This window comes from Chiloscyllium punctatum, chromosome 11, assembly GCF_047496795.1.
Source record: "Chiloscyllium punctatum isolate Juve2018m chromosome 11, sChiPun1.3, whole genome shotgun sequence".
NCBI lineage: Eukaryota > Metazoa > Chordata > Chondrichthyes > Orectolobiformes > Hemiscylliidae > Chiloscyllium > Chiloscyllium punctatum.
In genome coordinates this window covers 51,090,040-51,378,397 of record NC_092749.1, presented here as the reverse complement: position 1 = coordinate 51,378,397, position 288,358 = coordinate 51,090,040, and the positions used below count along the sequence as shown (strand labels likewise).

General features: G+C 40.7%; 1 protein-coding gene across 1 annotated transcript; it reads left to right on the top strand.

Moving 5' to 3' along the window:
* The first annotated feature begins 54,752 nt into the window (after positions 1–54,752).
* LOC140482975 (potassium channel subfamily K member 2-like) lies at positions 54,753–246,717 on the top strand. Its single transcript, XM_072580782.1, has 8 exons — positions 54,753–54,866; positions 55,655–55,965; positions 178,622–178,739; positions 180,813–180,973; positions 196,271–196,408; positions 217,508–217,694; positions 226,248–226,390; positions 237,969–246,717. Coding segments are annotated over exons 1-8 (1,374 nt in total). The 5' UTR covers positions 54,753–54,865; the 3' UTR covers positions 238,284–246,717.
* Positions 246,718–288,358: the final 41,641 nt, after the last annotated feature.

The following is a 288,358-nucleotide window of genomic DNA, read 5'->3' as shown; positions in this document are numbered from 1 at the left end:
GTATCTTGTACAGTTACAAAGAGAAAGTGAGCACTGCAGATGCTGGAGATCAGAGTTGAAAAGTATGGTGCTAGAAAAGCACGACACGTCAGGCAGCATCTGAGGAGCAGGACAGTCAACATTTTGGGCATAAGCCCAACATTCCTGATTAAGGGCTTATGTCCGAAATTTCAACTTCCCTACTCCTCAGATTCTGCCTGTTCTGTAGTGCTTTTCCACTCTTTGACCCTTGTACAGTTATAGGAAGACTTCCATATTGTTATATTCCAATCCTCATGAAATAAGAGCTAACAATCCATTAATCATCCTGATTATCTGCTGTGTGTTAGCTTTTGTACTTTGTGCACAAAGTACCCCCTAGGTTCCTTTGTGTTGCAGTTTTCTGCACTTTCTCTCCACTTAAATCATATTTTGTTCTTTTGTTCTCCCTTCCAAAATGGACAACTTCACATTTTCCAGCATTATACTCCATTTACCAATTTTTTTGCCCATTTATTTAACCTATCAACATCTCTCTATAAACTTAAAAATCACACAACACCAGGTTATAGTCCAACAAGTTTATTTGGAAGCACTAGCTTTCGGAGTGCTGCTCCTTCATCAGGTGGTTGTGGAGCATAAGATTGTAAGACACAGAATTTATAGCAAAGGCTTACAGTGTGATGTAACTGAAATTATACTTTGTAAAAGACCTGGATTGTTTGTTTTGACTCTCATCTTTTAGAATGACCATGTTGGTTTCAGTTCTTTCATATGTAAATTGCAAAACATTTTTTTAAAGTTACATTCTCAAGTGAACTTTCACAATAGGTGCCATATCAGCTCAGATAATGCATTGAAGGTGTGAGGTGCCCGCTGCCCCAATGTTCAGACTGATTCTGTTTCTAAAAAAGGGATTTACAGAATCTTTCATGGACTCATGAAGTTTTTGAGCAAAATAAAATGTAATTCTGCAAGTACAAATTCACCTCACAAACTTATATGTGTGTAAGTGCACGTGTGTGTGTGTGTGTGTGTGTGTGTGGTGGGGGTGGTGGGGGGAGTTAAAAGTGTCTGTGAGACACTCTCTCTCAGACACTCTCTCACAGGCACTCATACCCCCCTCCTCACACACACACACACCCATATGCACACACACCCACACACACATATAACATGGTGTTGTATGATTTTTAACTTTGTACCAGAACCTCCAAATCATCTCTTTTTATAAGCTGTCTGTATCCCTCTCACAACCTGTCTTTCCACTATTTTTGTGTCATCTGTAAATTTGGCTACAATACCTTAACCTCTTTCTTCCAAGTCATGAATATATATTGTAAACATTTGCAGATGCAGGACTGATCCCTGTGGAATCCCATTGATCATGGGTGACCAACTGCATTTGAACTCCTCATTCCACTTGCTGTTTCCTGCCCATGAGCCAATTATCTTTCCTTAAGTAAAACCACTCACAGTACTTCAGATGGGATCTCACCAGCACATTATGCAATCGCAGTAAGACTTCTCTACTCTTATAATATAACTGCCTTGAAATAAGAGACAACATTCATTTCCTTCTTGGTTACTAGCTGTACCTGTGTGTTGGCTTTCGGTGTTTCATAAACAAGTAACCTCCAGGTCCTTTTGTGTGGCATCTTTCAGCAGTTTTACTCCATTTAAATAATATTCTACTTCTCCTATTCTCCATTCCTTAAACACACAGATAAACAGGTAGGGCTTGCCATCATGCAATTTAAAGAGATTAGCATCAACATGCAAGTTACTGGATTAGTGGTGCTGGAAGAGCACAGCAGTTCAGGCAGCATCCAATGAGCAGCGAAATCAACGCTTCGGGCAAAAGCCCTTCATCAGGAATAAAGGCAGTGAGCCTGAAGCATGGAAAGATAAGCTAGAGGAGGGTGGGGGTGGGGCGAGAGTAGCATAGAGTACAATGGGTGAGTGGGGGAGGAGATGAAGGTGACAGGTCAAGGAGGAGAGGGTGGAGTGGATAGGTGGAAAAGAAGATAGGCAGGTCGGACAAGTCAAGGAGACAGTAACTGAGCTGCAAGTTTGAAACTAGGATGAGGTGGGGGAAGGGGAAATGAGGAAGCTGTTGAAGTCCACATTGATGCCCTGGGGTTGAAGTGTTCCGAGGCGGAAGATGAGGCGTTCTTCCTCCAGGCGTCGGGTGGTGAGGGAGCGGCGGTGAAGGAGGCCCAGGACCTCCATGTCCTCGGCAGAGTGGGAGGGGGAGTTGAAATGTTGGGCCACGGGGCGGTTTGGTTGATTGGTGCGGGTGTCTCGGAGATGTTCCCTAAAGCGCTCTGCTAGGACAAACAGGACAAACAGTAACCAGCAGAGTTCGGACCCAAACAGGACAAACAGTACAGACTACAGATTCAAAAACACCAGCAACAGTTCTCCTTCAAGATCCTCCGCTCCACGCTTGCAGCAATGCGCTGTCACCTAACCTCTCTCCAGTCATCCCTGCCTCAGCTGAGGGCCACACTCTCTCAGAATTGCAAAGGACCCACTCTGTACTACATCCTCAGGAGAATTCATACTCTCAACAAACAGTATTTCAATTCCATCTCAAACATCAAAAACTGTAAGTACAACAAACTTTTATCCACCCACCTCCATAACCAGCGCTCCTCAAACATTCCAGAAGATTCCCCTGGCCTCGGAAACGCCATTAGCCATGCGGCTGACGCAGCTTCCACCCCCACGCTGAGTGATGATGTCACTTCCGCCCACATCATGGCCACTCCCACAGCCACTTCCGGCCCTCACATCATCGTTGATGCCACATGCTCAGTGACCTCCACCACCCCTACTGCCATGATCACCACCACTTCCACTCCCACCAGTGCCACTCACCTGCATTCTGCTGACACAGCCCCCACAGACCCCCCTGTCACTATACCCACACCCCAGAACCCCGAGGGCAACATTACCCCAGCTCATGCCTCCACCCCCATTCCCCCCACCATCACACCCACTCCAGGTACTGGCTCCGACCCCACTCCCAGCTCCACACCCGCACCAGATCCCAGCTCCCGGCCCTGCCGAGTTTTCACCATCCCTCCAGACCTCCCACTCACTGAGGACGAACGATCAGTCCTCAGCAAAGGACTCACCTTCATCCCCCTCCGTCCACGCATCAATGAATTTAATACACGACGTGACATCGAACAATTCTTCCGTCGCCTCCGCCTCCGAGCTTACTTTCATAATCAGGACTCCTGCCCACCTTCCGAGGACCCCTTCGCCCACCTCCAACACACTGCATCCACCTGGACACCCCGCGCTGGCCTATTACCTGCCCTCGACCTCTTCATTTCCAACTGCCGCCGGGACATTAACCGCCTCAACCTGTCGTCCCCCCTCCCCCACTCCAACCTCTCACCCTCACAACGCACAGCCCTCCAATCCCTCTGCTCCAATCCCAACCTCACCATCAAGCCAGCGGATAAAGGGGGCGCAGTGGTAGTCTGGCGCACTGACCTCTACACCGCTGAAGCCAAACGCCAACTCGAGGACACCTCTTCCTACTGCTCCCTCGAACATGACCCCACCCCCATCACCAAACCATCATCTCCCAGACCATACAGAACCTCATCACCTCAGGAGATCTCCCACCCACAGCTTCCAACCTCATAGTCCGGGAACCCCGCACTGCCCGGTTCTACCTCCTTCCCAAGATCCACAAGCCTGACCACCCTGGCCGACCCATTGTCTCAGCATGCTCCTGCCCCACTGAACTCATCTCTACCTACCTTGACACTGTCCTATCCCCCCTAGTCCAGGAACTCCCCACATACGTTCGAGACACCACCCACGCCCTCCACCTCCTCCAAGACTTCCGTTTCCCTGGCCCCCAACGCCTTATCTTCACCATGGATATTCAATCCCTCTACACCTCCATTCGCCATGACCAGGGCCTCCAAGCCCTCCGTTTTTTCCTCTCCAGACGTCCCCAACAGTACCCTTCCACTGACACTCTCATTCGTTTGGCCGAACTGGTCCTCACCCTTAACAATTTCTCCTTTGAATCCTCCCACTTCCTCCAGACCAAAGGTGTAGCCATGGGCACACGTATGGGCCCCAGCTATGCCTGTCTCTTTGTTGGCTATGTAGAACAGTTGATCTTCCGTAATTACACCGGCACCACTCCCCACCTCTTCCTCCGCTACATTGATGACTGCATTGGCGCCACCTCGTGCTCCCGTGAGGAGGTTGAGCAATTCATCAACTTCACCAACACATTCCACCCTGACCTTAAATTTACCTGGACTATCTCTGACACCTCGCTCCCCTTCCTGGGCCTCTCCATCTCCATTAGTGACGACCGACTTGACACTGACATTTTTTACAAACCCACTGACTCCCATAGCTACCTGGATTACACCTCTTCCCACCCTATCTCTTGCAAAAATGCCATCCCGTATTCCCAATTTCTCCGTCTCCGCCGTATCTGCTCCCAGGAGGACAAGTTCCACCATAGGACACACCAGATGGCCTCCTTCTTTAGAGACCGCAATTTCCCTTCCCACGTGGTTAAAGATGCCCTCCAACGCATCTCGTCCACATCCTGCACCTCCGCCCTCAGACCCCACCCCTCCAACCGTAACAAGGACAGAACGCCCCTGGTGCTCACCTTCCACCCTACAAACCTTCGCATCAACCAAATCATCCGCCGACATTTCCGCCACCTCCAAAAAGACCCCACCACCAGGGATATATTTCCCTCCCCATCCCTTTCCGCCTTCCGCAAAGACCGTTCCCTCCGTGACTACCTGGTCAGGTCCACACCCCCCTACAACCCACCCTCCCATTCTGGCACTTTCCCCTGCCACCGCAGGAACTGTAAAACCTGTGCCCACACCTCCTCCCTCACCTCTATCCAAGGCCCTAAAGGAGCCTTCCACATCCATCAAAGTTTCACCTGCACATCCACCAATATCATTTATTGTATCTGTTGCTCCCGATGTGGTCTCCTCTACATTGGGGAGACTGGGCGCCTCCTAGCAGAGCGCTTTAGGGAACATCTCCGAGACACCCGCACCAATCAACCAAACCGCCCCGTGGCCCAACATTTCAACTCCCCCTCCCACTCTGCCGAGGACATAGAGGTCCTGGGCCTCCTTCACCGCCACTCCCTCACCACCCGACGCCTGGAGGAAGAACGCCTCATCTTCCGCCTCGGAACACTTCAACCCCAGGGCATCAATGTGGACTTCAACAGCTTCCTCATTTCCCCTTCCCCCACCTCATCCTAGTTTCAAACTTGCAGCTCAGTTACTGTCTCCTTGACTTGTCCGACCTGCCTATCTTCTTTTCCACCTATTCACTCCACCCTCTCCTCCTTGACCTGTCACCTTCATCTCCTCCCCCACTCACCCATTGTACTCTGTGCTACTCTCTCCCCACCCCCACCCTCCTATAGCTTATCTTTCCATGCTTCAGGCTCACTGCCTTTATTCCTGATGAAGGGCTTTTGCCCGAAACGTTGATTTCGCTGCTCATTGGATGCTGCCTGAACTGCTGTGCTCTTCCAGCACCACTAATCCAGTATTTGATTTTCAGCATCTGCAGTCATTGTTTTTACCTTTTCAACATGCAAGTTGGTTACTGATTTCTAGCTCTGTCTGAACCATTGAAGTACTCAGTTCTTTAGAGAGTTGATTACAGTAGTTGAACATGGAGAAGGTATTGATTTTGACTTCGAGGGCTCTACATACACCACTTGCTACCAGTCATGGATGCCATTATAATAGTCCCCTTTGAACTACAGCATGGTATGAAGGGGAATTGGTGCAGAAGTAGCAAAGACAACAAGCTGATGTTGGAAGGAGGAGGATGAAGAAGACAAACATCTCACAAGAGGCATAACTGACCTAGTCTTTGGGACCACTTTTGGCCCAGGACCATCTGCAATGTACAAAGAAGGTGCTCATTGAATTTTCTCACCTTAGTGAATGTGAACCATCAGTCATGATGTATCGGTTTGTGCCAATAAACTGAGTTCCAATATCTTTCAACCATAGTCAACATGGCTTTATTCAAAGAGGTCATGTCTCAAAAATTTGATTGTTTTTTTCAGAATTAGGAATTAGATTTTATGTCACGTATTCAAGTGTACGAATACAGGAGTACAGTGAAAAGTGTATAGGGTCACCATTCTAGGCACCATCTTAGGATACAAAATACAAAACCAAAATAAAACAAGAGAAGAAATAATAGAAACACAGCCAATAGAAAGAGGAAAATATTCAGATCTTAAAGTGTTTATCCAAAAGAAAAGGAAAATGTCCTGATTTTAATTGGGGAAGTGACAATTCTAAATGATGAAGGTAGGCCAGTGGATGTTGTCTACATGGACTTTACTAAAGCATTTGACAAAGTCCCTCATAATGGGCCGGTCCAGAAGATTAATTCTGGACCAGCCCAGGGATCCATGGTGAGATGGCGAGTTGGATACAAAATTGGCTTGGTCATAGAAAGCAGAGTGTGGAGGGGTCTTTTTCCAACTGAAAGTCTGTGATCAGTTGTATTTCACAAGGATCAGTGCTGGGACCACTGTTGTTTGGAATACATATAAATGATTTGGATGAAAATGTCAGAGGTCTGATTAGTATCTTGGCAAATGACACAAAAATTGGTGGAGGGAGGAAGATTATCAAAGGATACATCAGGATGCTGATCAGTTGGAAAGTTGTACAGAAAAATAACAGATTGAGGTTAATCTGGACAAGTGCGAGATGATGCATTTTGAGAGGTCAAATGCAAGAGGAAACTATGCATTAAATGGCAAGACTCTTAAGAGCATTGATGCATTGAAAAATCTCGAGGGACAAGTTCATAGCTTCCTGAAAGTGACAGTACAAGTGGATAAGGTGGTAAAGAAGGTGGATGGTATGCTTGCCTTCATCAGTCGGGACATTGAGAATAAAAGCTACAAGTCATGGTACAGCTGTATATGACTTTAGTGAGGTCACATTTGGAGTATTGTGTGCAGTTCTGGTTGCCACTCTACAGGAAGAATGTGGACGCTTTGGAGAGGGTACTGAAAAGCTTTACCAGGATGCTGCCTGGATTGGAGTGTATTATCTATTAGGAGAGGTTGGAAGAACTTGGATTATTTTTGCTAGAGCATTGGAGGCTGAGGAGTGACCTGATAGTACATCAAATTATAAGAGGTGTGGAACAGACCTTTCAGCCTACCACAATATCATTCTAACCTAATCCCAACTGGCTGCACATAGTCCTTACCTGTTCATGCATCAAAATGTTTCTTAAAAGTTGCTATTGTATCTGCTTCTGCCATCTCCCCTGGTAGCACATTCTAAGCACCTACCACCCACTGTGTAAATCAGATAGGATGGATGGTCGGAGTCTTTTCTCCCAGGGTGGAAATGTCAAATACGAGAAGACATACATTTGAGGTGAGAGAGGGAAAGTTTAAAGGAAGTGTGTGTGGCACGTTTTTTACACAGAGGGTGGTAGGTGCTTGGAATGTGCTACCAAGGTAGATGGTAGAAGCAGATACAATAGCAACTTTTAAGAAGCATTTCGATGCATGAACAGGCAAGGACCATGTTCAGCCAGTTGGGATTGGTTCAGAATGACATTATGGTAGGCTGAAAGGCCTGTTCCATACAAAATTTGAATAATGATTTTGGTTAGTTTATGTATTGTCTGCTTCACATGAGCCTTTGCTTGTCCTGCAGTTGCTTGCCAGTGCTATTCCAATGGCTGCAGTGTTGTTGGTTTAAAACTGCTGACATTCATATCATATCGTGTTATTGAATCCTTATCATGTAAAAGCAGGTCATTCAGCCCATCAAGTCCACACTGCCCCTCCGAAGAGCCTCCCACCTAGACCTAACCTCTCCCTGTAACCCTGCATGGCTAATTCACCGAGCCTGCACAACTTTGGACTATGGGAGAAAACTGGAACACTTGGAGAAAACCGATGCAAACATGGGGAGAATGTGCAAACTCCACACAGACAATCATTCAAGTCCAGAACTGAGCTCAGGTCCCCAGTGCTGTGAGGCCAGCTGTGCTAACCACTGAGTCACCATGCCAACTTTCAGTGCAGATGACTTTGGAGGATAACATTGAACAGCTATGGGCCTTCAGTGCATGGTTTTGGACTGCACCATCTTGACTGACCAGGCAACAGCCAAGTCAGTGGTGGAATGGCAGTGGTTAGAGCTCAATTGCTGTCATCCAGATATAGGCCAGCAGGTTTGTTCTCCATAGAGCCACTCTGCTAACCTCTTAAGCCAGCTCACTCATGCCTGGTAATGTTTCATGTGCTGATTACGTTTCTGTGTTGCCCCTAAAGTTTGTGCTGTACCAGAATCTGAGCTGTGAGTGTGAGATTAAGTGATAGTGCTCATCATCAGTCTGTTCTTCCTCTGATGCCATTGCCTAACGATATTGGGTATCTGAAAGAAGACAAATGAAGAGATAAAGGGTGAGGTAAGTGAACTGGAGAAATGCCAGAGTTTTCTGGCTACACCAGAACAGATTGAAGGATGTGAGGAAGTGGATTGGACATGTTCCTATCACATCCACAATAGACTCAGCCCCTGTGCTGGTCACCTTCACTGTGATGGCTGAGGAAATGATTGTCAGCCACATCTCCTCAATGAGAGCTCAGATGTGTATGTCTGCCCCTTGCTTGGTCCCTGCTAGATAGCTGATGCCGCCTCCAATAATTGGCAAAGTTGTCTTGTAAGAGGAAATGATGTGAGTCAGTTGTTATATAAGGTACTGGTTCTGAAAACATTAGCACTGGAGACTGCTTTAAACTCTAGCCAATCTGATGATGTCATATAGTCTTAAATGGGAAAAATATTTAATCATTTCAAAGAGATTGTACTGTATCCACAAGTGTCCCAAGAGACTTTGCAACACAATCTAACATACTAATGCAACCCGTACTTAATTAGATTAGATTCCCTACAGTGTGGAAACAGGCTCTTCAGCTCAACCAGTCCACACCGACCCTCTGAAGAGTAACCCACCCACACCCATTTCCCCTCTAACTAATTCTCCTAACACTGTGGGCAATTTAGTATGACCAATTCACCTGACCTGAAAATCTTTGGACCGTGGGAGGAAACCGGGGCACCTGGAGGAAACCCACGCAGACACGGGGAGAATGTGCAAACTCCTCACAGACAGTCGCTCAAGGCTGGAATCGAACCTGGGACCCTGGTGCTGTGAGGCAGCAGTGTTAACCACTGAGTCACTGTGCCGCCATTACTGTCATGCATCTTGTCTTAGACAAATGCCTCTTCTTGTTAAGATCACTTAGTGGTTTTCCTCCACCACTATAAACCAAATAAGCTATTTGACATAGTCAAGAAAACAGAATGGTAACAATAAACTAGCCCAATAACAAGCTGGTAGTGGTTGGCATCACTACACTCACAACATTGTAATAACGGTGTGGATTCGTAATCAATTTAGAGAATTTCAGTGCATTCAGGTAAATTTCCATTGACAGCTTAAATGACTTTAGGAACAACTCATATACATACAACAATCAAAGAGCCTGCAGACAAACTAATGGAAAGGCCAACATGGGAGAAACAGCACTCAATGATAAAGTTTTTTCCTGTAGATCTGATTAGGGCAGGCTGGCAAGAACAGGAGCACTTGCAGAAGCAAATATGGGCTAGAAGTTAGTTATGCCTGACCATTACAGATTCCATTGGGATGCAAGGATTTGCAGGAGCAGTGCCAATTAAAGGTTTAGCCAGGAAGCAAAAGGATGCTGGAGTACCCTGAATGAATTTTAAAAATTCTGTTGAACAAGAAGAAGAGTAGAAATTAATGGTATAGTTTGGACTGGGAAGAATGGCAGTTAAAAGCATTGCCTTTATAGTGAGCTGACAGTACAAGGTCAGTCCTAATGAAGGGCTTTTGCCCGAAACATCGATTTTCCTGCTCCTCGGATGCCGCCTGACCGGCTGTGCTTTTCCAGCGCCATTCTAATCTAGATTCTGATTTCCAGCATCTGCAGTCCTCACTTTTGCCTAGTACAAGATATGGCTACAGTAAGGAAGGGATATTGAACTTATTTAAACAGAAGTTGCGGCACTGGTAACATTGCAAAGCCATAATTAGGGTAACAAAGGGACAATTTAAAAGTCTAAACAGATGGAATCAAACAACAAGATACTAAGTTGATTAGTGAGGTTGTGATAAGAGCGGAAGATCTATAATTTAAAACAGGGTTCAGGCGACAAGGATTTATGAAGGCTGCAAGCTCAAGGCTTTATTTGGGGAAGTTGTGGAAAAGGACAGCTGTTGTTTATTAGGCAGGAATGTGGAAAATCATTCATTTTACCCACAACATGAAATGAGACCATCAATTTGCTCATAGAGGATTGCAAATGCTCACAGTGAGCAATACAATGACATGACATTGCAAGTTAATAGTCTAAAAGCATTAAAGACAAGGAAAATTTTAAAAATTACATTGAAAAAGTAAGAATATACTTGGGAAGGTTAATAGCAGTATTGAGATATTGCAAAATTAAAATGCTCTGAAGCAAGAAGAATAAATAATCAAAGTAAAATGAAATGACAAGAGAAAATAATACTGCCTGGTTGATTTAATTTCAGAGATAGACCAAATAGAAAGCAAGATTGGAGATCTTGGAGAAACCAGTTCTTACAATACACAACTATTGCCAAACTAGATATCATAGATTCATAGAGTCATACAGCATGGAAACAGGCCCTTCAGCTCAACTTTCTATGCATTTGCTTTCTTAAACTAAGTTAGTCTGATTTGCCTGTGTTTGGCCCATATCCCTTTAAACCTATCATATTCAGGTACCTGTCCAAATGTCTTTTAAATTTTGGAACTGTACCCACCCCTACCACTTCCTCTGCCAGCTCATTCCATATACACACCATCCTCTGGGTGAAAAAGTTGACCCTCAGGTCCCTTTACACCTTTCTCCTCTCACTTTAAACCAATGTTCTCTAGCTTTGGACTCCCCTATTCTGGGGAAAAAACCATGCCTATTTACATTAACTACGCCCCTCATGATTTTATAAACCTCTTTAAGGTCAACCCTCAGTTTCGCATGCTGTGGGAAAAATGTCTTGACCAATTCAGCCTCTCCTTATAAGTCAAACCTTCAAGTCCCACATTCTTGTAAATCATTTATGTACCCTTTCTAGTTTAATAACATCATTTCTATAGCAGGATTACCACACTTGCACCCAGTACTCCAAATGTAGCCTTAGCAATGCCTTGTACAGCTGTCTCATGACATCCCAACTGTTATACTCAATGCTCTGACTAATGAAGGCAAGCTGCCAAATGCCTTTTCACCACCCTGTCTACCTGGGACGCCAGTTTGCAGGAACTATGTACTTGCATCCCTAGGACTCACTGTTTGCCAACACTCTCCAGGGCCCTAGCGGTAATTGTATAAGTTTGGCCCTGATTTGTCTTACCAAAATGCAACACCTCCCATTTATCTACCTTAAACTCCATCTGTCATTCCTTGGCCCAAGGCACAGTTGGTCAAGGTTCCATTGTATTCTGAGGTAACCTTCTTTCCTGCTGACTATACCACCAATTTTACTTTAATTTGAAAACTTACTGAGCATGCTTCCTGTAATCTCATCCAAATCACTTACGTAAATGACAACAAAAATTGATCCAACACCAATCCTTGTGGCATACTGCTGGTCACAGTCTCCAGTCTGAACAACAACCTTGTACCATCACCCTCTGTCTCCTACTAGCAAACCAATTTTGTATCCAATTGGTTAGCTGTCCTTTGATTCCTTGCGATCTAACCTTACTCACTAGTTCTACCATGCGGAACCTTGTCGAAAGCTTTGCTAAAGTCCATGTAGACAACATCGTCTGCTCTGCCTTCATGTAACTTCTTTCTCACCTTTACAAAAACTCAATCTAGTTTGTGAGACACGATTTCTCACACAAAAAGCCCTGCTGATTATCCCTAATCATTGCCTTTCCAAATGCATGTAGATACTATCCCCTCCAAAAATTTTCCTACCATTGATTTCAGGCTCACCAGTCTGTAGTTTCCTGGCTTTTACTTGCAGCCTTTCTTAAATAATGGCACAACCCTAGCCACCCTCCAGTCTTCCAGCTGTTGATGATGCAAATGTTTCTGCTATGGACCATACTACTTCTTCCCTAGCTTCCCTCAATGTCCTGGGATATGCTCAATCAAGTCCCAGGAATATATCTACCTTTATGCATTTTGAGACCTCCAGCACCTTCTCTTCTGTAATCTAGACTGCATTCAAGATATCACTATTTATCTCCCTGAGTTCCTTAGCTTCCATGTCTTTTGCTATGGTAAATACTGATACAAAATATTCATTTAGGATCTCACTCATTTTCTGTAGCTCCACCCATAGACAGCTTTGTTGATCTTTGAGGGGCCTTACACTATCCTTAGTTGTTCTTTTGCCCTTAAAATACTTGTAGAATCTCTTTGAATTGTCCAACCAAAGCTATCTCATGTCCCCTTTTTGCCCTCCTGATTTCCCTCTTAAGTGTTCTCCTACATTTCCTATATTCCTCAAGGGATTCACTTGAATCCATCAGTCTCTTTCTTGACATATGTCTCCTTCTTTTCCTGACCAGGGCCTCAATACCTCTAGTCATCTAGTGTCCCCTACTCCTGCCAACATTTCCCTTCACACAAACAGGAACATCTGGCCCTGAACTATGAAATCACAAGCTAAACAAATGAATACACTATAGGAGGAATGAATCAGGGGATAGCAGGAAATTATGTCAGTAAAAAATTGCTACAACTTTTTAAAATATCAACCAGGAAGTGGGCACATACTGTTTAGACAATTTGAGATTGATCATGTGCGGTCCACACACTGGCAAACCGTTTTTTTAGTTCGGGATGCCTCTGATCCTGCATAGAGGGTAGAGAAGAGTTAACCAGAAGTGAGTCTTAGTGATTAGGTGTACAAGAAGGGAAACCAAAGACATTAGGAAAACTTAAGTCGAGGGAAGAGAACAAAAGAGTTGTATCCAGGCAATCAGTGTTGTGAGCAGGTGAGGAGCTGTCCCAAATTGGATTGATTGAAAAGCATTGATTTTATTGAGTATCATCACTTCTTTTGTACTTGTTTTGATAAACTAAATAAATTCTGTGAATTTTGTGAAAGCAATGTGCCTTGTACTTATTCAGGACTGCTAAACTTCTGGATTGGATTTCTCAACTCAATCTATAACGGAAATTGCCTTAAGTCTTACAACAAAAGTTAAAGTGAACCCCACTTTAGTGAATCTGCAGGTTTAACAGTAAGTAAGATACAGTGGGAATGAAGATGTTCAATCTGATCTACAATATTGAATAAAAGATTTTTATATTGAACATGGACGTTTCAACAGATTGAGGACAAAGACTTGTTTACACACCTTGAAGATGGGCTGCATCTGACTCCATGGAACTTCAACATTCAGATGATGCAAGCAATACCAATTGATCCAATACGTGGTTCAGAAGACCATGACATATAGGAGCATGAATGGGCAATTTAGCCCATTGAACCTGCGCCACCATTCAATAAGATAACGGCTGATCTTATAATCTTGAATTCCACTTTCCCACCTTATCCCTCAAACGCTTGAAATCTTTACCAGTGAACAATCTGTCTATCCCAACTTTGAATATGCATAACAACACAGCCTATTCAAAAACAGAACTTCCTGGAAAAGCTCGGCAGGTCTGGCAGCATCTGTGCAGAGAAATCAGAGTTAATGTTTTGCATCCGGTGACCCTTCCTCAGAACCCAGCAGTAACTTAGCCTGTTCAGTCCTCTGCAGTAAAGAATTTCACTAAGTCACTATCCTCTGACAGAAGAGGTTTTTCCTCAATTCTATCTTAAATGGGGGACCCTCACTCTAAGATTATACCCTCTAGTTCTAGACAGGTTTTGACTGAACTTGTGAAGTCAGAGACTTGGGGGGGAGGAAGTGGCAGTGGTAAATGTATTCATATAAATGAATATATAAACATTAACATTGTGAATAAAGTTTGGGCACAGTGAGACATTGCAAATATGAAAATTAAGAGTAAGAGAATAATTTGGATGTGAACATAAGAGATATGGTTTGCAAATTTGTAGATGACAGCAAAATTGGAGATGGGGTGAACAACGAACAAGGTTACCTCAGAGTACAACGGGACTTTGATGAGATAGGCCAATGGACTGGGAGTGGCAGATGGACTTTAATCTAGATAAATGTGAGGTGCTACATTTTGGTAGGGCAAATCAGGGAAGGACGCATACACTTAATGGTAAAGTTCTGGGGAGTGTTGCGAAGCAAAGGGAACTTGGAGTGCAGATTCATAGTTCCTTGAAAGTGGAGTTGCAGGTAGATAGGGCAGTGAAGAAGGTGTTTAATATGCTTGCCTTTATTGGTCAGTGCATTGAGTTTAGGAGTAGGGAGGTCATATTACAGCTGTACAGGAGATTGGTTAGGCTACTTTTGGAATACTGTGTTCAGTTCTGGTCTCCCTGCTATAGGAAGGGTGTTGTTAAACTTGAAAGGGTTCAGAAAAGATTTGCAAAGATGTTGCCGGGTTGGAGGGTTTGAGCTATTGGCTGAAAAGGCTGGAGCTATTTTCTCAGGAGCATTGGAGGCTGAAGTGTGACCTTATAGAAGTTTGTAAAATCAAGAGAGGCATGGATAGGGTAAATAGTCAAGGTCTTTTCCCCAGGGTATGGGAGTCCAAACCTAAAGGGCATAAGTTTAAGGTTGGAGGAGAAGGATTTAAAAGGGACCTAAGGGGCAAAATTTTCTTGCAGAGGGTGGTGCGTGTATGGAATGAACTACCGGGTGGAGGCTGGTATAATTAAAATATTTAAGAGGCATCTGGATGGCTATATGAATAGAAGGGTTTAGAGGGATATGGGCCAAATGTTTGCAAATAGAACTAGAATAATTTAGGATATCTGATCGATATGGACGGGTTGGACCGAAGGGTTTGTTTCCATGTTGTACATCTCTATGACTCAATGACTCTATGATCATGGCTGATCTGATTGTTCCACATGCTCACCTCCCCTCTATTACCTTTCACCTCTTTGCTTAATCAAAAATCTATTAACCTCTCCTTAAAAGTATTCAAAGATTCTATTACTCTTTCCTTTCGAGGAAGAGAGTTCCAAAGGCTTATAAGTCTCTGAGAAAAGAAATCTCCTAATCACTGCCATAAATGGACATTCCTCAATAGAAATCAGTGACTCCTATTTCTAGTTTCTCCCACAAAAGAAAGCATCATTGTTACATCCACACTGTCAACACACTTCAAGTTTTTACATGTTTAAAAAGAAAACAAAAACAGAAAAGAACTATGATAAATGGAAACAAAAAGAAAAAAAGCTTTAAAAAAGTTTAAGAAATTTTAAAAATGTCTCCTGCCGTATAGATATAAGTATTGGCTTATTGATAATAATCTTGCTGCTGAGTAAGAAGATTATGCTTTTGAGCCCAATTATAGAGGATTAAGCTTATAATCTGAGGTGATATTTCAGTCAAGCAGAAGGCAAGTGCTGCAGTTCTGTACTTCAGTTTTTCATTTGAGGTACAGAACCATGGCCCCTTCCACCCAAAGTGAAAAAGGCAGTGGCTCAGAGGACGTGCAATCCCAAGCCCTACACTAACGCTTTGAAAATTCTGTGTTTGAAATTCATCATAGCTGATGACGTAATTAGAATTCAATCAATAAATCTGGAATTAAAAGCTTATCTAACAGTGACCATTGTTGGTTGCAGTAAAACTCTTTCTGATTCCTGAGTATTCATAAAGAAAGAATATCTGTCAACCTTACATTGTCTGGCCTAAATTTGACTCCCTACCTACAGCAATATAGTTGACTCTTCAATGCCGGATAGACAACCTGGCATCAACCAAGCCACAGGAAATGACAATGGGCCAAACAGCCTTGTTGACCCAACAAGTCATCTGTATCAACATCTAGGGGCTTGTGTCAAATTGGCAGAGCTGTTCCGAAGTGTAGTCAAGCAATAGCCCAGCATTACCATTTTCTCTGAATCATACCTTATAAATAATGTCACATTAGTATCATTATCATTACTTGGTATGTTCTTTCCAATGGACAGGACATAAACATCAGAGGTGGCAGCACAGTAATATGGAGTATACTAGGATCACCTCTGGATCCTGCAGCACATAGTTAGAGAACCATCAAAAACCATCACTTGACCTTGTCCTCAATAATTTACCTGCCCATAGCAGTATTGGTGAGAGTGACCGCTACACAGTCCTGTGGAAATAAAGTCTGACTTTTACATTGAGGATATTCTTTGTCTTGTTGTGTGACACCAGCATTGCGCTGAATGGAATAGGTTTCAAACAGATCTAGCAACTCAGGTTTGGCCATCCAGGAGGTGTTTTGGCCATCAGCAGCAGAATAAATTCACTCACAATCTGAAACATCAGAACTTAGCACATCCCTTGATTATTCCTTCATCGACAAGCCAGGGGATCAATCACAGTTCAACAAGGAATGCAAAAGCATATCAGGTGCAGCACCATGTATACCTAAAAATGAGGTGCTCCCCCTGGTGGAGCTACAGCGGACGATTAGCATACTAAACAGAGTAAGTAGCAAGTGGTATACAGAGTTAAGTGATATCACAACCAACAGATCAGATTGAAGTTGTGCATCCCTGCCACATTTCGTTGTGAATGTTGGTGGACAATTAAACAGCTTACTGAAGGAGGATGCTCCACAAATGTCTGACTTTCAAAAACAGAGGTTCCCAACGCACCAACACAAAAGACAATGCTGAAGAACTTGCAAACATTTTCAAATAAAAGTGCTGTAAATGCAATCCATCTTGGATTCCTCCTGAGGTCCTCAGTATCACAGATGTCAACTTACAGATAGCTCCTTCACTCTATGTGACATAAAGAAATAGAGTCATAGAGTCATAGAGATGTACAGCATGGAAACAGACCTTTCAGTCCAACCCATCCATGCTGATCAGATATCCCAACCAAATCTAGTCCCACCTGCAAACATACAGCCCATATCCGTCCAAAGCCTGCTCATATACCCATCCAAATGCCTTTTAAATGTTGCAATTGTACCAGCCTCCACCACTTCCTCTGGCAGCTCATTCCATACACGTACCACCCTCTATATGAAAAGGTTACCCCTAGATCTCGTTTATATCTTTCCCCTCTCACCCTAAATCCTAAACCCTCTAGTTCTGGACTCCCCCACCCCAGGGAAAAGACTTTGTTAATTTATCCTATCCATGGCCCTCATAATTTTGCAAACGTTTATAATGTCACCCCTATTTTGACATACAAAGTGAATGGTCAAAGTTCTAGTAAGTTGAATATGCTGTGGAAAACTCCAGAACTGTCGATTATTTAAAGGCACTGGATACTGCAAAGACTATGGCCCCTGACAACATTCCAACAATATATCTGAAACCTTGTGCTCCAGAGTTAGCTTCACCTTGTTTCAGTGTAATTATAACTCAATGTGGAAACAATGAACAATGTGGAAAATTGCCCAAATAGTAGGACAAATTTTACCTTGCCATGTACTACCATATCAGTCTACTCTCAATCATCAACATAGTGTTGAATGATATCATCAGCAGTGCTGCCAAGCAACATTTTGTCAACAGTTACCTGCTCACTAACACTCAGATTAGGCCCCACTAGGCCTATTTTGACATACAAAGGATAAGTGAATGGTCAAAGTTCTGATAAGTTGAATATACTGTGGAAAACCCCAGAATTATTGAACAGAAGCTGGAATAACCTCACCACATGCATACTATGCTGCATGCCCAATAGATCAACCTTTGGTAGAAACTTGTCAGCTGGGTGAGGGTGGGAGGTCTCTTGCTCAAAGGCCTCAGCAGAAGACTGGACACAGCAGAGGGGCTGTTCACGAGAAAACGCCCAGCTTCTCTTGTTTTTATACATCTGCTCCTTCCATCACCATCTCCATAGTCACAAAAACAGAAATTTGAACCCCATTGTGGGGGAGGCTTATGTCCTTGGAGTTGCAATTCCAAACAAAAGCCCACAATGGCCCTGTCAATGCCTAATTGGCATTAGATTTGTCTGGCCTTGTACTAAAGCGTTGCTGTGGATGTCTTGATGATGAGACATTCACTACCTCAATCAAGTTCAGCCTTAGTGTTTACAAGTTTCACGCCGTTCAAAATTCTTCTGAATTTCTATTCTCAATACCAAACAAATTTCACACATCTCAACATTATAGTCTCACCTGTTATCTTGTTGCCTGACTTATACTGCTTATATACCTTTGTAACATCTTTGGGTGGATATTCCCCACAGGCACAGGACTCCACTAATAGGCTGAAATAGGTGGCAGACGCCTGCGCTGTTGGGGCAAGAGTCACTCTCCTCTGATTATCTCAAGGTGGTCAAATAGTGACTAGAAGGCAGGCTTAACGTTTAACTCAAGGAAGTAGAATGTTTTGTAAAGCTGTCAATAGATAGCCCAGTACATGGTAGAATGAGAAGGTTGCTTTTCTGGGTAAGAGAGTGAGGGTGTATCAAAACGCCACTAAAACCACGCAGGATGTAACTCCAACCCTGTCTGGAGCATTGCTGCATGATCTGTCAATGGGAGGCAGCCACCCAGCAACAATTTGGTTCCCTGATGATGCCAATGATCTGAAGGCTGACTGGAAAATTCCAGGCTGCCTTTACTAGTTTCAATTGTCCAGTTTACAAGAAGATGAATGTTTTGAATGAGTATTCTTTGTTACAAGCTATGATTATTTCATGCTTAATGCTCTGGCAAAGATATAATTCTGTTAAGTGTTCTTTTAATGCTTCTCTGTAATATTTGCTGATCCTTTAAAATTCTAATTTCCATCCATTCTGATTCAATTTCTTGATTTTCTGAGTCAACATCCTTTCTTAGCACTGTCCTTCTGACATCCTTCACTATCAGGGCTATTTCCTTCCTGTTTAATTCTGCCTGTCTTTCTAAAATGCTGTGTAGCCTGCAATTTTACAACTATGGTCACCTCGTAATGATTTCCTGTAATGGTGATTATTTTTATATCATTTAGGTTATGTACTTCATCTATCTTCATACATATACTTCACACATTCAGGTTTAGTTGCATTTTTAGTTGCCTTTAGTTGCATTTTTACCATTTACTTTTTCAAAAACCTTATTCATTGATGTATTACATGTGTTATTAAATTCTCCATTTATTTTCTGTCCCACTCTGCTCATCTTTATCAAAATCACCTGCACTGCAATATTACCTTGATTTTAGTCTTTGAGTTTCTAAGTCTCCCTTTATCTGACCTCTTTCCCTCACAACATTTAGTTTAAAACTCTATCCCCAGATCTAGATTAACAATTTGCCAGAATACTGGTTTTGATATGGTATATGACTGTATTTCAATGGAACATCTCCCACTTGCTTCCCCTGTACTAGTGCCAAGGTCCCATGAATTGACACCCTTCCATTAAGCCATATGGTTAACTGTTTAATTTGGGTTATCCTATGCCAATAGGTGCCTTGCTCAGGTAAACATCCAGTCAAGTCCTTGTCCTTTCAGTCCAAATAACCCCACATAGGGGAATGAAAGTGAACATGCCAAGTTAATGGATGTGTCAGCGTCTCTTCAAATAAATATCCTTGAAGACTGGTATGAGAGCTTGGGCAATGAGAGGCACTAGATAGGCTTTGCATAATGAATGTTTGAAGATTCCGCCCATTGATATTGTAATTTCCCCTTGTGTAACCTTTGCCATATCTCTCTATGCACTGTGTGTTATTCATTTATTGGACTTCTTGCCATTACAGGTAGCAGTCTGTATCTTCTTTCAGCGATTGTGACCCTGACCCCACCACCACCTTACCCACTGAAGGAAACTGCCACTGCTTCTGTTAATTTTTCTAGTTCTCAGAATTTATAATATAAAAACCATTTTAGACTCAAAATACTATAATTTCATTGAGTATGTTTCTTTCAGCTGTCCTTGTGGCTGGAAGATTAATACATTGTTATGTAGCAATGTAACTGTGCATGCACCACCCCACATCTTATTTTGTTTAAAATGAAAAATATTGCCTCTCTGTTAATATAACTGTTCTAAACATTAACTACTTTTTAAGGTAAGGAAAATTAACAAGAGAACTTTTAAAATAAACTGAACACCCTAAGATGATTTTACATCTTGAATTCTCTCTTGAGAATATTTTACATGTATCTCTCAGGCGGAAGGATGTTCTGCTTTAAGTTGTAGATTTAGCACTCATCACTTCCAAATCTGAGATGAAGGCTGCCCAGATGATATTGTACATGCCGTTTCTGGGTTATAGGAGTCATAATTTTAATGTTGTGTCACTTGACAATGATGTTGTTGACATTGCACTGCTTGTTAGGGATTCAGTTGACGCTTGTCTTACTGGGAAGTGATATTTCTGAAGTTGTTGATAATCTTCTCCAGTTCAAGTAGAGGTTGAATATAGATTCTGTTCCTCCTCATTTGCTTCCTATTGTGGTGTATGATTTATGATCTTAAAGTCTCAGCTTCACCAGCAACTTTCTCTAAGTTACAGGTTTTCATGATTAGATCCTGTATAGTACAAATTGTCTTTTCAACAAATCAAGTATTTATCTGGCATGCTTATTGAACTATTGACCTCCTTACATTTGTGCATAGTTGAGCTGTTATCTTACTTCCTCTCGGTTACTTGAAGGGAGTATCAGTAGTATGATGAAAATAAATATGTTAATTATGATTATATAAATGATGTTATCAGGCATTATCTTACATCCTCAGCATTTCTGGGATTTTATTTGGGTCTTCTGTGAAGACAAAATTAAAGCAGTTATTTAACAGCCCTGTTATCTCCTTGTTCTCATAGAGTCATACAGCATGGAAACAGACTCTTTGGTTCATCCAGTGCATGCTGATCATGCTCCTAAATTAAACTAGTCTCACCTGTCTGTCCCTCTAAACCTTTCCTATTCATGAACTTATCCAAATGTCTTTTAAATGTTCTATCTGTATCTACAGCCACCACTTTCTCTGGATGTTGATTCCACCTGTGAACCACTCTCTGTCTAAAAAAGTTGCCCCTCATGTCCTTTTTAAATCTTTCTCCTCTGACCTTAAAAATATGACTCTTAGCTTTCAATTCCCCAAACCTAAGGAAAAGACCCTTGACATTCACCTTATCTATGCCCCTTATAATTTTATAAACTTCAATAAGTTCTTTGCTCCAATGAAAAACAAGCCAGCCTTTCCAGCCTATTTTAAGTCTCAAACTCTCCATTCCCAGTATATCTTTTCTAAACCCTCTCCTATCTAGTAATGATTTGGAGAAGCTGGCTTGGACTGGGGTGGACAAGTTAAAAATTACAGAAACCAGGTTATAGTCCAACAGATTTATTTGGATGCACTGGTTTTCAGAGTGCCGCTCCTTCATCAGGTGGTTAAAGGAGTGGCACTCCGAAAGCTAATGCTTCCAAATACACGTGTTGGACTATAACCTGGTTTGTGTGATTTTTAACTCTCCCTAGTAATATCCTTCCTTTGGAGGGGCAACCAGAACTGCACACAGTATTCCAGAAAAGGCCTCATTACAATTCTATATAACCTCAAAAAGATGTCCCAACTCTTACACTCAAAGGTCTGAGTAATGAAGGCAAGAGTTCTAAACACTTTCTTAACTACCTTGGCTATCTTTTCCATAATCAATTCTCCCACTTCAGCTTTCAAGGGACCTATATTTCTCTTCACTAATCTTTCCTTATTTTACATATTTACAGAAGCTCTTATAGTCCACTTTATGTTCCTTGCAGGTTCTACTCTACCTATTATTCCCTCTTAATCAGATTCCAGGTCTTTCTTTTTCTGAATTCTACACTGATCCCACTCATCAAGGTTTCCAGTGTTTTCTAGCAACTTTATAAGACTCCTCTTTGACTATAATAGTATACTCGATTTTTTTCCATTAACTATGGCTAGGTCACTTTTTCTGTTGTACTTCTGCATCAGGAAAGAATGAATAGCTATTTGAATGTATAAACTAACTCCTTAAATGGTAGCCATTGTCCATCTACCTTCATGCCTTTTAATGACTTATACAGTCTATTGTAGCCAGTTCATGCCTCAGGTTGTTATAGTTTCATTTGATTAGATTAAAGATACTGATATTGATTGGACCACTTCATTTTTCATCCAAATGAAAAGTTTTGTCATGTTGTGGTCATTCTTCCCTAAAGAATCTTGCAGGACAAAATTGTTAACTAACCCCTTCTCACTGAACAGTACCAAATCAAGGAAAGCCTATTCATCAATTTCCTCAATATGCTGGTCAAAAAAATCCATCTTGTACATTCTCCTTTCACTATGTTATTGTATGTGTGGGTTGCCCTACTTAAATGTGGAATAACGTCACCCCTAATCACCATAGGACTCTCATTACATACATTTCTAATTTTGTGTTAATTGCCACCACTGTTTACAGGCCTACAGCCAATACCTACTAATATTTTCCACCCCTTGTTGCTTCTTAGCTCCACATATTCTCAATTTTAGTATGGATTTTATGAGCCAGTACCTTTCCACACTATTGCACTGATTTCATCCTTTAATAACAATGTTACCTCATTGCTCTTTCCTTTTTGCTTCTCATTCCTAAATATTGAATACCCTTGGCTATTCAGTTGCCTGGTCATCTAGGCAGCCATGTTCTTCTTAATCACAATCATATTGTACCCATTTACAGTGTTTGCATTGTTAATTCATCCATCTTATTGCAAATGCTCCAAACATTCAGATACAGTACATTTAGATTTGTCCTTCTAACATTTTTGTATATTTTCTTTGTACTATGCCCCTAGTTATTACTGGTCCTTGTTTCCTGTGCTTTCCACTTTTGGTTTTTACTTTTTTATCTTTCATTTATAATTTTGTTTCTCTTTCTTGTAGCTCACCTGGTCCCATCTGCTCACCGTTCTAGTTCAAACTCGTGAATGGCCCTATCAATTGTAGTAACTCGGAGATACTGAGGACTGCAGATGCTGGAGAAGTCAGAGTCGATAAAGTGTGGTACTGGAGAAAGCAAAGCAGGTCAAGTAGCATCTGAGGAGCAAGATAGTTGACAATTCGGGCTTAAACTTTCTATCAGTTGCAATCCTGTTGGGATGCAACCCAACTAGCCTTACAGGTTTCATCTTTTCCAGAATTGTCCAAGACTGGAGTGTTGCTGAACAAAGAGTATAGGTTCATAGCTCCTTGAAAGTGGAGTCACAGGTAGATAGGATAGTGAAGAAGGCGTTTGGTATGCTTTCCTTTATTGGTCAGAGTATTGTGTACAGGAGTTGGGAGGTCATGTTGTGGCTGTACAGGACATTGGTCAGGCCACTGTTAGAATATTGCGTGCAATTCTGGTCTCCTTCCTATAGGAAAGATGTGAAACTTGAAAGAGTCCAGAAAAGATTTACAAGGATGTTGCCAGGGTTGGAGGATTTGAGCTACAGGGAGAGGCTGAACAGGCTGGGGCTGTTTTTGCTGCAGCATCAGAGGCTGAGGGGTGATCTTATAGAGGTTTACAAAATTATGAGGGGCATGGATAGGATAAATAGACAAAGTCTTTTCCCTGGAGTCAGGGAGTCCAGGGAAATTTGAACAATGTTTCGATTAACACTTGATAGCATACGAGGCTACAGACCGAGTGCTGGAAAATGGGAGTAAGGAAGATGGTGTTTGATGATTGCTGTGGACACAATGGACTAAAGTGCCTCTTTCATACTGTTTCTCTCCTTGGCTCTATGACTATGATGATTTGAAATTGGCTAGATATGTGTGCTTAATCTTTCAAAGATTTTATCTGGGTTTCTGCTGTTATCTTAACTCAGTTCCCAGTTATTAAGCCAATTTAACTGTCTAAATGGAATAGAACTGACACACTCCTCTTTACTAGTACCTTTTAGAATGCTGCTAATTATCAGTCTACACTTCCTACATGCCTCTATGACATAATCACCCATCCCATTCATAATGGACAGGAATTGTGTGTTTATTGCTATTCATCTCTTCAGCAATAATTCAGGAGATTTTTCACTATAATTCAGCATTAAGTTAATTTGAAATGCTTGGTTTTCTGCTTATAGACAGCTACTGCCACCATACTATGTCTTGTGGTTCCCAGAATTCAAAATAAACAGACGTTAAATGTAAGTAAAATGATAATTTCAATGAATATATTTCTTGCAACATTCTGTGTAGCTGGTAGATTAATAGGTTGACATATTGTTACTAGGCACTAACTCCAGAGCAACAGTAAATGTGATATCCTGAGACACTTATTAACATAACAATTAATTCCTAGCTCTTTGTCTCTTCAGATACCACACTGTAGGACGGTGACCATGAATACTTGGCATGATTATGTTTGGTAAGGTACTGTTGTGGTTTCTATTGCATTCTGCAATATGGTTTCCATATTCCTGATGTTACTGTCTGCCCTCAGGAATTTTAGAAAGATTTACATGTTGATGTTTGGTTATGAATATATCCTCCATAAACAGCAAGTCTTGGAGTCAGACATGAACCTGAGCTTCCAGTTCAGAGACATGGTCACTATCCATCAGCAGAACAACAATATGGCAGTTACCTTTCATCTTTTTGATGCTCTGAATGTGAGCCCGCACCAGAATATCCAGTGGTGTTAAATGCATCAGGGCCACTGTTACTAGTTCAAACACAATCTGCATGGCTAATAAAAAGTTACTCGGAAGAAATGTCAATAGCTTAGCAATAGGATCACATTAGTGAGCAGTGTTCATGCTCAGCTTCTGATCCATCAATGGGAGAAACTTTTGAGCTTCATTTACTTATTAGCATAATTTATGTTGACTACTGCTGTCCGAGGAAATGAAACTTCACAGTACATTAAAGGGTATTTTTGAGGGGGCAACATTTCCTGAGATTGTATGATAAAGTTGTAGTAAGTTATGTTCGATTCAAATAAATATAAATAATTGATAGTAAGTCTAGTTACAAATCAGTCCTTGGAGAATATATAAAGGGCATTGTGTATGTGAAGCCCCATGAAAGAATTTAGAATTTAACAAGAGTGAGTGATGAAATAAGAAACTAAATTACGTATTTGGAACTGGTGTTAACTTTAACAAATGGAAAAAGGAGAGTAAGAAATTAAATGTAGTAGGTGGACTAAGGATTTATGGGGTAGTATGGTGGCACAGTGGTTAGCACTGCTGTCTCACACCACCAGAGATCTGGATTCAATTCCAGCTTTGAGCAACCGCGTGGAGTTTGCATGTTCTCCCCATATTGGCGTGAGTTTCCTTTGGGTTCTGTAGCTTTCTCCCACAGCCCAAAGGTGTGCAGGTTAGGTGGATTGACAATACTAAATTGCCTGTCGTGTCCAGGCTAGAAATGGTAAATGCAGGGTTATGGGGGTGGAAGGTTGGTGCAGATAGGCCTAATGCCCTCTATCTGTACATTGTGATTCTATGAATAAGGGTACATTAGAACTTGAGTGGACACTTGCCATTACCTTTTCCTGAGCAATTCGCTTCATTGCTTTCTGAAAAGAAAACAAACAATAACATGCACCAATACTTCTGAAGATTTGGTCAGGAAAAAACCCAACATAATGAACCTTTACAGAACATTTCAGATTCTTTGAACTGCTCTTGAGGTGACAGGATATTATTGTGAAAATGATAGGAACAAAATGATCATCAGAAAGGATTAACATAGTCAAGAATGTGTACAGTAGAAATGTATCTCATTGTCACTCAAATAATTTATGCTTTAATGAAAGATGCACAATAAAAAAAATTGATGTTGTATATTTTTTAATATTTGCATCATCCAACCCAAATTAGTACAGTGAACCTATAGTTCTCCTATTTGACTGATCTTACCAAAAAAATCAATTTGCAAGGATCCTTGCAGAATGTACCAACATATATTGGGAGGTATATATCTCTTCTGGATTATTATTATCATGCAAAAGCATTATAGGGCTGTTTTGGAGCTCAGTAAGTAAAGATAAAAGGGTAAAGTCATGATAGTCTTACCAGACCTTAGGGTACGATTATGATTAGAGAGAGACCACTGGTGGTGGTTTATCCTGGGAGGACACCACGCCACAGCTGAAGGGATTTGTTGAGAAGGAGAATACTTCATGGTAGTCTCAGCCTGTGCAGGAATTAAATCCATACTATTAACATCACACTACATCAGAAACCAGCCATCTGGCCAATTAATGCTAATTCCACTGTATGCTCAAGTTAAGAATAATAAATACACTATATGGATGTAGGTTTGCTTGCTCAGCTAGAAGGTTCGTTTTCATGCAAACCTACATCCAGAACCTCAACCTGAGCTACAAATCTTCTCAAAACTGACTAAATACACTATGGCTTAGCATTTACAATATTCAACAAACGCTGCTAATGAATCTTGCGGTAGAATTAAAATAAAATACTCATGACTCAATCGGTAACTGAAATACCAAAGCTGATTGTCAGCAGGAGTACTGAAACCTCACTAAGGCCACACACAAGGAATTAGGACCCACATTTCCTAGAATCATCACAAAAGTTAAAGATTTTAGGAAAGTACACAGAGTTCCCTAATTTAAAAGTTGCTTTAAAACCGAGATTGATAGAAAGCATGGACTAGGCTTCTGTACTTAACAAGAACTATTAGTTCTGAGGAAAGATAACTCGATCTGAAACATTAACTTTGATTTCTCTCCACAGATGCTGCCAGACCTACTGAGCTTTTCCAGGAATTTCTATTTTTGTCCAAGAGTTGCTAGTTATAGTTATCTACATGGGTCCCAGCATTGCTTGTGTCTTTGCAGGGTTTTTGGGGAACATTCTTGTTCCAGTTCCACTCGGGAGGGCACGAGGTACCCCCCTACAACTCTTTCCCTGATATATTGATGATGACTTCAGCACTGCTTCTGGAGCTAGAAACATGAATCAGTTTTTTTTTGATTGCCATCTTTCATTCACTTTCACCTGGTCCATTTCTGACTTTTCCTTTTTCTTCCTTCACTTCTCTATTTAATTTCTGAGGATAAACTGTCCACCAATATCCATGACAAGCCCACTATTTTCCACAGTTATCTGGGCTGTACCTCCTCACTCCCTGTTTCATACAAGGATTCCATTCCATACAGCCAGTTTCTCTGTCTCTGTTACACATTTTGATGATGCCATGTTCCATTGGGCAGCTTTTAACATGACCATCTTTCTCCTCCAATGAGGAGTGCCCCATTTTAATAGATAAGGTCTTCATCTGTGCCTGACCCAGCTCCCACACTTCTGCTCGTGTCCTTTCCTCTCTTTTTCAGTATAGCTATACGTTTCCCCTTGTCATTACTTTCCAAACACTAGTCTCTCCATGTAAAGGATCATCCTCTGTCCTTTCTGTGACCCCCAGAAAGATGCCACCACCAAACATATCTTCTGTCTCCTCCATTGGAAGGACTATTCCCTCCATGATACTCTGGCCCCACTACAATGTGAACCAACTGCAATGATGGCATTTGTATCCATGTCATCAGAGCCCGGGCATCTGGATTACTAGTTCAGTCACATTTCCATGAGATATCACCTTCTCTTTATCCATCCAGCTTGTTACATCCTCAAAGGTTTTTGACCAATTTTTAACTTCCCTTTCATAAACTATGTTGACTCTTTTGGATTGTATTATGATTTTATAAATGTCTTGCTATAATTTCTTAATTATGGATTCTAGCATTTTCTTCATGATTAAGTTAAGACCATCTGGCCTGTCACTTTCATTCTATACTCTTTTCTCTTCCATTTCTTGAACAGTGACGGTACATTTAAGGCTTTCCAGTCTACTAGGACCCTTCCAGAATCTAGAAAATGTTGGAGGATTACAATCAATGTATCCAGTATCTCTGCAGCCAGTTCTTTTAAGTCTCTAGGATGCAGGCAGTCAAACCTGGACAACTTGTCAGCCTTTAGTCATTGGTGTAACAAGTCTTCTCTATTGATAGTGAATAAGTTCCTCTCTCACTTCTGCTTCTTTATTTCTATTATTCATGGAATGTTTTATTCAATCTTCTCCTTTGAAGACATGAAGTGTTGCACCACAATGGTAGTGTCCCTTTCTTTGGACCAGCAGGTATGGTTTTGAGTCCCCTATCATGACTTATTGACCATGGATAGTGCATTCATGATCTGGTCAAACAGATTGTTGTTAGTCTGTAAATCCTTCCAATTCACTGAATAGCAAGTGATAAGAATAGAAGAATTTCCTGGTTAGCTGTTTTGCAGAAGCAATGACAAGCCACTGTTGGACTATATACATAAACAGTACCCAATCCAATGACAGTCTATGGTCCAACCTATGGTAGACGAGGATGAAAGAAAAGGCAGGCACAGAAAGATTGTGAAAACAGATTTAGCATACTTGTTCAAAATTATTGTCAATTCATTGTTTTCCATTCTTAATTTTACCACCACCTTCTCAAGAGCAATTAAGGATAGGCAATCAATGCTGGCACAGCCAACGATGCCCACATCCCATGAGTGAATTTAAAAAAGGCTTATTTTCATATATTTCGAGAAGCGTTTACTGCCTAATTGATATTTCTTATTAATTTACGCTTATATTCTAATTTCTGCTTTTATTACATCATATTTATTCACCTGTTACTGGTTTCTAAAAAGATTTCCAAAAATTCCGGCCTATTACTATTGTGTCCAGTGTTGAATGCCTTTTCTTTCAATTTGATATCATCCACAATTTCCTTAGTTTGCCGCAGATATTGCATCCTTCTCATGGAGTCTTTCTTTTGCTGTGGAGCCATTGTTGATGAAGCCTTCCTTTGAGATGGAGCTTGACTGAACTGGATTTGTCTTGCTTTTTTTGAACAGATTATACAAGACAATTTTTCAGTTTGTCAGGTAAATGCCAGTATTGTTGCTGTATTGAAGTGGCTTACTTGGCTTGTTCTGAAGAAAAGCCTATTATTGAACACCAAATCTTTGCTGTAACCCGTGTACTCAATTATTTCTTGATATCACCTGGAATTAATTGAATTGACTGAAAACTGGCATCTGTGATGCTGATGTCTGCAGAAGGAGATACAGCTTTTACTTACAAGACAGTTTGTACAAATCTGAAAGCAGGGTGATTTTAAATTTGCTTCACATCTGCAGCCCAAGATCTAACTGATTCCCATTTCATTTCAGCTATACTGTAAGGGCTGGTGGTTGTTACGTCGTCAAAATTGCTTTGAGCGAGGCAAAATATTTAACTATTCAATTAGATTTGGAAAGGCATCTAAGCTGCAATAAACAATAAGGCAGTGCAAAGTTATTGAAGACTATTTCACCAATTAAGCTTTCCATTTCACATTCCCCATCCAAATTCCATACGTAGGCTTTTTTGTTATCTTCAGCATACAGTACTCTCAATATCTTAAACTGGTTTTCATATCTACGCAAAAGTGCACAGTAGATATGACGTATAGTTAACTATCTACCCAATTAATTGGTGTATTTGTCCACATGACTTTCCATTTTTATGCAACAAAAACAGAAATTGCCAGTGAACTCAGCAGCATTTGTGGGGAGAAAGGAGAGACTCTCCATCATAATTTTTGCATTTTTATGCAACTTACAAATACCATATTGCAGTGGTCAGTGCCAGTTTCAACTTGTCAATGACGGTTAGGTATGGCTGTAACAAATGGCAGACATTAACCACATCAGTCAGTCTTTGCATATACTGGATGGAAATTGCTGAGTACAGAACTAACTACTGTGTAGAGTGATGTGAATGTACATTTAAAATTCACTTTGGTCTGCTTTAATATTGAATTGAAATTTCCTACGGTCTTCAGTCAAGGAAGACAATTTATGGGTTGTTTTTATAAATTTTTGGAAATGCTACTGAAAGCATAAGAATGTTTAGCAACAATTTAAAAAAACAAATATCAAAATAGCACTTTTAACCTTGTAAATCAATGTGAGGTGCTTCCTAGAAGGATTGTCAAACAAAGTTTAATTGAACCATAAAAAGAGACATTACAGAAGATAATCAAAAGATTGGAAGGGGTAGGTTTAAAGGAAAATCATGAAGAAGGAAAGAGAAGAGTAGCTTTGACAGCTAAAAACTTGGCCATTAATTGTCAAATGAATAAAACTGAGAATATTTTAAACTCCAAAATTGGAGGAGCCTAGAGATCTTGGAGAAATATAGGACTGGAGAAATTTACAAAGTTGGGAGAAGTTCAGATCAAGCTAAGAGTCCTGACAATACCATGACCATGACCTCTTATCCTAGTCTGGGGCTTCCAATGGTCTCTTTGACAGGCAAATGGATTTGATATTTAAATCAGTGTTCGGAACCCAATGCTTGCAAAGACTCAGGGCCAACTCCAGCCCAGGACTATATATTTATCACTTGGGTGATGCAATTTTTAAATTTAAATGTCTCAGTTGAACAAGAAGAAAGCCAACAACCCCATTAGTGGTATCTAGCACAATCAGGCAGTAGGAGCTACCTGCAGAGTTCAAGGGGCAAATGCAAATACAGACTTGAGGGGCTTTGTGCATAACATTGGAATTTCAATAACTGTGACCTCACCAGCCTGTACAAAGTATACTTAAAGTTATGGCTTTATGTATGTAGAAGTGTGTGTCAGTTATTTTTAAAAATGCTTTTGCGAAATTATGCCTGCTGTTTTGTACTAATTTAAACTGGTATTGAAGGAATGAATGCTTCCCTTGTGTGTTATGGCTTTTAGCATTAACAGATTGCTGGTGAAGTATTAAGAATATTGATTCTTTTAATTCGCTTCCCTGTGAGACTAAATGCCAAAGACAACATTATTACTTCATTGCACTACCAAATAAATAAGATTTGAGCGTGAAAAAGGAAAACCTGAAAACCAAAAAGTATCTTTGAAAAAATCTGAAAAAAGAACCCTCAAAGAAAAGAAATATTGTGCTCTGGTGTGAATGATAAAAATGCAAATTGACAAAAGGTTCTTAGCTTAGCTTGGTTACTATTAAGAGATTACAGAACATAGAACATTACAGCACAGTACAGGCCCTTTGGCCCTTGATGTTGCACCGGCCTGTGAAACCAATCTGAAGCCCATCTAACTGACACTATTCCATTCTCATCCATATGTTTATCCAAGAACCATTTCAATGCCTTTAAAGTTGGCAAGTTTACTACTGTTGCAGGCAGGGTGTTCCACACCCTTACTACTCTCTGAGTTTAAAAAAAAAGTCTGACATCTGTCCTATATCTATCACCCCTCAATTTAAAGCTATGTCCCCTTGTGCTAGCCATCACCATCCTACCTAACCCTCTGATTATCTTATATGTTTCAATTAAGTGACCTCTCAACCTTCTTCTATCTAATGAAAACAGCCTCAAGTCCCTCAGCCTTTCCTCACAAGACCTTCCCTCCATATCAGGCAACATCATGGTAAATGTCCTCTGCACCCTTTCCGTTGCTTCCACATCCTTCCTATAATGCAGTGACCAGAACTGTACACAATACCCTAAGTGCAGCCACACCAGCGTTTTGTACAGCTGCAACATGACCACATGGCTCCGAAACTCAATCCCTCTAACAATAAAAGCATATGACTTCTTAACAACCCTATCAATCTGGGTAGCAACCTTCAGGGATCTATGTACATGGACACCGAGAACTCTCTACATTAGCCCAGTACTCCATATTCCTGTTACTCCTTCCAAAGTGAATCATCTCACACATTTCAGTATTAGACTCCATTTTCCACCTCTCAGCCCACCTCTGCAGCTTATCTATGTCCCTCTGTAACCTGCAACATCCTTCGGCACCATCCACAACTCTACTGACCTTAGTGTCATCCGCAAATTTACTAACCCATCCTTCTATGCCCTCATCCAGATAATTTATATAAATGACAAACAGCAGTGGCTCCAAAATAGATCACTTGTAAGTGAACTCCAGGATGAACATTTCCCACCAACCACCATCCTCTGTCTTCATTCAGCTAGTTAATTTCTGATCCAGACCACTAAATCACTCTCAATCCCATGCCTCTGTATTTTCTGCAATAGCCTGCAGTGAGGGATCTTATCAAATGCTTTACTGAAAACCATATACACCGCATCAACTGCTGTACACTCATCCACCTGGTTGGTCACCTTTTCCAAGAACAAAATAAGATTTGTGAGATATAACTTACCCTTCTCAAAACTGTGTTGACTATCCCTAATCAACTTATTTCTTTCCAGATGATTACAAAGCCTATTTCTTATAACCTTTTCCAACACTCTACTCGCAATCAAAGTAACACTTACTGGTCTATAATTTCGAGAGTTGTCTCTACTTTCCTTCTTGAACAAGGGGATAACATTTGTTATCCTCAAGTATTCTGGTAGTATTCCTGTCGACAATGACAGCATGAAGATCCAAGCCAAATGTTCTGCAATTTCCTCCCTAGCTTCCCAGAGAATCCCAGGATTAATCCCATCTGGCCCAGGGGACTTATCTATTTTCACACTTCCCAGAATTGCTAACTCATCCTCCTTGGAACCTCAATCCTGTCCAGCCTAACAGCCTGTAAATCAGCATTCTCCTTGGCAACATTGTCATTTTCCAATGTGAATACTGATGAAAAATGTTCATTAACCACCTATCCTATCTCCTTGGATTCCATGCACAACTTTCCACTACTTTCCTTGATTAGTCCTAATCTTACTCTCGTCATTCTTTTATTTCTGACATACCTATAGAAAGCCCTAGGGTTTTCTTTGATCCTGCCTGGCAAAGGCTTCTCATGTACTCTCCTGGCTCTTCTTAGCTCTCTCTTTAGGTCCTTCCTGCCTAACTTGTAACTCTGTAAGATTGTAATGGATGGCTTTGAGGTATGTAGGGAAGAGGTGTTGGAAATTCTGGAAAGGGTGAAAATAGATAAGTCCCCTGGACCTGATGGCATTTATCCTAGGATTCTCTGGGAAGCAAGGGAGGAGATTGCAGAGCCATTGGCCTTGATTTTTATGTCCTCGTTGTCTACAGGAATAGTGCCAGAAGACTGGAGGCTAGCAAATGTGGTTCCCTTGTTCAAAAAGGGGGGTAGGGATAACCCTAGTAACGATAGGCTGATGAGTCTCACTTCTGTTGTGGGCAAAGTCTTAGAGAGAATTGTTAGGGATAGGATTTATGAACATCTGGATAGGAATAATGTGATCAAGGATAGTCAGCATGGTTTTGTGAAGGGCAGGTTGTGCCTCACAAACCTTATTGAATTCTTTGAGAAGGTGACTAAGGAGGTGGACGAGGGGAAAGCGGTAGATGTGGTGTATATGGATTTTAGTAAGGCGTTTGATAAGGTTCCCCGTGGTAGGCTACTGCAAAAAATACGGAGGTATGGCATTGAGGGTGAGTTGTAGGTTTGGATTGGGAATTGGCTGGCTGGAAGAAGACAGAGGGTAGTAGTTGATGGTAAAGGTTCATCTTGGAGTGCCGTTACTAGCAGTGTTCCGCAAGGATCTGTTTTGGGACCATTGCTGTTTGTCATTTTTATAAATGACCTGGAGGAAGGGTTAGAAGGTTGGGTGAGCAAGTTTGCGGATGATACAAAAGTCGGAGGAGTTGTTGACAGTGAGGAAGGATGTGTCAGGTTATAGCAGGATATAGAAAAGCTGCAGAGCTGGGCAGAAAGGTGGCAAATGGAGTTCAATGTAGCTAAGTGTGAGGTGATTCACTTTGGTAAGAGTAACAAAATGATGGGATACTGGGCTAATGGTCGGATACTTGGTAGTGTGGATGAGCAGAGGGATCTTGGTGTCCATGTACACAGATCTTTGAAAGTTGCCACCCAGGTAAATAGTGCGGTGAAGAAGGCATATGGCGTACTGGCTTTTATTGGTAGAGGAATTGAGTTCCGGAGTCCTGAGGTCATGTTGCAGTTGTATAAGACTCTGGTGCAGCTGCATCTGGAGTATTGTGTGCAGTTTTGGTCGCCATACTACAGGAAGGATGTGGAGGCATTGGAACGGGTGCAGAGGAGGTTTACCAGGATGTTGCCTGGTATGGTAGGAAGATCGTATGAGGAAAGGCTGAGGCACTTGGGGTTGTTTTCATTGGAGAAAAGAAGGTTTGGGGTGACTTTATAGAGGTGTACAAGATGATTAGGGGTTTAGATAGGGTTGACCGTGAGAACCTTTTTCCATGTATGGAGTCAGCTATTACGAGGGGACATAGCTTTAAGTTAAGGGGTGGTAGGTACAGGACAGATATTAGAGGTAGGTTCTTTACTCAGCGAGTCGTGAGTTCATGGAATGCCCTGCTAGTAGCAGTGGTGGACTCTCCCTCTTTATGGGCATTGAAGCGGGCATTGGATAGGCATATGGAGGATAGTGGGCTAGTGTAGGTTAGGTGGGCTTGGATCGGCGCAACATCGAGGGCCAAAGGGCCTGTACTGCACTGTATTCTTCTATGTTCTATGTTCTATGTTCATCCTAACTGAGCCTTCAAGTCTCTTCTTTACATAAGCCTTCCTAGAACATAGAACATAGAACATTACAGCGCAGTACAGCCCCTTCGGCCCTTGATGTTACGCTGACCTGTCAAACCAATCTGAAGCCCATCTAACCTACACTATTCCATTCTCATCCATATGCCTGTCTAATGGCCATTTAAATGTTCTTAAGGTTGGCAAGTCTACAACTGTTGCAGGCAGTGCATTCCATGCCCCTGCTACTCTGAATAAAGAAACTACTTCTGGCAGCTATACCATACCTGTCACCCCTCAAGTTAAAGCTATGTCCCCTCATGCTAGCCATCATCCATCTGAGGAAAAGGGCTCCCACTGTCTTCCCAATCTAGCCCTCTGATTTTCTTATATGTCTCAATTAATCACCTCTCAACCTTCTTCTCTCTAACAAAAACAGCCTCAAGTCCCTCAGTCTTTGCTTGTAAGGCATTTCCTCCATACCAGGCAACATCCTAGTAAATCTCCTCTGAACCCTTTCCAAAGCTTCAACATCCTTCCTATAATGCGGTGACCAGAACTGTACACAATACTTCAAGTGGGCTGCACCAGAATTTTGTAAAGTTGCAGCATGACCTCATGATTCCGAGACTCAATCCCTCTGCCAATAAAAGCTAACACACCGTAAGCCTTCTTAACAACCCTATCAACTTGAGTGGCAACTTTCAAGGATCTATGTACATGGATACCACGATCTCTCTGCTCATCTACACTACCAAGAATCTTACCATTTGCCCAGTACTCTTTATTCCTGTTACTCTTTCCAAAGTGAATCACTCATGCTTTTCCACATTAAACTCCATTTGCCACCTCTCAGCCCCAGCTCTGCAGCTTATCGATGTCTGTCTGTAACCTACAACATCCTTCATCACTGTTCACAACTCCACTGACATTAGTGTCATCCGCAAATTTACTAAACCATCTTTCTATGCCCTCATCCAGGTGATAGAGTCATAGAGTCATAGAGATGTACAGCATGGAAACAGACCCTTCGGTCTAACCTGTCCATGCCGACCAGATATCCCAACCCAATCTAGTCCCACCTGTCAGCACTCAGCCCATATCCTTCCAAACCCTTCCTATTCATATACCCAACCAAATGCCTTTTAAATGTTGCAATTGTACCAGCCTCCACCACTTTCCCTGGCAGCTTATCCAAACGTGTACCACCCTCTGCATGAAAAAGTTGCTCCTTAGATCTCTTTTATATCATTCCCCTCACCCTAAATCAATGCCCTTTTGTTCTGGACTCCCCCACACCAGGGAAAAGACTTTGCGTATTTATCCTATCCATGCCCCTCATAATTTTGTAAACTTCTGTAAGGTCACCCCTCAGCCTCCAAAGCTCCAGGGAAAACAGCCCCAGGCTGTTCAGCCTCTCCCAATAGCTCAAATTCTCCAACTCTGGCATTATGCTTGTAAATCATTTCTGTGCCCTTTCAAGTTTCATAACATCTTTCCGATAGGAAGGAGACCAGAATTGCATGCAATATGCCAACAGTGGTCTAACCAATGTCCTGTACAGCTGCAACATGACCTCCCAACTCCTGTACTCAATACTCTTACCGATAAAGGAAAGCATACTAACTACCTTCTTCACTATCCTGTCTACCTATGATTCCACTTTCAAAGAGCTATGAACCTACACTCCAAGGTCTCTTTGTTCAGCAACACTCCCCAGGACCTTACCATTAAGTGTATAAGTCCTGCTTATATTTGCTTTCCCAAAATACAGCATTTATCTGAATTAAACTCCATCTGCCACTTCTCAGCTCATTGGCCCATCTGTTTAAGATCCTGTTGTAATCTGAGGTAACCTTCTTAGCTGTCCACTACACCTCCAATTTTGGTGTCATCTGCAAACTTACTAACTATACCTCTTATGCTCACATCCAAATCATTTATGTAAATGACAAAAAGTAGTGGACCCAACATCGATCCTTGTGGCACTCCACTGGTCACAGGCCTCCAGTCTGAAAACAACTCTCCACCACCACCCTCTGTCTTCTACCTTTGAGCTAGTTCTAAAGCAGATGGACCCAAAACAGATCCTTGCAATACACCACTACCTTCTTCTTCCTTTTGATAAGGGATAACAGGCCCAAACTAAACAGAAAATTCCAAATGCGTTCTGACCAAAGCCTTATAAACCTCCTCAGTACATCACTGTTCTTGTCATCTAGCCTTCTCAAAATTAATGCTAACATTGCATTTGCCTCCCAACTCCCAACTGTACCTGTAGATTAATTTTAACAGAATCCTGAACTATGACTTCCAAATTCCCTTGTGCTTCAGGTTTCCAAAGCCTTTCCCCATTTAAAAAATAGTATACCCTTCCATTCTAGGTGAAAGTGAGGACTGCAGATGTTGAAGATTAGAGTCAAAAGTGTGGTGCTGGGAAAGCAGAGCAGGGCAGGCAGCATCCAAGAACATTTCGAACAAAAGCCCTTCATCAGGAATCCCCTCCATTCTGCCTACCAAGTGCATAACCTCACACTTTCCCACATTTTATTCCATCTGCCATTTCTTTGCCCAGTCTCCTAACCTATCCTAGTCCTTCTGCAACCTTCCTGTGTCTTCATCACTACATGTCCCTCCATCCATCTGTGTGGTATCTGCAAACTTAGCAACCATGCCCTCAGTCCAGGTCGTTAACGTATAAAATGAATAGTTATGGTTCCAACACTGACCCTGTGGAACTCCACTAGTCACCAGCTGCAATCCTGAAAAAGATCCCTTTATTCCCACTCTCTGCCCTCTGCCATTCAGCCAATCCTGTATCCATATCAGTACCTTTTCCCTAACACCATGTGCTCTGATCTTATGTAGCAGCCTCCTGTGTTGAAACTTGTCAAAGACCTTCTGGAAATCCAAATAGAGCACGTCCACTGGTTGTCCCTTGTTCAACTTTCTCATTACCTCCTCAAAGAATTCTAACAGATTTGTCAGGCTTGACCTTCCCTTGACAAAGCTGCACGATTTAACCCTACTTTATCATACACTTCCAAGTACCCTGCAATCACACCCTTAATAATGGTCTCTAAAATCTTAACAACGACTGAGGTCAGACTAAATGGCAGAGAGCTTATCAGTTGCAAATTTTGATAAATCCATTCGTTCTATAATTTTACTGCTCCTCGGATGCTGCCTGAACTGCTTTGCTCTTCCAGCACCACTAATCCAGAATCTGGTTTCCAGCATCTGCAGTCATTGTTTTTATTTAGTTTATCACCAAAAGCACGTGTGGTCTTTAGCTGGAACATTGGTGGTTCAAAGCTTTTGGAAATACAAAATCATGTGATCAGCTTTCATTACTTACATGTGTCCAGCGAACTTGTCCATTTTTAAAAGGAACCAGAATGCGGAAATGTTAAAGAGAAAACTATTTTATTTGGGTTTCTTTTAACGCCCTCTGACCATGACAACATGATAGTGGAAGGAATAGAAGAACATGATAATGGCAAATGATTCAGTGGAGCATTAACACCAGAATGGAGCTGTTGGGCTGAATAGTCTGATTCTGTGGTACTAGCACTTTGCAATTGCAACTGCAACCTGAATAGTAGACTTTCATAATGCATCAGATTTATGACTCAGACTGTATGGACAATAATTACACTGACCACTAGCATTTGAGCCTGTGCCCTGCAGCAATGAGCTGCAAGCAGTGGCCAACACTTTCACTGATTCTCTTGATACTGGTTCTGGAAATGATAGTCTGTTCTATTGCCTGCACAAAAGGAAACTTGGGATATGGTGACAATATCTCTTGAAACAACAAGAGAATGGCTGCTAGACGCTAGTTCCTTTGGGACACCTACTTCTTATAATTAAAATTGACTCAAGCTTCTAAGTCTCTCGTGTAACCATCATAGCTGAATCTTTTCCCACTCAGGGAGCTGCTCATATAATTACAGGGCTTGGCAAATCCGAAAGTAAGTTTGCAAAAAGACAGCCAAATTTAAATTCAGAGTCAGGCTATTTTGAAGATAAGTTGGAAAGTTTTTCACATAAATAGTGTTGAAGCATGGAGTTCACTCTTACAGAAAGCACTAATGCTCAGTTGGTAGTTTTAAGTATGAAGTTGATAGATGTTCTGTTAACCAAGAATATTAAGGATTATGCAACCCAAGTCTATCAATGAGGTTAGGATACAAGTCAGTACATTTTCATTGAATGACAGAAAATGTTTGAGGGCTAAATTACCAACCAAAGTTGCTATAGATTTGCATTAAAATAAAACTACAATTTTGTACAGTTAAATGGATTTAGGCACATGACAAAATATTTTGAAAGTTGTGAAATTTTAGTGTTTTTAAGATGACAAATTATTTTTAATATGCACTTAGGAACTTAGTATTTATTTCTCATGGGATTGATAAATTAGAATTAAGGTTTTGAAAGTATGAAAGATTTACTAAAATTCCATCAAAACTGTGTTAAAGGCTATTTGCAAAGTCTACTCCCTATAATGAAATACAACAATACAAAACTCATTGAACCTTGATTGCACACAAGATGAAAAAATCCAAATCCATTAGCAATCCATCATGTGTGTATTGCAAAGGAGAAACCTACATTGAGTCCTGTGCAGAACTAATTCATCCAAAATTTTGTAAGGCTATTTCTGAGAGAAATAGATATTGTTGCTGGATCATGAATAGCTGGAAGATGGTAGACCAACAGATAGAGGTGCATCATGTTGTTGAAAAAAAATTACCTCTATAATAGTGACAACTAACATGAATCATAGACCCAGAGAATGGCTACAATGCAAAGAAAGGCTATTCAGACCATCAAGCCTGTACTGACTCTCTGCATGAGCAACCCAATAACCCCAATTATTTTCCCTTTCCTTAAAGCCTTGTAAACCTTTTCTTGGTGGTAGTGGAGTGGGAGGAGCAACAGCGAGAACTAGAGGCCTGATGGGAAGGTAAATTTAAAATATTTAAAAGCTTAACTCGTGTATCAGCGGAGCACAAATTGAGCAGAAGCGGACACGGGTCTGCTGGATAAGTGATGCATTATATTTGGGTGGTTGCTTTACCCGAGACACTACTTGGATAGTGTATCCCACCCGTCCTCCTCCTTTAATAAAAAAAAAGTTCTGTGCACTGGATTGGTAAGGTGATTAGTTTATTTTTTTTAGTTTCTCAGTAGTCTAATTTTTTTTTTAGAACAGTGGGAATGGACGTTGAATGTTCCTCTTTATGGATTGTGGGAGGTAAGGGTCACCATGAGTGTCCCTGCTGACTGGATCTGCAGGAAGTGCACCCAACTCCAGTTCTTCAAAAACTGTGTTAGAGAATGGGAGCTGGAGCTGGATGAACTTCGGGTCAGTTGGGTGGCAGAATGGTTATTGAGAGGAGTTATAGGGAGGTACTCACTCCTCAGGTAAAAGAAAAAGATAGATGAGTTACAGTTAGGGTATGGAAATGGAACCTGCAGGCAGTGCAGGGATCCTCTGTGGTCATTCCCTCAACAACAAGTATTATGTTTTGGATATTGTTGGGGTAAGCCATGGGGTATAGGTCTCTAGCAAAGAGTTTGTCCCTGCTGCTCGAAAGGGAAGGGGGAAGAGGAACAGAGCATTAGTCACTGGGGACTCCATAGTTAGAAGGACAGAAAGGAGGTTCTGTGGGAACAAGAGAGACTCGCCATTTGTGTGTTGTCTTCCAGGTGCCAGTGTTCATGGTATCTCTGATTGTGTTTTCAGGATCCTTGAGGGGGAGGGGGGAGCCGTAAGTCATGTCCACATAGGCACCAATGACATAGGTAGGATGAGAGATGGGGATTTAAGGCAGAAATTCAGGGAGCTAGGGTGGAAGCTTAGAGCTAGAACAAACTGGTTTGTTGACCGTGCTACATGCTAGCAAGGTGAGAAATAGGGAGAGAGAGGAGTTGAACACGTTGCTACAGGGCTATTGCAGGAGGGAGGGTTTTGGATTCCTGGATAATTGGGCTCTATCTGTGGTAGGTGAGACCTCCATAAACAGAATGGTCAACACCTGAACCAAAGGGGTACCAATATTGTGGCGGGGGGGATATTTGCTAATGCTTTTCGGGAGGGTATAAACTCATTCAGTAGGGGGATGGGAACCTTAATTGTAGTTCAATTATACAGGAGGCTGAGAGTAGTGAGGTCAGAAATAAAGTTTCAAGGCTGCAAGAAGGCACTGGAAAGTAAGAATTTGGTTTGAAGTATGTCTACTTTAGCGCTAGGAGCATCCAGAATAAGGTGGGTGAACTTGCAGCGTGGGTTGGTACCTGGGATTTCGATGTTCTGGTCTTTTCAGAGACATGGATAGACCAGGGACAGGAATGGTTAAGGTTCCGGAATTTAGATGTTTTAGTAAGTTTGGAGTCAATGCTAAAAGAGGGGTGGTGTAGCATTGTTAGTCCACAACAGTATTACGTTGCAGAAAGGATGTTTGAGAACTTATCTACTGAGGTAGTATGGGCTGAGATTAGAAACAGGAGAGGAGAGGTTACCCTGTTGGGAGTTTTCTGCAGACCTCTGAATATTCCAAAGATGTAGCGATCAGGAGAGCAAAGATGGTCCTCGAAAGGAGTGAGAGTGACAGGGTAGTTGTTATGGGGTCTTTAACTTTCCAAATGTTGACTGGGAATACTATAGTTCAATACATTAGATGGGTCAGTTTTTGTCCAGTGCATGCATGAGTGTTTTCTCACACAGTATGTAGACAGGCCAACAAGGGCCGAGGCCACATTACATTTGGCACTGGGTAATGGACCCAGCCAGGTGTTAGATTTGGAGGTAGGTGAGCTCTTTTGTGATAGCGACCACAATTCGGTTATGTTTGCTTTAGTGATGGAAAGGGATAGGTATATACTGCAGGACAAGAGATATAGCTGGGGTAAAGGCAATTACAATGCGATTAGGCAAGATCTAGGATGCATAGGATGGGAAAGAAAACTGCAGGGGATTGGCACAATTGAAATGTGGAGCTTATCCAAGGAACACCTACTGTGTGTCCTTGATAAGTATGTATCAGTCAGGCAGGGAGGAAGTTGTCGAGCGAGGAAGCCATGGTTTACTGAAGAAGTTGAATCTCTTGTCAAGAGGAAGAAGAAGGTTTGTGTTAGGATGAGATGCGGTGGCTCATTTCAGATGCTTGAGAGTTACAAGTTAGCCAGGAAAAACCTAAAGAGAGAGATAAGAAGAGCCAGGAGGGGACATGAGAAGTCATTGACGGATAGGATCAAGGAAAATCATAAAAGAATGACTAGAGTAAGATTAGGGCCGATCAAGGAGAGTAGTGGAAAGTTGTGTGTGGAGTCAGAGGAGATAGGAGAGGCGCTAAATGAATATTTTTTGTTCGTATCCACACTAGAAAAAGACAAAGTGGTTGAGGTGAATGCTGAAGTACAGGCTACTAGACTAGATAGGATTGAGGTTCAGAAGGAGGAGGTATCTGTAATTCTGGAAAGTGTAAAAATAGATAAGTTCCCTGGGCTGGATGGGATTTATCCTGGGATTCTCTGGGAAGCCAGGGAGAAGATTGCCAGGTTTTTGACTTTGATCTTATGTCGTCATTGGCGACAGGAATAGTGCCAGAAGGCTGGAGGATAGCAAATGCTGTTCCCTTGTTTAAGAAGGACAGTAGAGATAACCTTGGCAATTATAAACCAGTGAGCCTTACTTCAGTTGTGGGTAAAGCTTTGGAAAGGGTTATAAGCAATAGGATTTATAATCATCTAGAGAGGAATAAGTTGATTAGGGATGGTCAAAACGGATTTGTGAAGTGTAGGTCGTGCCTCACAAAGCTTATTGAGTTCTTTGAGAAGGTGACCAAACAGGTGGATGAGGGTAAAGTAGTTGATGTGGTGTATATGGATTTCAGTAAGGCTTTTGATATGTTTCCCACGGTAGGCTATTGCACAAAATACAGATGCATGGGATTAAAGGTAATTTAGCGGTTTGGATCAGAAATTGGCTAGCTGAAAGAAGACAGAGAGTGATGGTTGATTAGAACTGTTCATCCTAGAGTTCAGTTACTAGTGGTGTACCACAAGGATATGTTTTGGGGCCACTACTGTTTGTCATTTATATAAATGAACTGGATGAGGGCATAGAAGGACGGGTTAGTAAATTTGCGGATGACACTAAGGCCAGTTGAGTTGTGGATAGTGCAGTAGGATGTTGTAGGTTACAGAGGGACATAGATAAGCTGCAGAGCTGGGCTGAGAGGTGTCAAATGGAGTTTAATGCAGAAAAGTGTGAGGTAATTCATTTTGGAAGGAGTAACAGGAATAAAGAGTATTGGGCGAATGGTAAGATTCCTGATAGTGTAGATGAGCAGAGAGGTCTCAATGTCTATGTTCGTAGATCCTTGAAAGTTGCCACCCAGGTTGATAGGATTGTTAAGAAGGCATACGGTGTGTTAGTTTTTATTAGTAGAGGGATTGAGTTTCGGAATCATGAGGGCATGCTGCAGCTATATAAAACCCTGGTGCGGCCACACTTAGAGTATTGCGTACAGTTCTGGTCACTGCATTATAGGAAGGATGTGGAAGCTTTAAAAAGTGTTCAGAGGATATTTACTAGGATGTTGCCTGGTTTGGAGGGAATGTCATACAGGGAACAACTGAGGGACTAGAGGCTGTTTTCATTAGAGAGAAGAAGGTTTGAGAGGTGACTTAATTGAGACATATAAGATAATCAGAGGGTTAGATAGGTTGGACAGTGAGAACCTTTTTCCTTGGATGGTGATGGCTAGCATGAGGGGATGTAGCTTTAAATTGAGGGATGATAGATATAAGACAGATGTCAGAGATAGTTTCTTTACTCAGAGAGTAGCGGGGACATGGAACACACTGTCTGCAACTGTGGTAGACTCGCCAACTTTAAGAGCATTTAAATTGTCATTGGATAGACATATGGACAAGATTTGAATAGTGTAGGCTAGATGGGCTTCAGACTGATTTCACAGGGCGGCTCAAGATTGAAGGCCAAAGGGTCTGTACTCCGCTGCAATGTTCTATGTTCTATGTCCTAATTGTCTACTGAAAGCCAGAATTAAATTTGCATACACTGCATTCTTGAGTCATACTTGCCAGACCCTAACCACGTGCAGCTTAAAAAAAGATTCTTCCTCTTGCCTTTATTTCTTAGGTTTTTCAGCTTAAATTAATGCCCATTGGTTCTTGACCTGCCTGTCAATGAAGACAGCTTCTCTCTATCAATGTTTAACTTGCACACTTCTGTCAAATGTACTGTCCTATAAGCAGAATGAACCGGCTTTCCCAAACACTCTAGTCACTGAATTCACCTGATAACTTTGTTTCTGCACTCTATGCCTCTATTTACAAAGCACAAATTTTTCATACTTTATTAAACACTTTCTCAGCCTGGAGTGCAACGTTCAATGATTTGTGTGTCCTTCCTTCCCACCCACCATATCTCTTTCTCTGCTCCTCAACCCCTCTTAGAATTGTAGATATTTTTAATCTACTTCTTCAGATATGTCAGCAATCTCTGGTACATTATTTAAGCATTTACTCCAGTTCACATGATTTGCCTGTAGCAAATCTTCATTGATTTTCTTGGGGATAGGTACAGACGCATATTTGATTTAGAATGGGGAATAACATATGCAGAAAAAGTTTTCATACACTGTGCTGAATCTTAAATTTTTTTGATGTCGTGGAGCTGGTGTTGGACTGGGGTGGACAAAGTTAAAAATCACACAGGACCAGGTTATAGTCCAACAGGTTTATTTGGAAGTACTAGCTTTTGGAATGCTGCTTCTTTATCAGGTAGTGCTCCGAAAGCTAGAACTTCCAAATAAACCTGTTGAACTATAACCTGGTGTCGTGGGATTCTTAACCTAACTTTGCTTGGTTAAGTCCAAGTGTTGTTATGTTTTTTGGAGGGATTTTCACTGTGAGGTCGAAAGAGATTTCTCTCTGTGTTTTTCCAAAAGAGCTGCATAAATTACCTACCTCGATAACATTTCTCATGTCTGATTCTGCTCGCAGGCTCCTAAGCGCCTGAACAACTTGCTAATCATTGGATATCTGCCAAAAACTCTGTATCCCTAACGTCTACACCATCTTTTAAAGGTTGCAGTGAACCAAAACATGCACTAGCAATTCAAAGCTGCCCTGCTCATCGATGGACAGAAATTGAACATGGCAGAGAGGGGAAAAATGGCACCATTATTTTCCGACTGAACCTGGAGTTCTTATAGAATGGGGTTGGGCAAAAGGAAGGAGTCTTCTTTCAGGAGGACTGCCAGAGGAGGCTACACTGCCAACTTAATCTGAGGTCACCCCCGGGTCAGTACTGTCTCCATGGTGTAGAAAGGCAGTGTCAAAGGAAGGTCAGTGATCTTCTCAGATGTCCTCCCCACACCCTTTTAATATATCGCCAGCTTTCTATCAACTTCACCAGCATTTACATCCAAGCCTCCCACTTTCATCTTATTTAATTTTTCCCTTTCCGTCAGGACAAGAAAACAATCCACATTACAGGACAGAGTCAGCCCATAAAGATGGGGGATACTCAACGTTCAGTTCCACAACCCCAACGGATAGAGAATCGTTGCCCTCGCAGGAGAAGATTGGACTGTTCCTCTGGTGGTGCCAAGTCATCCATATTCCACCAACCGAGTAAACACCACTATTTCACAACAACTCCCATAAACCCTGCTGTCAGTCTCATTCATTACACATCACTTCTTCCCACTGGCCGCTACACCGATTCTCTTGGGTCTTGCAGGTGTCACTGGTCTCTTCATAAACTCTGCAGAGAAACACTTGGCATCCCAAGAAGCCACCTCAGGACCTCTGAAGACAAAAGTAGTGAAGCCTCAGATGAACCTCTAGTGAAATGTTAGACTTCCAGAATGTGGGGCAAAGAGTTGCAGGTAGACAGGATAGTGAAAAAGGTGTTTGGTATGCTTTCCTTTATTGGACAGAGCATTCAGTACAAGAGTTGGGAGGTCATATTTTGGCTGTAGAGAACATTGGTTTCAGCCACTGTTGGAATATTGTGTGCAATTCTGGTCTCCCTCCTATTGGAAGGATGTTGTGAAAATTGAAAGGGTTCAGAAAAGACTCACAAGGATTTTGCCAGGTTTGAAAGATTTGAGCTACAGGGAGAGGCTGAATGGGCTGGGGCTGTTTTCCCTGGCACATCAGAGACTGAGGGGTGACTTTATAGAGGTTTATAATATCATCAGGGGCATGGATAGGGTAAATTGACAAGGTCTTTTCCATGGAGTGGGAGAGGCCAGAACTAGAGGGCATATGATTAGGGTGAGAGAGGCAAGATAAGAAAGGGACCAAAGTGGCAACTTTTTCACACAGAGGGTGGTGCATGTATGGAATGAGCTGCCAGAGTAAGTGGTGGAGGCTAGTACAATTACAACATTTAAAAGGCATCTGGATGGGTGTATGAATAGGAAGGGTTTGGAAAGATATGGGCCAGGTGCTGGCAGGTGGGACTAGATTAGGTTAGGATATCTGGTTGGGTTGGACCAAAGGTCTGTTTCCATGCTGTACATCTCTATGACTCTTTGACTAAGATAATGCGCACTTTAATGCGACAGTTCCACAACTAGTCGTGGAACAAACAACCCAGGCACCAGCACTTGAAGGGCTGCCGGAGATGAGGAGAGAGCCTCCTAGTGTCGATAGTCAGGTACTTCATCCACCTGCACATGGAGGGACAGCTGTGACTGACTGGTATTTGAGAGGCAAAGGCCCCTGTTGCCCAAAAGCTACAGTATGCATTGACTCACACAACCGTCTGCTGTCTCCTTAGACAGGATGGGAGCTGCCCTCGAGAGCCAGGTCCAACTCCCTCAAAGGCTGCTGGAGAGCTGCACACAACTGCGTTCCGTCATCTCAAACATGGGCCTCTGGGCCAAAGGAATGGTGACAGGGTAATGGGAACAGGTGCCCCACCCTCACAAAAAGACAGGATGGTGCCAGGAGTCACCCAACTGCAGGAGGAACCACACCCAGCCCCCACAGAACTGTCATTTCAGCGCACGTCAGAAATGGCTAGCTCCTCTACCTCCATCCTGCCTGATCTCCTCCAATCCTTGGAAGTCCACACTGATTGAGGATCAACTTGCCTCTGGCAAGAAGACCTCCCAGACACAAGCATCCCCAGTTCACTTGATGCAAACTGTAGGGCCAATAAGCTCCTCTACCAAGCTGTGGTAATTATGAGGTAATTGGAAGGAGAGCAGGAAGATTTAATGAGGATATTTAAGTGGCACATGTGACAATGGCTTGTAGTTGATCCTGAGCTTTTGTACAAATGTATATGCTTTACCCACACACCCAGTATTTTGTCTCTTTGTATAGGGCCAAATGACATTGTGAGAATTTCCAGTCACAGACAAGATTCCATGGATAGAGTGTTTTGTTGACTGCTTAACAAGTTCATGCAAGATGATCTATATAAAATCATGGCATTGGGTCATGCAAAAATCTTTGTCCCTTCTTATGCAAAATGTATATTGTTTCAAGGTCTCTGTGCCCCAAAATCAAGCTGTCAACAAAATGCTTGGCAGTTTTTGTGGTTTGGGGGAGGTATGCAAAGCACGAGGGGACAATGTATGAAGGTGGACAGGGAATGAAAGCCCTGCAACAATATCTTGTATGGTACATGGGTGTGTGAGCAATACTCCTGTCCTTTTCCCAACCAACCCCTGGAATAGAACGTGAACATGCTTCATGTGATGACTCACTGTTCCCCACCTCACGATGCCAGGGTGTTCCGGAGAGCAGGTGAGCAGCCCTAAGGTATAGCTTGGTCCAATGTGTAAGCTGGGTGTTGTCTATGTGAGTAAAGTGTTTCTGCTGTAACCTTTCAATTTAGCCTATGCACTCTGCAATGCAAGTGGGTACTTCCAGCGCTCACTGAAGTGTATTGGAGAGGAACCATGATGGCTATGAGGAGTTGGCTGATGCCAGATGTCATTGTCCGTGGGTGAGGCCTCAGTGCAGCTGGTGTCCATGGATCATACTCTGAAATGCACTATGGTCGTACCCAAATGCAGATCATTCAGGGAATGTGGCGAGCTGAATTTGTTGGGATCCCACTCATGTTTCCATGTCTGGTTTTATCAACATTGAGCTTGTATATTGTGTTTGGTATGATCAAAAGTTGAATATCAACAAGTTGAATTGGGGTAGCAATAAAACACTTAGCAATTGAACTGGCAAATTATTGCTGCCTAGCGACTAACTTACACACATTACTTACAAAAAGTATTAAAGATGGCATGAGTTGCTCCTAACATCAAGAGTTACCTGATTCTGCCATACTCCCCGCCACAGCCATCTTGCTCAGACCCTATGACATTCTGCCCAAAGTATGTTATGTCGAACATGGTTACAAATCAGTTATAAAACTTTTAGGCAAACAAATCTCAGAGGATGATTAAGGCGCCTTTAAATATTCTCCAAGAATGAATAGATAAATCTGAATAATATCCTGAAGATGAATATTGGAGAAACAACTGAAGATTGCAGAAGATCAATATTTATTCACAGAGGAGAGATTTTAGTAATCTATTGGATTATCAAGACCAATTCCATAAATTGGGCACATTCTTACTCACAAAGAGATGCAAAAAGATGGCTATTTTTAGGATTCTAAGGAGGCAGGTAATATATATTATAGCAAGCTATTATTTTGTCCACCCCATTAGAATTAGAAAAACAACTTGTGCTTGAAAGGAAGTATATTAAAAATTAACTTGTGAAAACACTACGTTAGTGGGAGACTCGAATATCTGTTAATAACGTTCACTAGGAAGACAATGGACGTCAATAATATTGATGCACTGAAGTGCAAATTAAACATTCTCCTTCTGGAATGTACTATTTTGGAAAACATCACATGAAACACAATCTAAGGCTGAGTGGAGCATGTTTGGCAATTGAATATGATTTTGAGCCTATTGTTTCCAAAACTTTCTAACATTAGCAGGTTTTCCTTACCTAGTGCGTTCTGTTGGGCAAAAAGGGTCTCACCCAATAACTGGAGAATAGGCAGGGAACCATTATCAACTCCAAGGTGGAGACACCTTCAGGTAATTAAGAGGTCAGTTAGACCTTTCCCTCAGTTGGAGTATTAGGTGGTGAAAGTTCTGCCTTTAAGAATGACTAATCAGTAACTTCTTTTTGTCACCAGCATCTGGGGGAACAATGGCAGCTGACAGCAATGTTCCCATTGGAAGTGGGAGTGGAGCTGGCGAGGTGAGGACCCAGATGCAGAGAAATTAGTGGCCTCTGTGTGATTCGGGAGCACTGGCAATGAGGTTAAAAGGAGTAGTGAGAGAGGAGAGGTCCCAGAATCAGATAGGCAGGCGATGGGCCTGTTTGGGACTCGGGAGCAGTGAGGAGGTAACCAGGGGAGTTAATGAGGTTAATTCATTTGATGTGGTCTACATGGAATTTAGAAAGGCTTTGGATAAGGTCAGTCATAGTTGACTGGTCAAGTAAGTAAGAGCCCATAAGAGCAAGGGCAAAGTGGAAAATTGGATCCAATTTGGCTTTGAGCAGGAAGCAGAGCGTGATGTTAGAGAATGTTTTTGTTTCCAGTGGGGTTCCACAGGAAAAGGTGCTGAGCCTAAGCTGTTTGTGGTGTACATTAATGATTTGAACTTCAACTGCAATGGTGTGATCACTGAAGGTAGCAGAGCAGGTAAATAAGGCAATTGGAAGTTGTATGGAATATTATTTTTTTGAGGCATAGAATACAGGAGTAGGGAGGTCGCATTGGAATTGTATAAATGCTAGTTAGGCCACAACTGAGTATGAGGAAGATGCGATTGCACAAGAGGGTGCAGAGGTGGTTTACCAGGATGTTGCTGGGGGAAGGACAATTAGTAGAGGGGAGAATGACCAGGGGCCATAGATTTAAGGTGAGAGTATGGTGCTGGAAAAGCATAGCAGGTCAGGCAGCATCCGAGGAACAGGAAAATCAACATTTTGGTCATCAGCCCTTCATCAGGAATGAGGCTTGTGCACGGGGGTGGGGGGGGGGAGCTGAGAGACAAATCGAAGGGGATGGAGCTGGGGGGAAGGTAACTGGGAATGCAATAGGTAGATGAAGGTGGGAGAGAAGGTGATAAGTTGGAGGGGAGGATGGAACGGATTCTCTTGCTCTTTGGATGCTGCCTGACCTGCTGTGCTTTCCAGCACAAAACTATCGACTCTGATCTCCAGCATCTGCAGTCCTCACTTTTGCCATAGATTTAAGGTAAGTGGTAAAACGCTAAAAGGGGAATTGAGAAGTTTCTTTTGTACTCAAAAAAACGTTTGGAATCTTGACTTCACTGCCAGATTGGGTGGTTGATTCAGAAAGTTTTAACATTTAAGCAGAATTTAGCTGATCATTTGCATTGCTTAGCTTTCACAGTTATGGACAAAGAGCTGGAAAATTGAATTATTGCAATTAGATTTTGGTTGACATATGTGGGTTGATTGGCTTCCTTCTGTGCTGTCGGAGGCAAAGGCACACCATCCTTTCCCAATGTGCCCTTCAATCAGACACAATGTGCCAGAAAGTTGCTGGCTAAACCCTTCACAGAATGATGAATGTCATAAGCCTATTTAACATTCTGTGGCCAGTTGCCTGGAATTCTGAGTGAGCCCCTCTGTCCTCCAGCTTAATCAAGGGAAGTTTTGCCATTGCTATACGATCGCTGCGTGACATTTCCTGCAAATGATTGGGCCCAGATGACAATGATAGGTGCAGAGATGGACAGTATTGAATCTTGCCTAACATCTAAGATTGTTGTGGAATAATTAATTCTCATAGATTGCCACGATTAGAGAGCAACCATATTTAGAGATCAGTATTATATAAGGCAAACTACATAGACCTTGGTATTTTTGTGATCAGCTATTGCTATGTAGTTTCCTGTTAGCCTTCCCCAGGACCTTGCCATCTCCAGCTTCTTGACTGTCTTTTTGCTTATTTCCCACAGATCTTCTTTATCTAGAAAATATAATAACTTTTTTTAAATGAAAAAATTATCTTTCCTGTGCCTACTCAGATGATCTAATGCCAAAAATGAAACAGTATTTCTCACAAATGCAACTTTTTCGGCTCTCATGTAAGGGGTAATTGATGAAAAATCACATCTAGTTTTAACACAGGGGAAATTAATGTAATTGTTTTTTGCTGTTGGAAAGCCTGAAGAAAACTTCTGAACTTTCATTTTCTAAATTATCAGAATGAAATTGATGACTCAGATTCATATGGCACCTCATTGCCCTGTGAATGTTCTCTTTGTTTAGAAGCGAATGCAGAAGATTTCCGTACTTGAATCATTGCTGCTTCATTGTAGTATAAAATGAGGCAATTGTAAAACTTCTGGTATTCTTCAAAAGATTAAATTAAAATTTGTTTGAATGCATTGGACAAGGTGTCCGAGAAAGAAATTTAAGTGACATGATATTAAACGAAATGTAACAAAACAGAAGAAATGTTGTGCATGAAATATAGTGCATTAAATGACTTGGTTTTGGAATTCCGCACATAGTTTTACCTGGCGGTTTGTTGGTACAATTTTAGATTCATGGAAAATGTAAGGAAGAATATAAAAGATATAAACAAGCTATTTGAGTGGAAATTAGGTAGCAACAGCAGTTCAGCATGAAGATCTGTATTACAGAATGTAGAATTGATACACCTTAAATGATAAGATTATTGTTGAGTAGAAAAATGGCATCAGCCAGGAAGGTACATAAATGTCTGTAAAAGGCAAACATATTTTGAGCTTCATAGAGGGAAAATTGAATGTAAAAACAAGAAATGGTATGTGTACAAAGCTTCCTTTGGTAGGATAAAACTTGAGTAATGCTGAAAAATTACCACATTTTGTCAAAGTGTTTTATCTTGCAATCATCAGGACAGTTCACAAGAATATCAATGTAATGGGGAAGTAACATTTTACGGTATGGGAGTGCTGTCGGAAGGACAGTGCTGATTAATTGGCAAGTGGACTCTAATTTGTAGAAGCTTTATCTTGGAGAATGCAACGCTAGAAAACTGGTAACCAACCAGTTGCATTTTCAATACTTAAATTGTTCAACATTAGATATTATTTGACGATTGCGCAGCATTTGCTAAATAATCCTGGAAATATAAAGAGATAGATTGACAAACAATTTAGGATTGCTCATCAGGCTATCAGTGTGGCACACTTGTTCTTTCCAAGATAGAGATGCCAGCAAGGTAGGCAGGTAACAGGCTCCTGGGACCATCCACTCCAGACTGGACACTTCCTTCCTTCTTTCTTTACCATCTTTATCTTTGTTCTTTTCTTTCTTCTTCATATTCTTCCTGTTGGAGGCAGCAGAGAAGGTGACATTGTGGAGGAGGGCAGTTGGAACAGGACTCTTGGTAAGGCTGCAGCCTGGCCTGCCAGTGTAACCATTGATTCCTTGTTGTGGTAGGCCCAAAGCAGGGACTCCAGGCATTGGCAAGGCAGTGGCTGAAGTGGCAGTGGTTTGGTAGACCTGGAGCAGGGACACCAGGCATTGTTGTGGCAATGGGCCTGGAGCGGTGACTCCTGGTTATCAGTGAGGCAGTGGCACCAGCACAGCAGGGAACTCCTGCTTGTGGGTGCAGCATGGAACTTGGCATTAGCAAGGTGGGCCCACCAATCAAGAGATGGCACATGAAGAGCGGTGACTTCAACTTTGGTGGGTCTGGTGCAGATGGAGGAGAAGTGACAGTGCAGATGTCATTGATCAGCCTGCTCTGGCGGAGTGAAGATGGACTCTCTTTCAGCTATATCTTTTATTCATAAACTATTCAAAATGGCACTAGATTGTGGTGATAGTTGAAGCTTTTCACTGTACTTTAGTTAGTTGTTCATAATAGAGTACCAGTGACAACAAAACATAATTTGTTCATGTACTTACTGAAGCTACAAATATGATTTCAATGTCTTGAACTTTGCAGACAAAACATTTGCACACACTGTTCCTCTTTCAAATCAACAAAGTAGTTGACAATCTGTCTTTGGTTACTTTCTAGGGAAGTGCCTTGGCCAACTTGGGACAACCTTTGTTTTAAAACTTAAACAAAGCATGGTAGTTAATTGTCAGTTATCATGTAACTGGTGCACTCTCCAGGGGAACATCTTTGGCAATCAGATTCCCTTCCAAACACTCTGCCCTCATTTTGTATAAATGCACTTTTCTCTTTACACATTTATATTTTTGCAAATTGTCTTGATTAGTGCAAGATGAAATAGTTCAACAAAATTGATTTTTTTAGCAATACATGTGAAATTTGGATTTGCATATTTATATAACTTACTACTGAAGATAGTTGGAGTATTTTATGCCCTCCTGGAGATTCCAATACGGAAAGAAAGTGCAACTCATTGTGTAGGTGTAATAAAGCTAATTATAGCAATGCAGAAATGCTCAAATAATCAAAAATTGTTCACTAACAGCCTCACAGCACCAGGGTCTCAGTTTCGATTCCAGCTTGGACAACTGTCTGTGGAGTTTGCACATTCTCCCTGTGTCTGCGTGCGTCTCCTCTGGGTGCTCCGGTTTCCTCCCACGGTCCAAAGATGTGCAGGTCAGGTGAATTGGCCATGCTAAATTGTCTATAGTGTTAGGTGCATTAGTCTGAGGAAAATGGGTCTGGGTGGGTTACCCTTCGGAGGGTTGGTATGGACTTGTTGGGCAGAAGGGTCTGTTTCCACACTGTAGGGAATGTAATGTAATCTAATCTAATCTAACGATGAAAGATAAAAGAATAATCAATTGGAGGTTTACAAGGCTCTGAAAAGTTTTGCAAGTTAATATTGAAAAAAATTGTACTGATTGATAAATTAGCAACAGTCTCAAGTTATAAGAAGTTATAAGAAGTTATAAAGGCATAAGTTAGAAACCTTTGGGACTTATTACACTTTTTATGATTCTGAGACAGGCTAATATTAATATTGAACAGAATTGATCACAAATTGATAAACTTATAAGTAATCAAAAAATAACCAACTAGATAATCTTCATGAGATCCACCACTACATTTCTTAAACAGCTTTGTTTGAGAAGCAATTAGGTTGTTATTAACTTCATCAGACAACAAATATTACAATTAACTTTTATCCTCTAAGTATGTGTTTTTCATTGATAGCAAGTTCACTGTAAAGTTGCCAGCAATTTGAAAATGCTCCATGATACTTTCTCTGAAAATCGTTCTTCTAACCCAGCTATTTGCAAACCTCTGGAGACTTGCTTCAAACAATTACTATGACAAACGTTTTTTTAAAAAAACTCTATTGAAATGTAAATAACACAATTTAAAAAGTTATGAGTGTAGATGTTTATTTTTCTTTATTTTCTGTTTATGAACCACCAAAGCTTTTGATTGCTTTTGACCCTGATACTTTCCTTATTTGCATGCAATTGGTCCTAATTGAGCAGAAAAGTGACCACCCTGTGAACATAAAATCCAGATGTAGCTTCTGCACATGTACAGTAGTGAGACACGAGGCTCTAAAAATAGAAGCATGTGTTTCAGAAATGGATTTCTTGTGAAACTGTCAATTAGATGGTTTGCTTGAATTCTTATTTAACTCTTTCTCATGTTAATTTGGAATCTGCTGTTGATCATGTTTGTACTTAACGTCACATATTTAGGATAAGAGTTTATCTGTACTGTCACTATATTTGGAGACGTCCCCAATTAACATTCATTAATTTATGGCCAGTTGCATTCTACACAGATGCACAATGAGACCTCAGACACAAAAACGGATAACTGATAAATGCATTACAATACAACATGTTAGCAGATGTGTTATAAAATATAAACATGAATTAGCCTGTTAAAATAATAACAACTGTTGTTTTTACTGTACGTTTACATAATACTAATCACATTTACTGCTTGTCAGTGTGCCTAATTGTTTTCTTCCTGTATATTTCCCGTTCCGATTACAATCAGCATTGCATAATTTACTTTTGGAATAAACGCGCTGTGGGAAGCAGAGGCGGTCCTCTGGATATGGGAGAATGATTTTAATGGTTGTGGATCCTTTAAATGAAGCGAGGTGTGAGTGTGTATGTGAGTCTTACAGAGAGAGAGAGCCCCATGCGTTTGGATTAGGATGAACACGTATGAGCCATGTGGCAGCAACATCCACTCCTAACTGCCCGATTCTCCCATTGAAAATGAACAAAAAGGATTGCTGATCTCAGAAAATAGGCTGAATTGTTCGTACAAGAAGTAAGTACCAACCGCCTCCGTGGAAATCACTTCAATTTGTTAAATGCATTTGAAAAGCGTTTGTTGCTATTGTCATTCTGAAATTAATGCTGAGTAAGGTTTTATAAAGATGCATATATTATGAGGCTATACTTAGGTCGGTTTAGAACATATTACCTAGATGTGAAATACATCTTCATATTATGGCTTTGTTCATAGTCCATAGAGTGGTCTATAAACGTTCGTGATCTTGTAAATGTGACAGGTTCGGAGAATATGCTCTTAGTATAATTTATTCAGAATTCCTAATAAGATGCACATTTTCATCAGTCCCTTATAGTATGTACAGCATCCTGCATGTTGCTAACTGTATGATTAACAATGTAGTGAGCGCAATGAAACACGATTTATTTTCAAACATTTTAATTGAAATACATCCTTTTTACTATAGGTCAGGAACTTGAAAACTCCTGGGTGGAATCTATAATATGAATTGCAAAAAAAAAGCTTTTTATTAAAAAAAGAGAACCTTCCTTAAACAATTGTTGAGACAAAGTGAATCGATGCTGATAATCTATGACTCCATTCATGTAACCCACAGTCCTGATCTGTTCAATACGTTGAGTTGATATACGTGCACTGTCAAATAGGAATTGAAATGTTTGTCCTTTATCATATTGTGAATATTTTGTACGTACATGAAACTCATAATGTAAGTTGGCTTTATTGCCCAGAAGGTTGTAAATCACTAAATGTTGCTGTCAGTGAAAATAATCCATGTATTTCTTTATGTGTCTGTTTTTACCCAGTGGCAGCTCCTGACCTATTAGACCCCAAAACAGCAACTCAGAATGCCAAACCACGGCTGTCCTTTTCTGCAAAACCGACGGTTTTAACTCCAGGAGACGACAGCGACCTGAACCCAACTGTTATGAAATGGAAGACCGCCTCGGCTAATTTTCTGGTGGTGGTGCTTTATTTGATTATCGGCGCCACTGTATTTCAAGCGCTTGAACAGCCTGCGGAAAGCTCTCAGAAAACCGCAATCACCATCCAGAAACTGGAGTTTCTGGAAAAGCACATGTGTGTCAATTCCTTGGAACTGGAACTATTGATCCAGGTAAAATAAAAAGGAGGCGCTTTGCCAGTTAGTAACACACTGACTATGAATTAATGATTTGTGACAGTCTCTGCAGTTTGACCCTGTACGTAAACGAGCTGTGCAGCAAGTGGTACAATAATAACTGAACAACTGAGTTCTTAAATATTGGCATAAACTTTATATTCCATCGTTTCTTAGGGCACACTTTGTTTAATACCATTATAACAACAACTTGCCTTTAATGCCGTAAAATTTTCCTAATAATTCACTGGACTGATGTTAAACAAAATATGATCCGAAGCCACGCAGGGTGATATGAGCACAGGTGCTTTGGTCCCAGTAATGGGTTTTAAGGAGCATCTTAAAAGATAAGGGGTGAGGTGATGAGATGATGAGGAATAGCAAGATAATGGGACAGAGAGGTGTAAGGATTAAGTTCCATGAACTTAGGGTGCAGGGAGTGAAAGGTGTAGTTGTCTTTGGCATGGCAGTTAAAATCAGAGATGCACATGAGGCCAGAATTAGAGGAATAGAGAGATTTTGGAGCTAGGGTGGTAGTGCATGAAGCAATTATATGGGAGAGGCGAAGACAGTGCAGAGATGTGAAAGTATGGATGAGATTTTTAAAATTTGAGGAATCATTGAAGCAGTAGCTCAGCGGTTGATTTGTGTAAGGAATATGAATTCAGATCCAGGCAACAGAATTGTTCAAGTTGATGGAGCGTGAAGACAGAAGTCAGACAAGAAGCACATTGGAATGGTCAACTTTCAAAATAACAGGTATCAATTAAACTTTTTAGCAGCATATCAGCTGATGCAGCTGTGGAGACAGATCTTGTTACATTGAAGGAAAGCAGGCAGTTGTGATTTAGTGTCTATAGGATCTATATGAAGCTCAACTCAGGGACGAATAGGTTGTGAATGGTCAAGTTCAGCCTCCAGTTTTGACCAGCGAGTAGGACAGAAGTGATACTAGGGAGGAAAGTTTATGATGAAGTCCAAACATTTCTGTGAAATGCTCTGATACCAGGAAAGTTTGGTAAATTGTGACAATATGAAAACATTTATGCCTCTCAGATTGCAAGCTGAATTGAAACTGTTATGCCATAATTACTGCAAAGTATGTAAGAACTACAAGCAAGAGGGACTAATTCAACCCCTCAAATCACTGTATTATTCAATACGATCGTGGCTAATCTCATCTTGGCTAAAACTCGACTTTTCTTCTTGCTCTCCATACCCCTCCAACCCATTACAAATGAAAATTATTTGTCTCAAGTTTATTCAATTTCTTGGCATCCACCTCACTCTGGGGTAATGAATACCCCAGATTCATGACCCTTTGAGAGAAAGAATTCCTCCTCATCTCTGCTACTCCCTATCCTGAAACTATGACCTCTCATTCTAGATTACCCCACATGAAGAAACATCTGTCTATATCTAGTTTGTCAACACCCTTTAGCATCTAATATACCGCAATTAAATCTCTTCTCATTCTTCTAAACTGCTCAATCTTTCTTCATTAAACAAACCCCTGATCTCTGGAGTTGATCTAGTGAACCTCCTCTGAACTGCTTTCAATGCAACCTTATCCCTCCTCAAGTAGGGAGATCAAAACTACGCAATAGTCCAGATAGTTTTGTAATGAAAGTAAAGGCATAGTGTAACTCTGTGTTAGACCATAAACCAACTTCAGAGAGAAGTGCTGTGACACCCTGCTTCTCCAGCATTCTTACATTGCTTGGGTTTAACACTGCGATACTATATAACTTCAAAGCAAGTTAACTTTACAAAAAGCATTTAGATGATCCTATTGATTTCCAGGGTACTTTTTAATTATGCCGGGAGTTATGTAAATTGTATCGATGTCTCAGTTTTTCTAGCGCCTAATTAAAAAAATGAACACCTAAGCGTCCTGACAGGCACTGTATACACACTCATTATCAGCCAAACTTTACTGTCTATCATATTGGGTTGGGGTTGGGTTGATTCAAAGCTGAAAATGTGTTGCTGGAAAAGCGCAGCAGGTCAGGCAGCATCCAAGGAGCAGGAGAATCGACGTTTTGGAAATGAGCCCTTCTTCAGGAATGGCTCCTTGGATGCTGCCTGACCTGCTGCGCTTTTCCAGCAACACATTTTCAGCTCTGATCTCCATCATCTGCAGTCCTCAATTTCTCCTGGGTTGATTCAAAGGCAAGAAAGGCATGAAACAGAACTGTTTAAACTGATGAATGAAGCATTGAGTGAAGGTCTACACTAATTGCAGAACATGTTCTGATATTTGTCAGTCCCAATAGTAGATTCGCCATAGTTAAAAATCATACAATGAAACACGACAATAGTCTAACAGGTCTATTTGGAAGTACAAGCTTTTGGAGCACTGCTCCTTCGTCAGGTAGCTCCGAAAGCTAGTGCTTCCAAATAAACCTGTTGGACTATAACCTGATGTGGTGTGATTTTTAACTTTGTCCACCCCAGTGCAACACCGGCACCTCCACATATAGATTTGTCATGTAATAAACTTGATCAACGACACTAAATGTCTAGGTGGATCATTTGAAGACCTATTTTACTAGTTAGTTGCTGTACAGAAATTCAGGAACTTCCTCTTTCCCTAATTCTGGACTTGCATCATTCTTTTGCTTTTCTATTAAACCCACTTGCTTTTCCATTACATCTGATATCTTGCAAGGGCCTATCTTCTCCCCCCTTCATTTTTACCATCAATGGAGTGTTCCTAAATGAAGTAATCTATAAGCACAAAGCCTAGTTCTTTGTATACACTGTTGATATCAGCTGTATTTCATGATTTACTTTCTTAACTCTTCCTTGCCTTCTATTTGCATGCTTCTTGCCTGATATTTAGTATTAGTTAAGCAGAGGTCTTTTCAATTAAATCCTGGGAGACGTACAGCCATTGCATTTAAACCACAGCTCAGATTTCATTGTCTAGCTAACAACTCCATCCCTTTCCCTGGCCATCATTTGAAGCTAATTTACCTCCTCTGTTTTGGAAGACTGTTTAGAAATACACCACTAAGTGTACGTTTAATCCCTTCTGCCAAAGTTCATTACTGCACACTTTTCTGTATGAAGTTTCATTTGCCTCTTATTCAACTATTTTGCCAGCCTATCCAAGTTGTCTTGTACTTTATATTATCCTCTATGCATACTACCCCTCCAAGTCTGGTATTATTGGCAAACTTTGAAATTTCACTCTGCATTCCAAATTTCCACATCATTTATATGTAACAAGAAAGGTAGTGATCTTAGCACTGATCCTTGAAGAATATCACTTCTTCTATCTGTTAATCTGTCAAATAACTATTTACCAATTTCCTTTTATCCTGACAGTAAACTAACCCTCAAAGTGCGTAAATATCAATTTTTTAAGCAGCTTTTAATGTTTCACTTTGTCAAAGGTTTCTTAAAACCATGTTGTTAACATACACCATGCTCCATTCACCAAGGTTCTCTGCTACTTCATCAAAAAGTAATTTGTTTAGTCAACCACATCTGTCTTTTCAAATCCTTGCAGGCTATTCTTCATTGCTCAAACACCTCCAAGCAATTATTGATTTTTATTCCTGATTATTGTTTCTAAAAGCTTCCCCATTGTTGACAACTCATCCGGATGATAGGACTATCCTTAGATTATTTCTTAAATAAGGATATTATATTTTCAACTCTCCAATTCTTAGACACCTTTCCCTTTTCTCGATTATTGTATTATAACAACCCTGTAGCTAGCTCTATCCTATCTTCTTTCAACACCTAGGTTGTAAACCATCAGGGCCATTTACTTACCTCAAATATTGCCTCCCTATTCAGTATCGCATTCTTCTTAACTTTCACCGAATCCATTATTTTTACTATTTCTGCTTTGACTGCTATTTTGGCAGACTCCTCTTCTCAGCAAACACTAACTGAAAGTACTCATTGTGTATTCAAACCTTGTATTGTTCATCTAAGCATATGGCATTTCCTGGTCTGTAAAAGGAGCCACTTTAGCTCTTAGTAACTCTTACAGTTTACATACCTACAGAAGGTTTTTGTATTCCATTTTGTGTTGACCATCAATTAATACACAAATTCTCTTCTTTCTAGACTTATGTTTCTTTTCACCTCCCCTCTGAACCTGCTGTATTAGATTAAATTCTAATAATTGAAAAAAAAACCTGATATGCATAATCTACCCTTGTTTTCCACTTCATAGTAATCTCTATCTCCCACATAGAGTCACAGTATCACACAGCACGGAAACAGACGCTTGAATCCAATCAGTCCATAATCCCAAACAAGGTGAGTCCCACCTGCCTGTGCTTGGCCCATGCCCCTCCAAACATTTCTTATTCATGTGCTGAACCAAATGTCTTCTAAATGTTGTAACTATAACTGCATTCGCCACATCCTTTTAAAGTTCATTCCCCACTCAAACCATTGTCTGTGGAAAAAAATTGCCTCTCATTTCTTTCTTCAATCTTTCTCCTCTCACCTTAAAGATATGCCCATTACTATTGAAATTCCTCACTGTAGGGAAAAGACACCTACCATTCACCTTATCTATACCTCTCACAACTTTATAAACTTTCATAAGGTCACCCCTCAAACTCCTATGTGCCAGTGAAAAAGTCCCACCTATCTAATGCCTCCTTATCAAGGAATCCTGATTTTGGTTCATCCTTGTTGGAATGTCTGCAGCCTGTAACTGAAATTCTCTTAGTCAAAGGCCAACCATTGTTCCAGTCCTTCTTGCAAGTCTTTAATTTCATTTTATCCTGACTAAATCCCTTCTCAATGCATTGAAAGTAGCTCCTTGCAGTTTGCATTGAGAACATCGAACATTAGCCGCAGCACAGGCCCTTCAACTCTCGATGTTGCACTGACCTTTGAAACCAATCTGAAGCCCATCTAATCTACGCTATTCCATTTTTACCATATGTCTATCCAATGACCATTTAAATGCACTTAAACCCGGTGAGTCTACTGCAGTTGCAGGCAGTCCATTCCACACCCCTACTATTCTCTGAGTAAAGAAACTACCTCTGACATCTCTCCTATATCTATCACCCCTCAATTTAAAGCTATGTCACCTCGTGCTAGCCATTACCATCACTGTCCACCCTATCTACCCTCTGATTATCTTATATGTCTCCATCAAGTCACCTCTCAACCTTCTTCTCTCTAATGAAAACAGCCTTAGGTCCATCAGTCTTTCCTCGTAAGACCTTCCCTCCATTCCAGGTAATGTCCTAGTTAATCTCCTCTGAATCTTTTCCAACACTTCCACATCCTTCCTTTAATACAGTGACCAGAACTGTACACAATACTCCAAAGGTGGCTGCACCAGAGTTTTGACAGCTGACCTCGTGGCTCTGAAACTCAATTCCTCTATTAATAAAAGCTAACACACCTTATGCCTTCTTAACAACTCTATCAACATGAGTGGCAACTTTTAGGGATCTCTGTACATGGACACCGAGATCTCTCTGTTCATCTACCCTACCAAGATTCTTATTATTAGCCCAGTACTCTCTTTTCCTGTTGCTCCTTCCAAAGTGAATCACCTCACACTTTTCCGCATTAAATTCCATTTGCCACCTCTCAGCCCACCTCTGCAGCTTATCTATGCCCCTCTGCAACCTATGACATCCTTCAGCGCTATCCACAACTCCACCGACCTTAGTATCATTTGCAAATTTACTAACCCATCCTTCTAAGCCCTCGTCTAGGTCATTTATAAAAATGACAAACAGCATTGGTGCCAAAACCGATCCTTGTGGTACCCCACTAGTAACTAAACTCCAGGATGAATATTTCCCATCAACCACCACCCTCTGTCTCCTTTCAGCTAGCCAATTTCTGATCCAAACCACTAAATCACCCTCAACCCCATGCCTCCATATTTTGTGCAATAGCCTACCGTGGGGAAACTTATCAATTGCCTTACTGAAATCCATCTACACCACATCAACTGCTTTACTTCCATTGACTTATCTAGTCACCTTCTTGAAGACCTCAATAAGGTTTGTGAGGCCCGAGCTACCCTTCAAAAATCCGTGTTGACTATCCCTAATCAACTTATTCCCTTCTAGATTATTATAAATCTTATCTCTTATAAACTTTTCCAACACTTTACCCACAACCAAAGTAAGGCTCACTGGTCTATAATTACTAGGATTGTCCCTACTCCCCTTCTTGAACAGGGGAACAACATTTGCAGTCTCCTGGCACTATTCCAGTCGCCAATGATGACATAAAGATCAAAGCCAAAGGCACTGCTATCTCCTCTCTGGCTTCCCAGAGAAGCTTATGATAAATTCCATCCAGCCCAGGGGACTTATCTATGTTCACACTTTCCAGAATTGCTAACGCCTCATTCTTGTGAACCTCAATCCCATCTATTCTAGGAGGCTGTATCTCAGTATTCTCCTCATCAACATTGTCTTCTTAAGTGTGAATACTGACGAAAAGTATTCGTTTAGTGCTTCCCCAGCTCCTCTGACTCCACGCAAAATTTCACATTACTTTCCTTGTTTGGCCCTAATCTTACTCTAGTCATTCTTTTATTCCTGATATACTTATAAAAAGCCTTAGGGTTGTCCTTAATCCTATCCGCCAATGTCTTCTTATGTCTCCTCCTGGCTCTTCTTAGCTCTCTTTTTAGGTCTTTCCTGGCTAACTTGTAACTCTCAAGAGCCCTGACTGAGCCTTTATGTCTCATCCTAACATAAGCCTAATTCTTCCTCTTGACAAGAGATTCAACTTCTTTTGTAAACCACGGCTCCCTTGCTCGACAACTTCCACCCTGCCTAACAGGTACATACTTATCAAGGACATACTGTAGCTGTTCCTTGAATAAGTTCCACATTTCAATTGTGCCCATCCCCTGCAGTTTCCTTCTCCATCCTATGCATCTTAAATCTTGCCTTATCGCATCATAATTGCCTTTCCCCCAGTTATAACTTTTGCCCTGTGGTATATACCTATCCCTTTCCATCGCTAAAGTAAACATTACCGAATTGTGGTCACTATCACCAAAGTGCTCACCTACCTCCAAATTTAACACCTAGTTGGGTTCATTAACCAGTACCAAATCCAGTGTGGCCTCATCCCTTGTTGGCCCGTGAACGTACTGTGTCAAGAAACCCTCCTGCACACGTTGGACAATAAATGACCCATCCAAAGTACTAGAATTATAGTATTCCCAGTCAATATTTGGAACATTAAAGACCCCATAACAACTCTTGCTCCTATCGAGAATCATCTTTGCTATCCTTTCCTTTGCACCTCTGGAACTATTCGCTGGTCTATAGAAACCCCCAACAAGGTGACCTCCTTTCTTGTTTCTCACCTCAGCCCATACCACCTCAGTAGATGAGTTCTCAAACATCCTTTCTGCCACTGTAATTCACTCCTTGATTAACAGTGCTACACCTCCCCCTCTTTTACCATCTTCTCTGTTCTGACTGAGACATGTAAATACCGGCACCTGCAACAACCATTCCTGTCCCTGCTCTATTAATGTCTCTGAAATGGCCACAACATCGAAATTCCAGGTACCAACCCATGCTGCAAGTTCACCCACCATATTCTAGATCCTGCTGGCGTTGAAGTAGACACATGTCAAACCAACTTCTTGCTTGCCGGCCCTCCCTTGCAACCTTGAAACCTTATTTCTGACCTCACTACTCTCAACCTCCTTTCTACAGAAACTACAATTTGGGTTCCCATCCCCATGCTGAGTTAGTTTAAACCCTCCCGAAGAGCATTAGCAAATTCAACTCCCCCCCCCCCCCCCCCGACAGGATATTGGTACCCCTCTGGTTCAGGATTAGGCCATCCTATCTGTTGAGGTCCCACCTACCCCGGAAAGAGCTTCAATTATCCAGGAATCCAAAACCCTCCCTCTTGCACCATCCCTGTAGCCATGTGTTCAACTCCTCTCTCTCCCTAATCCTCACCTCACTAGCATGTGGCACGGGCAAGAAACCAGAGAAAACAATTCTGTTTGTTCTAGTTCTAAGCTTCCACCCTAGCTCCCTGAAGTTCTGCCTTATACTCCCCATGTCACTTCCTATCTACGTCGTTGGTGCCTATGTGGACCGTGACTTGAGGCTGCTCCCCCACCCCCTCAAGGATCCTGAAAACACAATCAGAAACATGAAGAACCTTGGCACCTGGGAGGCAACACACCAACCATGATTCTCTCTCATTCCCACAGAACCTCCTGTCTGTCCCCCTAACTATGGAGTTCCCAATGACCAACGCTCTGCTCCTCTTCCCTCTTCCCTTCTGAGCAACAGGGACTGAATCTGTGCCAGAGATCTATATCCCATGGCTTACCCCTGGTAAGTAACCACAACCCCCAACAATATCCAAAACAGTGTTGTTGTTGAGGGAACAGCCACAGGAGATCCCTGAACTGCTTGCAGGTTCCCTTTCCATCCCCTGACAGTAACCCTTCCACCTTCTTCTTGTACCTGGGGTGTGACTGCCTTCCTGTAAATGCTCTCAGTAACCCCCTCCATCTCCCAAATGATCCGAAGTTTATCCAGCTGTAGCTCCAGTCCCCAAACCTGGTTTTTGAGGAGCTGGAGTTGGGTGCACTTCCTTAGATTCAGTCAGCAGGGACACTTGTGGTGACCCTTACCTCCCACATTCTGCAGGAGGAACATTCAACTGCCCTTACCTCCATTCTCAATATTCTAAAATCCCAACGAGACCACTGAAAACTAAAAAAAAATAAAAACTAGTCACCTTACCTATCTGGCACACAGAACCTTTTCTTTTGGTTAGAGGATGTGTGGGAGACACTACCTGAGTAGTGTTTCGGGTAAAGCAACCACCCAAATATATTACTTCACTTACCCACGACTCCACTGCTAAACATACCATATAGTCTGATTGCTATGCTCATCAAAATATTTTCCCACAAACACACAGTGCATCATTCCACCCTATTTCCCAATATCAGATCCAACAATATCTTCTTTCTAGTTGGACTGGGAATACACTAATGAGAAAGTTCTCCTGAACAGCATTCAGAAATCCCTCCTCTTAACCCTCCTATATTGACCTATATTGATTCTCAATTCAGCTTTGCCTTGATTTTAAAATTCTTATCCTTGTTTTCAAATCCCTTCACAGCCTTGTCTCATTCTTCTCTGTAACCTATTTCAGTTCTGCAGCCCTTTGACATCCTTACACTCCTCCAACTATAGCCTGTCCTGTATCTCCAATTTCATCTACCCTACAACTGGGGCCTGCACCTTCAACTATTTGGTCCCTAAGTATCTCCACTTCTCCCTTTCCCTGTTTAAGTAACCTCTTATAATTTCCTTTATTGTCACACTTCCCAATGTCTCCTTATGGTGCTCTGAGTAAAATTTTGTTTGTTAGTACCCATTTGGACATTTTACAATGTTTAGGATGGTGTTTAAATGCAAATTATTGTTTGTGGCATGTCATTTGAGATTGCTGACTGGACCCGTTTTCTGACTGCGAAATTGACAGCTCAGAATGAAAGTTTACTGGTGATGTACTGTTTTTGGTTGCTTTCACAGCCAGCTGTACTGCAGCAATGCATTTGGTTGCGGTAGATTTGCTTTTGAGTGAAAGCAGCAAAGAAACCAGGGAAAATAGGTAAGAGGAAGATACTGTGCAAGAACCATCTGCAGGTTAAATCTTCAGGGGAGCAACATTTCAGGTGCCTTCACCACAAAGATGCTGTTACTGATCAATGTGACTTGCTGTGGCCCCAGGCCATAGTCATTATTGTCTATGGCTGTCAAACTCTCCATGACTGTCACACTTATACGCAGGCTGCTTACATACTGCCACAGGTGACATCACTGACAGTCCTCAGTTTGTTGTTCACTGTTGTGGGTGATAGATGATATGGTGGCATCATGACTGATTATCTTATTTGGGCAGAATGCATGAAAAGGAAAATGAATGAAAACAAGGTCTTATATACCTGGCAGGTTTCCTGGAGATCCAACGTATGGCCATGTGCTTTATCATCATCAACCTCCCTCCTTTGTTCAGAGAAAGGAATCCGACTCCCTCAATGTTCAGCTTGTCTGCGCCTGGTCTCCTGATGGCAGTTGTGATTAAGTTATTTGTCAGCAGTCCTCAGTTCTATCTTTGCTTTAAGCAGCATGGGAGGACAGAGGCTGGTTTCTGCAAAACAAGGCTCATCTCCTTCAGCCATGCTTCATGACTGAAGTCTGGCTCAAATACTGTCACTAAAACTACAGACTATTGTATGCTCAAGCCATGCTTCTGCTGCCTGGATTGTTCTGCTGGAGCTTCTTAATACATGCCCAAGTGAGCATTGTTTTCTTCAGCTTCCATTGGTTTGTTTTCATAAAGGATCAGCCTTTGAATCACCTGAGCACAAAAGCTTTAACAGGAGAAGCAGGAGGAAGAGAAGAAGGAGGTGGTACACTATGAAGAGGAGCAGGACAACTATTGGCTCCCCATGCTGTTAGAGAACAGGTCATTGAAAAGCGTTTCTTGTCAACCCTTTCTCCCTCTCAATACACTCGTACAGTCCATATCACCACTGACTCGTCTGTCATCATATATTGCCATCCTTGCTTTAGCAGTCTTGCATTCACTTTATTACAAATACAAATATCCATTCAGAATACAAAACAAAACAAGTTTATTAAACAACTCCATCCATTGTTAGCTAGCAGTTAACACAACAGCTATTAATCACCCCTGTGCAAGCCATTAGCACTTGTCTTCTCCGATTATCCATCTATTTTATTGCTCCGACAAGGTTTTTCTCTAGAGGCAACAACTTAGGAAGCAGAAGGCTGCTGACTTTCTTTTGAGAGCCCTTCGGGTGGTCTGGTTCCAGAATGTGGAGTCTTGTGCAGAAATTCCAGTGCAACTGACATTTCCTGATCTATGCCATGTTTTTTTGGGCAAAATCCTTTTGATCGGAAACATCGGGGAAGAACTTGCTCCTGTACAGAAGGGCAATATTTCAGCCAAATGGTGTAAGCAGCATACTGCCTAGCTTGAAACAATACCTTCAGCTATAAATAGTAGATTTGGTGTAAATGGTACATCCACTTTATTTAGCAGCTGCATTGAGACTAATTTCTGTTGAGCCTGCATAGGCTTAATTGTGGATGGATTAAATCAAAATAAAAATTTGTGCTGGCCTTTACTACAGCCTGTGAGCTCAGTACTCTGCTGTAAAACAGCAAATATGACAAATTTAAAGGGTTGGGATCATATGTATGACCTACCAGTAGAACTGAGGTTCGAAGTTTAGATTTTGATGTCCGTTCTAGGTCAAGTGAGTGGAGCAGTGGGAAATGGAATTCAATCCAGAAAAGTCTGAGATAATGCACTTGGGGAGGGCTAATGAAACAAAGGATTGCACAATGCATGGTAGAACCCTGGTAAGTACTGAACATCAGGGAGACCTTGGTGTACATATTCACAGATCCTTGAAGGTAGCAGGGCATGGTAGATGAGGTGGTTAAGAAATCAAACAGGATTCTTACTTTTATTTAACTGCGGCACAGAATACAAGAGCAGGGAGCTGGAACTGTATAAAATGCAGTATAAAATGTCACAACTGGGATGTGGAGATGACGTAATTGCATCATCAGTATTTGACTAAAGAGGGTGCAAAGGGAGTTTACTACAATGCTGCCTCTGCAGGACAGTCATTAGAAGGGAGAATAGCCAAAAGGCATAGATTTAAGGTAAGAGGTTGAAGGCTAAGAAGAGAGTTGAGGATAATTCTTTTCACTTAGAGAGTGGCGGGAATCTGAAAATCACTGCCTGAAAGTGTGGTTGGGTCAGAAACACTCGTAATCTATAAACAGTTTTTAGATATTCATGTATGTTGCTATAGCCTCCAGGGCTATGGGTCAAGTGATAGGAAATGGGAGCGATGTCATTGGCTCTTGGTAAAAAGTCACAATGCTCTTACCAGACCAGAGAGCTGCTTTCTCATTAGGGAGGGCTGACTGGTGGTGGTTCAATTTGAAGGGCACCAAGCCTTGGGTGAGGAGAGAGGTTGAGAAATACGGTCCTTCAAGGCAACCTCAGCAGATACAGGAATTGAATCCATGCTGTTAGCATCAGTCTGCATTGTAACCAGCAGTTTGGCAACTGAGCGAACCAAATATCTTGGTAGACTGGTATAGCCATGATAGACTGAACGGTCTCCTCTATGGTCTAACCATCTATCTGTCCGTGGCCAGTGATAAATCAGTACAAGAATTTTTAACATTTTATATTCAATTCAAGTAATAGAGATGAATGTTCATCCAAAAAAAAAATTCACAATGTATTACTGAGTCCAATGTTGCATTTGAGATTAATGCAACATGAACTCATATCAATTCACACTTAGTTAGAGCCTTTTACAGGATATAAAGTCATAAGGCTATTCTCAGAAATGTAATCAGCCAAATAAGCTAACATCAAATTAATGTTTCCTACATTGCAACAGTGATTATACATCAAGAGTATTTGGTTGGCTATAAAGGGCTTTGAGTATTTTGTTTGTTGTAAAAGCCATTTGAAATTTGTAAGTCTTTGTACTGAGTCCAAGCAGGAGACATAATCAGGCAATCAAATGTTTGGTCAGTAAGGTGAATTTTAGAGAATGTTTTAAAGAAGAAAAGAGAAATGGAAAGTGGCATGGTTTAAAAAGGGTATCACTGAAATAACTCCACAGATGCCAGTATCCCATCACCAAGTCACCCTTTATTTACACATGGAAAGTCCTTGGCACTGATCCAGCTCCCTCAGAGCCAGCTGTCAGAGTCATCAGAACCTCTGACGCTTCTGTTTATATCTGTCAGTCAGGGCTCTGATTGGACCAGATTAATAGTCCCAGTCAGGGAACTCATATTCTAGGCGTTCCACCTGGCTAACCTCATTATAATCATTACATCCCTTCCCCTCTGAGTCCAAGGACATAGGCTGATACTTTTTTGTAGCTCCTTCTGGAGCGTTTTAGCACCGGCTCAAGTTCGTCCAACTCTGCCTCTGATACAGGAAGTGTGTAATGCGTACTAGGTTGCACCTTGGGCTTGGAGCATCACGAAGAAATTCATTCTCCTCTTCAGGTGACAAAGGCATTGAGGTGGTGACATCTAGATTCTGAATTATCTTTAACACTTGATGGAGAGAGAGAACCAAAAACTGTCAAGGAGCTCAGCATGTTTTGCTCCCACACTGTTTGTGGGTTTGCAGGTTTCATATGGTCCACATGCTTATTCAGGACCATTGCATCTTTATACATCTTTATTGTGGGGACCATGCTTCTTACCCATGCAGAGCCATTCCTGTGGTTCCTACACCAAACATCGTCCCCTGAAGTAAACTGTCTCTCTCGCTTAGCGCAGTCTTGTGTCCAGCATCGGCATTCCTATTAATCAAATAGGAACTAGGACAGTTTGGTATCTAGTGAAGCTATAAGGTGTTTCTTTAAGCCTGCCTTCAAAGATTGGGCTCCTCTTTCTGCTCGACCATTGGATGATAAATGGTATGGAGCTGTCCTTATATGATGAATACTATTCTACTTTAGGAGATACTCAAGTTCCCTGCTGGTAAACAATGGCCCGTTATCTGTTACTAATACTTCCGGGAGTCCTTGTATTGCAAAAGATGTGCGCAGTTTTTCTATCATAGTCCCCATGTTTGGCGAATGAACTCTATGCACATCCAGCCACTTTGAGTGGGCATCCACAATAATTAAGAACATTGAGCCCATGAAAAGACCTGCATAGTCAATGTGTAACAACGTCTAGGGTTTACTCAGCTATTCCCACGAATGTGGGGGAGCTGCTGGCGGTAATTTTTGTCATTGCTAGTAGTCTGGACACTGCCCCACCAACATGGCTTTGTCTGCATCCAGTTCTTGCCACCAGACAACTTCTCATCAACATCTGCATTTTCGCTGCTCGTTGGATGCTGCCTGAACTGCTGTGCTCTTCCAGCACCACTAATCCAGTATTTGGTTTTCAGCATCTGCAGTCATTGTTTTTACTTTGGTAAAGTTCAGCCAGTATTTGGTGTCGACCTTTGCTTGGGACAATCACTCTTGCTCCGCATAATAATATGCTGTCTGGTGATCTGGTTTTTCCGGGTCCAAAATGGTTTCAATTCTGGTTGTGACGGCCCTTTGATTTTCCCCATCACCACCAGCTGTTACAGTTTTCACCAGGCCCAGATCTTTCTGTGTTCAAAGATTGGTATTGTTAGCTGTGGTTGGAAGTGCATCCAGAAAATTTAAAACTGTTATGGACTCTCTGGGTGGCAGTACCAAGGTGGTCTATCTGCCAGCAGGAGGCAACTAAATGCTATTTGGCCTCCTGGACAGTGTTTCAACTTGTAATTATGTGCAGTTAGTCTTAGAGGCCACCGCTGAATTCAACCTGAAGTCATGGGTGCACTGCCTTGTCCTCTTTATGTAGACTTAGCAGGGATTGTGGTCCATTATTGTTCCGCATTTATATCTGTAAAGGTATTGGTGGAACTTCCTGACTCCAGATATGACTACCAAACCTTCCTTCTCTATCTGGGTGCATTAGCCAAAGTCCGGGATAAATATGCTATTGGGCATTCCTCACCATTGGCCACCTATGAGCCAATATACTCCAATGCTGTATAGGGAGGCTTTACATGTTAATACCAAATCTTGCTTGGGACCGTAGCATGCCAACCCCTTCGAGGATGATAGCTGTTTCTTCACTTTTCTGAAAGCTATAGCTTCGTTATACAACCTTTAAGATTTGATGGAAAGGTGCCACGATGAATGCCAGATTGTGTATGAACCTTCAGTAATAATTCACCAGACATAGAGCTGGGTCACCTTTGTTTGCCCTCACTTTATCATTCACCGGGTATTATCTAGTCTTGTTGACTCCATAGCCCACGTAGGTCACTTGGAGTGCCTGGAACACACATTTTTCCCTTCTAAGGCATATGCCTGCCTGGGAGAAATGTCTAAGGACTGTGTACAAGTTCTCTAAGTATTCCTATTGGTCATCACTGTTATTAGCACATCATCCAGATGAATGGTGACCTGGGGTAGACCTTGTAAAATGTTCTCCATTATCTGCTAAAAAATGACGATACTTCAAATGGCAGTCTTGTATATTGGCGCATGCCCTATGAATACTAATTGTAGCATACTTCAGGGAGTCCTCATCGCAATTGCAAGTATGCATGGCTTATGTCCAGCTTCTTGAAGGACAGGCCTCCTATCAGCATTATGCATAAATCCTCTAGGCGAGGGATTGAGTATTTCTCCAGCTGTGAAAGTAGTTAATTGTTTGTTTAAAATCCCCAGAAAGGTGAACTAACGCATCAGGCTTCACAATCAGTATGACTGGTGCTGCCCATTCCATAAACTGACTGCCTTGATGATTACGTTAATTTCTAGCCTTCTGATTTGCCGTCTGTAAGGCAAATGGCACGAGGTAGGCCTTGAAGAATTGCTCAATATGCAAGGTGGCCTTGGTTCCTTTGATAGCCCCTAGACCTTCCTGAAAAATGTCCGAGTATTTAGTTAGGACTTCATTCAGACAGCCATTTTCTAACTGAAAAATGTTGAGCCAATCTAGGTAAATCTTTCTCAACCAATTTCGCCCCATCAAGCTTGGGCCTGAGCCTGTTATGACAATCAGTGGTAAATGTACCAGCAGCTTCTCATAAAAAAATAGAACTGAAGTTGTACCCTTATCTGTAAAGGCTCCCTGGTATAATTTCTCCGTCTAGCTGAAGTCTTGTGCAAACTTAAGGGTCGGAGTCCGGAGTGATATTTGTTAAAGACTGGTGCTGCGTTCACGGAAACAGCCACACTGGTATTGACCTCTGTTAGAACCAGGTGGCCATTTAAGCAGACATTTATTTTGATTGGTTCTGATTTGGATGTTGCGAAGCAATTTAACTGTTCCAACCAGATATAGGTGGACTTTCTAGGATGTGCTCTCCTGGATACTGGCCTATGAGCTCTCTTCCACAATTTAAGTCTAGTGGGATTCTTTTGCCATCTCGAGTCTGTATATCACAGCAACAACTATGGCTTGCTGGTCTGGATTCTGAAGAAAATATTAAATGTTGGCGGAGGCTGGCTTTGTTTTGGGGTTTTGCTGTGGGTTGACTTAGAATCCCTCTGTTCAGGATATGTCTTGTGTGAGACTATGCAATTGTTTTCACTCAAGTTGGACTGGTGAGAGTGTCTACTTCCATCGGCATATCCTGCAACTCATATACTCCACTTGCTGCATTTTCCAGGGATAAAGCCAGTTGTAGTGCCTGTTTGTTGTCCAGTTGTGCTTCAGCTAGTAGGTGCTTTTTGCATGGTTACATCATTAATCCCAAAATACCAAACAGTCTCTCAGCACCTCATTAAGGTTAAACCAAAGTCAGCTATCTCTGCCAGTCATCTTAACCTAGTCAAAAATCCCGAAATGGATTCTCCTGGATCTTGAATTGCCAATTAAACCAATATTGCCTTAGTATTAGAGGAGGCTTGGAATTGAAATATTCCTTAACTAAACCCATCAATGATTGAAAGGTTTTAGTAACTGCTGCCTCAGAGAAAGTTAGGCTCCGAATAGTAATAAAAGCTGAGGGATCACAAACTGTCAGGAAAATTACTCATTACTTTTCATCTGCCCCAAAGTCATTTGCCTGGACAAAAAAGCACATTCTTTCCACATAATGGACTCAGCCTTCATCGGTAGGATTAAACTAGTCAAGCTTCACAATTAACAGCATGATGTCAGAAATGCTTATCCCAACTCAAAGACGACTGTTGTGAGTGAATTTCTTCAGGAGTGTGCTTTTCTCTTTTTGCCACTGAAATACCTCGACAGAGTGCGGTATCCCATCAGCAAGCCACCCTTTTATTTACACGTGGAGAGTCCAGCTTCTTCAGAGGCAGCTCTCAGAGTGAAAGACCCTTCTGTTTATTTTTTTTCACACAGTGCCCATGTTGTGTGTGTGCAGGTGACTCCTATTTATTTATTTTATTTTTTCTTTCCTTCTCTTTTTTGTGAGACACAGTGAGAGACACAAGGTGTATAAATCTTTATTCAGTTTCCACCACCAGGAAGAAAGGAAACACCCGAGTGGCCTGTGACAAGCAGTGCCCTTCACATCACAGGGCAATGCTGTGTGATCAAACAGTGAAGGGGAGGGCAGGGATTAAATCAAAATAGAGTTGGAGGGGGAAATAATGCACTCCACTCCCTGCGGCACCCACCTCTCCTTGAACAACTCCAGGGTGTTGGTGGACACCATGTGCTCCTTCTCCAAGGACACCCGAGCTCTACGTAACCGTGGAAGAGGGGCAGGCAGTCAACCCTAATGACCCCCTCCATGGCCCGCTGCCTGGACCTGTTTATGGCCAGTTTGGCCAGGCCCAGGAGCAGACCCACGAGGAGGTCTTCAGACCTGCCCTCCCTCCTCCGTACCGGGTGCCCTCCTGTTTTATTTTCCCAATTCTCAAAAGGGAAAACACCCGAGTGGCCAGTGACAAGCAGTGCCCTTCACATCAAAGGGCAATGCTGTGTGATCAAACAATCTCCTGTTTTTTTTTATTAACCCCCACACTACCGCCTAACTGCAGTACTGCTTATTTTTTCCCCAGCACCCATGGTGTGTGTGTGCATGTGTGAGACACAGTGAGAGACACAAGGTGTACGAATCTTTATTCAATTTCCACCACCAGGAAGATAGGAAAACACCCAAGTGGCCAGTGACAAGCACTGCCCTTCACATCAAAGGGCAATGCTGTGTGATCAAAACAGTGAAGGGGAGGGTCGGGACTAAATCAAAATAGAGTTGGAGAGGGAAACAATGCACTCCACTCCTTGCAGTGCCCACCTCTCCCTGAACGACTCCAGGGTGTTAAACATACACAGACACAGGGACAATGTACAAACTCCACACAGACAGTTGCCCAAGGCTGGAATTGGAACCTGGGGCCTTGGTGCTGTGAGGCAGCAGTGCTAACCACTGATTCACCACACCACAGTCCCTCCTGTTTATTTTTTTTTCTGTAGCTCTGTTATTTTTTATTAACCCCCACACTACCGCCTAACTGCGGTAGTGCTTATTTTTTCCCCAGCACCCATGGTGTGTGTGTGTGTGTGCAGGTGTGAGACACAGTGAGAGACACAAGGTGTATGAATCTTTATTCAATTTCCACCACCAGGAAGATAGGAAAACACCCGAGTGGCCAGTGACAAGCACTGCCCTTCACATCAAAGGGCAATGCTGTGGGATCAAAACAGTGAAGGGGAGGGTAGGGACTAAATCAAAATAGAGTTGGAGAGGGAAATAATGCACTCCACTCCCTGCGGCGCCCACCTCTCCCTGAACAATTCCAGGGTGTTGGTGGACACCGCGTGCTCCTTCTCCAAGGACACCTGGGCTCTAACATATCCGCGGAAGAGGGGCAGGCAGTCGGCCCTAACGACCCCCTCCATGGCCCGCTGCCTGGACCTGTTAATGGCCAGTTTGGCCAGGCCCAGGAGCAGACCCACGAGGAGGTCTTCAGACCTGCCCTCCCTCCTCCGTACCGGGTGCCCAAAGATCAGGAGCGTGGGACTGAAGTGCAATCAAATCCCTCCTGTTTATATCTGTCAACCAAGGCTCCCTGTTTGGGCCATATTAACAGCCCCAATCAAGGAGCTCATACTTTATGAAGTCCACCTGGCTGACCTTGTTACAATCACTACAGTGACAAAACTTAGGGCTTAGATAGTTGAAGGCATTGCTGCCAAATGCAGGACAAAGGCACAAACCATGCACAAGATGCCAGTTTTGGTGGACTGCAGAACTCTTAAAGAACTGTGGGGCTTAAGAAGTTAATAAGGAAAGTGAAGGGTAAGACAATAGAGAGACTTGAATGTACAGATGAGAATTTTAATTTGGGAGCCAATGTAATTCAATGAAAACATACAGCGGGGAAACAAGATGTTTTAACAAGTTGCTAAAATATAACAAAGAACTGTGGATGTTGGAGGTCTGAAAAAAGAAACAAAATGCTGAAACAAAAGATCTGACAGTAGCCATACAGAGAAAAACAGAGTTAAGATGTTGAAGCCAGTAATTCTTTGTCAGAGCTGGAAATAGCTGGGAAAGGTTAGTACTTATGCTGATGATGAGGCAGGGGACTGAACAGAGTACATGGAGATGGGAGTAAGGAAGGGATGCTGCCAGACTTGCTGAGTTTCTCCAACACTTTCTCTTTTTGTTTAAAGGCTTGTTGCACATTTGGATACAGGCTGCAGAAATGATTTTAATGATGTTCAAGATGCTAATTGATTAATTATGAAAAGAATTATTGAATCATCAAATAGCAATATAAAAGAAGGCAAATCAGCTCATTACGTCTGTATCAGCTCTTTTAAAGATCTGTCCAGTTTGTCCCAGTCACCTGTTCTTTTCCTTGTAGGTTTGCAAATGTTTCCACTTCAGTTCCCTTTTACAGTTATCACTGAATAAGCTTCAACTATCCTTTCAGGCAGTGGCACTCCTGATCATAACAACATACTGCATAAAAGATGTTTTCATCATTTCACCTGTGTCTGTTTTGCCAATTAGCTTAAACCTGTGCCCTGAGGTTACTAACCCTTCTGCCTCTGGAAACAATTTCTCCTTTTACATTCCCAAAACCCTTCATGATTTTATGCTGATCAATGCCTCCTTTTGAAAGTGTTATCAATGTGAATTTTGCAAATCTAATTAATTTGTAAATTTAATATTTACGATTTGTTAAATGCAACAAATTGTATTCATTATCTTTCTATTGTTGTTGATATATCTGCAAAATCCATCAATATTTTAGCTTTATACCTGCCATATATCTCACAAAGAAATACACACATGACTTTAATAAGGTGAAATGCTGATACTTTCACTGTTACATCTTTTTACATTTTCTTTAATGAGTGTTGCCTTAAAAGACCTCCAATTGCTGCAGAGCCACAGGTTATTAGCTGAATATATTTTGACATCTGCGAAGTGCGGAATATACAGTCTGAGGCAGCTCTCAGTAATAGATGAGTTGTACTGCTAATTTCTACAGGGCTCTTCACATATTTGATAATCACTAGAACATTCCACATGTATGAACCATGCTACCCATGTAAATATTTAACATGCTTACTTAATGGTAAAGTCCTAGGGAGTGTTGCTGAACAAAGAGACCTTGGAGTGCAGATTCATAGCTCCTTGAAAGTGGAGTTGCAGGTAGATAGGATAGTGAAGAAGGCATTTGGTATACTTTCCTTTATCAATCAGAGTATTGAGTACAGGAGTTGGGAGGTTATGTTGTGGCTGTATAGGTAAGTGATTAGGCCACTTTTAGAATACTGCGTACAATTCTGGTCTCCTTCCTATCGGAAAGATGTTGTGAAACTTGAAAGGGTTCAGAAAAGATTTACAAGGATGTTGCCAGATTTGGAGGACTTGAGCTATAGGGAGAGGCTGAACAGACTGGGGCTGTTTTCCCTGGAGTGTCGGAGGCTGAGGGGTGACCTTATAGAGGTTTACAAAATTATGAGGGACATGGATAGGATAAATAGACAAAGTCTTTTCCCTGGGGTGGGGGAATCTGAAACTAGAGGGCATAGGTTTAGGGTGAGGGGATAGGTACAAAAGGGACCTAAGGGGCAACTTTTTCATGTAGAGGGTGGTACGTGTATGGAATGAGCTGCCAGAAGAAGTGGTGGAGGCTGGTATAATTGCACATTGAAAAGGCAATTCGATGGTATATGAATAGGAAGTGCTTAGAGGGATATGGGCCAGGTGCTGGCAGTTGGGACTAGATTGGGTTCGGATAACTGGTCGGCATGGACAGGTTGGACCGAAGGGTCTGTTTCCATGCTGTACATCTCTATGACTCTATGACTCTTTGCTGAAAATGATAATGCAATCCCCTCTGTATTTACCTTCTGTAGCTGGGAACAATGGGCTGAATCTTACTTCTTTTGGCAAAGTTATGTTGAGTTTTTTGGAGGCCTTTTTTGCCATGAGACCTAGTGAGATATCTCACCATATCTTAAATTCTTCTCATTAACTACCTACTCATCCCATGACATCCCTCATGCCTAATACTGGCCTTTCCATCACATTGTTCCCAGAACAATTCACTAGTCAGCGGATATCCAGCAAAAGATCAGCATTCCTTGCATTCATGCCATCTTTATAAGGCCACCCTGCACTTGGACAAGCATTGAAAAAGCACAGCAGGTTTCGGGCATGAGCCCTTCTTCAGGCTCATGCCCAAAACGTCGATTCTCCTGCTCCTTGGATGCTGCCTGACCTGCTGCGCTTTTCCAGCAACACATTTTCAGCTCTAATCTCCAGCATCTGCAGTCCTCACTTTCTCCTTGGACAAGCATTGCCAATTCACTGTTACCTTTCTCTAGTAAGGTAATGGCACTGTAGCCACAAAGTCACGATGCTCAAGGCACACAGTAGCTGACACTCACTTGTACATACAATCCCATTTGTTCATACTAGTTGTTGTTTAACCATAGAACCAGACAATTTACTGTCCTTAGCTACATGCCATTTAAATACCCTCCCAATTTATTGATACTCGGTCCTCAAAGCTCACTGTAGACCTACAACTTGTCATTGCACAGTTGGGGGAATGTCACAGACAGACACGCAATTAGGCAATACCAAATACAAGCTTTTATTTACACCCTGCAAAAGTGAACATAAACAGCCAATAGAAGCTGCAGTTTGCATCCACTATGCAAGCTTAATGCTGGCATCATGACCAATGGCTATTTTACATTCCATGATATTCTGCTGCACTGAACTCTCATTGACTGGAACTGCGTGTCAATCTAACCAGTCTGGCTTGAAGCTCTTGTCCCAGCTGGCCTCTGCCATGCATGAGGAAAATTCCTTCTTTTGCTATCTCCTTTTTCTCCCCTTTTGAAGACTGCTTCCATTCCGCTGCCTGTTCAGAATTGATCACATTGATTTGGTGCCTGCTCCAGAGCACAGCGCACCAGGATGTGTGGCACATCTGTCAGGACTATACTAGAGGGACACTCAAACTAGTCCATACAGCAGAACAACATCTTCAGAAATTCTGTTGTCTACTGCACCAAACTTACATCAACTTGGTGAAGGTGCTGCGTTGACTGAGTGACAGACCCTATACATCAAATGGGGAGTGTCAGCTGCTTTCTAAGCTCATTCCCATCCCAGATCCACATCATTCATTCAACTCATCAATGAATTCAATACAACCATCACCGTACTTACTTGAGATATAAAGCAGCGATGTTCCCCTTGTTCCAGAGAACCTTCCTAGTTTCAGAAGTGTTTGGATGCTTTTGGGTGGCAATCACCTCCTTTTAAGTCATTGCCACTAACCTCTGCATCAATGAAATGCAAATTTTAAATTTGCAAGCACCAAAGGTCGTTGACCAGTATTTGAACTCTCAACCACGTTCACTCTGCATGCATTGGAAATTATTGCAAATCAAATGTTGCTGGAGTTTGCAAACGATGCTTCATGTATTTGCCCTTCAATGACTTGGTGTCCTCCAGACATGTCCTCAGCTTTCACTCATCAAACTGACAATGACGCTGCCCATTCTGGGCATTTATTCTAATGATTTTGAGTTGCATTTCACACCTAGAAAATGGCAGATGGATGACAGGGATTGCCAGGTACCCAATCCCCACCACCCCCACCAGAGCCACCATAGCCACTTTTACCTCAATCTACCCCGACAGCCCAGTTCAACATATTCCCTCAAAATGGAGAGCCACTACATTGGACTTTGCCTCCAACTGTCCTCCTTGCATCCTAAACCCTAACATTAGAGTTTAATGGTGCCTACCTTGTTCCTCTCTAGTCTCATGTGGAGGCCATGATGGTGTTCACTGATAATAGCTACTCCCTTCCCCTTAGCTTGCTATGCCCTCCAGTACAGTTCTACATACCTTCCATATACCTTGAGTTTCCACTCATCTTTATCTTAGTGCTAAACTGTATTCATGCATCTGCTTCCTCTTGAGTCTTGATATCCTGCACCGCCTTTGGTAGTGACCCACCCTCCCCCACCCTGTTGCCTCGCACAGCCTTGCACCCTGCTCATTGAAGAAGAGACAGGCCCCCAGTGCTATATTTGACCTCTAACCATCTTTGATAAGCAGTCCTGAAACCACAGACTTCACGGCTTTATAGACTGATGATTCCACTGACTGTTTGTGATGGCCCTACACAACTGACCATTGCCCACTCCTGAGACTTCATCCAGTGCATCTCTTGGCTGTGTGTAACCTAACTGTACAACTGACCATGGTCAAATCCTGGACTTTGGGCGAATTGTGCCCATGATTGATGGTATTGGGATCCCTGGGCTGCCTTCCCACTCCTATTGACAGGACTGAGGGCTAACTCCCACCCACCTTCCAACATGGCTATTTGACTGAATAACTACGGAGTGTGTTTGCTGCACAGACACCTGGCACAAGCTGCAGATGTTCATTGACGCTTGAGATATTGTCACTTCATGTGCCATACATCAAGCTGTCCACCTCACAGACAGATCCACATTAACGAACAGCCTGTCTGTGTGTCCACACAAAAGACCACATCAGCATGGCAGTATTAGCAGCCTTTGGCTCTGGCTGAAGTGGCAATGAGCTAACAGGCATGGCAAGGCACTGGGTGCTAAGTGTATTGCGATGAAGCTGAGTCCAATTTATGAGCTACCTGCCTGCTTGTGTATGGAAAGTACCCTTGCAAAAGCCTTTCAATGCTAGTTGCTAATGAAGTTTGAAATGGATATCTGTGCTTACAAAGTGTTTAGCAAGTGGATTGGAAAGATAGTTGTGAAGGATGCCAATATCCATGGGTGAGGTGTGCAAATGGCTGCTTCCCATGGATCATGTCCTGAGATGCTGTTTGGTGCTGAGCCACATGGAAGCACCTCACAGCCAGTGGTGAGCTGAAGTCACCAGGTACTCACGCTGACTTCCATATTGAGTATTAGCAATGTCTAGCTGGTTTGTTTGGCAAGGTAGGAAGTTGAATATTAGTGAGGCAAACAATAATTCTGCCTTAATTGATAATTCACTACTTCTGAGTGAGACACTGCCTCTCCTCACGGCACATGCATAAAAGATGCAGTGACATGGTTTCATTGTTGAGGTAGGTCTCACCGGACATCTTGCACAATTCTGTCACTGATCATGCAGTTGCCCATGTTGCTCAAATCTTTGTAAGTTTCTGCAAAATCCCAATAAAGCTATTTTAAAATCAATTATTAACAACAGTGAGAAAAAAGATTACTTTTCGATTACTCTTACAGTCCACCAAGGTGATTAATAATCAATTTTTCAAATTTAAAATAAATAAAAAAAACAAGGAAAGTATGTATTGCAACCCCTTCTCCTTTATTGGATGAACAAAATTGGATGAGCATTAAATGTATAGTATGTAGTGGGTGGCATCATGGAACTAAAGTCCATGATTCTTGGCATGCTTTGTAGACTGTTCTGTCAAACATGCACCAATCTGTCAACTCATTTAACACAACATTGGCACTCACCATGAAGAAGCCTTTGCTCGCAATTCTGGCAGTTTTCACAGCAGCTCATGTTACCACCCTAAAAATTCACCCTTCTCTTCTCTTGGTTTAGTAGTTTGGGTTTTACAGTGTCACAATAGCCCTCTATCCTTTTGCAGACCTGAAGAAGTGTAAGGACTTTCTCCAAGGTGAGTGATGTTGGCTACATAAGAGAGGCATCTAGTGACCCCTCTTAGGACAACACTATGCGCGTTTACTCATTTTCGACTCTGTCAGTGCCTGTGTTGGAAATAGGGTACTAGTGTGTAGTCTGTAGCATGAAGATCCAAATTTGCTGAAAACCATTCATGATTGTATATGTGTTCTCAGAAATGTACTCAGTGAAAGTTCAAAAACCTTTAATCTCCAAAGATTTACTCATTTGAAATATACGTTATAAAAGTAATAGATTGTGAGACACTGACTTCCTTTGAATTTGGCCAGTGGACTGAATTGAGACCACAGGTTAAGCCCACAAAATTGTTTGTTGGAGGGATGGAATCCCCTGATTGAGGATGGGAAGTAATTTGGCCTCTCTGGGATCCACAAAAATAATTTGAGATTTATTTTTGATGGATCTGTTCAAGTTTCTATAACTTCTGACAAAAGATCAGGGTTTCATTTCCATGTAGAATTTCAAGATCTTAAAAGCAGACCTATTGTCATTTGTTCTGTAATCTTTGTATTTGTATGTTACTTATCTTCAAATTGGATGGGTATGTGCCTGATATTAAATGTTGTCTAATAGTATCATTTGTGGATGGTTAGATAAAAAAATTAGTGAGCTGTAGTTGATGCTATCAATCCTGGTGGACTTGAGTCCATGCCAGAAGTCACTGTTATTGGAATTAGTGGTTCATTGCATTTACAAAATACTGATGTGGATCTGCACAATGTTGTTGACTGCAAACTAGTTGTAATTTATATTGTTCCATGCTGGAAGTTAAATGATGGTGCCATTTGATCTGTGTAAGAATAGAACTGCGGGCATCTATGAGCCATCAGGATTCTTTCATTGTAATTATCAATTAATGCATTATGAAGTGAGGCCAGAGCTTACTGTACAATATTATGGGGCTTACACAGTAAGTATCTGTATTAGGGATTTATATAAAATATACTGGCAGTGGTCTTTGTTTGTAATTCAAGTATCAGAAGTAGATTCAATTGGTGAAAATATTGACACTTGATTACAACTATTGCACCAGGGCACCAGTTATGCACAGACTGTTTTGTTATGCATTTAACCTTCCATTGGTGAAACTGAAGTGATAAATTATCTGCAATATGTGCAGTTGCTTTAATATCCATGAAAATACTCTCATGATGGTCTGTATTTTTATATCTCTACACCACTGTAGAGCTATATCCATAATAAGTCTATGCCCTATAAAGATTATCCCCACTTCAACCACCAATACTGCTTTTTGTCGCCAGTGCTCTGTTCATTACCATCTCATGCTTCTTCAGTAAAAGCATTGTGTGGTGAATTGTGATGCAAGTGGAAGTGGTGAGAGTTGGTGTCAAAATAAGTTTTTGCAAGGAGCACGGTCTTTGAGTGGGTAGAGAAATCTGCTCAGTGTGTCCTGCTACCTGACTTATATTGCACTTCAAAGTAAGATATAAGCCAGGCACATGGATGATTATATCTGTCAGTTCATACTCTTGCAGATTGTTGACCGCTACCATTGTATCACATGTGGTGTGTTCTACAGCAGTGGATGTGGTTTTAATCGCACGAATCATGATTATACCAAGTTCTGCACATAATGGTATTCATGTTTGAATGATGGTTGAATGATTGGGGTCTAACAGGTAGAAGATTTTGGGAAAGCAAGTTGAGCTTTTATATTGACACCACAATGTGATTATTCCTATTCAAATTGGCTTCCATTTGTGTGTTGTCATGCCTGTTCAGGTCATAAGATCTTAATGCTTGTAAAACATCTGGACACCTTATACCATTAACATTAGTGTGCGAGATTAACAATATAAAATACTTGGTCATCTCCTGAAGTTTGTCTTTTACTTGGTTGTTTCTGAACTTTCTGAATGTATTTGCATATGTGCACCTTCTTAACATTTTATTCACTGCAAGTTTTGTGATATTGTGCTGTCTTGTTCTTCTGTGTGTTTTGTTCTATGGGCTGGTTGGCCTTTGGCAGCAGATTGCATGCATGGTCACTGCTTTACAGATATTAAGGAAAACTACACAGCTTTAGATTTTGTGTGACAAACTGTATCTGTTACAGATTTTGTTAGTTTTATGTGCTTTAGTGACTAGCAATAATGATAGCTATAACTTCAACATGTATTAGTTGTTGGCCTGTCATATGGCATTGTACTTCCATCTATCCTAAAATAATGCATTAATGATACAGCCCTTTTCATTGCCAAAAATTCTTCCTGAAGGCTTTAATTATCCTCGCGATGATGATTAACTCAATGAGCCTTTCTGACACCTCCATTATGGAAAAGTTATGTTCACGTTCTTTGCTGTGGCATATGTAAACAAACTTGTCAATAAACTTTAGGGGTCACTGTCTATACAACCTGATTTGAAGTCCATTAATAGAATTATTCATAGAATCCCTACAGTGTGGAAACAGGCCCTTCGGCCCAACAAGTCCACACTGACCCTCTGAAGTGTAACCCACCCAGACCCATTCCCCTACTACTCTACATTTTACCCCAGACTAATGCACCTAATCTACACATCCCTGAATACTATGGGCAATTCAGCATGGCCACTTCACCTAACTTGGATTGTGGGAGGAAACCCACACCTTTGGATTGTGGGAGGAAACCGACACAGACACGGAGAGAATGTGCAAACTCCACACAGTCATCAAAGGCAGGAATCAAACCCATGTCCCTGGCGCTGTGAGGCAGCAGTGCTAACCACTGAGTCACCGTGCTACCCAGATTAATTCTCAGATTAATTCTCACTCTGACCTGATCTTTGATAATCTTCGAGACCTTTTCAGGATTTTTCTGTTTGTCCAGAGGAAGGCTAGTTATGGTAAGTCTGTGAAACCCTTCTTCAGCAAAAAAGATTTTTAGAACTCTTTTCTCAGATCTTTTGATCTGTAAAATAGAATTGCATATGTCATTTGATTAATTGTAATTCAATAAAGATGTCACTGGATTCTAATTTCATAATGAGGGTTTTGTTATCCATGGTTCCACCATAGTAACATTGTGGTGTACAGCCTTACATATTGTCCTTGACATCATGTCTATATGAATAGAGAGTGTTCTTTCCTTACTAGTAGAGACTATGCAGCAATTATGTAGAGGGTGTCTGTTATTTACCTATCAGCTGTCAGGATCAGAGTGCCCTAAACTTTCAGCTTTCAGCAATGTCTGTAGTGTACAGCTCAAAATTGCCCTTCAGTCTGTGGTTTTCTTTTCAATTAATTGATGCAATCCTTGGAATTTCCTTTGCCTGGTAAGAACTTACATTCCAAGCAAAAACTAAGCTGTGTTCTCTTGATAGTTAGTGTCCTATCCACAGATCTGTACTGCTGTCTGCACTCACAGAAACGGATGAGGAACTCTCCTTTTGCCCAAATTCTCCATTTTCTGAAGCTCTTGTCCAGTTCGTCTTTAACTCACTTTATAAATGTCAACATTCAAGATAGCCAATACCAATATGATGATGTGACATTTAAATATACCCAGTTTCTTAAGCATATGCAGACATGTGGGACATAACACTACAAGTACTCCTTTTTAACTTGGCCCTCTTGGCACTATTAATTTAAAGATTTTCTCTTTTGACAAAAGGGAATTTAACTTCACTCAGGGAGCTCCAATGCATATTCAAACTCAACTTATAATTGGGACTGCCCCTACAGAAGCTGTCTTTCTGTTGGAATTTGCAACTTTCAGCAGTAACTAGCTTCTACTGACAGTTACTTCTGCTTTTCTCTTATCAGGTCTGATGTAAATGCTTTTGCTATTAAAAGCTATTTTGCCCATTTTGTTCATTCCATGTGATTGTTTGCAAGATGTTTGACTGTTCGACTGCCAATTCTCTGCTTGAGTAGTTCTTAAGTAAGGTTTTGGAGTGATTGGAACCAGGGCCAGGTGGATCTCAGTGATTATGTGGTCCTTGATTGGATTGTTATCATGGGCCAATCAGGGAGCCCTGGCTGACAGAGATGAACATGAGATTCAGAGAGTCTCTTCAGTCTTAAAGCTTGAATCACAGGAATTCTCTGTTTTTGGGTCCACAGAAATTCTCATCATCGTTACCTTGTGATATTAAGTAAAGATCACCAACATTGCTACCTTGTTGTATGTGATGTGATGCCAACCACTACCAGTTTGTAGTTGGGTAATTTACTACTGCCATCTTTTTGCTTGATGGCGTCTAGAAACCTACTTGTTTACAACTATAGAGGAAAATCAACAGTGATTCTTAATGAGAGGCAGCTCTTCTCTTACATGTCATGTAGTTTATTGCAAGATATTAATCAGATACAGATTATATTTAGTTAAACAAGTTTACAAACAGTATAGGAGACCTGTAGACATAGGTCTGCCCTCTTCAAGATCATATTGTGTTTCTTTCCACTCAATTTCTTATGACATTATCAGATTGGATGGAGCTTCATGCAGTCTCCAGCATTAACTCTTTTAAAACTCTTACCTTACACTAATTAAAGGGGCACATTGAAGGGACTATTAAGCAGATCTCATATGATTTAAATCTGTTTGAAAACAATCTGATACAAAGCAAAGTACCATGGATCTGGAGATCTAAAATATAATTGAAAATATTGGCATTACACATCAGATCTGGCAACATCTGCAATAGAGTTAACATTTCAGATTAATGACCTCTCAACCAAACTAAGAGATGTTGGAACGTTTTAAGTAAATGAAGTTGGGAGGGTGGTGGGATGTGGAAAAGGAGCAAAGGGGAAGTCTGTGATTGGATAGAAGGTAGAAGATATTAAATGACAAAAGGCTTTGTGGCATAGGGCTAAAACAGAGTGGTGATGTGTCAAATAAAGAAATAAAATTACTTTTACAAAGCTACAGAATGATTATAGCATAGTGGATACAGTGGAGTGGATACAACACTTATAGCATAGAAAGAGATAATTGGGCCCAATCTGTCTGTGCTGGATCTCCAAAGGAACAACTCACTTCATGTCACTCCCTGTAACCCAGCACATTTTTCTATTTCAAATAATAATACATTTCCATGTTAAGGCTTCAATTGACCGCGTCAGCTCCACACCCTCAGCATTCGTGCATCCAAGATCCTACTTACTTGCTGCCTGACAAAGTTTGTCCTTGTACAGCCTTGGCTTATTTTGCTAATTCCCCTAATTCCCCACCTTGTTCTCATTCCTTTCACATTCTTATCCTTCCAGACTCCTCTTAGTTTTGTATTTCTGCAATCTATACCCATACTGAAGTTCTTCAGCTCTGGAATGATACTTTTGAATCATTTCTACACTCTTCCTAATGCCTTCACTGAAAGAGTAGATACAACACTTAATAATTTCCTTGCTTTTGTGCTCTATGCCTCTAGTAATAAAGCTTAATATAACATATTTTTTAAAAATGTATTCATTCATGGGATGTGGGCATCTCTGGCTAGGCCAGCATTTAATGCCCATCCTTAACTAAGAATCAACCACATTGCTGTGGGTCTGGAGTCAGACCAGGTAAGGATGATAGATTTCCTTCCCTAAAAGACATTAGTGAACCAGATGGAGTTTTCCAACAATCGACAATGGTTTCATAAATACCATTAGACTCTTAATTCTAGATTCTTTATTGAATTCACATTCAATTAACTGGTGGGATTTGAACCCAGGTCCCCAGAACATTAGCTGAGTTTCTGTATTAATAGCCTAGTGATAATATCACTCAGCCATAATTATTTCCAAAGTCTGCCTTGTCACCCTCAATGATAATTACACAATGCGTCTAGGTCCCTCTACTCCTGCTCCTCGTTAGACAATCATCTTTAAAATCATATTGTATCTTTGTGCTCTTTCGACCAAAATGAATCGTTTCATGCTGATCTACACTCATTTTCATCTGCCACTTGTCTTCCTGACTCCAATATTCCATCAATTTGCCTATGTCCATTACAAGTTGTACACTATCCTTCTCACAGTTCATAACATTTCCAGCGCTGTGGGGAAAGTTTTAAAACTAATTTGGAAGGATGATAGGATAAACGAAGAAACAATATAGAGGAAGAAGAAGATGTGTCGTGTACCAGGAGAGTTAATGAAGTGAACAAGGATTGGATTGTGGTGAGGGGAGAGATGAAATTGAGAAGTGCACATTTACTTCATGTATTGGTACTGAATCAGAAGAGATTGTGAGATAAGGGAGAGGTGGGATAAGACACCGATAACTAGTAATGCAGGTACCCTTGTCATTAGCCACTGACAGAGCTGCAGAATTTAATATAGTAAGATGAGGTCTACATTGCTGTGCCAAAGCATATATAGGCCAACTATAAAATGGGAATAGGATAGGTAATTGTTTTTGACTGACCAAGATCCTAAGGGCCAAAGTGATTTTTCTCTGTGCTGTAGACCCCTATGACCCTATGAATGTTAACAAACTTTGGTAAACACAACTAGTTACTAGGCACAATAACACAGCATGATGTTTGAAGCCGTACAGACTCAGACTCTAGCTGAATGTGATCTAACATCAATAGGACTTAGGTCCTTTCATGCACCCACAGTAGCTATTCCAAATGTAAAGCTCTCCACCACCAACTCTGTCTTTTACATGAGGTTAATAAATGCAGGTGTGCTTCTTCTGTTGCCCACTGTTATTTGCCATGTTCTCATGCAATACAGAGAGAGGTTTGCCAGTGTGTGTCCTGTAATATAGCCAGGTGATGTTGTTATCATGGTTGAATAGCTGTCAGTGTGTGTGAGCTTGCAAGTTGTAGCTGTGAGGCTTGCACTAGTTTTAAATGAATCACTGTGAGGTAAAACATTGACTATTGAGCTTCAGTACTGATCTCAGATGATGTCTTGAGAGGTAGGTGCTCAGTGATTTGAGCAGCGAATGATGTTGGAGGCTCAGTTGGAAAGATCTATCATTTGAATCTTGAACCCATTCACCTTGATGACTTTTGAGGGATTGTTAAACTTCTTCCTACACCGTTTCAATAATTTTGGAACTACACTCTTAACAGCGATCTCTGCCTTTGCTGCTGTCTCCTGAGCATATGTGCAAACACTGTCCTAACTTTGTTCTATTTCTTCCACCAAGGCCTTCAATACTAGATTCTGAAAACTTTGGTTCTTGCTTTCTCACATCTTCAGCCAATGTTCAAAGTATCACAGCCCTGACTCCCTTCTGTAAAACCTCCCAACATTTCTTGCAGTTGCATTGCACTTCCCTTTGGTGCAGACTGTCTTCAAGTAGCATTAGCCAATTGCTGATATGGGACTTTCTGCATAAATGCACAGCCAGTGAGCAGTACAAATAGTGTTGACTACATGCAACATCATGTAAAGCAGCAGATAGTACATATCTAGTGTGCTGCCTGCAGCACAACGAACATGTATGGGTCAATCACATACCATGATCCTCATGTCTTTTTTGAGGGTGAATCAACTTATCCACCACAACCTTTTGATAAGTGTCACATAACCATTATTATTAGCAAGCAATAATCGAGTCTTATTTGATGCTTACTTCTAACAAAAGAATGTTTTCAGAAATTGTACATCACAATGCACAAGGTAAAGGAAACTTATGGCTTGCAAAAGGTTAATGGTGTGAGTTTTGAATTCTAGTACTTGAATGACACTCGCTGTCTTATGTTGAAGAAGTCAAGCACTCCTGCTGAGACAACGCACGCCACAGACAACATTAATTATATCCACTTCAGTCCAAGGCTGTGTACAGCTTCAGCTAAAATTATAATTGAATTCTGATTGTCAGGCTAAACTTTTAAGCACTGTCCAAATATAATTGCCAATGTTACAGCTAATCCAACAAGAAGATCTGTTTAACATAAAATTTATGGTCATTTCACAATTGCTTCAAATGAATGCGTTCCTACAGTTGCTGCAATTAGAAGACCCAAGTCAGTATGATGCTCATATCTGTGTATGTCACATGATATCACAAAATTCCTACTTACAATACAAATCATTACAAAATTATTAGAGTGAGCACTGTAAGAGCATAGAGTAAACAGTAGCAGGAGAATACTTAGAAAATGGTTGGCCTGAAATTTGGAATTGATGTAACAATTGCACAACGACGATTATTTTTGTTTTACATCAAAAAATAATTTCTTTTTTTGTGTGGACCTTCTGGATAAATCCCAAAATACTACAAGTATTCTTTTAAATTTTGTATATTTTACTACATAATTCAAACGTAAACGTTTTTACTGTTTACTACTAATTCTAAAAAAAAGCCTTTAAAGCTGTTAGTTAGTGGTAGTGGATTAGATTTCTGGACAAATGGCTTGGTTAAAATGTCTAACTGATTATTCCTCTTATGGTAACCTGATATTATCATAAGATAACAGATAACATATTTTGTGATTGGTCATTTAAATTAATAGGACAGAGATTAATAAGTGGAACATTTTCTTTCTGAACAATACCTTAATTGACAATGGCAGAGTCATAGAGGTCTTCAGTCCATCGGGTCTGCACTGACTAAAAACAACCACCTAATTATTCAAATTCCATTTTCCAGCACTTGGCCCATAGCCTTGAATGCAATGGCATCAGAAGTGCGCATCTCAATACTTTTTAATGTTATGGGGAATTCGGCCTCTAATACCCTTACTGATAATGAATTCCAGATTGCCAGCATCCTGTTGGTGAAAACTGGTTTCACCACATTCCCTTTAAACATCCTGTCTCTTACCTTTAAGTATAAGGCCCTGGGTCATTGGTTCCTCCATCAAAGGGAAAAGTTTCTTCCTGTCCACCCTGCCTTTGCCCTTAATAATTATATACATCTCAGTCATGGCCCCCCTCAGTCTCCTCTGTTCTAAGGGAAAGAACCATGGTCTATCCAATCTATCTTCTCACTAAAACTGTTCAGCCCAGGCAACATCCTGGTAAATCTTCTCTGCAACCACTTCAGTACAGTCACAACCCTCCTATAATGTAGATCCCAGAATTGCACATATTCCCATGTACATCAACCCCTGTTAACTATCATTCAGCCAATTCTGGATCTAATTTGCCAAGTTACCTTGGATGCCATGGGCTCTTACCTTAATATCAATCTTCATTATAGGATCTTTGTTGAAGTCCAGGTAGACTATAATGAATGTATTGTCTGCATCTACAAACCTGGTTACCCCTTTGAAAAAGTTTGTAGATAATTTTATACATAAAAATTTGTCGACATCATGAAACAACAAATACCACAATGGTGTAGCCTTTATTTGGTTATGTATTACATTCTTATTTATATTTATGTATGTGGTCATTTGATATGAGAGGAGTTCAGTCATATATGAAGAGCACTCAATGGACACAATAATATTACCAAATTTGGTGCGAATTTACTCTTCACTAATAATCTACCAGTCCTAAAAATATCTGAGCACAGCGATGTTCTGAGGGTGTGGCACATTTCTTAATACTAGAACCTTCCTCTGGGTGGAATGCAACTCATCCTTGTCTCCCCTGTGACCCAACTACTGTGTAGAGTTTTGAAACATTTCACATTTGTGTGCTTTTGCCCAAACTCCATTCCTTTCCAAATGTTAGAGCAGCTCTTTCAGTCTGACATCATGAACCTACCTATTTAAAGCTGAAATAAGTCATCCAAATACATGTTCACCTCCAAATTCCATGCAAAATCTGGTTCGTCATATCTTAGAAATGGCCAGGAGCTGACAAATTGCAACTTTTGAAAATGAGATAGGTTCATGTGTGTATTAATGGTCAAGTATGACTTAAACACATCATCTAACTCAAGTTGCAGATAGGCATTTGTCAGATCTAAATTTTGGAAAAAAATGTCTTCCTGATAACATTATGAACAGATCTTCCACATTTGGCAATTTATCAGATAAGTTACTTTCCACTACCTGATTTACTATATGTTATAATTTCCACATATTCTTACATAGATTTTGGCATTACTATCATGACAGCACCCAATTCTTCTGCTGTACTTTACCCAGTTTCAAGTCTTTGCTATTTTTACTTTGCCTTCTCTTTTAAAATGTAGGGAATGGAACTCAACCTGAAATAAGATGGACTTGTGGTCCTTTCTTTGTCGATCATATTGTCTTTTGATGATCATTTTGCTTCAATACATTAAAGCTCATTTTGATTAAACTTTGTGTTACCAGCTGGTTTCTTCCTAACAAGGCTGGTTTTTCACTATTCACTACAACGAGGGGTGGTTTTGTCCATCACTCATTATATGTGACCAGAACTGACACACATCCAATTATGGGAATTTTTCAACTGCATATTTGCGATTTCTCCAGCCAATGTTGACCCACCTTTACACAATATAGCTAACTCATGCACTTATATTGAGCTCCATGTTAACTGGAACTCCATCCACTGCCACATGGACCACATTGCCCGACACATGTTCATAGGAATTCCTCCAGCTTTTGACTGTATTGATCTCAACCAACCCCTCATTTGTCTGCTGCTATTCAACAACCGCATGCAGGCGTCTGTCATTTTCTCCAGACAATGTTCTATTTGTTTACCTGATTGTGACATGTCTTGGCAAGATGACCCTTATCGCAGCTGCAGCACTTTGCTTTCACAAATGGACAGCTGTGTGTACCATGATGGCTGGACCACTGGTAATAGGACATCTTTTTGTACCACTGCTATCGCTAACTGCTGTAATTAGTCTTCCGCATACACATATGCAACTTACTTCAGCATGTCATAAATACTTGTTTAGCAAGCTATTTCAAAAGCCAACATTGACAATGTCATTAATTTTTTGTGAATGCACACATTTTGAAATCCACAAATAATTCTGCCTTACAATGCTCTTTTTTGACATTTTCTAAAATTACAATGAATGAACAATCTTTTCAAGGCCATAATAAAGTCTGCAATGTACTTACTGAGCCACAGATTATTTGTTCCAAACATATACATCTAGTGGTTTGGGTGGTGATTGTGCTCAATCAAAACGTAAATAGTGATGTGTCCTTTAATTTTGCTAGGGAGACCAATCGAATACAACATAGAACATTACTGCGCAGTACAGCCCCTTCGGCCCTTGATGTTGTGCCGCCCTGTCTTACTAATCTGAAGCCCATCCATCTACACTATTCCATTTACATCCACATGCCTGTCCAATGAAGACTTAAATGAACTTAAACTTGGCGAATTTACTACCATTGCAGGCAATGCTTCCATATCCTTACTACTCTCTGAGTAAAGAAACTACCTCTGAATCTGACTTTTACCTATCTCCCCTCACTTTAAAGCTGTATCCCCTCGTGTTTGCCTTCCCCATGCTTGGAAAAAGGCTCTCCCTGTCCACCCTATCTAATCCTCTGATTATCTTGTACGTCTCTATTAAGTCACCTCTCAAGCTTCTTCTCTCTAGCGAAAACAGCCTCAAGGCCCTCAGCCTTTCCTTGTAAGACATTCCCCCCATACCAGGCAACATCCTAGTAAATCTCCTCTGCACCCTCTCCAAAGCTTCAACATCCTTCTTATAATGCAGTGACCAGAACCGTACACAATACTCCAAGTGTGGCCGCACCAGAGCTTTGTACAGCTCCTGGTTCTGGAACTCAATCCCTCTATTAATAAAGGCCAAAACACTGTATGCCTTCTTAACAACCCTGTCAACCTGGGTGGCAACTTTCAGGGATCTGTGTACATGGACACCGAGATCCCTCTGCTCATCCGCACTCCCTAGAATCCTACCATTAGCCCAGTACTCTGCATTCTGATTACTCCATCCAAAGTGTATCACCTCACAATTGTCCACATTAAATTCCATTTGCCACCTCTCAGCCCAGCTCTGCATCCTATCTATGTCTCTCTGCAACCTACTATATCCTTCATCACTATCCACAACTCCAACTACCTTAGTGTCGTCTGCAAATTTACTAACCCACCCTTCTATGCCCTCATCCAGGTCATTTATAAAAATGACGAACAGCAGTGGACCTAACACTGACCCTTGTGGTACGCCACTAGTAACTGGACACCAGGATGAACATTTTCCATCAACTACAACCCTCTGTTTTCTTTCAGGAAGCCAATAACTTATCCCATTCCGTCGCATTTTGTGTAATAGCCTACTGTGGGGAACCTTATCGAACGCCTTGCTGAAATCCATATACACCACATCAACCGGTTTACTCTCATCTACCTGTTTAGTCACTTTGTCAAAAAACTCAATAAGATTCGTTAGGCATGACCTACCCTTCACAAAACTGTGCTGACTGTCCCTGATCAGATTATTCTTTTCTAGATGGTTATAAATCCTACCTCTTATAACCTTTTCCAACACTTTACCAACAACTGAAGTGAGACTCGCTGGTCTGTAATTACCAGCGTTGTGTCTACTACCCTTTTTGAACAGGGGAACCACATTTGCTATCCTCCAGTTCTCAGGCACTATTCCTGCAGACAATATGATTTGAAGACCAATGCCAAAGGCTCGGCAATCTCTTCCCTTGCTTCCCAGAGGATCCTAGGATAGATCCCATCTGGCCCAGGGGACTTGCCTATCTTCACATTCTGTAATAATTCCAATACCTCTTGCTTATGAACCTCAATCTCTTCTAGTCTAGATGAAAGTATCTCTGTATCTTCCTCGCGAACATTGTCATTTTCTATATTGAACACTGTTGAAAAATATTTGTTTAGTGTTTCCCCTAGCTCCTCTTCCTCCACACACAACTTCCCACTACTATCCTTGATTGGCCCTAATTTAACTCTTGTCATTCTTTTATTCCTGACATACCTATGAAAAGCCTTAGGATTAACCCTGATCCGCCAACAACTTCTCATGTCTCCTCCTGGCTCTTCTGAGCTCTTGTGTTAGGTCTTTCCTAGCTTCCCTGAAACCCTCAAGCGCCCTATCTGAGTTTTCACATTTTGCCCTATCATAAGCCTTCTTCTTGTTCTTGACCATAGATTCCACTTTCTTAGTAAACCACGGCTCACGCGTTCTATAAGGTCTGCCCTGTCTAACAGGTACATACTTATCTAGGACACACTGGAGCTTTTCCTTGAATAAGCTCCACATTGTTAATGTGCTCATCTCCTGCAGTTTCTTCCCCCAATCTACGCTTCCCAAATCTTTCCTAATTGCATCATAGTTTCCCTTTCCCCAGCTGTAACTCCTGCTTGGTGGAGTACACCTATCCCTTTCCATCACTAAAGTAAACTTGACAGAATTGTGATCGCTGTCTCCAAAGTGCTCACCTACTTCCACATCTAACACCTGGCCAGGCTCGTTACCCAGTACTAAATTTAAAGTGGCTTTGCCCCCTTGAAGGCCTGTCTACATACTGTGTACCTGTACTATGTACTTGTCTGTACCTGTTTCAAGCAGAAATATTGTCCTTTTCCTTGCGTGGTAAATGGATATTCAAGAGCTTTGACGATACAATTAGCAGGGATGTTATCTCTCGACATTACATATATGACCCAGAAGACTTTCTGTGAAGAAATGTGTGAATTAAGAGCAGAGGTAGATCATTCAACCTCAAAAGTGCTCCACCATTCATTAAGATCTGTTTGTTTATTGAATTCCACATTCTCATTCTGTTTGCGTATTGAATTCCACATTCTCATTCTAAATGTATAATGAATTCCACATACTCATTCTATTTGTGTATCGAATTCCACATTCTCATTCTGTTTGAGTAATGTATTCCACATTCTCATCTGTTTGTCTATTGAATTCCACATTCTCATCTGTTTGTGTATTCAATTCCACATTCTCATTCTTTTTGTGTATTGAATTCCACTTTCTTATTCTGTTTCTGTATTGAATTCCACATTCTCATTCTGTGCCAAACAACCTTTAATTCTCTTGCCTACCAAAATGCTTCTCACGTCCACTTTGAAAATATTCAATGACCCACCTCTACAGCCTTCTGAGGCAGGGTTCAAAATTCATACAACCCTCTGTGCAAAAGAAAAACTCATGTTTGTCCCAAAAGCATGATCCCTTAGTTTAACACTCGCTCTGGACTAAATCAGTAGATGAAAGATCCTTTCCCCATCCATCTTGTTAAGACTATTTGGGATCTACATATTTCAATGAAGCTACCCCTTACTCTTCTAGACACTAGTAGAAACAAGCCCAACTTGTCTTGTTTTCCCTCAAATGTTGGCCTACTAATTCCTGGTATTAACCTAGTAAACCTCCTTTGAACCACCAATGTATTCATATCCATTTTAAATAAGGGGACCAAACAGTATTCAAGATTTGGTATTACCATTGCCCTGCAAAACTGAAGCATTGCATCTTTAATTTTGTTGTTAGCTCCTCCTCAATAAATCCTAGCATTCCATTAACTTTCTTAACTACTTGCTGTACCTACATATTACAGTTTTGCGTTCCATGTACTAAAACACTCTGATCCTTCAGCACATCAGAATTCTGCAGTTGTTCTCTGTTTAATAATACTCTTCTTTAAATTCTTCCCGCTGAAGTGGACAACTTCACCTTTTCTCACCAGGCCCATGGCCTTTAATGGAACACTTAACAAGAAGAACTGTAAAGTTGGACACTTTCTTTATTTCTCCATTTTTCTGCCTTTATATTCTATATTTTGGTTTTTTTTTGTGTTTTAAGATTGTGCTGGAGAGTGGTGGCACTATACAACACTTCTCACTTTTTTATAACAAGATACACATGACAATAAATAAATCAAATAAATCAAATCAACATTATACTCCATCTGTCAGAGTTTTGACCACTCACTCAACCTATCCATATCTACCTGAAAATTCTTCACAACATACTTTCCCACTATCTTTGTGTCATCTGCAAATTTAGCTGCCATGTCTTTGTTGCCTATTGAAACTCATTGATATGAATTGTAAAAAGCTGAGGCCCCAGTACAGGCCATAGCAGGATTGCATTTATTGCACCCTGCCAATCAAAGAAAATCCATTAATGTATACTCTCTATTTCCTGCCAGCCATCCAATCTTCTATCCATGCTAATGAATTACTCACTACACCATGAGCTCCTACTTAGAACAATAAATTTTTATGCAGCAACTTGTCAAATGTCTTTTGGAAATCCAATGAGCCTTCCCCTATCCACGGCATATTTTTATTCCTTCAAAGAAGTACAATATATTGGTTAGATATATTGTATATACATTGAACAAAACATGTTAACTAATCCAATTTACCTCGAGATTTTCTCACTATATGGTTATAATTTCCTGAATGATCAATTCTAACATGTTCTCCAAAACAGGTGTTAAGCTAACTAGTCTACAGTTTCCTGTTTTCAGTCTCCATTTCTTCTTGAAAAGAGGAATTAAAGTGGTTGAATCTGAATATGATGGAGCCTTTCCAGAATCTAGAAATTTTAGAAAATTAACAGCAACACATGTATGAACTCATGAGCCATCTCTTTGAAGACTCTAGGGTAATATCTATCAGGATCTGGGAACTTGTTAGCCCACTGCTCCATCAGCTTGTTCAGTACCATTTTCCTTATGACTGTAATTTCACAAAGATTACCCTTATATCTCCTGAAATAAAACTGGGATGTTTTTGTATCCTACAGAAAAGAGACCTACTGGTAGATGCAACCATCTTCTAAGTTCAGTCCATCAACCTCTAAACCCACTTTCCTTAAGAATGAACCTTTTCCAAGAGACAAAGACTGACTTGGTTAGCTAGAAACTTCTAAACCGAAATTTTCAGTTCTGGAGTTCCTAATCCCATCTTCACTGTCAAATCTGTCATACATTTACAAGCAAAATTACTCATGTCAGCAGCATAGTTGTTCTAACAGAGAACTGGTTTAATGCCACTTTGCCTTATAAACTAAAAAAAATGCATACAAGTCCAGTCTGCTCAAATTAACAGTTCCCGATTTTAACTTACTCATAACTGTCTTCACAGCAAGGATAAATACCTAACTGAGGTCCCTTTTAAATATACCTTTTGAACTCTAATAATTTAATTGAACTCTGACTGCAATCTTAACTCACTGGCATACTTGTGTCAGCAAAATCTTTTATGAGGGAACTCAAATTTTTACTTGATTACTTTTGTATAATTAAGTGTCAGTAACACACCATCAATAATGCAATGCCCTCTTCCATGAATGATTCACTGTTATCTTATTGAGTGGATTTTATAATTGAGCTGTTAAAAGGACATCTATTGCAGTGAGTTCTCATGTCACTGAGCAATGATATCGTTCTTCATAATGTCAAGATAAAAAAGAAACTTTTTTCTTCTGAAGGATTTGAGTTGAATTAATTCTGACTGCTATTTTAAGTGACTTAGACTAAAATGCAGATTTATTTTATATGGCCCAATAATGAGTATTATGTTCATCATTAGTTATCTATTATTGGTAATGCCATTTCATTTGACATTGCACTTATTTATTAGTTTAGAATGTATTAAAATATCTTGGTTTATGGAATCATACTCTTTGTAATGATTAAAATAGTAATTAAATTAACTGCCATCATAGAGGATTATTGGGATGATTAAATTGAAAGTTTTCCTGATGTTAATTGTTTCTGTCAATATTGAAAGTAATTTTATACTCCATGTTGCAGTGTTAGTGGTTTGTTGCTCCGTCTCCTTTTTCTTCTGGTCCTAGATTTGAATTCTATAATATTGTTCATGTTCTTTGCACTTACAGAAGTTGTTATTGTCCCTGTGTTCTGGAAGTGCTCAGACAGGTTTTTGGAGAAGCAGTGGTCAATATCAAGACTGTTTAAGGCAGCATGATAAAGAAAACCTTGAAATTAAACAGAGCATTGATGCTAAATTTGTGTTAGGGCCTTTGAATTAAATCATAGGACTGACAATCTAAGAAGTGCTGTTGCAAAATATCATGATTTTACTGTGCCATAGTATTAGGGGGAAAGGTTGAGAAATCTGGAGACTAATAGTGGGAGAATATTGAAAATCAGGAGCCGAGGACTAATATAGGTAAATTAAAGCAGTGTTAAAATCAAAAGTAAAAGGGGAAATTGGAGCAAAACAAAGATCTATTGGAGAGAAATCTGATGATGAGCTGTTAAAACTGAGCTGTGACCAAAATCCACCGACAGGGATTTAGAGTTTTTGGATTTCTGATTTGTAATTCCTAATAATTCACCTGAGTTACAAAAGTTAAGGTGGCACTTTCAGTGCGACTTGTTTAGTGGAAATCTGGCAAGTTAAAACATGTGCTGGAGACACCAGAATTAACAATTCCCAATTTTAACTTGCTCTCAACTGTCTTCCTAGCAAGGCCCCAACACAACTGGGATCCCTTTTATATAGAGATGTTGAGCTCTAATGACTTAATTGGACTCTGACTGCAAATTCAACTCACTGGCTTAAGTAAGATGCCAGAACCAGTTCCCTGCCCTAGACCAAGGCAATGAGAAAGTGATCATAATTACAAGACATCTTAAAAGATACATTTAAAAAAAAATCTTTCCTTTAGGTGCAAGAACACTGAAACCCAATCTGCAGATGTTTTTGTTAAAGTCCAAACTGTAAGCAAGATAATAGATGATTACTTCATGTCAGATTACTAAGAAAAATTGAGTTAGAAAGAAGCTGATAGTTGTAGAGCTGTTGTACTCAGCAAAACACAACGAGAACCTCTAGGGAATGCTAGCAGAGCTGCAATGAATGTGAGAGGAGCAGAGATACAATTAAAAAGAAAACAATCAGATTTATCGGACCACAGTGGATCAGAGGAATGCAATAGGTGTGGTAAATTAGATAGAGAAAGAAAAGTTCAATGTACTGCTAAATGTGTACACGATGTGTAAGAAAAAAATAATCAAGGAAGCATTTATTCAAAACTGAACAGCTAAATCTGCTGGTCAGACAAGCATAGAAATCATATTGTAGAAAAGCAGGCAGAGCAATTTTTAAAAAAATAGATGTTATTCAAATAGAATATGATATTGTATGAATATTCAACTTCAAGATGAATGACAGAAACTTCTGGGTTAAGCTGGGAAAGGAGATAAATATATTTTCACGCCACTGTCAGTTAACAAGAAGCTAAGTGTAAAATAGAGCAATCAAAATGCAAAATTGGTGATTTATATTATGTAAAGTCAAAAATACTATCACACAAACAGGAAAATATAAACTGGAACATGAATATAAGACAAATACTAAAACCTGCAAATTTGAATTCTGAAACAGTGGATATAGTTAATTCTTAGATTTGCAGATGCCAGCATTTTGAATTGATTAATTGCATGGACCGTTACTAAAAATAAATGTCTAAAAATAGGAGAGATGTATGTTATACGTTTCAAGATCTTGGAAGATTTGCAGGGTGCACAGCAATTGATCAAAGCCATTAATTTAATCATGGAGGAAGGAATTCTTGAAGGAATCTGATGCTTCTTTTTGGTGATGCAGCTCACGGTAAATTGGATACAAGCTCTGCACTGCTGTTTTAGTCTTACATGTCAGCTCTGATCATCAGAAAATTGGATGTGATGCCTCTAGTACATGAGTTGCCCCATGCTGAGTTTTCCAATAGGAGTTTTTGTTAAATATATTTTCAGGCCATACATGTTCAGCTGAAAGAAATTGTAGCTCATCCACCACTAGATGCCAGAGAGGCAGCCTGCCAAAGCAAAGACAATGTACTGAGAGAGGTGGTGGAGGGATAAAGCTAGGGATGATCAGCATGGTTATGGAAGTTGCTCTGTGTTTCTGGATGATGTCCAGAGACAGCATAGAGATGAAGAAAGTGTCAAGGAAACCTTACTTGCAGTTCAAAAGAGTTGAGGGAATGTTACTTCCAGTTTACTTTTAGTTCAAGGGATAGAGGGTCGATTATTTCATTTTCAGCCCCATTCTGTCCCTTACCTGGGAGTGTTGATTGGGGCCAGTGTCATTTCCCATCCAAATCAGTAGGGTGAGCTTACTCTGGATGTAACCCCATGCCGTCCCTTTTCCAGAAGTGTTTGAGGGAGATGGTGTTAAGGGGACTTTACTTTCCATTTACTTCTTGTTTAAAAGAGTAGAGATGAGGAATGAAGGTTGGGCCAAGGATAGCTTGGAGGGATTCAAACATGATGTTTTGGAATAGATAGATTTGGGAAGTAACAACAAATTGGTGCCATCACTTTCTGAGATGTTGCCATGTACTTTGCTTCAAAACTGGTGCACTTTTATTATCTATGTTATTTATTTACTCTTGTTTTTAATGCCAAGAATGTTAAAGACATGTCCATGTTATTGCATGCGCTACAGGTGATAATTTTACTTTGAGAGAATATTTGTGCATATTATAAATAAAATTATTTGAATAGTTGAACCTGGTATGTACTGAATACTGGAGGTATTTTTATGCATTTTAGGGCAAAAAATCACATGCTCAAATTATTTCCTTTCTCAATTAAGTTTTATACAGTTATGATTAAAAACCCAGGTCAGTCATCTATTACAATAATGTTGACTTAATAAATAGCGATAGAAAAACATAAAACCCTTATTCTGTGCTAATGAAGAACTACCATTTCTAAACGACAGTGGTTATCAATTAGAACATTGTGCTTATTGTATAGGTGGGACAAGAAAGTTCCCTTATCTAGCGTGGAGATAAACGCTACAACATGAAGAATGAAACTGGTAAAAAGGTAAAAACCAACAGTTCCTTCAAGCTTGTCCCACACTCCTTATGTGTCTGGAGAATCCTGGTGAAACTCTGCCCTTGCATGTAAACTCCAAGGAGAGGCAAAAAACTTAGAAAAAGGGAAATTCCTTTCTGCTCCACTTGGATTTTAAATATCATCTGAGGAAATCTACACTCAGTATGAAGCTTGTTTTGCCTTAGGCAGTGCGTCATGCAGGTCTGTACATGGTTTCCTGATGACAACATGATTTAGTCATCCTGTATGGCTACGAGCATGCCAGTTATCCTTGCCTTCAGTCCTTTAGTGCCCTTGTTGATTCCCCTGAATCAGTTGGCCCTTACAGGGCCTCTCACACTAAGATGCTGAAGTCTACAAGCTGAGATTCAGGGTACAGAGATCAGATGTTTCCTGAACAGAAGATCTGCAGCTTTCTACTTTTAGGAACACTAAGACAGGCAAACAAGGATGTAAGACAGGAATGAAGGATTTGCATAATGGTGCATCTTTAGTTTCATCTTTATTCCATACTGCTAAGTTTTTGCCTGGTTCTTTGCATGATATAAATGGATAACTCTTGCCAGGAATCCAGGCTCAAAGGCACAGGCTAGAGACAAATAAAAATGCAGATGCTGGAACCCAAAGTCAACAAGCAGTAGGCTGGAAGAACACAGTAAGCCAGGCAACATCAGGAGGTTGGGAGAACACAGCAAAGCAGGCAACATCAGGAGGTTGGGAGAACACAGCAAAGCAGGCAGCATCAGGAGGCTGGGAGAACACAGCAAGCCAGGCTGCATCAGGAGGCTGGGAGAACACAGCAAGCCAGGCTGCATCAGGAGGCTGGGAGAACACAGCAAGCCAGGCTGCATCAGGAGGCTGGGAGAATACAGCAAGCCAGGCTGCATCAGGAGGCTGGGAGAATACAGCAAGCCAGGCTGCATCAGGAGGCTGGGAGAACACAGCAAGCCAGGCTGCATCAGGAGGCTGGGAGAATACAGCAAGCCAGGCTGCATCAGGAGGCTGGGAGAATACAGCAAGCCAGGCTGCATCAGGAGGCTGGGAGAATACAGCAAGCCAGGCTGCATCAGGAGGCTGGGAGAACACAGCAAGCCAGGCTGCATCAGGAGGCTGGGAGAATACAGCAAGCCAGGCTGCATCAGGAGGCTGGGAGAATACAGCAAGGCAGGTAGCATCAGGAGGCTGGGAGAACACAGCAAGGCAGGTAGCATCAGGAGGCTGGGAGAATACAGCAAGCCAGGCTGCATCAGGAGGCTGGGAGAACACAACAAGCCAAGTTGCATCAGGAGGCTGGGAGAACAGCAAGCCAGGCTGCGTTAGGAGGCTGGGAGAACACAGCAAGCCAGGCTGTATCAGGAGGCTGGGAGAACACATCAAGCCAGGCTGTATCAGGAGGCTGGGAGAACACAGCAAGCCAGGCTGTATCAGGAGGCTGGGAGAACACAACAAGCCAGGCTGTATCAGGAGGCTGGGAGAACACAGCAAGCCAGGCTGCATCAGGAGGTTGGGAGAACACAGCAAGGCAGGTAGCATCAGGAGGCTGGGAGAACACAGCAAGCCAGGCTGCATCAGGAGGCTGGAAGAATACAATAAGGCAGGTAGCATCAGGAGGCTGGGAGAACACAGCAAGCCAGGCTGCATCAGGAGGCTGGGAGAATACAGCAAGCCAAGTTGCATCAGGAGGTGAATAAGTCTTTTAAATCACCAGGGCAGGAAGTCCATGTTGTATATCTCTATGACTCTAAGTGGAAGAGAATACAGAGCATCAGAAAGAAGAGTTGGATAGAAATGCTCACTATCCCCTGAGTTTTGAGATCTTTGTGAGAATAGCCTGGACAACAGTCCTTAACCTGAACCACACTTCTGCTCCTGAATACATGAATGACTGTTGTTCTATCCCTGTCCTCCTACTGTCCAGTATCATGGGTGTTACCTCTAATAGACTCCAGATATTCATCCCAAGTCACTTCACAATTGTCTAACTGTCAACTTACAAGATTAAAAATTACATTTGTCAAATGCTTATTTTTTTGTCAAAAATATCCAGGAAGTGAAAGATGCAGACATCTGTTCAGGACATTTCTGATATGACAGCACCAGGATCTGTAAGGACCAACTAACTGAGGGTCTGGAAGACAAAGCAATAAACATGCCATTAACCTGACAGAGGACAGGATGTTTCAAACCTTCTAGAAACATTTTCTAATCAATGTCCATAGTCTTAGTACCAGAACACAAATAAGCATCTTAATAGTCTGTAAGACCCCAATGCAATTGTACCTGGGTCCTGAACAGGAAACCACCATCGCTTACTTACAGTCAGAAGCAGATATGTAACTGATCTCAAAGGGACTATTATAGTATTTCCTTTTTGGGCCAGGTTTCCCTTCAAGTTGTGCAAGAAATGCTTAGTCCTCTCCTTCCAGACTGCTTTCCTCAACACACACTGAACCGCATTCTTGCAATTGACTTGGAAGCCAGCGGGTAGCCAAGTGACCCCTAATTTATACTTGCCAGTGGCAACTGTCCAAGCAACTCATCCCATGAACCAGCAGCATTTAAAATTGTCATGGCACACTGCTGCCTTTGTTGACTAAGTTAATAATTACCCAGAGAGGTTTCTCCAACAAAACCCTGCTCCCAGTGTTACAGCTCACTGGGGTAGTGCACTAGAAATCAAGCCCAGACTTGACACAAAAATGAAAGATTTTATAAAAGTATGCAAAATTCCACAATTTGCTTGACTTTATACCCAGGTTGAAAGAAAGTATGGACCAAGTACTTAATAAGAATGAGTACTTATTATTCTAACAACAAGTGAACAATTATGAACAATTGACATGTACTTGTCTAGTTAAAACTAATCCCTTTATAAACCATCCTTCTAGCACACACTCAAAGACAGGCATAACTGAAGAATGGGTGTGACAGAGGGAGCCAAAGGTTGAGAAGGCAGTTCAATGGTCCCATTTACAGGGTTCACTGAGATGATCCTTCCACTTTGTTAGGACTTGCTCCCCGTCTTCCATCTCTGGGTACTTTCACTTGCTTGCAGGAGGCACTGAACAACTGGTTCACACTTATAATGCCCCTTATTGGTTAAAAGCCACAGCTTACAGTAACTGATGAGGAAAATAATTTGCCTTGAAGTGTTTTTTTTACTGCAGGGAGGAGGAAAGCACCTTTCTTTCTGGAGTTCCAACAGTTTTTGCTGAAACATTTACAACTACAGGCTGTTTAGTACATGGGAGCCAATCACAAAATTGTTGGCGGGCAGAAGGAGACTGATCGCCATTCTAATCAGCAGTCAGGCAACTGATTGATCAGGCAATTGAGGCTGCTGATCCAAGAAACAGCTACATTGAAAGGGTATTCTATGCTGCTATATCTCTCTCTCCTGTAAGACCCTGTGCTTGATTTTACATTTTGTGCGAAGAGGTGTGTATAGAGATTGCTGCAAGTATTTGGAACAGCATCAATAAGTCGGGATGATCTGTTGGGTTTTTGGATAGGTTAAGTTATTTGGTATTCTGTTCTCTTTTGTTTGTGTTTCATTTGGTAACCTTGTTTTGTTTGAAACTAAGTGGCTTGACCAGCTGCATCCCTCCTGGAATATCTATGTTGCACCTGCCTAAAACATCTAGCAAAGTTCGGATCTGGGCTACTTTCTTGAAATGTTTTGGGAGGGTCCAGCCTGGTCCATAACAAAGGTAAGGATATACACAATGAACGATAGGTCCCTAGGGAGTACTGAGGAACAAAAGAGTGTGCAAATATATAGATCCCTGATGGTGTCAGCACAGGTAAGTAGGATGGTAAAGAAGGCATACAGGATACTTGCCTTCATTAGCCAAGGTGTAGAATATAGGAGAAAGAAAGTCTTGTTACAAGTTAATAAACCATTGGTTCGGCAATAGATGGAATACAGTGTATAGTCCTTTATTGACTTGAAATGTTAGCTTGCTCTCTCTCCATGGATGCTGCCTGACCTGCTGTGATTTTCAGCATCAGCAGTAATGTGCTCCTACATAGTTCAAGGCTTGGCTTCAGCTGTTGCATTCAAGCTTTGAGGTCAACAATGGATAAATGCCCTGGGACATGGGCTGGGCAGACGCTGCAGACCAGGACTGCCAGAAGGATGTGGATAGATTTAGGGGTAAGGGCTGGGATTTCAAAATCACATGCTGGGATAGGGGGTGTCAATGAGAGCTGCTGAGGATTGATCAGCAAGAATTGCACCGATGAGGTTAGTTAAGTGCCGGATGAATTAGAGCTTATGAGAATAGGGATCAATAGATCAGAAAAGGGGAAAACAAAGCCTGTGTCTTTCGCATGATGTCAATGTACGAGCCCCTTGAAATGTTATTCCTATTATTCTGAACGTTTCCAACAGCTCTGAGCTTTTCTGATCAGTGACAGTGAAAAACTAAAAGGATCAAATAATGGGAATGCCTGCTGTTATCATTGATCATCAGTTGAGAAATGGAGCAGCAGGAGCAAGCAGAACCTTTGGATCAGGATTACAGATAACAAAAACAGAAGAAAGAAAGCAAATAAAATGGGAAGACAAATGAAATAAAGGAAAATACATTTAAAAAGGGAAGCAGTTTATTAACTCAAAAGAGAAAGGTTATTTAAAAACCAATGTTTACCCAATGTTTAGTTAAGGTAGTAGGTAGTATGACCATATGTACTAGTAAGTTCCAGATTTGATTCTCCTCCTATGATGAGTTAGTTAGTTAGGGTAGCCACATGCTGTCATAATATCCTTTATTCTCTGATCTGGATTTTCATCTTCCAGTGAAGGTGTGAATCGGATTATGAAGCATTGAATTTCGTTCCTTTCTACAGGAGAAACAATTTGCCTGAACATTCTTGACCCCATATCCATTATTAAGGCCTTGGCTGCAAAAAACTCACCTCACCTTCTTGTACTGGGAGCTCCCATTGTGAAGACTGCAGGAAAAATTTATTTCTTCCCATATACCATTTTCATGCACTGGTAAAGGATTTTGGAAGTTCTTTAAAAAAAAACACCTCTGATGAGAGTTTGTGATTACTAAATGAAGCCTGCTGAGGAACTGGGAATATTTTGAAAGCTAAGGACAAAGTGTTTTGACACCTTTTAAAAGTTACTATTAGGTGCTGCATTGTAATATAGGTGTGCTTTTAATGCAGTAATTCAGCACAGGGAATTTGTACTTCAAAGATAAAATAACCCCTAAATTGACCAACATTGTTGTAATTGCCGTATATGAAAATAATTTTTCAATTGTCAAAAGTTCCATAACCCATTAAAAATCACTCTTTCAAAATGTGTGTTAAGCTTCTACCTTCATGACTTGTGCTGGAATGAAATTGAATAATAGCTCTAGCTATGAAAGAAACCTTTAAAAATTGAAAGAAAACCCTACACTCGCTCACCTTCATTTAATAGCATTCTGCTTTGAAATTTGAATGCAACACTAGTCTGTTCTGTCAATTTCAAGCAATGTAGCTGGAAGCATGTGCTATGATGGCTGTAGCCATAATGAATGTTGCTGAAAGAAACACATTTTGTCAGAGTTTTTATGAAAATTGTGCTGACTGTCGATGTATAAAGGCCATTTTGGCTCATAGGTATTAATACCTAGGTCCTTGTTCTTTCCAGACAGGAAAAAAAATGTACAGAGACTTCACCTGTTGCAATTTAATAAAGCAGACGAGAGCCATTGTTTGGTGCATTTGATTAATTTTAGTCAACCTACAAAATTTCAACAAAGCTTGCAGTTAACTTTCGGTCATCATAAGCTGGTAGATTCTCCATGGGAAAACCTCTACTTGCTAATCAATTAGCATTCTCTGCCATACAGCATAAATACTTTTTTCCTTTTATATTGATAGTCTTGTGAATTCCTGAAGAAGGGCTCATGCCCGAAACGTCGATTCTCCTGCTCCTTGGATGCTGCCTGACCTGCTGCGCTTTTCCAGCAACACATTTTCAGCTCTAGTCTTGTGAATTGCCTTGATGAGTCCAAAGTAAAAGCTTCAAGAAAATATGTCTAGCAAACTCAAGTTTTGTAGTAACAAACAATTGTTACAAATGCTTGGTGGTTTTCAAAAGCTGTAAATAGATTCAGCTCATCAGGTAGTCTATTGCTCCAAAAACAATTGAAACCTCCAAGAATCTGTAATAATGTAATATGTCTTTAGTGTGGTTTCTTGATTGTTTAAAAATCTAATAGACACTTAAAGTATTCAATATTTTTTAGCAGAGCAGTTGTTTTTATCCAGTACAGGTTGTTCTGCTGTAACGTGTTTCGTTAAAGCAAATTCACTGTAGCGAGTGACGAGTTGGGGATACTGTTCTAAAGTGCGAACTTTTAAAATGTGTGTTGGCTGCAACGTGATTACACCACCAATATTTTAAATGCTTTTCTGAAGCACAATTTTTCTATAACATGGTGTTACACAACCATCACGCTGTAGAAGAACAGAAACAGAAAAAATCTGTATAATTGATAGTGTGTTTGAGTTCAGGTTTTACTAGATTGTTTATGTTTTGATTTCTTTCCAATTATTCCATGATAATTCTCAATGATTTTGCATGAGAACTTTACATTGTACTTACTGGGTGAGTGGCTATGATGGAATCATGGAGAGCATGGGGTTGATGTGGAATGGACAGATTTGAAGGAGCATGGAGTTAACATGAGTGATCTAAGGTACTAGAAAGTGGCTTGGGTGAGCTAAAGGGTCATAGGATCACATGGGAGTTCAGTGGGTCGGGGGATGAGGGGTTAAGGTTAAGGAGCTGGCTCCTGTGTTTGAGTACCCCTGAGTCAGGCCTTCTAACAAGACTGCCTCTGCACTTTCACACATCACGCATTCCATAGCAGCTTGAAAAATACACTACGGACCTGACCCATACGTGAAAAGGCAAAATTCCAGGACAAAGGCATTCATGGATTGGTTTGCATTTTAGAAGATGCTTAAGTGCATTACTCGGGCTTACGCAAGCCCACATTAGAAAATTGAGGCTGTGCAATTCATTATTGGGAAATTGACTGGGTATTAAAGTCTAGATTGGCTGAAAAAGCTGGTTGAATCCTTTTGCCCAGGTATTCAGAAGAATGGCCATTTTGACAAGGTTGTGTAGTGCAGTATGGACACATTAAAGTGTCAATTTTGCTGATACACTTACCTTAAAATCTGAAAGATTTGGATTCAAGCCTTACTTCTGGACCTGAAAACAGAACCTAGGCTAAGAGTTGGGTGCAATCCTTAGGGAGACTGGCACGTTCCGAGGTATGGTCTTTTGGATAAAATGTTAGATTGAAACTGTCCCCCGCTTCTTAAGTGGGATCATAAAATATCGTAAGGCACAATTCCTCATTCTCCTACCTTCCTGGCCAATGCTTGCCAAGAACAACATCACTATACAAATTTAACTAGTTATTTATCTAAATTCTGGTTTAGCTATGCACACGCAGACTGATGTGTTTCCCAAATTACAGCATTGACACCATATGACTTCACTGAAAATTGCTTTGCTGATTTCTAAGCTCATTAAAGTATAATATAAATATAAGTTCTTCTTCTTTATGTTTTCATGAAAGGGAAGAAAATCAATAGCACAAATGGGAAGCACAAAGCAACGAACCAAATTGGTAGATATATATAATCAGTTTGAAAAAAAAATTAAAATGAATGTAAATATGGAACAAAATGTAGTTTATAATATTAATATTAAAATTCAAACACTATCATTTTTCTGTTGGATATTGGAACAAGTTAGTCAAACTCTTGGCATTTTGTGGAAGTACTCCAAAACGCATTAAGATTATTGGTTGGCAATTCTGGAAAGTTTTATTTAATAATGGTCTTAAAAGTCAGAAAGCATGCGGCATGCTTTTCTAGATTATAACTATTACTCAGTAATAGTACTTAATTTCATATTACAAAGAATATTGCAGCAAGTGCAATATGCTCATAGTGTTTTTCTTTATAGCTCCAGCGCAACCTAAGTTAGCGTGAAAAGATCAGGAGAATTAGATAGTTTAAATTCAGTAAATAATGCCAACACAAGTGGGTAAATTAGAGTTTATAAAGGAGAGTCAGCCAAACTCCAGATTTAAAACATGTCGTTCAGGACCGAATCCTGTTAAAGTGTTGGTGCCTTGACTGTCAGTTGGAGAACTGGTAAGGGCCCTCTTCTATTTCTTTATGGCTTGGCCTGCCAAACAACTGCCAACCCAGTCATTAGTGGCAAGGCACCTGGTAGGCCATCCGTTGGGATCCACAGCCTGGGGACATAGATTTTGCCCACTGAGAATGGCCAGCCAATAGAGACTGGCATGATGTGCTCAGTAGCACTAGGGGAAAGATGGTGGCTGCTCCCGGAAGGACAAGCAACAGAGTGCCAGGCCCACAGATAAGTCATGTGTTGGGGTGGGGAGTTACAGTTGGCAGTGGTGGTGAATTTGTAGAGTTGTGTTCACAGGGATAGTGGGGTGGGGTTTGATAGCAAGGGCAGGGGCATGTCCCTCCACGCCCCACCCCTTTCCCAATGGTCCATCTTCAATAAGATGCTGAGTGCATTTCATTGAGGCAGACATTGAGAGGTTTCATCCCCAAATCATCAGATGTCAAGCTGCTGCATGGTTTCTGATGCTGTGAACACAATATAGCAACAGCACCCCCTCCTGGAGCTGTGTTGGTTCTTTTTTGTAAACCATAATTGGCCACTCAAGGACATTAGTTGGTGGTAGGACAAGAAGATGACCATAGTGAGGAATACCACCACCTGACCTCATTAACCTGCCTTCTCTCCTCTAGTCTCACCACTAGTGGCAGGAAAAGACTTTTCCCTCTATTTCAGTATAATATTGATGCCTGGGGAGTTCAGAGACACATAACAAGGATACTTAAAGGGATTTTAATGGGTTTTAGAAGCTCCGTTTACAGTCAAATTTTACACTGAGATTGAAACAGTTTGGTTCAGTTTGTGACAATAGACAAGGAGCATTAGTCTCCATTGTATTTTGAGGGAAAGGGATTATTCTGATGGTGTTGATAAATGAGATGCAAAAAGAATTATGTTGTAAAAGAAAGATACATAGTTTGAAGTCCTGTTTATGCATTGTGAGATAAAAAATTGCCTCAGACCATTTTGATGGCTAAATGCAGTGCTGAGTTGTCAGCAACACTGGGAGTAAAAGACCCCAAGTGATTAGTAGAAGTTAGCTCTGAGACTTCATCAAGTTTCAATGGGGTGACCTTGTGGAACTGGTCACAGAACCATATGGAGCTCATCTGATGGGACACATAAATGTTGATGTCAGCGGCAGTGATGCTCTGGTGAGTGCTAGAAGGGGGCTGAAGTGGGAGGATCAGGTCTATTGCTCCTCCTGATTCCACAAGAAATGTGTTTTAAAAAGAAAAACCTTCAGTGGGCAGTCACAGATGTTAATGAAGAATCCTGAATGAGGTAGACATGACGCTGTCCTGCTTAACCAGAATTAATTGCTCAAGGGGTCCTTGAACAGGTCTTCCATGTTCTGGAATTGATGCATTTAGTACATGTTTGAATCATTCCTGGACAGTCTAACCAGTGGATTCCGAGAATTTAGCAATGGATTCAATGCATATATATACAATGCATGGACTTCCTATTATCATATTCATGTTTGCACTTTTTGAAAGATAAATGGTACAGATCCACGTTCTCAAGAGGTCGCAGCATGCTACATATCTGTTCAGTTTCTTTCCTCTGAAGTTCCAATAATATATGAATATTATTTCACTAATGACAGCCAATTCTATTTTAAAATATGCGTTTTAATACTGTATACTGTATCAGAACACACCTCCACAAAACTCTTTTTACTGCCAGTATTTATTTTGGCAGATGTGATTTGACTCTCACAAAGCACAATTTAGCAAGGTCAAAGCATTTGAATTATTAAAGAGAATTACACAAAACATGTGTCAGAAACAGCGAATGCTGCATTATTCTACCCAAGGAGAGAGATAAAGGGAAAGGTGGTGAACTAAATGGCACCATGTGCAAAGAGCAGGAAGGGTTCTTGAAGTACAGACTTTCCAGATGTACATTTTTTATTTTTTAGTGGGATAGTTGTCGCTGGCCAAACTAGCTGTTATTATCCATCCCTTATTGCCCTGGAGAACTGAGCTGTCATCTTGAACTGGTTATGTAGTGTAAGTACATCCATTGTACTTCTTGTTAGAAGATTCCAGCGACACTGAAGGGATGGTGACATGATTCCAAATAAGGACAATGTGTGGCTATGTATTGGCTGTCCCTTTTCCTGATTTGTAGTAGAGGTCACATGGTAGGAACATGCTGTCAATACAGGCCTGGTAAGCTATTGCAGTGCATCATGAAGATGGTACTCACTGTTGCCATATGCATCACTGGTGAAGGGAGTGGATCTATTGGAATACCTTGTCCTGAACTGTTTTGAGCTTTTCAAACGTTGTTGGTGCTACACTCATCCAAGTAAATGGAGAATATTCCATCACACTTCTGACAAATGATTTGGAGATGGTAGACATAGGGAGAAAGGAGGTGATGATTTCTTTGCCTCAGATCTGAACTTGTAGTCACATTATTTATATAACTGATCCTGTTCTGTTTCTGCTCAATTGTAGCTCCAAAATGGTGATAGTGGATGACTCAGCAATGTTAATGACATTGAACATTAAGAAATGATGGATAGATTCTCTCTTGTTGAAGATAGACAGTGACTGTACCTTGTTTAGCACAAATTATCATCCCATGCCTGGATATTGTCCAGGTCATGCTGCAAATGGGTATGGATATCTTCAGTATCTGAGGAGCAGTAAATGTTGCTAAACATTGTGTAATCATCGGTGAACTTCCCCATGTCTGACCTCATGATGGAGGAAAAGTTGTTGCTGAAAAGTTGAAATAGTAGGGTTTAGGATACTATCCTGAGCAAGTCTTGCAGTGATGGTCTTGGACTGAAGTGATTAACCTCCAACTGTTATAACCACACAATCACAGCTTTCTTTATGCCAGGTATGACTCCAAGCAGTAGGGTGTTTCCCTGATTCCCATTGATTCAAGTTTTCCTCGGGCCCCTTAATGCTATGCTTAGACAAATACTGGCTTGATGTCAAATGACTTCTGGAATTTAGCTCTTTTGTCCATGTTTGGATGAAGGATGTAATGAGTTCAGAAGCAGAATGGTACTGACAGAACCCAAACTGAGCTTCAGTTAGCAGGCTATTTCTTTGCACGTCCTGCTTGATAGCATTTTTGATGACCCCTTCCATCATTTTGCTCACGATCGAGAATAGACTGATAGGACGGTAATTGGTTAGGATGGATCTGTAATGGTTTCTGTGGCCAGGATATACCCAATCAATTTTCTAATTACTGGGTAGATGCCACAGTTGTGACTGTACTAGAATACCTTGGATAGGATTATAGCTAGTTCTGAAATACAAGTCTATACTACTATTAGTACTATTATTGTCATGGTCCATTGACTTTGCAGCATTCAACGCCTTCCACCATTTCTAGATATTGTGTGGAGTGAAATAAATGGACTTTAGACTGACATCTGTGACACTGGGGACCACAGGCCAAGTTGGATGATCCATTTGACATTTTTGGCTCAAGTTGAACACAACGTCTTCAGTGTATCTTTTGCACTGATGAACTGGCCTCTCCCGTCATTGATGATGGGGTTAGTTTTGGAACATCTTTTTCCAAGAGTTGTGTAATTGTTCACCACCAATCATCACTTTACGTGGAAGAACTGTAGAGCTTTGGTCTGATCTGGTGGTTGTGCAATGTCTTAACTCTGTCTATATCATGTTACTTGCATTGTTTGGCACAAAGTAGTCCTTTTATGTAGCTTCACCATTTTGATACCTCAGTTTTAGGTTTGCCTGATGCTAGTCTGAACATGCCCTGCTTCACTCTTAATTGAAGCAGATGGATCATCACACTTGATTGTAATGATGGAGTGTGGTAGTCCATTAGGTTATAGATTGGGCTTAAGGACAATTTTGCTGTTGCTGATTGTCCACAGTGCCTCATAGATGTTCAACTTTAGCTGATAGACCTGTTTGATATCTATCTTATTTAGAACAATCTAGTACATTTAGCCACACAGATGATGGAGGGTATTTTCATAGCGAAGTTGGGACTTGGTCTACACAATAGCACTGTGCCAATCACTCCAACCAATACTACCTTGAACAGATACATCTGTGACAGGTGAAGAAGCGACCAGGTAGGTTTTTCACTCTGGTTGGTTCCCTCATCACCTGCTGTGGCTCCAGTCTAGTAACTTGGCCACTTGGTCATTAGTGTTGTTGCTAAGTAATAGACATTCCCTCACCAAGATTGTATTCTGTGTCTTGGCCCATCAGTGCTTTTTCCAAGTTGTGTTCAAATTGAAGGGATATTGATTGAACAGCCAAGGTGGCCATTAGCATGGTAAGTGGTAATCAGCATGAGGTTACCATGCCCATGTTTGTCCTGATACATGTGAGACTTCATGGAGTCCAGAGTCAATATCGAGGATTTGAAAGACAACTCCCTCCCAACTCTATGTGACTGTGTTACCATCTCTACTAGATCTGTCCTTACAGTGATGTTGTTGTCTGGGATATTGTCTGTAAGGTATTTTCAATGAGTAAGATTGTGTCAGGCTGTTACTTGAATAGCCTGTGAGACAAATACCCTAATTTTGGCACAAGCATCCAGATGTTAGTAAGGTGGACCTTGCAGACTGGATTTACTGTTGACATTTTCAGTACCCAGGTCAATGCCAGGTGGCCCTTCTGGTTTCATCCCTTTCTTTAAACTTTGTAGTGATTTTAGTAAAACAGTGTGGCCGATTCTTTTGGGGGGGAGGGGGTGTGTGCTCCTATTTTGGCTTAAGACTGCTAGCCAGCTTCCCTCTGACCTCAACTGCCAGCCAGAAATAACAAGGACAAACAAATTTTGACTTAATAACACATATGAATACAAGTACTGCAATCCACTATTTAGCAATGGATACAGTGCCCAAAAAAAGGGTGGTTGGTACCTGCATTGATAAATTGTTATTTGTGCACCTATTTTAGGCCATTAATGTTTTACTTAGAGTCCATTGCACTTTGTTGGAAAGCTCTCCAATTCATCAAAGAATGGAAGTCTTTTGTTGAGGAGATATGAAAGGACACATTCTATGATTAAAGGCTTTCAGCTGAATTCTGGATTATTTGCCTTTTCTTACCTATAGTCTTTTTTTTTACATATTCCCATTACAGAACCATCAACTCTTTCACATACATAGGCATCATTACTTTTTCACCTTCCACAAGTATGAAATTACTGTTAAGAAAAAATGATTTAATTAATTTAATTGTGTTATTTATTTCATATATTTTCTGGTGCTAACCTTTCACAGTTTGGGGGATTTTGTTTTGCCTTTTGGCTTTCAATTATTAGATTTTCTGTGTTTACATTTATTTATTTTATTAACACATGCATGCAACTCATTAGCCCTGCAGTGTTTTTTTTTTAACCACTGAAATAAACCTAATTAAACAAAAAAATCTATACAAGCAGAATTCTGTACATAATGTCTGCAATACTGATTCATTGAACATTCAGGGAGCCAGTTATTTCTTTGCCACTTAGGCAACTTATCGTATAATGGACTGATTATCCCATAGAGTTCACCTGATGTTCCTTTTTTGGCAAAACTTTTAATTTTAGCATAGTGCGTACTGTGCCGATTTGTACTGGAAAACAATGTCCTACAATCAAAATAGTTTGCCTCTGCAAAAAGCCTCTTTCAGAACTAAAATTGTTTTTCGCTCTGCTACGATGGTTTTTAAAGTTTATTCATGCAAAGAAGATGGGACAGTCCAGCAGTCTTCATTCACAATTACAACGTAAATCTAGAACACACATTTATCAAAATACTTGATTTTTGTTATTGATTACAAATGACCAGATTAATCAAACATCTCAGACAGAAAAAAGCATTCCCCCAGTTCAAACGACTTGATAACAGCCTTTGAAAGAAAAGCCTTTTTCAGCAGATCTGCAGGTTAACACTGACACGGAAGCACTAATCATCCATTGGACACTCAAGGCTCTCTTGAATGAGGCATGAGGCCGTTCATGAATTGTGAGTCAGCATTCTGGATTTGGACAAATGTGAGAACTGCAGATGCTGGAGATCAGAGTCTAGATTAGAGTAATGCTGAAAAAGCATAGCAGGTCAGGCATCATCTGAGGAACAAGAAAATCGACTTTCAGGCAAAAGCCCTTCATCAGGAAGGGCTTTTGCCCAAAACGCTGACCTTCCTGCTCCTCAGATGCTGCCTGACCTGCTGTGCTTTTCCAGCACCACTCTAATCTAGATTCTGGCTCTAGCTCTAGGGTCAGAATCTGTTTGTTTGGGTCAAATGGAAGTCCTGCCTCCACATTGTGTAAGGAAGCAGTCAACTGACAGTGTTATTCCCTGATTAGCCATCACTGGCTGGGCATTTATTACTCATCCCTAGTTGCTCTCGAAAAGGTGGTGGTGAGCTGCCTTGTTGAACTGCTGCAGTCCATTTGGTGTTGGGAGACCCACAATACTGTTAGGAAGGAAGTTTTAGGATTTATGTCAGATTGTTGAGTGGTCTGGAGGGAAACATGTAGTTGCTGGTGTTCCCATGTACCTGCTGTCCCTATTTTTCTAGACAGAAGCAATCATAGACTTGGAAGGTGCTGTTTAAAAAGCCTTGGTGAATTTCTGCAGTGCCTCTTTGGAGATGCATATGCTGCTGCTAATGAGTGTTGGAGGTGGACAGACTGAATGTTTGTGGACAAAAGAAGTACACAAGTGAGAACATCTTCCAGAGTAGACAACTTGCTAGTTTGCTGCCACCATTCTACCTCCAAGGCATGTTGACCTCAGCCAGTATGCAAATTGAACCTACAACATTGGCATTGCATGCCAGCCATTTAAGCTAACCAAGCTCTTCAGGTTTACAGCTTTGGAAACCTGCTTACTGCCCATAATTAGACAGTGAGCATGTTCTCACACCATAATTGGCCAATCAGGAATTATCACTGTTAGGTCACTGCTCCCTGACACAATGTAAAGTCAGGTCTTCAGTTTGACCCTCACAAACAGATCCCGATCTTAGACCCCAAATCCAGCATGCTGACTCAAAATTCACAAACAGCCTGTTCTCTCAATTAGAAAGGCCTTGAATGTCCAAGCGGTGATCAGTGCTTCTGTGACAGTATTACCCTGCAGGTCCTGTTTAAAAAGCCTTTATTTCAAAGGCTGTTATTAAGTGGTCTGAACTTGGCGATATTGCATTTCCTGTTTGAGATGTCTGATTAATCTGGTAATTTGTGATCTCTAAAGAAAATTGAGTATTTTGAACAGTGTGTTCTCTATTTACTATGTAATTGTGAATGAAGACTGCTGCTTTGGTCTGTAGCATCTTCTTTGTATGTTTGTCCCAGCTATTATGGCTTGATAATGTAGGGGAATATTTTTACTTTTGCTGATTGGATGTAATCTGGCAGAGTAATTTGTCTGCTCATTGTAGGAGCTGTCTGATTTTTCAGAACAAATTTCAATGGCTTGACAATTGGTCCTCAGTACGACTCTGTTAGTTTTCATGGACTGAAACCAGACACCTTCCGTAAACGGTATGCACTCTCTCAGATTACTTTCCAAGTGATGAACATTGAAAATCTACCCCAGTGAGCTGAAGAACTCAATGTTCTGTCAAAAGATAATATTGCCTCTGAATATAACAGTTTCTGTCAAAAATAAAACACATACTGCTTGTCATCAGAGAAATGCTGGATGCAGAGCTCCTGTCTAAACCCTGACAATGCTCATTATAACTTTCTCATTATTCCTGTTTCTCAAATTATTTCAAGAAATTTCAATAAGATACTTAAATTCATGAAAGGGATGCATCTAAATTGAGATAATTGGGACCAATTTGTGAGTGGCATGGTGGCTCAGTGGTTAGCACTGCTACCTCACAGTGATTGTCTGTGTGGACTTTGCACATTCTCCCTGTGTATATGCAGGCTTCTTTTCATTTCCTCCCACAATCCAAAGATGTGTAGGCTAGGTGGATTAGCCATGGGAAATGCAGGGTTGTACAGTAGGGGCTGGGATGCTCTTCACGGAGTTGGTATGGACTCAGTGGGCCACACTGTAGTGTCATTCTATGATTGTAATGTGGTGCCCTAAACAGAAAAAAAGGCTCATTTGTAAATTGCCTTTTAGGATTAGTAGCTATTTCAAAGTGCACTATAGCCAATGACATTATTTTGAAGCATAATCATTGTTGTAATATAGGAAATACAACAATTTGAACACAAAAAGCTTCCACAGAGAGTAATGTGATCATAAACAGAAGATTTTAATGCTGATTGTGGTATAAATTTTGGCCAACACACATTGAAATACTCCTCTGCTCTTCTTTGAATAGTGCCAGCAGATCTTTACTCTTGCCTTTGAGAGCAGACCGAGCCTTGATTTAATGGTCTAACTGAAAGGAGACACCACCAAAACAGCTGCACCTCTCCAGTACAACACTGGAGTATCAAGCTTGACTTTTGCACTCAGGTCTTCGTTGGCATTGGGTAACTGGGCTCTTGCCAGTTGAATAGAGAATTGGGAAGAACCTGTATGGCCTCCATTGGGGAAGACCCATCGTGTTGCCAGTCAGGTAAGTCAGGGGCCAGCATCAGGCCTTTCTTAGCATCCAGAACACCCAAGACAAAAAAAATCCACCCACCAAAAGCTGTTAACCAATCAGAGGTCTGCAGCTCCTCAATGTAATTCACACCACCTTGATAGTGGGAGGGGCTGCTGGTGGTGCAACTGCCAGGACTATTGTTGGGAGCTGTGGGAGACTGGATAAGAAACAATGGAACGGGCTTGGCTCTCAGGGGCACCCATGCTCCCTTCGTATGGCAGGTCTTAGATTATGCACTGAAAATAAGCGACCACCCTTGATCCTGTAAGCAAACATGCCACCTTGTAATTCTCAGGCTCCCTCCATATTGATGACTCTATTTATGGTAGCTTGATGGGATGAAGCATGTAGTTGACAGTAATAGCCCACTCAAATTCTTAATGCCTGCTTAAGGTCTACAATTCCCCACAGGAAAATGGAGTTCAAAACTAAAGGGCATAGGTTTACAGTGAGAGGCCAAGATTTAAAGGGTCAACATTTTCACACAGAGGGTATGCATATATGGAATGAGCTGCTAGAGGAAGTGATAGAGGTGAGCACAATTGCAATATTTAAAAGACATTTGGATAGGTATGTGGACAGGAAAGGTTTAGAGGGATATGGGCCAAACACAGGCAAATGGGACTAGTTCAGTTTAGGGAACCTGTTCGGCAATGGTTAAGTTGGGCCGAAGGGTCTGTTTCCTTGCTGTATGACTCTAAAACTCTATAAGAACATGAAGGCTGTCCTAAGCCTCCCTACCACAGGCATAATCGAGCCAGAAGTGGGAAAGTGGCAGGGTCCCCATCCACTCCCTTCCACCTGGTTGTAAGATATAAGGAGGACGCGAGGAGGCTTCAGGGTTATCTAGACAATTTGAGGGCTTATGCCTGAAACATCGATTCTCCTACTCCTCGGATGCTGCCTGACTTGCTGTGCTTTTCTAGCACCACACTCTCAACTCTGATCTCCAGCATCTGCAGCCCTCACCTTCTCCCAATTTGAGTGAGTAGACAAAAACCTGACGGATGTGGCATAATATGGATAAACATGAAGTTACACAAATATGGAAGGGGCTTTTATTATTTGAATGGTGATATACTGGGAAATGTAGGTGAGAAAAGGATCTGGGATTCTGGGTGTTTTTGTAAACCAGTCAATATAAATAAATAGGTGGGTGCAGCAAGCAATCGGGAAGGCAGATGGTATATTGGCCTTAATTGCAAGAAGATTTGGGTGCTCAAGTAGGAATGTCTTACAGCAGATTTACAGGGTCTTGGTGTGAGCACACCTGCAATATTGCACACATTTTTGGACTCCCTATCAAAGAAAAGATATACATCCCACAGAGGGAGTGCAGCAGAAACAAAAACAGAAGTTGTTGGAGAGGCTCAGCAAGTCTGGCAGCATCTGTGAAGAGAAATCAGATTAACATTTTGGATCCAGTGACCCTTCCTCAGAACTGACTGCAGCAGAGGTTCACTAGACCAATAACAGGGATGGCAGGACTGTCCTTTGAGGAAAGGGTAGATCAACTGGGCTTTTATTCACTCGAGTTGAGAAGAATGAGAGAGAATCTGATTGAAACATATACAATTCTTTACAGGGCTGGACAGGCTAGATGCCAAGGGAGCATGTTTCCTCCAGATTTGGCAGGCTGGAACAATGGGCACAATCTCAGGATATAGGGATAGTCCCCTTAGGGCTAAGATGAGGAAACATTTCTTCACTCAGAGAGTGGTCATTTTGTGGAATTCACAACCACAGAGGGCTGTGGAGGCTGGGTCACTGTGTATGTGTGTTCAAGAAAGAGATTGATAAATTCATTAAATGAATCAGTGGAGTACAGAAAGAAAGCAGAAATTTGGCATAGAGACAGGAGATCAGTCATGATCCCAGTGAATGGTGGAGCAGACTCAGGGAGTTGGATGGCCTACTTATGCTCTTAGTTTTTGTTTTTCCGTTACTGCTGAACTTGATATTTACACTTTCTCAATTTTTATATAGCTGATGGTTATTCATGGGAAGTGGGAATATTTCTATCACTTGATAATAGCGGTATTCCATCACAACCCCAATTTAATTATTTTGCTAACAGAGATATTGTTTAGTCGAGTGACAGCATTATAAAGAATATTAAATAAGTGAATGCACACTGTCTAGGTTAGCTCCGACAATTTTAACATTGTTTTCAGTTACAGCTTATTCTTGATTGGATCGCTTTTCTTTACATATGCAGTAATTTTCAAGAGGTTTCTGTTTCAAGGGAAAATCTACTTGAAGATAACCTTGTATTCATTGTAAATAGTATGTTCTTGTAACTGGTAGGGAACATTCCAGAGGATGATTGTAATCTTGAGGTAAATCCTAATTATTTACTTGCATCATTAAAAATGATGGCGTATCGATATATTTACCAATTAAGCTAATGCATAAATATTGCACAGGAAAACACATATTTGCAAGGATGCTAGGACTTTCTAATGTGTCTGATCATATCATCAAATGTAGCGCAAATAGCATTCTCTCTATCTTACATTTCTGGCTGATTTGGAATCGTTTTCAGAAAATCATGCAAAATGATCATCACTTAAATGAAAAACCGTTTCAGATAAGTTGAGGCATGAGTGTACCCTATTCGTTCAGTAACAATGATTTGTATGAAATATTAAATAGGTTTATTCTATCTTCTAATGCATTCTCCAATCATGGACTAGCTGCTGCTGCTTTTGAAATAAAAAAACATTTACCTTCAATAATCATTTAATAGATAATCTCGGATTGCAGCCAAGGGTAGCCTGATTGAATCTTATTCGGGTCTCCCTGCTAGAATGAGCAGGAAGCTTCACCGTGATCTGGCCAAGAAAACACTCATCTGCTTTCTGCAGTTCAGTTGAAATGTCCAAGTAAGACAAGTAATATCTCTGCATCAGGAGGGCAAATTTAAAGAATCCATGTAGCTAGTATTATGTCAGAACTCGATTTTCCATGTGTATTTTAAATTTGAAAGAAAAGAATTAAGAAAGGCATATGAAAGGAAAAGGCAGCTACCTAAACTGAACAAACTGGTCCTCTTTGGAGACATTAGAACTGTCTCAGTTGTAGAGAAAGTAGAAATGATGACAATATTGGAAAAATTATTGACATAACCAGGGCGATTAAGTAATGAGATAATACTTAGGACAGGGAAAAACAAAGTTAGATAGATTTTAATGGAAATTTTAACTGATCTAACTTAGCAAGACAGAGCAGACAAAAATAATACAGGTAGTTCTCCCGCTTTTGTGAAATTGAAGGCTGCAAGGGAATATTTTGCCAGGCTCAGCAATGGAGGGGACATTAGGTAAGAAGTAATTTAAATCAAGAGAACTATTCACTGATGTGGGAAACCATCGTGTTCATTATCTTGTATTTTTATTCAAAGACAAACTATTTTTGAATGAATTATGCAACTCACGTTATATCTATTGGTTTGCATTTTGCCCTAAGTTAAATTGAGCAACTTAAAAATTTCTACCTATCCTTATTATACCAGGTGTTTTAGTTGCCTTCCTTTGAAAAGATTAGAATCTTTGACATATGGCATGAGACAAATGCAAAAGATGCAAATATCTGGTTTAAGAATTTTGGATACTAGTGCTGCATCTCTGGGCAATTCTACTCTTTGGTTAGATACTGAGCCGTATGAACACACAATTAAATGTAAACTGCTCAGACCACCTTCAGCTATAGTAAAAAAATCCAATGAAACATCGGAACTTTAGCATGGACCATTCTAATGCATCATGCTAAATGATTACTAACATGATTTTAACCAATTTTGTCTCAACCTGTGTGGGAGATGCCATTTGTTGATCTGATTCATCTTGTCTGTTTCCTTTTGTGATAAATTCTAATCATTGTTCTTGAAATGAATAATGAATTTAACTTCTGTTAAACTGACTATAATTTACTAGCAATAAGTTAATGTAAAACATCTAAAATTGTACCAAAATATATTTGTCAGAATCCATGAATAGAGAAAATGTGTGTTTGTGGGTGAATAGCTTAGATATGTAAATATACTTTTACCCTGGTGTGATTCAGATGATGGAAAATACACAAGACAATTCAACTGATACAAAAACCAATATATTAAATACTGGATGAGTGAAATAAACACATTTTTGGAAATATTCAACAATTGTGACAGCAAATGTAGAGACAGAAGAACATCTGGCTGAGATTTTACAGGGCAGTGGTGACTCCAATCATGGACTGGAAAGTTAAGGACATTTGCAATTTCCAGGAGCCCTGACTGATTTTATGCCAGTTGGGCACCTTAATGAACTGGCCAGTTGGATGTATTGCAACTCTTTAGTGCCAGCAGTGCTAAAATGGTATCTACTGCTGGGACTGTAGCCAGCCAGAGTGCCTTGTGACTGGGTTGAGGTGGCTGGGGACAGTTGGGCATGCCTTGGGGAGGTGGAGAGAGTGGAGAGGTAGAGAGTGTGGGAGTGGAATGATTCCAAAGGATGTGGTCCATACTGCTAACCCACGTCTGTAAGTAGATTCCCAGGTTTTGCCGAATTGTCTCATGTTAGATGCCTACCTGGTTATAGTAAAATGCAAATGGCAGTGGGAAGAGACGCTGAATTAGCCATTTGAAGGCTTCAATTGACCTGTGGGCAGAGCGGGATGAGTGGGTGTACAGTCTACCACCGTCGCCACTGTGGGTAAAATACTTATTAGCAGCAAGAAGGCAATGGATATTTCATACCTTACCCTCTCACCTGACTTTTCAGCACTCAGCCACTTAACCTGCTCCTTGATGTCTAATAAAATCCAGACAGACTTAACAGAGAAGTGTTGATTGTATATGTAATAGCATCACTGAACAGGTTGATTAAAAATATCTAAAATTTTCCAATTAGCCTATACCCGAGCTGCTGGTGGGAACAACACCAGCACATCAGGAGGACGATACTCCACTCAGGATTTGAGACTTTCTCCACCCATCTGGTGCCCTCTCTACAATGATGAGATGGCTACTGCCTCCCATTTCAAATTTAAAAATTAAACATGTTGGAGAGAAGACATGTCAAAATGGAAGCACACTCTTATTGAACTGCAGGCTATTGCTGCTACCATTCTGGAAGATGTTCTATTGGCTCCATCTATGAGACCAACTCCCCCTCCCCTCTCACCCCCTCCCCCCTCCCCCCCATCCTTAATTGGACAATGAGCTCATGCCCTGTCCAGGAATTGGCCAATTTGGAGGTCAGGGTTCAAATCCTATTTGAATAGCATATCTGAATAGACTGATAAGAAAATGTCCAAAATCACCGCTGGTAACTTTTCACACAGTGAGGTGTTATAAGTCTCATTTGTCCCTGACAAATCCTTATTATTTTTCCCTGTTTCTGTACAGATGCTGCCTTAATTATTCATATTTCTAGCATTTTCTGTTAACAGTTTAATGACTACTACTTCAGAAAATAACTAGATATTGAATGACCTTCAGCAATGAAAGCTGTGCCGATACTCATATCTGATACCAATTTACTACATCAACCCTTATGAATTATTTGCTGCATGTGGCTGTGGAGCAACCTTTCATTAAATGGTTCATTTTCGCAGGAAGATGTTATTTAACAAACAGTTGAAAAAGCACTTTCAATCTTTGAGACACTGATTAGAGATTACGCAAGGGGTAGTGAAGAAGGTGTTTGGTATACTTGCCTTTGGTATACTGATCGGTGCATTGAGTATAGGAATTGGGTGGTCATGTTTGGTTGTATAGGACATTGGTTAGACCACTTTTGGAATACGGCATTCAGTTTTGGTCTCCTTGTTGTAGGAAAGATGTTGTTAAATTTGAAAGTGTTCAGAAAACATCCTGTACAAGGATGTTGCCGGGGCTAGGGGATTTGAGCTATAGGGACTGGCTGAATAGGCTGGGGCTATTTTCCTTGGAGTATTGGAGGCTGAGGGGTGACCTCGTACAGATTTATAAAATTATGAGGGGCATGGATAGGGTAAATAGGCAAGGTCATTTCCTTGGGGTGGTGGAGTCCAGAACTAAAGGGAATTGTTCTAAGGTGAGACAAGAAAGATTTAAAAAGGAGCTAAGGGGCAACTTTTTCATTCAGAGCGTGGTGCATGTATGCAACGAGCTGCCAGAGGAAATGGTGCAGGCTAGTATAATTACAACATTTAAAAGGCATCTGGATGGTATCTGAATTGGAAGGCTTTACAGGGATATGGGTCAAATGCTGGCAAATGGGACTAGATTAATTAGGATATCTGGTCAACATGGATGAGTTAGACTGAAGGACTGGTTATCTTGCTGTGTAACTCTATATCTATGACTCAATAAGTAAAGACCATGGATCACATGATCTTTTCATTATGATCAATATTTGTTTGCAATGCATATTTCTGTACCATGTCATACATGATATAAGCTAATGTAGTTATTGGCCAAAGGTTGAAACAGTTGCTAAGTGATGGTAATGTTAAGGCTAGCCTGTTTCATAATTGGGACATAGCACACAGTTTTGGTCCTAATTACTGATTGCAATAATTTGAACTTGCCTGGAGATGTGAAACTAGAAACCTAGAGTTTTAACACACAAGCGCTAACTGGAGATAATGCCCATGGTGCGATATAAGCAAGCTACTAACATCCAATTCTACTGAAGCTGTGGAGTGCTCTGGCTGCTATGTTGAATGTGACTTGATAAGACAAGATCCAGAGGTAGAGTGATGTCCTGTACCAACAGGAAGAGAGTTTGGCACCTTGCCTTTCTATCCCTCTCTCCTGCAACAGTTTGTACTACCTTGCTTGGTCTAATGCCTTCCTCCCATCATTTGCCCAGACCAGGGGGAAACTGTATCAAGATTTCATCAGCTAATGATTTTCCTGGTGACCAAAGTGTCAATTAAATGTCCTACTCTCTTAGGTGAAGTTCTTGGGAGAACTTGTACAAGTATTGCCTGTGTTTTCACAATGCATCTCAGGATGTTTCCTAATATGTTCCAGATGTCTGCATTACAGCGTCAACAATAATGAAGTGGTATGTATTCCTTTAAATAGCAGTTAAAATCAGCATCATTGCCATCTTTCAAACCAACAGCACAAGGAGAGGGTATTAATTGAAGGGCTAGGCCAAAAATGCTGCACAATCGCAGCAAAGAGTATCAGTAGTATGTTAAATACTAGTAACAACTTAATAAGCCAGGTGGCTCTTTGGACTCAATGTTAACTCTATTTTTCTCTCCACAGATGGTACTAGGCCTGCTGAGTTTCTCTAGCATTTTCTGTTTTTATTTCAGATTTCTAATATCTGCAGTCATTTGCTTTTATTTGGCTGCTTCTGGCACCACCTTCAATTACTTTACCTCATGTCTTGCTTGAAGGTTCATCAATATCAGTATTCCTACTCAAGATTCCCATCTGGCCACCTTGGATGATCATTAGAACCTAAATGCACTGCTGAAAATCACTCTTTTTGTGTTTTATGTTGGGTGGTGTAGGCCTGGCTTATTATATTTTTGCTTGTACATGTTAAATTTGTCCAGGCACGTTTGCCTGTTTTGGAAGGATATTTTGTCCTTGATATTGTAAACTGAGACAAATGCATGTTTGAATATAACAATTATTGAGAGGGATATATCATAAAATGTCAATGCTTTTATAGTATACCATCACCTGAAACATCCCCTTCAAGATACTTACCACCTTAACTTGACAATATATCACTGTTCTTTCATTGTTGCCAAGTCAGATTCCTGAGCCCATGTCCCTCATGGCACTGTGGGTGTACCTACACCAAATAGACTGCAGGGGTTCAAGAAGGAAACTCACCATCATTTTTCAACAGCAGTGAGGCTTGAATGTTGTCCCAGTCAATGATACCCATGGCCCCAGAGTGAATTAAAATAACATTAGGTGGATTTTTATAGAATGACTCAGGTGATGATAGGCAATGTGGTTCAATTGTGCCAGAAGTCCAGTGAAGCCTATCTCAATGTCAGGCAACTAGTAGCAGCTTTAACTAACGTCTGGGCATCAAAGTGAGATTTTCTCTAGTTTATTTATCATTTATTATTGTTTGTTCACAATTTTATTAATTATATGCCTCACCTCATTAATATGCAACTTCCCAAACTACCTACCACAGTAAGCAAGCTATGTGGTGAGAATTCTTGACGTTGATGCTAGAGTGAGCACCTGGCCACTTCAGGTCATCACTGGCTGCCAAGAGCCTTAAGGTTGATCACCACACAACTACATTACAGGGCATGATTCAAAGTCACCAGCCACATGCACCCCTTGTCCTTGGTTGCTGGCATTGATACATGTCAATCTCCTCAGGACCTTCATGGAATCTTTCTGATCCAATTGCATGACACTTGGGAAGCACAGAGTCAAAAGGTGTGGTGCTGGAAAAGCACAGCTGGTCAGGCAGCATCTGAGGAGCAGGAGGGCCGACGTTTCGAGCAGAAGCTCTTCGTCAGGAATTCTTCATATTCCTAATGAAGGGCTTATGCTCAAACTGTCGACTCTCCTGCTCCTTGGATGCTGCCTGACCAGCTGTTCTTTTCCAGTGCCACACTTTTTGACTCTGATCTCCAGATTATCCAATCCTCACTTTCTCCACTTGGGAAGCACAAACCTGTATTGCAAGGTGCACTGGCAATTCACTTTGAACAGATGTTGCAAAGGTGCTTTACACACAGGGACAGGCACCCAACTCTTAGCTTGGACCAGGCTGCATCTGAGGACTGCTTGCTTGCTCTGTTAGTGCTCTCGCACCTAGCATCTACCTGTCCCTTGCACTATCCCTTCCTGTATTGCCATGCCCATTAGCGCAATCACAGAATCAGGTAGCCTGCCTTGCTGGTCAACAATCCTCGGTCAAGGGGTCATACATCTTGCTGTATGGCAGTATCCACATCAATCTCACATCTCATGTGCCAATAGCTTATCTGGCAAACAAGTCGCATGAGCAGCAAGCAGGCATCTGTGTCTCAAAATCTGAGGGGAGTAGTCCTCACTGAAGTCCAAGGGGCTCCAAGGGCATCCTGGCAGAATTAGCCAAGGGCAGCCTCCAATACCAGCCCCCAAGGGAGTCCAGGTCGCAGTCAGGTATCTGCTTGGGATCTTCTTGGTCAGAAGTCTGTCCCTCTGCAGTCTGAGAAGTGGGTCTGGGTCAATCCTGTGGCTCCATAGGGGCCAATCATTGGGGATGCTAAAGAACATGGGGATATATACATGGATCAGTCAAGGATCTGAACATTTCATGACCGGAGCTAGCTGGTTAGGCCACACAAGACCCACTGACATAACACCCTTTAGAAAGGAAGGGAATTACACACAATCCCATGCACTATACAGGATACAGGTATGCAGAGTCCCCAATCTCTGGTGATTGTGTAGTATATGTTGTGCCTCCCTGTCCACACATTGCTGATCATTTCAATCACACCGACATTTCTACACACAATGGCTAGGGAAAGAATAGCGATGCATGATGTCCTTCAGTCTATGGTCTTTGAGGGCAATTGCCTGTGTGCTGCTCCAGGTTATCCCTGTGCATGTGGACAAAATTTCTGATTGCCAACATCACAGGGCCCTCTCCTGTCTGGGGCTGTGCAGTTGACTGACCTTCAACCGTCTTCCAAGTGCTACTGGTCTGGGACATATTTTCTTCAGCCATCTGTGGTACTGAGGCTGTGAGCTGGTACATGCAAGAAAAAGGGGAAAGAAGGTATCATGGCCAATGGTTAGACTTGATGTACAATGATTGACACTGTGAGAGTGACATGGAGGGAAGAATGGCACTTACTTGTTTGGCAGGACTTGGGTTTCTCAGTGTCCCTGGAGGAACAGTCCTGGTCTTCTCCTGTGAAGGAATGGATTCTCTCATCATAGTTAACAAGGACCCTGATGGTGGGTACAGCAAACTCCTCCATTCCCTTCCATTGCTGGCCTTTCTAGGCTATTGTTGGCTTTTTTTCTCTAGGAATGAGAGGAAGGGAGGGATTGAATGAGATGAAATTAGGTGACACAGCTGTTGGAGCTGGTACAGTATTTGAAAGGTGGTGAGGTATCCTATGTGAATGAGAATGCAATGCCGAGATCTTGCTAGATTAGTGATTGTGGGAATTTGGGTGGGTGGGGTAAGTGGGAGGATGTTGCAGGAAATAGAGACAGGGGCAGAGCATGAGCATTTGCAGAAAGTGGATGCAGCTGCAAAGATAGAGTGAGTATGAGGTCAAAGAGTGTAACATTTATCCTAGATAGCAGGGAAGGTCATCGAACATCTTGCGGCAGTGCTGGTCCTTCCTCTGGACTGTGGAGACCACGCTGACCAGGGTGGTCAGCTCAGACCATGCTGCCAGGGAACAGGATGAACCTCCTCTGGACTATCTGATCCACCAGGTCCTTGTTGGAGAGTCACAGCTGTTTTGCCTTTCTCTAACATCTTTGCACTATGATCATCACTGAGCAGGGCAGCTTTGAATACTAGTTCTCTTCTGGGTGCACAAAGACCTTTTAAATATGGTGCGAGATGAGGATGCTGGTGTTTTGGCAGATATCTGACATATTCCTCTGGGAATGGCATGTGGTAAAATGAGAATACATTTGACCAAGAGCAGCACCATAGCATAGAGTGGGCAGTTAATGAGACAAATTTGGCAAGGTGGTAGAGGATTTTGATCAAATGAATCAATGGTAGATGGAGTTTAATTTCGATAAATGTAAGGTATTACAATTTGGTAAAGCAAACACGGCAGGACTTATACAATTATTGGTAGGGCTTTCAGTAGCCATGGGACAAAGCTCAGGTCACCATAGATGGGACTTGAGTTCATAATCCCTGGCTTCGGAAGCCAGTATCCTATCCATTAGGCCACTGGGGCCATTAGGCCAGTAGACCACTTATGCTCAAAATGTTGACTCTCCTGCTCCTTGGATATTGCCTGACCGGCTATGTTTTTCCAGCACCGCACTTTTTGACTCTGATCTCCAGTATCTGCAGCCTTCATTTTATCCTTCGGCAGTCTTGTAGAACAGAGGGGCCTAGAAATTCTGGTTGATGATTTTTTGAAGTTTGCATCACATATAGAGAGGGTGGTTTTAAAAGGTATTTAGCATGCTTGCTTTCATTGCTTAGGCCTTTGAGGATAGGAGTCGGGAAGTCATGTTGAGGTTGTACAGGACAGTAGTGAAGCCTCTTCTGGAATACTGCGTCCAGTTCTGTTCCCCAGTTAGAGGAAGGATGTTATTAAGCTGGAAAGGGTTCAGACGAGATTTACCACCATGTTCCTGGGTAAGGAAGCTTTGAGTTATAAAGACAGGCTGGGGCTTTTTTTTCACTGGAGTATAGGACATTGAGAGATGACCTTATAGAGGTTTATAAAATGATGAAGGGTATATGTAGGTTAATGGTTAGGTGTCTTTTTGCTCAGCTGGAGGATTTCAAGACTACGAGGTACATATTTAAAGTGAGAGAAGAGAAATTTAAAAAGGATGTGAGGGGCATATCTTTTACGCCGAGGATGGTCTGCATGTGGAATAAACTTCCTGAGGAAGTGGAAGTGGTGGAAGTTTAAAATACACTTAGATAAGTCCATGAATAGGAAAGATTTGGAGAGCTATGGGCTAGGAGCAGACAGGTGGGACTAGTTTAGTTTGGGATTATGTTCGGCATGGACTGGTTGGACCAAAGGGTCTGTTTCTGTGCTGAATGACTCTGTGAATCTATGTGGATAGGTGTCATGATAAAAAGCCCTCGAAGTACCTCAATGAAACTGACTCTGATAGCCAAAAATTGCAAGATTCAGTCCATTGTACCGACTCACTTCTTCACCATATCCTTTATTCCGTACTTTCGACTAAGGCATTCTTCATTGTACTTTGAACTTCTTTATCAGTTTTATTTTCTGATTTGAGATTTATTCCTAACATTTTTATGTGATGTGTTGCATCAGTTTGCAAGTAGAGTTCTGTACACTTTCTTGACCAAATCCTTGGTACAACAGGGACAGTAATGAATATTAATCATTCAATTATGTGTTTAGCCTTTGCTAATTATGTTAATAATAATGGAACTAATCACCATTATTAAAGTAATTAAACGTTCAAGAAGAAACAGGCTCAACACATTCACATCTCTCTTTAAATATTTTATCATAAATCATTATGTGATATGTATGCACAGATTCTGTTAATTAGAAACATATAGCTGCAAGCAATGGGCATTTTTCTACCCAGCAAATGGAAAAGTTAAGACATTATTAACAATGATTACTACAAAACAGGAAAAATCTGGGGAGTTGTTTTTATCTTCAAACATAAGTAGGCGCTAATCAGACTTTAATGTTGAAACATTTTGGGAAGTGCCACCTGGTTTACACATAATCAGGTTTCACAGTGAAAGCTAATCCAAAATCGTACAGCTCCTACAACCATACTGTCAAATTGTGTTCTTCACACTTAGATTATGGCTTTCAATTTTTTATTTAATGACTTGCCTCTTGCTTTTATAGATTTTTTCCCCCTCCTTTTACATCCATTGCCCCAATGCATCTTTCTTCAGCTCAAATTGTGAGGACTGATGCTTTAAAATTGGATGCTAAGATGTGAGTGCATATGAGCAACTTGAAGGAGACTTAACAATCAATTTATGATTTCTCTCCTTCTAGAATATTATACACCCTCAGCAAATGGGGAATACTGTTTCTTTTCTACTGAAAAGCTAAACCAAAAATATTTTCTAATATCTTAGTTGGCCTCCCATAACTTTACATCATGAGCTGACCGAACAGTGGGCACTAACACAGGAATGGTTAAAAAAAGCTATTGAGTCTGGGTTATAACAGTTCAGTTTCTGGAAAATAACATGGTAGCGGAGGTAGCTTGGTTACCTCAGGATGAAGGTTAGAAGTTTAAGAGAGAAACAAATCAGACATAATTAAAATTCTTGTGGCCATTGTTAAAAATGACGGAAAGTATGTGTAAATTTCCAGGATATAATTCCCTCTGATTTTTTTGATGTCTCAACCGGATGACCAATGGAAGAGTGAAGTGGATATGTGGACCATTTGCAGCTTGCATCCTCAACAAAGAGAAAACAAGATATGATGCGGTCCTGTTGCTTTCAACAAGATGTAAAATCAGTTGCAATGTATTTTGAGAGATGGATGCTTGTCAGTCAGATACTAATGAACGTTTGGATCTTCTGTTAGAGCTCTTTGGGGAAATCTGCAGGAAGATCTCTTAAATGTCAATGTGGTGCAATCAGAATTTATTAGAATTGGAAGACAGATTGATATTCTATGGAAGAATTATCATGGACTTTAACAAATTGTAAAAGAGATTGATTAGTTTCAGTTTGGGAATTGCTGGATTGGTACTAGCTTTTAAATGCTTATACTTTATTAAAATACCCCCTATTGTTTTGGTTCTTAGAGCAGGAGACAGTGTTGAAGCAAATGCCTACTGACTTCAAGAAATCCTCAGGAATCAGCCATTTTCTTCCGCTTTTATGGAAGAAATGAAACATTTCCTTGTGACACAAAAAAATAGAAGACTCAATTGCTGTCTACATTTGAAACATTAGAGATACTGGACATGGGATCGATCTAGGAGAAGAATTAAGAACAAGGAGAAGGAAGATGAAATCTCTTGTCACGTATTTTTGGTTATTACAGCAGAAGAAAAATTTGGAACAGAAAGATGGGCAAATTAATCCCAACAAGGAAAAGTTGATCCATGTTCTCTGTGTAATTCGAAGTATCAATATGTCGTGTACTAGCTAAAGAGATAAGATTTATAAATAAGACATTATGGATGAAATCCTATGGCAAAAGATAAAAATAGTGGTGAATCTGATCAAATTCACCATGGTGGCACGGTGGTTAGCATTGCTGCCTCACAACGCCAGAGATCTGGGTTCAGTTCTTGCCTCAGGCAACTGTCGGTGTGGAGTTTGCACATTCTCCCAGTGTCTGCAGTTTTCTGGTTTCCTCCCACAGTCCAAAAATGTGCAGGTTAGGTGAATTGGCCATTCTAAATTGCCATAGTGTTAGGTGTAGGGGAATGGGTCTGAGTGGGTTGCTCTTTGGAGGGTCGGTGTGGACTTGTTGGGCTGAAGGGCCTGTTTCCACACTGTAAGTAATCTAATCTATACTGGCCACAAGGAGCTTTAGACCTGCGATGAATGTGTTAGTCACAGACTTTTTAAAATCTGCAATACTAGTACGTGCTTGTGATTCCTTATGTGACGGGAATTGGTTAAATTGTTATCTTGATTCACTAAGTAATGAAGATTGATGCAAAGTTAAGGACATGAAGTTCTGCTTGCTTTGGAATTGATGTTGACAACATATTGAGGCTACTAAAGAGGGTTAGAATTGCATATAAAACAACTGGAATTAACCGTGTTATATGTACTGATTCAATCTCTAATGAAGTACCCATACTGTTGTGTGAATGTTCTTTGAAGACAAAATTTGACACAGAGATTGATTTTTGGCTTTGTTATCCACCCAGTCAGGATATGACTGTATCCCCTTAACAAACTTCTTGTGTTTTTAATCAGTGTGTGAGACAGATGCCAATATGTAATCAGGTGATAAGAATGAGAGAAAAAAAGCATTTGAAGTTGTATAGACAATTTGCTCATCCTATTTGTCAAAGGTTAGAAATCTCGCTAAAAATATGTTGTGTTGGTTATTGAAGAATATCAGGCGAATGACACAAGTCTGAAATCTGTAAAAATGTCAGAGCTTGGTGCTATGCTCTATTTTAAGCCTTCCTTTTACATATGGCTTTAGCAAGATAGTTTCTGTGTATCTAAAGATAGGTGATAGAGATGGAAATATTTTCATTCTACATTTTATAGAACCAGTGTCAAGATTTAGTCTGTCTATCGCAACACATGGTAAGAACAAGAAGGTGAATATAGACAAAATCATGGCAAAACAGATAGGAACTGAGTTTGGGAGATCAGCAAAGTTTCTGACTGATAATTTCCTAGTGGCAAGTTCAGAAAGGTGAAAACATGAACATCAGAGTTATGAGTAGTGCAGCTGGAAGTTCTTTCAGTAGTGCTTTTGAAATGGGAATCATGCTGTGATCAATGAAATACTGCATAAAAGTTTAACTGATTAACCAGATTGCAATGACATGGGTGGACCGTGCAAAGAATTTATTTCACATGATGTGGGAATATAGTCCCTATAAATTAGTCCATGGCTGAAATCCCAAGTTGTCCTTTGTGGGATTGTCCTCTTTAGTAGAAAGTACGACAATTAGTTCTTTCTTTTCCACACAATTGAATGCTTTTATCAAAACTGAGATTTTAGAGAATATCTAGCAAGCATTGAGACATCAAATAAGATTATGTGAGATAGAATTTAATTCAGGATGTTTGGTATACTATTAAAGAAAGGGTCATAGGTAATTGAAAGGCCCTGGTGAGATAATGTTCTTACAGTAAGACATGCTTATCAAACATGGTGATCAAATTGAAAAGGTTCATTACTCATGACTAATGTGAATTACTTGCAAATCTAGAATGCTGATAGAAGTAAACCAAGTATCTTATACCTGATATGGTGAAGGTCATGAGGAACAGATTGCAATAGATCAATAGATGTATGATGGTAATCTGAGTGATCATGACATACACGTCAAAGCTATCACATTACAAGTCAACTGCCTAAGATGGATAATTGAATGCTATACAGAGGTCTAATGAATACAAGGATGTGACAATTGCAGAGCATAGAGGTGAAGCTACTACAAGCATAAACATTTTTCAACATATAAAAGGTAAGAGAGAGGTAAGAATGGGCATTGGGCAGCTGGAAGAAACTGAGGCCATTGTTGCTTAGTTTTTAGATGACACAAAGAAAGGTAGAGGGACAGATACTGTTGAGGAAGCATGGAGGCTGCATTGGAATTGAACAATATGGAGAGGGGGTGAAGAAGTGGCAGACAGAATATAATGTGAGAAAGTCTTGGTTATGTACCTTCATAGGAAGAACAGAGGCATAGATTACTTTCTAAATGGGGATAGACTTCAGAAATCTGAAGCACAAAGGGATTTAGGAATCCTAGTTCAGATTCTCTTTGGATTAACATGCAGTTTCAGTTGCCAGTTAAGAAAGCGAATGTAATGTTGCATTCAACATTTTGAGAGGGCCAGAGTGAAAGAACAGGAAGATACTGCTGAGGCTGTTTAAGCCTCTGGTCACATTTGGAACATTGTGAGCAATATCTTAGTTCCTGTATCTAAGGAAGGATCTAGTGGCTTTTAAGGGGGTCCAGAAGTGGTTCACAAGAATGATTCATGGGAATTAAGGGCTTGTCCTATGAGGGGTGGTTGAGGAGTCTGGGTGTCGACTCAATGGAGTTTAGAAGGATGAGGGGGCATCTGATTGAAATCTACAGAATACTGAGAGGCCTGGATTGAGTGGATGTGGATAATCTGTTTCGATAAGTAGGAGAGACTATGACCCAAAAGCACAGCTTCAGAATTAAGTCTATAGCTCAAATACATTAGAAAATGAAACAAAAGCCATAAAAAGTCTCACAATGATATAGAAGTAGAATATTTTCATTACCATGATATTTTGATTGCCGTCAATAAATTTGTGGATGATTTTATAAGAGAGGCAAAACAACCAGAATTGGATAGTTTGAAAGAGCACGGAGCTTCATCTGAGGTAATAGTCAACTTTGTCACACAGGTAGATTTTTGCTGGAAAGGCCCTTGCAGAAATGGACTTAAAAACTGAAACAAATCTAGTTATTCTTCACACAACACCAGGTTATAATTCAACAGGTTTAATTGGAAGCACACTAGCTTTCGGAGCGCCGCCCCTTCATCAGATGGTTGTCTTGATGAGGGAGCAGCGCTCCGAAAGCTAGTGTGCTTCCAATTAAACCTGTTGGACTATAACCTGGTGCTGTGTAATTTTTAACTTTGTACACCCCAGTTCAACATCGGCATCTCCAAATCATGATTCGTTATTCTTGGCTTTGAAGAGCACCTGAGTGGTTCAGTGTAACAGTGGACTCTCAGTCAGCCACATTTTGACCACATGTTCATCGGAGTAAAGGTTTATTGTCAAGAAGTGGGGTGATACCACTCAGACAGAAATAGTTGTGAAATATCTTATGAAAGAAAACTGTGAAAAAATAAGAAAAAGCAAATCTGGCATCCAGGATATGATATTTCTTGGATGAGATGTATTTGGCTCAAAGTAGGTTGCATTCAACTAAAAGCAGACTCTGAAATGTTTTAATGGCACCATAAAGGGAAACTTTCAGGCACTGTCATGATGGATGTTAATGATATCTTACCACAAAATTTTAGAAATGTATTAATAATTTTAAGTAGGATTTAAAATTGGGAGTCATAATTGTGGGGTATTTAAATATATTGATTTAGATAAAGAGCAGAGTTGAATTTGAATAGCTTCAAATCAACAATTCTATCCTTACTAGTTGTAATATGTCTTCACAGAAAGATAATGTTATCTCATAATTTTGAAGCTTGAACGAACTGCTTATATACCCAGATCAGACCAGATGCTGATTTTAATCATAGAGTCATAGAGATGTACGGCACGGAAACAGACCCTTCGGTCCAACTCATCCACACCGACCAGATATCCTAACCTAATCTAGCCCTATTTGCCAGCATTTGGTTGATAAGCCTCTAAACCCTTTCTATTCATACACAGATCCAGATGCCTTTTAACTGTCGTAATTTTGCCAATCTCCACCACTTCCTCTGGCAGCTCATTCCATACACACACCACCCTCTGCGTGAAATAGTTGCCCCTTAGGTCTCTCTTAAATCTTTCCTCTCTCGCCCTAAATCTATGCCCTCCAATTCTGGAGTCCCCGCCCCAGGGAAGATAACTTGTCTATTTACCCTATCCATGCCTCTCATGATTTTATAAACCTCTATGAGGTCACCCCTCAGCCTCCGATACTCCAGGGAAAACAGCCCCAGGCTATTCAGCCTCTCTCTATAGCTGAAACCCTCCAACCCTGGCAACATCCTTGTAAATCTTTTCTGAATCCTTTCACGTTTCACAACATCCTTCCAATTGGAAGGAGACCAGAATTGCACACAATATTCCAAAAGTGGTCCAACCAATGTACTGCAATATCACCTCCCAATTCTAATACTCAATGCTCTGACCAATAAAGAAAAGCATACCAAACAAAGTACTATAAAAGAGCACCCTGGAGTACAATGAATGCTTCCGGTGGAAATGAAACATTAAGAAAGTTAAATTTGGATAAATGCATTACTTAAATTTCCACCCTCAAGTGATCCAAAGAACATGAAGTTAGTCATTATTCGTGATGTTTTGTATTCTAATTATCCTGTGTACCTTATTACCAAATACTTCTCATGAATAGAAATGTGAAATTTTGCCCTTTAGTTTGGGAAGCTTAGAAAGTAAGAAATGGTTGATAAACATACTTGGTCCCCTGAAATATCGGCTTTTGTGGAGGAGGTGGAAATAGGATTCTATTTTTTGATGTTCATTAAGTGAGACTCAGTACATTGGGTGTCATGTTGGTCAAATAATGGTTCCCTTTGGGATGATGTTCCCGCTAAGAAAAGGGGGAGTAAGACAAAATGTTGATTGGTCTTTTCAGTTTGAACCAAAATCAGCCAGAAAGGAAATCTGTCAAGTTAAATGCATGGATGAAAGTCATCAATACTTGTATTGTTTCACAGAAAGAAATTCATGTTCAAATAAACTGTTATGTGGCTGAGAAGATTTAACATGATGCTTTGTATAGAATATGGAGGTCTTTGACTTAATGTGAACATTTAGTTGAATATATAAGCTCTACATACTTTTGTTAAGGAAAGAGAAGATAATCTATTATTTTATGTTAATTATGTTTAATTGTACCCAAGTGATGGGGATTATTTGTAGATTCACTTCTACAAAGATAAACAAACTGAAACTGTTTGTTGGATGAGGAAGTGTATGTTTGCAGTATGTATCACTGCAAATAAAGGTGTGTGAGGTCTGTCACCAGTTCGATCCATCAGCCCATGACAAGTATAGGTCAACCTTGTAATCAGCCATTTTAGATGATATGCTAATGATCAGTCACATTGAATGTAACGATAACAAAGCAGATAAATATCACAAACTATTCCTTGTGAGAGTAATGATAACTCTGGCATGTTTGGTTTACACCCATGCTGAAATGTATGTTAAATTCTGGTGGAACCTCCTGTTGGTGGAAAGTGAACCCAGGCTCAAAGTAATGTATCGATCCAAGCAACTGGATAAAGAGGGTAAGAGCTGCTGTCTAGAATTACCACTGATTTCAAATTGCGTTATGTTACCTATGTGAACCTCTATATATATTCATCATGATTGCAGCAGAACAGGAGAAGGAGAAAATAATGGAGGCATGTTGACAGAAGATATGGCACTGAGGGTGAGCGATTAGAAGGAGATGTGCATTGAAAAATCTGTCCCATGTCCAACAGAGTATATGGGCCCAGAATGAATCTCCTAATATATAAGAAGGCTTCAATTCTTTAGGGAGGCTATAATAAAGCTCCCTTCAGACTGTCACAGGGGATATACACAGCGTTAAACAGTCTGATATTTATACTTGCATTAGACAGGAGAGTGTGCCATACTTGTTGGACCAAATATACTCATCACTTTCTCCATGGATATCACAGGATAAAGCGTTGGTGTTTACAAGGACCACAAGGTTCCCCAGGGTGTCTTTGACTGTGCATATGTCATCTTGTGAATAAGCACACACAATGCAAATATCTGCATGGATTGCAAAGTCTCCCTTCTGTTGATGTGCAGTTGTGTGTAAATAGAGACAGAAAAACTGCAGATTCTTGTCTACGTTTGTGATGAGAAACAACAGATCACTCAGATTTGTACCCATTTTCCTGTTATCTTGTCATGTTTTTATATTGACCCAGAGCTTCTGATCAGGATCAGAAACATTATTCCCAGCGCTAATCAGACAAAGGATTACCCTGGCCTTTGGAGAAGATCTCCACGCCGACCTCCAGCTGGTTGCCTTCCAAATGAGGCAGTGCAGGAATCCACACAGCCAGGAGCAGAGTCGATCAATGTGGAAACCATGCACCTTTAGCTAGGACAATTCCTGAGGGTCATGCCTCATTGGGGTATTGCACTGAAAATCAAAGCCCACAATTTCCAGAGTCATTGAAAAACTTAAAGTTTATCAAGGTACTTAAATCTCCAAGTTGTCCATTGAAGAAATCAAGGAAAACTCTTTCTGCACTTAAAAATAACTAATGTTTATTATAAATAAGTAGATTGTAACCACAAGTAAACTACTATGAACTGTCAGTATATAACTCTACTAATTAATACTCTTAGGTCCCTATACGCACACAAAGAAACAGACAGGCAAACAAAAAATAGTATATGGGTGGAGGGGACTAAACAGAGGAAGCAGTTCGATGGTTCTGATTTACAGAGTTGACTCAGATGATCCTTTTGCCTCCAAGGATTTGGGATCCTGCAATCTCTCTTTTCAAGGTTGTTTACATGTCTTTGCAGGAGGCACAGGCGATTGGCACACTAACTGCAAAGTCTCTTTATTGCTAGTCAAAGGTCAAAGCTTACAGCAATTAGTGAGAGAAAATAAACTGACTTTTTACCAGCTATAGCTATTTTACAAGGGAGGAAAACACACCATCTGCCTATAATAGCAGTCTGGATGCTTCTCGCACTATCATTCAAACCCATAAGCTATTCATCTACCCAGGAGCCAATCAGATGTTTGTTATCAGATTGATGGCCTTTGGCATCCAAAACTGGTAACAACTCCACAAACCAATCGGCAAATCTCACTTTGTATCTGTCACCTTGGTGCTTCCTGCACTACTTGAACAAAGTAGCAATGTAAACATGAATTACAATGAGTTTCAATAATTTGCTTTTAAAAGTGCAGCAATTCCAATTTGATTCCACAATCATAAATATTGAAAAACATAAAGATACAGTCTTTACATGATATTTTCTATGTTTTTAAAGTCTTGAAACCAGTCTAACAGAAACTGAGAGAAGGTACATGTGTTATGTACAATCAATTATATTTGCTCAAATATCAATTGCTAATCTTGCTAGAGAAGAGATCTCACAACTTGGCAAGAGTCAGAGACATGGAGTTGTAGGAGATGGTGGGGATTTGGAGTGTTCATGTGAGGTTGGCATTCCAGTGACAGGCAAATTCTAGGACATTAGCAATATGTGGCCCACTAGGAAGGTGCTTTTGGTAACCTCAGGTGCCATAAGGATGCAAATGTCAGCAGTGACCTTTTGCTAGTGCCTGTCGGCCTCCTGAGGTACTGGTGTTTATACATGTTATGATTAGGTTCCTCTGCAGGTAGACCCTGCCTTCTTCCACTTGCATCACGGTAGCCATTACTTCTGCTCTATGAAAGGACAATAGCCTGCAGAGATGCTGGTTGATCCATCTGCTAGTGAAGGCTCCCTGACATGGTCCCTCACCAAATGGGCTTGGTGTAGTTGCTAAAGCTTTTTCCATGTCACTCTAAAGGCTGGCAGCAGTGAAATGCGGCTAAGGATGGGTGGCATGCTCATCAGGCAAAAGACATTCCAGGTAGTTGGAACTCATGTAAAGAAGAGCTGGCATCCTCTGACTGAAAGGAGGCTTTGCAAAGCAATCTCTCAAGATGTCCAATTCTGCAGCTCTTCAAGGTAACTGATCAAGTTTTTTCAGCTGAACTGCTGGGTTTCAGGCACAATCTGAAACTACTGCCCTGTTAGAAAAGAGAGATTACACTGGGAAATGCTTTTAATTGCTTCCTTTGTAAGTTTAATAGCCCGACCACATCAGCTGTAAGCGTTCCTGATTTTTCCAACATCCCACCTTAAAGGAAGAATGATAAAAGCTAGCACATGCTGGCAAACTGATCCAATGCAATCTTCAAATAATTTTTCTGGTCCTTCCCACCTCTAAACTTGTCTCCAAAGGCATGAACGGATCTCTAGATCTTATTGCTGCTTCTAAAAATGCTTTCCACAGAATTTTTAAAAGCCTGGTTATGAAGGAGGCTCCAAAGCTTAGTGATCGATTTCCAAAATGTTGCATGTAGTTTTTCTTGTGTCTCCATTTTGTTAGGATCCAGCACATTCCCCTGCCACTGGCCTTGTTAACCTTGGGTGACAATCGAGCAGTTCATGATCCACTTGATACTGGATCCACAAGTTCATCATCCGATTGTATGATAGATGAAAATTGCATGATTAACTAAGTAATTTAAAAATATTATCTTCTACATAATCCAAGCACATGTAGCAAACAGTTAATCATTTTTTTTAGAGATTTCTGACTCCAACATTGAACTTCTGAAATATAGCATCTATTTGCCACAATAACCTTTTTTTTGGCTTTAATAGCAACAGACAACTTCTTGTGTTTTCTCTATTTCATTAAACCTTAAACATCCGCCATGATTACAGCATTGGCACTGCTCAACATATCTGACTTCATAAATTGATTGAGCAGAGCTTTTAGGAGTAAACTCTTTCTTCCCAGGGGTAGGAAACTCCCGAATCCTTGGCTTGAATAAAAACATTGCCGACTAATCAATCACCTGGCCCATATTCAAATAAAGAAGGTAGAGATGGAATTCCTCATCTTGTACATTACTTTAATCAGCCAGATTGTTCTGTTTGATTAATGTTTCCAAAAAATATAATTAAAGGGACTGCCATATCTTGCTACTGGATAGCAGAGACAAAGCCACTTATCATTAAAGCAGGGACAAAGCCACATGTTTTATTAGTTGAGAAAAATTTGCATCGAATTACTGCTGGTGTTGCTTGTGCATTTCTTTTCATTTTGGTATCACTAAAAGAATAACAAAATGTCCTCCACTAGATTTTCCAATGGTTTTGACATTGTTTAATAGCATCCTTTATGCAAGATGGTGTAAAGTAGGAAGAGAATATCAGATAGTGCACTGAATTTCACTGCTATTTTACCCTTCTTAGAACAGTTACTTTTTCCATCATGATGTTGGCAGATTCAAAAAGGAAACCAATAACTTCCATGTATACCATGTTGCATTAAACGTGTTTTCTTAACATTTACTAAGTTAATATTCCTATGGTTACGAGATCTGTTTGAACTAAGTGTGAAAATTTCTGACGATAATGCAAATTTCCTTCTCGCTGCAAGTATCATTGTTCTCATCCATTAAAATGATCAGTCTGTTTTGGCAAGATATGACAGATACAGAATGGTGATTAGCTAGAGCTTTTATTATAACAGTGCCTCTTATTTCCTGACAAGATAATTTTTCTGCAGTATTTACAGGCTTTGGGAAATTATCTGCTAATGCCGTGGATAATCCATATTCTGCAATACCTTGGCAAAAAAAAAGTACTTAAGAATTTGTAACATGCTGCTTTAAAGTTGGCTCACCTGTATTAAAGATGTTTGCTTCTAAATGTTACAATTTGCAACTTCATTCACTTGTCCAGGTGGCCTTTGAATTTGTTTATGGCTGGGATAACATGTATTACGGAACCAACCACCAGCAGTTCATGGTAGGGAAGCAGTACAGTTGGGTCAGAGGGATCTGGTCACAGTTGTACAGTGTTGTGTGCTGTTTCATCTTCTGTATGTCAGTATTCCTCTAAGAGACGTGCCTATGCTATCATCACTATATAATAGCAAATGACTTGTGCTCAGGAAAACTTGAAGCCTGACACAATACAACAAGCATGCTGCTCTGTCTTAATTTAAAAACTTAGTGTTAGCTCTGAAACAGATATTCTTGAGGAATATAATGTCTGTCTATAATAGCTATCTGTAACAAACATGTGTTGGATTCTTCAGTGCCACGATATCCACATCCTTGTTTTTTATGTTAAAAGCGATAACCTAAGTTTGCAACATCAAGCAAAACACCCTGATAGAAACAAAGACTATATCACATGGCAGAGTATGAACTACTAGTGAGTCTTAGCAAGACGAGGCACTTAACTTAAGACATAATTAATTGTATGTTTAAGAAAAAGGTCCAAGTTACATCGGTTAATTACACATAATTACTGAGACTATTTGGAGGCTGGGATAACATGTCTGAACTCATTTAGATCTTGAGCTAGAATCCTCTTGCTCCCGCTCCCCCTCCCCTGCGCCCCCACCAACAAGACTATGTGGCATTATCAGATTGGGTGGAGCCTAATGCAGTCTCCAACATTACCCTCTTCAGAACCACCACTTTAAACAGCTGACTCCACAGTTCCCAATGATAATGTCTCAGGTCAAATAACAACTATTTACGTTTTTACAATATTCAAGGCACATCACAGGAACATACCATGGCACAGTATGACACAGATAAGTTGATTAAGAGCTTGATCAAAGAGGATTGTCTCTGTGGTAGAAAGGGAAGTAGAGAAGCAGGGAAATGTAGGACCTAAGCAGCTGGAGATGTGACTGCTAATGGTGGAGCAATTAGAATTGGGATGTTCAAGAGGCCAGGATTAGAGGATTGCAAATACCTCACAAATGTGGCGCTGGGGGAGACAATAAAGATAGTGATTGGATGATCTCAATGAAGCATTTGAAATCAGGATTGAAAATAAAAAATCAAAGTGTTTCAAATGTAGAGCCAATGTAGATCACTAAGCAGAATGGGGAACAGTAGCTGGTGCAAATAAACACATGAACAACAAAGCCTTGGATGACCTCAGGTTTATGGAAGGTAGATTGTGTAGGACCAGCCAGGAGTATGTTGGAATAATCTGATCTAGAGGTGACAAAGGTACAGCTAAGTGTGTCAGCAGTAGATGAGCTGAGAGAGGTGCATGCCAGGTGATTCAATGGAGTTGGAAATAGCTGATTGCGGTGATGTTGAAAATATGTGGGCAAAATCTCATCTTAGGGTCAAATATGACACCAAGGCTCCAAAAAGATTGGTTTTAACCTTAAGCTGTTGTCAGTGAATGATACGGATTGGTTAGTTAAGGAACAAAATTTGGTACTGGGTGTGAAATCAATGGCATTAGTCTTCCCAATAGTTAATTGGAGGAAATTTCTGTGCATCTATTACTTGACGTCTGATAACCTGTCTGATATTTTATGAACTGTGGGGAAGTTGCAGTGGTGAGGTAAAGTGGAGTGCCATCACCAATAATATGAAAATGTTTTCTTTGTATTCATTCACTGACAGGATGTGGGCATCAATGGCTGGGCCAGTATTTATTGCCCATCCCTAGTTCCCCTTCAGAAGGTGCTAGTGAGCTGCCTGTTTGAACTGCTACCATCCATTTGGTGCAGGAAGACCCAAAATGTCGGTAGAGAGGGGATCCCAGGAATTTGACCCAGTGACCCTGAAGGAATAGTGATATATTTCCAACTCAGAATAGTGAATGGCCTGGTGGGAAACTTGGAAGTGATGGTTTTCCTATGTCTATGCTGCCCGTATCCTTCTAGATGGAAGTGGTTGTGGTTTGGAAGGTAATGTTACAGAACCTTGCTGAATTTCTGCAATGTGTCCTATAGACAGTGCATACTGCCAGATGCATGGTAGAAATTCACTGAGGGTCTTTGACAGCACCTTCCAAACCCTTGACCAATATAAAGACCAAAGCACCAGATAACTGGGAAGACCTGCAAATTCTTTACCAGTAAATGATGTATTTTTAAATTATGTCACTGAGGGGCAGTTTGTGGATTAGAAATAGAAAAGTGTTATGCACTATTCCTTGTGGAGCACAAGAAGCATTGGTGCAAGAATAGAGATGCTAATACAGTGGACAGTCTGGCTATGGCCAGATAGGCAAGATGTGAAACAGATAGAAGCAGTTTTGACAGCTGCAAGGCAGTGCAGTGGCATTGGAGGAGAGTGATGTCATCCATGTCAGAACTGTAGACCTGTGGAAAAGAATGAGGTAGGAAAGTTTACTTTTACATCATAATTTCTAACTTTAAAAGAACCTGGGGTGAAAATCTGACTGCAGGAATTCAAGCACTGAGTTTCAGGAAAGATGGCTATCAATATAGAGAGGCTGCAACATGTTCAAGGAACTTTAGAGAGGAAAGGGACAAATAAGGCAAATTGTGTATCTGCTGCTTCAGTACAAAGTAGGAAGTACTCCAGTTTACACCTTCAATTTTACTTTTCAGACATGACTAACATGGAGTTTCAGGCAAAGTATAAAATCATTCAACACCAAGTTTATTTGGAAGTACTAGCTTTTGGAATGCTGCTCCTTCATCAGGTAGCTGTGGAGCAGGACCATTATACACAGTATAAGGTTTTGTTTTACAAAACCTTAACTTATCTCGAGAATATGACTTAAAAGAAGTTCTGGGATTTACATATTAATGAACCAAAACCTGCAACCCATCCGAAAAGTTGAAAGACATAACAGCAATATATCATTTCAGATGCATGACACTGTAGTTTTTTGCTATAAATTCTGTGTCTTATGATGAAGGAGCAGCCCTCCAAAAGCTTGTACTTCCAAATAAACCTGTTGGACTATAACCTGGTGTTGTGTGATTTTTAACTTTATCCACCCCAGTCCAATACAAGCACCTCCACATTAGGCAAAGTATATCAACAGGAAAGAAAAAAACAACCCTAAGATTCAATATTTCTCTCAGATGCAGGAGATTTGATGTTATTTAAGATTACATTTCCTGTGATAAATTTGCAAGAGTTGTCATAGCTGTAGGAGAACATTTCTTGTTTGACTCCATTGCAAGTCAGCATACTTCTTGTACCCTCTGATAGACACTCAGTGGTGAGCTGCCTGTGAGCACTCAGAAAGTGCTTGCAACCTGTCAGTGTTATAAAGATAAGGCGATGTACTCAATATTGTTTCTCTTAGGTGATGCCAGTGCTCCTCTTGCTAAATCCTGAATGTTCTAAAACACACAAAACATTTCTCAGTGATTTTTATTATATGGAGATTTTGATTATATTTTGTTATTAAAGCTATGAGTTGTTGTAAAATGAAATTTGTGTCAATGTGTAGTATTGAACTCTAATACAGAATGGATGAAGTCGCAATCTATAGCACCTCATGCTTATGTTCTGGCTTTAATGAGAAAATATCCTAAAGCACTTCACAGAGATGTAATCAAATAAAATGAACACTGAGCTGATTAAGGGCATATGAGGATGGCTGATCAAAAGCTTCATTAAAGGGTTGGAAAGTCTTAGAACAGAAAGGTAGAGAACTGAGAGAGTTTGAGGGTAAATTATTTGATCAAGTAATGGAGAGGATGGATGAGTAAGATTGATGTGTGTGTATATAACGTAGATTGGAACAGTCAACTTGGCACATCGGCTCACTCAATTTTTAAACGACAATAAACATGCTTTTGCATATAGTTAGTGTATAAATCAGTTCCCTGTTACAGCCATGACATGCTACGCTTGAATACTGTGTTATGAATCACCTTCAACTTTTCACCTTACAAATAAATATTTTCCGTATCAGTGCAGTATAACTGGGTGCAAAGGATCAACTAACCAGTAAAGATTGTGTTGAAAAGATATATAAGAGGTTAAGACTTGCTCACACAAAATAAATCCTTTGTCACAAACAACAAAGACCCTAATCACTAACAGTCACATCAAAATACTTGGGATAAAAGCTGACCCCTACTTTTGGAGGGATTTTGAGGCTTCAAGTGTTGATTTATAAACCATCATCTCTGTAGGCTTTCAAGAAATTGCTATAATACCACATAATGCACTTGATAGCAAAGTTGAAGTCCATGGAATTAAAGTGGCAATGACAGCATGGATACAGGAATGACTAAGTAAGAGAAAGTATTGTTGGTGAATAGTTGTTTTCAGACTGGAAGGTAATATGGAGTGATGTCCCCAGGAGTCAGTCTTGAGAACATAGCTCTTTTTAATATATATTAATGACCTGGACTTGGGTTTTCAGGGTGTAATTCAAAATTTGTACATGGTGCAAAAGTCACCAGGCAGCTTTGTCGGGAAGCTTTCAACTAAGTAATTAAATTGTACGTAAAATAGATAAACATATGTCTGATAAAATTTAACTCAGAGAGGTGTAAAGCATTTTAGGAAGAAATTAAGCTACATGATAAGATATAATGAGGCATAGGAAAAGAGAGGCCTGAAGGTGTATGAATATAAGTCTTAGAAGGTAACAAGACAAATTGAGAAAGTTGTTAAAAAGACATTTAAGATTTTTGTTTTTCAAAAGCTAGGAAGGTATGCTAAACCTTTAGAAAGCATTGGCTAAGTGTCAGCTTGGAATATTGAGACAAATTCTTAGCATCCGTACATTTTCGAATGCTAAGACCTTATAAGGGGCTGATGTGTGGGGAGATTGGCTGGAATAATACTGGGTATGAGGGATCACAACAAAAAATACTAAAAAAATACTCAGGTTAGGTTACAACTGTAGAAAGAAACAAAGTTAACAGAAGAAGCTTAACTACCAAAGCATTGCAAGTTTGGGTGTAGGCTGAGATTAAAGTCCTAAACAGTTCTATACATTGCGAGCCAAACTTGATTCAGTGTACTTCTGTGTTTAACTCAGGTGGGTTTGTAGGGAGAATAGGAAACTACTATGAAAATGTTGGGTAAGTAAATTATCAAACTTCTGAGTTCAACAGCCAATGCATGGTTTATTTGAATTGTATGAAACTTGCCAGGATCCACATTTAAAAAACTTGGTGTCGAGCCTTTGTTTAAGGAAACTGAGAAGTGAGGGAAAGTCTATGAGGAGTTAAACTTGGCCTGTGAGAGCATGATTTCGCTGCTTTAAAGCTGATTTCCAACCTTCTGGAAGTCATTTGATATATCTTGAACTTTATTCATCATGACTTCAAATTTCCTGTTGTCAGTCTTCATTGTAGAATGGAAGTAATCAATACAGCAATTGTTTGGATCTCTGATGATGGGTAACAAGAACAGCCATGGAAATACTAGCAATGGCAGGAGCAGCAACAGCGACAGTAGAAGCAGCAACAGCAGAAGCAGTTACTATTTATCCTAAGTTGCTCCACAGGACAGAGGAATATGCACAAAACTACAGTTGCAAGGAGGCAATACCCCCAGCAAAGAGTATAACAGGCAGAGGATCAGCTTTCTTGACATAACCAAGCAACTTGACTGCTCACAACTGCAGCATCCTCAAACAAGACATCCTCCCTACTGAATCAATTGGGCATACACTGTCAGAAACCATCAAGGTCAGTGCCCGCCTGAATTGCATTACCTCTGGCTTCTTCTAAGTAACTGTTATTATCTTCTCTAGAATCTACTGTCTATAATTCCCAACACAGCCCAAAGATGTGCAAGTCAGGTGAATTGGTCATGCTAAATTGCCCATAGTGTTAGGTGCATTAGTCAGAGGAGAAATGGGGCTGAGTGGGTTACTCTTCGGAGGGTCGGTGTGGACTGGTTGGGCCAAAGGGCCTGTTTCCACACTGTAGGAAATTTTATCTAATCTAATCTAATCAAAAATGTCTTGTGTGAAGGCAGCCACTTTTGTCCTATTTGTTTTGGATAAACCTGGACAGGCACAGGGGGCTGTCACTTCATGGCAGTGTTTGGAAATCCCATAGCTACAGTGATTGCATACTTATGGCAGTCAAAAAACCCTCAGTTCAGCCTGATGTATTTGCCAAGGCCAGTGTCCAAAGTGATTTTGGAACACAACAAAGTAGAACCTAGGAGAACAAGGGTCTGAAAAAAGTGTTAATTTATTAACACAATGCCATGAACCTTGCTATATGCACACAAATGAAACCCATTACACAATAAGTCTCGCTAACCTATTTCCTATTAGAGTGAATTATTACCATTGTTCCCTCTAAACTGTACAGCCACATAGCCACTGAGAGATTCTGTGTGTGCCAATTGGCATGCCAACGTGTTGGCTTCTTCCAGGAGGCACTACACAGTGCCTGTTAGGGTTAGGATTAGGGTTAGAGTTAGGGTTAGAGTTAGGCCCGTGTGATAGGGTTAGGGTTAGGGTTAGGCCCGTGTGATAGGGTTAGGGTGAAGGTTAGGGTTAGGCCCGTGCGATAGGGTTAGGGTTAGGGTTAGGGTTAGGCCCGTGCGATAGGGTTAGGGTTAGGATTAGGGTGCACAGAACTCAAAGATTTGTAAAGCAGTAAAATATATTAGAATTAATTTTGATTGTTGAACGTATAGAAGGAAGCCATTTGGCCCTTCCTATCTAGAACATAGAACATAGAACATAGAACAATACAGCACAGAACAGGCCCTTCGGCCCACGATGTTGTGCCGAACTTCTATCCTAGATTAAGCACCCATCCATGTACCTATCCAAATGCCGCTTAAAGGTCGCCAATGAATCTGACTCTACCACTCCCACGGGCAGCGCATTCCATGCCCCCACCACTCTCTGGGTGAAGAACCCACCCCTGACATCTCCCCTATACCTTCCACCCTTCACCTTAAATTTATGTCCCCTTGTAACACTCTGTTGTACCCGGGGAAAAAGTTTCTGACTGTCTACTCTATCTATTCCTCTGATCATCTTATAAACCTCTATCAAGTCACCCCTCATCCTTCGCCGTTCCAACGAGAAAAGGCCGAGAACTCTCAACCTATCCTCGTATGACCTACTCTCCATTCCAGGCAACATCCTGGTAAATCTTCTCTGCACCCTCTCCAAAGCTTCCACATCTTTCCTAAAGTGAGGCGACCAGAACTGCACACAGTACTCCAAATGTGGCCTAACCAAAGTCCTGTACAGCTGCAACATCACCTCACGACTCTTGAATTCAATCCCTCTGCTAATGAACGATAATACTCCATAGGCCTTCTTACAAACTCTATCCACCTGAGTGGCAACCTTCAAAGATCTATGTACATAGACCCCAAGATCCCTCTGTTCCTCCACCTGACCAAGAACCCTACCATTAACCCTGTATTCCGCATTCTTATTTGTTCTTCCAAAATGGACAACTTCACACTTGGCAGGGTTGAACTCCATCTGCCACTCCTCAGCCCAGCTCTGCATCATATCTAAGTCCCTCTGCAGCCGACAACAGCCCTCCTCACTGTCCACAACTCCACCTATCTTTGTATCATCTGCAAATTTACTGACCCACCCTTCGACTCCCTCATCTAAGTCATTAATAAAAATTACAAACAGCAGAGGGCCCAGAACTGATCCCTGCGGAACTCCACTTGTAACTGGACTCCATGCTGAATATTTACCATCTACCACCACTCTCTGACTTCGACCGGTTAGCCAGTTTTCTATCCAATTGGCCAAATTTCCCTCTATCCCATGCCTCCTGACTTTCCGCATAAGCCTACCATGGGGAACCTTATCAAATGCCTTACTAAAATCCATGTACACTACATCCACTGCTCTACCCTCATCCACATGCTTGGTCACCTCCTCGAAGAATTCAATAAGACTTGTAAGGCAAGACCTACCCTTCACAAATCCGTGCTGGCTGTCCCTAATCAAGCAGTGCCGTTCCAGATACTCGTAAATCCTATCCCTCAGTACCCTTTCCATTACTTTGCCTACCACAGAAGAAAGACTAACTGGCCTGTAATTCCCGGGGTTATCCCTATTCCCTTTTTTGAACAGGGGCACAACATTCGCTACTCTCCAGTCCCCTGGTACCACCCCCGTTGCCAGTGAAGACGAGAAGATCATTGCCAACGGTACTGCAATTTCCTCTCTTGCTTCCCACATAATCCTAGGATATATCCCGTCAGGCCCGGGGGACTTGTCTATCCTCAAGTTGTTCAAAATGTCCAACACATCTTCCTTCCTAACAGATATCTCTTCTAGCTTATCAGTCCGTTTCACACTCTCCTCTTCAACAATACAGTCCCTCTCGTTCGTAAATACTGAAGAGAAGTACTTGTTCAAGACCTCTCCTATCTCTTCCGACTCAATACACAGTCTCCCACCACTGTCCTTGATCGGACCTACCCTCGTTCTCGTCATTCTCAGGTTTCTCACATACGCATAGAATGCCTTGGGGTTATCCTTGATCCTATCCGCCAGGGATTTTTCATGCCCTCTCTTAGCTCTCCTAATCCCTTTCTTCAGGTCCCTTCTGGCTATCCTGTATCCCTCCACTGCTCTGTCTGAACCTTGTTTCCTCAACCTTATGTAAGCCTCCTTCTTCCTCTTTACTAGACATTCAACCTCCCTCGTCAACCAAGGCTCCCTCACACGACCATTTCTTTCCTGCCTGATCGGTACATACATATCAAGGACACGTCGTATCTGCTCCTTGAAAAAGTCCCACATTTCCACCACATCCTTCCCTGACAGCCTATGCTCCCAACGTATGCTCCTCAAATCCTGTCTTACAGCATCGTAATTTCCCTTCCCCCAATTGTAAAAACTTCCTTGTTGTGTGCACCTATCCCTCTCCATAACCAAGGTGAAAGTGACAGAATTGTGGTCGCCATCACCAAAATGTTCACCCACTAACAAGCCCACCACTTGTCCCGGTTCGTTACCGAGTACCAAATCCAATATGGCCTCCCCTCTGGTTGGACAATCTACATACTGCGTTAGAAAAGCTTCCTGGACACACTGCACAAACACCGCCCCATCCAATCTACTTGATCTAAAGAGCTTCCAATCAATATTTGGGAAGTTGAAGTCGCCCATGACTACGACCCTGTGGCTTCTGCACCTTTCCAAAATCTGTTTCCCAATCTGTTTCTCCACATCTTTGCTGCTATTGGGGGGCCTATAATAAACACCCAACAAGGTGACTGCACCTTTCCTATTTCTGACTTCAGCCCATACTACCTCCAGAGGCAGATCGCCCTCAAACTTCCTTTCTGCAGCCGTTATACCATTTCTAATTAGCAATGCCACCCCCCCTCCTTTTTTACCACCCTCCCTAATCTTACTGAAACATCTGTAACCAGGAACCTCCAACAGCCATTCCTGTCCCTCATCTATCCATGTTTCCGTGATGGCTACAACATCGTAGTCCCAGGTACCGATCCATGCCTTAAGTTCACCCACCTTATTTCTGATACTCCTTGCATTGAAGTATACGCACTTGAGCCCATCTCTGTGTCCGTAAGTAGTCCCTGTCAGTGCTACCTTCTCCACAGCCTCCCTACAGTCTTGGACATCCTGACACACAGCTAGCTTACTTGCTGGACTACAAGTCCGGATCCCATCCCCCTGCCAAATTAGTTTAAACCCCCCCGAAGAGTGCTAGCAAACCTACCCCCCAGGATATTGGTGCCCTTCTGGTTCAGGTGCAACCCGTCCTGTTTATACAGGTCCCACCTTCCCCAGAATGCAGTCCAATTGTCCAAATATCTGAAGCCCTCCCTCCTACACCATCCTTGCAGCCACGTGTTCAACTGCACTCTCTCCCTATTCTTTGCCTCTCTGTCACGTGGCACCGGCAACAACCCAGAGATGACGACTCTGTCTGTCCTAGCTTTTAGCTTCCAGCCTAACTCCTTGAGCTCTTGAATGACCTCCCCGCCCCTCTTCCTACCTATGTCGTTGGTGCCAATGTGTACCACGACTTCTGGCTGCACACCCTCCCCCTTAAGGATTCTGAAGACACGGTCCGAGACGTCTCGGACCCTAGCACCCGGGAGGCAACAAACCATCCGAGAGTCTCGCCCATGTCCACAGAACCGCCTGTCCGTCCCTCTAACTAGAGAGTCCCCTATAACTAGCGCTCTCTTCTTCTCCCCCTTTCCCTTCTGAATCTCAGAGCCACAGACCCCTTCACTGCAGCTTACACCTGCAAGGCTGTCCCCCCCAACAGTTTCCAAAGCTGCATACTTATTTTTTAGGGGAACGACTACAGGGGAACCCTGCACTGCCTGTTTCTTCCCCTTCCCACCTCTAACTGTTACCCAGCTACCTCTGTTCTCTGGCGTAACTATGTCCCTGTAGCTTCTATCGATCACCCTCTCAGCCTCTCTAATAATCCTCAGCTCATCCAGTTCCAGTTCCAGTTCCCTAACTCGTTCGGTGAGGATCAGGATCTGACTGCATTTCCTGCACACGAAGTCGGCAGGAGTATCGGTGGTCACCCCTACCTCAAACATCCTGCAGGAGGAACATTCCACCGCCTGTGCTGCCATGACTGTACACTGTCTCCAAAAACAAGAACACTGAGTCAATAACCTGTGGACTTTAAAGTTAGGTTAGAGGAGGAGGGTGGGGGGGAGGCCCTACGAAAGTAGGACCTGGGGTCTAGAACACACCCACTCAAATACCCACTCAATCTGTGTTAGTTCTTTGAATGCGCAATGTACCCAGTGCCATTTCCTAGATTCCACCCTGTAGCATTGCACATTCTTCCTTTCCAGATAATAAAAAAACTCTTTCCTGAATGCCTCAATTGAACCTGCTTCCACCACATTCTCAGGTATTGGATTCTGATTCCAGTCATTCCAATGAAAATCTGAAGGTAGGATTCTAATATTGTGGCTGTGTTAAACAGCCATAGCAAAGCCAGCTGTTAGAATAAACAGGCTGCTAAATTGTTATGACCCTCAGCCCCACAACATGCAAGTCAGTAATATTAAATGCCACACAACATCTCAAGTCATTGACTGTTCATCAGAACTGAGGATTCTTAGAGATGTAATAATTTTAAGCAAGGCAGGGAAAGTAGGGCAGGGACAGAAAGAAGGAAAGGGCAACTGGAGGAAGAACCCCCCATCTTTAAATAGGCACATTACAGCCTTCCAAACTTAAATGGAGTTCAGATTAACACCTCTGCCCTCATTTTTATTTCAGATGGCAGCTGTTGGAAATGATTCTGCTTTTCATGTTTTTAAGGACAGAAAGGAGGGCAGTAAGGAAGGAAAAAAAATGGAAAAGTTAGTTATAGGGTAGAAGATAAGAAAGATTACTTTGCAAAAGAATTGGTAGTAAAAGATAAGGGAGAATTGTTCTCTTTATGGTGGAATGGAGATTTGGAAGAGGTGTTGAAAATCTTGACAGGGTAAATTAGCAGGGATTGTTTCTAATGGCAGAAGGATTGGCAACCAGAAGATACATCCTAAGGATAAATGGCAAATGGATCAGAGCTGGCATTAGCAAAAAAAAAGAGAGTTATTGAGATTGTGATTGTACTACCTGAAAGGACGGTGGAAGCTGTTGTGAAAAATAACTTTATGAAATCAATTGGATAAATAGTTAAAGGAAAAAAAAGGCAGTCTAAAGGAGCAGCTGGTTTGCTCTCTCATAGATTCATCATAGGCTCGATGAACCAAATGGCTTCTTCTGTGCTGTATTATTCAATGATTATATGAATTACAGGCTGAAGGAATAGCTACCAATGGTGGGATGAAGAAACATGGGTAAATAGTTATGGGAATATGCTTTTAGCCCCTTGAGCCTGTTCCACCATCCAACCAGATCATGGCTGATGCATGAACTAACTCTGCATACTCATCTTTACCCTATTTCCCTTAAATCATCACATTGCAAAATTTATCAATCTTAGTTTTGAAATTATTTTGTGGATTGAACATCAAATTCTGCTTGTGATAGAGATTTCTAAATGTCCACTATCCTGTCTATGTTTAAAAAATAAAAAAGGAATGAGAGAGGAGATATGTAGGTCAGTGAAGAGGCAAAGAATACTCAACTTGTGACAGAAAGGGCTAGAAAACATATGCAGAGGAATGCAGCAGATATTAGAACCAGGTTATGTAGTTATGGTAAAAATTCAAAGCTTATGTCTTCTCATTTGAAATCAAATAGCATTTGTAACAAGATAAATGAATTGACAGTGCAAATAGAAAAACATGATTATGGTTTGATAACTATTACAGAGACTGGGTTCTAGGGTGACCAGCACTGGGTATTCAATATTTAAGAGTATCCGGTATTCTGGAAGAATAGGCAAAAAGGAAAAAAGATGCAGGACAACATTGTTCATAGCTATCAGTATGTTGCTGAATAGTGATGATATGGGTACAATAGAGCATGAAATAGTATCAATTTACTTGAAGTAAGGAATAGCAAAGGAAATAAGTAATTGGTATGAGTCATCTGTAGGTCCCCAAAGTGTTGCCTCACTGTAGGACAAAATATAAATCAGGAAATAATTGAGTCATGTAAGAAGGGAACAGATGAGCGAAGGTAACATGGAAGATGAATTTGCAGAATACATTAGCAATTGTTTCATAGAGCAGTACGTTATCCAACCTACCTGGGAAGAAGCTATTTTAGATTTAATAATGTGTTATGAGGTGAGGCGAAGAGGACTTTGTGTAATTAAAGATTCTTTAGGGGATAATGATCACATATATGAAAACTTCAAATTCAGTTTCAGGTATCGAACCAATGTCCTCAACTAAAATAAGGTTAATATCTGTGGTATGTAGAAAAATTGTCCAACATGTGCTCAGAATTTAGATTAAGTGGAAGGCCAGTAGATAAGAAATGGATTTATGCAGGTATTTCAATAAGACTCAATAAAAATGTGTTCCAGTTGAAAGAAAGACTTGATCAGGAGGAGGTCTGTGAGAGGATCTAATCAAAAACTAACCCACACTCTCCCAGACCTGCAAAGAAACTCTGCTAATCTTCATCCTAAGAAGGATCCACACACTCAACAAATGCTTTCTCTCCAGCCACTCCCATTCACCCTCCTAGGACCTCTTCTCCCACCTCCAACATACTCCATCCATTTGGACACCCTGTGCTGGTCTGTTACCCACCCTCGACCTCTTTACCTCCAACTGTGACATTGACCAACTTAACCTGTCCACCCCTTTCACTCACTCCAACCTCTCATTCTCATAATGCGCAACCATCCACTCCGTCCGCTTCAACCCCACCCTCACCATCAAACCAGACGAGGGGGTGCAGTAGTGGTTTGGCGCACTGACCTCTACACTGCTGGAGCCAGGCACCAACTCATGGACACTTCCTCCTCCTGCCCCCGCAACCATAACCTCACCTCCCATCATCAAACTATCATCCCCCAGACCATCCACAACCTGATCACCTCAGGGGACCTCCCATTCATACGGTCCAACCTCACCGTCTCAGAACCCTGTACCGCCTGGTTCTACCTCTTACCCAAAATTCACAAACCTGACTGCTCTGGTTTACCCATCATCTCTGGCTGCTCCTGCCCCACAGAACATATCCTCATATCTTAACACCGTCCTGTCCTCTTTGGTCCAGGAACTCAGGACCAAAGGGGTAACCATGGGCACCTGCATGGGCCCTAGCTATGCCTGCCTTTTTGTAGAGTACGTGGAATAATCTATCTTCTGCAGTTACCCTGGCACCATTCCCCACCTTTACCTCCGCTACACTGATGATTGTATAGGCTCCCAGAGGAAGTTGAATAGTTCATCAGTTTCACTAACATCTTCCACCTTGACCTCAAGTTCACTTGGACCATCTTGGACACCTCCCTTCCCTTTCTGGACCTCTCTGATTCCATCTCCAGTAACCGACTCAACTTGGCCATCGCTTCCAAACCCACCTCCTCTCATCCTCCTCCTGGAAAAACGCTATCTCTTACTCCCAATTCTTCTGTGTTCACCTCTGCACAGAGGAGGAGCAATGCCACTTCATGACATCCCTGATAGCCTCCTTTTTCAAGGACTACAATTTCCCCTCCCATGTGATCAACAATGCCCTCCAGAGTATCTTCTCCACTTTCTTCACCTCTGTCCTTGAATCCCACCCCTCCAACTGCAGTAAAGATGGAATTCCCCCGGTCCACCATCTACAATCAGTTCCCACCACGAGAGATATATTTCCCTCCCCACCCCTATCAGCATTCCACAGAGACCATTCCCTCCGTGACTCCACAGTTAGATCCACAACCCCACCCCCCCGCCCCAACCAAGCTGCCCTCCACTCTCAGCACCTTCCCTTGCCACCGCAAGAGGTGTAAAACCTCTGTACACACCTCCCACCTCACCTCCATCCAGGGTCCCAAAGGATCCTTCCACATCTGATAGAGATTTTCTGCACCTCCAAACACCTCATCCACCTGTGTCCATTGCTCTCGATATGGTATCCTCTACATCAAGGATACAGTGTGCCAACTTGCAGAATGTTTCAGGAAACATCTCTGGGAAACACGCACCAAACAACCTTACCACCCTGTGACCGACCACTTCAACTCCCCCTCCCATTCCGCCAAGGACATGCAAGTTCTGGGCTTCCTCCACTGCCAAATCCAAACCACTTGATGGCTGGTCCCTCCAACCTTGGGACCCTCCAACCACACAGCATTAACGTCGACCATCAGTTTCCTCATCTCCCCTCCCCCTACCTGATCCCAGATCCCACCCTCCAAATCGACACCGCCCATCTTCCTTCCCACCTATCCGCTCCACCCTCTGCTCTGACCTATCACCATCACCCCCCACTTGCATCTACCTATTGTCTTCCTAGCTACCTCACTCCCACCCCTAACTCCACCCTCCTACTTATTTCTTAGCCCCCTTTCCCTGCACTGTGCCCTCCCCCCAATATTCCTGATGAAGGACTCATGCCCGAAACATTGACTCTCCTGCTTCTCAGATGCTGCCTGACCTGCTGTGCTTTTCCAGTGCCACACTTTTTGACTCACAGAAGACAACGCCAAATTAATAGGTCTTTTTCATGTTGGAATGATGTAACAAGTGGAGAGATACAAGGATCAGTCTGAGAATCTCATTCATTTCCTATCTATATAAGTATTGGTGGGAGGACATAAGGAATCTGCAAGGGGATACGGAGAGGTTGAATGAGTGTTCAAAAACTTGGCGGATGGAGTTTGACAGGAAGAATCAAAAGAGCGACTATTCTTTAAAAAGAGACAAACTCCAAAATGGTGCAAAACTGAAAGATATGGGTGCTTTTGTGCATGAAGTACAAAACGTTAGTATGCAAATGCAGCAAGTAATTAAGGTAAATGGAATTTCAGCTTTGATTCCTACAGGATTGGAGTTAAAATGAGGGAAGTCTTGTTACAACAGTGTAGAGTGTTGGTCCCTATATTTATAAAAATGAATATATTGACATTTGAGGCAGTTGCAAAGTGATTCACTGGACTGATCCCTGGAATGAAAGGGTTGACTTACCAACAACAGCTAAACAGGAAGGTCTTTGTTCATGAGAGTTTCAAAGAATGAGGAGAAAAATGTTGCAATCTTATTGTAACATACAAGATTCTGAGGGGAGTGACAGGGTAAATATTGAGAAGATTTTTGTACTAGTGGAGAGTCTTGAACTAGGGGACATTTTTATAGACTATGGGGGCATGCATTAAAATTGCAATGTGAAAGCAGTGAATGTCTGTAGTTCTGTATCCCAGATGGTTATGACAGCCAGATCACTGAAATTATATCAAGAGCAGGTAGATAGATTTTTGAAATATTGAGGAGTTCAGGGCTCTGAAGGGGTGGCATAAAAGATGAATTGGGGCCTGAGGCAGGCAAGCTGTGATTTTATAGAATGGCAGGGCAGCCTTAAGAGAACAAATACTCTACTCTTAGTTCTTATGTTCTATATAGAGAAGGCTTTCCTAATTCCACTTTTGAAAGGTATGGCTCCAATTTTTTGACTATGCCTCCTTGTCTCAGATTCTCTAACTGATAGAAATAGTTACTGTCAAATTACCCTATTGTTTTCCTTGAGATCTTGAAGTATCTTGGTGGTTGTGGGGCAGGGGATATAGGAAAGGGGCCAGATTTCTCAAAAAAAAATGGATTTGGGGTGAAATCCTGTAGATTGCAACTGAATACATTGGAAAATCATGAGTTTCTGTCTTATTCATGAAGGTATCATTTCAAGGGACTAGAAGAACATGTTTAAATAGGAAGCATAAATTGTGGCACCACTTCAAAATTGACCAGGTTTGAGGCCATGTAGGAATTTTAACTCCATGCCCTGCAAAACCTCTGTGGGAAAGTCTTGCCTTCCATTTAGTCTCATTCCACCTCAGCTTGTATCCACAACCATTTTATCAAGACTTATTTTGCAGTTGGCTGAGGATTTTACCATCGGCAGGCAGAAGCCTTATGAATGGCAGACAAATGGGAGTCCCATGATGCACTTAGGAGATCAATGCCAATTCAACATGGTCATTGGATAGACATATGGATGATAATGGAATAGTGTAGGTTAGATGGGCTTCAGACTAGTTCCACAGGTCAATGCAACATTGAGGGCTGAAGGACCTGTACTGTGCTGTAATGTTCTATGTTCTAATGTTCCACGTTCTAGGAGAAATGCTGAGCAATAACAAGCCAGCTGGATGCGACCTAAAACAATTGACAGACTGAGTATGATTTCTTTAGTAGGGAGGGACCTCCAGCCATTCATATCATTTCCATGTGTGTCCTGCTGAGGTGTTTACACTTGGAGTTATTTGTGACTTTTAGGATTACTTAATTTTCATTATCAACCCAGGACTGCATGTTATTGAAGTCCTGCTGTAGACTGACATGAGTTGCTACTTTATCCAAAGCGTGTTCAATTGAGTTTTCAACAGCTCCACTCTTAGGAGTGTCTTTAAAGGCTTAGGATGCTTGAACTGAGCTCTTTTCCCTGACAAATGTGAAGCTCCAGCAGTGTCCTGGGGCTTCGATGACATCGTTTAACAACAACAATTGTATTTCTCTGCATCAGGCCAAACTCCAGTCGCTGGAAGGCTTTCCTTTTAACTGTTTTTACTTTACAGCTTTCAGTGCGTATTTTTAATGTTACCAAAATATCGAATGGAAACAATTTTACTGTACTGAAGGTAATTGTTATTTCTATTGTTATTATGCTGTCAAAGTGTCATATTGCAACATCCCTATCTAACTCACTGCTGCATTAAATGATACTTAAAGACCTAAGCAGGCACTCATCTAGATTTCAGTGTGAATTGCCAGTTGCATGTGATGTGATTGTATCACATTTTAGAAATACACATTTCTTCCAGTGTTACTTTTCTTTATGTGAATTCCCTACATCTGGGTGCTATGTGTTTTGGCAGCCAGCCAATTATTCTTGAAGTAGTCCTCTTAAATGAATGCATTTTATCAGCTTTGCTCCATGCTGAGCAATTATTTCATCTATCCCGGAAGCCACCATGTCTTCATTGTCTGTGATAAATGTAGGGCTCTTCTCACAACCAATTTGATATAGGCCCATTTTCTTGCTTTAATTTCATGCACTTCCATATTTTGTAACTTTGTGAATGCTATAATTGTCATGCAAAATTTCCACAATGTGATAACGATTTGCATGAAAGTGTTTCCTCTCATTTTTCCCAGCATATCAAGGAAAGAACAACAATGTCAACAACTTGTATTACTATGCCACTGTTCACATTCACTTTAAAACATCCCAAAGTGTTGGATGTTCTGAAATGCTTTGCAGCCAAAAATATTCTTTTGGAGGTGTAGTCACTGTTATAATGTGGGCCAATGCAGCAGCAAGTTTGCTACAACCAAGTCCCAGAAATAGCAACTGAATAGTAGTAGCCAGATAATCATATTTCTAAGTGTCGATTGAGATATTGGTCAGGACCCACTCACTCTTCAATTTGTGCTACAGGCAGCTAGGATCTCAGTTTAGTATCTCATCCAAATGAATGTACTTCTGATAGTACTGTACTGAGTGACAGCCTAGATTGTGTTCTCCACCTTACTTTATAGAAATAACTTTACATATTTGTAATTATTTTGAACACCATTATCAAATCGCCATTTCGTATTGATACTGGCTATCACAAATTAGTTCAAATGTCATTTTGAACAAATCCAAAATATATTTCTTTCAAATCAACTATTTATGATGATATTGATTTGGAGATTCAGATAAGAAACTAAAATAAATTAAGGATCTAGAAATTGTTTCATGCAGTATTACCTCAGGCTGAGCAACAGAGACAAACCACCAGTTCCTTGTTGAAGGAGCAAATCACTGCAGATACTGGAAATCGCATTAGCTTGCTCTCTCTCCATGGATTCTGCCAGACGTGCTGTGATGTCCCACATTTTTTGTTTTCAGCTCCCTGTTGAATCAGAGAGTCATTGGGTATTGGGTGATATGTTGCTAGCTGCTTCCTATGTGGCTGACATGGTTTTGCTGCAGTTATTAGTTGCGAGGTGTTACAAATATTGAAGTACAGAAAATGGGTGCACGAATAGGCCATTCAGCCCTTCCAGCCTGCACTAGCATTCAACATAATCAAGACTGATCATGCAATTTCAGTATCCCATTCCCGCTTTCTCTCCATAGCCCTTGATCCCTTTAGCCACAGCTCTTGAATATATCTAACAAACTGGCCCCAACAGCCTTCTGTGGTAGAGAATTCCACAGATTCACAATTTCCTGAGTGAAGAAATTCTTCCTCATCTCAGTCCTGAATGGCTTACCTCTTATTCTTAAACTGTGACCTCCTAGTTCTGGACTTACCCCTCATTCTTCTTAATTCCAGCAAGTACAAGCCCATCAATCCAGTTATTCCTCATATGTCAGTCTTGCCATCCAGGGAATCAGTCTGGAGAACCTTCGCTGGGCTCCTTCAATCGCAAGAATGTCCTTCCTCAGACTGGGAGACCAAAATTGCACACAATACCCAAGGTGTGGCCTCTGCACCAACTGCATCAAGACACCCTTACTCCTCTACTCAAATCCTCTTGCTATAAAGGCCAGCACGCCATTAGCTTTCCTCACTGCCTACTGCATCTGCATGCCAATCTTCAGCAACTGTTCCACCATGACATCCAGGTCTTGTTGCACCTCTCCTTTTCCTAAATTCCCACTGTTAATGGTCTAGGTTAGACCACTCAAAATATTCTTAACCAGGCAGCCAGACGATAACTCTGCAATTTGTTTTGGTAAGTGTACAGGGAAAATACCTGGAGTAAGTTAGCGAGGTTGACTACCAGGTTTTAAAACAGATAAAACTTTATTCACAAAATTACAAAATGAAACACAAAGAACAGAACAAGGAACCCCTACAAAACTCAGCCTATCCAAACTACACTTTATTATGCTGTTCTGAATATACACAACAGTCCCACTAAGCAAACCCCCTTTAAAAGACAGTACAAAGGGAACAAATGCTTACAGATTGAAGTTAGAAGGGCAGAAGGAGAGAGAGAGCCCCTGTTTCCACATCGCTCAATGTTAAACTCCCAACTAGTTCTGGACTGAACTGCTCAGCTAGAGAGCTGACCAATCCCCTTTCATTATACAGGTCGCTTCTAAAACATGACCACTTTGGCCTGAAGTCTCATCTGTTTACATATAAACAAAAGGCCTCTCAAAATCCTTTTCATCTCTGTGCCAAACTAGTCTAATAGGAGCTCGGCTTGTTTACGACCTCTCTGAAAAAAATCAAGGACACAGTATCCTTGAGAAAAGGAACAGCTTTTAGAAAAAGAGGACCAGCTTTGTGACACCTCCCCCCTTTTAAAAAAAAGAATCACCAATATCAAAAGATGGCTTCATTTTTAAAACCCTTCAAAAACCCAGTTAGCGATCAGAACACACATATACACTTTACTAACTATACACATGCAAACATGCACAACCACATGCAAATTCAGACTGTGCTACACCCACCACTGAACACCTCAATTTCTCATTTGAGCCTTAATAATGCATTGGCAATCATGTTTTCACAATCTGCCACATGCCCAATTGTCAAATTGAATGGATGCAACAACAAGCTCCAACTAAACAGTCTGGTATTTTTGTCCTTAAATCTTTCCACAAATGTCAATGGCTTCTGATCAGTGTATACGATTGTCTCAGCTGCATTGCTGGTAATATAAATACTGAAATGTTGTAATGCCAACACCAAGCTCAAAGTCTCTTTCTCCACCGTTGAATATTTCTTTTGATGAATGTTCAACTTCCTGGAAAAATACCCGATGGGTCTTTCTGTTCCCTCGCCATCCTCCTGCAGGAGCACCACACTGACACCCACATCACTGGCATCAATAGCCACCTTGAAAGGCTTCGTGTAATCCGGTGTGGCGAATACTGGAGCAGTGATTAACACAGTTTTTAGGCTGTGAAATGCTTTTTGACAGTTCGCTGTCCACTGAAACTTCTTGCCCTTTTTTAACAATTCGCTAAGTGGAGAGCCATACTGACAGCACAGATATTCAGTAAAATCCAATCCTGAGAACCGTAGCACTGCTTTTTTCATTGACGGTGTGGGAAATTCCCCAATTACTTTCATTTTCACATCCCGTGGTGCCATTTGTCCTTGCCCAATAACATGGCCCAGGAAGGTGACTTCGCTTTGGCAAATTCACTTTTAGTCCAATGAATGTGTAAATGTACCTTCCATGAGTGACTAAAAATCACCAGGTTATCAATATACACCACACAGTTGGGCAAACTGGCAATGACCTTATTAGATAGTCTCTGAAATGTGGCTGGAGCATTTTTCATTCCAAATAGCATGACTTTGAACTGATATAGTCCATCTGGCATTACAAAAGCTGAAATTGCCTTTGCTTTCTAGGATAGAGGTACTTGCCAGTCGCCTCTGAGCAAGTAAAACTTGTAAATGTAAGTTGCTTGTCCCACTTTTTTGACACAGGCCTCCAGCCATGGAATTGGATATACATCAGTCTTTGTAATGACATTGACTTTGCGATAGTCCACATATAACTGTTGGGTACCACCTGGCTTTGGCACCATGAGTGTGGGTGAGCTTCAGTCACTGTAACTCACTTCAATTATGCAACCTTGGAGCCTGCGTTCTCTCTCCTCCTGAACTTGTGCCAACTTTAGAGGGTTATGCCTATAAGAAAGTTGCTTAATCAGAACAGCATCTCCTATATCTGCATCATGCACAATTAGGTTAGTACTTCCCAGTTTGTTTCCATATATCTCCTCATATGATAGTAATAACTCTTTCAGGGCATTTTGAGTTTCTTGTGGAAGATAACTCGATAATTTATCCCAATTTTTGACAACTTCTTCATTGTCCAATTTGATTTGAGGAATGTCCAATTCAGAATCCTCTGAACTTGGTTCTTCCTTCTGTGATGTAATCATTAACACCTTCTCCTTTTGCTTTCCTTCCCTGTCAAAATACTTTTTGAGCATATTCACATGACACACTCTGTGAGATTTCTTCATGTCTGGAGTCCTTATCAAGTAGTTCACTCAATTTCCTTGTGATTTGATAAGGTCGACTAAAACTTGTTTTTAAAGACTCACATGTTACTGGAAGTAACACCAATACCTTATCCCCAATTGCAAACTTGTAATTTCTTATCTGCTTCCTGTTTCATTGTATGCTGTGATACTTTCAAATGCTGTCGAGCCAACTCTCCAGGTCTAATGAATTGTTCTTTAAAATTTGACACATAGTCCAAATGAGTGGTCTCTGAATTCTGACTTATTAATTTCTCCTTAATCAATTTTAACACTCCTCTTACTTCATGCCCAAAAATTAATTCAAAAGGACTGAATTTGGTAGATTCATTCAGTACATCTCTGATTGCAGAAAATACAAATGGAACTCCCTTATCCCAATCATCTGGATAATCCTGACCATAAGCCCTTAACATGGTCTTTGGTGTTTGAGGCCATCTCCCTAGTGCTCCCTGCAATTCTGGATGGTGCGCAGTAGATTTGAATTGCTTTATTCCCAAGGTATCCATAACCTCCTTGAATAGTTTGGATGTGAAGTTTGATCCTTGATCTGACTGGATCTCTATTGGTAATCCGTACCTCTTAAGCATTTTAAGTCATTCTTCTGCAACCCTTTTTTGCTGTGATGTTGCATAATGGGATTGCCTCTGGAAATCTAGTCGACACATCCATTATTGTTAATGAATACTTATTCCCACTTTTTGCTTGAGGTAGGGGACCTATGCAATCAATTAATACTCTTGTGAATGGTTGCTCAAGTGCTAGAATAGGTATTGAAGGTGCAGGTTGTATTACTACCTATGGCTTTCCGATTAGCTGACATGTATGACACATCTGGTAAAATTCAACTGCATCCTTGTGCAGTCCAGGCCAGTAAAAAATGTCTTTGTATTTTAGCCTGTGTTTTCCTCACCATAAATGACCTCCAAGTGGTAGTTCATGCACCACTTGCAGCACCTCCTTTCTGTACTCTACTGGCAAAACAATTTGATGAATCTTTGCCCATTTCTCATCTGCTTGAATGTGTGATGGTCTCCATTTCCTCATTAAAACATCATTTGTTAAATAATAACACACAGGGATAAATTCGGTTCTCTGTATATGCCTTTTGAATCAACTGTTTTAAGTTCTCATCTTTCTGATGTAACTCAATCAGCTTAGCAGAGCTGAAAATAGTTGCATGTTTACCAAGTTGCTCCTGCTCTATCCCACTTATCTGATTGAAGAAAGTTTCTGATAAAGCTATGTCAGCTTCCTTACCTGTGCCTTTTGATCTCTCCTGCTTCAACTTGTGCCTCAGTGATCTTGTGATCACACAATCTGGGAAAATTTCTGGATAAATATTCTTCATTTGTTCAGTTGCCTGCACCTCCACTGGTTTTTCAACCAAAATAGGCAGCATGCCTACTGGTGAATTAGCTATATCATTTGCGAGGACAAATTCTATTTCTGGAGTTGACAGCTTGTCCAGTACTCCTACCACAAATTCTCCACTTTTCTCTGGACTCTGTAGCCTCACTTTACATAACTGAGCACTTTTTGTCTCATCGTGAATTCTTGTTACCAGTACCTTTCTGGCAATAGTCACTCAGGAGTACGTATCTCCTCATTCTTCAGCATTACAGACTGAGAGGACCCTGTTCCCTTAATATTGTATCCTCTTTGCCTACTGCTGTTGGCCTATGTGAATAAATTTTACCCTTGCATGTATATTTTTTAAGCAGATCGGACACTTCCTTCTTAACCAACCTCTGATTATCTTGAACTCTATGAGGCAGTTTCTGACTTCTCTTGTGCTTTTTGTTACTAGCCCAACAAAACTTGTCTGGTTTTCCTACATCTGGCTTTCTCCTAGCCCACTAACACTGTGATTTTGTGTGGCCCCTTTTATTACAACGAAAACACTTCTTTGCCCCCCCAAGGGTTTCTTTTTTACCCTGTGGTAAATTGTCCTTATGATCTTCACTGAGATCTACCTTGCCCTTTCCACGTGAGGATTTCTCTTTGCCCCAATGTCTATCCCTCATGGAGTGAAACTGAATCTGGAAGCCAAACCATGTTTTATGGAGCAGCTCATGACCACCAGCCATTTCAGCTGCTAACCTTGCTGTTTTAACTCTCTGCTCTTCCACATGAGTTCATTCTACATCAGGCAGTGAATATTTGAATTCCTCCAAAATAATTACTTCACTAAGAGCATCATGGGTTTCCTTGATTCTTAAAGCTCTTACCCATCTATCGAAATTACTCTGTTTGATCCTTTCAAACTCTATATATGTTTGACCAAGGTTCCTCCTTAGATTCCTGAAACATAGTCTATAGGCTTCTGGTACAAGCTCATATGCACTTAAAATGTCTTTTTTCACCTCCTCATACTTCCCAGAAACCTCCTCTGATAGAATACCTCACTAGCTCTACTTACAATTTTTGTTTGGATCAACAAAACCCACATTGCCACTGGCCACTGCATCTATTTAGCCATTTTTTCAAATGAGATGAAAAACGCTTCCACATCCTTCTCATCAAATTTAGACATTGCTTGAACATACTTAAACAGTTTCTCATCAGGCTTTCGCCCACCATGGGTTTGCTCATCCCCATTCTCTTCCTCACTAGACTTACCTTCAGCCTTCATCTCCACCCTTTTAAGTGTCAGTTTTTGAAGTTCAAATGTTCTCTCATTTTCTTTCTCTTCTGCTGAAGTCCTTCATTCATTCTTTCTCTTTTGTTTTTAACTGTAACTTAAACTGTTTCATTTCTGTTGCCCTTTCCTTATAGAACATTGAACATAGAACAATACAGTGCAGAACAGGCCCTTCGGCCCTCGATGTTGTGCTGACCTCTGAACTATTCTCAGCTCGTCCCCCTACACTATCCCAAAATCATCCATGTGCTTATCTAAGGATTGTTTAATATCTCCCGAACGTGGCCAAGTTGAGTACATTAGCAGGTAGTGCATTCCAAGCCCTTACCACTCTCTGCGTAAAGAACCTGTCTCTGACATCTGTCTTAAATCTATCACCCCTCAATTTGTAATTATGCCCCCTCATACATGCTGATGTCACCAACCTAGGAAAAAGATTTTCACTGTCTATCCTATCTAATCCTCTGATTATCTTGCATGTCTCTATCAAATCCCCTCTTAACCTTCTTCTTGCCAATGAGAACAGGTTCAGGTCTCTCAGCCTTTCCTCATAAGACCTTCCCTCCAGACCAGGCAACATCCTGGTAAATCTCCTCTGCACCTTTTCCAATACTTCCACATCCTTCTCAAAATATGGGGACCAGAACTGTACACAATATTCCACGTGTGGGCACATGATAGTTGCAGCATGATATTGCGGCTCTGGAACTCAATCCCTGTACGAATGAAACCTAACACATCGTATGCCTTATTAACAGCACTATACACATGGGTGGCAACTTTCAGGTATCTATGTACATGGACTCCAGGATCTCTCTGCACATCCACATTACCCAAGAATTTCCATTGACCCAGTACTCTGCCTTCCTGTTATTCTTCCCAAAGTGCATCACATCACATTTAGCTGTATTGAACTCCATTTGCCATCTCTCAGCCCAAATCTGCAGCTCAAGCTGTTTCATTTGCAATAGAACTTTTGCCATCTCTACAGATTTTGATGGTTTCTCCAGCAAGTTTAAATACTGAGCTATTGCTGTAATTATCTCTCCTTTCCTCACAGAAGCAGGCGGTTCCAATTCCAGCTTCTCTGCTAATTCCCCCAGCATAGTCTTGTCCACCTTTTGCAAAACTTCCAAAGTGACCACATCCACTTCCAGAAAACTTTTGGCGACTGAAAGAGCCATTACTGTTCAAAGTTTGTGAGAAGATTTGTAGCTCGGGTGCTTGTTGTTTTGTTCTGTTCGCTGAGCTGGGAATTTATGTTGCAGATGTTTCGTCCCCTGTCTAGGTGACATCCTCAGTGCTTGGGAGCCTCATTTCCTTTGGGTTGTGGCATGTCTTCATTCCATTGTCTTTCCCTTAGGCATCTGTTGGTGAAATTGCAGGGGTATCCGTTTTTGGCGAATGAATTGTGGAGGTGTAGCCCACGTTACCATACATCAAGAACATTTCTGAACTGACAGCCAGACTACTATGATCACTAGGACTCATAACAGCACACAAACCAACAGCCATTCTCAGACAACAACTCACCAGGACAAAGGACCCAATACCCAGCATGAGCAAAACCAATGTAGTGTACAAATTCCCATGCAAGGACTGCTCAAAACACTACATAGGACAAACATCCGTATCCATGAACACAAACTAGCCATGAAACGACACGACCAGCTACCCTTAGTAGCCACACACGCGGATGACAAGTGACATGAGTTTGACTGGGACAACACTACTATTATAGGACAAGCCAAACAGAGAACAGCCAGGGAATTCCTAGAGGCATGGCACTCATCCACAGATTCTATCAACAAACACAACGACCTGGACCCAATATACCGATCACTGCAGCGGACAGCTGGAACTGACAACTGGAAGTGGCAGAGACAAACTACTATAAATGCCAGAGGAACCATCACAGAAGCGCTTCACAGGAGGCTCCCAAGCACTGAGGATGTCGCCTAGACAGGGGACGAAACATCTGCAACACAAATTCCCAGCTCGGCGAACAGAACCATAACAGCCATTACTATCCCAAGCTTTGTCTATCCAACCAAACAAACACCTGAAATAAAGACACTAGCACCTACCACTCGCTGTTTAAAATCCTGCAAAGAGACTAAGTCAGACCACTCAAAACATTCTTAAGCAGGTAGCCCAGACCATAATTTTGCAGTTTGTTTCGATAAGTGTACAGTGGAAATATCTGGATTAAGTTAGCAAGGTTGACTACCAGATTTTAAAACAGACAAAAATTTATTCACAAAATTACACAATGAACACAAAGAACAGAATAAAGAATCCCTACAGAACTCAATCTATCCAAACTAGACTTTATTATGCCATTCCGAATATACAGAACAGTCCCACTAAGCAAACCCCCTTTAAAAGACAGTACAGAGGGAATAGATGCTTACAGGTTGAAGTTAGAAGGGCAAAACGAGAGAGAAAGAGCCTGTTTCCACACAGCTTACTGTTGAACTCCCAAGTAGTTCTGGCCTGAACTGCTCAGCTAGAGAGCTGACCAATCCCCTTTCATTATACAGGTCACTTATAAAACATCACCAGTTTTGTGATATCACCATTCAAATAATACTCTGCCCTTCCTGTTTTGTGATCAAAGTGGATATCCTCACATTTATTCATATTATTTTGCAATTTCCAAATATTTGCCCACTCTGCCAGTGTGTCCAAGTCACCATGCAGCCTCTTAGCATCCAACTCAAAACACATTCTGCCACCCAGTTTAGTGTCATCTGCAAATTTAGAGATATTATATTCAATTTCTTTGTCCAAATTGTTAATGCATATTGTGAACAGCTGGGGTCCCAGCGCTGATCCCTATGATACCCCCCTGATCGCTGCCTGTCACTCTGAAAAGCACCTATTTATTCCAACTCCCTGATTTCTGTCTGCCAACCAATTGTCTATCCATGTCAATACATTACCTTGGAAACCATGAGCTTTAAGTTTCCTTACAATCTCTTGTGTGGAACTTTGTTAAAAGCAATTTGCAAGTCCAGATACACAACATCTACTGATTCACCCTTGTCTGCTCAACTGGTCACATTCTCAGAAAATATTTGTCAAGCAAGATTTCCCTTTCCTGAATCCATACTTATTTGGACTGATTCTGTCACTGCTTTCCAAATGCTTAGTTATTGCATCCTTAATAACTGACCCCAACGTTTTTCCCACCGCTGATGTCAGGCTAACCAGCCTATAATTCCCCATTTTCTCTCTTCCTCCTTTTTCAGTCCAGTCCATTGAAACTCTGCCACAGTCTACAGAATGCTGGAAAATCATCACCATGCTATTTCTAGGGCTTCTTGCTGAAAAGTGCTCTAAGATACAAAGCATCATCCCATCAATTTCCCTAAGACCATTTCCTGACTAATAAGGGTTTCCTTCAGATCCTCCTTCATGCTTGACTCTCTGTCCCCTAGCATTTCCAGAAAGTTATTTGTGCCTGCCTTAGTGAAGACAGAATCAAAGTATTTGTTCAACTTCTCTGCCATCTCTCCATTGTCCATTAAGAATCCACCTGATTCTAACCACAAAAGACTTACATTTGTCTTCACCATTCTTTATCTGAAAGACTGAAAGACTGAAGCGACTGGGCTTGTATACCCTTGAGTTTAGAAGACTGAGAGGGGATCTGATTGAGACATATAAGATTATGAAAGGATTGGACACTCTGGCAGCAGGAAACATGTTTCCGCTGATGGGTGAGTGCCGGACCAAAGGACACAGCTTAAAAATACGGGGTAGACCATTTAGGACAGAGATGAGGAGAAATTTCTTCACCCAGAGAGTGGTGGCTGTGTGGAATGCTCTGCCCCAGAGGGCAGTGGAGGCCCAGTCTCTGGATTCATTTAAGAAAGAGTTGGATAGAGCTCTCAAAGATAGTGGAATCAAGGGTTATGGAGATAAGGCAGGAAGAGGATACTGATTAGTAATGATCAACCATGATCATATTGAATGGCGGTGCAGGCTCGAAGGGCTGAATGGCCTACTCCTGCACATATTGTCTATTGTCTATCTCTTCACATAACTATAGAAGCATTTGCAGTCAGTTTTTGTGTTTTCCACAAGCTTACTTTCATATTCTATTTTCCCTTCCTAATTAAATCTTTTGTCCTCCTCTGCTGAATTTTAAATTTCTCACTGTCTTCAGGTTTGCTGCTTTTTCTGGCCAATTTATATGCCTCCTCTTTGGCTTTAACACTATCGCTGATTTCCCTTGTCAGCCACAGTCGAGCTCCCTTCCGTTTTTTACTCTTACGTCAGATAGGGAACTGTTGAAGTTCATCCATGTATTCTTTAAATGTCTGGCGTTGTGGATCCACCATCAACCCCTTCAGTATCCTTGTCTAGCTTATCCTTATCAGTACATGCCTGATACCATCAAAGTTAACTCTCCTTAAGTTCAGGACCCTAGTCTCAGATTTAACTCTATCACTCTCCATTTTAATAAAGAATTTTACCATATTATGGTCACTCTTCCCCAAAGAATCTCATACCACAAAGTTGCTAGTTAATCCTCTGTCATTACACAATAGCCAGTCTCAGATGGCTTGCTCTTTAGTTGGTTCCTCGACATATCGGTCAAAGAAACCATCCCTCATACATTCCAGGAAATTCTCATCTGTTGCATCGCTGCCAGTTTGGTTAGTCCAATCTATATGAAGACTGAAGTCAACCATAATAGCTGCTTACCATTGCTGTATGCATCTCTAATTTCCTGTTTAACAAAATCCCCAAACTCACTACTACTGTTTGGTGGGCTGTACATAACTCCCATGAACGTATTTTTCTTTTTGGTGTTCCACAGCTCCACCCTTAACAGATTCCACATCATCCAAGCCACTATCCTCCCTTAACCAACAATGCTACCCAACCTCCCTTTCCTTTCTGTTTATCTTTTCTGAAAATTGAATAATGCTGGATGTTGAGTTCCCATCCTTGGTCAACCTGGAGCCAGGTCTCCATGATTCCAATTACATAATATCCATTTATAACTATCTGTGCAGTTAATCCATCCACCTTATTATGAGTGCTCCTTGCATTGAGACATAGAGCCTTCAGGCTCATTCTTTTTTATATTTATTGCTATTTTAGAATCATGGTGTAACCAGGCCATTTTTGATTTTTGTCTTTGGGCTCTTTGCCTTCCAATTTCACTTTTCCCCTTACTGCCCTTTGTTTTGGTTCTCACTTTCCTTCCCTCTGACTTCCTGCATTGGATCCCAACCCCCACCATATTAGTTGACACCCTCCCCAATAGCACTAGCAAACACTCCCCTAGGACATTGGTTCCAATCCAGCCCACATGCAGTTAGCTGTCAGTCACAATTAACTGGTGCACTTCCCATGGCTAAACTGCTAGCAAACAGAGTTCTCTTGCCAATCAGCACTCTCCTTTCATACAATACAAATGTTGCTTTCCCTTTATTGTAACTCCCATAAATTGTCCTGATGAATGCAGCATGAAAAATTTTGCCAAAATGTGTCTTCTTCAGCATTGCTTAATTATTATAATATATTGGAAGAGAGCAAAGACACTTCTAATGCAAGTACAAATAAGACATTAAATTTGCATATCATGATCAATATACTCTTTGTTATTCACTATCTTCAGCTATGGTTTGTTAACTTTTTCAATGACTATTGTTATTACTTAGTTGTAGATGAGAGTTGGTGTAACTGAGGTTTTTTAAAAAAAGTGAAATGTAGATGTTAAAGAGTTTTCATGATATTTAGATTATATAAAGAGTACTCTGAAGAGCTCTGCATGAAGACATTTTCCATGCCCTCTATGAAGACTTGTGGTCAGTCTGCACATGAGACTTCACCTGTTAAATGTTCCTGTGACACAAAATAATTAAAGTCACCTGCTAATTTTAACCAGCCTCAAACATTCTGGGTAAAATTACTCAGGGCTCCATCACAAACAACAACAGAAAATCCTGGAATGCCATCACCATTTTCTTTAATCAGACTATTAACATCTTTTAGGAGAGCACTTTGTTAAGAATGTCAGGTAACAATGTGACATTCATGCAATTTTTATGTAATTCTGTATCAGTTGCGTATTTCTCTGAAGGGGAAGGCTATATTCCTAGCATGTGCTGCTGGCCAGCCATTTGTAACCCCACAGATGTCTACTGCACCCATCACTGTTTTACTGAGCCCTGGATCTGTTTATCCACTCAACGGTGCGACAGCCAGTCTGCTGGATGCTAGCAGTTCATGAATGCCCAAAGAGACTTAATCTGATCCTCCTGCACCTCAGCAACCCACAGACTTTGACAATCAATGCACAATTTGATGTCTAATTTGAAAGTAAAAATATGTATACAAGGATTGAATAATGTGGTTTTCCAACAATGCTATAGCCTGCTCCTAATAAGTAGTCAGTATGCATGACTGATATGTGTCTCCTACTATATAGGTATCATGCAAAAGCTTTTATAACAGGTTTATGAAAAAAAAAGATTATGGACCTGCTGATATTATCCTGTTAAAGTTGAGAAAAGGGCTTTAAGCTTGTACATAGAAAAAGGATTGAGAGAGTGGGAAATATTTTGAGACCACTGCCAATCATCTTTCCAAATAAATTAAAGCCTAAATTGAAGTGCAGTATCCTATTAAACATAGTGCTTTCTGGTTGTTAAAAAAACATTAGACCTTGTAGTGCTGCAACCACTGAAATAATTGAGCTATAGAAATTAAGTAACTGGGAAAAATATATGGCCATTAATTCTGGTTTGCCACCTCAGTTTTTGTGCATTTCTCATCTATAATTCTGTTCTATTATTTTAATCCTCTTGTTAATGGTTTTAATTAATGTTGCCAACTGTGTAGTATTTCCGTGGGCTTCAAATGTTAATGTTAAATACTATTTTGCCCTTCCTTTATTTGGAACACTTCTTTGAGCTACACTCAGTCTCCAGCAACTGTCTGTGTGGAGTTTGCACATTCTCCCTGTGTCTGCGTGGGTTTCTTCTGGGTGCTCGGTTTACTCCCACAGTCCAAAGAGGTGCAGGTCAGGTGAATAGATCAGGCTAAATTGCCCATAGTGTCCAGGAATGTGCAGGTTAGGTGGGTTAGCCATGCAAAAATGCAGTGTCATGGGGATAGGGTCGGGGGTGAGAGGCGGGGGAACTGGGTCTGGGTGGGATTCTCTTTTGGTGTGGTGGCCTGCTTTCACATTTTAGGGATTCCATGATTCAATGATTCATGGCTACAAAGAAGGCCACACAGTTTTGCTTCTCATTTAATTTGAACACAATAGGTGCTCTGCGTTTCTTGTGCTCTCCATCGATGACTTGATTTATCAGAAACATCAAGGAGGCTTTTGAAGCATAGTGGTAGTGTCCCTATCTCTGAACTACTAGGTCTGGCTTCTAGTCCCACTGCACTGGCAGTGTATAATAACATCTTGGAACAGGTTGATTAGAAAGTATCTATGAGGAGCATCAATTAGCTGACACTATTTAAAAACATCTTGCATCTCTTGAAGGGGCAGTGCAATTTAAATTCATGAAACTGTCATTGAAATTTCAGAAGACAACTTAGGACAGCAACAACTGCAGGTACCTGACTAATACCCTCCTCTAGCACTCCCACTCCCAACCTCCTTGTAAGAACTAGGGGCAGGAGTAGACCTTTCAGCCTCTTGAGCCAGCTCTGCCATTCAATACAGTCTCAGTTCAGCCTCAACTTCATTTTCCTTCCTGCCCTCTGTAAGGTTGTTGCAGACTCTCATTAGAGAGTAATGATTGGTAGTTGTTTAACTTGAGAGTCAACAGGCCTCCGGTAAGGGTAGGAGTTGAGGAGGACAGACCTTTATAGTAACCTCAGTCAATGTGGAATTGAACCTATGCTGTTGGCATCACTCTGCATCGCAAACCAGCCATCCAAGCTAACCAACCCTTTCTCCATAATCCTTCAATCCACTGCTAATCAAAAATCTATCAATCTCTTCCTTAAATTTACTAAATGTCCGAGCATCCACCACACTCTAGGGTAGTGAATTCCACACATTCATGGCCATTTGAGAGAAGTAATTTTGCCTCATCTCTGCTTTAAGTCTGCTATCACTTCTCTTAAGACTATGACCTCTCATTTTACATTGCCCCATAAGAGGAAACATTGTCTCTCCATCTACTTTGTCAATCCCCTATAGCACTTTATTTACTTCAATTAAATTTCCATTTGTTCTGCTCAACTTCTAAGCATAGACATAAACTGCTCCATTTCTCTTTGAAAGACAAACCTCTCATCTCTGGAATCAATCTAGTGAACACCCTCTGAACTGCCTCCAATGCAACTATATCCTTCCTCAAGTAAGGAGATCAACACTGTGTGCAATATTTCAGGTGTGGTCGCACTCCTGTATAATTGCAGCAACAGTTCCCTATATTCCTTTAGCAATAAATGCCAAAATGCCATGGTTGTCTATTGCTAATGTGAGAGTTTTAGAGAAGATAAATGGCAGAATGAGAAAGACATTTTAACTGCTGGATAGTAGGAAGATATTCCAGTGAGGAAAGCAGGCACAACAAGCATCATTGCCTTCCCCTTTAAGTCAGACACCATCCTGAATTGGAAATATATTGCTGTTCATTCACAGTTGATGAATTCAAATCCTTGAACTTGCTTCTAATACCACAAAGGCTGCCCCAACACCTCAAGGGCAACATCAGTTCAAGAAGGTGGCTCACCATCAGCTGTTCAAGAGCTGTTAGTGACAGGTAATAACTGCTGGCTTTGCCAGTGATGCTCACATCAAATGAATGATTCAAAAAGAACCAGTTTTCTACTGGTGGTAACAGACCATGACTTCATTGCTAAAATATTTAATGACTTCATGACTTTCGGCATAGCCAAAATACCCCTGCTCAGCTAAGGAGAGGAAATCTGTACACAATATTCCATATGTGGTTGAACCAAGGCCGTGTACATTTGTAACATGACATCCCTGCTCCTGTCGTCGAATCCTCTTTAATGCAGACCAACATACCATTTGCCTTTCACTGCTTGCTGCACTTGCCTGCTTACTTTCAGCACCTGTATTCCTGATGAAGGGCCTTTGCCCGAAATGTCGATTTTCCTGCTCCTCAGATGCTGCCTGAACTACTGTGCTTTTCCAGCACCACTCTAATCTAGACTCTGCTTACTTTTAGTGATTAGGTACAAGGACATCCAGGTCTTGTTGCACCTCCCCTTTCCTAATCTATTGCCATTCTAATAATAATCTGTCTTTGTTCTTTGCTACCAAAGTAGATAATCACACATTTATTCATATTGTAATTCATCTGCCATGCATTTGCCCACTCACCAACTTTCCATATTATACTGAAGCATCTCTGTATCCTCTTCACAACTTACCCTTCAACCTAACTTTGTGTCATCTTCAGACTTAAAGATTTTACATTTAATTTCCTCATCTAACTTGTTAATATATATTGTGAATAGCTGGATTCAAGCATTGATCCCTGCTGTCCCCCACTAGTTACTGTCTTCCATTCAGAAAAAGGCCCATTTATTCCTGTCTGACAGCATCACCTGTCTAATCTTAGAGGGAAATGTAGCTTCTCTTTATTTTTTTCTTTGTTTTCATTGTTACTGAATAAAAGTGAACTTTTCAGCCATTTGAAGGCTTTCCAGTAAGTGACACTCCCACATTGAACAAAACAAAGCTACACAGGGCATTAGAGAATGTGTACTATTTCAGTTGGGATTCTAAAATGGTGCAAAAGGAGGGTGTAGTATGTATCTTTAATAGCCAGACATTTATAAAAGTACCATGGTGTCCTCAGAAAAGTTTTTCGATCATTCCCCTTCTGCTATGTGAAGGGCAGTTCCTGGCGGGCAATACTTGACCTTGTGCACATCTGGACTTTAAAAATGGTGCTCGTGCCAGGAATGCTGGGAGGTCCCAGCAGCGGCAAATACCTCTGGTTGCTGAGCAGACGATTGTGCAAGCGGGGTGACAGGGAGGTGTGGTGCTCAGCTAATGAGGTGAACCTGCAGAGAATAAGTTGAGAAAACACACGGACAGAAACCCTCCATGAAGCTCGCAAAAATTGACAACCAATTTCTGGTAGAATTTAGCCTGAAGTGTCAGTGCGAGCTGAAGGCAGTGGTGTGAAATGAAATATGGGAGATGTTGGTCATGAATAGAGGAAGTGACAGGAGCCACAGGTAGTGCGCAGCTAAGTGCATTGTATTGAGAGTCTTTTGTTTGGATGTGTACTGTCCGGCTTGCAAATAATGGGAAATACTCTCACCACTTAGCTTTTCCCCACAAGCTCCTTCTAGCATGCGACAGGAGACATCACCCTTTCTGCAGTGCACAGATGCTTCGAATAGCTCAAGTGCCCTTTAGAGCAAGCCATCACATTATCTTCTCACCGGACCTCAAGGCAGAACTTTACCATGGACTTCAGGCCCCAAATGTGGGACCTGCCAGTGAATTTCCTACGGGCGGCCTTCTAATTAGCCTCCTCCCTGCTTGCGATCCAATTAAAGATTGGAGTTGTCATACATACTACACCCTCCTCTTGGAGTTGTCAACACAATCTCTGTGTAGGCAGCTCTGGAGCCGATACAGTATCACCATGGAGGACTGCATGGCAATATTCAAATAAGAAAGGCCGGTCAGTACATAGAGGCTTCGGAGATTAGAGAGAAGTTAACAGCACACTCTCTCAGTAACCTGCCCAATGCCATTTCTTAAAATGTGACAAAAAAGCAGCTCAGTATTCACTATCGTTTCATCATTCCCTAGATTTTGCATTAAACATAAGTGAAATATGCAGCGAGTCTGTGAGTTCCTGTCAACTTTTCCTTGCTAATGGTCCAAAGAAGCTCCTTTGTTTTTTTTAACTTACATTAAAATGGTTACATAATGTAAGTTGTCTTTGTTAAAACGGGATCCCTGAAATCTTTATCCATGTCCTCTTTATCAGGGCTGGCAAAGACCTGGGCTGTCCCTGACACTAATCCTTGCTCCTGCACATTAGGCCTGTGTGCATTCGTCTACCTCATTCCCTAAGACAATGAAACTCTGAGCTGTTCCGTTCAAGTGATGCTGCACACATGACGGCAAATTGAATTAGTTTTATTGTCACAGTGAAAAGTCTACAAGTCACCACTTACGGTGCTGTCTTAGATGCAAGGTTCCTAGGTACAAATTCTTAAGGAAAAAAACTTAGAAAAATAAAGAAATTAAAAACTTAAGCACTGCAGATTGTAGGAATAAATTAGAAAAATAAAGAAATAAAAAGTTCAGAACAACATTCCTTCAAACCCAGTCCACACCGGCACCTAGCCTCCAGTTCATCGAGCCTTCGATCCAGACTGCACTGGGGTTCACCTCAAGGTTCTCGGGGCTGGGAGATCACTCTGGAATCACCTCAAAGCCGGAAGTCCACGTTGGGGTCACACCAGGCTGAAAGACCATCACGGGCCACTGAAAGATCACCACATTGAAGGATAGTCCTCCTCTGCTGTGTTCTTCAGTCGGTTATTGCTGCTGAGAAGGACCTGGAGCAAAGAGAAACATTTCGAGATTTCACTTTGCACTGAGAAGCCAGATATAAGGAAATGGCCAGTATCACGATGCAGCTTGGCTTAGTCAAGTTGTATGATAAAGTTTTCCAAATATTTTCCTTTATTTTCCCCAAGGCCTGCAAGTAATAGTAAAAACCCTACTCAGAGAGTGCCTTTGGTCTCAAAATCAGCTGACTCTGTTCTCCCGGCCACAGGGTAGAGGGTATTACTTGGGGTGGATTTCTGCAATCAACAAATATAAACAGTCTGTGTGCATTTCCATTGCCCAATTCTTAAATAAAACTGTCACAAGTGTTTCTCCTTCTAATCAATGAAGTTGCCAACAGAAATTCATATATTTACAACAACTTGAATAAGTCGGGAATGTGAATGTGCAAATTGCAACTTTTTGTTATCAAGATATGAAAACAAAGTCAGGACAGAACTGCCCAATTCTTTCATCCTGAGGTGAAAAATCAATAAAAGCAGAATTTATATCAATATTAAAAATAAATAATCATTTTATGATCAATATGTTTGTTAAAGCAGTAGAGAGCATATTCAACTTGTGATATGGCCGGTGGAATGGGTATTGACTAATATGGCAAAGTAGCAGAAAGATGTTTTTATTTTTTATCCAAATATATTAATTTCGAAGGTTTGACAAAATTGTGTCACATGTCTGCTGCATTAAGAATTGAGCTGACTTTACAACCATGAGTGAAATATCAGCTTTGAGTTTCACTCTGCATTTAAACTACTTTTTGAATATATCTAGCTATGACTTTGGTTCTGGTCTGAATGCAAAAATGAGAAGCAAGAAAAAAAAATTGTCTTCCTAATCTCTGCTTTTAGAGTCTCTGGCAAATGTTATTGTTATACTAGCTGTGCGCAATTAATAAGACCATAAGACCATAAGACATAGGAGTGGAAATAAGGTCATTTCGCCCATTGAGTCCACTCCACCATTTAATCATGGCTGATGAGCATTTCAACTCCACTTACCCGCATTCTCCCCGTAGCCCTTAATTCCTTGTGACATCAAGAATTTATCAATCTCTGACTTGAAGACATTTAGCGTCCCGGCCTCCACTGCACTCCGCAGCAATGAATTCCACAGGCCCACCACTCTCTGGCTGAAGGAGTGTCTCCTCATTTCTGTTCTGAATTGACCCCCTCTAATTTTAAGGCTGTGCCCACGGGTCCTAGTCTCCCTGCCTAATGGAAACAATTTCTTAGCGTCCACCCTTTCCAAGCCATGTATTATCTTGTAAGCTTCTATTAGATCTCCCCTTAGCCTTCTAAACTCCAATGAGTGCAATCCCAGGATCCTCAGCCGTTCCTCATATGTTATACCTACCATTCCAGGGATCATCCGTGTGAATCTCCGCTGGACACGCTCCAGTGCCAGTATGTCCCTCCTGAGGTGTGGGGCTCAAAACTGGACACAGTACTCCAAATGGGGCCTAACCAGCGCTTTATAAAGTCTTAGTAGCACATCGCTGCTTTTATATTCCAACTCTCTTGAGATAAATGACAACATTGCATTCGCTTTCTTAATCACGGATTCAACCTGCATGTTTACCTTTAGAGAATCCTCGACTAACACTCCCAGATCCCTTTGTACTTAATGTTTTTAAAGCTGCTATTTTTAAAATCTAAGAGTTCCTCTGATCACAGCAGTGTTATTTTTGTCATATCTCACATCTATCTTGTTCACTCCAAATAAAGTTGGTAAGTTAATGAATGGTGTTGGCATATGGGTACTTTTATGGCCTGACTCTACATGAAGCAAAAGTTGCAAATGTGCTTGCTAAAACATTTTTACTTTGAACATGTAATAGCCACCCAAGAGGGAAAAGAGTTTAATGCCAATAACGTCAGACTAAATCTCAGGTACCAATCAACCCCCCAAATGGAAAAGATTCTGAAAACTTTGGGAAAGAAAGAGATAAGAACAATGAAAACAAATCATGTAAAATAAAATCAGTAGAAGTTTTTTTCGAATAAAACATTATGGTGTTACTCAGGTCCAATTATGTCAATACACTAAAGAATTATTATGAATGTCTTGCTTTGGATGATTAATAATGTTGCATGATTACTGATGTATTCTTTTCAAACTGACAGCATTTGATGGAAGCTGTAAATGCAGGTGTTAACCCTGCAGGGAATTCTACCAATCAAACCAGCCACTGGGACTTGGGCAGTTCCTTCTTCTTTGCAGGCACCATTATAACCACCATAGGTAAGACATTTATAATAAATCTGGCATCAACTGTTCATGATTTAATTATGTCCAACATATTCATTTGAAAGAAATGCATCTTGAAATTCAAATAATTGGTACATTGAAACTTTAGCAAAATCTGCAAACTTGCTGCTTCTTGTACATTGAGCTACATTTCATATACTCTACAGTGCATTGCTTACTATTCTCTAATTCCTTCAGGTAATCGACAATTTATATTGTTTAACTAATATTTCATAATACTGTTCTTGTGGTTATAGACACAGTTCATCCAACCTATTACATATTAAAAATATACCTTTAACTTTGGGCAATAGTACTAAATTGGTAAGCTTAGATCAACTGCAAATAATCCATTATTTCAGATCTTAATTTTCCCTGAAGTCATGGAAATGCTTAAATCACTTAACATCTGCTGTGTGGACAGGCAAGCTTACATTTCAGGAATCGATACTTGATCAGAATTGAAAGATATTACAGATATATAGCATTTAAAAAGGAACAGAATGAGGAGAGGGGAGGGACAAATTAAAATACTTGAATGAAATAGAACAGACCGATAAAGTGCTTGAGTACAAAACAGGAGAAGCAGTTCATTTTTAGAACTTCCATTTTTTTGGTTTTTCATTGACCTTCCTGATTTTTGTTACAGGATGGGACTGCACCATGCCACTTGATATAGCATAATGGGTATCTTGATGAGTAACCATAACTTTGCCCCTGCTTTTGTTTCTATCCAACCTACTAACATAACATAGGACCATCACATTTATCTAATTTTGCTGATTGACATAGTCCCGTATCACTACAGTCCTGCTGACCATCTGCCCTTATGCTCTCCACTGTCCTGACCTTGATGCCTCTTAAAACCTGACCATATTTTCCTGGTGATTGTCTCAAACTTTTGTCTCGTGACCTCATGACCATCCACCTAATGTCTTTGGTATTGTTCTGATGTGACATCTGTAACACTTGAAACTGACAGTCCTGCTTAGCCTCTCCATAATGGAAGCTCCAGAGTTTTCCCAACAGTCCTGCCAATGCTATACCTCTGCATCAACCTCTGTGCACCTCACCTCATGGCTCTGTTACTAACCAGCCAGATAGCCTTTCTGAATGCTTACCACCTAATTACTCAAGAGTCGGCTAAATATTTTGTTTAGATTTTCTCTTACTACTCACCTGCAAAAACTCCAAAACAATTCTGCTCGATTTTCAGGTTCCGGGTCAACTCTTCACCTAATTCCCTGCGTGACAGCTGCAGCTCAACTTCCTTGGAATTGTTATGTTCACCCTGCGGATTCACAATCCTTTTTACAAGTGTTTATTTGGAAGGAAGCCTTCAATTGATCATCCCTTCTCTCTTCTTCTCTGATTTTCCCTGAGAACTTTGCCTATTCACTCCTCCATCCTCCATGCCTTTCACTTTCCTTTTCCCAGACCATACTTTCTGATTGAATTCAAAATTTAGCTCCTCATCTACCTTAAATGAACTGATCTCAACCATGGCAGTAATCAGACAAAATAATTAACTCATGCCAGAAGAGTAAAATAATTTAGGGAGACTTATTCTGGTCATCTGAATCCCCATTTATATGGAACTTTCTGAACACAATATTGACTGAGATGTGTTGAGACGCAAGTGAAGAATTGTCAGATGGGAGAACAGTTGGAGGTTTTCTGGCACATGTATAATTTCAAGCCAACTGAAAGGAAGGAGGAGCGAAAAATAACAACAAAAAACCCAACAGATGAAAGAAATGATATCAGCAAAATTCTTCATGGAGAGTTGAAACAACCTTGATTAATAAATGATGTATGATCATCCTATTGATTTCAACCTGCAAATATTTAAACTAACATGGTAACAGTGACATTACAAGGAAACAAGATTCATTTGTTCAAATATAAAATGTGTTTTTCACATGCAAACATTCTGCACCTTTTTCTGTTTATCTTCAGAGACACAAATTGTCACACTGCATTCCTTTAAAGAATCTAAGACTTATTGCAACTGCAAAACCTTGTGATAACTTATGTCTAATTCAGTTTGATCTTATTTCCTCCCAGGTTTTGGAAAGATCTCTCCAACTACTGTAGGTGGAAAAATATTCTGCATCATTTATGCCTTGTTAGGGATTCCGCTGTTTGGGTTTTTACTTGCTGGTGTTGGTGACCAGCTTGGGACCATATTTGGAAAAGGAATCGCTAAAGTGGAAGATGTATTCCTCGTAAGTTACACAAGTGTACTTCATAATAAATGAATGCAAAACTATGAAATAACATGTTAGATTTTTATCACCTTCTTTGAGTGTCAAACTCCCTAGGTGACATTTAAAGTCTATGCATACTTAATATTATCTAGAAGGTCATAGAATAATATTTTATTTCAATAATGAGGATTATCAATTTTTGAAAATTAGTTTTTAATAGCTTTTTGACCAAGTGATGTACATAAACAGGGACATTTTAATAGAAAACTATTAACAGTTAAAAATCTTCAGAATTTTACACAGGATTTGCAGTTGCACGTTTTGCCTCTGTACTGTACACAGGAGTGGGATTTTATATATGACTTTACATTTATTAACAAGTTAATGAGAAGTGAAATAAAAAAAAAGAAAACAAGTTCTGCAGCAATTCTACAGGGGAAAAGATAAAATGTTTCTTGATGGGATCACTAACAGAAAAATGCCAAAGGCTGTTATGATGGTGTTCAGAATGTCGAAGAGAAACCTGGCAATAAGGCATTTCTCTGCAGATAAATAAACTGTTGAAATGTTTTCTGTAACTTACCAAGAAGAGGACTGTGAAAATGAGGTGAGAACCATAAAACATGCCTCTGTAACAGAGGATGGCTAATGTTTCAAATGATTAATCCCTCCTAAGCATATGAAATGGAAGAGAAGAGCAACTTCCCCTCCCTGAATAAAGGCAACCTTAATATAATTAATGGCTTCAACACAAATGAGATGGGAATGTTAAATAGGATAGAGGGAATCAAAAATTAGATTCCCAAGATAGATGGCACTTTTCTCAGAGTAGTCAGAGAGATGAGTTTTGTGAGGCATAGTTGGTTACTAATGGCGTACCTTATGGGTTTCCTAACTAAAGTAGTGCATCCTCCCAGTGTAGTATTAGCAAAAGGAACCAATAAGTTCACATCCGGTTCAGAATTACTGAAAGGCTCCTGATATCGAGGTATCTTTTGACTTTAACAATGTGGAATCTAAGTGACCCTGCTTGGGGCTGCTACCCATCTGCCAGTGCCTCTAGCCGCTTTCAAAATGCATGAAGTGCACTTTTCTCATTCATGTGGGCATTTCTGGCTGGGACAGCATATATTGCTCATTCATAGCTGCCCTTGAGAAGGTGCTGGTGAGGTGCCATTTTGAACAGCTGAAGTCTATTTGATGTAGGCAGACTTACAATGCCACTCAGGAGGGAATTCCAGAAACTCTGATGTATTCAATATCAGGATAATCAGTGGCTTGGAGAGGGGATTGCATGTGGTGGTGTTCCCACATTTCTGCTGCCCACATGCTTCTAGATAGTAGTGTTCATAGAATTGAAAGGTGTTGTCCTTGAAAGGTGTATTCCAAGGAGCCATTTTCCCAGATATTGACTGGGAAAGCTATAGCTCGAGTTCATTAGATGGGTCGGTGTTTGTCCAATGTGTGCAGGAGGGTTTCCTGACACAATATGTAGACAGGCCAACAAGAGGTGAGGCCATACTGGATTTGGTTCTAGGTAATGAACCAGACCAGGTGTTAGACTTGGAGGTAGGTGAGCATTTCGGGGACAGTGACCACAACTCGGTGACTTTTACTCTAGTGATGGAGAGGGATAAGTGTGCACTGCAGGACAGGAGTTATAGCTGGGGGCAGGGAAATTATGATGCGGTGAGGCATGACTTAGGATGTGTGGATTGGAAAAATAGGCTTCAAGGGAAGGACACAAATGATATGTGGAGCTTGTTCAAGGAGCAGCTATTGGGTGTCCTTGATAAGTATGTACCAGTCAGGCAGGGAGGAAAGGGTCTTGTGAGGGAGCCGTGGTTTAATAAGGAATTGGAATCCCTTGTAAAAGGGAAGAGGGCGGCCTATGTAAAGATGAGGCGTGAAGGTTCAGTTGGGGCGATTGAGAGTTATAAGGTAGCCAGGAAGGATCTGAAAAGAGAGCTAAGAGCAGCAAGAAGGGGACATGAAAAGTCCTTGGTTGGTAGGATTAGGGAAAACCCTAAGGCTTTCTATAGGTATGTCAGGAATAAAAGGATGACTAGGGTAGGTATCGGTCCAGTCAAGGATAGTAGTGGGAAGTTGTGCGTGGAGGCAGAAGAGATTGGAGAGACACTAAATCAATACTTTTCATCAGTATTCAGTCAGGAACAGGACATTGTTGCTGATGTGAATATTGAGTCACAAGTGATTAGAATGGATGGCTTTTGAGGTATGAAGGGAAGAGGTCAGGGGAATACTGGAAAGGGTGAAAATAGATAAGTCCCCTGGGCCTGATGGCATTTATCCTAGGATCCTCTGGGAAGCTAGGGAGGAGATAGCGGAGCCATTGGCCTTGATTTTTATGTCGTCATTGTCTACAGGAATAGTGCCAGGAGACTGAAGGATAGCGAATTTGGTCCCCTTGTTCAAGAAGGGGAGTAGGGACAGCCCTAGTAACTATAGGCCAGTGAGTCTCACTTCTGTTGTGGGCAAAGTCTTAGAGAGAATTGTAAGGGATAGAATTTATGAACATCTGGATAGGAATAATGTGATCAAGGATAGTCAGCATGGTTTTATGAAGGGCAGGTCGTTCCTCACAAACCTTATTGAGTTCTTTGAGAAGGTGACCAAGGAAGTGGACGAGGGTAAAGCAGTAGATGTGGTGTATATGGATTTTAGCAAGACGTTTGATAAGGTACCCCATGGTAGGCTACTGCAAAAATTACGGAGGTATGGCATTGAGGGTGCATTAGAAGGAGACAGAGGGTAGTAGTTGATGGTAAAGGTTCATTTTGGAGTGCAGTTACTAGCGGTGTTCCACAAGGATCTGTTTTGGGACCATTGCTGTTTGTCATTTTTATAAATGACCTGGAGGAGGGGCTTGAAGGCTGGGTGAGCAAGTTTGCAGATGATACGAAAGTCGGTGGAGTGGTGGACAGCGAAGAAGGATGTGGCAGGTTACAGCGGGATATAGATAAGTTGCAGAGCTGGACAGAAAGGTGGCAAATGGAGTTCAATGTAGCTAAGTGTGAAGTCATTCACTTTGGTAGGAGTAACAAGAAGATGGATTACTGGGCTAATGGTAGGCTACTTGGTAGTGTGGATGAGCAGAGGGATCTTGGTGTCCATGTACACAGATCTCTGAAAGTTGCCACCCAGGTAAATAGTGCTGTGAAGAAGGCATATGGTCTACTGGGCTTTATTGGTAGAGGAATTGAGTTCCGGAGTCCTGAGGTCATGTTGCAGTTGTATAAGACTCTGGTGCGGCCCTATCTGGAGTATTGTGTACAGTTTTGGTCACCATACTATAGGAAGGATGTGGAGGCACTGGAACGGGTGCAGAGGAGGTTTACCAGGATGTTGCCTGGTATGGTAGGAAGATCATATGAGGAAAGGCTGAGGTACTTGGGGCTGTTCTCATTGGAGAAAAGAAGGTTTAGGGGAGATTTGATAGAGGTGTACAAGATGATTAGGGGTTTAGATAGGGTTGATAGTGAGAACCTTTTTCCGCGTATGGAGTCAGCTGTTACTAGGGGACACAGCTTTAAATGAAGGGGAAGTTGGTATAAGACAGATGTTAAGGGTAGATTCTTTACTCAGCGGGTTGTGAGTTTATGGAATGCCCTGCCAGTATCAGTGGTGGACTCTCCCTCTTTATGGTCATTCAAGCGGGCATTGGATAAGCATATGGAGGATAGTGGGCTAGTGTAGGTTAGGTAGGCTTCGGTGGGCACAACATCGAGGGCCGAAGGGCCTGTACTGCGCTGTATTTTTCTATGTTCTATGTTCTATGAGCCTTAGTGAGTTTCTGCAGTGTATGTCCCAGTTGGTACATGCCATTGCTACTGCGCATCAGTAGGGAGGCAAGCGTATGTTTGAGAATATGATGCCAGTCAAAAAAACCCTTACACATTTCCCTTGTGCCTTGTAGGTGGTGGACAGATTTTGGAAAGTCAATAGATGAGTGATTCACTCCAAGGAACCAAGCATGCTCTTGTACCCGCAGTATTTTTACAGTGCAATTACTGGTCAATAGTAATGCCTAGGATGTTGATGGTGGGGGATTCAGCAATGGTAAAGCTGTTACTTGCCACTTATTAGCCCAAACTTGGATATCATTCAGATCTTGGTGCATTTGGACATGGACCGCTTCAGAATCTGAGAAATCACAAATGGTATGGTCCTAGCCAGTGTGGAGAGCTTTCTTCTTGATTTCCATTGTCTCTACATTTGCTAGGGTTTCTCAATGTCATACTCAATCAAATGCAGCTTTGATGCCACAAGGAGTCACTCTCCCCTCAATTCAGGAATGCCGTACTTTTGTCCATGTTTGAACCAAGGTTGCAATTAGGTTAGGAGTGGAAAAGTAGAACCTGAAATGTCAGTGGGCAAGTTATTGCTAATCAAGCGCTACTTGATAGCACAATTGAAAACATCTTCCATTGCTTTAGTGAAGATTGAGAACAGATTTCTGATTTGCTAGGTTGGATTTAGCTTCATTTCCTTGTACAAATCATATCTGGGCAATTTTCTACATTATTGGTAGGTGCCAGTGTTGTAGCTGTGGAATTGCTTGGCTATGGGTATGACAGGTTTTATGGATCAAATTGTCAGTACTATTGCTGGAAGGTTGTCAGGATCCACAGCCTTTGTTGTATCAGTGCTTTCAGCCATTTCTTGATGTCTTATGGGGTCGAATTGACTGAACACTGGTATCTGTGTTGCTGAGTATGTCTGGAGGAGACCAAGATGGATCATCCATTTGACACTTCTGGATAAAGATTGTTACAAATAGTTCAGCCTTATCTTTTGCACTGATGTGCTGGACACCTCCATCATTAAGAATGGAGATAATTGTGGAACCTCCTCCTCCAGGAATTGTTTGATTGTCCACCACCAGTCACAAGCAGATGTTGCATGACTGCCAAACTTAGATTTGATCCATTAGTTGTGGAATCATTCAGCTCTGTCTATCACACATGTAGTCCTGTGTTATAACTATGTCAGGTTGACACATCATTTTTAGAGATGTGTGGTGCTTCACCTGACATATCTTCTCGTACTGTTCATTGAACCAGGGTTGGTCCCCTAGCTTGATAGTAATGGTGGAGTGAAGGCTATGCTGGGCCATGAAGTTACACATTACAGATTGTGTCTAAGTACAATTGTGCTGCTCCTGATGGCCCACAGCATCTTATGGATGCTAAGTTGTTTGATTATTTCAAATCTACCCCATTTAGCATAGTGATAGTGGCACACAGCATGACAGAAAGTACTCCCAATTTTAAAGCAGAACTCATAGAACATAGAACATAGAAAAATACAGCGCAGTACAGGCCCTTCGGCCCTCGATGTTGCGCCGACCGAAGCCTACCTAACCTACACTAGCCCAATAACCTCCATATGCTTATCCAATGCCCGCTTAAATGACCATAAAGAGGGAGAGTCCACCACTGCTACTGGCAGGGCATTCCATGAACTCACAACCCGCTGAGTAAAAAATCTACCCCTAACCTCTGTCCTATACCTACCAACCCTTAATTTAAAGCTGTGTCTCCTTTCCACAAGCACCGCACAGTGGCCAGTTATACTGATACTGTTGCAGATAGATACATCTGTGACAGGCAGATTGTTAAGGATAAGGTCAAATAAGATTTTCTCTTCTGTTGGTCCCTTCACGGATATGTCCTTTTGGATTTGACTGAATTAGTGGTGGTGCCAAGCCACACTTGGTTCTGGATGTTGAAGACCCCACCCATGCTACACTCTTCTCACCCTCAGTGCTTCCTCAAGTGATGCTGAGCATGGATTAATACTGAATTATTAGCCAAGACAGACTCAATACATGGTAAATAGCAGGAGATCTTCTTGCCCATATTTGACCTAAGATTTTATGTCATGAGACTTGATGGGTTCCAGAGTCAATGTGGAGTACTCCCCCTGTGACTCCCACCTGACTGTATAGCACCGCCCAGCATCTCTGTTGGGCCTGACCTTCTGGTGGGACAGGACAGCCCAGGGTTAGTGATGATGTTATTAGCAGCATGGCATCGTTCTTACTGTGTCAGGCTGCTGCTTGAACAATCTGTAAGGCAGCTGTCCCAATTTTGGGATGAGCCCCCAAATGTTAGTAAGGAGGACTTACAGGGATGACAGGGCTCATTATACTGCGTCATTTGCTGTTGTTCTGGTGTCTCGGTTGTGCCAGGTGATCAGTTTGGTTTCGTTCCTTTCTCGAGACACGTTAGTGGTTAGATACAACTGAGTGGCTTCCTAGGTTTTGAGAGAGGGTATTTATGAGTCAACCACATCACAATGTGTCTGGAGTCATATGCAGACCAGACCCAGGTAAGGATGGCAGGTTTCCTTTTCTAAAGCGCATTAGTGAACATGTTTGGTTTGTACAACAATCAACAATGGATTATTGGTCATTGTTAGACTCTTAATTCCAGACTACGTTTTGCAATTTCAAATTCACTCATCTGTCATTGGTGGGATTATGCCTGAGGAGTGCAGACTCCCATAGGTCTCCTCATGATCTTAGTAACAATACCTGATAAACTAATGTAACTTGTTCCTAATTGCTGTTATACAATAACAACTTTTTGTTTAAGGTAAGAGAAACCTCTTGTTCAGATGCAGTAGAGGTAGACTCTACTCCTATATGCCAAGTCAAAGGAAACCTGATTGATGGTAGCATTCTCATATCCACAAATTCCACTTGGTGATCAGCAGCGAGCATCATTGCTTATTATCACAAACTGCATTGGTGAAATAATCCATTGGACCCAGAAGGATAAATTTGCAAAGGACCAAGTGAGTGTACAAACCTTTAAGTCTTTTACCTCTCAAAGAACTATCCATACCCACTGACATCAGCTGCAAGTGCTTGAACAAAGAAAGACTCAATGGGAACACATGGAATAACCAAAAAGGGAGAAACAGCTGCCCACATTAAAGCCTTTATTCCCAACCGGGTAAGGATACACCCATCAGACTTAGGGTTAACCAGATGTGCAGTCATTCCTCAATTGGCAGTATGGTGGCTAGGGACTTCAGGAAGAGGTTAATGATGTCATAGACTCATTGTAAAATCGGTGATTATACAGGATTAGAAAGAATGGAAAACACCTTTATCATCAGTGAAGAAAATTCAGATGACAGAAATCAACGAAGTTTGCCAGAAGATGCAGATGAGGAAGAAAAGGCTAAGAAGGACAAGCCATTGAACTGATTGATCAATCTTTAGTTTGAAACAATAAGGCACCAACGTGGTCTTCTGAACAAGTGTATAGCAGCTTCATATTTGATGCCATGTGGTAAGATGATACAAGTTCATGAGGAATATTTAAATTATTTGTCTTCCAAAGCAGAACTATCAGTGCCAGTGACAGAAATAATGTTATGGTGAGGAGGTGCTGGTCAGCAGCAGTCCTCTAGTACCTTGAGTTGGGGGTTGGAAGTGGGGTCGGGTGGGGGGGGCGGTGGGGGGGGGCGGGGGGGGGGATGTCCCAGTACAATAACTATGTAGGGTGAATGAAGATATCCAATCTAGTCATCAGTTGAATTTAAGAATTTATATCCTTCAATACAGCTTTATGAGCAAATTGAGAATAAAGATTTAATAGCACAAAATGAAGCTGAGTTGCATTTGATTCATTGGAAACCAGACAAATGTCTGCAGATTCAGGACACAGTCAAAAAGAAGAAATTACCTGGTTCAAAATCTAGGATACCACAAAGATGAAAAAACTTGTTTGTGTCGAGCAGCTGTTCCATGATGGAAATTAAAATTAAAGACATCCAGATTCAGCAGAGAAGAATTCCTCTGTACAAGACATGCAGGAGATTTAGGATCCTTTTCTTTAAAATATGTCTTTATTGAAAAGGGGAGAATATTTTTTGGACATTACAACAAATACAAAACAAACAATTCAAACCAATATAAAAAAACCCACTGATTACATAAATAAATAATAATTAATAACTAACTAAAAAAAAATGACCATAATAATAATACAGCTCAACAAAGCAAAGTAATAGCCCTTGACCATTGAGAGCACAAATTTATATATATTCATGTGATTGTAGTCCCTCCTGTCTGGATAGCAGACTCATTAAACAGAATTGTCATGGCTACATAAAGGCCCTTATTAGTACGGCATAAAAATCTGCACCTAAGTAGTCCAAAAAGGACGGCCATATCTTATAAAAATTCTCAGTTTTAATGTGTGTCATATTTGTAAGAAAGTCCAAAGGGATGTGTTCCATGACTAGCTTATGCCAGCCCGACAGCCCTGGGGGATTTTCAGACACCCATCCGAACAGAATGTTCTTTCTTTCACAAAAAGTGAGGATACTGAAAAGCCTTTTCTTGTGCGCATCTAATGGAAGTGGGATTAACAAGGCCAAGAAGGGGAGATACCAGGTCCATGTCCACCTCTGTCCCAAGAGCGTCTCTATTTCATCTACCACAGCCTGTGGAAGGACCAGAGATAATGGCTGAGCGTGCCCATACTCACCACATTTGGGACATATTGGAGATGCTCCCACTTTAAATTTTGAAAGGTGGTCTGGAACCAAGTGGACCCTGTGGTGAATTGTCAATTGCAACACATGGGTCCTGTTGGAAATCGAGATCCTTCTTGCATTTTCTCCGATATCCTCTCATACTTCGGGAGAGATCACAAAATCCAGCTCCTTCGCCTATACCTTACAGAGCTGTTTGGACTCCTCCGAGGGACCCTCTCCCAATAGGTGATAGGCATTGCTGACAAAAAGTGTATTCTCGGCATTCAGCACCTTCTTCTGTATGTCAGATCTATAAGAATCAGTTAGAAGTATGGTCTCTTGATTTAGGGTCCTTCAAGAAGGCAATGGACCAATTACCTGTGTTGTCAGAACCAACATTCTCAGCAAAGGACATCCAAGGGATAAAAGGTCCTCCAGTGCAGTAAGACAGGTCACAGATAACATAAGGTCAAGATCAGAATTGAAGTAGAAACTCCTCAATCTAAAGACCAGTAATCTCCCAAATTAAAAAAGGCAATCTGTTCTGGAGAATTGTGAAACATCTAGATAGTCTGAATTTGAGGGGAGAAAAAGTGGTGGTCAATGTAACTATGCATGTACAAATGTTAACCATGGGAAAAAAATGCTTCAGGGGAGATGTTGTATCAGGTAATGGTTCTGAAGTGATTAAAGTGGAGACTACCTAATTGGATAATGTCTGACTTGCTTGGGTTGGGATAAGGCAGAACATTTTACAATCTTATGAAGTGCTGATGTATATCCACAGATGCCCTCATTATCTTAGTAATCATGCCTAATGAATTAATGTAATTCATACCTAATTGCTGTCATGCAATAAACTACATCTTGTTATGACACGGGTCTCTTCTTGTTAAAACCCTGTAGTGCTTGATCCTGTACCATTGTAAGCCAGTTAGACTCTTATAATCAATTAAAGGAAAGAGGATTGGTGGCAGATATTCCACTCATAGCTACCACCGAAAACATTTCCCATTAACAGGGTAAGGATAAGGCTTTAATAACAGCCATTGCTGTTGTCATGAGAGTCTCTGTTGCGAAGCGTTGAGGTGCAGAAGGCCCTGAAGCTGTTACTATTGTAAGGCTGCATGTACACTTGCCTGATAGTCCTATATTTATAGACAGAAGACGCTTACACTTTTATACCATGTATTAGAAGTTTCAAAACAATCAATAATTGCCCAAGTCCTAACTCTTCTAAAAACTAAATGACAGTAAAATGAATGTTTGCTCTTACCAATTAGGGAGGATCATGAGATGATTCTCCCAATAGCAGTTCCTGCTTCTCTTGTAAGATAACCTCTGACTGGTGATCATTTGCTGGTGCAAGTAATATGCCCACTGCTTCCCTCAAGCTGCCTTATCTATCTGCCAATGTAACACCCTTATTCATGAAAACAGGGAGACAAGATACAAGTAACTAAAACCCAGTTCTCCCATCAACCAACCAGGTCGTACACCCTACTTATGTTCACCTATCCCTACCTCACCACACCACCTCCCCACTCCACCCTTTATCTGCAGTTCCCCCTACACCCACCCCCAGTCCTGAAGAAGGGTTATATGTGAAACATTGACTTCTCCACCCCCTGATGCTGCCTGGCTTGCCGTGTTCTTCCGGCATTCTGCTTGTCTACCTTGGATTCCAGCATCTGCAGTTTTGTTGTCTCTAATTAAAGGCTAGTTGTCTTGACATCTGTGTTTGTCGTATGTTAGAATTTAATATAAAGGACTTAAGTAGTTGAGCATTTAGAAGCACATAATATAATCAAACAGAGTCAGCATATCTTTGTAAAGATGAAATTGTGCCTGACAAAGTTATTAGAGCGCATTGAGGAGGAAACAAGGAAAACGGCAAAAGTGGAACCAGTAGATTTAATATATTTGGATTTTCAAATGGTCTTTGTAAGGTAAGGTATGCTAGACTACTTTACAAGATAAAAGTTTGAGGTAGTTTGCATGGATAGTGAATTGGCAAAAAATAGAAGATGGGGTTTGGGACAGAGCGAACATGTAACTAGTGTAGTGCCACAGGGATCAATGCTGGGGCCATAATTATTTACAATATATATTAATGATTTGGCTCAGGGAAGTGTTGCCATCTTTTGGAATTACAGAAAAGTAAGTGGGAAGATAAGTGGTGAGGATGATGCAGAGAGTCTACAATGGGATATTGATACATAAGTGAGTGGGTAAAAACATGACAAATGGAATATAGAACAACCTCGACTATCTGAACAAGATTGGGGAGGAGGAAGTATTTTGTTTGGATAACTGATTGTTTGGGGAACTGAATAGTCAGATAACAGATAACATTTTTACAGAACCTTGAGATCTTGTTCAGATAATCTAAAATTCAGATAAATGATGTTCAGATAGCTGAGGTTATTCTGCATTGTATGGGAACATTGCAGATTATGCAGTCTGGCAGGAAGAATAGATGAGTAAATATTTAAGTGGAGAAAGACTGCAGAAAGCTGTAGCACAGATGGGTTTGGGGGGTCCTCATGCATGATTCACAAATGGTTAGAATCCAAGATCAGCATGGGATCCTGGATTCAATCCCAAAATCCTGGGATTGTTAACATACGAGGAACGGCTGAGGATCCTGGGATTGTATTCATTGGAGTTTAGAAGATTGAGGGGAGATCTAATAGAAACTTACAAGATAATACATGGCTTGGAAAGGGTGGACGCTAGGAAATTGTTTCCATTAGGCGAGGAGACTAGGACCCGTGGACGCAGCCTTAGAATTAGAGGAGGTAAATTCAGAACAGAAATGCAGAGACATTTCTTCAACCAGAGAGTGGTGGGCCTGTGGAATTCATTGCCGCGGAGTGCAGTGGAGGCCAGGACACTAAATGTCTTCAAGGCAGAGATTGATAAATTCTTGATGTCACAAGGAATTAAGGGCTACGGGGAGAATGAGGGTAAGTGGAGTTGAAATGCTCATCAGCCATGATTGAATGGCGGAGTGGACTCGATGGGCCGAGTGGCCTTACTCCCACTGCTATGTCTTATGGTCTTATGGAATAATTCGGCAAATGGATTGTTGGCCTTTATTTGAAAAGAAATGAAGTCTAAAAATAGGGGGTCTTGCTAAATCTATATAAGGCACTAGTCAGACGACAACAGGAATACTGTGAGCAGTTTTTGTCCTGTATCTAAGGAGAGAGAACTGGAATTGAAGGCAGTCCAGAGAGGTTTCACTAGGTTAATCCCAGGCATGGAAGAATTGCTTCATGAGGAGGTTATGAGTAGGTGGGGCTTTTATCATTAGAGTTTAAAAGAATTGGAGGAGACCTTATTGAAACATACAGGATTTTTTGTGGTTGTCAAAGTAGATGCAAAGAGGTTGTTTCCCTTTTTGGGAAGGGAGCGTAATGTCAGAGTAAAGGATTACTCATTTAACACCGAAATTTGGAGGCTTACTTTTCTCAGAGGCTATTGAATCTGTGGGAATTCTTTACCATAGAGGGTTATCGAGGTTGCAGTTATGTTTATTCAAGGCTGAGATAGGCAGATTTTTAAATAGTAGGGAGATAAAAATTATGCAAAAAAGGCAGGAAAGTGGAGTTGAGCATCATCTGATCAGCTATGATCTCATTACAGAATAGACCAATGGGCTGAATAGCCTACTTCTGCTCCTATGATGTATTGTCCCATCGTATGAAATGCGCATGCACAAGCTTTCTTTTGTATTGTCTGTTGAGATACCTGTCTTGCACCTGTTAATATATGTGGGGTCAGTTCATTCCAGGTTGGGGTCTCTTTATCTCTCTCTAATATGTCTCTGCTATCGTTCTGTTCCTATTTTTCTTTCTTTCTACATTTCCTTCTTTAGATATTTTTCTCTGTCTCTTTTCTTACACCCTCTTCCTTCTACCTTTTCTGCTTTCCTATATTTTGCCCTTCTTCCCTGTCAGGTGAGAATGTGTATATCCTTCAATCCTTCAATGTAAAGGTGTCAATCATTTAGGTAGGACTGAAAAATACCCAGAAATTGCTAGAGAAGCTCAGCTGGCCTGACAATATCTGTGGAGAGAAAACAGAGTTTCAGGTTGAGTGACCTGTCTTCAAATTTCTGAGGAAAGGTCACTTAGTCCGAAACGTTAACTCTGATTTCTCTCCACAGATGCTGACACGCTTGCTGAGCTTTTCAGCAATTTCTGTTTCTGTTTCTGATTTCCAACATCCACAATTCTTTTGGTTTTTGTTGTGAAAATAAAGGAACATGATGTGAGTTATTTCATTTGAAGGTTGCAGGTGTATTTGTACATTTCTGGAGAACTCTTACTACAAAGACAGCTTGCTTGATTAGCAAACACAATGCAAAAACTCCATATCATGTGATGTGTGACATTTTATCCTGCCTCTTGAATTGAATTGAATTGAATTGAATTTATTGTCATATGTACTGCGGAACAGTGAAAAGCTTTGTCTTGCAAGCAATCGAGGCAGATCACAGAGCTAAATAGCATAGATAAGTAAAACAGCTGCAAAACCAAAAACATAGGTACAGGTGAATGTTAAGAGTTTGTGGGTCCATTCAGTATTCTAACAACAGTAGGGTAAAAACTGTTACGAAACCAGCTGGTGTGTGTGTTCAGGCTTCTGTACCTCCTCCCCGATGGTAGAGATTGTAGAAAAGCATTGCCAGGGTGGGATGGACCTTTGAGAATGCTGGCGGCCTTGCCTTGTCAACGGGCCTGGTAGATGGATTCTACAGACGGGAGGTTTGCCTTTGTGATTGCCCAGGCCGAGTTGTATACAGGTGATGTATACAGATTACAGTCATGGTCACTTAAGGGAACACTACATTAGATGAGATGAAATGGAAGTGAAAGCAACCACTAAAGCTGTAGGCTGCATTTGGCATTGGGTTGCATAGAAAATATGGCCCTTTGTGATTCCCCCTACCATAACTTCACTAATTTCTTTCACCTGCATCCATCTTCTCAATCTCACTTGGTCCCCCAAATTATATCCCACTATCCATTCCTCTTTCTACCAAACCTTCAATCAATCACTCAAATCCTTTTAATCTCCCTTTCCCCTTGCACTGCTATTATTCACCAGACCCTTTTTTCTTCATTCACGTCCACAATCCCACTTGTTTGAAACATAGCAGATAGAACATGGTTAGATATGTCCGAATCCTCAATTAACTTGTCTTCTCACGTACCCTCCATTTCTCACAGAGGATTTGCTCATTTTTGAAAAGTCAACTTAAAAATAAAATAAAATTAGAAAGTGACATGATAATTTATTTCTCTTTATTGTTTCTTTCCCCCACACCCATTGTCTAATAGGAAATAGAATTTAATGAAATGCAAAAGAGCCAAAGTAAGCATCTAATAAATGGACGGATGTCCATTGCTGGCATTCCAAGTACAGGTATTTCTGGTGTAATATGTGCTTTGTCAATGCGAATTGACTGTAACGCGACTGACGAATAGTGGATGCTGTTTGGATAGTGCAAACTTTCTACTGCACAAGTATAGTGATTTTCTATAGCACGATTTTGCAGAACGCTAGGCTCCACAGGAATTCACCCATCATGTTATACCAGAAATATCTATGGACCTGAACCAAAATTAGCTTTGAGTTGAATAAATGCTACCTGATACTGGACACCAAACAAACGTTTGCTGCAGTCTTTTCATTAAGGGAAGTGGAAAATCTGCCACCTCCAATGCTGAGGTCTGATCTGAAGAATCCATCCAGATCACAAATCTTTTTTGGAGCACAAATGCATTAAGGTGCACAGGAGCACTCCTGTTTCTTTTTTTCTGTTGCAGACTGGCATCCTGGATGTTTATGATGGAACTCTGCTCTAGTTTGAGGGCAGGAAGTCCACCACAATATTCATTGTTTTCTCTCAAAATTAGATGACTGAGTTAAGATTCTCTCCTCTATCTGGTGGAAGCATCCAGTAGTGATCATTTATAGCAAAATAAAATAAATGTAATCAGTTAATTTCAAAACTAAAGTGGTGATTTTTCAAAGAAAATTATTAGGAAACGTAATCCATTTCACTTCCTCGCCAAACTCTCTAACTTACTCGAGATTCTGTTGTTAAAGTTCCCTTTACTCTCTCCATATTCTTAGTCTCTCACTTTTAAATATTATCGAACTTAAAACAAGTAATGGAACAGGTGTTTAATCAAAACACTGTTGTTTCTTCCTGAATGAGCAGTGTGAAACAAAGCATTGTAAATTTTACCGCAGGAAAGTTTTGGCTTTTCATTCCCAGCTTTCTTTCAAATAACTTTAAGAACCTCTCAGCAGAAATTGTCAGAGCAAAAGAAAAATTGCTTTTCAGTATTGCATACTGAACAACATGGTATAATGTGAACCATTGGGTACACGACATATATTCAGACTGCACAATCGTAATCTTTCTCACAGCATCCTTCTCTAGGTATACATATGAATATACTGTTTCAACAATTGTTTTAGACATTACAAATATGAATTACTGAGACAAAAGTACTGGTTGTAAAACAATTTTAATTTAAAAAAAGGTCATGTTATGGAACCTCTGAGCCATGTTGTAGTAAGATAAACGGTTTACATAGGTATTTTCTGTTATTGATATAGGAATAGGATTTTATAACAAAACTTTCAGACAAAATGTAGCAAACACATAGCAACAAGAAGGCAAAAGCTACAGAAAAGGAATGTACACAAGTATAAAATTTTTAATATAGCTTATTCTTCCTTTACTTTTTTTCCTGTCCTGATCCCTTCTTTAAGCTTTCTTCATCCACTTCAAGTGTATCTCATCAAACTACTCATTTCCACCACAGTCTTCATACAAGAAAATATGAGAGGAAACAGAATCCCAGGACTGTTTCCAAACAACGTTCAAAATTCAAAGTTGAAGGTTTGAAGGTACTCATATGTTCTTATTAATGTGCAAAACACAATGATTGTGTTTTATTTCTTTTATAATTTAAATCCAGAAAGATCAACACGTTTTGATTATTTTTAAATGTTGAAACTATGGTAATCAGAATAATCATTTAGAGGAGTTTGTACTATTAGGGAATCTTTATAAAATCAGAACATGAAAGAAACTTATATTTTGAAAACAGCTTAATCGAAATAACATGTTTAAATTTCCTCTATATGATCCTAAATGGTGCCATAGTTTTCTATTTATAGGGGCATAAATCATCTATAGCTTAATATTTAATTCTGTTCTTATCCTTGCTCTTTAACTTTCCTTTTCTCTACATTGAATAAACATGTATTTTTAATTTAAACCATAGAAGTCATATGCTTTTCAAATCATTGACTCAGTACAATTATCTGATTCCCCTGAGATTCAAAACAAAATTATAAGAGGTTTATAAAGTGGAGAAAAGTAATTCACTTCCACTGATTGTTTCCAAAGCCAATAACCAAACTGTTTTAACTTTGATTCTTCCACCTAGTTTATTAAGTTATGATTTTTCTTTAAAACCTAAATTTTAGGTTTTCTTTAAATGAAATCTGAAATGCAGTAACATTTTGGAACCCAGTTCCAGAATTTTGACCCTGTAACAGTAAAGGAATGACAATATATATTAGAATGCTGCATGACTTGGAAGGAATTGTTAGATGGTGATTTTTTTTTGTCTGCATACTACCCTTGTTCCTCCAGATAATTGAGTTTGTGGAATTGAAAGATGTTGCCAAGTGAGCCTTGGCATCTTGCTGTAAGACATCTTGTCACACTTACAGACATTTATTTGCTTATGTTAGTGCATAAAAAAAAACACACGTTTTCAGTTTTTTGCACTGATTTTCAAGCATTGAAACAAATGGATGATTAATATTACTTGAAGCACAGCAAAGAGTTCTAGTCCAGCCAGCCACCACAATGGAAATATTGAACCAAATTAGTATATTAGGAGAATACGAATTTTCCCATTCTTGTTGGCAATGGCCATCAGTGTGAATTGAATTAGGTCTATATTTGCATAAAACTGGAGACTTATTTTTAAGTGTATCTGAGCAGCTCTTGGCATTTTCTGTGGGATATTTCTGATTGCATAATCCATGGTTAAAAAGTAGCTGATTAGACATAGTATAATATGTTCAATATTTACAATTTTATATATATATGGCTGAAGTTTCCAAAACAAAATTGTTCCAAAAAAGTTTTTCAGTATGGCTTGCTGGTTTTTCTCCTCCTAGCCTGAAAGGGTCACTCCTTCTTATTCAAAAGATTCTCATTATTGCCTCAATAATGATTTCCTCTCTTGTTTGAATCCCTAGAATCCTTAGAATCCCTACAGTGTGGAAATAGGCCCTTTGCCCAACAAATCCACACCCGACTCTCCGAAGAGTAACCCACCCAGATCCATTCCCCTACCCTGCTACTCTATATTTATCCCTGACTAATGCACATAACCTACACATCCCTGAACACTACGAGCAATTTAGCATGACTAATTCACCTAACCTGCACATCTTTGCATTGTGAGAGGAAACCAGAGCACCCAGAGGAATCCCACACAGACACGGGGAAAATGTGCAAACTCCACACAGACAGTCACCCGAGGTTTGATGCTGCTATTTTTATTTCCTTGTTACGCAGACATACCATTAAATGTAAACTTCCTTAAGACAATCATACATAGCCTTCTTCTCTCTGTTTTTCATAAACTATTAATCCTTTAATGGAGTCTAATGGTTTTATGAAAGCAGGACAAGTGATGGTAATGTATCGGTGTTAAAAATCCTCAAACCCAAAGTTGATGTTTTTGGGACATATGTTTCTATCCCACCATATTCTAGTTTGAACTTAAACTCTATTAATAAAATCTGCAATCCTGGTCTGGCCTACGTGTGACACCAAATGCACAGCCATGGTTGACATTTCATTTCCATCCACAATTGTCTAGCAAGAGATTCACTTCAATTAGAGAGGAGTACTAAAACCTGGCCCTGCCAATGACCCCCTCATCTCAAGAAATAATTAGGAAAACACACTCCCGACTGTATGCCAACATTAGCACAGTTGTAGTACTCAATTAGTCAGAGGGTTATGATGTAACTTCACCTCGGAGACTTGAACATCTTGCTCTGGATGTTAGCTTCTGAGACATTTGTGGAATGTCAGAAAATTGGGAAATGTTCTGACATTCCACATCCAACTTAACAAAAAAAGTGCAATGAATAAATGATTCTTCATTCAGGGACAGCCGTGTGTTTGTGGGAGTGGAGGTACTGGAGTGCATTCTGGTGTCAGGATATGGGCATGGATCAATGGTGACTATTCTCAGGCTCCATCCATTCCAGCTCATGGCATCTTCAAGCCTTCTCCCATCCACATGTGGGCAGCACGGTGGCACAGTGGGCAGTACAATGGCACAATGGTTAACACTGCTGCCTCACAGCGCCAGAGACCCGGGTTCAATTCCTGCCTCAGGCAACTGTCTGTGTGGAGTTTGCATATTCTCTCCGTTTCCTCCGGGCGTTCCGGTTTCCTCCCACAGTCCAAAACAAAATGTGCAGGTTAGGTGAATTGGCCATGCTAAATTGCCCGTAGTGTTAGGTGAAGGGGTAAATGCAGGGGAATGGGTCTGGGTGGATTGCTGTTTGGAGGGTCGGTGTGAACTTGTTGGGCTGAAGGGCCTGTTTCCACATTGTAGGGAATCTATTCTAAAATCATATCCTTTTATAACCATTTGGTCAAATTTGTGACAACTTATGCTAACATATCCACCCACACCCTTTGGTTTTACAAGCTTTACCAACTCAATCCAAAGGCAAGTCTCAGAAATCATGCTAAGATGAAACAAAATAAAGTTTAAATGGTCTACTACAGATTTCACGCTATAAAGACAATGCTTATCAATAAAAAGGACTCATCTCGTAAGTACTTAATCCATTTAAAAAGACATCTATATTAACCCCAAGTCAAAGAAAGTTAATTATTTAATATTGTTTTAGAGTTGTCATTTAAACTATGAACTTACATTCCCTCCACTGTGATAATCACAAGTTGTCAAAGCATTAATAATGCTAAAGTGACAATGCTTAAGTTTGTGATCTCTTGAAGCTGCCAACACAGATTTTTTTCAACTAATAGATAGACTTTACGAATGTACATGCTTGCCATTTAAATAGCTTGACGACTTGACTTCCACAGACTGTATCCTTTTATGAGTATTTATATTTACTCTTAAAAAAAGTAAGTCACATATTGTGAGATAAACCCTTGGTTGCAGCAAACTCAAGATCTCCTTGAACTCAGCACTGTGTTTCAAATGGCCTGTAGTGATTGTAACAAGGTCAGCCAGGTGGACCTCATAGAATATATGAGTCCCCTGATTGGCTGTTAATCTAGTCCAATCAGGGAGCCCTGGCTGTCACATATAAACAGGAGTGTAACTGAATAAAGATTCGTGCACCTTATGTCTTTCACTGTGCCTCACACCTGCATACACACAACATGGGTGCTGGGGGAAAAATAAGCACTACCGCAGTTAGGTGGTAGTGTGGGGGTAAAAGAGAAAAAAAAAACAGGAATGTGGGGATTTGAGGTTTGTCCTCATCTCTCTGTAAACTGGTTGAATGGTAGGGTTTGGTGCCTGGCTTTGTTGCTCCTCTCCCTTTTAAAATTGCTGTTGTATACAGGTGTAGGTGTTAACTGTTTTTTGTAAACTGTTTTGTAATTGTTTAATAAAATTTTAAAAAAAACAGGAGTGTCAGAGGTTCTGTTCACTCTGAGAGCTGGCTGTAGTGGGCGGCACGGTGGCACAGTGGTTAGCACTGCTGCCTCACAGCGCCAGAGACCCGGGTTCAATTCCCGCCTCAGGCGACTCTCTGTGTGGAGTTTGCACATTCTCCCCGTGTCTGCGTGGGTTTCCTCCGGGTGCTCCAGTTTCCTCCCACAGTCCAAAGATGTGCAGATCAGGTGAATTGGTCATGCTAAATTGCCCGTAGTGTTAGGTAAGGGGTAGATGTAGGGGTATGGGTGGGTTGCGCTTCGGCGGGGCGGTGTGGACTTGTTGGGCCGAAGGGCCTGTTTCCACACTGTAAGTAATCTAATCTACAAGCCAGGCCAGTGTCAACTACTATGCATTTTTAAATAAAGGGTGGTGGGTTACCAGCCTCTGTAGAATTATTTCAGCCCTGATGGGCTTGAGTTTCATCCATGTGTCAGTAGGTTCCCTCTCATTTTTCTCTCTGTGAAACTGGGATCTGTTGAAGATGGAAAAGGAGCTTCAGATGCAATGTCATGGCACCATCTTATTTAAGGCCTCCATGACTCTGCAAAAATCTAGGCCCTAATGTTGCTTAATACTTCAATGTAGCATTCAGGAAGCAGTGTTGTTTCATGTTAAAACATTGAACATTAACGAAATCCTGTGGTGCTGTTTGAAGATGAGCAGGGCAAGGTCTCATATGTTCTTGTCAATATTGTTTCAAAAAAGACCATGTTTAAAAGAAATTCTAACCTTGTCATTTACATCATTGTTTTTGTATAATCTAGCTAACTGCAAATTAGCCTTTGTGTTTCCCTTCATTACAACAATGATGCATTTCAAATATTTTTCACAGGATTTTGAATTCTGAAAAATGTGATAGAAATAAAACTAATTTCTTTCTTTTATGTCCTGCTCAGCATTGATGCATTTCTGGCAACGAATGCTTGTCAGTTGAATAATGAGGCCTGGATCCAGTGTTTTCAAATGATCTTAAGGGTATATTTTGTGGTGGTCTTCTGATGACTATGGATTTGGATTCTGTAATAGTTGAGGGAAAATGTCTAAATTCTATGAATGCCTAAAAGGAGTAGTGAATTGTCTTGTGGTATTAATAATTTTCAATGTTTGGTTATGATGTTATTTACAATGGAGGAGAGCCTAAAATCTATTTCAATGTGTTGTTTAAGCATGAACATTTGATTGTAGTATCCACTGAGCAGACTTTGTACTGCTAGTTTCCTCTTGGTGGTCTTGGTTCCTCTGTGATAGTATTGTATTGATTATACATGGTCTGCCCCCTTTAAAGATAAGCATTACTGAATAATAGACTTTCAAGCTGATCGGTCCAATGCTGTGACATTAGTGATGAAAACGGGCAGGAGGAGGCGGTCACATGGTAACTTAGGAAACCAATTAATTTCCATCAACACCTTCAGAAGGGAGCGAGAGCAGGTGGCTAAGGGGACTATTTCCCAGTGTCTGAACTTGAAAGCAGTCACACAAGAAGTTGAAGGACCATCCAAATGGATTGGCGAGGTCAGTGAATGCATCTTTATATGACATTCCCTACCCACCACCTTCAGTTCAATGCATCACACTGTGATCAGTGACTCATCGACATACTCTAGCACTCACATGTCTAATATTCAGATTCGCCACTTCAACTCTCCAATGTCCTCCTGCAAGTCACACATCCACCTCTCACTGCAGTCATACTTCTCCAGCAATCTGACCAGGCCACATTGCTCAAACATAACACAATGTAATCACTAACATTTTATCTTCTCTCATTCAGAAGAAGGTAGCACTGAAGTGAGCAGAGCAGAGCCTGAGGGGACAGGGATGCCTGTATCTCTACAATCTCATCAACGAGGTAGCCCTCAGCAGTGTGTTCCAACTGCAACAGAGTCTGTGGCACCCAGCATCTCTGACAACATTGAGGATCATAGTATGTTCCTGACTTCTGCCCCTTTTGAATACTCCTCGGCAGACATCAAATCAGTTGCTTAGTGAGTTCATAAAGCTACTGATAGTCTGACTGCAGAACCCTTGCTTCCTACCCATCCCCTTTATCTCACACCTACTGTCCTCTTTTGATTTCTTGCTTTCAGCCACCCAAGAACTGTCAACTGACAACTGACAACAGCTGAAGCAGGAAGACACAGAAAGCACCAGAACAGATAGGAAGCCTTTATTAATGGGTCTGACATTTGATGCCACCAACTGCATATACACCTTATAGGCCAGCATAACGTTAGAATAAGCACATGGTGTGTCATTGGGCATGAGTAGACACGCCAAGATTAAAGGATGATTCATTTGTTATTTCTCCAGGATTTGTAGATGAGTTCTGCAGCAAAGGGCTCAGATATAGATCTTGATTGGGCAATATACAGAGAATGCTGATGGGCATGTATGCCACAATGTTGGCTGGCCCAGACTTCCTCCTATCACTGACAGGCAGAATGGAAGAGGTGGGCTTGAGCTTGGCGGAGGGCATCATAAATATCTTGCAATCTCCATAGCAGCTGCTCCATCTCTGTGCCATGCTGCAGACCCAGAGGGGCAGAAATTGGAACTCCATACCTGTTGTAGTGTTTGTGTGCACAAATCGCCAAGTTCTCTGTAACCCCAGTGAAATGAATCCAAGAATTCACTGCAATTAAAAAGAGCATTGTGGTCCCGCTATTTCATGGGACTCTTTTAAAACTGAAACTTTTTGAGAAACAGTCGAGCATATGAAATAATGGCTACTAACATTTTGTGATAATGCACCAGAGGTCTCTGTGCAGAAATTAGAAAGAAGGGAGACACTCTGCATCCACAGACAATGTAGACAAAGGAGGTCTTTGCACACATTGCTCAGGAGACAGTGGGAATAAAGTGGCAGCAAAGAATGTTATCTGGTGTGTTGTTTCAGGAACATTGATGCAGTGCAGGGAGGAGTATAAAGATAAGAAACCAGTTATAAAGGTGACTGAGTTCATTAAAATTGCATAACCAATGAAGTTCCCAATGAATTGATGGCATGGTTGCTCAGTGGTTAGGACTGCTGCTTCACAGCATCAGGGATCTGGGTTCAATTCCAGCCTCAGACAGTTATCTGTGTGGAGTTTGAACATTTTCCCCGTGTCAGTATGGGTTTCCTACAGGTGGTCCAGTTTCCTCCCACAATCCAAAGATGTGCAGGGTAGGCGGATCAGCATGGAAATGCAGGGTTACAAGGATAGGGTAGAGGGGATTGCATCTGGATGGGATGCTTTTTGGAGGATCAGTGTGGACTCGATGGACTGAATGGCCTGTTTCCACTCTTTAGGGATTCTATTAAACTCATCCATTGCTCAATTCACCACAACTTTGTCACTTATTTATCAACAGTCAACACATGTTGACCTCACTCTCTCATAGTTGCAAGCCTTACACCTACAACGTAGAGCTCAAACATACTGTCAACTACTTTTTAATAACTGTATCACTCAAACTAAAGTTTACAAGTCACTTACTGACACTGAAAAATGTAAGAGAAACTAGTGTATGACAGGTTATAGCAACAGAAACTTGGAAGTGGACAAACAAACCTGCATCTTTTAAGCCTCTTTTAAGCTCAGAATGGGGCATTGCTGAGGACATGGTCGCAGGTGGCACTGGAGGGGTTGAAGATGAGGAAATTTGCCTACATCATCCTCCTATTTTCTTCCCATTTCTCTCTTTTCCCATAATCTCTTTTGAGTCCCAAACTGCTGGTAGTGTGGTCTTCATCGTCCTCCCATTGTTACCCAATCCTTGTCTTTTTGCATTTCAGATACTTGAGAACTGGCACCTGCTTAATCAAAGGAGGAGGAGGAAGAAGACAGTCACCACGAAATGGCATTATCACAAGATCTAATACTCCATATTACCAGTTCAGAGATTCACACTATATGTGTTATATAGGATAGAGGAGGGACCTGCACATGGTGAGACATTGGGCACAAGTGTGCAGATGCTGGGGTATGGGAAAAGCTATCAGAGGTGCCAGCTTGCCAGCAGGTGAAATCACACATAAATTTTGCTGGAAAGGAGCAAGGTGAAGATTTTGATTCATCAAGTTTCAGAAGAAGGCTGATGAGCACACATAACAAGATGCTTAATGCATTGGAACATCAGCCAGAAAGCTGATGCACAATACAAAGGAGGATGAAGGAGTTCACTTCAAACCTGACAGAAAATTTTCCAGACACCATTGAGCCCATCCTCTCCAACATGGAACCTGTATGAACACACTTATGGAAAACTATCCTTGCAGCACAAACAGCTTCCAGCAGAGCTCAGGCTGCTACAACAGCACCTCAGGCCTGATTTTGTTTTGCAACAAAAACTATGTTAGAGGCTCAAAGCTGGTGATCCCATCCTTGAGCCTGGCATCTACCATTTTTACAACAGGGTACTGAGCTGAATCTCTCTTTGGATGTCCATGACCCACAAACGTATTGCAGTATTAAACTGCAGCACCCTTGTTCGGTCTGATGTTTGCTATTGGGATGTCCAAAAGATAAGCTGCGTACATTTGATTTTGCAGAATATAGTCTGAATTTAGCAGATTTCATTGGAGAATTAAGGGACTTTTGGTTATAATATTGGGACACGTTTAGGAGATGTCCGATACAGTTGGAAGAGGTAATAAATGCTTTGGAGAGGCCAAGTGACCTTAGGAGTTATTTAAAGTAGACATGTTTGTGCATAGAAATTTAACAATGTTATTGGAACTCTCAGTAACTGTCAAAGAGGGCTTTCAAATGGCAAGGAATTTAAAATTGAACTTTATAGATTTTTGAAGAAAAACTTCCTGTTGTTAAAAATGTCAGTGTTCTTCTTTTATTCATTCATGCGATGTGGGCATCATTGGTTGCCTATGCCCATCTGTAATTGCACTTGCGAAGGCGATAGTGTGCTGCTTTCTGAAACTGCTACAGTCCATGTAGTATCGGTACAGGCGCACTGTTGTGAAGGAGTGAGTCTTCAGGATTTTGACCCAGCAATCGTGAAAGAAGGGCAGAATAGTATGGCTTGGAGGGGAACTTGCAGGTAGTGGTGTTATCATGTATCTGCTACTTTTGTATTCCTAGAGATTGTGCGTGTGTAAAGTGGTCTTTAGCTTAAAAATTTGCCCACCATTTTGTCTCAGTAATGGAGGGAATGACTATTGACGGTGTTAGATGGAGGGACAATCAAATGGATTGGTTTATCTGAGACAGTGTTGAGCTTTTTGAATGTTATTGGTGCTGTACTTATCCAGGCAAATGGTGAGTACTCCATCCCAAACCCAACTTGTGCTTTGTAGATGGTGGTAGGGTTTGGGGAGTCAGAAGGTGAATTACTTGCTGTAGAATTTCCAGCCTGTGAGCTGTCATAATATCTATATAGCTGATCAATAACTGTATAGCTGGTCCAGTTCAGTACCTCATCATTGAAACCCGCTAGGCTATTGCATGTCAAGGACCAAAGGTTGAATGCTCATTTATTGGAAATGGTTAGAAGGTTAAAGAATAATCTGATTGAAGTCTTCAAGATATTATCAGGAAAAGACAGAGTACATGAAGAGAAACTGTTTCCACTGGTTGGGGATTTTAGAACTAGTAGACATAGCCTGAGAATTAGGGCCAGAAGGTTCAGGAGAAATATTAGGAAACACTTCGATGTAGAAAGAGTGGTAACTGTTTGGAACTCTCTTCTATAAACAGCAGTGGATGCTGGATCAGTTGTTAATTTTAAATCTGAGATAGACAATTTTTTGTTAAACAAATGAATTTCACAAATGCTGTTATGAAAGGCCCAGCTGATGGTATTATTGGGCAAGTCAAATCTCAGAATGAAACCCTGGCTTGGGAGAACATATTTTTCTTGTTGACTGTGGTGGTCACTCATTGAAATATAGGCTGCAGATTTTCTTTAACAATAAAACAGAAATTTTCTTCGCACATGCTCTTTATAAAACATCTGATGTAACATTGTCTTTTCTGACACATTAATGGTTTTGAAATTGTATGTCTGAATAACTAAACAAAGAACAAAGAAAATGTACAACCCAGGAACAGGCCTTTCGGCCCTTCAAGCCTGTACAAATCCAAATCCACTGTCATCCTATCACCCAATTCCTAAGGATCTGAATCCCTCTGCTCCCCACCTACTCATGCATCTGTCCAGATGCACCTTAAATGAATCTGCTGTGCCTACCTCTGCTGGCAATGCCTTCCATGTACCTACCACCCTCTGTGTGAAGTACTTGCCACGTGTATCCCCCTTAAATGTTTCACCTCTCACCTTGAAAGTGTGACCTCTCGTTATTGAATCCCTCACCCTGGGAAAAAACTTATCTCTATCCACCTTGTCTATACCCTTCATAATTTTGTAGACCTCAGTCAGGTTCCCCCCCCCCCTCCAATCTCCTTTTTTCTAATGAAAACAATCCTAACCTACTCAACCTCTCTTCATAGCTAGAACCTTCCGTCCCAAGCAACATCCTCGTAAAACTTCTCTGCACCATCTCCAATGTGTCCACATCCTTTTGGTAACTTGGCGACCAGAACTGGACACAGTATTCTAAATGCGGCCAAACCAAAGTCTTGTACAATTTTAACATGACCTGCCAGCTCATACTTAGTACCCCATCCAATGAGGGCAAGGGTAACAAATGCCTTCTTGACCACTCTATCCACCTGTGCAGCCATTCTCAGGGTACAATGGACCTGAACTCCCAGATCTCTCTGCTCATCAACTTTTCCCAAGGCTCTTCCATTTGCAGTATAGTTTGAATATCCCTACTACCCTTCTTGTACAGGGGGGAAACATTAGCAACCCACCAGTCCTCCGACATCTCACCTGTATTTAAGGATGTTTGAAAATATCTGTCAGGGCCCCAGCTATTTTCTCACTCACCTCCCTCAGCAACTTGGCATAGATCACATCCTGTCCTGGGATTTGTCCACCCTCATATCATTTAGCCTACCCAACACATCTTCCCTCCTTATGTCATTGTGATCCAGAGTAAACAAACTTCTATTTCTAATCTCAACATTCACCATGTCCCTCTCCTCAGTGAACACTGATGCAAAGTATTCACTGAGAATCTCACCCATTTTCTCAGGTTCGACACACAACCTTCCTTCCTTAACCTTAAGTGGACCAACCATTTCTCCAATTGTCCTCTTGCTTCTTGTATATGAATAAAAGGCCTTGGAATTCTCCTTAATTCTGCTCGCTAAAGTTATTTCATGATGCCTTTTAGCCGGCTTGATTCCTTGTTTAAGATTGGTCCTACTCTCCCGATATTCCTCCAAGGCCCGTTCTGTTCTTAGCTGCCTGGACCTTATGTACGCCTTCCCTTTTCCTCTTGGCCAGTTGCATGATTTCTCCGGTCATCCACGGTTCACGATTCTTGCCTTTCCTATCCCTTGTTTTCAAAGGGACATACCTATCCTGCACTATCTTCAACCTATCTTTGAAAGCATCCCACATATCAAATGTGGACTTTCCTTCAAATGGCTGCTCCCAAGCCACATTTCCCAGCTCCTGCCGAATTTTGATATAATTGGCCTTGGCCCAGTTTAGTACTCTTTGCTCAGCTTTCTCTACAAGTATTCTAAAACTTACAGAATTGTGGTCACTATTCCCAAAGGAATCCCCCACTGCAACTTCTACCACCTGGCCTGGCTCATTCCCCAGCACCGGGTCCAATATGGTCACTTCCCTCCTCAGACTTCTGTCATACTGCTCTAGAAAACTTTCCTGGATGCTCCTTACAAATCTGCCCAATCTAGACCTCTGATACTAAGTATATCCCAGTCAATGTTGGGAAAATTAATATCTCCCATCACCACCACCCTATTACCTCTACATCTTTCCATAATATGTTTTACCTATTTGTTTTTGTACCTCACGTTCAGTGTTGGGGAGACCTGTAGTACAACCCCAACAATGTAACTGCACCCTTTTTATTTCTCAGCTGTACCCATAATGTCTCAGTGCTCAAGCTCTCCATAGTGTCCTCTTTTAGCACAGCCATGACCAGCAATGCAACTCCTCCTCCTCCCAACCACCACCCCCCCCCCCCCCCCCTACCCTTTACTTCCGTCCCTGTCTGAAGCATCTATACCCTGGAACATTTAGTGTCCAATCATGCCCTTCCTTCAACCAAGTCTCTGTGATCGCAATAGCATAATACACCTAGGCACCAATCCAAGCCCTAAGTTCATTGCCTTACCCATATACTCCTTGCATTAAAGTATATGCACTTCAGGCACCAGTTCTTTGTGTTCATCTGCTCTCTGCCTACTTTTCCCCTTGGTAATGCTAACTTCATGATCCTTACAGTCTCTAGTTTCCACCTCACTGTCTACTAGTCTTCTCCTGGTTTCCAGCTCCCTGCCACATTAGGTTAAAACCTCCCCAACAGCACTAGCAAAAACTTCCCCAACAGCACTAGCAAAAACTTCCCCAAGGACATTAGTTCCAGTCTGGTTCAGGTGTAGACCATCCAATTTGTAATAGTCCCACCTTCCCCAGAACTGGTCCCAATGTCCCACAAATCTAAACCCCTCCCTCCTACATCACCCCTCAAGCCACGTGTTCATCCTGCCTATTCTTTCATTTCTACCGTGGCTAGCACGTGGCACTGGTAGCAATCCTGAGATCACTACCATTGAGGTCCTCCTCTTTAACATCTCTCCTAGTTCCCGGAATTCTGCTTTCAGGACCTCATCTCATTTTTTTACTTATATCATTGATGCCTATATGCACCACAACGACTGGCTGTTCACCCTCCCCTTTCAGAACACTCTGCAGCCAATTAGTGACATCCCTGACCCAAGCACCTGGGAGGCAACATACCATCCAGGAGTCTCATTTTCGGCCACAGAACCGCCTGTCTGATCCCCTTACAATAGAATCCACTATGACTGCGGCCCTATGAGTCTTTTCCCATCCTTCTGAACAGCAGTGCCCACCACGGTGCCATGGTCCTGGCAACTGCTGCCCACCCCTGGTGAGCCCAAACAGTATCCAAGATGATATACTTGTTTTGGAGGGATGATGACCGCAGGGAGCACCTGCACTGCCTTCCTACACTTTGCCTGACTTTTGGTCACCCATTCACTGTCTCCCTCAGCAATTCTAGTTTGCGGTGTGACTAATTCACTAAACGTGCTATCCACAACCTCCTCAGCGTCGTGGATGCTCCACAGTGAGTCCATCTGCAGCTCCAGAGCCGTCATGCGGTCAAACACGAGCTGCAGCTGGACACACTCCTTACAAGTCTAAGAGTCAGGAACGTCAGCCACGTCCCTGAGCTCCCACATCAGGCAAGAGGCACATGCCACAGGGGTCTGAGGTCCCCTGACTCAGCTTTATATTAATTAGCTAAAACCAAACAATGCACTTAAATATATGAAAGAAAAAAAGCCTTACCTTACCTTACCGAGTCCTTTTCTTCTGTTTGGAGGGAGTGGTGCAGGAAGTAGTAACTACACATAAAGTATTTCGGGTTTAGCCGCTGCTCAAATATATACAAAGTATTTACCTTTCCGGCAACCTCCTAGTCTCTAATGTCACTGCTGCTCTGTCTTCTGCTGCTCCCAGACAGGAAAAAGGCCGTGGGCTTTGAAGGTAAATACTTATTCTAAGTCCTTGGCTTCATTTTCTCAGTGGCAGTTGGAGTGGGAGGAGTGACAGTGGCCTGATGGGCTGGTAATTTTTAAATATAAAAACTTACCTCGGGAGTTTCCGGTACATATTTTGGCAGTGGCTGAATCCAGGGACTACACATATAGTGTCTCCCACTCACCCTCCTCCAATCCAAAAAAAAGGTCTCTCATGTGTTGCGAAGGTAAGGCGTTTCAATTGATATATCTTGTGTATCGTGTGATTGATTAAAAGTTTACTATTAGTTGGTTAATTGAATAAGACGACAGAGAAATACTAGAAATTATTTAACTCATAAATTTGTATAAATTAATTAAATAAGTAGAGATGGCTGGTCGGTGATGTGCTGAAGCTGTATGATGTGGGTGCTGGCTGATCCCATTGAGTATGTCAGTGAGCACATCTGCAGCAAGTGTTGGTTGCTGGAAGAACTCCGGATCAGAATTGATGATCTGGAATCTGAGCTTCAAACACTGCGGCACATCCGGAAGGGGGAGAGTTACCTTTGTTTCAGGAGGCAGTCACACCCAGTAGATTAAGTAATTCAAATTCAGTTAGTGATCAGGGACAACAGGGGTGACTGGGGATTCTGAGTTCACGAGTGGAGGAGCCTCAGCCCTCGACTTGTCCAACAGGTATGAGATTATTTTTCCCAGTGTGGATGAGGAAAAGGGCTGTGGACAGGATGAGCCAGCTGATCACGGTACCATGGTGCAGAAGGCCATTCAAGAGGGGGGAGCAAAAAGACAAGTAGCTGTTATAGGGGATTCTATAATTCGGGGGACAGATAGTATCCTTTGTGAGCTGGATTGGGAGTCCCACATGATGTATTGCCTGCCCGGTACCAGGGTGCAGGACATCTCTGACTGACTTGAGAGGATATTGGAGCAGAAGGGGGAAGATCCAGTTATTGTGCTCCACGTTGGCACTAACAGTGTAGGCAAGGCTAGGAAGGAGGACCTATTTGGGGAATATCAAGCACTAGGAAGGAAATTGAAGAACAGGCCCTCAAGGGTCATAATCTCTGGATTACTGCCTGAGCCACATGCTAATTGGCATAGGGATAAGAAAAATAGCAAAGAAAACATGTGACAAAGAGATTGGTGTGGGAAAGAGGGATTCCATTTCATGGGACATTGGCATCAGTTTTGGAACCGGAGAGATCTATACCGATAGGATGGTCTCCACCTGAACCAATCTGGAACCAGGGTGGTGACTAGGATTTTAAACTTGTGAGTCGGGGGGAAGGGAAAGGGAGTATGGAGTAAAGTAGAAACATAAGCAGCAGGTTAGCATGTGTGCAGGGTTTAAGTTCGAGGCAGACTAGGAATAAAGCAAAAGGGAAGGATAATTTAGGACAAATTGCTAGAGATGATGGAAATCATGAGGATAAGAAAATTAACATTAAGGTGCTTTACCTGAATGCTCGTAGTTTTCACAACAAAGTAGATGAGTTAACAGCACAAATCATCGTGAATGATTATGATGTGGTAGGCATCACAGAGACATGGTTGCAGGGATTCAGGACTGGCAATTAAACATCCAAGGATTTACAACTTATTGAAAAGACAGGGAAGTGGGCAGAGGGGGCAGGGTTGCCTCGTTAGTTAAGAATGAAATTAAATCTCTGGCACTGAACGAATAGGGTCAGATGATGTGGAGTCTGTGTGGATGGAGTTGAGGAACACAAAGGCAAAAAAAAATGCTGGGACCACTTCCAGCAGTGGTCAGGACCAGGGGCACAAGATGTACTAGGAAATAGATAGGGCATGTCAGAAAGGCAAGGCCACGGTGATCATGGGGGACTGCAATATGCAGGTGGACTGGGTGAAGAATGTTACCGATGGATTCAAAGAAAGGGAAATCATGGAATATTTACAGGATGGCTTTTTGGAATAGCTTGTGATGGATCCCACAAGGAACCAGGCTATTCTGGACCTAGTGCTATGTAATGAGCTAGACTTTATAAAAGATTTTAAAGTAAGGAACACTTAGGAGACAGCGATCATATTATGGTAGAGTTCAGTCTGCAGTTTGAAAGAGCGAAGGCAAAATCAGATGTAATGGTGTTACAATTAAATAAAGGTATTTACAGGCATGAGAGAAGAACTGACAAAAATCGACTGGAAGCAGAGCCTCGTGGGGAAGACAGTAGAGCAACAATGGCAGGAGTTTCTGGGTATAATTGATGACACAGTACAGAAGTTCATCCCAAAGAAAAAATAGATTATCTGGGGAGGATTACACAGCCATGGCTGACAAAGGAAGTCAGGAAATGTATCAAATAAAAAGAGAGAGCCTATAAAGTGGCCAAGAACACTGGGAAATTAGAAGATTGGGAAGACTAGAAAAACAAACAGATGATAATAAAGAGAGAAATAAGGAGGGGATCAAATATGAAGGTAAGCTAGCCATTAATATTAGAAATTATAGTAAAAGTTTCTTTCAATAGTTAAAAAATAACTGAGAGGCAAAAGTAGAAATTGGGCTGCTCCAAACTGATGCAGGAAGGCTCGTGATGGGAGATAAGGAAATAGCTGGGGAACTTAATAAAGACTTTGTATCAGTCTTCACAGTGGAAGACATGAGAAATACCCCAACAATTAAGGAGAGTCAAGGGACAGAGGTCAGTATGGTAACCATTATAAAAGAGAAAGTGCTAGAAAAGCTAAAAGGTCTAAAAAAGTGATAAATCTCCTGGCCCCGATGGGCTACATCCTAGAGTTCTGAGGGAGGTGGCTGAAGAAATAGCGGAGGCTTTGGCTGTGATCTTTCAAAAGTCACTGCAGTCAGGGAAAGTCCCAGATGATTAGAAAATCACTGTTGTAACCCCCCTTGTTCAAGAAAGGATCAAGACAAAAGATGGAAAATTATAGGCTGATGAGCCTAACCTCGGCTGTAGGTAAAATTCTAGAATCCATCATTAAGGATGAGATTTCTAAATTCTTGGAAGTGCAGGGTTCGAACAAGTCAGCATGGATTTAGTAAGGGGAAGTCGTGCCTGACAACCCTGTTAGAATTCTTTGAGGTGTAACAAGTAGATTAGACCAGGGAAACCCAGTGGATGTTATCTATCTAGACTTCCAAAAGGCCTTTGATAAGGTGCCTCACGGGAGGCTGCTGAGTAAGGTGAGGGCCCATGGTGTTTGAGGTGAGCTACAGGCATGGATTGAGGATTGGCTGTCTGACAGAAGGCAGAGAGTTGGGATAAAAGGTTCTTTTTCAGGATTGCAGCAGATGACAAGTGGTGTCACTCAGGGTTTAGTGTTGGGGCCACAGCTGTTCACTTTACATATTAATGATCTGGATGAAGGGACTGAGAGCATTCTGGTGAAGTTTGCCGATGATACGAAGTTAGGCGGACAGACCTCTGAGGAGCTGGGGAGGCTGCAGAAAGATTTAGACAATTTAGGAGAGTGGTCCAAGAAATGGCTGATGAAATTCAAAGTGAGCAAATGCGAGGTCTTTCATTTGGAAAAAAGAACACAGGCATGGACTATTTCCTAAATGGTGAGAAAATTCATAAAGCCAAAGTACAAAGGGATCTGGGAATGCTAGTCCGGGATTCTTTAAAGGTGAACTTTCAGGTTGAGCCCGTGGTTAAGAAAGCAAATGCAACATTGTCAGTTATCTCAAGAGGGTTGGAATATAAAAGCAGCGATGTGCTACTGAGACTTTATAAAGCTCTGGTTAGGCCCCATTTAGAATATTGTGTCCAGATTTGGGCCCCACACCTCAGGAAGGACATATTGGCACTGGAGTGTGTCCAGCGGAGATTCACACAGATAATCCTGGAATGGTAGGCCTAACATACGATGAACGGCTGAGCATCTTGGAATTATATTCATTAAAGTTTAGAAGATTAAGGGGCGATCTAATAGAAACTTACAAGATAATGCATGGTTTAGAAAGGGCGGACGCTGGGAAGTTGTTTTCATCAGGCGGGGGATATTAGGACCCATGGGCATAGCCTTAGAATTAGAGGGGGTCAATTTAGAATGGAAATGAGGAGACATTTCTTCAGCCCAGAGTGGTGGGTCTGTGGAATTCATTGCCATGGAATGCAGTGGAGGCCGGAAAGTTAAATGTCTTCAAGGCAGTGATTGATAAATTCTTAATCTTGCAAGGAATTGAGGGATATGGGGAGAATGCGGGTAAGTGGCATTGAAATGCCCATCAGCCATGATTAAATGGTGGAATGGACTCGAGGGACCGAATGGCCTTACTTCCACTCCTAGGTCTTATGGTCTTATGGTCTTACCTTCCTGGCAGCCCCTGGTCTCCAACATCACCTCTGCTCTGTCTCCCTGGACAGGAAAAGGCCTTGGGCTTCAAAGGTAAGTATTTATACTAAGTACTTACCAGCAACCTCCTGGTCTCCAATGCCACCTCCGCTCCATCTCCCACTGCTCCTGGACAGGAAAAAACACCACTGAAACAACCATACTGTCTTGTCCTGAAATATCTCCAAAAATATCAGTAGGTGTGGTACACAGGAAGAACAATTTCTTCTATATTGTTGCACTGACAGTGGCCACATGTTTACTATACATTGAGGGAGTGGAACCCCTTTGTGTTCAAGGAGATCAGATAATGAACATATATAGGCAGCCCATGGGTCCCTGTACCATGACAAAGTGTATATTGAAGACCTTCTGTCATTACAATCTTGCTGAATGGTCTCCCACTCTCCTCATCTTCCCTCTTCCTGCAGCTTTTCCCACCCCACGTTGCCTCTGGTCATTCTCCCAGTCGTATTTAATTCCCACAGGAAACTCTACCAGAGGTAGAGTTATGTTAGTACATTGCAGTAAATTGCACAATAAGTTCTGTAGATTCAGCCAGAGCTCCAAACCATGCCCCCACCACCGCCTCCCCACTCCAGAGAGTACTGAAACTTTAACTAAGTATACGATACTTCACAAATACTTTCAATTACACCAGCAATTAAATTGCAAATAATTTATTTACATTATACTGTACCTTGTATTTGCCCACTAGGCTTGTTTAAATCACCTTGAGGTCACTTTACATTCTTCACATCAATCACAATTCTACCTAATTTTGTGTTGTCAGCAAACTTGTAAACACTACTGTGATTCTTTCATGCAGATTAGTGACGTACGTTGTGAATAGCTAGAATACAACCACCAATCTCTGTCATTTGTCACTACCTTCCATTATAAAAAAGACCCATTTATTTCCATTCTTTTTGTCGTCTACTAATCAATTCTCAATTCATGCCAGTGTATTACCCCCAATACCATGTGCTACAATGTTCCATATGAACCTCCTTAAATATGACTTTACTAAATCCTGGTTTTGGGTTGGGCTACTTCACTTTCTATCACAAAGAAGAATTCTATCATATTATGGTCAATCTTCCGTGAAGGACCTCGAACAAGATGATTAATTAACATATTCTCATTGCACAATGCCAGATCATGGATAACCCAGAGTGAGAGGATTTGAGTACAGGAGCACGGATGTCTTGCCACAATTGTACAGGGCTTTAGTGAGACCATACCTGAAGTATTTGAGGAAGGTTGTTTTAGAAATGGAGAGAGTGCAACTAAATTTGACCAGACTGTTTCCTGGGATGATAGAACTAATATGAAGAGAAACTCAAGTAGCTAAGATGGTATTCATTGGGATGCAGAAGAATGAGGGGGGATTCACAAAGAAACCTATACAATTCTAACAGGACTAGACAGAGTAAATGCAGGGACAATGTTCCAGATGACTGGGGAATTGGTAACCAGGGGTTACAGACTAAGGATAAAGAGTATGCATTTTTTGGACTGAGATGAGGAGAAATTTCTTCATCCAAAGGGTGGTGAGCCTGTGGAATTCTCTACCATAGAAAGCAGTTGAGGATAAAACATTGGATGTTCTTAAGAGGGAGTTAGATATCATTATTAGAGCTGAAGGGACTCAAGGGATATGGGGAGAAAGCAGGAACAGGGTACTGAGTAAGATGATCAGCTCTGATCATATTGAATGGTGGAGCAGACTTGAGGGACAGGAATTGGCCTATTTTCTACGTTTCTAACCTGTTCACCAGTTGGATCCTAAATATACCGATCTGAAATAAATCTTGGACACGCTCCAAGAATTTATCCATCACAGTATCATTGCTAATGTCATTTCCCCAGGCTATAAAGTTAGATTAAAGTTAGCCACAATTATTGGAGTATGCGTTTTTCTTGTTTAATGCCTTGCCCTTCCTTACTACTGTTTGGCAGACTACAGGCAACATGCATCCCTTGTTGATCCCACCAGCCAGACTGATTCGACATCAAAATCTTATAAACCCTTATTCTCTTAGTATTGTACTGATTTTATCCTTCACTAGCAATACCACCCATCTTTTTCCTTTGGACTTGTCTTTCCTAATTATTGATTTACCTTGGATATTCATTTCTTAGCCTTGATCACTCTGCAACCATGTTTCCATAGTCACAATTATAACATATACATTTACAGCTATTTGTGATATTACTTTGTTAATCTTTATGCCATTTAATGTTATATTCAGCTGATCTCTCCTTGGTAAAATAGACATTGTTTGGGTCACCTTTCTTTCTGTGTTCTCCAGGTTGAAGGATTGCACTTGTGTGATTGCACAAATTCTCAAATGCCACTTCAGTGACATATTGAGGGAGTTTTTTTAACCTTTGTATTACTTCACACATTGATGCCTTGAATAATTAAGATATCTGTGAAAGTTGGTGATTTTGTTTTAGAATATGTTAGAACCAAAACCAAGACAATTTGCCAATGATCAGATCCTAATGGAGAGTTCAACTGAGCTATATAGTGAAATTGCATGAGTAAGATTTCCAACTTTGCCATTGTGGACTTAGAACCCCTCTGTGCGTCTTGTATTTTTCAATGTCTAGTCAATACCATGGTGGAATTTTCATTACAGTTCCTGTCTCCCTCTGCCTCTCTCTCTCTTGCTCTCCTTGGTAATTTAATAAAGTAGCATTGATAATACAGTTACTGGATTTATGGGGCTGGAAATTGATTACAGTGTGTTTAAGAGCAGGGGGTGTTCATAACTCACCTGTGCCCTTTGCCATTCTGCCAAAGTATATCATTAAAGTGATTTCAGTATTCAGCCAGCATGATTTGCATGAATAGTTAGCTGAACAATCATGGCTATTGCTTAGCCATAGCGAAACGAGCACATGTTCCAGAAAGACTCCTGCTTGATCTTAGAGGGGAGCTGTTGAATTACATTTCCACAATTCTGGACATGGGAAATGGAACACCAGGTGAGAGAAAGAGCTCCCAGGATTCATAATGCTATGCTGGACGTATCATTAATAGTTCAGTTACCATGTCCTTCTTGAACATGAGTCAGTTCAGGCAAAGTCTCTGACTGATTGCAAAAAAATGTGATCCCAAAAATCTTGGGTGACTAAGGCATTTTATCTGAAACCCCAGTAGCACAACTGTCTGCGCTTGGTACTTCAGTAGCATGAACACCAGATCAATTTTGCAATAATTTGTTGGTCTACAAACCTGAGATATAACATTTTGAGATAAAAGCTCAGGGGGTAGAAGATAATTGCATGTTTTAGAAATGATTTCCCCTCTTTTGCAGGAATGGAAAATCAGTCAAACCAAAATTCGTGTCATCTCCACTTTAATATTCATACTGTTTGGATGTCTGTTGTTTGTGGCTATCCCTGCAATCATTTTTAAACATATTGAAGGCTGGACAGCTTTGGAGTCTATCTACTTTGTTGTGATCACCTTGACAACGATTGGATTTGGGGATTTTGTAGCAGGTAAGCTTTGCCTATGTCTGTTATTGTATATTAATTAAACTTTGTCAGATCTGTATTTGGGAGGTTTATGATGGGCTGTTGGTTACAAACACCTTTTTACCCCTTAAGCTGTTGTTTATCTCATTGTTGTGCACAAAGTGACTACTGCGATGTATGACTTGAAAATATCTTATCCAAACATCTTTCAAACATTTCACTGGGCTGTGAAGCACCTCTAAGGATTGGAAAAGTGTTATTTTATTGTAAGCAAATTTTATTTGATATGAATTATTATAGAACATAGAACATTATAGCGCAGTACCCTCGATATTGCACCAAACTGTGAAACCAATCTGAAGCCCATCTTACCCGCACTATTCCATTTTTGTCCATATGACTATCCAATGACCATTTAATGCCCTTAAAGTTGTCAAGTCTACTATTGTTGCAGGCAATGCATTCCATGCCCCTACTACTCGCTGAGTAAATAAACTACCTCTGACATCTGTCCAATATCTATTACCCCTCAATTTAAAGCTATGTCCCCTTGTGATAGCCACCATCGAGGAAAATACCCTCTGATTATCTTATAAGTCTCAATTAAGTCACCTCTCAACCTTCTTCTCTCCAACAAAAACAGGTGGCAACTTTCAGGGACCTATGTACGTGGACACCAAGATCCCTTCATTCATCCACACTTCCAAGAATGTTACCATTAGCTCTGTACACTGCCTTCCTGTTGCTCCTTCCAAAATGAATCACCTCACACTTTTCAGTATTAAACACCATTTGCCACCTCTCAGCCCAGCTCTGTAACTTATCCATGTCCAAATGTAACCTACAACATCCTTCTTCACTGTCCACAACTCTACCGATCTTCGTGTCATCCGCAAATTTACTATCCTCTAAGTCCTTACCCAGGCCATTTATAAAAATAACAAACAGCAGTGGATCCAAAACAGATCATTGCATTACACCACTAGTAACTGAACTCCAGGATGATCATTTCCCATCAACCACCACCCTCTGTCTTCTTTCAGCTTGCCAATTTCTGATCTAAACTGTTAAATCACCTCAATCTCATACCTCCATATTTTGTGCAATAGCCTACCATGGGGAACCTTATCAAACGCCTTACTGAAATCCATATACACCACATCAGTTGCATTACCCTCATCCACCTGTTTGGTCACCTTCTCAAAGAACTCAATAAGATTGGTGAGGCATGATCTACCCTTCACAAAACCATGCTGACTATTCCTAATCAACTTATTCCTTTCTAGATGATTATAAATCCCATCCCTTATAACCTTTTCCAACACTTCTCCCACAGTTTGATCAAGGTTCATTGGTCAAAAATGATCAGCGTTGTCTCGACTCTCCTTGAACAAGGGAACAAAATTTGCTATCCTCCAGTCTTCTGCCACAATTCCTGCAGACAATGATGACATAAAGATCAAAGCCAAAGGCTTGACAATCTCCTCCCTGACTTCCCAGAGAATCCTAGGATAAATTCCATCCGGCCCAGGGGACTTATTTACGTTTACACTTTACAGAATTGCTAACACCTCCTGCTGTGAAACTCTGTCCCATCCAGTCTGGCAGCCTGTATCTCAATGTTCTCCTTGCTAACCTCATCTTTTTCTAGTGTGAATACTGACGAAAAATATTCATTTAGCGCTTCCCCATTTCCTATGACTCCACATACAACATCCTGCTACTGTCCTTGATTGGCCTTAATCTTGCCAGAGTCAATCTTTTATTCATAATATACCTATAGAAAACCTTAGGGTTTTCCTTGATCCTATCTGCCAATGACTTCTAACGTCCCCTCCTGGCTCTTCTAAGCTCTCTCTTTAGGTCTTTCCTGGCGAACTGTAAATCTCAAGTGCACTAACTGAACCTGCACATGTCATCCTAACGTAAGCCTTCTTCTTCCTCTTGACAAGAGATTCAACTTCTTTAGTGAACCACGGCTCCCTCGCTCGACAACTTCCACCCTGTCTGACAGGTACATACTTAGCAAGGACACACAGTAGCTGTTCCTTGAATAAACTGCACATTTCAATTGTGCCCATCCCCTGAAGTTTCCTTCCCCATCCTATGTATCCTAAATCTTGACTAATTGCATCATAATTGCCTTTCTCCCAGCTATAACTCTTGCCCTATGGTATATACCGATCCCTTTCCAGCACTGAAGTAAACATAGCCGAATTGTGGTCACTATCACCACAGTGCTCACCTACCTCCAAATCTAACACCTGGCCTGGTTCATTACCCAGTACCAAATCTAATGTGGCCTCACCCCTTGTTGGGCTGTCTAAATACGGTGTCAGGAAACCCTCTTGCACACATTGGACAAAAACTGACCCATCTAAAGCACTTGAACTTCAGTATTCCCAGTCAATATTTGGAAAGTTAAAGTCCCCCATAACAACTACCCTGTTGCTGTCACTCCTGTCAGAATCATCCTTGCTATCCTTTCCTCTACATCTCTGGAATGATTCGGAGGCCTATAGAAACTTCCTTTTCCTGTTTCTGACCTAAGCCCATACTACCTCAGTAGACGAGTCCTCAGATGTCCTTTCTGCAACCAAAATACTGTCCTTGACTAACAATGCCCCCTCCACCTCCACTCTTTTACTATCTTTTCTGTTCTTACTGCAACATCTAAATCCCACAGCCTGCAACAACCTCTCACTGCTCTACCCATGTCTCCGAAATGGCCACAACATTGAAATCCCAGATACCAACCCATGCTGCAAGTTCACCCACCTTATTTTGGATCCTCCTGGCGTTGAAATAGACACACTTCAAACTAATTTCTTGCTTGCCGGTGCCCTCATGTGATCTTGAAACTCTATTTTGGACCTCATTGCTCTCAACCTCCTTTATACTTGAACTACAGTTTGGATTCCCTTTCCCCTGCTGAATTAGTTTGAAGCCACCCTGAGAGTATTAGCAAACCCTCCCCACCTCAGGATATTAGTACCCCTCTGGTTCAGGTGAAGACCATCCTGTCTGTAGAGGTCCCACCTACCCCACACAGAACCCCAATTATCCAGGAATCCAAAACCCTCCCTCCTGCACCATCCCTGTAGTCACATGTTCAACTCCTCTCTCTCTCTCTCTCTCTCTCTCTCTCTATTCCTCACCTTGCTAGCACGTGGCATGGGAACAGGCCAGAGATAACAACTCTGTTTGACCTTGCCCAAAGCTTCCACTCTAGCTCCCTGAAATTCTGTCTTAAATCCCCATCTCTCTTCCTACCTATGCCATTGGTGCCTATCACCAATTATCACTAGAACACATTGAAGTTGATAAAATAGTTTACTTGTGTTGATTTGAAGTTGCTTGCTTTTAATCTCTGCTTATTCAAATGCAAATCCTGCAAGAAATACCTCCTGTACTGTGTTATTGAAATAGCTCAATTTTAACAACAATTTTAACAATTGTTTTTAAAGAGAATAAGCATGACATTAAATTAATTGTAAATTGTTGTAAGGGAAACACTTACAATTTAGGTTAATAAGCCACCTGAAATCAAAGAACTATCTTCCAGCGAATTATAAAATTGAAAGACCGAAAAGATCCAATTTAGTATATGTCACGAGAAGCATAAAGAATGTCAATGAGGAAATCTAAGACATTAATTGTACATTTCATGGTAATTCTCTGTTGCTGGCAATGTATGTCCGGGAAATGTATAAAATGTAATGTTAAATTGGCTAAAGTATTTTAAAATTAAACTTCTAAAATTTAAAGAACATAAAAATGTAGTAAAGAGTAAAAAAAGCAGCACAAATATTAAGTAAATACTTAAATAATAGTCTAGTTTGGCCTGGATCCTGCTTCAAAAAGCGATATAATTTCCAGATTGGGGCTGTGGAGGAAAAGGGTCCTACCTACATATCCATTATATCAAGCTGCCTTTCTAGATAAGTTATTGAGCATTGTCTGGATTTCTGGCCATTACTTCCTTGTAAACCTTGAAAGGAATCCTACTGAATGTTGACTTGAGTTCTGTTGAACAGAAAATGCTGGAGATAGTCAGCCAGTATCATAGCATCTGCGAAGAGAAAAACAGAGTTAACATTTCAGGCCGATAACCTTTCATGCGAACTACAAGTGATAAGTTAAAGATGTAACAGATTTTAAGGATGTACAAAGGCAGCAAAAGGGAATGGGGCCAAATAAGAAAAGGCAGAAGAAATGAAATGAGTAAAGAGTTGATGGTACAAGGCAAAAGAGAGTGGTGTTGGGACAAGTAAAGAAACAATAGATGTGTCCAGAGGGGTTGTAAATGATAGAATCACGAACAGCTGCAATTCAAAAGTAAAAATAAACTCAAAAACATGTAAAACAAATAGGAAACAAATGCAGGCAGTGGTTAACATCTGAAATTGTTGAACTCAAAGAAGCTGAGCACAGAGAGGTCAGAGTGCAAATTGAGTGGAAAATTAAAATGCTCTGTTGAAGTAGCTGTCACTAAAGTGATCAATCAAAGTATTGAGGACTTTATTTATGAGCTGTACAGCTCTTTTAAGAGTTGAAGAAACTTTCTACTAATTTTCTTCAGGATGAGAAAGGCCTTTGGGTAGCCAGGTAAAGTGTCTGTCGGCCACATCTCTTTCCTTTGGTAGATCAGGAGGGACATGTTTGCAGGCAAGAGACTGCCCACCTCAGCAGGTTCCTGGCCACCCCCCAGCTGTTTGGAACCAGGAATGTGTTCTTTACCAAACCACACCAAGGGGATACTAATGGACGGAAGTTCCATTTCACCACATTTTAGAAACTATAGCTTTTTGGCTGCAGTGTTTCAATATCATAATAAGGAAATGTAACTTCATAAATGAAAGAAAGGAACAAAGAGTAATGACACATGAAAGTTTCTCTCACTGAAAAGATGTGATACCTGTGCTGGGACAAATCTTGGTCAATATATTTTTGTGCCTGAGGCTGGAAGAGTACACTTTTCCTCTAGTCCAACTGCCCTATAGCTCACAAATAAAATAAAAAATACTTACCCCAGTTAACAAAATGACTAATTAAGTACCTTATTGGTTTTAAATTTTAAAAATCTAAATTAAACTAAAAGATCTATCAACAAAATTTCTTAATAAACTCAGTTATTGACTTATTATCAAAACAATACTCATTCAATGAAGATACAATAAGTGGTTAACAGGCGCAGTCACTAATATAGAAGTATGAATTCCTATCCTTCTAAATATTCCCAAAACACACATGCATTTAAACAATTAAGGAAAACAGAAATACAAAAATAAAATAATTTTCTCTGCACAGTTTGGCTTTCTGAAAAGAAAACCTTTGGCTGATATTTTTTTCTTGAGGATGAAAAGATAAAGCACAGAATGTTATGAAGCCTGTTACTCGAATGTTCTGTCACATGTAGTTGAGGCACTAATCATGTATGATTATCTTTGGAATCTTTCAGCCACATCTTGCTCAGGAAACATTAGTCCCTCTAATCACTCCTTCAGGAGAACAAGTTTTACTCTGAACTTGGAGAAAGTGAGGACTGCAGATCTCACTGCCTGATCTGCTGTCCTTTTCCAGCGCCACCCTTTACCCTGAACTCAACAAGAGGGTTTTATTTTCAGAAATGGGAGAAATCAGCTGGGCAGCTTTTTATTACAGGCTTTTTGTTCTTCAGCTGATAAACAGAATCAATCCTTCAGTCACTGTTCTAGCAACTCAACCAGGCATCTGTATCAGTGATGTGACTCCAAAGGAAGCCTTGTTTTTTTTTAAAAGAAGAGGTCTCAGCAGCAAACATAGTGAATGCTGGAGAAACTCAGTAGCATCTGTTGAAACATTAATAGTGATTCCCTCTCCACAGATGCTGCCAGCTGAAGAATTTCTTAAGCACTTTCTGTGTTTGCTTAAGATTTCCTGCATTTGCATTATTTTGCTTTTAATCAGTTCTTAACAACCTATTTTAAAGAACCAGCTCAACTTATTTACACAAAACTTAAAGTGATGAAACAAATAATGGGACTGGACAGGTTAGATGTGGGAAGAATGTTCCGGATGTTGGGGAGGTCCAGAACTAGGACTCGCAGTCTAAGAATAAGCAATAGACCATTCAGGACTGATTAGGAAGAATTCCTTCACTCAGAGTTGTAAACCAGTGGAATTCCCTACCACAAAGCTGTTGGGGCCAATTTGTTAGATATATTCAAGAGGGAACTGGACATGACCCTTGCAGCTAGAGAGATTGAGGGGTATAGAGAGAAAACGGGAATGGGACGCTGAAATTTCATGATCAGCCATGATCATATTGAATGGTTTGAAGGGCCAACTGGCCGATCCCTGCAGCTATTTTCTATGTAAATCCATTTTTCCACAGTCCTTCAAAACCTAAGCCTTAGATCATAGAGATGTACAGCACAGAAACAGACCCTTTGGTCCAATGAGATATCATTCCTATCCTTCTAAATATTCCCAAAACACACATGCATTTAAACAATTAAGGAAAACAGAAATACAAAAATAAAATAATTTTCTCCGCACAGTTTGGCTTTCTGAAAAGAAAACCTTTGGCTGATATTTTTTTCTTGATGGATGACGATGAGATATCTTAAATTAATCTAGTCCCATTTGTCAGCTTTTGGCCCTTATCCTTCTAAACCCTTGCTATTCATACACCCACCCAGATGTCTTTTAAATGTCGTAATGGTATCAGCTACAACCACTTCCTCTGGCAGTTCATTCTATACACACACCACTCTCTGCATGAAAAAGTTGCCCTTTAGGTCCATTGTAAATCTTTCCCCTCTCACCTTAAACCTATGGACTCCCCCAGCCCAGTCTTCCAAGATATTCATACATATGATATCTTTGTGACAATGTGCACAAATGTATTTACTTATATTTGAGGGAACAACATTTGTTAATAATACCAAATTGGAAGCACTGTGAATTATGTTGACATTGCAAAAGACAGTAAAGAATAAAGATGTGCTAGCAGGACAGATGGACAAAGGAAAGATACATTTCAGTGTAGTGAACTCTCAAGTGATAAATTTTAGAAGTTACAACAGAGCAAGGAAATATGGTACACTTCAAATCACAAAATTTTAAACTGGGTCAATGTGCAGAGCATTTAGTTGTGAAGGTACAGAGCCATTAAACAAGATTGTATGAATAGAGAAAGATGCGCCAGGTTCTTGTTTATGTTAGCATGTAGCGGCCAAAGATACAAAACCAACGGGGTAATGTTCAACCTGTCCAAGAAGTTGATTCAGCAGGTGGGGGACTGTGTAGGTTTTAGACACCCCTTTGTAGTATATAAAAAGATTTAGTTTAGATTCACCAGAAAGTTTCCAGGGTTGGGGAAGTTACTTTGGAAATGAAAAGTGAGAAGTTTGGTCTGTTTTTAAGAGCTGAAATAGTAGCGGAGTGACTTTGTATAACATATCAAATAGATAGGAATAATTCAGTTAGATAAGCAATAAAGTCCATGAATTTAAATTGTCATTAAACAACAGAATATAGGTCAGCCAAAAGATCTGTTTTTCTGTGAACATTTAAGATTCTGACATTGATACAGGCTACCTTGGATGACAAGGCACTGTATAGTTAAACTATATTTTTGGGATTTTTCATTGCTCTGTTGTTAATTCTGTTCAATTCTGGGGTGATTGACAGTGTGAAATATGCGAGAATTACTTCCTAGAGATGAAGGATATTTTTATTAGAAATTATTTGACAAGATAGTGTGAAAATAAACTGAACCTATTTTTGTACTTTAAGGAAGCTCATCCATCTAATCCTTTGCCATCTTCAGACCTCTCCAAGATCTTGTCCTAGCTTATCTCTACAAGATCCGAGTTTGCCTTCCTGTATTGTTTGATTTTGTGTTCCTTTGTGCACCCTGTTCTCTTCAGAGACATGATAGAGTCATGAGCTATTTTGGTCTTACTTTTTAAAGATTGTACAGTCACTTTCCTTAACTCATCTGGCACTGCTCACCAGTTGTACCTTTATTTGCCTTAGGCTATTCAATGCGCTTTAGATCATTTCCTATATTAAAAATAAGATATAAAACTGCATCCTATTTTCTTCGAACCTTCCGATTAAAATTCGAATGGCTCTTTTTGTTTCAAACTCAAAGTCAATTATTTCACAGTAAAACTCAGAATAAGGTCAGAAACATCTGTAGTTTTGTAATCTTTATGATCTTTCCAAAACAGACTATTAATTTAATTCTAATATTATGTGAACAATGCACCTAAGGCACCGAGTTTACACTTGCCAATCTCATTTTGGTCAGGTTTCTTAACAGCTCAGTTTTGTAAGCCTTTTCAAGTCACCACAGGTCACTCCTCTAAGTTTAACAGCACATGAAGTGCCAGTTGCATTTTTGTTGCATTAACCTTAATGAGAGATCCTTTAGGAACTAGATGCTATGGCAACTGCTTCAAGCTAAAGTTTGTAGCTTTGATCTTAAAAAATGTGTTACATCTGTACTATCACCTTCAAAACAAAAACCACAGGCTATAGTTCATCTGAAATTGACTGACTTACTATTTTCTTAATGATGTTTAGGAGAGAGTCCTGATAAAGAATATTTAGACTGGTACAAACCTGCTGTATGGTTCTGGATATTAGTGGGACTTGCTTACTTTGCTGCAGTTTTGAGTATGATTGGAGATTGGCTTCGTGTCATCTCAAGGAAAACAAAAGAAGAGGTATGTTGCTCTTAACTGTTTATATTACCTCTTTAATGCAACTTATTTTTTATATCAGTTCTTTGGAGCCTGGTTATGTTGATGATCCCTGGAATTTGCTTTCTTTTTAACTAATTGTTTTCTTTGCGTCTTGATTTGAAAACAACTTCAAATACTTTATGCAGATTTGTCCATTGTGTTATCCATTATACTGAACTGTTTTTATATAAATCTGAGCCCATATTTGAAAAGCTTCTAAACACACATTACATGTGGTAATTTTTAGTTTACAGACTGACATGATCAATGGACTCAGTGGCCTGGCTTTATGTGGTTGATTTATATTGTCTGCACTACAAAAAAAAACTTCATTGGTTGTCATATGTTTTATGAATGCAAGTTTTATAAAACTGGTTCTCTGATAACAAGCTTAGAAAATACTTGGATATACATTAAAAAGACTTTAGTCAAAGTCTCTAGGTAAATCCAGGTCATGACAAAGAAAGTAAACGTTATGAAAAAAATTAAAATACTTCAGTTTGCCCTGAGGCTGGTGAGAATGTGGCATTTGCTGCTACATGCATTGATTGAAATATTTAAGCTGAGGTTTGATGCACGCTTGAGGGAGAAGGTAACATAGGGGGCAGGCAGGGAGAAGTCTTTATAATTGAATGAAGCTCATCTGGAGAATAATCACTGATACAGAGTTATCTGATAGAAGGCTTTGCTTTTCATTCTTGTGATCTGCATGTCATTGGCAAAGCAAATATTTATTACTAATCTGTGATTGCCTTAAGAAAGTGGTGGTAAGCCAACTTCTTCAACTGCTGCATTCAATGTGGTGTATCACTGAAAGTGATGAAAGGGAGCGTGTTCCAGTATTTTGACTGAAGGAATTTAGTTCCAAGTCAGAATCATGTGCAGCATGGAAGGAACTTACAAATGGTAGTGTTTCCATTCATCTGCTTCTATTGTCCTCTATAGTGGATGCTGCACATTATGTACTGCTGAAGAAACTTTGTGAGTTGCAGCAGTGCATCTCATAGATAATATATTCTACAATCATAGTATATTGGTTTGGGAGAATGAATACTTAAATTAGATGGATATGTTGTGAATCAAGTGGACTGCTTTATCCTGGATCGAATTGAGCTTATTGAATATTGTTTGAGTTTCACTCAGCCAAGTTTAGAGAATATTTCATCACATTCCTGACTTATGTTTTGTAGATGGTGGGCAGGCTTTGGCATCTCAGTTACTCATCTCAGAATTCTCAGCTTCTGACCTATCTTTTCAGACACAGCATTTATACAGCTGTTTCAGTTACTAGTCAGTGGCAACCCTAAGATGTTGAAGGTGAAGGAATTAGTGATGTCTTAATGCCAAGTGGAAACTGTTAAATTCTCACTTTTTGGAGATAGTCGTTATTTTGCGCTTGTATGACCTGAATGTTATTTTCTCTTTCTCTGACCAAGTCTGAACGTTTTTCAGGTCTTGTTTCATGAGGAGTCATCAGTGATGCTGAACATTGTGCAGTCATCAGTGAGCATGCTCCCTTTTTGTTGGAGGAAGGTTATTGATGAAGCAGCTGAAGGCGGGTGGGCAGTCACCTGAGGAAGACTCACAGTGTAGTTTTCGGGCTAAAATGATTGACTTCCAAAAACTAAAACAGTCCTCCTTTGTACAGGATATGACTCCATCCAATAGAGTGTTACCTCCCAACTTCCCGAGGACTTCAATTTTCCTAGGGCTTTCTGATGCCATACGTGATCAAATATTGTCTGGAAGTCAATGACAGTTACTCTCACTTCACTTCAACTCTTTTATTTGTACTTGGACCATGTCTATGGTGGGGACTGGAGTTCAGAGGTATTGGTGCTGTTAGACTACCTTTCCAGTCACCAGATTTGGAGGATCTTGCAATTACTTTGCTGGTGATACTTTTCCAGTATTTCTTGATGTCTTCATTTGGTTTTCCAAGTCTGAAGCCTATAAGAGCCTGCAAATCACTGCTGTCTGTGATAAACTATGGCTTTAAGAGGTGTATTTATTTTGTTTGAAGAGAAGTTTGAAGGCAGAGATGCTGAGCTGTCCATTGAAAGCTAATAGAGTAAACACTTGTGTGACCTTGTTTTTTTTAAATTGGACCAATAGAAGCAGCATGAATGGGTGGGGCAAGTTCCCACAGAACCAGGATTTTTAGTTTCAGTAGTTTTGTTGCTGGGTCTTAGTGGAAACTGCAGTATATCTCTCCTTGCTACTCTTTCTCACAAAGTGTTCCCTTGATGTTTTCCTCCTGGGATGCTAGAATTGCATATGAGCCAATCTACTTTGTTGACTTTACCTTTGTCAAGGATCTGTTTATGGCATGTTGCTATATTGGAACAGTTACTATTTAGTAGTAAAATAATCTATTACTTTTTGAAGTTTTCTAATAGAGTTATAGCTAAGCTAATTCTTTTCCTTTTTTTTTCTTTTGTTGTACTGTAACTATAGTGTATGAATAAAGTATATTTTGGTTCAAGTGTAATAGCTTGACCTATTGAATTACATTGGGAATGCAACACCTTACACTTACCTTTTAAAATAAGAAAAAGTTAGGGTCTAGACTATCTTCTTAATATATTTTTGAGGTGGTTTGGTCTGGTCCATAAATTATCTATTAACCAACGAGCCTTATTCTCAGTTTGAAATCCTGGTCCCCAAAATACTCTTTTTCTCAGTCAGCCAAAGGCAGCAGGGATTTGCTAAATAAGTACTGCTTGATAGTTCTACCAACAACTGCATCTATCACTTTGCTGATGATCGACAGTAAAGTGATGGTGCAGTAATTATTCGGGTGGAATTTGATCTTCTTGTACACACTGCTTAACATTATGAGGGACATAGATAGAACAGGTAGGAATGAGCTTTTCCCCTTGGTGGCGGTATCCATGATCATGGGGCATAGATTTAAGTTAAAGGCAGAAGGTTTCAAGGGATGTGAGCAAAACACTTTTCATTCAGAAGGTGGTGGTAATCTAGAACTCATTGTCTGGAAGGGTGGTAGAGTCAAACTCATAACATTGAAGAAATACTCAGATATGCACTTGTGATGCTGAGGCATACAAGGCTAAGGACCAAGTACTGAAAAATGGTGTGAGAATATTTAGGTGTTTGTTTATCACTAACACAGACTCGATTGGCCTTTTTCTGTGCTATTGATCTCTATGACTCTGTGAATTATCTAGTTAATTGTCAACATTGTCCGTTTATTGTCAGAGTTGTAGCCACACTGAAGCAGTGTGGTTAAGGGATTGGCCACTTCTAGAACAGGATACATTAACACTGTAACCCAGATGTTGTCAGAGCCTTTGTTGTAGCCAGTGCCTTCAACAATTTTGGCACTGGAAATTCTATCTAATTCTGCGTCACCTCCTATAATTAATTATCTATCGAACTACAAATCTATGTAAACCCTCTGGAAGCCAATGCCCCAAGCATTGCTCTGCTGCTAAATCATTAGTTGACTTCTTAATGTGAACAAACAGACTGGACCAATGATTGGCATTTCATTCACTTTCTGGGTGATTCTAAAGCATTCCATTCTTTCTGTATTAGACTTTTCTCTGGTATTTCTGTGCTGGGGAGTCAGGTAGTTACCAATAAGGACAGTAGGCACCTTGTAAAAGATGGAGTGCCTTTCCCAGTGAGGAGGGGAAGGAAAGAAAAGGGACACTTAAAAATTTATATAGCATCTAAGAGTCTTCAAAGATATGAAATAGTTCTGAAGTGTACTGTTGTATCATACATAAATATGGCAGTCAAACTGTATGTAGCGAGATTCATAAATTACAAAAAGTACAACATATCGACAATAATGGTTAAAGGAATAATATTAGATGGAAGGGTGTCACCTGTTCAAATAGTGCTGCAGGATCTGTGTAGGATGTCCTCTTGAACAGATGAATTAAATACTAGTTTAATATTTTAACTAAAACTTTATTTATAATAGTATATCACTGCTCTCTATGCCACTTATATTTATATTCTGGAGTGAAAGTTGAACCTACAACCTTCTGACTTGAAAGCAAGAATGCCATAAATAAGATATTTGAATTGTATTTGATTTCAGTGCTGAAATCTGGCCTCTTAGGATTGGATCCAACTTCATGGGCTGCATATCTATTTTTGATCAATGTCTTCATCTTACAGAGTGCAGCAATAGTTGATTAAACTGTTGTCTGCTTCTTCAATTCTGTGCAATTTAACTTACACCTTGCCAACTTTAGTAGAGGTTTCTTGTCAATTTAAAATATTTTGTCTCTTCATCTGTCCCGCTGGGTTGTTTCTTGTCTCTAAATCAGCTGCAGAGGTTTAAATTTACGAGTTAAGACGATTATTGTCATTCACCTCACAATGCAGTAATGTTTTGTTCATTCTATCATCTCTGCTGATTGGAGGAATGATGGAACAGCTTTCAGCCACAGCTAATAGAGAAATCAGGAATCAAGTCACTCTATGTTGACTCCTTCACCAAATTTCTAATTTTGGTGACTGCCACAGCTGACAACTTTAATGTGCTCTTACAGTGTAGCAGTGCCAGGCCCCTTTCTCCATCGAGTTCCATCAGCAACATTGATTTTGACATTATGAAAGGGTATAATAAGGGTGAGTTACGGTTATGACCTGAACTGAATTGAAATGTTTAGATTGAAAATCAATTGGCTACCTTGAATCTAACTGGCCTAAACACTGTATTTGTATTTCTTCTATTATTTACTAATTCCTGTTTTTATGATCAACGAACCACTCTTTCTACTTACTTACCACTTTTCCTACTTACTTACCACTTGTCACTTCCCTCTTTCAATCTCCTTGCTGTCTCTTGCCCTCAGCCCATCCAGGTCACTACTTGCCTCTCCTGAACCCCTCACTCCTGACCACTCACTCCATTCTTCTCCTGAACCGTGCTCTTTTCCTGCTCCCCTGCCCATCTCAGTCTCCTCCCACTCCTCTGACTGCTCCATTCGCCAATTTGCTTGCCACCCCATAGTTCCTCCCACTTACTGTTCCTCTCAGGGCCTGCCTCACTGCTTCACTCTTGCTGGCTCTTTCCTGAGCTCAGAGGGAGAGGTGCAGTGAGAAATGGTGAATCAGGCAATGATGGAGACAATGAACGGAAAGTATTAAGAATGTCAGGAGAGCGACAACAAGTTGAAGGGAGTGAGGGGGTCAGGAAAAGGAAGCAGTGAGTGGGGGGGAGTGAGAGGTTTGGGCGAAGAATGTGGTGAGCTCAGCACTTGGATGCGTTTTAAAATCATGCAGAGTTAAAATGCAGTTGTTAACATATGTGCAGTAATCATGTTACAGGAAACTGTAGGTCAAAGGCAGCAGGTCTACTTGGTAAGTTCCTGCATTTACAAGACTGTGGTCCAATGGAAGCTCTTAAATGTACTTTAAATGGGGGATACTTGTACAGGGACCGTACCTTAATCTGCTGTGCAAACACTACAGTTTGAAAATGGATATTGGAGAGTGTGATTGTTCTGCTGTGGAGATATGGGACATTGAATGATTAAGTTTATATAGGGAAGTATTTGGAATTATGTGTTAAAGTTTTGTTATTGCTGTGTGATTTTCAAGATGTCAGGAAATCCAGCAGTAAAAGAAAGTTAAGGTTCTCTGGCTCCAGGAGATAAGTGCTTCTTTCAGCACAAGAAGAAGCAGTGTCCCTCCCAGCTACTCAAGGAACATTTTAGTTTGCCCCAATCCTGGTGGATAGCCATGCCCTGTCAAACCTCAACAGCACCACAACACCCAGCCACAATTGCTGACTTCACTCCAGCAATGCTGGTGGCCTACTCCCAATTAACCAATCCCTATCAGAGGGCTCTCCTTTTCCTGATAATGGGTCTCTTCTACTATCTCCAAGGATCCTCAGCAGTGACCTCCTGCTGCTAGTATTCACTCCCCTCTGTTGACCAGTGTATCCACTTGATAGGTGTGAAACAGAGCCAAGAAATTTTAACAAGGCCCTGCTGTTACATTTGGTAGAACCTCTGCATCTCCAGTATTATTATATTCTTCAACCATTTTTGGCATCACATGGGCAGTTCCTGCCCCCATGTCATATCAGGCCACTAAATTTTGCAGTGCCTTGTATTTAAAAAAAAGAGCATATCAACCTCTGAGCTGTACACAATTAATGGTCCTTAACTTGCATTGGCAAAGATAAGACAAACAATGCATGGCCTACATTTCCTGTTTTGTATTTACAACAAAGATAGACAAATGGAAGATGAGGTACTTTGGTAGGAATTTAAAATATTTAAGACTAGTGCAGTTGGCATTATTTGTTTGAACTTTTGAAAGGTCTTGGCAAAAGTACTATAAAATTGAAGCTGGTGGAATCACAGATGCAAAATTGGCAAAATGACAGAAATCAAAGATATTAATTTGCCGCTATTTGGCTGTGGTGGACAAGGTTAAAAATCATACAACACCAGGTTATAATCCACCTGTTATATTTGAAAGTGCTAGCTTTCGGAGTGCTGCTCCTTCATCGGGTAACGAGTGGGGTAGGATTAAGAGACACAGAATTTATAACAAAAGATCTCTGTGTCATGCAACGGATAAGATACATTGAACAAACATAAATTGCTGATAAGTCTTTCATCTTTTAGAATGGGTTGCAGGTATCAATTCATTAATATGTAAATCCCAGAACTTCTTTCAAGTCACATTCCCGAGATAACTTAAGGTTTGATTTTAAAAAAGTGACACCTCTGCGTAGACAAGACATTGAAGGTGTGAGGTTAGAGTCTGTCTGTATTCCAATCTTGAGTCAGAGTGGTTCTGTTTCCAAAGTAAGAATTTGTAAAATGTCATATGGATTGACTGCCGGCAGATTATGTGCTTTTTTGAACAAAATAAAATGTATCTACAATTGCAATTCTGTAAATGCAAATTCACCCTATAGACTTACATGTGTGTGCGTTCATGTGAGTGGGAAGGGGAGAGAGAGATTGAGTGAGTGAATGAATGAGTTTGTGTGTGTCAGAGAGAGAGAGAGAGAAAGAGAAAGAGAGAGAGAATGTGAGTCTTCATTGAGACTAAATTCCTTTTTCATACTAAGATCTCCCTCCATTTCATTATGTGAGTAAATGTAATGGATTAAGAACAGATGTGATAGTTCATAGTCATATGTCCCAAAGGTGCAGCTGGATATCAGCAAGACCAGCACAATTATACACAGCCACAACCTGTAACTCCATAACCCAGCACCATCAACCTGCTTCAATGAAGATTTTAGAACACCATGGTAGTTGGAGCAGCTGACGAGGAGTCAATAATTGTGAAACTTTCAACAGAGTTACTTGTAAACTAAAGCCAAATGAAATGTTGTTATAGATAGAACTGAGTGATCCCCATGAACAGACCAGGATAAATCTTTGCAGTCCTATCACATCCAGTGCTGATTAATGGAAGACAATTAATCAACTGATGGGAGGATGAAGCTCTATCAGCATTCCCATCCTCAACAGTTGTAGAGGCCAGAATTATCTAAATAAGACCAGTGAGTACATTTTAGCCTCACCCTTATCTATCAGTCTAAAGCACATTCCAAATGAATACCAACTGCCTAGTTTGATTTGTTGGAATTCACAGTGTCGCAGTGGTTCAGGGCTTCATCCCCAAGTTCCAGTTTCTGTGGTTTAGCTCATGCAACCCTGCTTTTATCCTTTCTCAGTACCCCCACAAAACAGTACAGTTGCTTTCTAAGAAATCCAGCCTTTTTTAAATTACAGCTGTATTTTTCAGGCACAACATATTATCATACTATCAAGTTGAATTTTCTCTCAGCAGTTAGGAATGGCTTTTGATATTTTCCTGGTGTATAATTTCCAACAGACCTTTCACAATTTTGTCAAAGGGGATTTTCAATCACCTGACAACTGCTCAGAACCCTGTCCATAGAATTTATGTTGTTTCTGAACAGGGCAAGCAACAGCAAGGCTCTTTAATGAATTAAACTGAAGAAAGCTTAGTGCACTATATGGATTACAAACCAGGAAGTAAACAGGACAAAATATAAATGACATACAAAATCATGCACAGGAACCAAGATAACAATTAATACAGGCGCAACTGAGGCAGTCAGATAAAGGATAATTTTCTGATGAAGGAATGAGACATCACATTTATGAAATTAATTTTCCATCACAGAGAGGTTGTTCATCACTAAATATCAGTCATGATGCTATTGAAATCCTATTTAATCTTAAGTATGTCAACCATATTCTAGCCTCAACCAATTATATCATAGAAATAGGAGATAAGTGACACATTTTCACAGATTTCCATATATAGCTGTGCATGTAGGTGAGGCAAAGCAAGTGACTGAGGTATCAGTCGGGGAGCAGTTTGAGGCCAGCGATCATAATTCTATTAGTTTTAAAGTAGTTTTGGAAAAGGATAGACCTGATCTAAAAGGTAAAGTTCTAAGTTGGAGGAAGGACAATTTTGATGGCGTTATTTCAAAAGAGACTATTCACCGGTAAAGGGATGGTTGGAAAGTGGGAGGCCTTAAAAAAGAGATATTGAGAGTCCAGAGATAGTATGTCCCTGTTCGTGTGATGGTCAAGGCTGATAGGTGTAGGGAATGCTGGATGACTAGAAAAATTGAGACTCTAGTCAAGAAATAAAAAGGAAGATGTGTCAGGTATGGACAGCTGGGGTCGAGTGATTTCTTAGAGAGGGGAATAGGAATATACTCAAGGGAAAATTAATAGGGTAAAAAGGGAACTTGAGATAGTTAAGCTAAAATAGGGTTAAGGAGAATCCAAAGAGATTTTACAAATAAATTAAGGACAAAAATGTAACTAGGGAGAGAAGAGGGTCCCTTAAATATCAATAAGATTGCCTATGTGTGGAAATGCAGGATTTGGGTGAGACACTAAATGAGTATTTCATGTCAGTATTTACTGTGGAGAAGGAAATGGAAGATATAGAATGTGTAGAAATAAATAATGATAACTTTGAAAGTGTCACTATCAGAGAGGAGGAGGTGCTGGACGCTTTAAAACGCATAGAGATGGATTAAACCCCCAGAACCAGATTATGTGTATCCTAGAGTTTGTGGGAAGCTGGATTGTGATTGCTGGGTTCACTGCTGAGCTATTTGTATCATTGATAGCCACAGGTGAGGTGTCAGAGGACTGGAGGGTGGTTAGTGTGGTGCCATTATTTAAGAGAGATGGTTAAGGAAAAGCCAGGGAACTACAGATCAGTGAGTCTGACATCAGTGGTGGGTAAGTTGGAGGGGACTCTGAGGGACAGGACTTCCACATATTTATAATCACAAGGACTGATGAGGGATAGTCAACATGGCTTTGTGCATGGAAAATCGTGTCTCACTAACAAGGCTTTTGAAGAAGTGACAAAGAGGATTGATAAAGGCAGAGTGATGGACGTGGTCTCTGTTTACTCCAGCAAGGTGTTCAACTAAGTTCCGCATGGTAGACTGTTGAAGAAGGTTAGATCACATGGAATCCAGAGAGAGTGAGCCATTTAGATACAAAATTGGCTTAAAGGTAGGATGCCTAGGTGGTGGTAGAGACTTGTTTTTCGGATTAGAAGTCTGTGACCAGCAGTGTGCCATTAGAATTCATGCTGGGTCAGTTGCTTTTCATCAGTTATAGAAATGATTTGGATATGAATATAGGTGGTATAGTTACTAAGTTTGCAGATGACACCAAAATTGGAGGTGTAGTGGACAGTGAAGAAGGTTACCTCAAGGTAGAACAGGATCTTGATTAGATGGGCAGATGGGCCAAGGAGTGGCAGGTGGAATTTAATTTCGATAAATGTGAGGTGTTATATTTTGCTAAGGCAAATCAGAACATAACATGCACATTTAATGGTAGGGCCCTGGGGAGAGTTGTCAAACAGAGAGATCTAGGCATGCAGGTTCATAGTTCCTTGAAAGTCGGGTTGTAGGTGGACAGGGTGGTGAAGAAGGTGTTTAGTTCATTTGCCTTTATTGGGTTGGGATGTCATGTTGCAGCTATACAAGACATCGGTTAGGCTACTTGCATTCAACTCTGGTCTCCCTAATATAGGAAGAATGTTGTTTAACTTAAAAGGGTTCAGGGAAGGTTTAAAAGGATGTTGCCGGGATTGGAGGGCTTGACTATGGGGAGACGCTGAATCGGTTGCGGCTATTTTCCCTGGAGCGTTGGAGACTGAAGGGTGATCTTGTAGAGGTTTATAACATCATGAGGGGCATGGATTGGGTGAATAGTCAAGGTCTTTTTCCTAGGGTAGGGGAGTCCAAAATTAGAGGGCCTAGATTTAATGTGAGAGGGGAAAGATTTAAGGGGGATCCAAGGGGCAACGTTTTCACTCAGAGGGCGAGGTGTGTGTGGAATGAGCTGGCAGTGGAAGTGGTGGAGGCTGGTATAATTACAGCATTTAAAAGGCATCTGGATGGTTACTTGAATAGGAAGTGTTTAGAGGGATACAGAGCAAATGCTGGCAAATGGGACTAGATTAGTTTTACATATCTGGTCAGCATGGACGAGTTGGACCAAAGGGTCTGTTTCTATGCTGTACAACTCTATGATTCTATGTGCGAAGACAGAATTTGCTGTCTGAGGTATCCTGATAGCTTCACTGTTGTTATTATAACAAAATCCACGCCATTAACTTGATGGCTTACATTTTACATGAAATTTAAAAGTGGCTTGCAACCAATCCAAGCAGCTAATTCGTAAGTGGCACAGTAATTGCATCTGGTGTTCTCCTCTGTTTGCCTTTGATTTCATTACAATGGATCAGCCTTTTCCTACTTCATTTAGTGCACCTCTGTAATTTTCTTTGGTCATGCAGTTTCTATATTGTATGTGTTTTTCTGTGCTGGACCGAAATTATGCGGAGATTTTTCTTTTTGAATTGCTTCATTGTTGCTTAGCAGGAATGAGAATAAGAGTTGGGCAATTACTTTTGTTCTCTCTCAGCGATTCGTCAGTCTCTTTAACTATTGTGTCAATCATTACTGGCTTTGACATATTAGCTTACGAGTTGATCATTTGTATAATTTATTAGAGCTTTTGAAGTCACATGTAAGCAAGAATTCTACTGTCTGATTTTAATTAAAATCAGTAGATATTGTGCTCTTGTATATATTGTTATCAAGAAATTCTCTGAGCAAATTATTTACTCAGCTTCCTAAAATTAAAAAAAATGTTCATTAGACTACCTTTGAAATCTGGGACTAGTCTGAAAGCGTGTTTTCTTCATGATAGAAATTAAAATTAATTCCATTGTAAATCATAGAAGTTGCAACACAAAATAAGATAGTTCACCCATCAAACGTGTACCAATGCAAGCTCCTCAACAACCTTTTACTTGATCATTTCACATTGAATTATTCTTTTATCAAATTATTACCTAATTACTATTGTACAACTTTAATAGTCACTTTTGGCAAAGCATTGTGTGATCCAGTTATACTTTTGTACTCAAGCATTTTTTTGAATCTTTTTTCCCATATCAAAATATATTGTGCTTGGTAATTAGAATACATTATGATGATACATTTTCTTTTGCTTTTTAGGTTGGAGAGATGAGGGCTCATGCAGCTGAATGGACAGCCAATGTCACAGCAGATTTGAAAGAGACTCGCAGAAGGCTGAGTGTAGAAATTCATGACAAGTTCCAGAGAGCTGCATCCATCAAAAGGAAACTGTCCTCAGAACTAGGAGGGCAGCAAACGCAAGAGTTAACTCCAGGCAAAAGAACATGGTCTGTTAACCTCACTGATGAGAAAGATACTCTGCCAACTTTGTCGAAAAATGGTAGTCTTTATCTAAATGGCTTATGTTCTCAGAATGCCAGTGGAGAGATCTCAGTAATTGAAGATATCAAGTAGCAACCGTCAACAGTAATAAAGAAATGAATAGTATTCAAAGCCAAACAAAGAAACTTTTTTTTTGGGAGATCGAAAGACAATTTCCATCAGAAACCGTCGTCAGATAAAATCTTTCTAAATTCACAGGTCATAAGATAATGCTGCTGTGAAGGAATGTAGTTTCGAGTTCATTCACTTCAATTTCTATTTGATCTGATTTCAATTTTGATCTGTAACATTGCTTTATACCTTCAGAAAATCAAATCAGTGCCTTAACTTTTGGCAGATGCAGAACCGAGCATTTATGTCTTTTGCATGTCTATGTGAATATTCTGATTTATTGTGAAGTTCCACCCATGACCTGGTTGTAAATTGTAAAAGTAATTTCTGACAATGCCAGGTTGAAGAAGGACAACATCATAACAACATTCATAGCCCTAAGTACAAACCAAAAGCGTTCTGAGGAAGGGCGATGAGACCCAAAACATTAACTCTGATATCTCTCCACAGATGCTGTCAGACCTGCGGAGCTTTTCCAACAATTTCAGTTTTCAATTCATAGTTTGGACTAACAGCAGTTACAAGAGTTCCAAACACATTCTTTGTGATGCAGAATAAAGAATTCAAATATTCTTTCAGAAAAAAGAGCTTGCATTTGCAAGGAAATATTCAGCTAGCATAGATGTTCATTGAGAATTATGGAATAATGTATGGGATTTGCAAGGCTCGTATTAATATGGCTAACATTGAACACTTAAGATAAAACAGACAAGGATTTGAAACATATTGCATTCTCTGACTATATTTCAGCATTTCATCCAAAGGTACATATTTTTTAAACTCATTATTAGTAATGAAATCAACATTCATCAACAGTTTAGCATTTATATAATATGCCTCCACACCATAGTGAATCTTCCCTACTTCATTATTTTCTTGATTGCCTTATCGCGCAACCGTCAATATGAACAGAACTTTCACTAATACTTTCAAGTTCAGCAAAAAATGGATCTTATTTTCAGATGGAAAAGGATTTTTCTTTCTTGGGTTTTTGAAGAAAATGTTCTCCAATTATAAGACTGTAAGATAAAGGAGTAGAATGAGGCCATGCAGCCTATTGAGTCTGGTGCATTATTCAATCATGGCTGATATGTTTCTCAACCCCATTCTCCTGCCTTCTCCATGTAAACTTTTATCTCTTTACTAATCAAGAATCTCTTCATCTCAGGCATACACTCAATGATTTGCCCTCCAAGTTTTCTGTGACAATGAGTTCCCAGATCAACCACCCTCTGGGCTGAAGAAATTGTTCTACATCTCAGTTTGTAAGGTCATCTCATCACTCTGAGCCACATCCATTCCATACAGGCCTTTTAGTATTCTATAAGTTTCATTGAGACTCCCCCTCAGTTTTCTAAACTCCATCGACCACAGTCCCAAAATCCACAACTATTCCTCAATATGACAAGCACTTCATCCCTGGGATCATTCTTGTGAACCACCTCTGGAACCCGTTGAATGTCAGCACATTTTTCCTTAGGTACAGCATCTAAAACTGCTTGCAATATTCCAAACGTGGTTTGAATGCAGCCTTATACAGCCTCAACAATACATCTCTGATATTGTAATCTAGTCTTCTTAAAATGAATGTGAACATTGCACTTGCCTACCTAACTGGCAACTGAACCCATAAGTTGACCTTAAAAAACTCCTGAACTGGAACTCCCAAGTTTCTTTGTGCTTCAAATTTTGGAAAGCTTTTCCATTATTCACCCTACCATAGTGTTCACATTATCCATTATTGTATTCTATCTGCCACTTCTTTGCCCACTCTCATCGCCTGCCTAAGTACTTCTGCAGCCCTCGCCCCCCCCGCCTCCTGAAAACTACCTACCCCTCTATCTATCTTTGTCTCATCTACGAACTTAGCAACAATGCCCTCAGTTCCTTTGTCCAGAACGTTAATGTACAATGTGAATAGTTGTGGTCCCAACACTGATCCCTGTGGAATTCCACTAGTCACCGGCTGTCATCCTGAAAAAGAACTCCTTGTGCCAATCAGCCAATCCTCCATCCACACCAGTATCTTGCCTCTAACACTGTGGACTCTTGTTCTATTTAGCAGCATTCAGTGCAGCATCAAAGGCCTCTGGAAGTCCAAAGGGATAACATCCACTGTCTTTCCTTTGTTTAACCTACTTGTTACCTCCTCAAAAAATTCTAAAGACTAGTCAGGAATGACCTCCCCTTGTTGAAACTGTGCTGACTAAGCACCATTTTAACATGCACCTTCAAGAGTGTAATCTCATTCTTAATAATGGGCTCTAAAATTTTACCGATAATGGAGATCAGGCTAACCAGCCTCTAATATTCTGTCTCCTCCCTTATTCCCTTCTTAAACAGCAATGGCACATTGGCCATTTTCCAGTGTTTTGCATCCCTCCCTGACTCCAGTGATCACTAAAACATCACCACTAATATCTCCACAATCTCCTGAGCTATTTCCTTCAGAACCATGGGTGTAGCCCATCTGACTCATCCATTTTCATCCATGGATTTATCCATTTTCAGCCCTTTCAGCTTCCTCAGCACCTTCTCCTTTGTGATGGGCACTACATTCACCTCTGCCCCGAATCTCTTGACGTGTGCTGCTGGTGTCTTCCAATATGAAAATTGCTGCAAAGGCTTCCTGTTCGTACTGTTACTCATTAATCTTCACCACACTGTATGCTTTTTCTTTAGCTTTTATGCCGTCACTGACTTCACTTGTCAGCCATGGTTGCCTTGTCCTCCCCTTAGTATGTTTCTTCTTCCTTGGGGTGAAATTCTGCTATGCCTTCCGAATTACCACCAGAAATCTCTGTCATTGCTATTCCATCATCCTCCTGTTGGGCTGCCCTCCAAATCAACTCTAGTCAGTTCCTTTCTCCTGTCTTTACATTTACCTTTACTCAACCGTATTACCATTACAGCTGATTCCAGCTTCTCCCTCTTAAACTGCAGGGTGAATTCTATCATATGATGGTCAGTGTCCCCTTGGCGGTTCCCTAAGCTCCTTAATAAAATCAAGGTGGCTCAGTGGTTAGCACTGCTGCCTCACAGCGCCAGGGTCCAAGGTTCGATCCCAACCTCGGCTAACTGTCTGTATGGAGTTTGCACATTTTTCCCTTGCCTGCATGGGTTTCCTCCCACAGTCCAAAGATGTGCAGGTTAGGTGTATTGACCATGCTAAATTGCCCATAGTATTCAGGGTTATGTAGGCTAAGTGCATTGGTTAGGGGAAATGTCGAGTAATAGGGTAGGGGAATGGGCCTGTGTAGGTTACTCTTCAAAGGGTTGGTGTGGACTTGGTGGGTCAAATGGCTTGTTTCCATACTGTAGGGATTCTAACCAAATTTGCCTCATTACACATCACCAACTCCAGAACTGCCTGTTCCTGAGTGGACCCTACCACAAACTGCCCCACAAATATCACAAGTTGCTTTTCTTGGGACCCTCGGCCAATCTGATTGTCCCAGTCCATGTGCAGATTGATGTCGCCCATGTTTTATTGTAATACCACCTTTCTTACACAGCTTTTCTGTCTCCTGATTTATTTTCAGTCTAACATCTTGAATACTGCTAACAGGTCTGTACATAACTCTCATCAGGGTCTTTTTCCTTTGTGGTTCTTTAACTCTACACACACAGATTCTACACCATCTGACCCTGTAATCACTTCTTGCTATTAATATTTTTTTTATTGCTAACATGGCAACCTGCTTCCCCTGCCCATCTGCCTGTCCTCCAATGTTTAGATCCCAGCTTTGATCTTGCAGCTACGTCGCTGGGATACCCACAATGTGATAGCTACCAATTCTATTCTCTGCTATAAGCTCATTTACCTTGTTTTGCACACTGCATGCATTTAATTACAACACTCTCAGTCCTGCATTGACTGTACCTCTTCTCATAATTGTCCCTTTATCTGCTGTGCATTAAGTTAGATTCCTGATCCTTTCCATACTCTCTGTCCAATCACTTATTCTGGAAACTTCAATAACCTCTCTGGAGTCGTCCCCACCTTTGACTAATTTAAAGTCCTTGGGACTTTGATTTATCTCCAATTTGTGCCATACAGGAGTATTTTAACTTCCAAGAAGAGGTAAGTTCAGGTTGGGTGAGAAATAGATATTTTGAAGCTTCAAATTCAACCCCAGATTGATCCTAACTCACCCACATCTCCTTTTAATGGAGATAGGTTGTGGGGCAGTTGACCAATTCACTGTCACAAGGTGTCAATCAATAAAATCCTTTAACAATCATTTAAACCTGAGGTCAAGAAGAAGGGTCAAATCTATAGATTTTCTTAAATTTGCAGCACTGCTTGAGGATGGTAAGGCCATCTCTGCTACATCCTGGCTCAACAAGTTAGCTTGCTTCTGTCTTGATGTGGTCAGTCAACTTTCCTCCAACCCCACAATCTCTAACACCATCATTCCCGATTTCCCCTGAACCCATCTGTGACACTCCTCCAGCAATCTCAAACCTGACCCAGATCATCACCTCACTAATTGCCTGATCTCAAAGAGGTCCAGCGCGCCCAACTACAGTGTTATCTTTCTTAACTTCCCTCCCCAACAATCTCTATTGGTGATAGAGTCTTTCTCCTCACTCAACCTTGATTCTTCCCCAATCCAGATTAAAATCTTCTCTGGCTATAGTTTCTCTGTCTTCAGCCATAACAACACCATCACTTTTTTTTAACATAGATCCTGTTGTTAATTTCAAGAGCAGGTCCTGGAAAGCTGCATTTCTCAGTGTTCTGTCCTAAATTCCGCTGCATTTGCCTATTCCCGTGTTAAGGTCTAGAATTCTGCTTCAGTTTAAATATCCAATTTCACAAATGTTATATTGCAAAGTACAGTAGCAGAATTCCTTTTTTAGGGAAGAAGGAACAGGATTATTGGGCTGATCAAATCAGTTCAGATGTCCTATTGGATTATGTTTAAACTACACCTTACAAGTATCCTCCATATACCTCAATGCTCTTAATTAACCGAAACAAAACAATCTCATTTTTGGACATTTCAGTTGACAATGTAGCCGTTAGTTTAGTATTTCAATTCACTTACTACATGACTGAATAACAAAAGTACAAATCTTATTTATTAAGCACCTTTAATGTAACACAATGATCCAAGGTGCTTCTCGGTTATAAAACATAATGTTGTACTGAGCCACATAAAGAGATATTAGATGACCAAATGCTTTCATGATTACATAGGTTTTTGGAAATGTCTTAGAGGACAATTGCAAGGTAAAACATCAGAGAGGAGCTTGGGTCCAGACAATGACATTATGGTCACCGGTAGTGAAGCGATTACAAATGGGAATGCACAAAAAGCCAGAGTTAGAGAAGCACAGATATCTCAGGTGGACCAAAGGAGATTACAGAGATAGAGAGAGGTGAGGCCATGGAGACATTGAAAACAAAGATGAGAATTTCAAAATCCAAACATTGCTTGATGGAAGCTGATGTTGGTCAGTGAGTGAAGAGATGTTGACGAATGGGACCTGCTGTGAGTAAAGAAACAGACAACTGAATTTTGGATAACCTCAAGTTTACACAGAATGTGTGAAACCACTTAGGACTGAGTTGGACTAATCATGTCTAATGGTAACCAAAGCAGCAGACAAGATAAGAAAGGGTGAAGCTGAACAACGTTACAATAGTAGAAATCTTAGTGTTGGCACAAGCATAAGGTACAAAGATCATTGCTGGATTAAATGTGACAATAAAGTTTGCAAACACACTGGTTTAGTCTCAGACTGTTAACTGAGAAAGGCATGGAGTTAATAGCTGGGTAATGGAGTTTGGAACAGGGACCAAAACATTTGTTCGTTGATTAGCTCATGAAGAACAAGTATTTGGCTTTTTTATAGTCCAGAGGATGATGCTTTTTGTTATAGAATATATAATCTCAATTCATAGGCACTTCTATGGGTTCATTCACACTATAAGCAAATGTGTCAGTGTGAAGTGTGATTTTCACTTTCTATCAATGTTGAAGTTATAGTGTAAATGGCAACTTAAGTCTGAAGATAGGGCCTAATCTAGCACCAAAATAAATTGATTATGCTTCACAAAAGGAAAGAGTCATGCATGCAAATAATGAGAGAAAGACTGGCAATTCACATTCTCAGGACATCCTGAAGCACTTTATAGTCAATTTGGTACTTTCTGAAGTCATTGTTGTCATGGTACAGCAGCCAAATTTTACACAGTAGGTTTGTCCCAAACAACTACGAATGGCTAGATGGTCTGATTTAATGATGTTGATTAATGGATAAATATTAGCCAAGTGATTCCTCTTCTCTCTTGCAAGACAGTGCTAAGGGATCTTTTACGTCGTAAGAATATAAACTGGGCCTCACGTGAAAGACACATGTACTAAATCAAGTCTTTGGAGTTGTACATGAATCTACAATCCCCTTACTCAGATATCAGCATATTACAAACTGAGCCACACTACAGTTTCAAGCGACAAAAGCTTACATGTTGTCTCTGTTTTGCAAACAGGATCTAGCTCTATTTTATTTCTGCTATCTACATTATTATTTGTCCTCTTGGATCAGGATTAATTCAATCAATCAGCTTGTGACTCCTTTTTGTGTGACCAGTCTACACCCTTAATATTCAGACTCTGAACCACAATGCAGTACAATTCTAACTGCATCAATCTACAAGGAAGTGGATAGAAATCTTCTTCATCTCCTTGATGGCTTTAGAGATCACAAATAAAATAAATTTTATAAAGCTGAGTTTAATTTCTAAATGTTGTGAGTTTACATGATAGCATGTCTATGTCTGTTTAATTCTCTGTTGCTGGTGTGAATCTGGACAAAGTAACAAATGTAAATACAACCATAATTCATCAATTCACAACTGAAGAAAGTTTAATGGAAATTGATTACAACTGTTCATTATTTATTACATGAACTCTTTTACTGGCTTTTCAATGTATATGTTAAGGACACTTGTGGTACACTGGTAGCGTCCATATCTTTAAGCCAGGAGGCCTGGATTCAACTCACATCTCCTCCAGCTGTGTGTAATAGCTTTCTGAACAAGTTGATTTGGGGAAAAACATCTGCAATGCATGTCATGAGAAACGCTCTTCACAATTAACAAATTAAAGAAAATATTAGATTCCATAATGTAACAGAGTTTGATTAGAAATTTTACATACTTTTGTATTTTGATTAACATTCTTTTAATGCATTATCTGAACTTTTGTAGTTGTAGGAAGTTGGAACATTGTATTCTGATGTAATTGAACAATTCTAGTCAATATTTCATAATGGAAATTGAGATTCAAAAAAGGAAATTTTATTTTCTTGCAATGCTAAACCCTACTACACACCCTATAATCAAACAAGAGAGATACTGGGGGCAATGTGTATAAAGTAATGAAATAACTTTCCAGTCTTCTGGTTCTCAAACTTAGCTACCAAAAAATGAAAACCAACATAAAACCATATATCATGATTAATTGCTTCACCTTTGCCTTAAATACAACGTTGAAACTAATACAATAGGTAATACAGCTTTACTTATGGGATTAGTTACACCGTGACAGAGCTGGGTAAATAAATCATATTGCTCTGATATTTGGGATTAGCTGTACTATCTTTGTAAAGTTGAAAATGCAGCTATCATTATTGTTGTGCATATTCATAATTCTACAGGACAACAGCAACTTGCATTTATGTAGCAGTTTTAAAGAAGAAGGTGCTTAACAGAGGCACAGTTTTTTAAAAAAACGTAGAGTTAAAGAAGCTGATATTAAGAGAGTGATCAAGAGATATTAGGCACACTGAAAGGTGAGTCCATCAGCCGAACAAATTATTATTTAGTTCAGCCCTTGCTTGGATAATTGCTTGGCTACCAGCTGTAAGCAGAACTTTCACATCTGGTTCGAAGACAGAGAAGAACTTGGCATTCATGGTTCCATCAGTGAGAAGCACAATCACCAACTAACATTGGAAGTCGGTACAAATTGTTACAAATTTCAAGGTGTATTTGAAAATGCTTCAATATTGCAATTAGAACATTCTTGTAAAAATGATTAATGATCATCTGTCCAAGCAAACTGAGCAAAAGCTAACAAATTACATTCAGGAGGTTCGAGGATGTTTATATGACAGACAATGAATGGTTTTGAATGAATTTGCACTCAAGGACTTTCACCATGTACTTAAAGGCATTTAGGCACTATGTTGCCAGTTAAGGAGTGCATTGTTGGTCAACACTTCTTGTCTTAGACTGAAATATAATTTTGTGAAATAAACTTCAACCATGTTATATCATAATAGAGTGATCATAAATAAGTTTGTACGTAATGCTAGAAAAATTGACCTTACGTGATTTGTGCTGTAATTATAAAGGTATGGAGTAGAATAATAGAATACAAAACAGGCTTCCATTTGAAAATCTAACTAAATATAAGCATGAAATAAAATATCAAATAAATATTCTGAGAATTACAAATTCTATTCTTTCATAAAGTGCACATTCTGTTTTCTTTAGTCAAATTCCAATCTTTTTACTTTAACTTTCACAAAACTCAGTAATATTGCAATCAATTGTAGATCAGTGTCATCAGTAAATTGAAGTTACTAAGTTTTTAAAATTATTTGGGGAATCAGGCCACTACTGTGTATTCTGTGGGCCACCATTAGTGAAAAACTACCTTTGTGTTATTTATAAACTTAGCAACAATGCCCTCAGTTCCTTTCTTCGGATCGTCCATGGGCAACATGAATAGTTGCGGTTCCAACACTGATCCCTGCAATATTCCACTAGTCACTGACTGCAATCCATTTATCTCCACTCTCTGCCTTCTGCCAGCCAGCCAATCCTCAATCCATGCCAGTACCTGGCCCCTAACATGATGTGCTCTTATTTTATTTTGCAGCCACCTGTATAGCTTCATGTCAAAGGCCTTCTGGAAGTCCAAATGGATCACATCCGCTGGCTTTTCTTTGTCTAACCTGCTTGTTACCTCCTCAAAGAATTCTAACGGATTAATTAGTAATTACCCCCCACTTGATGAAACTGTTCTGACTCAGCCTCATTTTAGCATGTACCTCCAAGTACTCTACAATCTTATACTTAATAATGGGCATTAAAATTTCACCAATGACCAAGATCAGGTGACCAGCCTATAACTCCTTGTCTTCTGCCACCTTCCCGTCTTAAACAGGAATGGCACATTGGCCATTTTCCAGTCTTCTGGGACTCTCTCTGACTCCAGAGATTTTTGGAAGATCGCCACCAATAGGTCCACAATCTCCTGAGCTATTTTCTTTAGAACCCTGGGTGTGGCCCATCTGACTCATCCACCTTTAGACCTTTCAGCTTCCTCAGCACCTTCTCCTTTGTGATGGCCACTACATTCACCTCTGCCCAGTGACTGTCTTCAAGTTCTGGTGTGCTGCTGGTGTCTTCCAGTGTGAAAATTGCTGCAAAGGCTTCCCATTTGTCCTGTTACTCATTAATCCTCACCACACTGCATGCTTTTTCTTTTGCTTTTATGCTGCCCCTGACTTCACTTGGCTGCCATGGTTGCCTCATCCTCCCCTTAGTATGTTTCTTCTTCCTTGGGATGAATTGCTGCCATGTCTCCCCAGTTACCCTCAGAAACTCCTGCCGCCTTTCTGCTAGGTTGCCCTCCCAATCAACTGTGGGCAGCTCCTTTCTCCTGCAGGCTTCCATTTGAAAATCTAACTAAATATAAGCATGAAATAAAATATTAAATAAACATCCTGAGAATTATAAATGTTACTCTTTCATTAAGTGCACATTCTATTTTATTTAGGCGAGTTCCAATCTTTTTATGCCTAATTTATGCAGAAATCAGCAATATTGTCAAAGGCCTTCTCAAAATCCAGAAGGATCACATCCACTAGCTCTCCTTTGTCTAACCTGCTTGTTACCTCCTCAAAGAATTCCAACAGCTTAGTCAGGAAAGACCTGCTCTTGACAAAATATTATTGCAATAAGTTGTAGACCAGTGTCATCAATTAATTAAAGTTACTATGTTCTTAAAATTATTTAAGGTATCAGACCACTACTGAGTGTATTCTATGGGGCATCAACAAGTGCAAAAAAAAATGGAAGAACAAATTTGCAAGGAAACAGATGTAAAGCTGTATCATTATAATGGTCTGCTAAGACCTGAGTGGTAATAGTACAATGGAGAGAGAAATGGCAAAGTTTTTGAATTGTTTTCAGGACATTTTTTTCTCTAGATTAACATGTTTCTGGTTCAACGTGGATGGAAACAATGTTGGGTCAGGTTCTGTGAGTGGAGTGGATCATGTGGCAGTCAGGGAGTATTTAGGGAACAGTGATTGTAAGATTTTGATTAGCTATGGTGAAGGATAAGGAGCAATACAAATTGCTGATTTCAGTCAGGTGAGAATAAATCTTGGCCAAAGTTTTACAGACAAAACTACCTTCAAAGAAGAGATGGTTCAAATACAGTTGATATACATTTTCACAAGGGGGAAATACAGGACAAACCAAGGTAGAGCTGTACAGATGAAGAAAAAGGCAGAGAATAAGGTTATTAAGCAGAAAAAGAGTGCATCTGACAGATATCAGGTTGATAATGAAAGTGAGATTGCAAAAGGGTAGTTAAATAATGAAGAGAAACAAAGAGAGAATAAGTGAAGAGGCTGATGGCTAACATAAAAACAATCCAATTGTCTTACATTAGCTTTTAAACAGTAAAAGATGCAATGGAACTAATTAAGGACCAAAAAAGGGATTTATGTACAAAGTGAGATACCTGAGGTTCTAAATGAATGCTTCACATCTGTCTTTAGAAAGGAAGAAGATGCTACAAAAGTAGTGGGAGGGCAAATAATTTAGAAAGAGCATGTACTATAATACCTTACCATACTTAAAGTTGTTAAATAACCAAATCAGCATGAGATGCATTGAAGGATATTAAGGATAGTCACGGGAACAGGTAGTGATGAGGAAGCAGGAAGCTGCAGAAGACCTTGGACAGGCTGGAGAGTGGGTAAAGAAGTGGCAGATGAAATGCAAAATAGGAAAAAGTGAGGTTATGTGATATGATACAAATATTGGAAGCATCGACAATTTTCTAAACAGGGAAAGGCTTCAGAAGTCTGAAGCAAATAGCGACTTGGGAATCCTAGTTCAGAATTCTCTTCACCTTAACTTGCAGGGTCAGTTCATAGTTAGGAGGACAAGTGCAACATTAACATCTATTTTGACAGGGTTAGAATACAGGAATAGAGATATACTGCTGCCGCTGTATGGGGTAATGTTCAGACAGCATTTTGAATTTTGTAAGCAGCTTTAGCCTTCATATCTAAGGAAGGATGTGAAGACTTTGGAGGAGGTCCAGAGAAGGTTAACAAGAATGATCCTAGGATAAAGAGCTTGTCATATGAGGAGCAGTTGAGGATTCTGTGTCTGTGCTGGATGGAGTTTTGAAGGATGATGGAGGATCTCATTGAAAATTCAGAATACTGAAAGACCTGGATGTGGAGAAGATGTTTTCACTTCTAGGAGAGACTAGGACCCAAGGGCACAACCTCAGAATGCAGAGATAACCCTTTAGAACTAAGATGAGAAAGAATTTCTTCAGCCAGAGGGTGGTGAATCTGTAGAACTCATTGCCACAGAAGGCTGTTCATGCCAAGTTATTGAGTCTATTTAAGACAGAAATAGATAGGCTTATGATTAGTAAGAGAATCAAGGATTACAGGGAGACGGTAGGAAAATGGGGTAGACAAAACTATCAATAATGATTAAATGGTGGAGCAGTTTGGATGAGCCTACTTTTGCAGCTATATCTTATGGTCTTCTGAAAGCAAAGAGAAATTGCAGAGGTACTAATGACAATCTACAAATCCTACTGTGATACAGGGCGCTGCTGTAATAGTGAAGAATTGTAAATGTTACACCCTTGCTCAGAAACCTACAAATCATGTTGAACTAACTTTTTGAGAAAATAACTGAGAAGCTTGATAAAAATCATGTGATTGATATGGAGTGCGTGGGCTTTCAAAGGCTGTTTGATAAATTGCCCCATAACAGGTTATCGGCAAATTCAAAATCCATGGAATAAAAAAGGATTGCTGCAGCATGGATACAAAGTTGACTGAGTTACAGTAAACAGAGAAAAGTGGTGCACAGTTGTTCTTCCAGACTGGATGAAGGTGTATACTGGGATTCGTCTGGTTTTAATGATAGGACCATTCCTTTCCTTGATCTTTATTATTGACTTAGACTTGATTGTGCATGCCATAAACTCTTAATTTGTTGATGACTGCAAATTTGGAAGTTTTGTGAAGAGTAAAGAGTCTATCTAGTGATAGATTACAAAAAGATACAGGCTAGTGGTGGGGGCAGAGCTGTGGTAGATGAAATTTAGTGCTGAGGAATGTGAACTGATACATTGGCTGGAAAGAAAATATAAAAAGCAAAACAAATAAACGGCGCAATTCTAAATGGGATACATGGGCAGAGGAATTTAAATGGGCACTAAGCAATAAGTGAGGCAGAGCAAGTTAGGAAAGTGGTCAATAAAGCATAGAAATCGTAAGCTTTATAAATAGAGACATACAGTACAAAAGTGAGGAAGTTATGGTGGAACATTATAAAGTATTGGTTTGGTCTTATTTGGAATATTGTGTTGTGTTCAGGTCATTGCATTGTAGAAGGATGTGAAGTCATTGATCAGGATGCAGAAAATATTCATAACAATGAGGAATATCAGTTATGTATATAGTTGGAGAAGATGGACTGTCCTCTTTAGGAGAACACAGTTGAGAGGAGATTTAGTCGAAGTTTACAAAATCATGATGAGTCTTGGTGGATTAAATAGAGGAAAAACTCACATTGGCGAAATGGCCTGGAACCATAGGATGCTAGGGTGAAGGGCATAAGAACTAAAAGTAATGTGAGGAAAAATATTGTTATACAGTGAGTTGTTATGGTTTGGAATGTACTGCCTAAGATACTGTAGAGATTTAAAAAAACTGCAGATGCTGGAATCCAAAACAGCTAGGTAAGAGGCTTGAATAACACAGCAAGCTAGGCAGCATCAGGGGGTGCACCTTAAGATACTGTGGAGACAGATTCAAGCAGGGCTTTGAAAAGGGAATTGGACAATTATCAGAATAAAAGGAAAATTGAGGAGCCATGGGGAGAAGGTAAGAATAGGACTAACTGAGTCATTGTTACAGAATACTGGCGTGGACACAAATGCCTCTGTGCTCTAATCATCATATGGTTTGATGATTCTGTGCCGCTTAGTAAATTGTGATCTCTGTGGGTTTTATTCCAAAGATTTAGACATCCAAGAAACTTCATCACAATCTTGCAATTACTTCATAACTGCAACTTTTCCTTATTTTTTCATTGTTGCTAGTACCTCTGGAATATCTGAAACAGAGGTCTTTAAAATTTGGACTGTTGTCAAATAGCGCCGTGATCAGCCTCCACATTATTTGCAATCTATCTCACAGTGGCTACTCATTTCACAAAGACCAACTGCCCTCTCATGTCATGATTTAACATATCTCAATAGAAAATTGTTTCACCTCAGTTACACCTACGCCAAAACTAAACAAACATAATACATCATTTATACTTTTTGCATGATTACCATGTTGTTGTCCAAATTGTACTGTAAACCACTCATGACTTTTGCAATTTACATAGAAGAAACTTAATCTGTCTTTGAATGTAGTCAAAACAAAATCCATATCAACCCCGTACATGCTCAGAGAAGTATGCCACCCCTCCATATGCTGAAGGGGAGACTCTGCAATATGTTGAACAGTTCCAATGAGCTACCTCACTCAACAGGTTATCATTGGCAAGGAGACCCAGATAACACTGGTTCAGTTGAATTAATATGGTTTTCTATAATCTAAGATAGTATGCATTTGACAAGAAGGCCCTCCACAAGTCAAAAAAGGTTTAGTTTACAGAGCCATTGGCATCACCATAGACCTGTAAATCAGCAACATTAAAGGGAATCACAGCAGCAGTGCATCTAATTCATCGCTCAGGTTCAAGGGAGGATTGTCAAAAAATATTATCTTTTGTGAAACCAACTCCATAAGTAGTGATGTAAAATTTCTACAAAATCAATATCAGTGGGCTGGACACTGTGCTCAGATAGCTAAAAAGTCTCCTCTATGAATTTTTATTTTATAAACTATCAAATGGCCCATTTCCAGAAAGAGGACAAGAAAAATGCTTCAAAGGCACTCAGAAGTTCACATTGAAAATGCCAGCATTGATATGAATGATTGGGAGGAGCTTGCTGGCTACATCTCCCCTAATTTTTTTTTCTCTGCTGCACAGATCTTCAAGGTCCATGCATGGCGGTGATTTCTACCTGTGGAAGTCAATGCATTAGCATGTCAATTGATGTGAATGTAACCATGCAGCCACATAGCTGAGAAGGAACATCCCTCACTAACAATCATTCAAAATGGAAACATCTTGTCCATCAATTTTGTCAACTTTAAGTGGTTGCAATAAGTTTTGTCGTCTCTGTTTTTCATGCCACAACATCTATTTGATCAATATCAAGTGATATAAAATGCTTGAAACCTCTAGTAATGATTCTTTATTGGTCTGTCTGATTGACACTTTTTATGGGGTTGTAGGAACATCAGCCTTTGTTTCAAAAACAGAATCTGGAGGGGTGTTTCCTCTCAATCATTCCACACTTGACATGGTTATTATAGGCTCATGATACATTCTGGATGAATCAACATGGGATACCCATGAGATGGCTTTGAGTTGGCATCAACAATATGAAGAACAATGGGAAATGATTAGGGTACATGGGTTGACATGTGTGGAAGGGGTCATACAGCAGGGTTGAAACTGGGGTTGAAAGGATGTGGCAGGTAATCATTCATGGACCTAAAGCTTTCTAATTAATTGGGGCAAGGTTTCAGAGAACTGAGGTAGGTCTTTTAGTCAGTGAGCCTCAGAATGTGCCCACCCCATGCCTGCAGACTGTGCTTCCAGGGTTGGTTGGCTTGACTCCATCCTACCACCGTCCCATAACCCGGGTCAAATTCTGGCCTCTTGTGGGCATGCATTTAAAGTTGCTCAGGCCATTTACCCATCCTGGAGATATGAGAGTTTTTTTTACACTTAACACTTCCAAATGCATGTGAAGTCCTGACATTTGGAATTTTAACTTATTGAACTGAGAGGGAAACATGTGCACTTGGAAAGAAAAAGAGCTGTAGTCAGGATAACCCAAACCAGTGTAAAATTTTAAGCCCTCTAATTTCCTAGTCATACCAGAAGAAGGTGAAAACATATACCTCCCTTGGCCTCATTTAAATTCAATCCCCTCCTTTCCGAATCATCCACTCAGGATGGCCTCAGAAGCGAATTAAGTCAGCTACCTGGTTTTATTAGGTGACCTCCAAATATTGTAAATTTCTTTTGCTCCCTGCATTGCAAACTGGTGAGGTACACAGAAATGATGCACAGAAGTCAAAATCCCTGAGCCACATTTTTGGAATCAAAGGTGATCTAATTCAAACTAAAAACTGACTTGTCAAAAACTAGTTGAAATCAAGCTATTACTTCAGTTCAGTTTCATAATTATAACTTAAATTTCCATCATTTCAAATAACATAACATCACAAGATACAAGGAATACAACTTTCTAATTCTTAACCAATTTGCACATCCAAGATACAAATATGTACAATACAATATTAACCTATTGTTTTATTGCTAATTACAGTAAGTTGTTTATTAAAATTATTCCTACAAAACAGAAACTAAAGATATCATTGAATCTAATGGTATGTACTTTCTTTGAGGTCCTGCAAAATATTCCTGAATGTAATCATGAATATGCAAAGTCTGTGCATTTGCCAAACATGTAAAATGCAGTTTTTGGTGGTAATTAACAGTTGTGGCCTAGATCAATTGTTAGTATAATTTAAAAAATGTTTTTTGTAATTCTGAAATGAAAACAATACCAACTGATTATTCCTAACAAATTCTTTAAAATCATTGCAGAATTGTAAGGTAATCTAACCAGTGGGAAACTGATAAGTTTGGATCTATTTTACACAATTCCTAATTTACCCTTCAAGAGAATTACTAGTAAGTAGTATTGGACAAAGTTACAATGGCCAACCCAATTCACCACTATTATTTTCCTGCTGAATGAATTAGGTTGAAATAATACTGCAAAATCAAGCATGAAAAAAAATCTTCAAACTAAATGCTGTGTTTTGGCATTACTTTTTAGATGTTCAATTGTTAGATGAGCTCTCTCCCACTGACAGAACAAATTTATTTTGTGAGCATGTGGGCCAGCTAATCATAGAAAATAGTCTCAAAATACTCCAATTAGGAAGAAAGCTAGGTTACCGCTCTTATCATCCAGTAGCCTGTAGTAGAGATATACATGTTTGAATAAAGATAAAGATAATAAGATGGTGAAATATCACATGAGGCGACAGCGATCTCAGCAGCCAGGTACCAAGTGATTGTGAAGAAAGAAATAATTGTTTCTCTCTCCATAGGTGTTGCCAAACCTCCTAACTTTCTCCAATAATTTCTGTGTTATTTTTGTATTTCAAATCCCCAGCATTCACAATATTTTGCTTTTACTATAAGATTGAATAGCCTGTACTACAGAGATCAGTATTATGTAGGGCAGAGTAAGTAACTGTGGTTGTAGAAACTCTGACCTGAGAATCAGTGATGACTGGCACAGCAGTGGAAACAGCTAACTCCAAGGTTAGCACTAAAATAAATCAAATAACTGCGGTAGTTGGAGATCTGAAACAAAACCAGGAATATTGCAGAAACCTATTTGAGTCAGATAGCAGTCAGCGAGTTTTGAGAAGATTTGTAGCTCAGGTTGAGGTTCAGGATGTAGGTTTGCTCACTGAGCTGGAAGGTTTGTTTTCAGATGTTTCACCACCATACTAGGAAACATCTTCAGTGAGCTTCCGAATGAAGCACTGGTGGTATAGCCTGCTTTCAGATCACAGTCATCCATAGGTAAATAAAAAAAGTCACATATTACCAGGAGAGACAGTAAGAACCTAAGATAGCAACCTCTTTGAATGAATGCACAGACCCCCAAGTCTCAAACCTCGTGGCACTCAAATCATAAGGACAGATCAAAACATTGAGCTGGGACCACTCTGTCAATCTGAACAGAATACCTTTCGGAACCCTTGGCTTGCTTTCTTAGCCCTTATTCACTTAGTGCTTCTTGGATGTTCACTGCTTCTCTGCCTAAGCTTTTAGTACATTACTGCTTCCTTAAGGATTTAGAGTTTTGCAGTACCTCTGGCCTGACTTGCGTTTTAGCGCAGAGAGAAAGCCAGCTCGTTATGTTGCTTGCACTAAGCTGTCATGGGGCAGACATGTTACCATGGCAATGCGACATGTACAGCATGTACCAGCAGCTGCCATAGAGCGTCCAGATGGAGACAGTACAGTAGAAGATTCAATGGAGGCCTGTGTGGAATCTTCCAATCTTCATCCCACAAATGTATCAAGGATGTTAGAAATGCAGTTCATGCAAGATCACATCATTTCATCTCTTTTCACTGTGACTAGGTTATTGCTGCAGACCCAGAGATTATGGAGTGCACGTGACCATTGGAGTGTACCCCTGAAGTGCTAATGCCCCGTGTCCAGTATGGAGGTCCTTGGGGGCAAGTGGTGAGCTTAGGTCATTAGGTATCCGCTCTGACTACCACATCCAGAATTGTGATGTCCAACCTCTTTGGCGCACTTGGTAAGACAGGGAGCAGAACTTTAATGAGGTGAGTCATGGCATTCATAAGGAATTTAACAAGTGATAGAACATAAAGCATGGAATGTTACAGTGCAGTACAGCTCCTTTGGCCCTCGATGTTGCTCTGATCTGTGAAAATAATCTGATGCCCATCTAACCTACACCGTTCCATTATTATCCATATATATGTAAATGCCCATTTAACTGGCCTTTACATCAGCAAGCCTGTTGCAGACAGGCTGTTCCATGCACCTACTACTCTCTGAATGAAGAAACTACCCTTAATATCTGTCATAGAGTCATAGAGATGTACAGCATGGAAACAGACCCTTCGGTCCAACTTGTCCATGCCAACCAGGTATCCCAACCCAATCTAGTCCCATCTGCCAGTACCCGGCCCTTCCTATTCATATACCCATCCAAATGCCTCTTAAATGTTGCAATTGTACCAGCCTCCACCACATCCTCTGGCAGCTCATTCCATACACGTACCACCCTCTGCGTGAAAAAGTTGCCCCGTAGGTCTCTTTTATATCTTTCCCCTCTCACCCTAAACCTATCCCCTCTAGTTCTGGACTCCCCGACCCCAGGGAAAAGACTTTGTCTATTTATCCTATCCATGCCCCAAAACTATGTCCCCTGGTGTTAGCCTTCACTATGCGAGGAAAAAGGCTCTCACTGTCCAACTTATCTCACCCTTTGATCATCTTATACATCTCAATTAAGTCACCTCTCAACCTTCTCTCCAATGAAAACAGCCTCAGTTCCCTCAGCCTTTTCTCATAAGACCTTCCATCCATACCAGGCAACATCCTAGTAAATTTCCTCTGAACCCTTTCCAAAGCTTCCACATCCTTCCTATAACACGGTGATGAGAACTGCATGTAATACTCCAGGTGAGGCCTTACCAGTGTCTTGTACAGCTGAAGCATGACCTCCTGGCTCTGAAACTCAATCCTCCTACCAACAACCCCAACACACCTTATGCCTTCTTAACAACACTAACAACCTGGGTGGCAACTTTCAAGGATTTATGTACCAGGACACTGAGGTCTCTCTGTTCATCTATACTGCCAAGAATTTGCCCAGTACTCTGCATTCCTGTTACTTCTTCTGAAGTGAACTACCTCATATTTTTCCACATTAAACTCCATTTGCCACTTCTCAACCCAGCTCTGTATCTTTTCTATGTACCTCTGTAACCCACAACATCCTTCGACACTATCCACAACTCTGTCTACCTTAGTGTCCTCTATAAATTTACTAACACATCCTTCTATGCACACATCCAGATCATTTATAAAAATGACAAACAGCAATGGTCCCAAAGCAGATTCTTGTGGCACACCACTGGTAACTGAGCTCCAGGGTGAACATGTCCAATCAACCACCATCCTTTTTTTCAGCTAGTCACTGAGAAATAAGTCACACAACATAATTATCAGCATGTTATTGTTTAATTGTCACTATCATCCAATTTGTCTAACTGGTTGAAATGCAGCTTGTTCAGTAGACTGCCACAGAATGGGTATGGGCGGTTCAGTGGTTAAGTGGTTAGCACTGCTGCTTCACAGCACCTGGGACCTGGGTTCAATTCCAACCTCAGGTGACTGTCTGTGTGGTGTTTGCACATGCTCCCTGCATCTTGCGTGTTTTTCCTCTGGATGCCTAGTTTCTTCCCACAGTCCAAAGGTGTGCAAGTTAGGTGGATTAGCCATGGTAAACACTAGGTTGCAGGGATAGGGTAAGAGGCTGGGTCTGGGTGGGACTTTCTTTGGAGATGGGCTGAATGGCCTTTTTCCACACCTGTAGGGATTCTATGCCTATTACCAGAGTAATTGTCATTGATGTACATGAGCCATTACACATAGTCACACAGAACACTGAAGAAGTGGAATCTCTCTCAGAAATGTTAACACCTCTGCGGCACCTGCAAAGTTATGGCACCCTGTTCCATGGAGAAGTCTGTACAACCTGTCAACATCTGACACATCACTCCCTAGGAATTTTATAAGTTGAATCAATAGATAACAACAAACATTTGCAGAAAGCCAGGACATGTCAATTGCATAAAACCTGCCAGTTGTTGATGATCCCTTTAAATAGATCTGGTGAAGTCTCCCTTCCTGCTGCTGAATTATGTTCAACTGCTCTTAATAAATCCAAACAACATACAGGAAGAGTTACGTTACTGCAGCATCAGCACAACTTACCACATACATGTGTGTGGGCTGTGGGTGCCTATTTGGAGTTCTAAGTACTTGTAGCACCTACAAAAGAGGCACTAACAAGTCAAATTTCTTAGCATCTGTGTTATTGGCGATTATCGGAATTACTCTGCCTGCGTACCACAGTTCCATGAGGCTTCATTTCTGGACAAAAAACTGTTAATATTGATAAGTCCCCAGATCCAGACTAGATTTATCCTAGGTTGCTCTGGGAAACGAGAAAGGAGGTTGCTAAGCTGATGACGAAGATCTTTGCTTCCTCACTCTCCACAGGAGTCGTACCAGAGGATTGGAGAGAGGCAAATGTTGTTCCTCTTTTCAAGAAGAGGAATAGGGAAATACCTGGCAATTACAGACCAGTCAGTCTAACGTCTATGGTCAGCATGGTTTTGGAAAGAATTCTGAGTGATAGCATTTATGACTATTTGGAAAAGCAAAGTGTGATTAAAAGCATTCAGCGTGGCTTTGTGAGGGGCAGGTCATGCCTCACAAATCATATTGAGTTCTTTGAGGAGGTGACAAGGCAGGTCAACGAATGTCGAGCAGTGGATGTGGTGTATATGGACTTCAACATGGCATTTGATCAGGTTCCCCATGGTAGGTTGATTCATAAAGGAGGTATGGGATACAGGGAGATTTGGCTGTCTGGATTCAGAACTGGTTGGCCGACAAAAGGCAGAAAGTGGTTGTAGATGGAAAGTATTCCACATGGAGGTCAGTGTTGAGTGATGTCCTGCAGGCCTCTGTTCTTGGGCCTCTGCTCTTTGTGGTTATTATAAATAACTTGGATGAGGAGGTTGAGGGGTGGGTTAGTATATTTGCCGATGGCACAAAGGTTGGAGGTGCAGTTGATAATATCGAGGGCTATTGCAGGCTGCAGCATGACATAAACAGGATGCAGAGCTGGGCTGAGAAATTGCAGATGGAGTTCAACCTGGATAAGTGTGAAGTGATGCATTTTGGAAGGTCGAACTAGAATGCTGAATATAGGATTAAAGACAGGATTCTTGGCAATGTGGAGGAATAGAAGGATTTTGGTGTTCAAGTTAATAGATCCCTCAAAGTTGCCACCCAAGTGGTTAGGGTTGTAAAGAAAGCATATGGTGTTTTGGCTTTCATTAACAGGGGATCGAGTTTAAGAGTCACGAGGCTTTGCTACAGCTCTAAAAGTCCCTGGTGAGACCACACTTGGAATATTGTGCCCAGTCTAGTTGCTCTATTACAGGAAAGATACGGAGGCTTTGGAGAGGGTGCAAAGAAGGTTTACCAAGATGCTGCCTGGACTGGAGGGCTTGCCTTATGAAGAGAGGTTGACTAAGCTCGGACTTTTCTCTCTGGAGAGAAGGAGGAAGAGAGGTGATCTGATTGAGGTATACAAGGTAATGAGAGGCATGGATAGAGACTTTTCCCTCAGGACAGTATTAATTGGCATGTGGAGTCATAGTTTTAAGATATTAGGAGGAAGGTATACAGGAGATGTCAGAGGTAGGTTCTTTACGCAAAAAGTTGTGAATGCATGGAGTGCGTTGCCAGCTGCAGTGGTGGAGACAGAGTCATTAGGGACATGTAAGCGACTGCTGGACATGCACATGGACAGCAGTGAATTGAGGAGTCTGTGGTTAGGTTATTTTATTTTAGATTAGGAATAATCCTTGGCACAACATCAGGGGCTGAAGGGCCTGTTCTGTGCTATACTTTTCTATGTTCTATGTTCTATGTTCTATGAATTTCACTTCAAAAATCTACCCCTTCATCACTAATTAATTATACAACAATAAAAATTGTCACATCTTAGACCACTTATTATCCTTCAAAGAATGGGATGATGGCTTTTGTATTATTTGAAGAGCTGTCTACTCATTTATTAATGGTTACCTTAAAAAAATTGACAGAATTTCCATAATCCATGGGAAGTTGATTGATGTAGTTTTACTAATAAGATATCCTAAAATACACAAATAAAGGCATTTTGGAAACAAATCTAAGTTGGGATTTAGTAGGTGTTTATCAATTTTTTTCATTAACAGACAGCAAATTTAAGGTTAATTTGGCATATAATGCGGATAAAGTAGCGTGTACTTTTTGTTTTTGCTAATCATTGATTTTAATTATATTTTAGCTATATCAAAAATGAGTAATGTTATTGATTTTTCCTTCAAACATGCGATCATTTGCGCTAATATTTATCAATTCCATTAGACTTAGCAAGATGAATCTTCCCATACCCATGGAAATGGGCATGAAGGTTGGATTGGGAAGAAATCAAGGTACATTCACCTTGAGTCAGTGAAATGATGCATTCCCACCTCCACATGATCTACCCAGAGATGAGTCAGAGTTGGCAGAGGGCATTTGCCTCTGGGCTGCAGCTTCTGGAACCAGTCTGACATCCGTACTTGTGTATGGCAGACCTGAAGGCAGAATACAATGGGCTGCCTTTGTGAAAAATTTCGCAGGTGAGTGTAAGGTCGGTTGATCAGTTTTAAAGGGGACATGATACCCAGCCATTTGTGTTCAAATGTCATTGTCCTAGATCTTTCTTGAGTAGGAGCCAAGATGCAATGGTGGCTGCAGTTAATGAGTCCTAAATCATGCATTGAGCCATCTTGAATTAAAACTTTTGAGAAAGGTCTGTCACAAATGTCCGGTGGCTAAATATGATTCAGCACATTCATCACTGAAATCACTGGAGATCCTCAAATTTGGCAGCTATAACTCTCATGTTGCTTTCTTCATTTTGTAGCAAGTTAACTTTCCATTCACAATTTTAATGATAATCTTTGTACTTATTGTTACTAATTTACTAGTCAGTGAAAATAATTTTTCATCAATTGTCATCACAAAAACATTGATAATTTTTATAATTCTATTAGATTCTCCCATTAGTTTTCTCTGACTTCATGAAAAATGCCCACATTTCTTCCTCATTATTTTAATTGGATAACTACCCATTTCTGATATTTTTCCAGTGAATCTTTGCTGAAGTCGTAGCTTTTATGCAATGGTGGGGTGGAAGACATAGCCAAATCTGTGAGTAATTTTCTCACTAGACAGTGCCTTGGGATTGAGGATGATTTGTTTCAATTGCAGTTTGATTTATACTGAGATGGCTGATAAGCCCAATGTGTGATCTGCAGATTCTGCCATGTGTGAGTTGGGTGCTGTTTGAAAATATTTGACTGTCTGTAACCCACATTGGGACATTCAATGTTTGTCAAAGCTGCTATATAAATGCAAATCCTTTAACTTTTTTAACTCAGAATCTCATGTGCCTTTTTTTTTAACCATTCCCTATTCTTCAGCAAATTTTGTATCAGCACTCCCAAGGTCCTTTTGTTAAAGATCCTCATTCCACTCATATTTCCTTTCAAAAAGTTGTTATAACATGCACTATATCATAATTCTCCTCAGTGGAAAGCATCTGCCACCATTTTTGCTATGCCTTCCAATTTGGTTCTGTAGTGATTTTACCGAGGTCAGCCACGTGGACTTCATAGAGTATGAGTTCCCTGATTGAGGATGTTAATCTGACCTAATCAAGAAGCCCTCACTGATAGATATCAACAGGAGTATCAGAAGTTCTGTTCACTCTGCAAACTGGCTCTGAAGAAGCTGGACCAATGTCAAGAACTCTTCACATGTAAATAAAGGGTGACTTGGTAATGGGATATCGGCCTCTGTGGAGTTATTTCAGGTATTGTAGAATTTCAATATTGTTCCTCTTGTGCTAACTGCCAGAGCATTTATGTAGCAAGAAAAAATTCTAGCTCACCCACTACCAACATCCCACACTCCAAAAATGTCAATTCAACATCCACCCTTCGCTTTCTCTCCATCAATGTGGCTAAGTGCCGTTTAAAACATCACACTTACTATTTTATGACAAGTATCTTGTCAAACACCTTCTGAAAGTTTGTATCTACAGCAGATGCAATTGTTTTTGATTCAGTCTGCAGTGTCTTCAAAATATCCTACTAATAAATCAATTTGGCAAATCCAAGTGGACTGATCTGGACTAGTCCACATCATTTTTAGTGTTCACCAGTATTATCATGTCTTCTAAACACTTTGCATGGCCCCTTTATTATCTGCGTGGCCGCTTAATGCTGCCAGATGTCTTGTAAGCTGCCCCGCAAACACATGTAAGCACTTTATAATGCTGTCCCATTGATATTGAGCGCTGACTATTTGTTATTATGAAGTGACTTTAGGTAAGTCCACCAAGTTTTGCTTGGAAATTTCATCTGGTTGCATGATATTCATGAAACATGGTTGACTTAGGTCTTCGACAATAAAAAATATCTGTTAATAAAAATAATTCTGTTAGTAGCCTATTAATCAATTTTAACTGCTGTATATTATACAATGGTCAGTTTATCTGCAGAATAATGAGAGATAGAGTTTTTGGAAAGCTGGAACAATGAGCAGGTTGTCGCTTAAAATCCTAGCATGTGAAGAGTTACCTTTTGAAATATTCTCCAGGAAAATAGGAAGTCAACAGTCAGATGAATGGGCTGCAAAGTGCTCAAGGCTAATTTTGTTTTAATGTACTACTGAAAGGGATCCATGCCCACTGGCAAGCATATATTGGAATTTTAGATGTGTACTTCCCATAAATTTTAAACCATTTAAAGTTACCATTAGCAGAAGGTACACACCAAATACCCGGATATTTAATATGTGCTCCCAGCAGGAGCGACTCCCTGCCAGGCTTGCAAAGATCCAAAGTTATCTTCACATTGAACTTGTTTGGCCCATTCGAGCATTTTTGTCTTATTAACGTTATTGTTGTGTTACTTTTTTTTGTTAAATTATTTATTCATTAAACATTACAAAAAGCTCCAGTTTATAAAACATCAAACACAACAGTTTTCCACTGATTGTTTTCAATAAAACCTTGGATATTTAATTTCACAACACAGGGCTCTGCAAATCTGGATCATAAATTGCTACAAATGCCAAGTTTGGAGGATTCTTGTTTTAGGATTGTCTCTTTAACTTAGCTGTAAGAATAGGGGGGTTTGAGGTTTAATACCCCTTTCTTAAGAGATCTAAGTCTGCATTTCTCAACTGGTAACAAATGTGTTCTTCATTGTACCTGATCTAACAAGTGTAAATGCCAGTAGTTATGAATCAAGTAGAATTTGTTGTGCAAGCTTAATTAAACAATGCTTAAAAACAGTGAAGACAAAATGGGGAGTTTTCTTATCCTTCAAGGATGTAGGAATCCTTGAAATTTGACAGCACAATCAAAGTCTGTCTTTTTCTGATTCAGTATTGATGTTGAATTATGTGTCAGAAGAATTATACCACAGAAGCAATAGTAAAGGCTCTGAGTTTGTGACTCCTATTCCTCATTCCAAGTATTGCCTATATCATATTAGGGAATTGTCTGAATTATCTATTCCTTAAGGTAAGGATCATCACGGATCACCCCATGTCTGTAATTAGAGACATGGAGGTGAAGACAAAATGTAACCTTTATTTCCTGGATCCCAGAAAATGACATTTAGTTCTTTGAACAAATGACATGTTCCTTTCGACACAAAACAGTTGAAGAATAATGTTACAAAGCACCATCAATACTACAAATAACATAAACCATTCCAAGATATTAAAACGATGAAGAACAAATGTTTTTAGAAGAATATAATGTTCTTTTAAAATATAGATGTTTGTTTGATAGATAAATTGCTAGCACAAAGTAATTAATGAGTAAAAACAAATGAATAATGCATGGTTCTTGATTAAAGGCAAAGTGTCATAGTAAATTCAAGCTACAGTTTCAGAATTTTGTTTATTTCTTTGAAGCTGCCAAACAAGCTTTAAATTTCACATAGCACAAAGAAAATAGGTAGAAAACTCAGACTTCTCAGCATCTTTTAAGTGTATGCCAGGTCATTGAGATAAGTTTCTTGCAAGTAGCTGCCCTAAATTATTTGTCTCACTAGCAGAACATCAAACTCAACAATTTAATAAGACAGCTAAGGCAAAAATGTTGCTTCAGTGGTTTAGTTGCTAAAAGCTAAACAAGGGCTCAGGTTGCCTTATTTGGAAAAAGGGGTGAGATATTCAGACTTGTAAACAATGTCCCAGATAGCTGTGCTGACAGTCGATCTCCAGGTCACAGACAAAGGCTAAGAAGGGTTTTGTAAATACTTATGCTTTAAATTGTCCATTTAGTTCCAAGAGAAAACAAAGTTAGGCATTTCTACATGGATTCAAGGCCTATGTGATTCACATTGCTATGGAGATTAACTTTGAGAGGTAAACATGCCATAGAAATTCATCGTAGTATTAGCTTAATAGAGAATTGCTCATCAAAGACCAAAAGGCAGTCAACCTCAGCTGGAGAGAGCATGTTGAGGATTTCCATGCCACAAGTGCTCTCGACACTATCCTGCAACACACTACCTTTCGCAATCTCAGTGCATCTCCAACTCGCCATGAGGTGGAAAGGGCCATCCGATAGCTAAAGAAACCACAAGGAATCCTCACTGAAATACTAATACATGGTGGAGGGACTCTTGACATGAAATCATGACCTCAGCATCCTCATCACCCTGAAGAGATCTTGTGAAGCTGCTGTAATTGTGCCCATTTTCAAGAAAGAAGTCAAGTCCAACTGTGGAAATTACACAGGGATTTCAGTATTGACCACCATGAAAAAGGATACCAGAGGAATTCTCCTCCCAGTTGTGAAGAGTTCCTCACTGGTATGGCAACTGCTATGGCCAAAGCCACAAGAAATTACAGAGAATTGTGACCATATTTCAGTCCATCATGAAAACCAGCCTTCCTTCCATTGACTCGACCTATGCTTCCCGCTACCTCGGGAGAGCAGCCATCATGCTCAAGATCCCTCCCATCCCCTTCCATTGGGCAGAAGATTGAAAAATTTGAAAACATGTATGAACAGGTTCAAGAACAGCTTCCTCCCCACTGTTTTAAGAATTATGAATAGACCTGTCATATATTACAGTTGATTTTTCTCTGCACTTCTCTGTAACACTATATTCTGCATTCTGTTCCATTACTCTGATGTACTTATGTAGGGCATGATATGTCTGGTTAGCACACACAACAATATTTTCCACTGTATCTTGGTACATGTGACAATAATAAATCTAATCAAATCAAAGTCAGAAGTCAGATGACACCAGTTTATAATCCAACAGGTTTATTATAAATCACAAACTTTCAAAGCACTGCTCCTTTTGTCAGGTGAAATCTGGATTTAACCTGACAAAGGAGCAGCACTCCGAAAGCTTGTGATTTTTAATAGACCTGCTGGATTATAAACTGGTGCCATCTGACTACCGACTTTGTTCATCCCAGTCCAACACCAGCATCTCCAGATCATAACCAAATCGAAATAATGTGACTTTTGTCCAGCTAGTGATAAAATGGACATGATTTCAGTGCACACTAATTCCAAGAAAATCACAGAAAATAGCGCCAACGTCGGTATATGGCCTACATAGATCTTACAAAGATCTTTAACTCTGTTAGCCACCAGAAATTATGGAATATCTTCCTTAAATGCGACTGCCAGCAAAAATTCATCCCCACTGTCCATCTGCTTCATGATGACATGTAAGCCATAATCCTCACCAACATTTCCAGTGCAGACCCAATACAAATATCAACTGGGATCAATCAGGTGTGTGTCATCGCACCAATGCTCTTCTCCAGCTTTCTTGCTATAACAATTCACCCCATTTCTTTGAAGCTCCCTTCTGGAGTGGAGCTAACTGACAGGATGAGCAGACAACCTTTACCTCAAGAGCAGAACCAAGACCATCCTAACTTCGGTCACCAGGCTGCAATACACAGAGGATGGCTGTATGTGTGAGTAAACCATTATTGACATGTTCACCAAGGTGTATGAAAGAATGGGCCTCAGATTGTATATCTGGGAAACAAAGGTTCTCTCCCAGCCTGTTCCTGCTAATACAGACCATTTCGCATATCTTGGGAGCCTCCTTTGGTTGTGAGCAGATGTTAACAATGAAATCCAACAGTGACTCCAAGGTGCCAGAGCAGCCTCAGACAGCAGATGGACAGTGTTTGAAGGCCAAGCTTCAAACCCAGCACCAAGCTCATGGTCTACAGAATAGCTATTTTTCCTACCCTCCTGTCTGAATGGGAAACATGGACTATGTACAGCAGACACCTGAAATCCCTGGAGAGTTATCACCAGTGTTGATTTTGGAAAATCCTTCAAGTCCACAGGTAGGATAGAAGTATCAATGTGGGACTCCTCTCCCAGGCCAATATGCCCAGTATTGAAGCACTGCTCACAGATAACTAACTGCAAAGGGTGGGCCGTATCATCCATAGGCCTAGCACAAGACTGAATAAACAAATGGTCTACTTCAAGCTCCATGATGGAAAGTTATCACTAGGAGGCCAGAGGAAATGCTACACAAGGACACCCTGAGAGACTCCCTAAACCAATGCAACATCCCCACTGACACTTAGGAATTTCTTGTCCTAGAATGCACAAAATAATGAAATCACTGCTCACTTTGAGCAGCATGAAGTGGGGCATATGGAAGCCAAGTGTAAGCAGCAGAAATCCAGAGGGTCCTATCTACCTGCCTCCTCCCATACTACCTGATCCACCTACAGCAGAGTCTGTGGCTCCAGGGTTGGCCTATTCAGCCACTGGAGAACCCACCCCGCAGGAGTGGAAACAAGTCATCCTCACCCTGAGAGACTGTCAATGGAATATCAGCTTACTTGGTTTTGTTAAGATAACACTGAAATTCACAAGATCAGTCTGCAAGGATCTGAAAATTGTGAAAAGACATCAACCTGAAACAAACGGAGACAGAGAGAAGAAAAGTAGAGACAGTTGGCCTTACATCTCATGCAAAGAAAATGCAGTCTCTTTCAACCATCATGCAAAACATGAGTGAGAGCTGCTGTTGAGAATGATGAGCCAAAATCATGAAGGTTTAAACAAGACTGGAAGGAAAATTCCTCAATCTAAACCCAACCCCACCCCCTTCGAAACCCCACCCCAACCCTGTGAAAGTCAGTTGTCAGACTTTGAGGAAAGAAAAGTGAAGCTAGCCATCAGAGCTAAGAATCACTTTGGGCTGGTCACTAGAGAATGAAGCACCCTCTTAAAAGATAGTATGGACTAAATTATAACATGAAGGAGAAGTTAAGGATGCATTATGAACATTTATGAATGTGCTAACTTCTTTTCTATAGTTTAAAGTATAAATTATCTACAATAAAGTTTAAATAATGTTGCTTTTAATTCTTTTGTTACAGTAAAGGTCCCAAATTGTTAAGTCTTATTGAATGATTTTTCCGTTTGTCACTGGAATTCAAATATGTTTTAAAAACTATCTGCCTCTATGGAGATCATAACAGCTTTGGAGTTTCAGAAGCATATCAGAATTCTCAATGTGTGTACCCAATCTACAAATCCCATGTCAGAAATGTTAAAAAAGAAAATATATGCACTGACTTCTTTCAAAATCAATTTTCCTTCTCATTTTTTTCAATGACATTTACTGTCTATATTATGTAATTATCTTCTGGTAAATACATCATAAATGTATATTGTATTATATCTCCCATCCACAATTTGGTAAAATATTGTTATCTTCTTGCAGTATAGAGTCATAGAGATGTCCAGCACGGAAACAGACCCTTCGGTCCCACTCATCATGTCGACCAGATATCCTAATCAAACCTACTCCCATTTGCCAGCACTTGGCCAATATCCCTCTAAACCTTTCCTATTCATATACAGATCCAGATGCCTTTAAAATGTTACAAATATACCAGTCTCCACCACTTCCTCTGGGAGCTCATTCCATACATACACCACCCTCACATGTAAAAGTTGCCCATTGGGTCCCTTTTAAGTCTTTCTCCTCTCACCATAAACCTATGCCCTCTAGTTCTGGACTCTCCCATCCCAGGGAAAAGACTTTGTCTATTTATCCTATCCATGCCCCTCATGATTTTATAAACCTCAATAAGGTCACCCCTCAGCCTCCGATACTCCAGGGAAAACAGCCCCAGACTACTCAACTACTCCCTGTAGCTAAAATCCTCCAGTCCTGGCAATATGCTTGTAAATCTTTACTGAACCCTTTCAAGTTTCACAACATCCTTCTGATATGAAAAAGACCAGAGTTGTGCGCAATATTCCAAAAGTGGTCTAACCAATGTCCTGTACAGCTACAACATGCCCTCCCAACTCTTATACTCAATACTCTGACCAATAAAGGAAAGCATACCAAATGCCTTCTTCATTATCCATTCTACTTGTGACTCTATTTTCAAGGAGCTACGAACCTGCACTCCAAGATCTCTTTGTTCAGCAACACTCCCCAGGACTGTTAGGTGTGTAATGCTTTGATTTGCTTTCCCAAAATGCAGCGCCTCGCATTATCTAACTTAAACTCCATCCTCCACTTCGCAGCCCATTGGCCCATCTGATCAAGAAGGTAAAAACAATGACTGCAGATACTGGAAACCAGAGTCTAGATTAGAGTGGTGCTGGAAAAGCATAGCAGTTCTGGCAGCTTCTGAGGAGCAGTAAAATCGATATTTCGGGCAAAAGCTCTTCATCAGGAATACAGGCAGAGAGCCTGAAGGGTGGAGAGATAAATGAGAGTAGGGTGGGGGTGGGGAGAAAGTAGCATAGAGTACAATAGGTGAGTGGGGAAGGGGATGAAGGTGATAGGTCAGGGGGGAGGGGGGGGTGGAGTGGATAGGTGGAAAAGAAGATAGCCAGGTAGGACAAGTCATGGGGACAATGCTGAGCTGGAAGTTTGGAACTGGGGTGAGGTGGGGGAAGGAGAAATGAGGAACCTGTTGAAGTCCACATTGATGCCCTGGGGTTGAAGTGTTCCGAGGCAGAAGATGAGGCATCTGTCCTCCAGGCATCTGGTGGTGAGGGAGTGGCAGTGAAGGGGGCTCAGGACCTCCATGTCCTTGGCAGAGTGGGAGGGGGAGTTGAAATGTTGGGACACAGGGCAGTGTGATTGATTGGTGCGGGTGTCCTAGAGATATTCCCTAAAGCGCTCTGCTAGGAGGCGTCCAGTCTCCCCAATGTAGAAGAGACCGCATCGGGAGCAATGGATACAATAAATGATATTGGTGGATGTACAGGTAAAACTTTTATGGATGTGGAAGGCTCCTTTAGGGCCTTGGATGGAGGTGAGGGAGGAGGTGTGGGCGCAGGTTTTGGAATTCCTGCGGTGGCAGGGGAAGGTGCCAGGATGGGAGGGTGGGTTGTAGGGGGGGGCGTGGACTTGACCAGGTAGTCACGGAGGGAACGGTCTTTGCGGAAGACAGAAAGGGATGGGGAGGGAAATATATCCCTGGTGGTGGTGTCCGTTTGGAGGTGGCGGAAATGTCGGCGGATGATTTGGTTTATGCGAAGGTTGGTAGGGTGAGAAGGTGAGCACCGGGGCGTTCTGTCCTTGTTACGGTTGGAGGGGTGGGGCCTGACGGCAGAGGTGCGGGATGTGGACGAGATGCATTGGAGGGCATCTTTAACCACGTGGGAAGGGAAATAGCGGTCTTTGAAGAAGGAGGCCATCTGGTGTGTTCTATGGTGGCACTGGTCCTCCTGGGAGCAGATACTGTGGAGGCGGAGGAATTGGGAATATGAGCTGGCATTTTTGCAGGAGGTAGGGTGGGAAGAAGTGTAATCCAGATAGCTGTGGGAGTTGGTGGGTTTGTAAAAAATGTCAGTGTCAAGTCGGTTGTCATTAATGGAGATGGAGAGGTCCAGGAAGGGGAGGGAGGTGTCAGAGATGGTCCAGGTAAATTTAAGGTCAGGGTGGAATGTGTTGGTGAAGTTGATGAATTGCTCAACCTCCTCGCGGGAGCACGAGGTGGCGCCAATGCAGTCATCAATGTAGCGGAGGAAGAGGTGGGGAGTGGTGCCGGTGTAATTACGGAAGATGGACTGTTCTATGTAGCCAACAAAGAGATCCCATTGTAATCTTAGGTAACCCCCTTAGCTGCCCACTCCAGCTCCAATTTTGGTGTCATCTGCAAGCTTACTAACTATACCTCCTATGTTCACATCCAAATCATTCATATAAATGACAAAAAGTAGTAGACCCAGCACCAATCCTTGTGGCGCTCCACTGATCACAGGCTTCCAGTTCAAAAAGCCCTCCACCACCACCCTCTGTCTTCTACCTTAAGCCAGTTCTGTATCAAATGTTTTCTCAAATTCTTTCTTGTCAATTTTTCTACCTTCATTTTGCTCGAATGTCAGCTTAAGATCTCAATTGTTCTTTTGTAGCTAATTGAATTTGTCACTTGACTTCAAATAATTCATATTTAAGATGAACTGCCTGTGGAGTCTCACCAGAGGAGATAAGTGTACATAGGCCACTTTACCTTACTGTCAGTATCCCCAGGTAAATTATGGAGAGGGATTGAATGGACTGTGATATCGGGGAATTACATATTCTCTTTCTGCCTCCACAAAAAGTTGTTTCATTTTCCAAAATTTCAATGAATACTTTTGCTAGCAGGATGTAGATTCATTGACAGCCTGCTTATCTCTAGCTAATTTCTAAATAGATTCTTCAAGAGGCAATAAATGTGTTACTATCACAGTTAAGGGGCCTAACGTTTGTTTTCGGTATTCACCTGATTTTACATAAATCTGTTCATTAATGTGGGCAGAGGAGTCCTTATTTAAAATCACAATAATAAAGATACAAAGTTTAATTTTTGAATGAGAAAGAATGGTTATAGAAAATAAGTTCTTCCAGTACCTTTGAAAAATTTAGAAACACAAAAATCTTTCTATCACAATACAAATAATGTAAGTTATTACCGAAACACAGAGTTGACCCCTTCAAAATTATGAAACCAAATATTGATCCATTGAATTGTAAAAGCTGCAACAATGGTCATTCATTTTTCAATTGTACATTTCAAGAGTAATTTCAAAAGTATTTTAGTTTGGAACAAATAATGCTTTGTTTATCAGGGATTGCAGTTTAACTATTTTAATTTGCACGAATAAGACAGTCAAATGTAATTATTCATCAATATATTAATCCGTAATACAAATCGATGTGACATTTATCGTCCCCCAAAATCTCACAGTGGATTCATGACTGATAGAGATTTAATGTAAAATTGCCTTGGGATAATGCTGTAATAAGCTGTAGTAGTCAAAATGTTGAGATTGTTTCTTTATTGTGAAACCTAGCAACAGAAACTAGGCTCATGAGAACAATATTAAGTTTTAAAGAGGATAAGACAGAAAGAGATAGTAATTATTTGGATGGAATGCAATGCTATAATAATGTCACATTTAACTTGCCACAGTCATATAACCTTTGACATTTTGTCCACAATATAGAAGAGTAACTTAAACCTGTGCACTATTTTGATAAGTAGCTGAGACTTGTCCATTACGTTGAAAAGCAATCTAGACAATATAAGCACAACAGTTGGAAAATACCAACAAGTACCCACAGAAGAGCCAGCAGAACAAAAGAAGAGATGCAAATATTTTGGAGATCTTCACAGACCTGTGCAGAGTGAATCATCATGGACATCCAAAAGTTAAGATCCACAAAGTAACACTGAGGCAATAATGAGGCACCCAAATTCATTCTAAGAGAACAAATTAATCTGAGAGCCCAATACAGTGACAGGACTGAAGATCCGGAGTTCTAGATCAAGAACAGTAAAGAAACAATACTCATCTCATCATGTCAGCAGAAGCAAGTCAAAACCTTAGACCAATAACCCCTAAACAAGTCTGAAGAGATCTACAGTGATTTGCATGAGCACAATTGTGTGTGTTTGTACAGTGGATAACTTGGATGACTCACAATGTAAATGATAATGCATCCACATTTCTATTTTTTTTTGTTTGTAAAGGGAAATTTTGGAAAGGAAATGGCATACTATATTAATGTCCTTCCTGTCTTGCCATTGTCATATAACCTCAGTATTTGTAATTTACAAAAGATCATGTCTATCCCTGTTAGCTCCAACTGGATAACATCAGACTTGCTCACTTTAAAAACCAGGACTTCTCTGTTCCATCACCTAAACCACTAACAAACACAGTGGATAATTGAGGCTTCAACATAGCATACAACTGGTCACGTGCTGTCAGTTTGATTACTTACCTATTGTCCGTACTCATTTGTCTTCTGCACAGTCCCTTTCCTAATCAGGTTTATAACATCCCTTCAATTTCATGGGCTTCAATTTTAACATTTTCTTATGACAAACTTTATTAATTGTCTTCTGGAAGTCCATGCAAATAACTTGCACTAAAATTACCGCAGCCAATTTAGTCACGTCTACAGAAAAGTCAATCACATTTGTCAGGTATGAGAATACCCTTTACAAATCCATACTGTTCTGTCTGACCAAGTAAAAATTTTCAAGATCTTCAATCAATCTAACCTTGATAATAGTAATTTCCCACAGAGGGATGGTTGCTCAAGTTTGTTTAGTTGTTTAATAATGTTGACAGCATGGATTCCATCCCTATAACACATCCCTATAACACCATCTAACACAATTCTCGGGGGCCTGCCAATTGTACTTACTCCATAGGGGTGCTGTGGTATCACTGAGTGACTCTTAGTGATTGTCAGTCACCAAGGATGCTACATAGAAACAGTAATTTTCCAAACACCAATATTTGGCAAACTGGTCTATAATTCTATGTTTCACAATTTTCTTAAGGGGCACTTTCTTCAGCAAAGTAATATGAATAATTATAGAATAATTGAGAATATAGAATAATTGAATAATATTGAATAATTTGACATTCATAAAGTACTGATGTATTTTTTTAAGACTCTGGGATGTCAATCATCTGGTTGAGGGAATGTATTGCTTCTTAGTGCCATTGATGTCTCCGTAACTCTTACCTTTTCTACATTAATTCTGTTGTTTCTTTCTCTCTTATTCAATAACTTAAGAAAGTAAGCATTTTGACATCTTTCTCGACTGTAAATACTGTTTTATCTTTTGATTTACAAGCTGCAGACAGTTTATCATTAACTTCACCCCTCCTCCCCTGGTGACGACTTTAACCTTGTGCCTTTTTCCATTCAGGTACCATTTTTGCTGTGTTTCAATATATGAAAGAGCTCATGAACTGGAGCAAGCCTGCAGACTTTCTCCTGTACCTTGGATCAGCCAACTCAGAGATGCACATGACACCACGTTATAGTCAAACTCACCTGACAAAGGAGCAGCACTTGGAAAGCTTGTGATTTTAAATAAACCTGTTGGACTATAACCTGGTGTTGAAAATGTGTTGCTGGAAGAGCGCAGCAGGTCAGGCAGCATCCAACGAGCAGGAGAATCGTCGTTTCGAACATGAGCCCTTCTTCAGGAATGAGGAAATTGTGCCAGGCAGGCTAAGATAAAAGGTAGGGAGGAAGGACTTGGGGGAGGGGCATTGGAAATGCGATAGGTCAAAGGAGGTTAAGGTGAGGGTGATAAGGTGAGGATGATAGGCCGGAGTGGGGGAAGGGACAGAGAGGTCAGGAAGAAGATTGCAGGTTAGGAAGGTGGTGCTGAGTTCGAGGGTTGGGACTGAGACAAGGTGGGGGGAGGGGAAGTGAGGAAACTGGAGAAATCTGAGTTCATCCTCACCCTCACCCTCACCTTACAACACATTTCCAGCTCTGATCTCCAGCATCTACAGTCTTCACTTTCTCCTATAATCTGGTGTTGAGTCACTACTGACTTTGTCCACCCCCATCCAATACTGGTACCTCCAGAACTCAGAGATCAGGACTTGATCAGGACTCAGTTTCTGTCAGCATGTACACCATTCTGAAGAGCTTTTGTCACTATCACAATACATATCTCTATTCAGTTTTATTCCTGCTCTATTGGTTCGTTCAATGGTTTCATGGGATAATGATTATCATCTTTTCTACCAACCCTATAGATCTATGTGGAACAAACTCTGGTTTAATTTAAAGTCAGATATAGATATAGGTGTTTGTTCTGCCCTTAGGGTATATAGATCATTGTCAATGGTGAAGATTCTTCATCAAGATTAAGATTTCAGTCCAACATCAAACTTGCTAAAACATTTTGCCCTATATGTATTTGTGTGATCTCTTCCTGTATTGTTGATTGAGTAAGATCAATTGATTCTGGACAAATATATAGCCACCATTAGTCTTCTATAATAGAATCTACCCAAACTATTGTCTCTGTGCTGGAAAATCTCAGCAGGTCTGGCAGCATCTGTAAGGAGAGAAAAGAGCTGACATTTCGAGTCTAACTGACCCTTTGTCAAAGCTTAAAAAAAGGGAGAAATAGGAAGGTATTTATACTAGGCTGAGAGAAGGTGAGTCATGGCTCCAGAAACAAAGGTAGCAATAAAGAGGTGATAATGACAGTAGCATAGAGAGATTATAGGGAGATTAGGAGCTGTGAATGACCAAGGCTGAAGCCAGTGCTATGTGACAAAATAAGAGTTTCTTGATTGTCTTGCTTTCTCTCGCTCCCCACTCTCTCATCACCTTTTTCCTCTCCTCTTCCCCCTTTGCTACCCTTCTCCCCTGTTCTCCATTTTGCCTCTGCTTCACCCATCCCCCTCATCCCCCACATATTTTGTCACATGGCACTGGCTTCAGCCTTGGTCATTCACAACTCCTAATCTCCCTATAATCTCTCTATGTTACTGTCATTATCACCTCTTTATTGCTACCTTTGTTTCTGGAGCCATGACTCACCTTCTCTCAGCCTAGTATAAATGCCTCTCTATTTCTCCCTTTTTTTAGCTTTGACAAAGGGTCAGCTAGACTTGAAACATCAGCTCTTTTCTTTCCTTATAGATGCTGCCAGACCTGCTGAGATTTTCCAGCATTTACTCTTTTGGTTTCAGATTCCAGCATCCGCAGTAATTTGCTTTTATTATATTGCCTCTGTGCCTTTTGTAATCACTTCCTTCCAGTTCTTCTCATTCAAGCTTTCCTTTTTGTAATATTAGTCTTTAACCTTTTCTCTTCTGCTCACAAAACAATGTGCTGGCTCTTTATTAAAGTGAAAAACTGCTGGAGCTCTAAAACAAAAACAGAAATTTCTGGCAAAACTCAGTATGTCTGGTAGCATCTGTGAGAAGAAAGCAGAGTTTACGATTCAAGATCAGTGACTCTTAATCAGAACGCTATATCTGTTGCTAGACCTGCTGAGTTTTGTCAGCAATTTCTGTTTTTGTTGCAGCTCTTTTCGCTTCACCAGAGCTTTCCCAACAGCTGTTGAATGTTGGACGTCCATTTTGTTTACATTTCTTATAGTGTCATAGAGACATACAGCATGGAAACAGACCCTACGGTCCAACCAGTCCATGCCAAACATTATCTCAAACTAAACTAGTCCCACCTTCCTGCTCCTGGCCTATATCCTCCCAAACCTTTCCTATTTATGCACTTACACCAAATGCTTCTTAAACATTGTAATTGTCCCCGCATCCACCACTTTCTCAGGAACTTCAATCCACACACGAACACCCTCTGAGTAAAAAAATTTGCCCCACGTCTTTTTTAAATCTCTCTCCTCTCATCTTAAAAATATGACCCCTAATCTTCAGATCCCCCATCCTAGGGAAAAGACCCTGTCTATACCCCTCAATATTGATGACAGCATAGCTCTCCCATTGTAACATCAGATGGAGTTTTGTGTTTGTTGCTGAGATTGTCATTCTGCTTTTGAATGATTTAGATTGTTTTTTCCCACATTGGCAATTTACTGAAGGACAGCTACCACTGTGTTATTTCTTCTGGTTGCCAAATGCTGTTCTGAGAATGGTAGTTCATGAGTAGTGGTGCCTTTTAGAATTCAGTCCTGCAGCCCAACCTTTCACTCTTTGGTATAAAGTACCTTGTGTTTTGGAGGAACTTATATCCAATTCTTTAGACAATAATAGCAAGCAGATAAAGCCAATTATGAAAAACAGAGAACAAAATTGCGAAACAGCCAAGAGTAAATTACTGAAAGAACATAACAAAGTATGAGATAATACTCTTATGATTTAATTGGCAAATGGGAATACAGTGTAAATGATTAAAAATAATGAACAAAGAGAATTAGAGATCTAGATCTAGTTCATGTATATGGTGGCTGGACTTTATCACAAAAGTAGGCATAGATTTTATGGATTAATATTTCATTTAATGCAACAACACGACACAGAAGTCACAATTTTGCACCTATAGTATATGAAAATGCCAACATTAACTCCTATGGAAAACAGAGATTGAAAATATATCTACATTTAACCTAACTGTGAATTAGACATCATCTGGAGCATTAGAGCAGAATTTTTAACCCAAGAATAATACCTGGTAATTTGTTTTAGATGCTATAGCTAAGTAATTGAGCAAAAGTTATTAATGATTTTATTTTTGAGGCCAACCAAGCCAGAGAAGTGTGAAGAAATTGCAAGGCTAATATCGCCTTGTGAAATAATTGTCATAAATGAAATATACAGTTCTTCCATACTTATTTATTATAGTAAAATTATGCCAGAAAATTATTGCATGCTTAAGTATTTGTGAATTTCACGAATTGCTTGTATTGCCAGCAATCGTAGAAGGATAATAAACACTTCACAATTGTAAAACTATAATTAGTTCATGAGTTTTGAGAAGATTTGTATCTCAGGTTGAGGTTCTGGATGTCGGTTTGCTCACTGAGTTGGAAGGTTCAGTTTCAGACATTTCGTCACCATACATGGTAACATCATCAGTGACCCTCCGGATAAAGCAGTGGTAATATGGCCCACTTTCTATTGATGTGTTTAGGTTTCATTGGGTTGGTGATGTCATTTCCTGTGGTGATGCCATTTCCTGTGGTGAGTCATTTCCTGTTCTTTTTCTCAGGGGGATCCAAGTCAATGTGTGTGTTAATAGAGTTCCCGTTAGAATGCCACATTTCTAGGAATGTTCATGTGTGTCTCTGTTTAGCTTGTCATAGGATGGCTGTGTTGTCCCAGTCAAAGTGGCGTCCCTCCTCATCTGGGTGTAAGGATACTAGTGAGAGTGGGTCATGTCTTTTTGTGGCTAGTTGATGTTCATGTATCCTGGTGGCTAGTTTTCTGTCTGTTTATCCAATGTAGCGTTTGTTACAGTTCTTGCAATTATTTTGTAAATGACATTAGTTTTGCTTGCTGTCTGTATTGGGTCTTTCAAGTTCATTAGCTGATATTTTAGTGTGTTGGTGGGTTTGTGGGCTACCATGATGCCAAGGGGTCTGAGTCGTCCGGCAGTCATTTTCATCCATCCAACCCTAACTTTGGGTCGTCTACTTGCATGGACCTTTGTCATCACTAAATGAAACAAGATCATCAATAATACCCTTACTGGCATAAAATTCACTAAAGAGGAGGAAAACAGCAACAAACTGCCATTCCTAGATATCGCAGTAGAGTGAACAGCCAATGGGGAGTTCAAACAAGTGTCTACAGGAAAACAACACATTTGGACTAAATACTGAACTACAGAAGCAATCATCCCAACCCTCACAAACAAAGCTGCATTAGAACATTATTTCAATAAGCCACCACACACTGCAGCACAAAGGAACTACAAAGAGCAAAGGAAAATCACCGATACAGTGTATTCAAAAAGAACAGGTACCCAATGAACACAGTCTTCCGATTTCTCAGCAACAAACCCAAACAAGCAGACAAAACACATCTAGAAACCCTAGCCACTGTCCCCTACATCAAAGACACCTTGGAAATGACTGCCAGACTGCTCAGACCTCTTGGCATCATGGTAGCCCACAAACCCAACAATACACTAAAACATCAGCCAATGAACTTGAAAGACCCTATAAAGACAAACAAACCTGATGTCATTTACAAAATACCTTGCAAGAACTGTAAAAACACTACATTGGACAAACAGGCAAAAAACTAGCCACCAGGATACATGAACATCAACTAAACACAAAAAGACATGACCCACTCTCACTAGTATCCTTACATACAAATGAGGAAGGACACTACTTTGACTGGGACAACAGATCCATCCTAGGACAAGCCAAATGGAGACACGAACGAGAATTTCTTGAAGCATGGCATTCCAACCTGAACTCAATCAACAAACATATTGACTAGGATCCCATTTACCACTCCTTGAGAAAAAGAACAGGAAATGACATCATCACAGAAAATGGCTTCACCATAGCTAATAACATCACCAACCTGTCAAAACCTATGCACATAAATAGAAAGTGGGCCTTACCACCAGTGCTTCATCTGGAGGCTCACTCATGATGTTACCTAGTATGGTGACGAAATGTCTGATAACGAACCTTCCAGCTCAGTGAGTAAACCTACATTCAGAACTATAATTAGTTTTTTTATAGGTAGTTTAATCCTTCTTTCAAAAACTACAGGAGTTTTCTGTTCAACTATAATTGCTTCAGAGTCAGGCGATCTATTGAATCAAAGAATCATAGAAAGTAGAGTATGGAAGAGGCTCTTCTGCCCATCAAGTCTCTCTCTTCAAAAAAATGTATTAGTACCTATACGCGTTCCTACACTAGCTTTGAATGTTATGATATTCCAAATGTTTATCCAAGGAATGTTTTAAAGATTGTGAAGTTACCTGCCTCAGCTACCCTTGCAGACAGTACATTCTACACATCCACCACCCTCTGTATAAAAAAGAAATTCCTCATATCTCTTCTAAACCTCCTGCCTGGCTCATGATCAAGTTCAAAAATATGTAAAAGGGCAAGTTGTTGTTGTTCTTCTGAAGTATTAACTAGAACTTCATCGATTATACAGACTGTGTATATAAATAAAGAATTTATGTCAATCAGCCATATATCTAAACAAACACTTAACAGATTTAAATCTGATTGAGTGCCTTGGTTCCTCCCTCGAATAAGTTTTCAAAGACCAATGAAACCACTCATTATCATAAACATGAACACGATTTATGTTCCGATATGCCAATTTTTTATTAAGGAAACCAATTTGAAAACTAATTCATAGAAAAAAAAATTGTCATCTTCACAGATGTCATAACGGTTATGTTAAGATAGCTGCTAAGTTAATGCATTACCATGTGGTTCATGAAACATTAAGAAAGCTATCATGTTTGCTGACTCATATGACATGACTGATAACTGGGGGCCTCTTAGAAAATTAGTTGAACACTACTGTGTTCTCTTTATCTACTCACTGTCAACTTTATATTAAAGTACAAGGTGACCATAATTATTTAGAGTGCCGTGAGCATATCTTACTTTCCTACAATTGCAGAATCCTATCCAGAATTGTCAAGTAGAGAGTGATTATTAGTAAGATACTCACTAGCTCTCTTCAGGCATTGTTCAGTTATAGCTGTCATAGTTAACACCGACTGGTATCAGACAAAGCACAATTTTAAGAAAAGTGTGCTGCAGCAGTACAGCCAAATTGCATAATGATGTTTATTAAACAATGATATTGAAAGAATAAGAATTGACTTTCAACACTTGTTTCATATGAGCACTAAGATTCAGCAGCAGTGTTCAGATGCCTAAACTGCAGGATTTGATCTTTTATCCCAAAATACATAAATTGGGAATAAGTCGGCTTGAGGCCTACACCCTGATGAGCATCCATGCAGTAACAGTCAAGCACAGTAATATCAGCCAAATGATTCTGCTGGAAAGCTGCTGTACACTTCAATTATTATCAAATAAGTTTTTCAAAAGTAGCATTTTAAACATCAAGTTTTTGCTGATGTACTACAAGTGAGATTACTTTTAATGCTTCATTGGTCTCCTCTACAGTATTTATATTAGTGAAATGTAGCATTCAATTCATGATAATTAGATTAAGACACAGCTCCTGATATATTGCTCTTTTCTTCTGAAGTAATTAATTATATGGCCTGTAAACTGTGTTGTGGAAATTACAATGGTCCATATTTAAAGTTACTTTGTCCATTATACTAACTGACCATTAACTCTAAAGGACTTTAAAGAATTAATAATAATTAAAATAGTGGACAAAAACCCATAATGTGAGATTTTTTTAACAGCAGCATTATGTTATGATAGGACAGCTTGTTTCCGAGTAGATATGTTGAAGAAACCTAACAGCAGAAATTTCCTTCAAGGTTATTGCTCATTGGTGTTCTTGCTTTCACAGAAATTCAACAAAGTGTTTATTATAGTTGTAAATGGAGGTTCTGTATTGGTGCTAGAAGATAGCTTTAATTCCCACTGCACAAGATAGTGTGGGATTAAATGGTCAAAGTTGAAAAACATAGATGTGATGGATATCTATGTACTTAAGGGAATTGAAGTGTTTTGCAGGAAAGTTTGATAATGTGGAGAGAATTCATGATAGATGAATTGAATCGTACATGAATCCGTGGGAACATATTCCTCATTTGTTACTTCTTTAGACATGGCTGGCCCTCATTTAGAATTCGTTACACTATTTATTGTACTATTGCCACAAACTTTATATATTTTTTATGGAAACTTTCATTGGATGTATGATTTTTCATTACTCACATGGAATTTTTAGTTTTCCATTAAAAGTGAAATGGCCGTGTTGGGATTATAAGCGTTTACTTCTCATTTTCATCAAACTCTGCCTCTGTGATTCATGAAGCTAGCAAATTTAATATTTATAAAGTACCATCTTTAGCATTGACTTCATCACATTAAATGCCACATTTTAAAAGCATAAACCACAGAATTCAGCTCCTTCATACCAGTGATGACAGAAATAAAGCCAATGTTTGACATGAAGAATAATGGGGGAAGCTGATCATGGCCACTTCCTGTGAAGGGTGCATCGCTCTCCATGTTTTTGAGGGAGATAACATGGATATGTGCTTGAATTATACAGGGGTGGCAGATCATGACATCTTTCAATATTGAATGCTCATTTGATCAGTATTAACCTGCTATTTTAGACAATGCCGTGTGAAATAATATTCTCTCTTAAACTGAGGCTGAACATGATCTAGCTGCATAAGGGATCCTCAATCAGTGCTACTTAAAGCTAGTATCATTCAAATGGAAGGTTAGCTTTGTTACTTATACAGAGTTTAGGATATTGCTTTGTTTTGGATCTGTCTCGTTAATTGAAGGTAAAAATGAAGAAATGAAAGGGTTATTATGGCTTACTCTGATTTCTGCTCAAAAATAAGCTTTGATGGTTTGATTGCTATGGGGAATAGAGGGGACCAGGTCAAGAGACTTGCTGAAGAAGAGCAAGGTGTACACACCAGACATCAATGGCATCTGGGAGCAAGTGAGGACTGCAGATGCTGGAGACCAGAGTTGAAAAATGTGGTGCTGGAAAAACACAGCAGGCCAGGCAGCATCCGAGGAGCAGGAGAATCGACGTTTCGGGCATAAGCCCTTCTTCAGGAATGAGGCTGGTGTGCCAAGCGGGCTGAGATAAAGGGTAGGGGGGAGGGAATTTGGGGGAGGGGCGTTGGGAATACGATAGGTGGAAGCAAGTGAGGGTGATAGGCCGGAGAGGGGGTGGGGGCGGAGAGGTCGGGAAGAAGATTGCAGGTCAAGAGGGCGGTGCTGAATCCAGCGGTTGGGACTGAGATAAGGTTGGGGGAGGGGAAATGAGGAAACTGGAGAAATCTACATTCATCCCGCGTAGTTGGAGGCATTTGCATGAACTGTGGATAAAATATTAGTTCCTAGATCTCACAGAGAGATGTCAAGAATACCAGTGTTTCGTAAAGAATTATACTTTAGTTGCTTATTTAATTACAAGAAATAATGGGACTGGGGAACTAGGGATAGCTAATTAGCATTTCTACCTGGATACAATTATCATGTGATTCATTTTATGATGGGAAAATTCCTGGAAAGCTATTATGACATTGTGTTGTAAACTTCTCTGGGATAATCCCTGAGCCAGACAACAAAAGTTAGCCTGTAATAACATGAGAAGGGGGAGGGAGCGTGAAAGAGAGCAAGGAAGAGAGCATAGAGAGAAAAAACAGCCAGTTCTGTACCAGAAGCAGAGACAATGCTGGCATTAGTATTCAACACAAATAAAGTGGCTGAGAATTTGCATGTAATAGAAGAGATCAACTTAATGATAATGATTTAAACAAGGCTGCAAGATTTGCCTAGAGGGAAAGTGCTTCTGGGGTAACTGTTATTACGAAAGCCAGTTCTGGCAAATAGAGTAAAATATCAGCAAAAGCAAAAAGGAAGCATGTCACTGAGAGGAGGGGCTAGCTTTGGAATGACCTCTGCAGTACATGCAAACAGGGAATTAACTTTTAAATTTGATCCTACATTCTGACTGCAAGCATGCAGGTTCCCTGAGCTCTCTGCACATCTTGCCAGGATCACTGATGTAGGGAGTACGTGTTTGAAGTTGGGATGTGGGGAAGATGCTCATAAGTTAATCTTTAAATTTGTAACCAGCCACAGTTAAAGGCTTGTGCTGGGAGAATGAATTCTGAGCTGACAGTTATTACTTTGAATGCCAATATTGACTTTTTGGAAGTAACTATTCCTGGCAGTGGGGGCCTGCAGGTTAAGGCCTCCCTGTACATGGATGACGGCTGTTTTCTGCTCGGATCCACTGTCTGTGCACAGACTGATGTGCATATGTGACCAGTTCGAACAGGCCTCGGGGGCCAAGGTAAACCGAGGCAAGAGCGAGGCCATCCTCTTCGGGAACTGAGCAATCCTCGATCCCCTTCACCGTCAGGACCGACACCTGAAGATGCTGGGTATTTGGTTCGGGGGGGGCTGGGGCATGTGCCAAGTCTTGGGAGGAGCGTATCAGCAAAGTGAGGCAGAATCTGGGCAGATTGAAGCAATGGTCGCTCTCCATCGCGGAAAAAAACCTGGTCATCAGGTGTGAGGCACTGTCATTGCTGTTATGCGTGGCACAGGTCTGGCCTATTCCCAGAACCTGTGCCGCTGCAGTCACCTGGGCCATCTTCCAATTTATATGGAGATCAAAGATGGACTGGGTCCGAAGAGACTCGATGTATAAAGATCTGGGCAACGGGGGAAAAAATACATCCAATGCCACCCTCACCCTGTGGCTGCATCAAGCTGTGCGTGGATCCCCGGTATGCAAACACCAAGTGTCACTACTTACTGAGGTTCCACCTGTCCCCGGTGTTGCGAAGGATGGGCCTGGCCTCGCTGCCGCAGAACGCACCGAGTAGTTGGACCATTCCGTATCACCTGTCATTCGTAGACAGGTTTATGAAGAAAAACACCTTTGACCACAAGTCCATCAGGAAGTCGTCAGCACGTAGTGTCCTTGAGACCCTTCGGGAAAAGGAGAGGGTGGATCCTATCGAGCGGTTCCCTGAGCAGACTGTCATCGCCAGAACTTTCCAACAAGCACCAAGACATGGCTTGGCTGGTGATGAGAAGGGCTCTGCCTGTTTATGCATGCTCGGACTCTCAGCCGCACCGCACACTGCCCTCGAAGTGGCTGCGGGGGGGGACGAGACTGTCATGCACCTCCTTCTGGAATGTACCTATGCAGGAGAAGTCTGGAGAGGAATGCAGTGGTGTCTATCGTGGTTTGTCCTGAGCAGCACCATGATGCGGGACTCCGTGCTCTATGGTCTGTTCCCCGGGACGCACACCGAGACGAACATCAACTGTGCCTGGAGGATCATCAAACTCGGTGAACGATGCTCTCTGGGCGGTCCGAAACCTGTTGATCTTCCAGCTGAAGGAGTTGACCCTGACTGAGTGTTGTAGACTGGCACATTCCAAGGTCCAGGACTACGTGTTGAGTGACGCGTTGAAGCTTGGGGCAGCTGCCGCCAAGGCGCGGTGGGGAAAGACCACCATGTAACATCTGCCTGCCTAAGAAGAACAGGGGGCCCATGCAGTCATTTGGGCTCTACTGACGCCTCAGCTAAATATATGGATATATGATTGATAAACGTACAGACCTATATGTACAAATGATAAATTCTGCTCTGTATGGCATGACCAACTGTACAGACAATCAAAATATTTTATGAATAAAGTATATTTTTGAAATTAAAAAAAGTCTTAGGCTAGCTGTCAGCCTTCTCTGCAGGTTGGGTGCAGCTTATGAAGCAGTGACCTAAAGCATCAGGAGCCACACCAACAGCTGCAGCAACAACAGCAGAAACAATAGCTGCTGTCTGAATATTTCATTCCACAGGACAGATAGAGAGCTGTCCGACCCAGGAGGTGATACCTCCAGCACAGACTCTTCAGAAAGGGGACAAGCTCCCTCAATATGACAGAATCAGACTTTCCCGCAACTAGGCATCTTTTTCAGTTTTTTCTTAAGTGGCCAGTTGGCTATGCGATGCCAGTTATGATTAATGTCACCACAGCCTTGAATTTCTTTGCCTCAAAGTCCTACCAAGGTTAGGCAGGTAATATCTCAGGATTTTTCAATTGGCTGGCCATAATCTGATCAACAATATCTTATTTTCCAAAGCTGTCACTTATGTACACTTTGCTGTGGATGATCAGTCAAACAAAGACAGTGGTGTCTTCGCCACAGTAACTACATTCTCATAGGTGCACCAACACATTGATTGCAAGAGTTTTTGTTAGACATAAGAAATTCCATGTCTGTACCATCTTGATTTGTTTGTAAACACCAGAAAGTGATCATGCCTGTGTGTAGTAGATATCCAGGAAGCTGCCTTGATTCATTTATTCTCTGGCAGTAACATCTCCCACAGGCTTTGTCTTTTTCATATAGCCTCAACAGCTTGTTCCTGGGAATGGAACGGTTACCCTCTGAATATCTTGGAGCTGACTCCTGCAGGAAACCCTGTTAGTGAGTCAAACCAAAGATTTAACAAGAGCACCATCACCACTAGGACCATAATAAAACGCCCATTGAGTTGGTCAAGATGTGAGTTCATGTCAGGCATGATCTGGAAACACTCTATAATTTGTTCCCTGAAAGGTGTATAAGTCTTTTGTGACACGTCATGACTCATTGGAATATAGCACACAGGAAATCAAGGTCTGCTAACTTCCAGTGATTCCCCAGGTCATTACAAAAGTTCAAGATTTTAAAAGAAGTATGCAAAGTCATCAAACAACCTGATTTTCAGACCCAGGTTGACAGAGAGCATGGACCAGGTTTCTATAGTTATTATGGGTTAATACAATTTAAAACTCTGAAGTTCTAATAAGCTTCCCTTTATAGATTCACAGACAGACAAACACAAACAGGGAATAAGAAAAACCTAGGTGAAGATTTAACTGGTAAAACAGTTCCATTGGCTTTGTTCACAAGATCTATTAGGTTGATTCTTGCTGATCCAAAGGTTTCTCCTTGTTCTTCTTTTCTTGGAATGCTTCCATTGGTTTGAAAGAAGCACAGGGTGGCTGTTTGACTTATGAAATGTCTCTGACTAGGTCAATTTAGTGACGACATTCAGCATCTGCTGCAGGGCAGGTAACCTGGTTTTCTTCAGATTTAAAATGGCTTACTGCAAAGAACTGAAAGAGCGCTTTTCGCTGCTGCAAACTTGCTGGTTTCTCTCCTGGTCTGAGCTAACTTCTCTCTGTCTTGGTCACAGCTCGAACTGTTCAGCTACCTAACAATCTATTCCATGGTTGTTGAAAGGCAGAGGATCATTGTCATTGATAACTTGTCCCTAGTCCACAAATTAATCAACTTTACTTGTAAACACTGCCTCTGATTCAGTTTGTCTTTCCTTTGCTGGGATCCACAGCTACATAAACAGAGATCACAATAATAATGAAATCCCTTGCTTTCAAAACATGCAACCATCCTGGTAAATTGCTGGGGTTTCAAAACTGATACACCTACAGTTTTAAAAAGCATAAAAAATAAATACATATGGTTATTCCAATAGTCTACCAATCAGCCATCACACCTCAATATTTCTCAAGCCATCCATCTGAAGGATACTGTTCAGGATAAATAGAGAGTGGAGCAAAGTAGAGATCGTGGAAATGAAGAATTCAAATAAAGTCATTTATTTTAAAATATCAACATAATATATTAAAATTGTTTTTCCCACCAAAGTGAATGTCCTTGTGCAGCAATCAAGTCTCTCCTATCTACTTCCTATCATACTTATATGATGCAACCATAACGTTTCAACTGAGTGAAAGGGAGAGTGTTATATTCCCCTGTTCTAACTCATACTACCCATGGCAGAAATCTGCTGAATTCTGGAGCATGTAGTGACACCTATAGAGAGGCAGACCTGATCATCAGGCAGGAGGCATAATGCGAGCCCCTGTCCAGGGCAGGAGTAAATGGACAAAATCAGACACTGGGGCACCTTGAGAAGAACCTAATTTCTATGTGCTCTTTCTCCACTTTCCCACTTATCCTACCTGTATTCCAAGTGAGTGAAAATCTCAGAGTCCTCAGCTGTATGTTGGTGTAATGTAACATGGACCTTGAATCTCATCATCCACATCTAGCTGAGCAGAACTTGAAATACGCTGATTACCTTAATGAAAGCTTTATGCTGCTGTAACTGTTTCCAGCATTTCTTCCTGTTCACAAGCACTGTCCAATTTATCTATCTCTAAAATGTGTGTTGCTGCACTGCAGTGTGTGCAAGATTCATGCGACAGATCATCACAGAATGTTTGTTCCTGCTCTTAGGGCTACTTGGTTTAGTCTAGCTTCTCGCTCCCTCCATGACAAGCAAAAGACCTATGGGAGGTAAAAGGCATTAGTTATTACAAGCACTGAAAAATGTAACAACATATTTCAGTTACCAGCAACATCAATTCAACATCAGTGACGGCTAAGTGCTAAGTGGCAATGCATCAATTGAATGTTGCCAGTAGCTTTTTGTTTCATCCTGCGCATCTCCAATGTGTGCACCTTCAATGTTGTCAGGGTAGCAATGGCTGCAGTTCCACCCCCAGCTGTCTGCCTCTCCCTGAAATTGATTGCTATCTTCATGGGCACTGGGAGAAGGCAGACTTGTGAGATCAAGAATGGCTGGAGAGGGGAGGCAAGGACAACATTTGTGGAGGGTGAATATAAGGCATGTTTGTGAGATTGCACTAATGCGAAGGTGACCGTGAGTGCTGATTGCTCAGGTGGGGACCGGAGGAGGGGTCTGGAGCGAGAGGAATACAAGGAAGTGCAAGACGAATTGGTCTGAGAAATGTTCTGCAACAGAATGCACACTCACAGTATGGGGATTGGCACCTGAAGGTGTTACACCACTCACCTATCCTGGCCTCCTAGTTCCTGGATCCTCTTGCTGCCCTGTCTCTAGTTCTCAGGGACCTGCCAGATATTTGGGGATTGGATGTTATTCCCAGGTCTCCTTTCCATTTGAATGGTTGCTATAGCTAAAGACATTGATGTCTAATTTAATTATTCTGAATCCTCATGGTCCCTTTAAAAATAAATCCTACCTTTGACTGATATAAACTGTTATTCAACTTCTGTTTCCTCATTGGACAGTATATCAGAAAGTAAGATGGGAATGCCATGAAGCAAGCACATTCCTAACATCCACCCTGCTGATAGCCTGCTTAAGATGATCTACTCAAAGCAGCCTCTCTAAAGATTCTTCTCAATGTGTTCAATGCCTGTACTTCACCAAGGAGATGGGCATAAACAAAGCCATTATTTGGAATTGGTTCTGCAGCTTTGGAACAAGTTAATGACAGTGCAGCTATAGGCATTTGAAGTGATCATGGCCCTGAATCTTCCATCAGCTAACTCTTCAGAAAGTAAGGACTGCAGATGCTGGAAATCAGAGCTGAAAATGTGTTGCTGGAAAAGCGCAGCAAGTCAGGCAGCATCCAAGGAGCAGGAGAATCGTCGTTTTGGGCATGAGTCCCTCTTCAGAAATGAGGAAAGTGTGTCCAGCAGGCTAAGATAAAAGGTAGGGAGGAGGGACTTGGGGGAGGGGCGTTGGAAATTCAATAGGTGGAAGGAGGTCAAGGTGAGTGGATGAACTGTTCAAGCTCCTCCGCCCTAACTTCCTTCCAAGGCCCCAAGGGATCCTTCCATATCCGCCACAAATTCACCTGCACCTCCACA

Bases quoted from the DNA above. Each gene is read 5' to 3' on its own strand.
- LOC140482975 (XM_072580782.1), top strand. The intron at 178,740-180,812 runs GTAAGACATTTA...ATTTCCTCCCAG, and splicing joins CACCATTATAACCACCATAG to GTTTTGGAAAGATCTCTCCA. The intron at 217,695-226,247 runs GTAAGCTTTGCC...AATGATGTTTAG, and splicing joins ATTTGGGGATTTTGTAGCAG to GAGAGAGTCCTGATAAAGAA.